General features: G+C 42.4%; 32 protein-coding genes and 2 long non-coding RNA genes across 40 annotated transcripts in view; 19 read left to right on the forward strand and 15 right to left on the reverse strand.

The window, feature by feature from the left end:
- The first annotated feature begins 1,105 nt into the window (after positions 1-1,105).
- LOC306713105 lies at positions 1,106-1,653 on the forward strand. The gene is made up of 3 exons (XR_013767581.1): positions 1,106-1,128; positions 1,224-1,274; positions 1,512-1,653. It is a non-coding gene; the product is annotated as an uncharacterized lncRNA (long non-coding RNA).
- Positions 1,654-4,811: 3,158 nt separating this feature from the next.
- syt5b (synaptotagmin Vb) lies at positions 4,812-7,864 on the forward strand (the record flags this gene model as incomplete). Its single annotated transcript, XM_079182670.1, has 8 exons — positions 4,812-5,058; positions 5,859-6,034; positions 6,128-6,226; positions 6,340-6,507; positions 6,872-7,039; positions 7,190-7,304; positions 7,424-7,557; positions 7,655-7,864. The coding sequence occupies 8 exons, from the start codon at positions 4,812-4,814 to the stop codon at positions 7,862-7,864; spliced, it is 1,317 nt and encodes a 438-aa protein (XP_079038796.1).
- A 1,092-nt stretch (positions 7,865-8,956) lies between these two features.
- Positions 8,957-11,768, forward strand: dnaaf3l (dynein axonemal assembly factor 3 like; the record flags this gene model as incomplete). The annotated part of the gene is made up of 11 exons (XM_079182669.1): positions 8,957-9,038; positions 9,275-9,381; positions 9,497-9,590; positions 9,693-9,847; positions 9,947-10,147; positions 10,252-10,374; positions 10,462-10,584; positions 10,717-10,861; positions 11,052-11,166; positions 11,338-11,412; positions 11,627-11,768. 11 exons carry the CDS (start codon positions 8,957-8,959, stop codon positions 11,766-11,768), a joined length of 1,362 nt encoding a protein of 453 aa, XP_079038795.1.
- A 220-nt stretch (positions 11,769-11,988) lies between these two features.
- LOC306713097 (troponin T, slow skeletal muscle-like) lies at positions 11,989-13,671 on the reverse strand (the record flags this gene model as incomplete). Its single annotated transcript, XM_079182673.1, has 8 exons — positions 11,989-12,129; positions 12,408-12,448; positions 12,540-12,630; positions 12,762-12,871; positions 12,955-13,068; positions 13,153-13,230; positions 13,379-13,495; positions 13,600-13,671. The coding sequence occupies 8 exons, from the start codon at positions 13,669-13,671 to the stop codon at positions 12,084-12,086; spliced, it is 669 nt and encodes a 222-aa protein (XP_079038799.1). The 3' UTR covers positions 11,989-12,083.
- A 3,901-nt stretch (positions 13,672-17,572) lies between these two features.
- On the forward strand, positions 17,573-20,102 carry LOC306713096 (secretory phospholipase A2 receptor-like). The gene is made up of 6 exons (XM_079182672.1): positions 17,573-17,600; positions 18,140-18,181; positions 18,278-18,655; positions 19,109-19,447; positions 19,538-19,638; positions 19,755-20,102. Exons 2-6 carry the CDS (start codon positions 18,148-18,150, stop codon positions 19,854-19,856), a joined length of 954 nt encoding a protein of 317 aa, XP_079038798.1. The 5' UTR covers positions 17,573-17,600; positions 18,140-18,147; the 3' UTR covers positions 19,857-20,102.
- Positions 20,103-20,262: 160 nt separating this feature from the next.
- On the reverse strand, positions 20,263-31,342 carry LOC306713085 (carnitine O-palmitoyltransferase 1, liver isoform). Of its 2 annotated transcripts, none has more exons than XM_079182659.1 (19): positions 31,230-31,342; positions 29,009-29,154; positions 28,286-28,425; positions 27,912-28,083; positions 27,650-27,751; positions 27,176-27,313; positions 26,895-26,972; positions 26,383-26,490; positions 25,249-25,333; positions 24,671-24,866; positions 24,385-24,570; positions 24,187-24,292; positions 23,990-24,106; positions 23,276-23,440; positions 23,042-23,170; positions 22,711-22,866; positions 22,478-22,588; positions 22,203-22,295; positions 20,263-21,943 (listed from the first exon to the last, which is right to left on the reverse strand). In XM_079182659.1, the coding sequence occupies exons 2-19, from the start codon at positions 29,147-29,149 to the stop codon at positions 21,818-21,820; spliced, it is 2,349 nt and encodes a 782-aa protein (XP_079038785.1). In that variant the 5' UTR covers positions 29,150-29,154; positions 31,230-31,342; the 3' UTR covers positions 20,263-21,817. The 2 variants fall into 2 exon arrangements, with proteins under 2 accessions (XP_079038785.1, XP_079038784.1); XM_079182658.1 differs by lacking the exon at positions 25,249-25,333 and adding an exon at positions 25,827-25,914.
- Positions 31,343-34,476: 3,134 nt separating this feature from the next.
- On the reverse strand, positions 34,477-44,478 carry brsk1a (BR serine/threonine kinase 1a; the record flags this gene model as incomplete). Of its 2 annotated transcripts, none has more annotated exons than XM_079182663.1 (19): positions 34,477-34,676; positions 35,278-35,367; positions 35,980-36,190; positions 36,522-36,645; positions 36,799-36,847; positions 37,080-37,356; positions 39,086-39,146; positions 39,271-39,421; positions 40,175-40,272; positions 41,117-41,281; positions 41,436-41,467; positions 41,960-42,106; positions 42,261-42,329; positions 42,565-42,598; positions 42,841-42,957; positions 43,292-43,432; positions 43,881-43,966; positions 44,191-44,285; positions 44,394-44,478. In XM_079182663.1, the coding sequence occupies 19 exons, from the start codon at positions 44,476-44,478 to the stop codon at positions 34,477-34,479; spliced, it is 2,232 nt and encodes a 743-aa protein (XP_079038789.1). The 2 variants fall into 2 exon arrangements, with proteins under 2 accessions (XP_079038789.1, XP_079038788.1); XM_079182662.1 differs by having other exon boundaries at positions 34,477-34,712.
- Positions 44,479-47,710: 3,232 nt separating this feature from the next.
- Positions 47,711-49,164, reverse strand: LOC306713104. Its single transcript, XR_013767580.1, has 3 exons — positions 49,035-49,164; positions 48,118-48,230; positions 47,711-47,799 (listed from the first exon to the last, which is right to left on the reverse strand). It is a non-coding gene; the product is annotated as an uncharacterized lncRNA (long non-coding RNA).
- A 2,954-nt stretch (positions 49,165-52,118) lies between these two features.
- On the forward strand, positions 52,119-65,176 carry prr12a (proline rich 12a). Its single transcript, XM_079182652.1, has 15 exons — positions 52,119-52,309; positions 54,112-54,269; positions 54,704-54,865; positions 55,129-59,720; positions 59,868-60,095; positions 60,204-60,885; positions 61,114-61,601; positions 61,788-61,904; positions 62,153-62,286; positions 62,460-62,980; positions 63,107-63,226; positions 63,684-63,781; positions 64,061-64,192; positions 64,562-64,657; positions 64,816-65,176. The coding sequence occupies exons 1-15, from the start codon at positions 52,227-52,229 to the stop codon at positions 64,948-64,950; spliced, it is 7,746 nt and encodes a 2,581-aa protein (XP_079038778.1). The 5' UTR covers positions 52,119-52,226; the 3' UTR covers positions 64,951-65,176.
- A 1,637-nt stretch (positions 65,177-66,813) lies between these two features.
- irf3 (interferon regulatory factor 3) lies at positions 66,814-72,181 on the forward strand. The gene is made up of 11 exons (XM_079182665.1): positions 66,814-66,961; positions 68,156-68,322; positions 68,516-68,684; positions 69,111-69,184; positions 69,285-69,345; positions 69,451-69,516; positions 69,641-69,886; positions 70,115-70,205; positions 70,723-71,012; positions 71,119-71,237; positions 71,726-72,181. Exons 2-11 carry the CDS (start codon positions 68,158-68,160, stop codon positions 71,837-71,839), a joined length of 1,395 nt encoding a protein of 464 aa, XP_079038791.1. The 5' UTR covers positions 66,814-66,961; positions 68,156-68,157; the 3' UTR covers positions 71,840-72,181.
- A 704-nt stretch (positions 72,182-72,885) lies between these two features.
- On the reverse strand, positions 72,886-77,541 carry LOC306713089 (chaperone Ric-8A; the record flags this gene model as incomplete). The annotated part of the gene is made up of 13 exons (XM_079182664.1): positions 72,886-73,027; positions 73,131-73,410; positions 73,613-73,757; positions 73,885-73,980; positions 74,142-74,292; positions 74,638-74,732; positions 74,857-75,045; positions 75,252-75,387; positions 75,590-76,194; positions 76,280-76,369; positions 76,464-76,481; positions 77,315-77,362; positions 77,452-77,541. 13 exons carry the CDS (start codon positions 77,539-77,541, stop codon positions 72,886-72,888), a joined length of 2,085 nt encoding a protein of 694 aa, XP_079038790.1.
- Positions 77,542-82,772: 5,231 nt separating this feature from the next.
- LOC306713101 (uncharacterized protein) lies at positions 82,773-84,192 on the forward strand. The gene is made up of 4 exons (XM_079182680.1): positions 82,773-82,838; positions 82,987-83,068; positions 83,313-83,495; positions 83,807-84,192. The coding sequence occupies exons 1-4, from the start codon at positions 82,793-82,795 to the stop codon at positions 83,958-83,960; spliced, it is 465 nt and encodes a 154-aa protein (XP_079038806.1). The 5' UTR covers positions 82,773-82,792; the 3' UTR covers positions 83,961-84,192.
- A 670-nt stretch (positions 84,193-84,862) lies between these two features.
- Positions 84,863-96,712, forward strand: LOC306713083 (transient receptor potential cation channel subfamily M member 4-like). The gene is made up of 28 exons (XM_079182656.1): positions 84,863-85,096; positions 86,293-86,354; positions 86,474-86,651; positions 86,883-87,063; positions 87,936-88,105; positions 88,246-88,420; positions 88,900-88,964; positions 89,083-89,316; positions 90,460-90,562; positions 90,657-90,778; positions 90,926-91,222; positions 91,350-91,451; positions 91,568-91,696; positions 91,920-92,049; positions 92,148-92,293; positions 92,668-92,780; positions 92,859-92,975; positions 93,156-93,205; positions 93,327-93,565; positions 93,727-93,842; positions 94,094-94,226; positions 94,316-94,490; positions 94,705-94,870; positions 94,995-95,176; positions 95,294-95,426; positions 95,522-95,594; positions 95,940-96,033; positions 96,178-96,712. Exons 1-28 carry the CDS (start codon positions 85,034-85,036, stop codon positions 96,207-96,209), a joined length of 3,780 nt encoding a protein of 1,259 aa, XP_079038782.1. The 5' UTR covers positions 84,863-85,033; the 3' UTR covers positions 96,210-96,712.
- Positions 96,713-98,664: 1,952 nt separating this feature from the next.
- LOC306713517 (uncharacterized protein) lies at positions 98,665-103,355 on the forward strand. The gene is made up of 6 exons (XM_079183241.1): positions 98,665-99,846; positions 101,588-101,697; positions 101,808-101,879; positions 101,976-102,030; positions 102,130-102,166; positions 102,316-103,355. The coding sequence occupies exons 1-6, from the start codon at positions 98,931-98,933 to the stop codon at positions 102,335-102,337; spliced, it is 1,212 nt and encodes a 403-aa protein (XP_079039367.1). The 5' UTR covers positions 98,665-98,930; the 3' UTR covers positions 102,338-103,355.
- Positions 103,356-105,297: 1,942 nt separating this feature from the next.
- On the forward strand, positions 105,298-115,976 carry LOC306713248 (uncharacterized protein). Its single transcript, XM_079182896.1, has 17 exons — positions 105,298-105,372; positions 105,598-105,652; positions 108,073-108,105; positions 108,182-108,358; positions 108,515-108,666; positions 108,766-108,855; positions 109,196-109,262; positions 110,484-110,647; positions 112,190-112,295; positions 112,379-112,411; positions 112,500-112,676; positions 112,988-113,136; positions 113,246-113,335; positions 114,199-114,237; positions 114,326-114,395; positions 114,475-114,638; positions 115,532-115,976. Exons 2-17 carry the CDS (start codon positions 105,598-105,600, stop codon positions 115,700-115,702), a joined length of 1,737 nt encoding a protein of 578 aa, XP_079039022.1. The 5' UTR covers positions 105,298-105,372; the 3' UTR covers positions 115,703-115,976.
- Positions 115,977-120,466: 4,490 nt separating this feature from the next.
- Positions 120,467-123,650, forward strand: LOC306713581 (carbonic anhydrase 12-like). The gene is made up of 9 exons (XM_079183333.1): positions 120,467-120,486; positions 120,799-120,871; positions 120,985-121,011; positions 121,107-121,277; positions 121,603-121,751; positions 121,846-121,941; positions 122,271-122,349; positions 122,444-122,607; positions 122,715-123,650. The coding sequence occupies exons 2-9, from the start codon at positions 120,799-120,801 to the stop codon at positions 122,880-122,882; spliced, it is 927 nt and encodes a 308-aa protein (XP_079039459.1). The 5' UTR covers positions 120,467-120,486; the 3' UTR covers positions 122,883-123,650.
- A 436-nt stretch (positions 123,651-124,086) lies between these two features.
- mmp25b (matrix metallopeptidase 25b) lies at positions 124,087-131,440 on the reverse strand. Its single transcript, XM_079183017.1, has 11 exons — positions 131,360-131,440; positions 131,150-131,238; positions 129,495-129,627; positions 129,232-129,376; positions 128,583-128,887; positions 128,215-128,394; positions 127,183-127,267; positions 126,846-126,928; positions 126,492-126,644; positions 125,882-126,175; positions 124,087-125,560 (listed from the first exon to the last, which is right to left on the reverse strand). The coding sequence occupies exons 2-11, from the start codon at positions 131,228-131,230 to the stop codon at positions 125,313-125,315; spliced, it is 1,707 nt and encodes a 568-aa protein (XP_079039143.1). The 5' UTR covers positions 131,231-131,238; positions 131,360-131,440; the 3' UTR covers positions 124,087-125,312.
- A 5,197-nt stretch (positions 131,441-136,637) lies between these two features.
- On the reverse strand, positions 136,638-141,153 carry pax10 (paired box 10; the record flags this gene model as incomplete). The annotated part of the gene is made up of 7 exons (XM_079182224.1): positions 136,638-136,738; positions 136,889-137,021; positions 138,249-138,322; positions 138,590-138,749; positions 138,849-138,931; positions 140,639-140,833; positions 141,048-141,153. The coding sequence occupies 7 exons, from the start codon at positions 141,151-141,153 to the stop codon at positions 136,638-136,640; spliced, it is 852 nt and encodes a 283-aa protein (XP_079038350.1).
- A 6,036-nt stretch (positions 141,154-147,189) lies between these two features.
- LOC306712902 (serine protease 27) lies at positions 147,190-150,230 on the forward strand. The gene is made up of 6 exons (XM_079182376.1): positions 147,190-147,458; positions 147,640-147,752; positions 147,920-147,993; positions 148,351-148,622; positions 149,065-149,225; positions 149,464-150,230. Exons 1-6 carry the CDS (start codon positions 147,413-147,415, stop codon positions 149,716-149,718), a joined length of 921 nt encoding a protein of 306 aa, XP_079038502.1. The 5' UTR covers positions 147,190-147,412; the 3' UTR covers positions 149,719-150,230.
- An 85-nt stretch (positions 150,231-150,315) lies between these two features.
- On the reverse strand, positions 150,316-156,576 carry mapk7 (mitogen-activated protein kinase 7). The gene is made up of 7 exons (XM_079182375.1): positions 156,481-156,576; positions 155,257-155,531; positions 154,994-155,159; positions 153,368-154,905; positions 152,177-153,279; positions 151,838-151,968; positions 150,316-150,655 (listed from the first exon to the last, which is right to left on the reverse strand). The coding sequence occupies exons 2-7, from the start codon at positions 155,525-155,527 to the stop codon at positions 150,508-150,510; spliced, it is 3,357 nt and encodes a 1,118-aa protein (XP_079038501.1). The 5' UTR covers positions 155,528-155,531; positions 156,481-156,576; the 3' UTR covers positions 150,316-150,507.
- Positions 156,577-157,760: 1,184 nt separating this feature from the next.
- vkorc1 (vitamin K epoxide reductase complex, subunit 1) lies at positions 157,761-158,901 on the forward strand. The gene is made up of 3 exons (XM_079182377.1): positions 157,761-157,984; positions 158,326-158,435; positions 158,676-158,901. Exons 1-3 carry the CDS (start codon positions 157,815-157,817, stop codon positions 158,885-158,887), a joined length of 492 nt encoding a protein of 163 aa, XP_079038503.1. The 5' UTR covers positions 157,761-157,814; the 3' UTR covers positions 158,888-158,901.
- A 6,520-nt stretch (positions 158,902-165,421) lies between these two features.
- LOC306713249 (transmembrane protease serine 9) lies at positions 165,422-172,408 on the forward strand (the record flags this gene model as incomplete). Its single annotated transcript, XM_079182897.1, has 17 exons — positions 165,422-165,476; positions 166,399-166,561; positions 166,674-166,942; positions 167,038-167,183; positions 167,268-167,589; positions 167,960-168,122; positions 168,235-168,503; positions 168,599-168,744; positions 168,833-169,154; positions 169,525-169,687; positions 169,800-170,068; positions 170,164-170,309; positions 170,398-170,719; positions 171,504-171,668; positions 171,831-171,940; positions 172,063-172,209; positions 172,382-172,408. The coding sequence occupies 17 exons, from the start codon at positions 165,422-165,424 to the stop codon at positions 172,406-172,408; spliced, it is 3,204 nt and encodes a 1,067-aa protein (XP_079039023.1).
- A 298-nt stretch (positions 172,409-172,706) lies between these two features.
- LOC306712767 (integrin alpha-M-like) lies at positions 172,707-186,352 on the reverse strand. Its single transcript, XM_079182180.1, has 30 exons — positions 186,220-186,352; positions 184,234-184,336; positions 183,965-184,056; positions 183,350-183,420; positions 183,081-183,195; positions 182,106-182,230; positions 181,769-181,917; positions 180,697-180,847; positions 180,462-180,609; positions 180,259-180,329; positions 179,919-180,039; positions 179,394-179,530; positions 179,127-179,273; positions 178,820-179,032; positions 178,582-178,715; positions 178,200-178,342; positions 177,968-178,128; positions 177,688-177,813; positions 177,303-177,376; positions 176,107-176,248; positions 175,914-176,012; positions 175,747-175,826; positions 175,569-175,652; positions 175,376-175,445; positions 175,157-175,255; positions 174,930-175,010; positions 174,653-174,763; positions 174,328-174,441; positions 174,138-174,248; positions 172,707-173,775 (listed from the first exon to the last, which is right to left on the reverse strand). The coding sequence occupies exons 1-30, from the start codon at positions 186,254-186,256 to the stop codon at positions 173,686-173,688; spliced, it is 3,399 nt and encodes a 1,132-aa protein (XP_079038306.1). The 5' UTR covers positions 186,257-186,352; the 3' UTR covers positions 172,707-173,685.
- Positions 186,353-188,117: 1,765 nt separating this feature from the next.
- Positions 188,118-192,431, forward strand: aldoab (aldolase a, fructose-bisphosphate, b). Its single transcript, XM_079182430.1, has 7 exons — positions 188,118-188,259; positions 189,535-189,651; positions 190,377-190,643; positions 190,725-190,885; positions 191,236-191,494; positions 191,613-191,812; positions 191,991-192,431. Exons 2-7 carry the CDS (start codon positions 189,540-189,542, stop codon positions 192,081-192,083), a joined length of 1,092 nt encoding a protein of 363 aa, XP_079038556.1. The 5' UTR covers positions 188,118-188,259; positions 189,535-189,539; the 3' UTR covers positions 192,084-192,431.
- Positions 192,432-194,630: 2,199 nt separating this feature from the next.
- LOC306713250 (transmembrane protease serine 9-like) lies at positions 194,631-207,555 on the reverse strand (the record flags this gene model as incomplete). Its single annotated transcript, XM_079182898.1, has 13 exons — positions 207,477-207,555; positions 206,878-206,892; positions 206,561-206,729; positions 204,883-205,154; positions 202,820-202,965; positions 202,085-202,692; positions 198,390-198,445; positions 197,671-197,685; positions 197,347-197,515; positions 196,464-196,732; positions 195,856-196,004; positions 195,518-195,745; positions 194,631-194,798 (listed from the first exon to the last, which is right to left on the reverse strand). The coding sequence occupies exons 1-13, from the start codon at positions 207,529-207,531 to the stop codon at positions 194,631-194,633; spliced, it is 2,319 nt and encodes a 772-aa protein (XP_079039024.1). The 5' UTR covers positions 207,532-207,555.
- Positions 207,556-210,803: 3,248 nt separating this feature from the next.
- On the reverse strand, positions 210,804-214,657 carry LOC306713598 (chymotrypsin-like protease CTRL-1). 3 transcript variants are annotated; one of them, XM_079183353.1, is made up of 7 exons: positions 214,559-214,657; positions 214,307-214,382; positions 213,799-213,813; positions 213,482-213,650; positions 212,036-212,304; positions 211,457-211,602; positions 210,804-211,333 (listed from the first exon to the last, which is right to left on the reverse strand). In XM_079183353.1, the coding sequence occupies exons 2-7, from the start codon at positions 214,347-214,349 to the stop codon at positions 210,998-211,000; spliced, it is 978 nt and encodes a 325-aa protein (XP_079039479.1). In that variant the 5' UTR covers positions 214,350-214,382; positions 214,559-214,657; the 3' UTR covers positions 210,804-210,997. The 3 variants fall into 3 exon arrangements, with proteins under 3 accessions (XP_079039479.1, XP_079039480.1, XP_079039478.1); XM_079183354.1 differs by lacking the exon at positions 213,799-213,813 and having other exon boundaries at positions 214,292-214,382; XM_079183352.1 differs by lacking the exon at positions 214,307-214,382 and having other exon boundaries at positions 214,559-214,650.
- A 5,191-nt stretch (positions 214,658-219,848) lies between these two features.
- Positions 219,849-224,870, forward strand: LOC306712750 (uncharacterized protein). 2 transcript variants are annotated; one of them, XM_079182160.1, is made up of 11 exons: positions 219,849-220,007; positions 220,196-220,501; positions 220,697-220,807; positions 221,117-221,278; positions 221,698-221,928; positions 222,030-222,080; positions 222,175-222,429; positions 222,499-222,843; positions 222,977-223,255; positions 224,053-224,328; positions 224,546-224,870. In XM_079182160.1, the coding sequence occupies exons 1-11, from the start codon at positions 219,890-219,892 to the stop codon at positions 224,563-224,565; spliced, it is 2,154 nt and encodes a 717-aa protein (XP_079038286.1). In that variant the 5' UTR covers positions 219,849-219,889; the 3' UTR covers positions 224,566-224,870. The 2 variants fall into 2 exon arrangements, with proteins under 2 accessions (XP_079038286.1, XP_079038287.1); XM_079182161.1 differs by having other exon boundaries at positions 222,977-223,249.
- A 6,133-nt stretch (positions 224,871-231,003) lies between these two features.
- LOC306713544 (uncharacterized protein) lies at positions 231,004-234,558 on the forward strand. Its single transcript, XM_079183282.1, has 5 exons — positions 231,004-233,590; positions 233,712-233,907; positions 234,006-234,085; positions 234,165-234,250; positions 234,355-234,558. The coding sequence occupies exons 1-5, from the start codon at positions 231,257-231,259 to the stop codon at positions 234,413-234,415; spliced, it is 2,757 nt and encodes a 918-aa protein (XP_079039408.1). The 5' UTR covers positions 231,004-231,256; the 3' UTR covers positions 234,416-234,558.
- A 593-nt stretch (positions 234,559-235,151) lies between these two features.
- Positions 235,152-240,174, forward strand: LOC306712959 (uncharacterized protein). Of its 2 annotated transcripts, XM_079182450.1 has the most exons (8): positions 235,152-235,227; positions 235,766-237,593; positions 237,768-237,813; positions 238,081-238,218; positions 238,451-238,543; positions 238,742-238,861; positions 239,382-239,432; positions 239,895-240,174. In XM_079182450.1, the coding sequence occupies exons 2-8, from the start codon at positions 235,797-235,799 to the stop codon at positions 239,921-239,923; spliced, it is 2,274 nt and encodes a 757-aa protein (XP_079038576.1). In that variant the 5' UTR covers positions 235,152-235,227; positions 235,766-235,796; the 3' UTR covers positions 239,924-240,174. The 2 variants fall into 2 exon arrangements, with proteins under 2 accessions (XP_079038576.1, XP_079038575.1); XM_079182449.1 differs by having other exon boundaries at positions 239,382-240,174.
- Positions 240,175-241,403: 1,229 nt separating this feature from the next.
- Positions 241,404-250,063, forward strand: eif3c (eukaryotic translation initiation factor 3, subunit C). The gene is made up of 23 exons (XM_079182030.1): positions 241,404-241,537; positions 242,443-242,560; positions 242,641-242,706; positions 242,787-242,976; positions 243,165-243,290; positions 243,569-243,620; positions 243,946-244,070; positions 244,160-244,287; positions 244,455-244,614; positions 244,760-244,863; positions 245,147-245,288; positions 245,427-245,552; positions 245,735-245,828; positions 246,013-246,200; positions 246,292-246,516; positions 246,601-246,792; positions 247,308-247,479; positions 247,573-247,732; positions 247,870-247,935; positions 248,129-248,216; positions 248,322-248,487; positions 248,701-248,742; positions 249,368-250,063. The coding sequence occupies exons 2-23, from the start codon at positions 242,463-242,465 to the stop codon at positions 249,700-249,702; spliced, it is 3,045 nt and encodes a 1,014-aa protein (XP_079038156.1). The 5' UTR covers positions 241,404-241,537; positions 242,443-242,462; the 3' UTR covers positions 249,703-250,063.
- Positions 250,064-255,284: 5,221 nt separating this feature from the next.
- Positions 255,285-259,069, reverse strand: prodh2 (proline dehydrogenase 2; the record flags this gene model as incomplete). Its single annotated transcript, XM_079182712.1, has 10 exons — positions 255,285-255,645; positions 255,783-255,871; positions 256,031-256,141; positions 256,250-256,416; positions 256,506-256,649; positions 256,774-256,854; positions 256,978-257,049; positions 257,397-257,523; positions 258,161-258,351; positions 258,842-259,069. The coding sequence occupies 10 exons, from the start codon at positions 259,067-259,069 to the stop codon at positions 255,467-255,469; spliced, it is 1,389 nt and encodes a 462-aa protein (XP_079038838.1). The 3' UTR covers positions 255,285-255,466.
- A 2,671-nt stretch (positions 259,070-261,740) lies between these two features.
- Positions 261,741-265,142, reverse strand: tbx6 (T-box transcription factor 6; the record flags this gene model as incomplete). Its single annotated transcript, XM_079183034.1, has 8 exons — positions 265,070-265,142; positions 264,589-264,802; positions 264,182-264,449; positions 263,930-264,073; positions 263,590-263,660; positions 263,435-263,493; positions 263,073-263,346; positions 261,741-262,977 (listed from the first exon to the last, which is right to left on the reverse strand). The coding sequence occupies exons 1-8, from the start codon at positions 265,137-265,139 to the stop codon at positions 261,741-261,743; spliced, it is 2,337 nt and encodes a 778-aa protein (XP_079039160.1). The 5' UTR covers positions 265,140-265,142.
- A 2,852-nt stretch (positions 265,143-267,994) lies between these two features.
- Positions 267,995-271,401, reverse strand: nif3l1 (NIF3 NGG1 interacting factor 3-like 1). The gene is made up of 7 exons (XM_079182440.1): positions 271,335-271,401; positions 270,326-270,948; positions 270,013-270,169; positions 269,214-269,337; positions 268,811-268,949; positions 268,543-268,626; positions 267,995-268,434 (listed from the first exon to the last, which is right to left on the reverse strand). Exons 2-7 carry the CDS (start codon positions 270,936-270,938, stop codon positions 268,250-268,252), a joined length of 1,302 nt encoding a protein of 433 aa, XP_079038566.1. The 5' UTR covers positions 270,939-270,948; positions 271,335-271,401; the 3' UTR covers positions 267,995-268,249.
- A 3,606-nt stretch (positions 271,402-275,007) lies between these two features.
- Positions 275,008-275,900, reverse strand: part of cabp5a (calcium binding protein 5a) — a gene marked incomplete at both ends in the record, with an annotated part of 1,614 nt that continues 721 nt past the window's right edge. Inside the window, 3 exons of the mRNA XM_079182209.1 lie at positions 275,008-275,036; positions 275,156-275,303; positions 275,443-275,552. Coding sequence (XP_079038335.1) covers positions 275,008-275,036; positions 275,156-275,303; positions 275,443-275,552 — 287 coding nt within the window. The remainder of the gene's footprint in view (positions 275,037-275,155; positions 275,304-275,442; positions 275,553-275,900) is intronic.

Here is a 275,900-nt window from a genome sequence, read left to right on the forward strand (position 1 = left end):
CAGGGGTGGCCAACCCGCGGCTCCCGAGCCGCATGCGGCTCTTTGCCCGGTTTCATGCGGCTCTTACGTTCATATCGAAGTTTGTATTTGTGTTTTTTTAATGTGCGTGTTCGCTTCGCTTGAGTTAAATACGGTATTTTCGTCAAACGCGCATGTGCAGCCACAGATTACGTTCCTCGTCGACCCATTTAACGCCGAGACGGACTGTTTGAAAGCCCCGCTAGTCACAGACGAGGCTGCGGCTGAGTTGGAGATGATCGATCTTTGTGAGGAGGACCAACTCAAACCTGCTTTAAGGGAAGGGACCATTGAGTTCTGGAAAAGTGTGCCAATGAAAAAATACCCCAATGTCAAACGGGCTGCGCTTAAGATACTGTTAATGTTTGGGTCAACATACATCTGCGAGTCTGTGTTTTCTACCCTGAAACACGTGAAATCAAAGCATCGATCTGTTCTGACTGACACCCATGTGAAAGAATTGCTTCGAGTGGCAACAACGGAATACAAGCCAGATTTGAAGAGGATTGTTCAAGGCAAGGAATGCCAGAAGTCCCACTAAGTAACATGCATAGTAAAAGAAAAACACTATTGTAAATTATTATATTTTTGTTTGTGGACTTGGTTGAACTGAGAGTTTGTCTGTGTGAGACAGTGCACACAATGTTCATTGTTGAAAATGACTGGCCTGTGGTCTTAGGAGTCAAATTCTGTCATTATCATGTTGGTGTGTGACCTTTACAATAAATCTGGCGGAGCAAAGGTATGTGTGTGTGAGGAAGGGATAGGGTGATGTTCATGTGTATGATGTGGCTCTTTGCGGTAACACAGTAAAAAATGTGGCTCTTGGTCTCTGACTGGTTGGCCACCCCTGCTATAGAAGGACCATTTCAGTGTGTTTCCTGAAGTAACCTTTGAACAATATATTCTCACTTTTACTTCATTGTTGTTCTGTGTGGAATCAGTTCTATGACGTGCTTGTTGTTTGGTTTTGGTGTCTACTGTATTGAGTATCTATATATTTTTTTTAAAGCATTTAATCCAGATTCTACCCCCTGTAGGAGTCATTGCAGCAGGGGCAGCATTAGCTATTGTGATTGTTTGTTTGGCTGTCTTGATTTTTATTTTCAGGTTAGTGCTTCCTCCGTAACCATATATTATATTATTTCTCTGAAATGTAGTGAACCAGACTCAATCAGGGAACATCTTTGCTTTTTATCCCACAGCATAAAAAAGTAATTAATTGGTGATTCCAGACAATCCAATAAAAAGTGCAAGTAAGTATACGTTTCACCATTTCTACATAATTCTGACACCCCTGTCAGTCTACAATGTAGTGACAAGGGAAATTAGATATTGTATAAATACAGATAATTATAAGGTTGACCACATATGAAAACACACCGTATTTAAGATTAACGCCAATTTTTATTCTGTAATATTTATGTATGTTGTGACGATCCTCCTCCTCCCATACACTAGGTGTCCCTGTTGTGTTTGATGATCTGTTACAGGTGCTGATTGGAGGGTCATCAGCTGGATGAGCCACAGCTGAGCTGGTGTGGCTCTGCCTTAAATACCCTCTTCAGTTAGCAGCTTCGCCGTCTGGGAGGAAGATCCTTGATGTCACTGGCTTACAGTTGTTTCTGTTTTTGTTTGAGTGCTGTTAAATTGGTTTACTTCAGTTTGCTACGAATAAATTGCTTCCTTTTAGCAGCCAGCTTGTTGTCTCCCTGTTTTGTCTCAGTCTCTGAGCCGGGCTGTGACAATGCCAATTGTCTTAAATACCATTACAATGTGTTATGGGTTCTACTTTTGTTGAGGGGTTTTTTCAGAGCTATTTGAGGCAAAGTTTCCAGACCACTTCTACCAATTAGGTGTGGATGAGAATAAAGGTTTCAGCGAGGAATATGAGGTGCATACAAAAGCATTTTGTATTTTGTTTCTCTTCTATGTCTTCCTATTTTTGTAAATGACCATAACAGTGCGCGTGTATAGTTGGGGAACTGTTTCACTTGCTTTCCGTTCAGTCACGCGCTGTGTCACCTAACCCCTTCACACTCCGCTAACGTTATCTTGACTGACAAACGTCTTCACTCGTCTGGTGAAGTAAGCTTATCGGATTTCTGCACGTCTTTGCTGGCCAGCTTTTAAACAACCGGTGTTTAACGGCTTCAGTAAAGCATCAGCCAGACTGTCGTCATGTGTTATTAAGTTAATTGAGTTCAAGTGGGATGTAACATCTCTAGTCAGGTACTGGTACGGTTCCACATTTGGATGTTTTGTTTGTGGTGTTGTAGTGAACTGAGATCACAAAATATGTAGGCAAATAATGAATAAACCACCACTGCACACAAACCAAACACAAATCTAAATTGAACTACTCACGGCACGGTAAGGTGACTCAAACCACACCATTAAATACACATGCAAGAGGCCTACTCTACCACTTCGGAAAAAAAATGAAACAGAGAATGGCCCATTCAATTGATTAGTTAAAAGGCACACTAAATCTAATCTGTCTGGGAAAAACAGTGGTTGGCTCCTCTAGTGTCTTTGTTTAAAACGTTCTAGACTGGAACACCGTCCCCTCCCCTAGTTGAAGACATGCAGGTTGACTAAAATCTTTCTTCTTGGTTGATGTGCCGAAGCAATCACTCCGAGTTGTAGTCCCTCACCAAACATGAATCAAATCAGTCACCGAACAAAGGCTGGCCTCAGCTGCCCTCTCAGGTGTGTCTGAGTTCAGGGAGAAAGGCCCAGGTGAACTTCCCACCTGTAGACTCTGCCCCCTGTTGTCTGGGTCCTGATGGTAGGCTGCCTGTTACCTGCCTTCCCACATAATCAAAAGAGAAAATATGATGACTTAATGAGAGCAGCAGTGTTTAGAAAAACATCATTAGGGAATAATTAAAATGGTCTGTAGTATTGTTGAACATGCTTTAATCTAGAAGAGAGACCTCATCGTGAAAAAAAAGCTCCTGTTAATTAGCTGACCCCACTGACAAAATCCATGTGTTGATAAGACACACTTCTTACAGACTCCAGCGGGAATATAATACAACCAAGTATGTAACAATACAATGACAACATTACATCTTTGTTGCCATGTTAAGTGTTCTTTTTTCATTTTGTTTCCCTGCGCAGTTTAGTTAGGAATCTATTAGAGGAGGCTGTTGCATGTTGGATTGGAGCCACTGAGATCTCCAGATGTAGAAGTGCAAACAAGTGGCAGCATGCCTGGGGATTACTGTTCACAGTGCTCTAAATACGTGTGTGTGTGTGTGTGTGTGTGTGTGTGTGTGTGTGTGTGTGTGTGTTTTGTACAGTTAAATGGTAAGCCAAGGGATGGAGAGGATGGAATATCCACTCTCAGTGAAAGTTGTTGGTAGGTTGATGATTGACTGCGAGCACAGCTATGCTGAGGGGATTAGTGTCGGTTCGGATGCACTACAATCTCTTCAATCCGATGGATAAACACAACCACCCCTGCCATGTTTTATCGCTCACTTTTCCTACTCAACAAGAAGAAGCCTTACATTGTTCAACATGTGTGAAATCTTTTAACAGTGGAGTGGTAATATATATACGAAAAGGTGACTGTCGCACTTCTTTCATCTTTGTCCAGAGACATACAGCAACAGATGTGTTGTCAGCATTCTAATATCGGGAGGAGGGGTGGGGGGGGGATTAAATCACAACGCCGCTCTAGTGATTTGACAGCGCTTTAGCTTTGATAGAAAGGGTTTGCAGGGAGCCTGCCAGTCAGAGTCAGCAGCATACCGAAGGAACGATGATGGGTGTGTGAGGGCGACAACGGGCCACAAGGGAAGCAACAAGAAATACACTTTGAACCAAAAGTTGCTTCAAAAGCTCTGTCGGAATAGAGGGAATTAAAGGGACATATCAACAGGTGAGATAAATATGCATAGGATTTCAAACATTTCTGTTTTGATTAAGAGCACTACATTTCAACAAATGTGAGCTGGTTTGAAAGAGCTATAATATTAATATTATATTATTGTTTTTTTAATGATAAAATCACATTTGGATTTGAACATACCCACTTAAATGCATGGCGCTCCTCTTTGTTGTTGTTTTTACGTGAATGATTTTCCTGTAGTGTCCTATGAATCTGAAATAAACCATCACACCCAATAAACGGCTGATAAGAGATCCCTATACATGTGAATAGATGTGATTAGTGTTTTCATTACAGTCAGTATTTGAGAAAGCTCTGTGATTCCAACAAATATGCTACTTTCTATTTACATTATATTCTTAAAATTATATATATATATAATAAAAAAATGTAATAACATTATTGTTTTAATTATTATTTAAAAAAAACTATTTGCATAAATATACTTGAAAACTAGAAATACCTGCAATTCTTTCCTTACTCCGCCGGACTTCGTTTAAAAAATACCTTTCAGAAAACTCTTCAGGGGAGGAGACCAACCCCTCTTTATTTAAGCTTTGAGGAGGGATTTTGGATTAATACTGTAGTGCCACAGATTAATCCAGTTACATGCATAGACAGTGATGAGAGAAAAATGGGGATGGGACAAACATGGGAGTGAAAGCGGGAGAGATGACAGAGAGAATGAGAGTAACAGAGGGATTTGGGTCAACCATGTTGAGCATCTGGCTTAAAGATGTCCTATGCTCTGGAACTGTACAGCAACGCATGGACATAGGGATTACATAGCGCACATACGCAGTTGTGTTATCTCTCACTGCAGGAGCCAATATGACAGAGAATCTAACAAACCGACAATAACTGCTCTGATTCTCCCGTTTTGACAGCTGCCATGAGGCTGGACAGCGTAGGGATCCGGGCCCGGAGGGCTGCGGAGCCTTCTGAACCAGAGCAGGAGGAAGCAACAGAGCCGGGTCACCACGAGCACTCCCCTACTGAACACCACGAGCACTCGCATCCTGAACACCACGAGCACTCCCCTACTGAACACCACGAGCACGCGCATACAGAACATCACCCCGGCCACGACTACAACCACATGAAGGAGAAGTTCATGACTGAGCTTGGTCATCTGCCAAGTAAGCCACTTCTAGAAGTTCAATTTCAGAACGTAGTTTACTTTATGAAATAAGCTGTATGTGTGACATCATCTTAGGTCATCATTTGATCGAGAAAATCCACCCCAGTGCAGAATCGACAATATGATACATAAATAATATTACATATTGTATTGACCAGTGTCTTTTTTGAGAGGTTTTTTAACAAAACATTCAAAAAATGATAACGAATGATTTATGGGAATATGAGCTTGTTTTTTTGGTCATCATACAAACTATTTGTGACGTTCATACTCATGAAAATCTAAGTGGAAAACGAGCACAACAATAGTTGTAACTACTGCTGCGGCGCTATGAGTAAGGCACCTACCGGTGAGCTGTGCTGCTGGGGACTGTGGCTGTACAGGGCCGCTCCCAGCTTAGAGTGTGTTATTGTCTGATTGTGGAGACGGGTGTTGCTGACGACACACATGCATGCTCATCAAACCGTCTCCAGAAAACAAGTGCTGGAAAAGTCAGTTGTGCTTTCAAGCTTTTCAAAAGGAGTTTATGTTCAACAATATTGTTGGAACTATAGTAGCAGTAAACAGATTTATGAATTTATGATTTTTCTTTGACGTAATCTCGAGATATAAATCCTCTTGAAAATCCTGATGCATACGATTTTTTACAAAGCCTTCGATAGAGAAGTTAGAGTTTAAAAGTTTACTTAAAAATCTGTTTCAGATTCATGATTTTTGTGTTTTTTTATTGTTTTTTTGTTGTTGTGTTTTGGGGGTCTGTTTTGGGGGAGTGAATTCGCCTTCTTATTGTTTTTGCAGTTCCCGCGTGGGCAGTAGCAGCCATTGTTGTGGTGGTCCTGGTTTTGGTGGCATGCTTCCTCTTCTGCCTTTTCAAGAAATGCTTCGGGAAAAAGAAAAAGCCAAAGAAAGTGAGGGAGAGGAAGACCGGTCGCCGCAAAAAGGAAAAGGAAGGTGAAGGAGAGGCTGGAGAGAAGGTACGCTATGTCCAGTAACACATGATTGTATAATCTTTCCTGATCTGGATCTTCATGATGAATATCCAATGCGCTCCTGTCTTCATCTGGCAGGAGGGAGAGGTGAAGAAGGAAGGAGAGGAACAGGAGAAAGAACAGGAAAAGTTGGGAAGGCTGGAGTTCTCATTGGACTACAACTTCACAGATACCCAGGTAGGCCCTGTGTGAAAACAATATCCTTATCAGTGGCATCAAAGGTATTCATACTAATGATTAGAATATAGGGACCACTGATCATTCTGACACCTGTTGTCTTTCCTCTTCAGCTTATAGTGGGTATCCTTCAGGCTCAAGACCTTGCTGCTATGGACATGGGGGGAACCTCAGACCCCTATGTCAAAGTCTTTTTGTTGCCAGACAAAAAGAAGAAGTATGAGACCAAAGTTCAACGCAAGAATTTATGTCCCGTTTTCAACGAGACGTTCATCTTTAAGGTACCGTGTGCCTGACATCGTGCGTTCGTCGACTTGATGTTGTCTGTGTCTTGTTTGCTCTTTCTCTTGTCTTTATGTCTCTGTCTAGCAGCTTGTGTTGGTGTTCCAGGTTGTTGATGACATGTCACTTTTTACCCCCCCGTGAGACAGAAGTTTGGGCCTATGTCTCTACTTCCCCTCGTCTTTAATTTTTTAAACCCTGAATGGCGTCTGTCAAGGTATCCTCTCCCCCTAAAATATCAAAGCAGAATGTTTTTAATCGTCTCCTGTTGCTATATGTTCCTTGTAGTTGTCTGCATTTGTACATTTGATTCCACATAAACAAAATGGTACATTCTAATGCTGTAACAACCTCTCTTTCTAGATCCCATATGCAGAGTTGGGCGGAAAGACTTTGGTGCTGCAAGTTTTTGACTTTGACCGTTTCTCCAAACATGATATGATCGGCGAGATAAACATCCCCATGAACAGCGTTGATTTGGGCCAGCCAATGCAACAATGGCGAGACGTGGAGAGCTGTGAAAAGGAGGAGGTATGATATGTTGTATTATCATGTTGCGTGTGTTTGTATTTACTAAATAATACACTCTTTGCCTTGCTTCTCAAAATGAATAATCATAATAATCAGCAGTTTAATAAAAGATGTCTTCATTTTATTTTGATAATACTTTCCTTTCAGCAAGAAAGACTGGGCGATGTCTGCATTTCTTTACGATACGTGCCCACTGCTGGAAAACTGACAGTGAACATCATGGAGGCAAAGAATCTGAAGAAAATGGATGTTGGTGGTTTATCAGGTAATTAGGCCTCCTGTCGGAATCATTCAGTAAAACTGGGCTATTACAAAATTCAGTCCCAGAAATAAAATAGCCCAATAAAACACAACTATATCACCTTTCTTTCCCTCCTTTATAAGATCCGTATGTGAAGATTATTCTGCAGCAAAATGGGAAACGGATTAAGAAGAAAAAGACGACCGTTAAGAAAAACACGCTCAATCCTTACTTTAATGAGAGTTTCAGTTTTGAAGTCCCCTTCGAGCAGATACAGGTAGGCTGTGTCTTCATAGCAATTTGAATCTGAGCAGGCTCTTAGTGTTGATATAGGGAATGATTTGACATCACGTCTTTCTTTTTTTGTTTTTCAGAAAGTGCAGGTCGTCATCACAGTGTTGGACTACGATAAACTTGGGAGCAACGACCCCATTGGAAAGACCTTCATGGGTTATGGAGCTACAGGAGTTGGCCTGCGCCACTGGTCAGATATGTTAGCCAATCCCAGACGTCCAGTAGCCCAGTGGCACACTCTGCTGCCAGAAGAAGAAGTCGACGCGGCAGTCAAAGCGAAACCTCGTTAGAGTCGGACCTTGTTTGGATATCCAATACTGCCAATATTTTACTTATTCTAATAGTCCTGATGTGTCACATGTCCTGTTTTCCATTTTGTTTCTTGTAAGATACTTTAATGTGTGTGTGTGTGTGTGTGTGTGTGTGTGTGTGTGTGTGTGTGTGTGTGTGTGTGTGTGTGTGAGATGTGGTTGTTACTCAGCTTCCCCTATTGACCTTATAAATGACTTTATATTTGTATGATTGTAAAACACGTACCTGTAAATCTTTTGTGTATGCTCATGCATGGGCCTACTAAAATGTGGATGCACAAGGGAAGGATTTGGACAGGTGTTGTAAATTAGTGGACAGGTGTTGTAAATTAGTGGACAGGTGTTGTAAATTAGCGTTTCGCTACAAACACTAAACACAGTGCATCTGGTCCTTAAATGTATGTTACAATTCTAATGCTACTGTGATGTCCATATCAAATAAAATAAATATAACATAACATTTCAGGGTTACTCTGTGTTCTAAAGTTACGCTGGAGCTTCTGTATCTCATGGCATGCACACTGGGCCTTTTTATCCTTTTTGTAGTGATGTGGTGCAACAGAGACCTTTAAAAAAAATGCTTTCTGTAACACTTTGGATCTTTAAAAATGCAAAATTAGACCATCAATTGATTCACATCAATGCTTATCTTACTCTCAATCATATTAGATAGAAAAGAGTATTATGGATGAAACAATTATCCGACAACGTTTCATCATAATAATCTTTTGGTGTACATCTACTACTATCAAACACAGCCACATCACCACCGGTAGAGGGCGTCTGTCCTACACATTTAGAAAATGTTGCTTGGCAACAGAACTCAAACTTTCTCTTCAGACTGTAAAGTAGGTTATCTGCAACTTTACTCAGGAGTCAGACTGTGAGGTCACTTTTGTTTCAGTTTATCTGGTCAGAGCTTACGGACATTTATTACCACATTGAGGTGAGGCGGGTCTGTGCTTAAGCTAACACTAATTGTCCTTTTGAGTAAAGTTACTGTTTGCTAGCGTTAGTTAACGGTCGTGCTAAGCTAAGCTATCTCTCGCTAACACCGTTTCACGTCACAGGATGAGCGCCGGACGGGCCTCTGAGGGCGCTGGCTGCATCACCTGGTGGGGCTTCAGTCCTGCGCGCGACCTGCTGAGTACGGGTGAGAGCCTCAAAGGTGCACGTGCATGCGTTGTCCGCCTAGACACGTGCATCAGATACAGATACAGTACTGCTTACACGTTAGTGCGTTGATATTAATGATCCAATATAATAATTAAACGCTAAAAGTACATTTTGTTACTTTTGTAGTGTTTAACATAAGCGCAATTTTGTATCGCAGTATTTTATTGTAGTACTGCAACATGCATCTCTCTCTCTCTGTCTCTCTGTACTCAGGCCCTGTGAGACTTGAAGGGGAATTCAATGTTTTACTGGTTGGCAGTGGAGATCCACGACATATTTTGAAGACCATTTCTGGATTGCAGAACCAGGAAAGCCTTCATGTGAGCCTCTCAGTCTCTTAAACTGTCACGTGACCCCCCCCCCCCCCCCCCCCTAATAACACATTGATGTCCTCTACTGTGAGCTGCTGCACTCCTTCTCTCTGCTCTCCTGCAGGTGTGGGTGATAGAAGACAGCATGGAGGTGGTGGCCAGACAGCTGCTGCTCCTCTACCTGGCACTGATGCCGAAGGAAAGCATGGGAAATAATGGTGGGTGGCATTGTGTTGAAGTGTTGACTTTATAGATGAATAAAGATAAATGGGTCCTAAATGTGAAGTGGTTTTGCCGTGTTTGTTTTTGTTTGTTTTCAGAGAAGACAGAGGTTTTCTTGGAGGTGTTTGGGAACGGCGAGATCCGCAGTCAGACAGAAGAGACACTGAGACGTGCAGCATCACAGCTCACTCTGTCTGTTACTGAAACACTGGAGACAGCCACACACGCCTCTCTGAACACAACTCTTCTCAAGGTACAATCATTTGTAAAACGAAGCCTACCCTCTGTGTTTCTTTAACCCTTTACGATCGATATGAGACTAGACTTTCTCGTTCTTTGAATGATTCTTCAGTTCAAGGAGCGAGACGCGCTGGCCAGGATATTCAAGTTGTGGATCCAGCCTGGGCCTTCATCGTCCTCATCGGAGTGTGCCGCCCCCGTCTTGATGTCCACGGCCTGGGACTATCGGGTCAGGCAGCACCTTGGAACGCGCTACGACTCCAAGAAGAGCTGCTTCGACTGGGACCTCACAATGAAACTGCATGAGAAAGGGGTACTTTAATATTCTGTGTGCTTCTCTTTTTGTTTTGTTTTAGAAGGTTAGACACTCGGAAGCTTAAATGTGGCACTGAAGTGTAATGGACATTCCTTCTGCAGTGTGGCGTCGTCAACAAACATCAGTATGCACAATGGAGGGAACGGGGTTTGGCGTTTGAAATGAGGGAAGGTGTCTACCAAAGAACCAATCCAAGTTTGCTCTCTTCAAGAGTGTTCAGTCAGGTTGGTGTTTGTCTGTTTTTCGGCACAATGTTTCTCCACAATGCGGCAATAAGATGACATGACGGAACCTTGTGTGTATCTGGACAGAAAGCGGGGAACGTGTCTTACAGGGGCTACTGGGGGGACATAGTTTCCAGCCCTTATCTCTCCTTTGGCATTGAAACTGATGACAAGAGCCTGCTGAGGACACAGAATGGGCAACACACCAAGGTAAAATATACAGTAGCAATGGCACAGGTTACATGTTAGATAGTGATGTCGCCGCATCCTTTTATCGCAGTGCCTCAATACCCTGAGGAACATATTAATGCTTTCTGTCCCTTCCTTCACTCACATCCACAGACGGCCCAGGATATCTCTTTTGCAAACGTTCATGAATTGTTCCAGTCCCTGTCCAGCAGGCGGGGCTGCCCCACCACCTCTCAGGCAGACTCGGAGGCAGAGGAGCCGTCCCCCGAGGCGGACCGAAACTCTGTCACCATTAACGGTAAATGGCTGTTAACACTAGCGGGCCACGTCATCATTAGATGGTTGTCAGTGCAGTGCGGGTAAGAATAGCTCGCGCGATGACAAAAGCAGCTTAACTCGCAGTGAAAACGTCTGTTTTGATGTTTAGCACACAGAAAGCAGTCACTGTGTATGAAACCTGCGCTGATTTTTTCTCAAATCCTCTCCAGACTTGATGCACCTGAACGGGATCTCTGTGACGTTCCTGCCATCGGACTCACTTTACAAACTGCCCGAAAAACAGAAATATTCCCACTTCTTTAACACCATCTACTTCTCTGCCAGGTGAGAGCTTTCTGTCTCTTAATTCTCCGACAGATGATTGTTCTGAATACATAATCAATATTATCCTAAACACAAATATAGTAACTTAATCTAAAATAGGATCCCTTCACCATCTAGACCGCAGACTACTGACGTGTTTCCGTGTGTTTGTTTTCTGTCCACGCTCTTCAGCTGCGTGCACCAGTTGGGCCCGACAGTGAGACAGATTGCAGCACCAGACGCTGTGCTCGTCGTGGAGTTGGCCAAGTGAGGGTTTTTATATAGTAACATGGTTCGTTACCATGGTGGCAATACAGTCACCAAGAGTACAGTGACGACGCTCTGTTATCCACAAGTGCGTGAGCTTCTCTGCATTTCTTTGCGCTCGCTCCACCGTCCCATCTGTAAGTTCTGTGAGCGACGACTGTAATGCGGCTGTTGCGTTTTTTTAAGTTGCATTTGTGTGTCTTTTGTGAAACAGGTACATTTTGGACCTGACCAAAGAGCAAGCGGCAGGCTTTGCAGAGAAAGTGGCGAGCATCGCTCTGGAGGCTGAATTTGAGCCGTGGCGTGATGAGAAGAGCGATGACGTCCATGCTGTTTTCGTACCACAGAGGAAGTAACGGTGGTTAATTTATTCTGCTCCCGTTGTCAGCAGCTGTACCTCCACAATGTGCAACAGTCAAGGTGATATTGCCTCACGTCACAAGAACTTATGCAGATAGAATGTATTTTAGTTGACCGGCCAATACGGAGCGACGTTCATTTTTGTTAAGAAAATGTCAAGAAAATATCCATTTTATGTATTCGTGCATTTTAATAAATACAGATGCAATTGCAAGTGGATGTATTGTAATAAATGGCACACAAAAGAATCTCTAATCTTGTCCAGAAGCTATTGAACTGTCTTCTTGTTTCATCGTGCCTCCTGTGAGAGTTCACTTCCAGCGTCCTCCGACCTTCCCCTTACCGTGGACCTTTTTGCTGCATTGAGACAAGAAAAAAAATATATAAAGTAGATTATGAACAGTTGAAATGAACCTTCAAGTGTGACTGATTGGAGATGGATATCACTTTAATTTCATGTCTTACGTGTGTGCATGCAGTGAATGAAGTGGCAAATGTTAAAGAGCTGTGAGTTTGTTATTTCCTGTGTTAATGTGACTGTTGCTATCCGTCTGTGGTATGTTTGCATAGTCGATGCAAAGTAGCATTACACGATACACTACTTTTTGGGGTGTGACGGTAGCGCAGTGACTCACAATTTCTGAGCATGTTGGAGTCTGTTCAGGAGGACGTTGATCTGAGAAAAAAACACACAAATTACGTCACAAATGACATATATATATATATGTAAAATACCAGTTTTGTGTGTTCTTGGCTCGATGGCTCACCTCATACTTCTGCCTCTTCGTCTTTTCAGTCAGGTCGAATTTCTCTGACTCCAGCTGGTAGATACATTCCCACATCTCCTTGGCTCTCTCTCTAAAGCACACCAGCATCAACAAGTTGAGATGGCATTCGTACAACATGTGCCTGGTTTCAAAGCTAATGGATGTTTATTTAAACTGAACCCAAATCTCACAGTCACAGTCTTTAATGGAGCTTAAACTGACCTCAGGCCATCCTCTCTCAGGGTCTCAATAGCCAGCGGCTTGCGTCTCTCTGACAGAGTCTTCTTCTTGATTTCCCTCGCCGTTTGCTTTTTGCCACGCCTCTGCTCTGCCTGCAGGAAACAACTCACTTTCTTAGAGGATCGGACAGACATGAACTCTCTGACACACCTGCCTGTGAATGTATTATTCTGACCTTGGCCAGGAACCCTCCGAAGTGAGCTCCCATGTTGGAGAGCACTTTCTTCTTCTTGGCCTCATCCTCTGCCCTCTTCTTGGCCTCTTCGTCCTCCTTCCTCTGTCTCTCCACCTGAGGAAAATCAGGTCAAAATATTGCGATCTGAGCGGATTTTTTAAAAACACATGTAATACAATGTTAAACGTTAATAATTACTGCAATCCGTGTCTGTCTGTCCCGCTCTTTTTCAGCCCTCACACGCTGCTGCTCAGCTCTTTCTGCCCGGCGGTTCTCCTATTACAGAAAAAAACACATGTCAGCCTGACTTTTACGCCTGACTCAAGTTTCATCACTGTTGGTCTGAATAGTCAGTGCATCCTGACAAATCTCTCTCTCTCTCTCTCATGCAAATACGTGGGGGAACTAATGGACAAACGGTTACAATCCTGTCTTTGAGTCCAATCAGCTCCTCTTCCTCTTTCTTCCTCTGCTCAAAGTGGACATCAATCAGAGTCTGCAGCTCCAGAAGGTCTTTCTCCATCCTTTTCCTGTGGATGTCCTGTCGGGGGACCAGTGGATACACAGATCCAGATTATTGAATGCCTGTTTTTGGTGCTATAATCGTGTAAATGTTCCACTAACAACAACCTTGAAGGAACATACGTCAAAGTCAACCCTCTCCCCCTCAGGGATTTTAGGGGCAGCGAGCTGTGTGACCGGCCTGTAAAATAACATGACGGCATATCAACATGTTCAATCTTGAGTATTTTTACTGCATTTTGCGGTAAAAATCCCACAATATGTCTTGATGTTTAGCATTGCCACGTCACTCTTACTTGTATTTGGGGCGATCTTCTTCAACATGACAGCCAGAACAGCAACAACAAAGGGAATCAGGTTTTTTTTGGTTTTCATAAACAAACACAGCAGAGGAAATGATTTCAAGTTTAACTCCAATAGGACAAAACAATTAGGTTTTAAACATAGAAAAAACACAGTTTATGGCCAATGTTCGTATGATAGGCTCTATGAAAGAACGGCATTTTTTTATCCCGTTAGAGAGAACTCAAGGTGTTTCCTGTTGAATTTGAATTGAAGTTCAACGTTCCTGGGAAAATATGCAAATACCATATTACAACATGTAAATACATATTTACATTTTGAAGATTCCCGTCTTTCACTGACAGGTTGCTGTTATAGCTTGCACACCTGAATGTGTTATTTCTAAGGCAAGGTCGATAAAATCAACACGGCCCAGCAACACAGTCTCACCTCCCTCCCCCTGCTCCTCCTCTTCTTCTGGAGAAAGAAAGAGTGACAAGGCCATTGAGTTGAGAGAAACGATGAAACCGCGGTTTTATTAAATGAATGAGTGAATGTCCTTACCGTCTTGATGGACTCTAAATAAATAAGAATTGAATGAATACATCAGACAAACAAAAAAAATGTTAAAAGTTTATAAGGACTGGATTGACTTACCCATGAGCTTCAAACTCAGACATGGTGGCACTGGAGAGAAAACCATCAATATAAAAATCAGTACTGTTTCAGATGTGTAACAGCATATATATATATATATATATATATATATATATATATATATATATATATATGTATATATCCAACGTATGAAAGGTGTCAAATTATTTAGTTCATGATTTTTCAAAATGTAGATATGAGAATGCATTGGCTGAATACATTAGAATACGTCTTAAATGATCACAAATAATTTGCTAACATGGGTTTGTCAAATATTACATCGAGCAGCAAACAGACAAGAACAGTTGTGATGCATCGGTTGGTGTTTTTCCTCTACTTTAAAGCTGGAGTATGTTGAATTTGAAAGAATAAAAACACAACCTTCCACCGACAGATGAAAATCTTAATGCGAAAGCAAGAGAACACGGCTTTGCTCCATTCAATAAACAGGAATGTTATTGCTGCAGCCGTATTTGGTGTGGTATAACCAGTAGCTTATTAACTTAACATAGTGTAAATATTGCTGCGTAAATGTTTTTCTGGATCACTTTGTTGGACTTTGTGTCTCTTCGTGCCGCTGTATCACAACATTTGAGTTCAGTCAGGTCGCCTAATGACGCATTTGAAGCTATTGACACGACGAAAGGTCGGAAAATGAGAATACATTCATTGTGCTATTATTTTGTACATCGTCTCGACAAAAATCCGATGTATATTTAACATTTGACTATCTTAATTACACACTAAATTTGAATTCCTGGGGATCATTTAATTCAAATACTGGACCTTCAATGAATATGTTTGCATTCTCAATAGTGAACACATTTCATGTTGTATGAGACGGTGCATTGCATAATCGATGCAGGCCAGCGCTTTTGTTCAAAGAATAATATAAAGCAGAAGACCGTTTGTAGCTAATGATCTAGGAATAGAAGAGGTCAGAGGGACTGTTAGGTCGCAGCAGTGTCCTGTTACCCAGGATAAGAGTGAGGTATTAGCTAGCCAATCTACAAGAGAGAATGTGGGATGGGGAGATTAAGCTGGTCGGCTGGCTGCTATTAACACCAGCCAAGCCCTCTGTTATCATTTGATCTGTTTTTGCAGTCTCACTGAACTCAGGGGATATTTAAATGTGTGTAGAGTCCCATAATATTGTCTCATTCCTGACCATTACTTCAGCCTCTTTTACATCTCTGTCAGTGGGACTTGTTACAGGAGATACAGAATTATAAATGTGCAGAGTTCAGGGTCGAAGCCGTTGGTTTCTTGGTAGACACACCGGCAACAGACCATTTTTTCAATGAACAACTGGAAGTCCTCCCAGACTGCCTGTCTTTGAGCGCATTAGCATGGTAGATCAGCACTGAGGCCGCCCTCTTCTCTCAGATCCTGTCATAGTTAGTTTATAGCCAAGATATCAGGGCATGAGCATGTGAATCTGAATAAACACGGGCACTGAAGGCAGATGAGGGATTGGGAGAGGAATTCATCACATATGCTTCACTGTTGAATGTCTCTGGCCAAACTGACCAACACAGACGGGCGGAGACGCCAAGGGCAACAAGAACAACGTCTCAGGTTTTTTTGGTAATTTCAGAGAAATAATGGACCTTGATTGTCACTCAACTGAATTTAATTGCAATTTAGTGGAACGTTTCCAAATACGCCAAATATTGCATTGATTTATATATTTCACTCGATATCAACATGATATAGCTTCAAACAGGCAGATTCTGAATGTATTGTCTCTGACATTGTACAATGAAACGAGTCTGAGCACGTTTAGACTAAACAAAGTCATTGTCAATTTCATACGTTTTAAAGCATGCTTTGATTTAATCAGTTATTATTGGCTATTACAGTATTTAAATGTAAAAAAAGTGCAATAAATGTTTGTTTTTTTGCACACTTACAGGCTGCAGAAACAAGCTTTGGTCACAGTGACATATTAGTTAATACGGCGAAGTTGATGTCATTTACACGTCCAGCAGACACGGGGTAACATTCATTTGGATCATTCATCGTCTGCTAAATGCTCCATTGTGCTCACAAGCTGATCGGTTTCTAACTGTTAGCCTGTCGTAGCCTACAGCGGGTTTTAAGTTGCTAAGAGTAGCTTCCTGCTGTGAGAGCAGTGGGTGTGAATCAACACATTAAAAGTGCGAGCCACAAAATCACAACAATAAGCTGAAAGACAATGAAAAGCTCCGCAGTTCAAAGAGGAACTGTAGCGTTGGTGATAACTCTCTGGATCACTACTGTGAGAAACCCTCGTCACATTAATCATAGCCATTTGATCCACTGCTATCATAAAAAAAACATTGATTATAGCAGCTTTAAACAGCCTTGAAAATCATCTAACAACGTCGTTCAAAACGATCACAGTCCATAACCAATAATATGCAATCAAACCCAATGGTGTTCACGCTTTTGTATAACTATGTAGTTTGTGTATGACTACATACAGATTACAGAACCAGATAAAAATGATGGAAGACTTCTGGATGGTCACATATTTCAAATAATCACACCAACAAGAAGAAACACCTCGGCTGAGAGAGAGTGTAGAGGAAAAGTCGAAGCACGTAGGCCTACCTGAACAGCAAAAGAGAAGGATGTTTGACTGATGATGAAAAACAAGGGGAGTAACAAGTAGAGGGGAGACAGGGCTTTATATAAGGGGGGTCCTCGGGGGTGACGGAGAGGTGACTTGAGAGGTGATAAAATGTGGGTGAGTGTGTGAGGCAAGATTTAGAAAAGGAGGACAGGGGACTGAATGTGGATTATTGGCGGCTTTTGTGAGCATATGCTGAAGTCTGACGGGCAGGATGATGAGCGAAGGGTTTGTTGCTGACCTCACAGCTGAAACAAGACACAGAAAGACAGGTGGCAGAAAACCCAACCGGGACAGAAAAGGAGGCAAAAACAAGCCAATTTCTGTCCGGACACAGATTGAGATCCCGTGTCTGTCTCTGGAGATACAAAAGGAAACAAGAGCAGGTCATACACCACACCTTTATGTCAGCCGGCTTACACTTGTGATTGTGTATTTAGAATGCGTAATTCCATGGAAACAGCATTTCCATATAGACAAATATGAAAGCTCATGGGAACAAAACACACATGATAGAAAGAAAGAGTAACATTCTGCAGAAGTCTCTCCCAAAGAAACACCTGTGGATCAGGTAAGAAGAAGAATTTGGATATTTAGACTTCATTTATAAAATGTAATGTTATTGTAGACAATATATCTTTAAATGTAATTGCTTTGGGGCAATAAAAACATATCTGGCAATCATTTTAAAATTCTGCTTTATGGATAGCACGGATAGATATCATAAAATGTGTCAAAAATCACACCAGGGCTGCAACTATTATTTTTATTATCGATTGATCATTTGTTCATTGTTTTTCTCAATTAATCAATTATTCAGCCTATATTCAGCCTATAAAATGTCAGGAAAAAGGTAATTGGAGGCATTTAGTACTATAGTCCAGCTTTATAGCTGTAGAAGAAAGTCAAACATGGTTCACTAAAATAATTAAAAAAAACTAAAGTACATTTTTATAATTTCTTTTTTTTTATTATCAAAAACATCTTGGACCTGCACTGAGAGGAGTATCCACTGGTGTGCAAGTGGACTAAAGGGACAACATTTCAACCAGCTAATATGAACTTTCATTTGATTTGTATAACAACCTTTATATAACTTTTATATCCTAGAAAGAAATATGCTCCGTCTGGGGATTTTACTGCTCGCTTCAAGTAAGAGTCTTTGTGTAAAATGCTCAAATTAAAATACACAATGTTATAACCGTAATGCCTGCTTAATGTGATGTTTTGGTGGGCGTTCGTCTGCAGGTTGCGTCACTCTGTGTTCGCACAATGTTCGAGAGTATAACCTGATAAACATGCCTAAGACTTGGGACGAGGCCCAGAGTTACTGCAGAGAGACCCACACGGATCTCGCTACCGTCGCCAACCGCGATGACCTGAAGAGGTTCTTGGACACAGCAGTAGCCAGTGGCGGGAGTGGAGAATCCTGGATCGGTCTGAAAGAGGGCGGGGAGGCCTCCTGGCTGTGGTCTGTAGGAGCATCTCAGACCAGTGACGGGTTAGCTGTATACACTAACTGGACCAGTGTACCTGATCCCTCTCACCACTGTGGAGGCATGAGGGGAGATGGGAAATGGTTCAGTGCCCTCTGTGAAGAAACACTTCCTTTTGTCTGTCAGGGTGGTAAGACGGCTTTAATTTGACTTAGATCGTGATGTCACTCATCCTCTTGATGCTCAGCTGCATGACCTTATTGCTATTCACGTTCACTGACAAGAGACAGATCGTTAGCTTAGCATAAAGACTGGAGACAGCTAGTCTGGCCCTGTCTAAAGGTAACAAAGTCCACCTCTTGTTGCTATTGTAGGAATTGCATGTTTTGATCCATATTCAGGATTAAAATTAAGGATATCTCATCCTGTGCTGCTTTGATTTAGATCATTCTTTTTAAAATCTGTCTCTTGCAACTATTGCAACTTTTTGAAAGTGGAGTACCAAATGAGTGTCTCTTTATTGCACCTTTAAGTGCATGCAGCAGCTTACAAAACTAATAGCAACACAGTGTGTGTGTGTGTGTCCCCCCCCCATTCTCTTCAACCCTTTTAACCTCTACAGTACATCTTGCAATATTTACAGATGAGGGGTCCAGTGGGTTGTATGTCGTCCTTCAAAAGAAGTCATGGAGGGAAGCCCAACAGCACTGTCGACTGAAGGATGCTGACTTGGCCAGTGTGAGGAGCCAGACTGAGAATCAGGCACTACAGCAAATGCTTCATCAAAGTGGGAACCTGTCGTCCTTCTGGATTGGTTTGTTCAGGGATGAGTGGAAATGGTCGGACCAGAGTAACAGTTCCTTCAGACACTGGGCGAGCGATTCGCCAAATAATGATGGATTATGTGGACTGTATAATTTCGCAGGCAAGACCTGGTATGACAGAAGTTGTACTAACCGCTATACCTTCTTCTGTTACACTGGTGAGCATTTAATAACTGTTAGTCTGATTCAGTCTTCTTTCTTTAAATGACAAATCTCACCAAAAGTATTTATTCTTTTTGTTTGTTTAGCCAAAAGAGCAACGCATCTGAAAATTGTGAGGGTGGAAATTAAGTCAAATTCATTGTTAAACTTTCGTGACTCTGCTGTGAGTGAAGCCATTTTGAACCAAGTAAGTTTTTGCCTACTCTAGAAGTTGTCTTCTCGCTACCAGAGCAAACACGTGATCCTAATAGTAGCGTAAAGATAACTTGAATAAAGGTCTGTTCTGCCTTCTTGCCTCCATAGATCCAACAAAGGCATGACACGTTCAAGCTTCAGTGGAGAGTCCAGCCAGATGGGAAGATTTTCCATAAAAAAGAAAAGAAGAAAATCAAAGAAGCCTGTTAGAATGACATGAAGTTGCTACTATGAAATGATCTGCAGTGCCAAGCAAGACTTGACAATTACTCCCGAACATCTGCGAGGGCACCTGAATATAAAAATACAGTAATATCATGAGAAATTAAACCAGAATCAGCTGTGGGATTTGTACTCTATCAGAAATAAACGTTATATTTTACAGACAGCACACAAAACTGTTTGACCCAATTTGAAATGCTGCTTTAAAAGTCACTTACTTCAACTGTTTTAATAGCCTGCAGTCAGTATGCGCTCATTTTTTACATTTGTCATACTGGCTTCAATGTTCCCTCGTATTTTTCATCATTTATTAGCAGTAGGTGTGCTGTGTCCAGTAGGTGTGCTGGCTCCTCTTAAAGGTGCAGTGTGCAGTATTTGGGGGAATCTAGCGGTGAGGTTGCAGATATAAAATACATACGTTACATTTGTGAGCATTATCTTAAAGGGGAATACCAAAGCCTTGTTGAGGCTCTAGTCTAGAGGGAGCTGCGTCAAATCTAAAAAATGAAATTGATGTACACAGAATAGCTGCATTTTGGGTAATGTAGGCACCAGGTTTTGACAAGGGAGCAGAAAAAAAGAGATTTTGCTGGTTCCAATCTCTTTTTTTACTTTTTTAAACGGTCCATTATGAGTCCAACTACGTTGGGAGTGCTATGCTAAATCAGTGGAGCACCCTTCTCCTCAACAGAAAGACACACTTTTCTTTAAGAAGTCCTTTATTTTTCTGCTGTGATATTGCATTACAAAGGCTGACCATAGTAATACTACGAGACAAGCTCAACTGAAAAAGAAAAGAGGCAGTAATCGATGAAGAATAACTGAGGAACCTGTGTCACTGGTGCACAACTCTCTTTGAATCAGATGGCTTCGCTCCACATGTAATCCACATCTGACCCGGCAGCTCCGCTCAAGACTAAACAAACACCTGCATGTGGTATTCATAAATATAGCTTGCATTGTTATGGTGCTTGTTGAATAATACAGTGATGAAAATAATTACAAAACAGATGTCTAGATGGCAGTGGAATATCTGGAGCTCATTACAGTACGGTTTTAACTCGGTAAGTTTGAAATGCCTACTGACCACTGAAAGGACAATTGACCTACATTATTTGTATGTACATTTTGAATGTTTCCTGAATGTAATACTAGTTCAAACAGTAATGCCAATGAATTTTAAGAGCCACGTCATTTCATTACATGTATAAACAGGCCGGCGCTCTCAGCGCAGTATTACAATCGTGTGTTTTTGTAGAAAGCAGATTTATACATAACGAGTAAACAATGAGAAGTCCCAGACTTCCAATATTTCAAAATGTGTGGCGTGTCACTGTTACAGCGATGTTGCATTCAGATGGTAGAAAATGAAATCAGCTCAACAGCTCCCCCCCCCCCCCATGTTTTCTCTCTGTGCTAATGTGCCAAGACTCAAGATGCGTCACACGCTTCCAAAAACATCTTCCAAACAAGTTCAACAACACTTGGCACGAAACGTGTGGCACATTTAATGGTGTCCGAGCGTACTGCACTTGAATGTATATTAAATTAATCCCTGTAATAAGGTGAAGTATTAGGAATTTCTTCCCTAACTTTGAGTGGTGCAATTCATACTGGCCTTTTAATAATAATCTATAATATGTCTTGATAAGAACTTACCGATGGTTTGTCTGTTCAAACTAAACCAATAAACCGTAGTGTACTTGCATCCCACTTCTTTAACCTTCTCACACACCTATCACACAGCTAATACACACACACACACACACACAATTTCAGATACATATCGGTAAAAACATCATTTTTTTTTGTTTTTCCTTCATCTGGCTGGCAAAAAAAATAAATCTCCCAATGCATAAGGGGAAACAAAACTGTCTGTCCTCAATTCATAGTGTAACATTTATGCTCGCACAACTTCCCTTCAGCATCTTTTAGCCCTGAGTAACCGCCTACAGGTCTTTCTTGACTTCCGGCCGCTTCACTTCTGTCTTCTTGACCTGGGTTTGGTTGGGGCACAGCAGCTGCAGCAGGTCGCGCAGAGCTTTTCCAATCTGAGCACCAAATTTATTGGCGCCCTGGAGGGGAGACATGGAATAAAGAATAAGGAGATTAATGTGTCTGGGGGATAAAAAGGAATTAGCATTTTGACATAAATTCATCCCAAAACCTTTTAAGTTATTTGCTGTCATCAATAGATGAGACAGATACACTTTAAGTCCGAATCACTTCACAACTTCGGGGTTAAAAAAAATCTGTATGTGCTGGAACGTTATGGGATGTATTTGTTTCCACTTTTCCTGTGCAGCATACTGTGACTACTTTCATTGAACTCACAGTGTCCGGACATGAGTGCTTGCATGTGATGTGGAAGTTTAAGACGTTCTCTCCCAAAGCGCAGTAGGACACCCCATAACCGTCATCAGCCACCTGAAAGAGATAAAAGACAATATTTATACTCATGGCTGCTTAATGAATACCACAAACCTGAGAAAACAAAACGAGTAAAATGACTGCTGCTAATGAATGCAACAATGGCAACATGTTTGTTTCTGGTTTCTAGTTGAAGCCAAACTTCAACAGGTAAATGATTTTGTGAGTGAAGCACTGACCGGTCCAAAGCCCCCTCCACAGGAGACGTACTCTGGGTAGTTGACGATGTCAAACATCTCCACATGCAGCGGAGTCTGACTCGTGGACAGCCGCCAGGGCTCAGATAGCACCTGAAATACCCACAAGAAGCCACTGCATCAGTTTGCTAAAGTCGCTGCTAATCTGTGTCTATACTAAAGAGATCAATACTCACACTGAAAAATATAAACGTGACAAAGAAAAGAAAATGAACCTCTTTCAAGAAAGGAGACTCCACTCTGAGGTATTTAGATACCACGTAGAGACAGAAGAGGTGTCTGTCGATGCCAGCTCCAGTCATAGCCATGCGGTATAGATGCTGGTGCTTTTCTGATGCTTCCTGGAACAAACGCCTGCACACATCTGCTGCCTGGTGGAGAAGGGCACGAGCGGCATGACTGCTTGGCATAGCGCATATCAATAACAGACACTGTATGATTTTATGCGATGGAAATAGCCACTAGACATAATAATTTGCAATGCAGATTTAGTTTCCTCAGAGAACCGTTAATCGTCACAAAAAGAGACATCTTCCTTGGTCTCACCTCTCCGCCTTCCAGCGCTCGGACGAAGGCACTGCTCTCGTTGGTACAAGAGCGAACTGTCTCGGTTCTGCCCTCCTTGAACAGACGGGTCATGGAGGCTTCGTACGTCAAACAGAATCTCCCCTGGTCCTGGAATGCAAAACACAAAACTCACATGCAACAGATAACATTGACACCAAATGTCCAAATTGAATGCAGGGTCCGACACACACACTACTTCAGAGGGAGGCTTACCCTGTAGTGGGCCAACTGAAGAGCCAGCTGGATGAAGGCATCTGGGCTGACTCGACACCTTTTGATCTTTCCTTTGCCAAATTCTTCAAAGGCAAAAACGTGGACGTCCACATCGTCAGCCAGGGCCTGGGCCACCGCCAGAGACCCGGAGATCTGCTCCTCACACTGAGACGGACACATCCAAACAGCTCAAATCAACAGCACTGAGAAACCTGAAACCGTTGCGCTGTGGTTTCAAGACAACGAGCAATGCTTCCACATTGTTACCAATAACGAGTCAGCTTTTATCACCGCTTTTTACATTACTATTTACATGAAATATATGTATCAGTTTGCTCGGCGCTCGTCTTTTCAATCCAACTGATCATTTTCAAAAGTGAAAAAGAGTGAGTGTGTGTGTGTGTGTGCACATCTCTGTGGCTTATTTTGTGTAGCGGTATTTTGCATACCGCTACACAATTATTTTGGGTGTCCAGTTACTGCTGCATGCTGAAGGACCTCTTGTGGTTGCAGTGACTCACACTTTCTCAAAACACCATTTATTGCCCTCGATTGATGGACGGCTGACTCATCGCTCACCACTCTAAAGCGGCGGCCAAAATAAAAGCTTCAAGGCCAGTTACGCCCGTGAGATGCAGTCGAGACTGCACAGATGCACACATCTGTGCAGATTAATTATTGGCGTTACGGGCAAGGTGTGGATGGATAACTAACTTCTGGAGGGATTTCCCAGTTCAGCTTCTGTGGCCGTGGTAGTGATGAATCCACTTCTCCCTTGCAGTGACCCTCTGCATTGTAACCGAGCTGGAAACAGTCCATGGACAAGACGTACTGGAAACACACAACAATTATAAGTGATTGCCTCTAAGAACCAAGCGACAACAACGTTACTTTTCCTTCGTGTTCCTTACCTGCCAGGCATGTGATAACACTGGTGCATCAGCCCAGGAGTGCTCTCCATTTAAGCCCATCTTTCCATTCTTGAAGTAAACAACTGTGAAGGACTTGTCAAACCACCTGCATGACGACCAAGATAAGGGATGAAAAAAAACAAATTTAGAAACTAGGTGACTTTCACAAGGCAAGTGATCAGTTATGGGTCAAATTACCTGTCGTAACATTTCCCATGCAACAGGGATTTGGCGTATGAATCTAATCTAGTCGGGTCATCCGCCATCCCGCCCTGTTCCTCATCGTCCAGGCTCACAAAGAAGGCGGCTTTCTCGATGTAGTCCAGAGACCGTTTATTGACCCCACTGCTGAAATACTTCACCCTGGCTTTAGCCCATGGAATTCTGGGAAACATTTCAGAGGAAGATTATGACATTACATAAAAGGATGCAGTGTACCGCGTTGTCCATGTGAATTCTACCGCTGGTGGCTTGTTACACTGACCTGTCTCCAGCGGTCAGGGCGCCCAGTTTGGCCTCTCCTGTGGAAGGAGGTGCCGGGTCATCCAGGATCATCTGAATTTGGGATTCAATCTCCCTGGGCGACAGGAGTCTGCCTGCATGGTACATCCTGAGACGGAAGTAGCGACCTCTGTGGTATACCGCTATGTAGTCACTGTCCTGCCAATGCTGCACAGTGTCTTCGCGCATTAACGAAAACAAAAATACATCATTTGTTAATAGAGTCAAAGGCCTTTCATAGAAACACAAATACATCAGAGATGATGCGCTTAATGTGTGTGTGCCTTGTGTTTATTCTGTCTGTCCTACTGGCATGGCTTCCTGTCACATTCATGTCTTGATTCATACATTTTTAGTCGGGACTGCAGGACACAACAGCTGCATTTGTTTCTTTACATTGTGGTTCCTAATTTGAAATGATTGATAGGACGACTTTTAAGATGTTGGCTCATTAACATAATGGACAGGGAACATATGCACATATGTGTTATCATATTGGTTTGACATTTAAAGAGATCTAAAACTAGGATTGGGCCAGTTGTGTAAAAATATAAGTACTACCTGTTAGTGTTCCAGGGATTCGACAAGTGTCAAACATCCGCTCAAATTGATAGGAGCAGCAAGGAACGGCAGACCTTAACATCCACTGAGCACGATAAAGAGGGAGGGGCCAGTACAAAAAAAGAAAGGAAGGGAGAGAAAGAGGGAAAGGGAAAGGAGAGGAAAAACACACACAGGAGTGTGTGTGGAAGAAATAGAAAGAGAACCAGGGAAGAGAGGGAAGAAAAGGATGAGAAGACAAAACGTGTGGGCAGAAGAAAATAGACATTAGTTAAGAGACAGAGCATTTCCAGAAACCCAGACAGAGCTGCGATGAGACCAGAAGGCAAGAGGAGACAGATGAGGGACGACAGGATGGCCTGCACAGCAGACATACTATGACTCAGTGAATCACGGCAAACACACACACACACACACGCGCACACCGTCTTTCACACAGTTCTCTCTCCCACGCTTTAAACTGCCTCGTCATCTCTGAAGCAGTCGTGGTGTTATACCACTGCTCACTTGCTGAAGCTACCTGCTCACGTGCAGACAATATTGTGCATCATATATCGGCACCGTGTGTGTCTCTTTACCGGTCTCCTCTCCGGGAATGCGTGTGGTGTTGAATACCCTCTCACACTGAGCTGAACACAGAGGAATGACAGTGCCGGGAATGCGGGTCTGGGAAAACGGAGAGAGGAGAGGACGAAGGGCGAGGACAGAGGAGAGAGCAGCGGAGGGATCGTAGAGCCAATCAAAAAGAGAGAGGAGACGAGTGAGAGGAAATGAGGGAAGGGAGTGAAGAGGAATCCAGCGAGTGAGAGACAGGATGAAAGGAGCAGAAGAGGAAGGGGTGAGACATGAGCACATGAGAATGTGAGGGAACATGAAAACAAAATGAATGAACGGAGATGAACACGATATCTACCATAAACTTGCAAGACACACAAACGGCAAATCAAATTAATCAAAACATGTACTGATGGTGCCATCATTATGATCAGGTTCCACAGAGAAATATCCAAATGTGTCTGTATAAGTCTTCTGTTGCCTTAGCAGAGAGGCATGAACTATGAACGCCGCCGTGTATTTGGGGCAGCTGGGGGGGGGGGGGGGGGGGGGGGGGGGTTGGACTGGTGGAAGACTCACAGGTTTAAGCTCTTCTTTGTTGAGTTTGCGGCGGTATTGGAAGTATGCGTGAAGGCTGTTGCCTGCCCGGGCCGCCTGGATGGGTGTGGGCGTCACATACATGAAGTCCTGGGGAGAGAACGCACAGGAGACAGGAAGTCAGGGGCAGCACAAACATGGGTCATCCAAAAGCAGATGATCCGAAAGTAACAAAGGCCGGTTTATTGAACATTCTTCAGGAAATAGTTGACTTTTTAGAGGCGATTTGTTTGAAGTTGTATTCATGTAAACATGACAATGAACATGTAGGTTAACTTTTCCAGGATTAATAAAAAACAAGAGTACCTGTCTTAGTCTAACAAGCAGAAACACACAATTATGTATCCACCGTTTTTCTCTCCTCATGACAAACAAATCCTTAAATATCTCAAAGCTCGTAAAGTAGACGCAAATGAACCTGCCAGGCCCGGTACAGTCAACACGTCCAACATCAAACAGATCAGGTTAAACTGGGAGTCTATTTATTGTCATACCATGCCGTAATAGTTACTGTTGACCATTATTGGGCTCCGCCCTCGTAGATAGACATATTCCTCCCACCAGTCACTGACCTGAAGAATTAAAACACAATCATTCTGTGTGAGAGAGCTAATACTGCAGCCAACCGGGCAGTCACTTCCATCACTCCCATAGTCAGCCTGGATAAATAATTGAAACCACAGAACCTTACAAAGACATACATCTTTCATAGAATTTTAAAATGTCCTCTGGACCTGCTTTGAAGTAGCCACACTCGCTGTGGTCCACCACTTACGTAGTTGGTGGCCCACAGGGCTTTGAGTTTGAGGTACCACTGCAGGCGTTTACCGAGGCTGCTCTCAAACTCCGCCGACAGCTTGGTCATGCGTTCGTACTCTGTATCGTCCATGAGCGGACGCACGGATTCCAAGTGCTAAACAAGAGAGATGTGCAAAGAAGAAGAAGAAGGAGAAGAAGAAGCATTGAGCAGATATAAAATGACCAATATTGATTACATAGTCTACTGAATACAGAAACATAGCACAAGGATTGTAAATCAATGCATTAACGTCTATTAAAGGCCACGGTTGGTGATGTGGAAGCCTTCTACCATTACAACCACCTGTCATCTGTCAGATATATATCCGCTTAGAAGGGTGGATGGCATTTTATATTTGGTTGAAAATGATGAATGTGCGAAAGCAATCCATCTGTTCCGCGGTCAGTTGTCAGCGTGTTGTCATTTCCTCCGCTTCGTGTGACGTCTCACCCTCTTGACTGTGTCCTTGGTGGCCGGCACAGGCAGGTTTGGCAGCGAACCCTGGTAGCTGTAGAGCAGAGGCTTTCTGCCAGAGAAGATCCGCACCAGCGCCTGGCGTAGAAACAGTAAACAGGGTTTTCTTTCAGCATAAAACACACAACATCTTGGGAGTATGAGAGGACATAAAAACTGCCACTCAAGACAATGAAGGGCATTGTTCGTTTACAGTAACAAATAGAAGAAGAAAAAAAGAGTGTGAGACAACACTGACCACCCAGACTTTGGTGGTGGTGGACATCTTGCCGTGCTTCTCAAACATCCAGCGGTGGTAGGAGAGAAGCTGCTTGAGGCACAGGCGCATGGTGAAGATGAGCAGCAGCCACAGCAGGGTGCTGAAGAGCACTGCTGACACCAACGTCTGGCACTGGTTACTCATGGACTGGCTGCAAACAGTGGGAGATGATGGACAGATGGACAGAAGGAGAAGAAAAAAAGAGCAGTGAGTGAAACAAATAACAGAATGAACAAGAAAACGACTCCTTTCTCCTATAACACAATGTATAATCAGGGAAAGGGAACATTTGGAGTCTGCAGGGGTTGATTGGTGAATCTTTAACACTATCCTGGAGTCACGAGAGGTGTTACCTGACTGGCAGGTGCTCCTGTATCTTGGCTATGAGTCCCATGGAGGGGTCGGAGCGCGTGTACATAGTAGCCAGGATGGCTATGACCACGAACAGCCAGGAGGACGGACTCGCAGGATAAACCCCCGTGATCACGCTGTTCTGTTAGCGTGAGAGAGGAGACATTTGAAATCACATTCTTCCCGTTTACAACACTGATTACGATGATCACATTAAAGTAATACACGTCACGTAGATGCTCAAGTCTTTACTGCATTAATAAACAGATTAGTACAACTAATCACTGTGAATTTGACTATTTTAAGGCTTTTGCAGCAGGTGTGTGTCTGACTTGGTAAAAAGCTTACACATTAAACATCACTTTGATCCTTATCCACATTGCTTGTGAAAATAATATATAATATAATATTTAAAAGCCTACAATTAAAACAAACATTGCTGCATTCAGCCGGTGTCAATGTTTCAATGAATAAGGTGACAATACAAATAACTTTTTTAGTCTTTATTCTTGCAAAAAACACTGAAACCATGATAGAGACACGTCAACACAACCGAATACTTAAGATTCCTCAACATTTAGCTCCGACACAGATGCAAGTGCTGACATGAAGAGAGGGGGAAGAGCTGTAATAACAATGAGGAAGAGCTGTTGTGGGTCAAAGACACGGGATCAGCGTGAACAAACCGAACAGACAACAGGTGTGACCGGCCACAGTTGAGATACCTTGAGTCCGATGATACGCTTCTTCCAGGAGCGCACGCCAGAGAGGTAGATCTCCGTGAAGGCCTGGTGGGACAAATGAAGATCAATGCCATCCGGGGTGACCGTGAACTGGAAGGCCACCGCCTGGTGGGCCTCCGCCATGATGACTGTGCACAATGAGAGGGACAGAGAGGACAAATAAATGTTTTATTCAACTGTGACTAGGCAGACAACAACCTAAAGACAAAAGGAAGGAACAATACAAATAAACACGGTCTGAAAGATATCTATTCAGTAAAACATTAAAAATGCCAGAAACAATGTGGAAGCTGCACTGCTGAGAGGTCATTTGTGTGAACACTTGCCAAAAAAAAACAGCAGTTTGTCACTGTCGGCCATGTTTTTTGTTTATGTTTATGCAAATTGAGTGCTTGAAAGTCCGAGGTGGGGAATTCCAACTGCCTGCTCCTAACAGCTGGATTCTTGCGAAGTCACAAGATCAATTGTGACCAACAGTTCAACAGTGCACTGCAGCAGCTGGTGGGAAAGAGAGCCCTGAAGGTGGTAGCAAGGTGGTTCATCAAACTGATGGTGAATTGCAAAATGTGCGCGCTTATGTCCGACCAAAACACGTCCATTTCACGCATGAGCACTTTTGAGAGGAGCTCAAAAAGAGACGCATTATTCACGAGTCCTTCAAAATGCAAAGTCAGCTTGAAACAGATAAGAGTTTGGTGGGAATGCGCTGACTGTGATCGGGTATATTTGTCTTTTGCAATAACTGCTTCTCTTACCATGCAATTGATTTCCCTCCACAAATAGGCTATGGATAATGGCCTGAGGTTGAGTCACACTGACACTGGACTACACCCCTGTGGAGGCCACGTCTGCTCTTGTTGTTGTTGCCCTTTTAGGTCAGATCTGGCAGATAAAATGTCTGCATTCACAGCGTCGTAATCCTCAGCATCAACTCTGATTCCCGGTCTTTAAAGCCGGCCGATTAAAAAAAGACCGCCAGACAATGATACTGCTTAACGATGATATTTTTGATTAGGCTACGGATATAATTGAATTGTGTAATTAATAAGGGGGAACAGGCTATGAATAGTAAGGTCTGTTTAAAGATATTACAGTTTATTTAAAGGTTTTTTTTAAAAGGAGAAAAAGGTTCGACACAACCCTGTACTTTTTACTTGCTTGATATGTAGACTAAACAACTAAACAACTACACATTTTGCTTTTCGGAGAACTGCCAGACAGAGGGCAAGTAGATCAACAGTGGACAGTGTGTCCAGAGCAGGAAGAGGACAGATGTAGGCCGGGCCAGTTTGTGTAAACTAGGGGAAAGGTTAACACCGCTAAGGCCGTCAGTCATTTTCCTATTAGAATTCCTCCGTCTATTGTTTGACTGCAACTTTACTCTCATCAAGGTGATTATGTACGCTTCTTCTGTTCCAGGATAAGAGTAAATAACTGATTAGTTAGGAGTGACGAGTTACTGGAACATCACACAACAGACATATTCTCAGCTCTGCCTTATCATAACTTGGCTAACCTTTGCCTGCAGGTCTGCCCACAAGGAACAACTAACAGCACTGGGCCCTATTATGGCAACAAGTGAACATGTAATATCGTCAGATTTCTCTTATCACACACACACACTGTAGAAGCAATCAACATAATTGTTGCACTGCATCGTTGACTAACGAATATGAGGTATAAGGAGGACAACTTCCAAAGTCAACACACAACAACTACAGTCATTATGATACTATAGCTTTCGGCCAAGTCAACGCAAATTAAACAGCAGACAGATTGGGGGGAAATGTTTATAAAAGCTAGCTAATACTGAGCTATATAGTAGTAAAACAATACCACCATGAAACGTCCTGTTTGGTCTGTGCAATGTGATTAAACAGTAGTAACAGTATTATTAATCATGTACGTAGTAAGTGTTATTAAGCTCGTAACATTGTTATAGCTGAAAGCTCCACCCTAATGTTCGACATTAAGGAAAACCAATTGATGCAAGATAACGCTAACTGACGTTTTCACTAACGTTATCTCACTACAGCAGCTATTTAGATGAGAGCTATGCTAGTGTTGGTTAGCCGAGCGTCCCAAGCCTTTTATGTCCGTTAGCTTGAGCTGGTGAGACTTCTTCACGTCCGTGGAGACGATGCGACTGTTCGTGTCTCCATTGCAACACGCGACGTCATTTTCGCAAAGCCTGTCAGCATACCTGTTGTTGTTGTTGTTTACGAAATTTCCCGAGGGTCCAGAATAGCAGGACAGTTATAACTTCTGACGACGACGACGTGGTGTCGGCCCTCTGCACAGTACTGTGGATGCTCTCCTCCCGGATGGAGCTGATGCTGCCTTCACATACGGTGGGAAATGTCGCAATCAAGCAGTGGCAGTTGGTGGTGTGATGCCTGAGCTGCTGCGTTCAGGGCGGAGAGAAGCCTGGGTCAATACCTGTCCACCGGCTCGGAATTCATTTTAATTTATTTGTAAGATGAATTACAGTGATTTAACGTGTGACTATCGTATGTTTTGAATACAACTCTTCAACAAATACATTTTTATATTTGATACGAAGATGATTAACGCCAGGGACACTATTTACTCAGTTAAACTACCCTTACACATGTGTAGCTACTCCTGACCTTATCTGTTATTTCCAGATGTGTTCTCTTTCCTCTTTCGACCATTTCTAACAGTCATCTGTTATAGTAAACCATCGATCTGTTTGTTAAAAGCTCTTAAAAAATATAATTTTCCATGGAAAACTATAAGATGGGATTGATAGCTCCAGGAGAAGCTAGTAAGTAACGTTTTTTCTAACTTTCATCTTGTTTGAGCATAGGACCAGTTGTGATTATTATAGTATTTTAATATTATAACAGATACTAAGTATAATGATTGCATATGATGGTAAAATGATCTAAAGTTTTAACTTTTACGACATTAGTGCAAGACAAAAGAAACAGCCGTGCACAATGAACGAACACCATTTAAACCCAGAAACTAAATAGACACACACATGAATTTAGGGTTTATTATTGTAACCATAACAATAAGGTGGATCTCTCTTTATTTTGACCATCAATTCAATCATAATTGTTCTTTTTATCACAGGCAATAGTTATAATAGTGCACTTTTTATATTTAAATTATGATACAGACATTTCTTTTTTTTTAAACACCTTATTCTACTGACCCTTATGAATGGAGAATAGTTTACAATCTTAGCCAGAGTTGGGTCAATGAAAGTGAAGGTGATGCAGTGATGAGAGAGATGAAAATGGTGATGGTGAGCAATCAAAGAGTGCATACGGACGGTGTGGCAAACAACTTTGTACAGTTTCTCTTGTGACGATGGCTACACAACGGGTGACGAGGCAAACAGACAGGGCGAAGGGGCACGGCGTGAAACCAAGAGATGGAGCGAATTAGCAAGCATTTAATGTGCGTGAGAGAAATGATGCGCCTGTTGGCTACGTTAGTGGATGTAATATTCCTGGGTCAGTCCAAATCTCTGCACGTGATCAGCTCAAAATGCATCTGCTGCGAAGTTTTCAGCATCCACCCGTCTCACACACGTTCCAGTTCTCAGAGATAAGTGCGATAAAAGACATGTGAGATATAAACAAAGGTCATCGGAGAAGTCGGGTGAGAGCAACATGTCAGACGTGCTATCAAAGTCGTTCTTCTTCTTGGGAACAAGCACTTGAAAAAAAAAAAAAAAGGAAGAGTGACAATGAGAAATTAAATATAACTCGAAATAGCTCTCGATATATTTTTGTTGTTTGTAAATGAATACATGGCACTAGCAACCACATGACCAAAAAAAAAGAAAAAAATACACAAATAAATAAATAAATAGATGGATAGATGGACAATTAAAATAAACATAACTGTAGCACTGTGTATCCCTCTGAAAACCTTCTGCACGTGTGTTGCATATTGTGCCGTATGGAAGACTGGTGAAAAACGTTGACTAGTCTGACGGAGTGCTGGAGTAATACGTGACTGTCCCGAGTTGCTACGTCTGCTTGCAGAATGGTGCGACTCTGTGGTGACGAGCGTGAGTGCGGCGATGGACTACTTGGCTTGTTGGTGAACACTGACGTTAGGAGCATGGGGGTTAGGAGACTCTTTGCTTGCTTCCCACTTTTTGAAGTCCTGGTTCAACAAGGAATCGACATCGCAAAACGTTTAAGTCCGGCATTTCGAAAATGTCCATTGATGAATTTCCTTTGTTTGTTTTTTTTGTTTGTTGTTTTTGTTTTGTTTTCCGAGTCAGTACATGAATACTATGGCAATAGGAGACAAGCTCGACAAGAAAGGTGGCTTCTGTTTGATCCACGGGCCAGGAATGCTCTTCTCATTCAATCTGGGCACAAACAGCTGTGATGAGGTTCATGGAACTATTCACGCGTAGTGTTTTTTTTTTATCTTCATATAATTATGTTTATATTTCTGTTCAAATCAAAAATACTTTTCTCCAGAGCAACAGGGGTCCAATGCGGAAAAAATCCTAAACGCATTGTTTAATATTGTCTCTGAGTAAAAAGAAAATACAAAAGAATAAAAACACTGAACTCTAAACGAATGCCTTTTAAAAAGCAACTGGTCAGCTTTCCCTCTGCGACGAGTATTTTCAGTTACCGTCTTCTCTGTTATCACTACTATGCTACTGACATCCTCCAAAGAAACATGTAAACAATAAATACAAACTAAATAAAAAAATATTTGTTGTTTTTTTTCACATTCACTTACTTAGCTTACTTGGTTGGTTTTCTTTACCTCAGGAGAAGACACTGCTGGAATTCTAGGATGTAGTTTCTCCTGAGAAAATCAGGACCGTTTGTTCAGGTTGCTAACTCTTAGGGTTCATCTGCTGAGATACATCTACATTTCTTTCAGTGTGGATTGGTAATTGCATGTTGCTTGATAATGATATGAGTGCACTGGTTAGTTTGCAGAGTAATCTTGAGAACCATCACAAGACTTGTTAATTCTTTTTGGTGTCAGATACTGTGTTACAATGATATGGTAGACTAGCCTATCTGATCATTTCAGCATCCTTTAGCAGGCTGATTTGCTAACTGGCATGCACATTAGCACTTCAAAAGTTCCTAGTTTGATCTGTGAAGCTGTATCTATGATGGATAGCAAACTGCTCATTCATATAATTTATTTTTTTCATTAAAGGGTGATTCCTTAACACTTGGTTCTCGTTTATAAGGTCGGAATCCTGGTGATCCAGAAGATCAAAAGAATCTCGAGTTGGGGAGAAAAAAGAGAGAAAAAAAGCATGACGGGGGAAAAGGCTCAATCCTTTCTGGTCGAGAAACCTTCAATAACTTCGTCAAGGACGAATAGGAGTAGCTCATGGCTCGCAGAGATACTTGGAGATGACGTTACGCTGTCTTCTCTCCGGTGTAGTTCAGGCATCCTGCTGCGCGCTCTCACTTTCTATCCTACGGTTGGGATTGGGTTCCATTGGAGGACAGCAGTCGGGTTCTCTCTTTCGCCGAGCCTCTGCGCTGCAGAACTCCCCCGCTGCCGCCTATGCCGCCGCCATCCGCTCGGTCGCCCCACTCGCACCTGTCGCCCCCACCCTCGGAGCGCCTCGAGTTTTGGCGGGTGGGGGTCCCATGGGGCCGGCCGTTCTTCTCATCTGGGAAGGGATCAGGAGAGGAGAACAGGAAAGTCACTCCCGACGTATACAGCGAAGGGAAATGAGATGCAGCTGTGATTACAAGAGTCGGGGGTGAGCCTGAGAGTTAGATCGGAAGCGGACACTACCGTTCTTCTTCTGCTACGGCCACAGCAGGTGATGGGAGCCTATGACCCCCCCCCCCCCCCCCCCGCAGGGCATTCTTAGCAAAATAAACAGAGTATTGTTTGAACCGAAAACAACAAAGTCCTTAGTCTGCATTAAAGGATATTAAGCAGGAAGCATTGGGAGTTAATGCTTATTCTACATAAACTACTGCTTGAAATATATCAAAAACAAGAAGCTCATGGGATGGCAGATAGGTTGGTAAACAGCACCATCTTAATCTGTAAATACTTAAAAGACAATTCCAGCACAAGGAAAGAAGTGTTGGTCATGTGGTTAAGAACTATTTCAAAACAAATGTGCAAAACACACATAAAAGATAATTGTCTCATTAAATAAGGATACCCCCGTATGCACTTAGGAGACAAAGTCAAAAGGAGAAAAATGTTGTTGTTTTTACTCTGCAGGGTGCACGAGTGTGTTTCAGCAGTCTCACCAGATAGGGCTTGCACCATGGGTTGATCATGGGAGCTGAGAAGCTGGGCTTGAATTGTTTCCACCACTCGTCTGAACCTGCGACTCGGACCTGGAGATGCACCGAGGCGACACAATGTGATACTTGAGGTTTAGTACCAAAACCACAACTATACAATTTTCAGATCACATCTTGCTGTGTTTAAGATTATTTTTCAACAAAGAACTTTTTTTTTTAAGTCAGTCCAATAGGCCACCAACTTCTCAGATGCATCACTTTTCATTGTGTACTCAAAATACAGCCTTAAAATGAAGTAATAAAGTAACAAAATTATGATTTCATTCAGAAAATGTCAGAATCACAGAATAAGTAAACAAGACTAAGGATCTAAACCAAGCATTCATATATAAAAGAATAGTTTGACATTTAAGAAATATTCGCTTTCTGCCGGTGAGTTAGATAAGAAAATTGTTACAACTCTATATATAAAGCCAGCAGCCTGTTAGCTTAGCATAAAGACAGGAAACAGGATAAAACAGATTGCCTGGCTCCGTTCAACGGTACATAACTATCGTTATGAATCCTCTCATATAAATCTCCAACAAAAAGCAATGAAGCGTACTTTCTAAACTTATATTTTAAGTCAGTACAAACAAAACTACTTCCAAAATGTAAATAGTAGTGAAGTTTAAATCAGGTCCATATTGTGTCCGCTCCTCTTGCCTGAAATGAGGGTGAACGTCACGCTGTAGATTCCCGTCTCCCTCCTGCCCTCCCTCTCGGTCCTCTCCCGGTCTCGCTCCCTCTCGCCTTCGGAGAAAGCGATGTCCACCTGGAACTTGACGGGCTTCTGGAAGACGGAGGGGCCGCCGGAGGACTTGTACTCGGCCCGAAAGCTGGTCTGAGAGAGAACGCTGTGACTGAGTGACGGGATCTGTTCGGTAGGGAGACAGAGAAGAAGCAGAGAGACCGACAGACTTACGAGGCGGGAGAGGTTCGGGGGGCAAACGTGAGTATAGGGAGACAAAGGGTGAGGGTGAGGAGAGGAGAGAAAGAGTGAGACATTGGTGAAAGCAAAGTGATCTATCAACGTGCCACGAGTGAGCGAGATTGAAATAAAGAGAAAGCAGAAATAATGAAAGAAATGATGTGTATACAGTATGAGAGTGCGGGTGAAGTCCGTACAACGTTGCCAGTGAGAGCCACGCTTTCTACAAACAAGCTTTGATAGTGAGAGGCGTGCAAAGGCCGCATCAGGTACTCACAGACAGGAACGCGTGGACGATGTCGGCTTTGACAGAACTCAGAGGTTTGTCTCTGATCACCACAAAGATCTGCTCCTCTTTCTCCAAGCCGATGAAGTTCCCAAACCACGACTTCTTAGCCAGCCTGGTAGCCAGACAAAAAAAATATATACAGTAGCAGCAGATACACGGAGCCATAGACAACACACACACACAGCTTTATTGAGTGAAAACAAGCGACACCTCAGCTCCTCATTTATTCCTTCCTCACTCATTCATCTCAAGGAGTGTGACTTACTCAGGGCTGGATTCTGGTGTTAGACTGGACATGTCTTCTGATGTAGGAACTGAAAGAGACAACGCATATTAAAATCGAAATTTGCGTACAATATTAGATCTTTAGCTGGAAGCCGGAGGGGAAAAATAATTGAGATGCATTCATAGAGGTCTGGAACACAGCATGCTGAAACGTTTTACAACTGAAGGAAACCTTTTGAAACTGATGGGCTACTTCAGTATGTTCCATACCTGTGCAGATACCGACGCCCGCATAATATTGAGGCAAACTATAAAACTCACCTTGCAGTTTGCGGCGATGGAAGCGGGGGGAGCCCAGCAGGTTGTTCTTGAAAGAATTGAGGCGAGTCCTCCAGTGGGCAGAGCTGCTGGCCGCCATGCCGCTTCCCCCTCCTGGGCTGGAGGGCGGGGTGAGGGACAGTGAGCCCACCCCTCCCCCTCCCTCCGCCCGCGAGGAGGACGAGGACGAGGAGGAGGAGGGCGGGGTGGAGGAGGGGTGGTGAGGGTGGTGGACAGGGGTGCCCAAGGGTGTGGGCAACGGAGAACCCTGGGGAGTGACCTGCGGCACACAGTGGGCAGAGTTTGGGTAGAAGCTCTTAGTCACGGACTTAAGGACAGAGGACGAGGGAAAGAAGAAACGAGGGATGGGTGACAGGAGCGGAGAAGGGGAAGGTGAGCGGGAGGATGGGTTGTGCAGAGGCAGGGACTTGATGGGCTGCAGATGGGGTCGGTCTGCCGGTCCCTTGGTGGGCAGGGTCTGGGTCTTTGGGTTGGGGGGAGCTTTGGGCTTGTCATGAGCCCGTGCTGAGCGAGGAGTGGTGGCGTTTCCCTGTTTGGGCTCCTTTGTGAGGGGGGTGGCGGTGGCAGAGGTGACGTCTGATTGGCTGAAAGTGAAGACGGGGCTTTGATAGGACTGGGGAGTGGGGTTTGTGGGGTGGGAGGGATGGATAATAAGAAAGAGAGGGGATGGAACATGGAGAAAGGATGGAAATGAATATCATGCTTTATGACAAAAGAGTGCATCTTGTGTAGTAGTGAAAGTGTCAAATGCAATACTACCAGTGCTGACTATAAAAACTTTCATTTTGTCCCTTTAGTCTTTTGTGCCATTTGTATCTTATGTGAGTGAGGGTTTAGTGACAGTTGTGGTCGTGACAGGGTTAAAAATGCAGTGACAAAGGACAGTGGCTGTGAAGGTGTTACTGTTCAGCGAGTGCCGGTAAGTTACGGTTGATTATGTAATTAATGTATTGAGTGTGTCAATGCAGTTTAGAACATGAGCCAACCAGAAAAGATCACATGAAACCAAAATGAATCAACCAATTTAAAGGTAATATGTTATATTCTTAACAATTATATTTACAACTAGTGCATGCATGGTGAGGAAGAGAAGTGACATGAAGTGGAAAATGCCACACAAACCTCCTGTGAGATTAAATGTGGGGAGCTGGTGTTGTGATGAAGTGTCAGAATGGCTGAGGGGCTGAATCCATTTTTTTAAAGCAGTTTAATGCCGGAGTGGGCGATACCAGCAAAAAAAACAGTTGCTTAAGTAATCACAGCATTCTTGATAGTTAACAATGTAATTAGTAAAACATTCAAAATTACAGTGTAAATGTGCTTCCTAAAGCTTATCTCAAGCTAATATGCGGATTCCTGGCCAGCGTTGTGTTGCTGAGCCGCAGCAGTAGAGATAGTAACACAAAGAGGAAATTCTGTAATCCGAGTTCACACTACGAGACTTTTAAAGTCGTCAGACCGCTGTGCTGTTCACACTTCACACTTTGCTGTCTTGCGATTGGGAGACTTGAAGTCGTCGTGGTTTACGCACAACATGACTGACAGGCGACAGTGGGTCACACGTTACGAGATCTTTCGCCGAGAGGAGGAAACCCCCCCCTGGAGTATGTCTTGGTCTCCAAACTACCGTTCCTATTACCCCAGGTTTCCCCGAGCCAACACCAATTTCTCTCTGATCTGGGGCTTCTGTTGAGGGGCTCGGAGAACTTTCAGCAAGTAGAAAATCAGGGCTTAAGTCGTGTGGTGTGAACTCGGCATTAGGAAGGGATCTTTTATTGGCGTGTGAATTTAAGCTCAAACTTAGAAAGATTCCCCAGCCTGTGATCCTTTAATTGTACTAAGTGACAGGGGGAATTAAAATATGCAAATCAATGTTGTAAAATCCAGTATTTGATAATGCATGCTTGCAACGCATCATGTTCAAAGTGCAGGTAATCAAAGCAGCAGCAACAGTTAGGTTTGTTAGAAGTTGGCCAACAGGCCCTTACCCTGGGGCTGCTGAGAGGGCTGGAGGAGAGCCCGGTAGAGGCTCCGCTGACTGAGCGAGACCTGACGAAGAGACCGGGGGTCAAAAGATCTCCAACAACGACAGAGTGTAACCACCAAGAAACTGTGGGCCTTCTTGGTGTGCAACATTTAGAGTGTGTGTACTGTGTATGTGTGAGTACTGTACCTCTGGCTGTGTGCAGCTGTGTCCAGGGCCCTGCGAGGCGGGGTAGGAGACCCCTGTTCGGTAACACTCAGCACCTCCAGGCTTTTCCTCTCGGGGCGACAGCGGCCGTGGCGCGTCAGCATCGGAGAATCCACGCGCTTTCGAGGAGGGTCTGCTGTGGAACCAATGTCAATTAGCAGTTTAATTAAAGCTTATGTTAAAGCCACAGTTTTTCTTATAATTACATGATATGTTGTGCAACTGCCATCGTGAAATAAGAGCACTCTCAAAAAGATGGTTTGTCCTTTTTGCCTACGTCTTCATCCTCCCCACTCCCCTGATGTCACTCTGTCACTCTGCATGTATTTTCTCTTTTGCAGAACTAAAAACTATGATTATGCTGAAAGTGATTTTTTTCCACAGGCCTTTAGCTCGCTGCACCATCTGTGACTGTGATACATGTAGCGTTATTTACACATACAGAATAGCTGCCTTCTTCCAGTTTTGTCACATAGAGAAATCTTGCAGATGTCGTGCAAAGTCTGGCTCGATTATTAAAACACAATTATGACTTATTGTAAGTAAAATGTTACACATAGTTCCATAAAATTCCACCATAAAATAATAATAAAAAAAGTGTGGCAACAAGAGGGCTTAATCTTTCTTTTTTCCATATTGTTTCGTGTTTTATTGCTAATGGTGGTGATCACAATGACTGATTAATAGGCTCACAGCTTTCAGTGCAAAATATTGAATCCAAAATGTAATAAATACTTAAAAAATCACAAATTCATTGGCAGAGGTAATGAGTACCTGTGTATGGCACCAGACTCACATACTGTGTAGAACAACTGCTTCACAGAAACTGGCTGAGAAAAGCAGCTCCCTCCCTTGAGTGGTTCTCTCCTGCCCCCTAGTGACTGACCTACGTCATTGCGCGGTGGCAAATCCTCGTCCTCATAGCTGGGGTAGCGCTCTTTCCTGTCCAGCAGCAGGTAATAGATCATCTTCTCCTGGTTTTCCCTGAAAGAAACAGAAAGAGAGAGAGAGAGAGAGAGAGAGAGAGAGAGAGAGAGAGAGAGAGAGAGAGAGAGAGAGAGAGGAAGAAGATGGGAAAGAATAATGTTGAAATGAGCAATATGTGATAATAGTAGGTACCACTGCTATAAAGTCAGTGCAGAAAACATGAGCAGGTTGTAGCAAGTGACCGCACAATTGATGATGTTTTTATTGACTGCTCTCCACTCAAACATATATTTACTGGAACAGACCGGAGAGAATTGTCACCCGGCCACATACTTACTCCTGCTCGTGCTATGTTCCCTACTAAGGCACGTTCAGGGGCTGGATCCTCCAAAGGCTGCAGTCCTCGACTGAAGCACAAACCTGCGCGTCATGTGAAGCCCTCAATATCACTTTGTTGTGACAAGGAGCACCTGACGGCACCATGACTTTGATATTGGTGGGGCTTCTGGTCGATCCACCATCTTGCATGCTTTAACCCTGTGGTGAGTTAGTCATGCTGACTCACCACAGGGTTTTCTGCGTTGCATGACGGAGAGGAAACCATATTCCCTCTCTGCTTTCAGACAGCACAATACACAGGGGTCAATAAAAAAAGCATAAAAGTACATGGCTGCCTGACTAGAATAAAGTAACAACTAAGTGTCCAATCTACTGTATTGTAAATGATATAGTCTTTTAATATCATACTGTTTTTAAATCACACCATAGCCACATATCTGTCCGTTTTTTAAGTCAGGCAGTGGTGGTTTTATTACATGGTGTTGACATTTTCCTGTTCACTCAGCGTACAATCGTGCACTGTGAAACATAGACGGTGTCAAGGGTTGAAAAAAATGCTTACTCTTCACACTGCAAATCACGCGTGAGCTTGCCTCGGTCTCGGAAACAACCCAGCGAGTGCATGCTGTCCAACACATCTGGGTCCAGCTCAGTCAGGGACGAGATTCGCCTCACACACACTCGCCTGGGAGGAGGCTGCTCGGGACACGGCTCATTACGACCACCCCTGGGAGCCACACACACACACACACACATAACACACACGATGAAACACACGTGAATGACACAGATGTAGTGTCTATGATTCAATATGACGCAGCGTTGCTTTAAATTAGTATTTCACTTGACGATCAAGTATGTAAAAATGAAGATGTACTCACAGGTACCAGGCATGTTTCTGGATGGCCTCTAGCTGTAAAGGGTGACAGTGCAGTCTGTTAACAGCCAGATGGCCACAGAGCTTTGCTGTGTAAACACTTCACACCAGATACTTTTCTTGCATGCACAAAACACCTCATCAGTTCTGAATATTTTACATTAAAAATCACAATTTGCATGCGTCGGGCTGATTTCTGACGCCTTTGATCCTGTGCCTCAAACACGCTGATGACGCAATCGCCCAATTTAAATGCAACTGTGTCTCTAATCCACGTCATCTATGATGAACTAAATGCGAGAGCGCAGATCCAGCTGCAAAGGGCACAAGGAAAGAAATCTAAAAAATTATTGATATTAATGACTGCGGTCCAATGACGCTGCTCTTTTTAATTCCAATGTATTCAAAAGGAAGGAATGAAAGGCAATCCCACAATTGAACACAGGTGTAAATCTGACTAAATTCCAGGTGTTTGAGCAGCATTCAGACCCCCGGGTGGATGAGTCTGGTGTGAGCAGAGTCTCATACCGTGAGCCTCTTTTCAGGGTTGACTTCAATCATGCCCTTGAGCAAGGACTGGCAGTCCGGCGGGATGAAGTGGGGCATGTGGAACACCCCGCTCTTCACCTTCTCCAGGAGCTGCCGTAAATTGTCGTGGTCAAAGGGCAGGGCACCCTGTGGGAGAGAAAAGGAGAGGTAAGGAGGAAAAACAGATCAGATGTGATCAAATACACTTGACTTGAAAAGGGAAAAGTAAGTTAAGACTGCAAACAAATGAGAAGCTTTTTTACAAAAGGACCAAACTGAACCGTGAAAGTAAAAGACCTACCACCAGCAGAGCAAACAGGATGACCCCACAGCTCCACACATCTGCTCTCCGCCCATCATATTTCTCCCCCTGCCAAAGACAGAATCCACATCAGTTCCACACTGACCATCGATCGATTACATTTAAGGCTTGTCCATGAAATCTCGGTCACGGTGACACACTATATATTCTAGTTAAATTATTTTTGTATGACTTTGAAATGGTCAGTGATGTCTTTTTGTTTAGTTTTTGCCACTTAATGGATAATATATTTACATCATTTGCTCATTTTTGTTACAGGTACCAAAAGTTGAGCAACACTTACGCGTATAACTTCAGGGCAAGCATAATGTGGCGATCTAAAATGAAAGAAATATGTTACAAGCAACATTTCTATGCTTACAATTCTAGAATAATTTGCAGTAATACTAATAATAGTAGAACTAAAGCTGTCTAAAGCCTGTAGCTTCTGTGACAACTACTCTACTCTTTATCGTTACATTATGTAATATGCATGGATTGACATTAATCCTGAAGTACAAAATATGAGCCTTTTTTTATAATGTGTGTGTTCACATTATTATACAGAGCTGGTACTCACCCACAGCTGGTCTCTAACAAACTGTCTCCCACCTGTAGGGAGGCCATGCCAAAGTCAGCAATCCGGATGTTGTTCTTTTCATCCAGGAGCAAGTTCTCAGGCTTCAGGTCTCTGTGACTGCAAGAACACAACAGATACTGTAAGTCTATTAGTGCTGGTTATGACATTTCATCTTAACTGCAGGGGTTTGATAAAGAGCCTTTAATATTGGTTCATGCACACACAATCACAAGTTTTTCCACGACTTCACTACTTGATCCGCTGTCACAAAAATGTATTTAAGGATGCTAAATGCCTGCAGACATCAATTCAGCATAAAAGAGGAAAGTTTCAGATGCATTTCTGATGTTATTGATGTAATTATTCTGCCATGACACATGCAATTGGCATTGATTCCTCGTTGTTTAAAGGAGGTTCATTTAAGGTACCACTGCTCTCTGCAGAAACCTACCAGATGGAATGACTGTGGCAGAAATCCAAAGCAGAGATGATCTGCCTGAAGAACTTCCTGGCCTCTTTCGGAGTCAGCCGGCCCTTCTTCACCAGGTAGTCAAACAACTCTCCTCCTGACACATGCTCCAGCACCAGGTACCTGCCGACATACAAGCGCAACAGTGTTCATCTCTACGGGACAGAAACAATAAATCTAACCTCATTCAGTAATAAACTGTAAGATACAAATAATGTAATGTTGGATTCTAGGATCATAACATAAAAGTATAATCTTGCAATGTATCTTTTTTTTGCGAACTCACTTTCAGCCAACCTGCCTGTCTACACCAACAGTTGTTTTATATCAGTGTTAAAGCAATTTGGCGAGTATTTTGTTTTCTCAAGATAGATCAAAAACTTTCCAGAATAGTTGTGGGAGATGAAGGAAAAATTTGAATTAGAGTGATGAGAGCAGATTAATATAGTTGTTAAGAGTCATATTTATACCCATTCCTGCTCCAAAGTTCAGCATTCACAACAAGAAAAGAAGCATGCAGACTGCACTGAGGCCAGTTGTGAGGCTCTTTCGAATTGCAGAGGGGACTCACAGGTATTTGCTATTCTCGTAAACATCATGCAGCTTCAACACATGCGGATGCTCAATCAGTTTCAGAATGGCAATCTCCCTCTCAACCTGGTTAGAGAGAGGAGACAGATGTGAAGAAAAAGAGATGAAGACACGAAAGCAGAGGACACACGGATGTCATTTTTAAAGCAACAGAACAGTTCATATCTAAACTAAGACAGAAGTCAAAGACAGATAATATGGAGGAGTTTGTGTGTTGCATAAAACATCTAATTATAAACACAAATTTGCATTATCGTCACTGCGACGACCTCACCGGCGTCACACTGTACCTTCATCAGTACTGACTCAGACAGCTTCTCTCTGTTGACTATTTTGATCGCTACCTTCTGACCCGTAATGCAATGGACCCCGAGCTTGACCAGTCCTGAAAAACACAACGAGAGAGGACGGATGGGCATGAAAGAGGCCTCATCTACAGTATGTTATATTTCTACATGAAATATCAGTTTAAAATACAGTGTGTTGTACTCACCTGTCTGTCCCTTCCCCAGTGTTTTTTCCAGTCGGTAGGGCCCAACATACTGAGCTGACTGACTTAGAGACAGTTCCTTACTCATACTGCTCTTTCTGGAGGCTAACACGCTACTACTACTACTGCACAGTGGTTATTGCAATCACTGTGATATTATACAGCGTATACAGGTATTGAAGGACTACCTTTTATTTCAGTGATAACAATGCAACCCTGAAGTTACAGGGCGAACACGCGAAAAATGCAAAAGTCAAACTGGTGCTGATTTACAACATCTGGATGATAAATTAGCATTCTTCATCTAAACCTGGTTAACACACAGAGCTAAATATTTCTGCCTTTTTGATTCAAAGCACAGTAAACATGTACAACGTTGATATTTAACAAAAAATAGCTTGCTAGTGGTTGATAAAAGCAGAGAAACTGAGATGGTTTTAAGTTTCTTATGCGTTAAATACTGACCAATACCCTAAAGATAAACAAGGTAGGCACACTAAAGAGTGCACTCCTGTACATTAGCTTATATGAACAACGTACATGTATCACATTAATTTTAAATGACGGTTAATAAGAAAAATATCGCAGAGTAACCTCAACGTTATGCCGTTATTAGCCTTAAAACAACCAAGCTGTTTCACGTCTGACGCACAGATTTATATCCTTTGCCGGTTGAGGCCAATGACAACACGTCAAATAGGTCAATTAAATGTTAGCACTGATGGTTAAATCAGTTGTATTCTCTGTGTTGGGCCTGTTTTACAGGTGCAATAACGTGCTATTTTAGCCTCGCCGCCGCTCTCCCACACAGCAGCGAGGCTAGCTTTAGCTTCAACGCCTGGACCAACGGCCGTCTCGCTCGCGCCGCCTGTCAAAAAAACCGACACCTCCTGAAGTTTCCGGGCATCGCCAAACGATTAAATTTATCAGACAGCCGCCGCATTCTCGCAATATCTCGAGGTGAAACGCGTATTCCCAACAAAACAACCATCTTTAGCGAAGTCCTCCCCCTCCCTGTCTCTCTCCCTCCCCGTCTCCCCCCCCCCCTCTACATCACTGCAAGTATATCACAGCATCTTCTCCTCTCTCCTTTGGCGTGTCCTCCTCCCTCACCGGCGGATGCCCAGGTAGAAAAACACAGATATCCGCAGATCAACCCGCACTATCATCGACTGCGTTATTCCCCCTCGTCGCTTCTGATAATAGTTCACGCAGGGTAAAGGCCCCCTGTATTACACTCCCTTCGGTTTTCTTGCCGTAAATCGATATTTTCTCTCTCCTCTTCCTTCCTCCGTCTCACTCGCATCAGCATCCGGGTCCCTCTCCCTCTCCATCCACTCTCCTCTCGCCTCTCATCCCCCGCCCTCCTGCTGATCATCTTCCTCAAAATACGCTTATCTCTGCATTCACCTCAGCCCCGTGGCCACACTGTGGGCCCCCATGCATTGTTGCGGACACCTCCCTCGCTGTTATTATGTAAGACCTTTGTAAACATCGCCGGAGGCAGCGGATGGGACGCTGCTTGTTAAGGGGTGCTGTGGCCCTGCTCCGGCCTTGCAGAATCACTCGTGTCCCACGGGTGGTGTTTTTAATTGAATAGAATGTATAGAATGTGATGCATTGTTATAGATCGAACATTTCATGAGACAAAGATACAATTATGATAAATATAACACTGTGAAAGGAAGCATTGTGCATAAGCACATTGTACTAGTAATGCTTTTACTTGTTAACATGCAGGACTCTTACCTGAAACAGAGGATTATTTAACTTGTCCATTACAAGTAAAACTCCTGCATTCATAATCATATTACTCAAGTACAGATGTATTGACAACAAAATGTTCAAATGTAAAAATAAAAGTATGTTGTTCAATGATCAATGTTGTGAGCATTTTTTTGTTTTGAGTAGTTTAATCATATTTTATAAGATGACCATATGTTTGAGCTTAATGTAAAATCGCAATGTTCAAAGTAAGTAATAGCTACAAATAAATTGTATTCATAAATTGAATTATTTCCACATTAAACATTGTTTTAATGTCTTCTGCGTTGTTATCCCTGAAGACATGTAACAGTAGAAAAAGCAAAAAAACATTTTCTGATGAGCACATCTCCTTAAACCTGTAAAGGAAACTGAAAGACAAGCGTGAGGTGCTGTCTTAAATGAATCGTTCAGGCATGACAGTTTTATATTTTTAAAAAAAGGGTAAGTAGGACATTTGAATGTATCTGTAAAGTGCCTTGAAAAATCTCTAAAATCTCAATTTGAAATGTTGTGTGTGGGCGGATAATTCCCCAAAGCCCATCTTCATCTATGCCTATCTGGTTGATTTACACGCAGCCAGAAGGATTTGTCTCCAACCGCGGAGCAGAAATAGAACAGGACACATACTCATCCTACCGTTCTCTGGTTCATTCTGACGACGGGACATATGTGGTCCTTTGGGATCAAAGTAAGTCAGCGCAATAGAAAATAAGTAGGCCTAAATCAGGGCTGTAAAGGATAAAGTCTACATCCCTTAAAAGGACAATAACAAACAAGTCTACATTTATGACGGATACATTGGAAAAATCATGCTTTAGAGGACAAAACGTCTGTTTTGAGGACAGAATGAACTTTGCCTTTCCATACACCTAAAAACATACATGTATACCCACCCCATACCTATGTTTTCTTTCACAAACGAATGTCAACAACTAACTGTGCTCATTCAAGTGAATTCTGTATCTCCAGAGCTTGATCCTGCACCACTCGTTCCTCTATTACATGAGAGGTTGTACTGTATAGCTTGTGAGTAAAACCCTCTGGTTCCTAAAAACCTTTTGCTCCGGTCTACTGAAAACAAGGAACTCTGGAAAAACTTCTCTTCCATGTCCTTTCTCCAGTCTGCTCCACACTCATTGAAAGAGCTCCAGCTGTGAAAAGTGATATTAGACTGCTCAGTGCAGGAACTAATGTGAGGATTAAGCAGAGATTAACAAACGTTTCTTAAATCCATTAAGAGTAGCTGTTCCACGTAGAAGCCTGAGCCAGTGGAGATAATTCAACAGGCAGTAGATCTAAGAGTTTGTCAGAACATGGCTGATATAATAACATCTGTGATTCCCAAGAAAAAAAAAACACATGTGTGTGGTTAATGGAAAAGCTTTATATTTATTGTTGTATTTATTTTGTTGTTGTATTTTTGTGCATGAATATGTTCCAGTGCATAGGTAATCAGAGTTATAGTTGAGTCGATAATGTGAGTTGTAACATTTATGTAAAAATGTTTACATTGGCATCATTGCCCCCCCCCCCCCCCCCCCCCCCCCCCCCCCCCCCGCTTCAGATGTTGTGATGGTTCAGTCCAACGCAATAAGCAAGGAAAGGAATGCTGGGAGAGTGGAGGGGTTTGATGAAGTGAAAACTGTGATTGAAAAAGAAAGAAAATGGTAAATGTTGTGAATTTGCAGGAGCATACAGAATATGATACCATTTGGCCCCCGAAGGTACCTTACAACAGACAGTCTATATTATATGGAACTATACGAAATATTACATGGTAAACAAAAGATCAAACAATCCTTCCTAGTCAGTAATGTATTTATTATGTATGGAACAGCTTACTTATCATTTTCAAATTCCCATCTCACAATATCCATTTTGTCATTTAAACATCCATTTTTCTTTTCCAGGTTCAGTACTTGTTTTCTATTTAGTTTTTTTTACATTTGTGTGAACTTACATTTTATTAAGGTGTTCTTCCTTATGTATCATGATCCCTCAGACAGGGTTTTTATACAGGCCTGTAAAGCATCTATCAGATCTTTACAGCTTTCCACTCCCTTCTCTCTGACACTGAAACACAAAGCTGGATTTACAAAACACACTTACCACTCACTGCACGTGTAGCTGCGTTATCCTCTTTGGCATATTACAAGGTTTCCTCTAAAATTGAAAAATGTGACGTGCAAAATAAATACAGGATACAAGTGGAGGACACAAGTAATCTCTAAATGCAGTCTAAGTGTGCATCAAAGGGATTTTTACACTATAGCCTGATAATAAAGTATTTCACCTTAAACCCCCACGGCTGCTTTTATCTGCATTTGTTGAAGTACGAGAAGAAGATTGTGTAATCTGTGCAGCCGCTCCACAAACACTAATCACAGCTGCACGTGGACTCGTCTGTCGCTTCTTCATGTAACACGAACCAACAGCCTGGAATGTGCCGATGCTCTGCAATAGGTCATACATGTGGAAGTCTATTTTAACCTCAGGTGGATTTGTGCTTCTCAAGACATGTGCGTTACTGTGAGAGCTCTCTGTAAATGCCACTACACACTGAGTCCTGTGATGTTGAGTGGATTCACTGAAAGTTGTGAACAAGATTTACATGTTGAGCCCCAAAAATGAATATGAATGCATTTGATGTCCTGCCTAGTGGTCAGTAATGATGACTGAGAATGGACACAAAGTTGTAATGGAAAGTGAGCAGTTAGTTGGAACCCACAGTTAACAAATCATCGTTGAGGGCGCAAAGTTATACGAAGACACTTCGACACTTTACACTCACCAAATACCGCCACACTGACACTGATATTTGTATAATTACCATTTTTAGCATGTATCATTTATACATCATTCCTGTCCATAACTCACCATTTGTTAACGTCCTCTTTGATAACCTGGCACGGTGCTGGCATAGCTTCGTTAGAGTCTGGCATTTTGACAGAGAAGAGCTGGAGGTTTGTGGTGGTGCGTTGCTGCAAGAGCTGCAGTCAAGTGTGGTTACAGATTGGTTACAGAGATGGAGGGAGGGAGGGAGGGAGGCAGGGAGGAAGGGAGGGAGGAGACATAACCATGATTGTGTGTGATTAACTCGAAAGAAATTAATCATCTGCAAGAGATTATTTTGTTTAATTTCTATAGTCTTATACTTATTTTATCATGTTTTTACCAAATGTTTAAGGGTGTTCTGTGTCTTTGCTCCTTTCTCTTAAACCATTGTCTCTGATATTCTTTCCCATTTATGTACATCAACCAATATATTTGAGGTATTCCTGAATGCTTCCAGTAATGTCCTTTGTTTTACCATCTGTCTAATGAATATGCAGATAGCTGACCTTTTGAGTCAAGCATTAAGCATTACAAAGACCTCATAATGCATCTACAATGCTCACTACAGGGGAGGGTCTTTTTCTGAAAAGAGATTGGAGAGCCTGGCTTTGTATAACACTGCTTTGTTGGCTTAAGAGGTTGTGAGGTTATAGCATTTGTTCCACCTGTAAAATGTTGAATTAGACACGCTGTTAAAAATGATGCAACTAATAGTCTGAAAATAATCCAGAATTTAAAGGACTTCAAAGATAAAAGCACATGTGGGTAGTGAGGTTAATCCCTATAGGAACTTATTTGTTTCTTATTTTGAACATCTAACTCCTCTTTCTGTCCCACAGTCAAATGTTTTTCATAAATATCCAGATTTAATTTGAATGCATGTAGTTTTTTACTGAAGACAAAAAATGAATACATTTCTCCATTGATTCTCATCTAAATGTATAATGCTTTTAACATTTCCACATATAATCAATTTCCTGCTCTAAAGGTAATGTGATTTTTTTTTTTTAAATAGCATCTGGATGACAACGTGAAGCACATTTTCCTAGTTCTGGATGGTTAGAAAGCAGAACAATTATTTTTCCACAAAAAAAGAAAACAAGATCAAATTAAATAAAAAATTCCAGTTTTCTTCCATCAGATGTAATACCAACAACTGAGCAATGCTACAATAATTTTAAAGGTAACCAAAATAATTTTAATTCAAGGGAGGTGAACATTTAAATATTGTGTCCATTTGAGACTAAAATAACAAATATTTAAAGAAATTACAGCAAATTAGAGCATGTAAAATATGATATGCGACTGCATCACTTTGTTGCAGCTCATTTATAATGACACTGGGATTAAAACGTCATATGATAAATCATGGGAGACACTTTGTTTTCCATGATTTGCACATTATGTTGTAGTCACGAAGCATTTACAGTATTTTAGTGACATAATGTAACATCACCACTAGGGGGCAACAAACACCATACACGATACATGTCTGGACAAATGGGCCTCTGGAGTGTAGACATCATTGTTACCTATAAGCAAAAGAGATCGCATTACATTCCTCAATATGAACTAGTTTGAATGCCAGTTCAGGTCTTGAATGCTGTTATATTGGTTGATGTGTGCAACGGGAGATAGGTACAGGTGAATATGATGGCAAAGGCAATCACAGTGTCTCGTAAAATCCTGAATAGATATGAGCGTGAGCAAAAAGCATCTCTCTGTTCTCTGCTGCCGGTGAATCCTCCTCCTTCATAATGACCATGAAATCCAGTGTGCCATCTGCTGGCGTACACATCAAATGCACATGAGGTTTGGCAGTACAGGTTCTCTAAATAATACAATCAGCACACCAAAAGAAATAAAGGCTTAAAACAGGTCTCAAGGAATGTTGGCATATGTAAGGGGGAAATCCCCCCTTATTTGTATGCCACTGACTGGCGGCAGGAAATGCTACTGTCTCTCACACAGGCTGCACAATTCGGATGTGAATTTGCAAACGCGACTTGCTGAAGGCCTAGCCTATATATAAATCTGGTTATCACTGGAAATATTGTTTGCACGCGAATGCGTCTCAACCAATCGCAGCGTTCAGCACGAGCAGCTGACTATTTTTTTTGCCTCCTGTAAAATGTAGTCTAAATTAATAATTAGCCTCTCAATAAGATGAAAATCTGGAAAAAAGGCACGCTGGTCTGGTTGTCAGACTGAGGGCCGGTGAATGGAGGTCACTGCAGACACTGAGTGAGTCTCTGAGAGGGAGAGAGAAGAGAGAGAGAAAGAGAGAGAGAGAGAGAAAAAGAGAGAGAGAAAGGGGGAGACGGAGGACGGACACAGCCGCCTTCAAAAATGGCGTCTCCGGAGGAAAATTAGTAAAAGATTTTAAAACGCGGCCTGTTTTCCTAACACTTCCTCGTTCGGTATTTGTGTTTTTCTCGTACTGTTGATTGTGCATTTCGCGGTGCGAGCTAACTCGTCGTCGGTTTTTCCTTTTTGAATGGCCAAAGAGCATAAATCAGGGGAGCATTTGGGGGAAATAAAGGCAGCCCTGTTTTATTTTGATGCGTCGTTACTGACAGCTAGCATCTGCTGCTAGCTTCACCGCTCTGCTCCGGAGGGGGGGTGGGAACGATTTGCATTCAAAAGGAGAAAACAAAATATACTTTGAAATTGGGGTTTTCCTTGTGCTCGTGTACGGTGAGTGATTTGCTGCTACCAACGTGGCCCCCGTCGATTGCAATCTTTTTTTTTTTCCCTTCTTCTGCTGCTGCTGCTGCTGCTGCTAGCATCGTAGCAGAGAGACTAGCCTAAAGAAAGGGGAGGAGAGACGGAGAAAAGGACGCATTCAAATCAAATGTTTATCAGCAATTCGTCCACCACCACCAGCCAAACCCGCGGCTCCTCCATCATGACTGATTTTGGATTAAACCTGCATTCGAGGAAATGATAAATGTGAAAGGCGTAGGAAAAGGAGAAAGACTTGTCTTTTTTTTTTTTGGAGGTAGTTGGATTATAACCCCGTAGACCCCCCTCTTTTTTCATCCAGCTTTCTCCTCCTCCCCTCCATTTCTCTTTCAATATGCTGTTTTCCACTCCTGAGGACTTGCTTATGAAACCGGGGAAAATAGCCTGAAACCGAGAACTGGAAGGACGGGATTTTTTTTCCCCCGTAATCTGCGTTTGCGACGTTCTCGTTGCGTTGGTCCTCCATCGCAACACATTGTGACCACATAAATGGATAGAAATTACCCGGGAACAGGATTTGGTGATTTGGGCGCAGGAGCAGGATGGAGTTACGAGAGATCGGCAAAAGCAAGGTATGCATTGGATTCAGACAATGTGCACGCATCACTGGTACTTTTTGCAAAAGGCTGCGATGATGCCAATGTAAACAAATTGTCGCCATTGGGCCCATAAATAGTGCCACGCTTTGCCATTATGTGCAGTGCATTGCCATCCAAACGGTTGCATAGTAATATTATTATAAACAGGAATAGAGCAGTGTGCTGGTCGTGGGGGTGGGCGGGGTGGAGAAAGGAAAAGGTTGGTGGCTATGAATTGAATTTGATTGACAGACGTGGGGTTTTTTAGGTGGACCTGGCGGGGTGGAGGTGGGGGTCTGTCTGGAGCATCCATAGGAATGATTGTTCCCGGTGTGCAGGCCTGGACACAGACCCTCGTAGATACATTCACTGGATTTATAGCAAGTGCGAAGAGTGCAGACGCAGCAAAGCCCCCTGACAGACATCAACAAGAACAACTGATGTATATTTACCGGGAACATGTATTTAATGAAACGTCGTATCACAGTTTACGTTGTGAAGAAAACATGGAATAAAAATATTGAAGTGGAGGTGGTGCCATTCTTTAAATAAAAAGATTTATAATACATTTTGCCTAAGCGTGATCTAGATAATTGGTGATGGGTTTCGGATGGTTTATGTTAATTTGCATAATTAGATTTAGGAATATTCACGTCGCATCAAACTTGCAAATTTGCTGTTGTGTCTAAAATTGGCTAAAGCGAATAAGGCCAGAGTGAATTTATGTGATGCTGAAAATTGGGCTGTACAAGATAGCTCCGTTAGCTTCACGTTAGCCTGCAAGCTAGCGTTATGTTGCATGGGAGCCGTGAGGCCTGCGCTCGCGAGCATCAGTGCTCGTGTAGCTGCTCGTATATTAAATGTTTTTACACATAGTTAGCTGCATTAGCAGAGTCGAAAGCCACTATACTCTTTTTGGAAGTTATATTTGGCTCAACAAACCGGGCTAGTTGCTGGTGTTCGCGTGTAGCTTAGCATGCATTTGCGTCGACTTGCATGAACCAGCTGTTAGCTACATCGACATAATCAATGGCTGCAGTCAAATTAATCGTTGGTCATTAATTACTTGCATATTAAGGAACATTTATTTTTTCACTAGGCCTGAATCTGCACATTAGTTACCTGTGGTCTATTTACACGCAACAGAGTGGCCTTGCAGTTTGGGCCTAGTCTGCATTTGTACCATAGATGCTGTGCTTTGCGGCTAGTCGATGCTATTAGTAGCACAGATGCTAGCATGTTATCTGGGCAGCCACGCATTTCATCTATATTTTGTAAAGCAAAGTTCTGCTTCTTGCCAATCCTCAGCGTTGAATAATTATCTTATGTAATGGGTAAATGTATAAATTATGTAATGGTTGAGTCTTGTGGGCCCATTATAATACTTGCAAATTAACTATCCCATTATCTTTGCATGGCTCTTACATTGCTGGTTTAACAGATTTGCATCTACTGTAATACACTTTGGTGTAATGCACTAGTTTTTAATTATGTTTAGATACTGATTGGGGAAAAAATCCATACCCTTATCTTCAAATATAGATCAGACTCATCAGGGATTTTGGTTTTCACATGTAAGCTCCTGTTGAGAAGTTGCATATGCAGACCAAACAAATGAAAAGCCCCAACTTGACTTCTGATGAGTAGATTTTTAATTAAAAAAACAATTTACCCTCATGTCAGATTTTAAAAGTGACCCCAAGCTTTTCCTCAAGGATCACACTTTGGGAACAGAATATGTATATGTAAATGTTCTCTGAAATTAATAATATTGAACAATTCCCCTTTCTCTGTAGTCTTGTATATGGGAGTTCCAGATCATCCCACCCTGAGTCTGAGCTCCTTCACAGACAAGCCTACGCCACCCCACACCCTCTGCAGGGCTATGCCACCAATCACCACCCAGGGAGCTCTGGCCAAGGCGGGGCTTGGGGAGCAGCTGGACGGAGTTTGGGTGAGATAAATGTCATACCTTCCATGTCACTACCATAAGGGGCCCCCAGCAATGAATTATTATGTCTCTCTATGCAGGCCCTGGTAGGTTGTCATTGAAAAATGTGCACATTATAGCTCAATTGAGCCGAAGCCCTAGATGTGAAAGCCTGTAGTCACCGCATTCGTTCTCGTACGGTTTAGCGATATCTTAAGGGTTGTTTTCAGCGACGGCGGTTGATGTACTTAGTTACACTCGCAACTGCTGACGTGATTTACATTATTTGTAAGTGTGACAGCAGGCTCGGCAAATTAAAACTTTGTTTTAATCTAGATCCAAAAATCTTGTCTTTTTGATTGTTTACTGATTACGTATTAGGAACTCATCTACATTTCCACAATTAGCATTCTTGACCAATTAATCAATTTTCATGGCTCTGTCTTTCCTTCCCACAGGTCTGTCGGGGCTCTTTGACACTGGCCTCCACCATGCCAGCCCCTCTGCTCCCGATGCCTCCGTCATGAATCTGATCTCAGCCCTGGAGTCTCGAGGTCCCCAGCCTCCACCCTCTGCCTCCTCCCTTCTTTCCCAGTTTCGCACGCCATCCTGGCAGACAGGTGGGGCAGTGTTAGATCTTCCCTCATCTGTTGACATTCAAACAGACCCCACAGTCAATATGACATTTGAAGAACCTCCCAATGTTTGGCTACATTATTATTCTGACATCTAGCTATTTGTGCATGTTTCATATAACATGTTACTGTACTGTTAACCGTCTTACTCTGGAATACTTTTAAAATAGGGTTCGTTATTTGGTCATTTAAATGATAGCTTGATGGATACTGAGTAATTTTGCAATATGTCTTCCTTTTCCTAACAGCGATGCACACACCTGCTCCTCCTGAACTATTCATCTCTGGAGCCCTTCCTGGCTCTGGCTCCTTCCCCTCCTCTTCAGCTCTCTCAGCCTATCAGCATCCAGCATCCTTCTCCAGCCGCTCTTTCCCCACAGCCTCCCTTTCCCTCCAGGACACGCCCACGTTTAGTCCCACATCCAATGGCCTGCTCTCCCCACATGACCCCCTATTACATATCAAGGCCCCGTCCCAGTCCAGCCTGGGTTTTGATAGACTCCTGTCCTCGCAGGGTGCTGCAGCAGCTGCCTACAGGGGCAGCCAGGATCCCACGAGTGCCGCATCAGCCCAGTCGTCCTCTGCCAGGCACCTGCAGTCACACCAGTTCAACCTGCTGTCATCGCAGCTGCAGGACCAGTCGTCCCAGCTGTACAATGCGTCAGTCTTTTCCTCAGCCCAGCCCCAGCCTCAGCCCCAGTCCCAGTCCAATTCGGCTCAGGAACGGGCTGTTCCCCGGCAAGACAGCGTCATCAAGCACTACCAGCGGCCCACGCCAGCTCAGTCGCAGCTCTCATCCTCTGCTGCCCACTCCCTTCAGCACTACCTCAGCTGTGGAGGGGCGGGGTACCAGCAGATTGCCACCCACCACAGGCACGCTGGCCTTTCCTGCAGCCCACTGGGCGACCAGAGTCCCTCAGCCGACCTCAAGGCCGCCGCTCGCACTGAGCAGTATCGGCCAATCATCCAGCCTCCCTATTCCTCCTCCTCCTCCTCCTCGTCTTCTTCCTCAGCTGGGAAAGGTACAAAAAGCAGCTCCAGCAGTGGCTATTCTTCTGCCAGTTCAGCATCATCCTCAAGAACTCCCCACACACCCCCTTCTGCTTCCTCTACCTCTTCCTCCTCCTCCTCTTCTTCTGCCACCTCCGGGGCTCATCCTTCAAACTCAATCCCCACCTCCAGCTCCAGCGCAGCCCCTTCCAGGCAGCAGCCACCCCCTCAACCAGCCCCTCCTCCCCCTGCCCCACAGCAGCAGCAGCCACCTGCCACCTCCACGTCAGCCCCCCAGTCTCTCCCCAAATCCTGCCTCTCAGGCTATGGTTCCCCTGTTCCCTCAGTGAAGACCCCCTCTGCTCTTACTGGTCAAACCCCACCCCAACAACAGACACAGTCATATTCCCCTAATCAGCCCCCTACTTCCCACCTGGCTCAGTCCTACGGAGGCTTCAGTTCACCACAAGCCCAAGACCTGAGCTCAGGTACAGGTGGGAAAGGCTATGGGAGTTTAGGAGGGCGAAGCCAGTCCTACCCCGCTGATATATTTGGAGCTGACTCTGCCTATGGATCGCTCCCATCCTCTCTGGGTGGAGCTGGAAGCCCATCACTAGGCTACGGAGCCCCAGGTCACTCCCCTGCCCTTTTAAGGTCAAGTGGTTCATCGGGCAGTGGCGCATCTGGGGGAGGAAGCAGTAGCGGCACAGGAAGTGGGAACTCCGGGTCAGGAGGAGGAGCGGGAAATAGTATGACCAATGAGAGAGGTGGAGGTGGTAGTGGCGGAGGGTCTTATCATATTCCAGACTCAAGCCCCTCTCCATCAGGCAACTCGGGCATCATCCGTCCAGGGTTGCACTCTCCAGTGCCCACCTGCCCCACACAATCTCCAGGAGGCGCAGGCTCTAATAAATACATTTCCTCGGTTCTCTCCCCCACCTTCCTGGCCTCCCCACAGGGCTACCCTGACACCAGAGGCCCAAGCTCCCAATCTCAGTCCTATCATTCCACCTCCTCCAAAACAAAGGACACCTCCATGCTAGGAGTGGGCTCTCAGAGATCCCAAGAGGAAGTCGATGACGACGATGAGTTCTTGATCCAGCACCTGCTGCAAGCCCAAGCAAGTCCCACACCCCAGGCCGGTCATCACCATCCTCAACAACAGCCCCAACAGACCTCCCAACAAACACAGCCTCAGCCCCAGTCCGTGCCCCCAACCACTGATTCAGACAAAGGGCTGAGCTATGACATGGGTAAGAGCTCTGAGGAGAGGTACCACCCCCAGAGTGTCATACGCACCCACAGTGCCACATCTACTGGTAATGCAGGGTCCATCTCAGGGCTGGAAACCCAGCTGGAGATGTCACTAAAGAAGCAACAGCAGCAGCAACAGCAACAACATCAACAACAACACCATCATCAACAACAGCAGCAGCAACGGAACGAGAGGTCTGTTGGAAGCAGCAGGAGCAGCGGTGGGAGAGGCAGCGCTGAACAAGTGCACTCCCATCTCCACCACCACGACAACCTAGGCTCGGTAGTCCACTATGGGCGGGGTGACCCGTACAGTCAACACTCCCTCGCTCCCCAACACTCCTCGCACAGTCAGCACGTGTCCTCACACTCGCAGATACCACCGCACACCCAAATGGATCTCCAAAAGAAGCCGCAGGAGCGGGCTGAAATCCCATATCCTCGGAAAACACCGGAAATCCAGCAACAGCATTCCCAGTCTCAAGCTGCTGGCTCCCTCATGGACTCTCCCACCGACCAGTCCCGTCAGCCGCCACACCTGCTCCAGTCAGTGCTGTCCCACACCACCCGCAACAAACTGGAGCCTCACCAACAGCATCAACAGCAGCACCACAAAATGGACTCTCATCGGCAACACCAACAGCATCACAAAATGGACTCTCATCCCCAACAGCAGCAGCACTCCATTAGCCAGCAGCAGGCTGTAATGGAAGGTGCAGGTGGGACACTTGGCTCGAGTAAACATCAGGGTCAGTCTCAGTCCCAAACCACCCAGCTCCAGCTTCAACTCCAGTCCCAGGCTTTGGAGGTGGCAGCGGCTCACTACAACCACGGCCCCCCGTCACATCAGCACGAGCAGAGCCAGGTTAAACAAAGCTCAGTGGTGTCTTCTTTGGACATGCTGGAACGCTCCCTTTCGCAGACCTCCAGCACAGACGTAGCTGTTGCAGAGGACAGGCGCGGTGGACCGGGCAGCGTGGGAAGGAGTGGCGGTAGCAGTGAGCGCCACAGACAGCAGCAGCAGGAGCAGCAGCAGAGGCAGCACCCATCCCACCATCACACACAGCAGCACTCGGCCTCTGAGCTCCACTCCTTTCTCTCTGAGCCCGATATCGGCTTATCCACCCCGCCTCACATGCACCATCTTTCACAGCACCTCCCCCAGCAGCAGCACCCCAGCGCTCAACACCAACAAACCCACTCTCTTCATCCTCACCAGCAGCCCACACACCCTCACCACATACCCCCATCATCTGGCTCGGCCCACTCCCAGCCACAGTCTGACCAACAGCAGCCCCTGTCCTCCCAGCTCACCCCTCAGCTGGACCAACAGCGCTCTGAGCAGCACCAGTTTGACAACGTCAGCCCGGTGGAGAAAGCAGACCAGAATCAACAAAGTAACCGCTTTGTACCCCTAACTTCCATCTGCTTCCCGGACTCCCTCCTTCAGGATGAGGACCGCTCCTTTTTTCCAGGAATGGAAGACATGTTTTGCGCAGAGGACTACAAGTCGAGCTGTGCCGGAGGTGCCGGACCAGGACAGGAGGAGATGAATGAGAGCCACACTGGACAAGAGGGAATGGATTCCATGAAAGCTGGACAGGGTGGAGGTGGAGCAGGGGGAAGTGGTGGAGCTAGCTATGACATAATGGGTCACCATGGTGGAGATCAAGGTTATGAGCCATACTGTCATGGCCTGGAAGAACCCAGCAACAACACCATGACTCTGGATCTAGACTCCCTTAAAACCCACGAGCTCCCTTCCACTGTGAACACTGAACAGCTAGGACTGATACAGTCCCAGGGCCCCGCTATGGGTATGGGTCCCAATCCTGCTGGTCCCAACAACTCTGGAGCCAAGCTGTCCTCTGGGCCTGGAGGAGCTAGCCAAGGAGCTGGTTCTGGAGGCCTCCAATCTCCGATTTTCTGCTCCTCTCGTCCCAAGAAGCTCCTCAAGTCCAGCTCTTTCCACCTGTTGAAGGAGCGCCGGGACCCCAACACACTGCCTAAAAAAAGTTACGCTCAAGAATATGAGTTTGAAGATGACGAGGATAAAGCCGACCAGCCGGCGGACATTCGGTTGAACAGCCGGAGGCTGCCGGACCTTTTGCCAGACTTGGTGTCCAGCTGCAGAAAGGGAGGAGGAGGAGGAGGAGGGAGTGGCTCTCTCAGCCCTTTAATGGGTGACATTGACTTCTACCACTCCTCTGGTTACTCCTCAATGGGTTCACACGCTCTTTTGCCTCAGGATGGACCCAAGAAGAGGGGCCGAAAGCCCACTAGACCCAAGAGAGATGGTCCCCCTAGGCCAAGAGGCAGGCCTCGCATCCGCCCAATGCCGGAGCCCTACACTCCACGAGGGATGATGGGGGAGATGGGTGGGACACCAGCAGGAGGGGGATTCAGTGTGGAGGGACGAGGTAGGGGTAGAGGCCGTGGAAGCCGAGGTAGAGGACAAAGGAGGGAGGATATGTACATGGAAATGAGCGGGAAGGAGCAGGATCAGATGCACCAACTTCCCCTCCATCAGCAGCAGCCACAGCAGCTCCATCACCAGCCGCCACAGCAGCTACACGAGCCTATTCCTCCTCTGAAGGTCAGCGGCATTCACTCTAGATATGTTGAAACAAATATACATTCAAGGACTAGTGTTTATTTTTACAAGCAAAATATGGTAATTTATATACATCTGTATGTTCAGGCAGAGTTTCCTTAAATCTTGTGTTTGTTTTTTTTGTTTTAGATCAAGTTACCGATTGGTACCCTGTCCTCCTCCGATGCCTTGCTGAGGACGGACTCTTTGTCTGGCACGGACCCTGCTTTGTCGGACGGCTCGGTGGGCTCCGCGCCCTCACTTGGTTTAAGTCCTGGACCCCCCTGCAGCACCGAAAGCAACAGAAGTCAGGAAAAGAACAAGCAGAAAATCCACATGATGAGTGAAGGAGTGGATGATGAGGGGCTGGAGGAAAGGGTAAGAGCTACATGATTGTATCTCTGCTGAGTTAATTAACATTCATTGCTTGGTAGTTGTGGAGTTCACTACTTGAGTGGTGGTAAGTCTCTCTTTTTCTACTTCCAGGGCGATGAGAAAGACTCTGAGTCCAAGGCCGGCTTCGTCGCTTCATTCTTGGACTTCCTCAAGACGGGGAAGAGACCTCCAGGCTTGGACATCTCTCCAGGAATGGAACACGACAATGGCGAAACCTCACCCTGTAAATCGGGAGGTCTGCGCCCACTGTCTCCCGCACCGCCGCCACCTCCGTTCGGGGACAGCGAAGGGAACGGGGGCCTGTCTCTGGGCAACTGCCCAAGCCCAAAGCGCTTGGACGACGAGCTGAAGAGGAACCTGGAGACCTTGCCTTCGTTCTCCTCTGATGAGGAGGACTCGGTCGGAAAGAACCAGGACCTCCAGAAGAGCATTTCCTCCGCCATTTCTGCTTTGTACGACACTCCTCAGCTGAACTCTAACATCCAGACCCCGCTACCGCCTACGCCTCCCCATCCTCAGGCTCCTCAGTCCCCGCTTACTCCGACACTGCAGCCCCCCACACTTAGCCCACAGCCTACAATGCATACGCCCCACGACCTGCCCGAGTCCAACGAACCCGATATCCTCCAGCCAGAAGATGGAGACATGGACGAGAACAGAGATGAGGAGATTGAGGAGGAGGAGGAGAGGAGCACGGGAGGGGATGAAGAGTGCGATATGACGGAGGAGAGAGAGCCCCAGCTGGAAACCCTCAGTGCCCCCAATCTTGATGGTAAGGCTGTCTGTTTGCTTTTTGTTCCTCTCATGCCTCATTTTCTTGCACGTTGATTGTTCTACAACTCAGCTAAAGAAAATGTATAATTTTTAGAGTTATTGCTGTAGTTTTTTGTCTAATAAAATGTCCCAATTGTCCAATTTGATTTAATTCTTGTAGCCGTTTTTAACATTGTGATTAAAAATGACCGTAACCCTAATCTCGCCCTTCTTTTTTCCTCCAAAGCGTCCCTCCCCGAGATTCCTCCAGAAGCAGAAACTCCTGAACCTCCCTCTATCCCTCCATCTCCCGCCTCCTCCTCCTCCCCCTCTCACTCCCCCCTCCCTCCCCTCTCCCTCCCCTCACCCCTGCCTCAACCAGAGGAACAACAGGAGCATTCCCAGCCTCCAAGCCCCGTCGCTCCCACATGCCCCTCTCCGCCACCTCCCCCACCCGCTTCTCTCCCTCAGCCTGCTTCCCCTCCTCCTCCTCCAACTTCCCCTCCTCCCCCGTCTTCAGTTCAGAACGAGTCTCCCGTGCCATCTCCGGAGTCCCCCGCCTCTCCCGAAGAGGCCCCACCTCCCAAGAGCAACTCCCTGCACCTTGCCCAGAAGCAAGAAGATGCTGCCATTGCTGGAGAGAGTGAGGAGGACGAGAGCGAGAGTGGAGGCGAGGGCATCTTCAGAGAAAGGGACGAGTTCGTGGTACGGGTGGAGGACATTCGAACACTCAAGGTATGCGTGTGTTCTTTACAGTTAAAGAATCACATAGTACTTTGTTGGGCCAAAAATAGTGGCTTTCTTTCTGGTGGAGAGCAACATATTATTTAACTAATACCAAGTCATTACGCTTGACTCCTTCAGTAGCTTCCAAATGACAGATATGTTATACTTCCTTGTGTGTCGCGTGTTTGTGCACAGCTGGCCTTGCAGACGGGCCGCGAGCCTCCTCCCATCTGGAGGGTGCAGAAAGCGCTGCTGCAGAAGTTCAGCCCAGAGATCAAAGATGGACAGAGACAGTTCTGCGCCACAAGCAACGTGAGCCCCCCCCCCCCCGCGCGCGCGAGCCCTCAGTAATCCAAACACACCTGCAAGCAATCATGTTGATTTCTACACTTTATGCAGTCCAAGCTGCCTCATAGCATGAGATGATAATACTGTAGTATATGCTGTAATGTATGCTCATATAGAGAGATATTTTTCACACCATTTTCAGTCAAATATATGACACTGAAAGTTGTGCTACTTGTGTGTAATTACATCTTCATAATCTGTTTCTGACACAGTATCTTGGCTACTTCGGCGATGCCAAGAGGCGATACCAGCGGATCTATGTCAAGTTTCTGGAGAATGTCAACAAGAAGGACTATGTCAGAGTCTGCTCTCGGAGACCTTGGCGCAGAGCCACACCTGCTCTCAGGTACCTACGTTTGCCATATAGTAATCAATAGTACATTATTTTGCCGATACCTTTTAATGTAATTTCAAAGGACTTGTAGCTGGTTTTAATTTATGCATTTTGGCAATAAATATACACTCTGTTAATCTTTAAAGTTGTTTCCACTTCTAATACAATTCCTTTGTGCGTCACAGACGCCAGTCCCTCTCCAGAATGGCTTCCCCTCCTGCCACCCAGGCGCCACCGAGAGTGGAGAAAGAGGAGAGAGTGGCTCCGCCAGTCCAGCGTGAACAGCGGGAGAAAACCAGAACCGCAACAACAAAAGAACAGCGGGAGAAAAAGGAGGTTCCAGCTGCTCTGCCCAAAGCCAAGGAGAAGGAGAAAGAGAGGGAGCCTGAGAAGGAGCGGGAGAAGGAGAAGCGAGTGCAGCCGCAGCAGGACAAAGTGGAGAAACGTGCCGCAGCAGCGGAGCGAGGCAGAGCGAAGGAGGAGAAGAAAGCGGTGGAGAGGAAGGAGGAGAAGAAAGCGGTGGAGAGGAAGGAGGAGAAGAAAGCGGTGGAGAGGAAGGAGAAGGAAAAGGCTGAGCGCCAACCCAAGACCAAGCCAGCCAAAGTGAAGGCGGAGCCACCGCCGAAGAAGAGGAAGAGGTGGCTGAAGGAAATACCTTCATCATCTGACTCGGACTCATCGGAGGAGGCAGCTAGTGAGAATGAAAGTGAGATGCCATTTTGATTCTTTGTGCTCGCATGTTTGCCGTTAGAAGTCAGTGTAATGGAGTTAGAATGCAGCACATGCGCTACGGTAGAGTGTTGGTTTTAAACTGTGGCTCTCGTCCGCTCAGTGCCAGTGAAAGGCGGAGTGAACAACCGTGCCATGAGGGAGATGTTCAGGAGCTACGTGGAGATGCTGGTCAGCACAGCCCTGGACCCCGACATGATCCAAGCCCTGGAGGACACCGACGGTGAGAACTGCTGACATGTAGGAGACAGAAATAGAGTGGGAAGCTCAGATGCAGCCTGTGTGCAGTCTCCCCTAACCAGGTCTGCTTGTCTGGTAGCATGTTTTCTGCAGATTACATGTCTGCATTGAAACAGCTGTATTGAGGCGTTTTGATGGTATCGTCTTCAAGTGTCTGCGTGCAGTTTGGGCCGCTTCAGTTCAAGCCATTCACGGACAAACTGATGTTACAATAGAAGGGGAGAGAAAAAAGAATTAGAATTCTGCAGCAAACCTATTTAGATTCATCTTTTAATGGTTTTTGGAAATCCAAAATAAACAAGGTGTGACGGGTTGAAGGAAAGCTCTGGGAATGCTGATGGACTGAAAAAGCTGCTTTGAATCTTCCGTCGGTATTAAAATGATTGGCGGCTGCGTGAATGATGACTAATGAAACTTCCTTTGCCTTGATTGGCCACCAGATGAGCTGTACCTCCCACCGATGAGGAAGATCGACAGCATCATCAGCGAACAGAAGAGGAGGTTGTTGAGGAGAGTCAGCATGGGCTCTCAGCACCAGGTAATCCGTCCCCAAGCTGCTGCTTCTCTCTCTGTCTTTAAACAGAAAGTAGCTTTACAACAATAATCGACCAATCAATTAAGTCATGTATCAAACAAAAAAACCTTTTATGTACTAAATGGTCATTTTTAATAATAAAGTGATTTATTGGTAATGAAGATAATCACAAACTCAAGTACAAAATTCTTCATTTTCTTACGTTTCATCTTAATATCTTGTTATCTGTCCAGCTTTTTGTCAGTTTCTGACCTTTTTTTTCTGATGTCTCTCCCCTGACAGGAGGTCCTGCACGCGTACCCCCAGATCATGGTAGACCCCCTGGACTCAGGAGCGGTCAGGGTGCGGCTAAGTGGGGATGCTTACAACCGAAAGACCCTCAACAGAGTCAAAAAGACCCTGCCTAAACCACAGGTAGGTGTGAGTGTTTACAGGGTTAAGAGCGTCTGTAGGTATCTATTAAGGAAGACCACTAAGGAATACCTGTTGGTCATTTTATTTAAGCTGTGGAGCCTAGATTTTTAGCCAATAAACCAGGTGATTATTTCTGGGTGACACTTAAAACACGGCATCAACAAAATGCTGCATTAGCATAAAAGATTGACGGTGAAAGACGCTGAGAAACAGTTCTAGCTTCTCCTCATAACACCTGCTGTGAGTTTCACTCTTTCATACAAGGAACAGCGGGAATCATTTTCACTGCAGCTTTTCTGTCAATTCAACGTGTTGAAATTAATCTGATTGTGATGATAAATCTGACTTCCTTTTTTTTTTTTTGTCTAGGACCTTAAACTGTCAGCGGAGACGTATCGAATCTACAGTCTCTTCCACTCCCTGCATCACTATAAATACCACACCTTCTTACAGTGCAAGAAAGAGGTAAGCACAGCGTCATGTTAGCTGCCCGTACGCGTTCCCTCAAATACTGTATGGAAACAACACAAATCTCATTAGACGGGAAGGAGAAGCATACACAAGCTGGCTCTGCGTCGCCTAAGACTCACAATTTTGTCTGTGTTTCCGTCCCTCGTCTCCAGACCAACACCATTGAGCAGGCGGCTGAGGACCCGGGCCAGGAGGAAGTGGTGCAGCAGTGCATGGCCAACCAGAGCTGGCTGGACACCCTCTTCAGCTCCTTCATCGAGCTGCTCACGCTCAGCACCAAAGCCTGAGTCGACCACACAGAGAGAGAGAGAGAGAGAGAGCATGGATTTAAAGCAAGAGGAATTAAAAAAAACAAAGAGTTGGATCCTACTGTACAGCCCCCCGGCCCGCTTCAAGTCTCTTAAGATCGGAGGATGAATTTTTAAGGCCCTTGACGAACACGAGGAGGTCTATTCATGTGACCTCGGACACTGGCCTCTGTTCTTTTTCTTGTTGTTGATCACTGACTAAAGACATGTCTTACTTTGTGAGAGGGGGGGGGGAGGGACCCTACCGGATCAGGGGTCAGGAGGGAATTGACCTTTGAGAGGGGGGGGGGGGAGCGACACGACACGACGCGACACGACGCGAAGTGGAAGGACAAAGAAGAGGAGCCGTAACGCCAAGTCAACGGAGGAGCCACTGACATCTTGTTAACTGTGTGTCATGAAGAAAATAGTTCAAAGAGAAACTGTTACCGCTTAGTTTTTACATAAATTATTTTTTTGAAGACTAACATCAGCTGTTGGCTTTTGAAAAGAGTGGAAGAGGGTGAGAATGCTTTTTAAACCGCGTTGTGTGCCGTGAGCAAAGTGAACACTGACTCGTCCACGGATAGAAACATGAAATGTGTTGATAGACGCTCTCTCGCTCGCTCTCTCTCGCTCTCTCTCGTCCTGTGCTATGTGAAGGGCAGCACCAGTCCGCTGTGTGATAATATATAAACACATTTTTATTATTTATATGAGGAGGTTTTTAACTTAAACTCTCACAAGCACTGGGTCGCTGCCCGAACATTTTCAAAACCTTTTTATTTTCCACAGGATCAGTATTCAGTCGTTACCCACATATCCAAGCCGTCTTCCCCTCTATTCAAAGAACAGACGTCGAGACAGAAATATTGTATCAAATACAGTGGGTGTAAAATAACAGGGGGAAAAAAACGTAAGAAAAGAAAAAAAGACGAGGATGGGGGGGGAAATCTATTTGAAACTTAACATTGTTGTGCTTCAGTTCAATCATCCGTCATGCAGGTGCAAAGAAAAAGAAGTAAACTTTCCATTTCCCATGTGGGAAGAAGGAGTATAAATAAGTAATATTTAAAGAGGAAATAGTCATTTCATTTTTATCATTTTGATGTTTGTGCATACTATGACTTATTTTGAAAACAATCTAATTTTCCATAAAAAAAAGGAAAAAAAGGCTTGTAAATATTGTACAGTTCTTGATGAAATTCTTTGTCCTTCTGTACATTAACTCTCCTGTATTTGAGAAACAAATAAAATCTGCAAAGAACAAATGGTGTTTTGTTTCCCTGCAGTGTGTGTCTGTGTGTTCCGTCTATCTTTGTGAGGACATTTTGATTGGTCCTCATGTATTCAAAAGGCTCTCTCAGGGCAGAAGGTTGTGGTTATTGTTCTTTATCTTGGATGTTTGGCCTTCAATGTGCGGTGCGTCAGTTTGATACAAGAGAAGCGGTTTTCACATTCATCTGTTGACTAAAAGGTTAAATCTGAATTTGTAATGCATGCACCTACAAGCAGGATTAGTTTTTTGTTTTTGTTTGCAAGTCCACAGATTCTGCCTTTTTTTTAATGAGGTAGGACGAGTAGATGTGGTTTAAGTATTTCTAACCAGTTAACTGAACTTTCTTTCTGTGGAAAAAATCCATGTCAGACTCAGTATTTTATGTCTTTAAACCTATTGAACTGAGGTATAAAGGGTCAGGGGGATGTATTACGTCCTTAACGGTCCTCACAAGTGTATACATATAAACGTGTGTTTGACTCCACCTAGCGGTCCAGGCTGGTATGACGCTGCCTGACGTCACATCTTGAAAACGAAACTGACGATTCGGAGTTTCCCGAGAACACCTCGTCAGTGCAGCAAGCAGCCGGACTCCTGTCGGTATTTAAGGAATAAGGCGCTCGGACAGGTTGTTGTTGCTGCTGCACACACTTACTGCCGTCCTCCTGCATCACTTTTTCTAAAGTTTGACCCTGAAAACGACTCGACTCGGCTGACATTGCGTCACTTCAGGTAGGAGAGTTTCCATCGGAACTATGTTGTTTATAACATCTCACCTGAGTTTACGTCTCCTCAGCTGTGCTCTGTTGTGGAGCTGTTGGCAACGATTTCACTTGTGATTATGGCGCTCCTCAACTGTGGGTTTTCCAGCTCATTGTACACTCGATATCACGAATATTCACAGTAATATTTCATTATACTGTACTACATTTATAGACAGAGGGAGAGGGCAACTAGTCTACTATAGGTGACTCAATACAATATATACTGCATGCTGTATTCAATTGCATTGACGTGGTTGTAGGCTACATGAGTATTTACACTTTTATAGTCTAGTTAACCTTTAAATTTGACTGTGAAGAAGCATTTTTCAGAGTGGAGTGCTTTATACTTTTTCTTTTTATGCTTTGAATACATTTTACTGCACACTGCAGTATTTTGAGGTTGTTTTTCTTTGAGTATTTCTGATATTGAATGCTGAACCACAGCTGGTCTAATACCTGCCCGCTTCCTCTTTCTTGCAATTCAGAAATTGCCAATATAAGCAGGTTTATTCAGCTGCACCATTGTTCTACAGAAGTCAGGATGTTGATGCTCAGATACTGGGTGTTGAATATTTCTTAAAACTTTTCATAATTTAGTTTGGAGTGGGAAAAGACAGAAAGATGAATCCCTCATTCTAGTATTATTGTACATTATAAATAAATTGTCTACACTTTAATGAACAAAGCAAAGGTTGAGTTGCATTGTATTTTATCTACACCCTTTTACTTACACTACTAACTTGATTACATCGTTGAATCCAGTTGTAAAATGACTGAATAGCGCTGTACAAGATGGATCCGAACATTCTAATAATTCATATAAACCTATAAATACATGTGAATAATTATGGTGATTAAAATCCAGCCTGGCTCAGCTGCTTTTTTATAAAGCATATGAATAGTTCTTCCTCCGATTCGTTCTGTTATTGACTGTCGCAATGATTCATTGCGAGGTACTCCGGACAGTGATAGCTACAAGACTGCAACACTGATCTGGATCGGCTTCTGAGCTTGAAATATTACAAAACTAATCTTAAAATAAAAGCAACAAAAATGTATTAAATTCTTTCTATTATAGATGATCTGGGAATCATGTTACTGATGATCAGGGATGCCAAATGGCGCCCGTGTAACACTGTTGACGTGACATTTTGTCCTGCAGAAATGTCTCATTCTAAACCACTGCTCATCCCGTGGCTGCGGGAGAAGATTGACAGCGGCAGGTATCCCGGTGTGAACTGGCTAACAGAACAGAGAACAGAGTTCTCCGTCCCATGGAAACATGCTTTAAGACAGGACTCCTCCGACACTGACATCCTCATCTTTAAGGTAGTAGTCACGCACAGTCGTCATTAAAAAAGCATCAGTGGCAGTACAGTAGAGAGTAGTCGCATACATGAATTGGACATAACTTCAGATTTGTATTCATTGTGTTCTACAAAGTGACAATAGTTTAAAGAATCCATCATGTATTAGATCTTTTTGAAGAGTGTATTGCCTTCAACCTGTGTCTTCCCTGCAGGCCTGGGCAGAGGTGGGTGGCAATGGTGCTCATGGAGAGCCCTCAGTCTGGAAAAGGAACTTCCGCAGCGCCCTCCGAGCCAAAGGCTTCAAATTGATCTCTGACAACAAGAACGACGGTGCTAACCCCCACAAAGTGTTTCGCTTTCCGGATGAGCCAGCATCAGGAGGTGAGGATCCACCAGGGTGTCTGTAGACTATCACCATTCGGTCCTTTATTGTAGTGGATGCCAGGCAAGTTATTTCCTCTGATGAACTGTATTAAAAACCACCTATTAACAGAATAAATGTAATGAGACGTGTATGTGAAATGTATTCACTGGCTCTTTGCATTAATTGGATATGAAAATGATTATTTCCGTGCACGGCACATATCTGATCGCCCCCCTTACCTGATTTGGATGATCATCACATTTCCATCTATTTTGCATACGTTTAAGTTTTGATTTATGTTTCTGTGGTTGAGGAATGGAATACAGAGGCAATGCTGTTTGTAAAGGGGATTATGAGATTAAAGAGGTGATTCTGAGGGGAATAAATGAATAAAAATAGCAAGCTGCAGATGTTAACTAAGCTCTTTGCTTTCACTCTCAAAGCTAATTCTTCTGCTGGATCCCAGGACCAAGTTGACCTTGATTTATTTGAGGATTATCGCCTTCCTACACAAGAAGTAAGCGACTGCTTGTGGGTTTGTAGGAACACTGGACGTAAAATGTGTAAATATGTAATTGCATGTGAACTCATTCCAATGTGTATATGTGATATCTTAGAGCCAGGACGTCCATCGCTTTGAAGACTATCTCTGTCTTCCAGAGGACGGTGTGTATGAAGGTACGGGACTGTTTATTTTCTCCTGGCATGCATTATTACTTTATTATTTCCATGAATGTGGAAACACTGAATATGAATCTTTCTGAATTAACCAATATTTGCCAGGAGAATCCTCTGCCAACCACGATATTCTCCAGGAGTGCCTAGAGGGACTGAACATTGGCCCCGAAGGTAGACTTACTGTATGAGCTCTGCTCATTATTTCCTCCTCACTGCTGCAGTGTGAGCAGAAAACAACAGCATCCACGGTGCCTTCCTAGAAACACTTTTTTCAGTTTCTGCAACTTTTCCACAGAGGGCACCGCAGGCTTTGAGCCTCCTCCTGAGCAACAACCCCTCCAAAACTCGGTTGTGATTGATGGAAACGCGTTGCCTGGGCAACAGCAGTATCCAGTGATGTTTGAGGGTGCAGGCAGTGAAGCTGGGTTGCCTGAGCAACCAGCACATCCAATGGAGGGAGCCGTGGGAGGGGCCTATAACGAGCAGTTGGGAGAGCGGCTCCTACATACCGTGACCGAGACCAGTAACGGAGAACATTTCAGTAAGTCGACGGATGTTGCTGTGAAAAGGAAATGGGAATTTTACACTGACATTCAAAAATGACGTCCCTCACTCAATATCAGCATCTAATAACTTAAATTAGGCCACTAGAAGTGATGTAGCCTGTCAATTAACATCATTCAATCATCATCAAATGTGTTTTAAACAGGAAAACAGACAAGAGTGCTGCGCTCTTTCTCATAATCTTCTCCTATTTCTGAATCCATAGAGACTCAGTTCAAGATATCAGTGTACTACAGAGGGGTGATGGTGTCCAAGCAGCTGGTTGACAATGAAGTTGGAATCCGTTTAGTCTACAGGTAACTTCAAAATAAAGCTTTCATCAAAGGAAACACGTCACACAAATGCTCAGTGTCTAACTTCAGATCAACTGTCACAGGTAAAGGAATAGTTTGGTATTTTTAGGAAGCACAATATTCACTTTCTTGCCGAGAGTAAGAGATGAGAAGATTGATACGACTCTATATAAGTATGTCGCTGGAGCCAGGAGCCAATTAGCTTAGCTTAGCATAAAGACTGGAAACAGGTGGACCCAGCTAGCCTGGCTCTTTCCAAAGGTAGCAACATTTACTGACCAGCTCTTCTAAAGCTCATTAAGTAACACCAGGCTAGCTGTTTCCTCTTGTTTCCAGTCTTTATGCTAAGCTAAGCTAACCGTCTCGTGGCTGCAGCTACACATTTACCTTACAGATATGAGAGTGGTATCAATCTCCTCATCTAACTCTCGGCAAGAAGCAAAACGAGTCACGCTGTTCCTCTAATGTCATGGGGCTCTGCCTTATGAAATCTAATGAATAAATGTTGTCTTCACATCAGGCCCGATCTCAACGGCACAGTTTTGGATCACGAGTCAGGCCTGTCCCTGGTCTCTCTGCCAAGTCCTGGAGCCATGCTGGATCAAACCCAAGCCAGCCTGACCCAACGCATCCTGGAAAAGCTGGGCGATGGTTTGGACGTGGGGGTTTCAGGCAATGTGGTCTACGGCCAGCGGCGGGGTGAAATCAAAGCATTTTGGAGCTTCTCTAAGTATGACAGCAGCAGACAGCCGCAAGAGATTTCTAAACTGCAGCCTCAACTACTGTACCAGTTCAAGGACTTTTTGCAAGGTGGGTGACAGGAATAATTCTGTAGCTTTTTCTCAGCTTACCTGTGGAAACGTTCCGTATCGTGCATGTCGGCTTGATGTAGTGATTGATTGCCCTTTCCCTCTAGGACTATTGGACTTCATTAATGGGAGAGACGGCCCTCCATGCTCCCTGTTCTTCTGCCTTGGGGAGAAGTGGCCTGACCCAGACAACAAGTCTTGGGAGAAGAAACTCATCACGGTGGAGGTGAAAGTCCCTTTGAATCATTAAAAGGCACAGTCAGTGTTGTGCTCTCACAGACCAGTATTTCAGTATTATAATAATATTATTTATTTTCTTGCTGCACATACCTCTATCAAATTTCATGAGTGATCAAACCGCCAAGAATTTCCCACTCAAGGGAGCTGTAGTCAGCAGCACTTTTCAAAAGGCAATTTTGTCTCGGTATTGATTAAAAGCGCTGAGAATACAAAGCATGAAAAGCGCCTGGTGACAGATGATCCCTCGGGTGTAAAAGGTTGTTCTTTAACTCCCGAGCCTCTGCAGGGGAGTGCATGCTGAATAAAAAGCTGGTACAAAAAGTTACTTTGAAGAAAGCAGCCTGACACGTCTCATTGCTCCGGCGTTCTCGGATTGCACGGCTTCTGTCAAGCTCAAATTCGTCATCTCACTCTTGTCTTTCTTGTCATTGCATCTGACTTTCTGCTCCCGGGGTTTTTCTTCTTCTGTCTCAGGTGGTCCTGACTTCATTGGAGTTGCTGAAGAATATTGCTGTCGGAGGCGGCGCCTCCTCCCTGCAGTCGGTGGAGCTGCAGATGTCCCTCGAAGAGATGATGGAGATGTGCTGACGCACTCTGCAATCCTTAACCTTGACAATAACGTCTCAGAAATAATGATGTTTACATGTTTTATTAAAATGTGATATCTTGATTCTACACCAAAACTAGTGGATCAGGTAATAAAATTGCTCTGGTGTTGGATTTGGTGGTACTGAACAAAGGTGCAACCTGAACCATGTTTATACATAAATACGTGCTTTTGAATAAATTTACACAAATGTTTACATAGAATAAGGAGACTATGATCATAGTGAGTTAATAGGATCTTTTTTTACATATATTGGTGTTTCTGAGAATTAAAACCATATTTCTAATAGCGTATTGTTTTCTGATGCAAATAAACTGAGTTAAAGTAAAGAGCTCTTTCACTCATTACACATGCTGCCGTTGCAAATAACGTGTTTGTGCTTAAGGGACAAACTTAGCTTCATATAGAACCCCTCGAAAAACAGTGTACAGTGAAATGAATACTATAACAATACCTAAGCCCTCTTAATAAACCAAAATAATATTAAAAGCATTGAACTCAACTGTTTAGCCAGTCAAAGTACAAGCTGATTTAACAATGCAGATGTGATCAGAACATCTGGAATCTGTCTGAAAGTTTTTGATCTCATATTACGAGACAGTTTCAGCACAACATGCACCTGAGCACAATCTGAGACAATTGAACACACAACAGAGACTCAATAGAAAAAGGTAAATATGCTGTGCAGATGTTTATTTCGACGAACCAATCAGTGTGTCCGATGTCGCCTAGTTATTTATTCTGACAAAACGCTATAGAAGAGACTGAGACTACACATTGAAATACACAAAATGTAAGTACAAACTATATACTTCCAAGGCTTTATTCAAATATTGTGTTATTACAATGAAATCAGTTCCTTCTTAGGATCCACTATCAATTCAACTCTAACCAGTGTGACCTTATTGCTGCTCTATATTATGAGTCTGAATACAGAGAAGGGTTGTCCATACATTTACAACCCAACTTAAGAAATGGGACATTTACAAATAAAATCAATAAATTGAATGAATGGATTTGAAATCTTTCAGTTGTTCTCTCCTTCCTCTGCTTCTCCATCATTCTCAGACCCAGACTTCACCTCCTCAGTGAGGGAATTATCCCTCAGTCCTGACATTGGGACCAGCTTCCCCTCTGAATCCACTCCCATCGGCTGGATAATGTTATCTCTGCAAAACAAATGAGGGGTAAAAAAAAAGATATGGACAATGAATCTGTATTTAGACTTAAGACTGTTGATTAGAGCTTCTTTATCTTTGTCGCTTCACTGACCTGGACAGCTTGTTGAAGAGCATGATGAGCCTCTTGGCCTCCTCCTCCTTCTCCTCCTCCGTCATGCCCTCCATGGGGTCCGGCTGCTCCGCCTCCACCCGCCCTGTCACCGGGTTGATGCGATTTTTGACCTGCCGGTACTCCTCAGTGTCCGAGTCGGAGTCGCTGGAGTACCGGGCGTTAGAGCAGAAGGCCCTGGGCCCCTGACCGCCCAGCAGGCCCCTGGTGGCCAGCAGGCCCGCCGCGTTACCGTAGCCTGTGTACTTGACAAAGCGGCTCACTGGAGGAAGATGTGAAGGTGACGATCAAAAGTTTATGTTGAGGAAAATCATTTATTTATTTAACATTCTCTTGGTATGTTAGCTATGACAATTGCCTTTGGCTTCTCCGCAATTAATATGAATTACAAATAAGACAATAGCAAGAAACATAGGGAGAGCTTGAAATCAAAGACAGCTCAATGGGATAATGTGTGCTCTAACCATTTTCCTTGCAGAGGACAAAGATGAGGTCAGCAGCGCAGTGTTTGAGGTCTGTATCCAGGTGAGTCATGAGCCGGATCAGACGGCTCTTCACTGTGGAGCCTTCCTCTGGTCTGTGGGACGTGTCTCTCAGAGGAGGCAGGATCTAATGACGGGGATTAATAATCATTTCAGTTGTCTTTAAAAAATACTAGTTTAAAATATTATCCAAATATCGTGAGAGGCACAAAGCTTTCTCTGAAGTATCGTGTTTTTTTGGGGGGGGGTGTTACATGTTTCCTGATGTAATGGCGTGTTTGTCTGTGGGCCCTGCAGCTCTCTGTCAGCAGATTGAGAATTGGCGTCAGCTTCTCTTTCATCTTATCACCCTGAGAAGCAAACATACAAGGAAGACGCGTTCCTCAGGTTACTTCAGTGTCAGAGAAGAGTCGCTCTTTTAAACTTTCAACTTTTTAAGGCAAAAACTCTTAATTGTGGCTTGGCCACTAAGCATTCAACCCTCTTCTCTGCCCATCACTTTCTCCCTCACCGACTCCAGGCGTCTCTCCATGAACATCACCATGGTGTGGACACAGTCCATGTTGACCCCCTGGCACTGCGTGGAGTCGGGCTCCGGAGGCACCGTCAGCAGCACATCGAGACACTGGAGAGGCAGCGCTGACAATAGGTTGACCGTGTGACTGTGGGATTGAGTCAAGATTAAGGTAAAGTATGATGGATTGTTATTGTTAAGTAGTAGAAATACAAATATATACGACAAATAAAGCTGTGATTAGATTTAAACGTTGCACATTTCTTTACATATGAATATGGAGTGAGACATGAATGCAAAAAAAAATGACCCACCAACATTAGAGGAATGAACCCTGATACAGAAATAATCAAATGCTAATAAAAGTTCAACGGAGAGACAGAATAATAAAACATGCATGACATTATATAAAGAAACACAACTGTAACACCAGCAACTTTAAATGGATGTGCATCGTCGTTATTAATAATGATCGATGTTGGTTCACGCTCACCCCTGCAGTTCATCAGTGTCATCCGAAAGCAAACACTTCCTCATCAGGCAGAGACGCAGCATCGCCACCAGGTGTCGGTAAAGAGCTGCGTCATCCTGAGGGAGGAGAAAACACACACACACACACACACACACGGTACAGATCATTCGTCTCTATATCAGATACATTATTATTACACCTGATGGCTGACAAGTTTAGCATGGACTCATAGTGACTGACCTCACTTGGCTCCTGCCTGTGGGTGCTGTAGGTGATGTTGAAGAGGATTTTGAGGATCTCTATGACATGCTGAGAGGCTTCCAGTGAGATGGGTGGTGCTGCTGGGTCCAGCACACACTCATACTGGTCCTTCCACTGAACCCCCAGACAGCTCTCCAGAGCTGCTGTGAAGATGGACACACCTCCCTCCTGGAAGGGAAACACAGTGAGAGTGAGACAGGAAGGGAGTTAAGATGTGTAGAACATGAATCTGTTAGAATAAAGAGAAGATGACACAATAAACAAATAGAGATATTGTTTAGTGTATCGCTACATGATCTACCACACATTATAACTAGCATGATATGTACCACATATTTAAGAAAGTCACTTTGTAGTCAGTGAGGTCATGTTACCTGTTGAAGCTGAGTGCTGAGCTCTCGTCGCAGTGCAGTGATGAGGAACATGAGGCGAAGTTCATAGAACTGAACGCTGGACAGAGGTGAGCCACTCACACTGGAGGATAGACGCTCTGTGAGGCCACACATGAGCCTGGTGGAGGAAATAACAAGAGGGTATAGCTGTCTGGAAATAGGCTGACTTGTACAGAAGCCAACTAAAGGTTGTGACAAATGAGAAGAATAGTGTCACTGAGAACCAGAAATGCTAGTTCCACAGCCAACGGCTGTGTTTATCAGTGTTTTGTAATGTTGTGTGTGCATGTTTATGTCTGCGCCCCGCGAGGAAGCCCCACCTGAGACCGCTGAACCTCTCCTGCGCCCAGGTGCTGTTGTAGACCACGTTACACAACACCTTCAAGGCCTCTTTTCGCTGTGCCTCGTCTCCTGACGCGCCTCCCTCCTCCTCTTCTTCCTCCCCCTCCATCTTGCTCTTCCTGCGGTCCCTCCTGCCTCTCTCCAGCACCTTGTGATGCATGCTGCCCCTGTGCATTTCGTCGATGCTGGTCCTGTGGCTGCCAGAGCAGCCGATGCTGTCCAGATCTCCGCTGCCGGCGATGCTGGTGTCACTCGTGGCGTCCTCATCAAAGCACTCGGCGTGTCGGTCACCGGCTTCGGCGTCACCCTCGTCCTCGTCAGTGCGACCACGCAGCACTTTGGCTTCAACCAGAGAAGCAATGATGTTATCGTAGAAATCAGAGTCTGGGTCACTGGATTCGTCACTTGCGTCGCTTGTGGTGAGCCCGGCTAGTTTGGCCAGCGTCAGGAGAGCGCCGTCGGTCACCAAGGGGCCCAGGACCTTTTTGTCCCTGGAGAGGATTCTCAGGGTGCGTAGAGATACTCTCAACAGACGACATTTAACTCCTGTACTAATGAACCTCACCAGGACAAGAGCTAAATTCTGAGGACAGGAACAGAAAAATAGACCTTTAGTGTTCAACAACATTAAACAAACACTGAGAGCAGAAAGTGACAGTGTCAGGCACCTGTCTGAGGACGAGGCCTCGACCCTCCTGGTCGTCCTGGTCGCAGTCAGAGTCAGAATCAGCGTATTCCCTCACTTTATTTTGCCTGAACTGATACAGCAGGGCAAAGAACAAATACGCTTGAACACAGTTCATGAATTAGTTTAGGTTGCTCTCGTGTGCAAACAAAATCAATACACTGTACCTCCTCCAGTTTTCTTTGCTTTAGGAGGTGGACAGTCCGATTCCAGCGAGAAACGCAGCAGGAGAGAGAGAGACAATGATATCAGTACATCATGTGCGTGAGGGGCCATATTACACACAGTGTTATATGTAACTATTAGGAGTTCAAACCATTAGTTCCCGGGAAAAAGTTTCTACTTAAGAGTGTTTCACAAAGGTGCTGAGAGAACTAAGACTAAGACATGGTTGACCCTGTTGACATCATGTTTCTGAAATAATTCATTCACTATGTCCACAAAAAAGAGAACTGGATGAATCAGATTTATATAAAATGAAATTAAACATGTATTTTAATTTAATTAAATTATAATAATTGTATTATAATAGTTATAATATATTATACAATTATCATTATGAACATTTTAATAAATCAACTCCAAAATAAATTAGATTAAATTCCATATACAATTTAAATAAAACAATTTAATTTGAATGAAAAGTGGAATTAAATACATTTGAAAATAGAATATTGATTTACATCAATTTATTAAATTTAACTGAAGATATTGTTGAACCCGCTGTTCAACGGCTGCAAATGAAAGAGTTGAAAGTGTTGACGAGATTAACAGTTATTCATTCGCTCCGCCTGGGCTCAATCTGCCTGAGCGTGCAAGGAAAGAGGATCAGGAATAACTGATACAGCACAATTACTAATCACAGACAGACTGTGGAGTGGGGGTGGGGAGGAAGTGGAGGAGGTGGAGGAGGAGTAAGGGTGAGGATGGGGTTGAGCAAAGGTGAGGTTTATTAAGAAACACAGGCGGGACAGGGATGGGTCTCAGTAAACGGGCGCGGCAGCATGAACTAATGTACCTTCCTTCGGTCCCTCTCCTCTGAATCAAAGAAGAAGCACTGGGCATACTGCAAGAGAGAAAAGATGACACGATAACGGTCTCAGCCGCGGTGTTTCATCCTGACACACCGACGTGTGAGCTCCTGTGTGGCGTTACCTCTTTGTTGAACTCCTGCAGCTGTATCTGAACACCGTTCTCATCCCCCTGCTTGATGCACTGGATAATCCCCTCCAGGTCCACGTCCATGCTTCCTGCGTATGCACACAAACACACACACACACACACACACACACACAAACACACAGGGAGGGGAATAATCATTCAGGCCATAAAGGAAATTAAAGTTACACAACAATAAGGATGAACACACGGTGAAAAAATACACATCATGTACAGTGTGTATTCACCTAGAATATGGAAATAAAAGCCAATAAATATGAAATTAAAAAGCTGAAATCAATTTCATTAAAATAGTCATCCTGCCATATAATCTTTACAGCAAACACTTCTGTTGGATCACTGATAAATGCTGCATGGCTAACGAAAGCTGTATCTGTATCTTTTACATGACAAATGTCCATATTGACATGTATTACATACATACATTAAAAAAAGATTGCAAACAGATTACAAGAGTTTACACATGTTTACACATGTTTACACATTGCGTTCGTCTATACTTACCTTGTGCAAATCCCTTGATCAGCCAGGTGATATAAGATAAGTATATTATAAGATAATATACCGTAGGTGAGCCAAAATCACCTGATGTCTGCCAACCCAAAGCGCTGTCACCACTCGGACTTTACTTCAGCTCGCTTTACAGTGTTTCTCCGTCCCCGTATGGCTCAGCATACAATGCTTTGCCTTTGAATTTGCTCAATTCAATTGCTTTCCTGCTCCCTCATGCACTCAGCATATCTCTGGATCACTCTCTCTCCGTCTCTCTCTCTTTAATCCAAGAGAGATGCCGGGCCGTGGCGTGGTTATGGTTATAATCCACTAATGGACTCTAAGCTTACATCTCCCAGTGTTGACCCTCTAACCTACAGGTTTTCCAGACTTGTGCTGCACATCTCTGTGTGTGTGTGTGTGTGCCCAGCTTTAACACACTCTTTCAATCAAATCTCTTAATAGCATGGGAATTACTGGAACAACCATTAAGATTTTGGTTTTTATCACGCCTCTCTAGCTGTTGCATAACCACACGGTAGCTTTTGAAGGTTACCTTGAAAAAGAAAACATTGCTGAGAAATGCAGCCGCAGAGGCAAGTAAGATATCGTCAATATTTCTCAGCTGAGAGCTTATACAGCTTAAAATGTATCGGTTTTTACTAACCAAAATCATTCCATCGTGTAAATAAAAACGGTACAGTGAGGTGCATGTTGTGCGTGCAGAACTATAATGCTGTTTTTGTCTCGTACCACAAGATGGGGTTATTTTCATGGTTAACCCTTCTGTTATGTTCGTTTCTTAGGTACAGCCATGATGTTCGCGGGTCAATATGACCCGGTGCATGTTTAATCATCCAAAAGTTGTCAGAAACCAAAAAATCCTAATAAATATAGTTTGTACCTCATCACCAACACCCTTACTAACAATTCAATCAGTATTTAGTGGAATGAAGTTATTCACCCCTCCATAGATCATAGTTCAATGAGGGTAACTCACTCGTTTTAATGAAAAATACATGTTAAAACAATTTTTTAGGTACATTGGAAAAGCCTAGATGTAAATTGCATTAGTCTACCATAACATGTATTTTTCTCTAAATTATTTTTACATTTTGAAACATTATTTTTTTCATGGGGTGATGTAGATAAATGGAGATGAGACACCTCTGCTGTTCAGGGTCATATTGACCCGGTCACTCAAAATCAAGCCAAATGAGTCATGAGGATTTGTATTGAAATTAAACTGTACTCATGTTTACTTATAGTGTTAAGGAACAGACATTTACAAAAATTAACAAGATATGAACACAGTGAACGAGGTGTATGTGTGTGTCTGTGTGTGTGTGTGTGTGTGTGTGTGTGTGTGTGTGTGTCTACACAGCACACGAGTGACATGTCATCACGGTGTGCTTTGTGCTGATACATGTTGCCACTGTCTTTATAATATTTTCGGTATACGTGTATTGGGTGAGGATGAACACTGTATTTCACAATTTTTTGACACAAATGTCTCGCTTGGAGGAACAGGTATATCAGTTTCCTCATCTGATGGTTCATAATCAGTAACATTGTAATCTGAATTGACCTCAAGATGGTCTTCATGTTCGGACACATCCTCCTCTATTTCACTGTTGTGATCAAGGATGTGCTCCAGAGCCTACAGGCCTGTCATCCTTTTGTTTCTGTTGCTCATGTTGTCCTCCAGTAAGCTACTGTGTTGCATGTATCTGCAGAGTGTAATGTTGGTAGGACTCCCAAGCAACCCTTTCGTATGTTTCTCCCCTCTCCTGCTAAGTGTGGGCGGAGTTTTCCCGCGAGAAAAAAAAAGGTTCTCGCCAAAATAGTATCTTTCTCGCACAAGTGCGGTAGTGAGACCGCACGTGTGTGTGTGTGTGTGTGTGTGTGTGTATGTGTGTGTGTGAAATGGGGTGAAACATGTTGGGAGGAGTAAGAGATACTTTGTCTCACATTTTCAAAGAAAGAAATGGTCTAAACTTGACCCTTCTGACCCCTTATAGCCTCCACTTTCACTGCCGGGTCAAATTGACCCGAACATCATCTCTGTTATATAAACCTGCAGGGGGGGGGTTGCACATACATGATATTTTTTATTTAATTTTTTTCACGTTGATTACCCTAATTAAGGCAAGCAGAAGAAGTTTCATACAGAAAAAGTACTTTAAAATATTTTTTCTAGATTGCCGAGGTCATCAATCTCCTGCACGATAGGTGTGTATTTGAAAGTGTTTCCATTGAAAGTGAACTTTAAAACGTTACTCTTCTCACAAACTATAGATGGCACCAATCTCCATGAGATCAGCCGTGACAGAGATCAATCTGCAAGTAAGGGATGACAGCAAAGAATATTGCTCAAATTCACATTCTATTCGTCTAAATGAAGAAACCTAACTTTCACCTGTCGGTGTAGTGTAAAGAGGAAATACAAGTTCACACACTTGTTGCAAAGTGTCTTGAGGGCCCTGAGAGATGAACTCCGTGAGAAGATGATATGCGAGTGACAGGCCTTCCTGGCAGGATGCTCACTCTTGTGCCCAGTGGGTAGAGGAAACAGGGCCGGGAGGTCTGAGGTAGCCGGCTGGTGGCTGCAGGCTTACAACAACAGGATGCACGCTACGTCAGCGAGAGCGGGAGAAAAGTCAGAGGAGTCCTGACAAAGCGCTCTCACGGAAGTAGACGCATATTCCTTCAAGATGAATTAGATGCTTGAGATGCAGGACATCAACAAGGCAGAGCTACAAGAGACCAATGACCCTCGGTCACCACTTCAGCCAGTGGAAGAAAACAATCATCAGTGACGTGTGCAAGCCGGAAGTATCTGCTTTAATCATGTTGACACAGACCAACATCATGACTCGCCGTCATAGCGGCTGTGACACAATATACTGTATGTAGCCAAAACTCAACTGACGTCTGTAAGCTTTAAGGGTCAATACACATCTGTTTTGGTCAGTATGGATCTCCATGTTTTATATGTTTGTATGTCATAAACTTATGGATTTTAAATAGAGGAGGTTAAAGTTAAGTTTTACCAACTTGGTAAATGAAAAATATTTGCATCTTCATAGATTCTGGATTTTTCAATGAGGAAGGAAGAGTAGATGTCATTTTTGTATTATATTTTTTGACAAAAAAACCCCCCCATCAGACACAAATTGTCATGCAAAGCTGATTTTTATATTTCTTAAACATGTCTAAAGGGGATCTTTAATTAATCGACCAATGTGGTAATTACACGTATTCTTCATTCCTAATTTATTCTAAATTTCATTGCAGGGAGCAGAAAAAGATCCTGATTCTCCCCAAGGGGGATGAAAAAAAAATATTACAACTTCCTGTAATTTATTAAGTTAATTTACCTAAGCCCATGGTGATGTCATCATATTAAAGTAGGGGAGCTTTATCGTTCTTGCTTGAAGAAGAGATTCAACAATGAATCAATTATCAAAATATTTGCAAATACATTTCCTGTTAATTGACTTATCTAGTACTTCACTCATTGTTTTCGCCCTTATTAGTCACTAAGTTTACATTCTATTATAGTATGCATTCATTTTGGTTTAAAATATTTAAAATATGCTCATGTTTTTGTCAGAAATCCCCATTTTGCTCAAAGCTAGGCAGCAGTAAATGTACAGGCACTAGTTCACCAAGCGACTTTGCTTTCTTTTGGCATGCTATCAATGCCATCATGCAAGTTGTAACCTCATAGGAAATTCGGTGTAAACCGTTTCTTTATTGTTTGTGAAATCACAAGACTGGTTCATGATTTCACTGCTAATCCGTGTGTGCTCATGCACGCACTGATGACTCAGTGCACTATACTCTGACAACACACACACAACCTGCCCAGATGGCTGTCACAGGAAAGACTCACAATAGACTCGAGAGGGGAAGTTGTGATTCCCAGAGAGGGAGAGAGGGAGAGAGGGAGAGAGGGAGAGAGGCTGGGAGAGTGGAGCTTGAAAAAAAATGAGACACATGGCTCCCCACAGATTAACTGTATTATTAAAAGTTAAAGAATATTGGTTCATTTCCTAGAGAGATGTCAGAATGGCCATGTGCCAAACCTGAAAAGATCATTATTTCTGAATGATGTGACCATTTATCATTGTCCAACAAACCCTTAACTCATTCATTGTATCAGATAATCTGTAAAATATGACTTTTTTAAAATGTATTTTTGTTTATCTTTGAGGAAAGGTGTACCATCAAGAAGTTGTTTTTGAAACACTCTGTGTGTGTGTGTGTGTGTGGGGGGAGGGGGGGATGTGAGTGAAGGACATTGCAGGAATAAACACGGGGACGGCAAAAGTGACTCAAGGGAAAAAGGCACAGGAAAATAGAGGCGATAAAGAAAAGCCTGGAGGAGAATTGGGGTTATTTTGGGCTGTGTGGGCTTCCTGCAGGTGATGGAAATGAAAATACGATTTCTGGAACAATTGCTCAGCAGCAAGTGGAGTGAAGGAGGAGAGGACTGGAGGAGGATGTGGATGGGGGGGGGGGGGGGGGGGGCAAAGAACATTAAGAATCAATGTAAACATCATGGGTACAAGGTCACCTATAAGTGCAATGTTGAGCTTGGACGCTGTTGTTTAAAGGTTGTTTATGTTCGTATCACGGGTCTTATAAATAAAGAATAAAACCGCCACCATAACTGATTAATCACAAGTGTGGGAGTTGGTCTGACACTAAAATGACTGCGTTGCAGACACACCCCCTTACTCCACCCTCACACTATAAAGGACCAGAAGGCGAGAGGGGAGACAGACTTGGGCATCCAACAATCAGCAAGAGATTTCGAATGGTCTCCTCAAAAAGCCCCAGCAGGTTTTGGGATTTTCTTGGCAGTAAGTTTCATGCTTTGTGTTATTTTGAACAGGTCTCTAATTCATAATTTCTTTTCCCCAAATCTTCTGTCAGTATTATTATGCCTTACATTGTGGTCAGGACAGGATGTTTTCCTCAGCATCACTCATCACTCATTTTCTGCCACAGGCCCGTGCGGTATGGAGATAGCCGTTCTGCTGCTGTTAATTGTGCCTTTGAGTGCTGCCACACCACTTAGACCAACTCACAGGTCAGTGAAAAGCATCAGTAAATATACAGCTACTAATAGGAGGGAAGTACTGACAGTATATGATGATGTGTCCAGCACTGCCTGCTAATCTATAAAAACAAATATCAAAGCATTTCTGTCTTTACAAAAGGAAAGTAGAAACAAATATGGAAAACCTGGGCTACATAATAGTTTATTGATACATTACAGTATTGAAAACCTGTTGTTTTGTTCATGACAATACCTTTTTCTGATGGACCCACAGGTCAGACGCAGACGTCGTCGTCCCAGGGGACACTGTCCAGGCTTCAGGGGTGAAAAGGACAGAGGACACGCAGGAGCAGCAGCAGCAGCAGCAGCAGCAGCAGCAGCAGCATGCTCAATCACTGAAGATCATCCCTTTTCATTCAGAAGACAAACATCTAGACCTGGAGGCACTGAGACACAGGTACAAAAGAGCACATGCATTCACAATGTAGCTTAAGTGGCCGTTACCAATAGACTACAGGAGTACCAGGACAAGGAAGAGTTGAAAACACTAGCTTTCTTATATGATATCACATATTAATGTCTGTTGTAGGTTACTGATGCAGGATTAATGCAGAATACATATTGTAGGAACTGCATTTCAGTATTTCAGTTCTTCTAATCATGGCTGTTTATTTGAAAACTGGACATTATTTTGTAAATGTAACGCGATGTTTTTAAAAGCCAGAACTTTGATTTTGTACCCCTCTTTTACTTCATCGTCATTCACAGAGTGAAGCTACGTCTGCGGCGTGCACCCCAGCGTGGATGCCAGCTCGGGACATGCCAGCTCCACAACCTGGCCAACGCGTTATACCAGATCAGCAAAAAAAATGGAACAGATGAGTCAAAGAATGTCGATGACCCTCACGGATTCGGCAGATAGGGCCAAGAGGAATGACGGCGCCTATAAGGACTAAGGAAATGGAGAGTTCTCACCATTTCTCCATCTATTTACACCAAATATCATGTTCTGAATGACTGGTACTAATTATGGATTTGTGCTCATCAACCACATACAATGTGTGCTGCGTTAATACTGTGTGAAATGCTTAATGAAATCAGTTTTTTAAACACAAATTCCTCAATATTTAAATGCATCGTACAATAAATATTTAATACAAACAACTATGTGGAGTTACAGTTTATGCATACCTGTAATAACCTGAAGGGGACTCTTAGAGACGGGTGCTTGGGCACCTCCCATGGGTTAAAGCTATGGGGCTTTTTAGGAGAAAGTACACGGGTCCCTAACATTTTTCTTAGGAAATGCCTAACAGGGATTAATTATTATTTAATTATTATTAATTATTAATTAGTATTATTTCATTTTAATTTCACCTGAAGGACCATATAATTGTAAATATATTATATAATGCAAAAAGTATCAGGTTTACACTGTCCTTGATGGTGTGGGTCTGATTGTCGCACCATGCCCCACATGCCATGTTGTAAATCCAGACCTGACTTTGAGATATTTTTAGGCATTGTTGACAGCAGCAAATTGCCCAATGTGCAAGCCTTCAGTTTCCCCTGTCTGCTACAGTGGTGTCCAAATATGTGTCATCAGTAGGCCTAAAGCCAAGAGCGTTTTCTTTACAGCTTCATCACATCTGATGCCACTCGCCTAAAGATTGGGATCTTAGTGAAATGAATATATGTTGTAAAAGGATTAGAATCAGCAGCTCACACCCCAGGTATGACATATCTGTGGTTTGGACTGGCCCCTCCCATTTTATACATTTCGAGGACTGCAAAGTGCCGTTTAACACCACACCCTCACCTGTGTGGTGTGTCTGACTGGCACCTGGTTTGCTGAGACACGATTGGAAATCACTCTGCAATCCTGTAAAATAAGCCTACTCTGTGGAAGAAATGGTCCAAAACAAACCCTGAAGTGTTTTTTTGCACTCCACGATCTCTCGGTCGAAGAGAAAGTGAAAAAAAAACCAAACAAACATGAGAGACACAGGAGAAGAATCGGACGGAAACAAAATGGGTAAATCATCGGAGAAGGACCAGGTGGGTAGGCGTTCAATTAAATCTGCTCCTGTTGTGGTGGAGTTTTTTGGCAAAGGCAGTTTAATACAAGATGAATGTAATAAGGGGAAGTTGTGATACAAGTTGTTCCTCGAGGTTCGAGTCACGATGGCGAGCGATGCACACACGTCCGTCTGCTTCGGACCGCCGCACGTACCAACTGGTGGTTCAGTAACGTGAGACTCGCCGCTACGGTCGGCTCCACTGTAGCGTTACAGCTGTCTGAGTAAACAGACCCGCATTGTGTAGCACTTGTAGTCCAGCTAGTGCAACTGCTCACGTCTGTTAGTTACTTGTCAAGTTAAGCTAGCTTACTTAGTAGCGAACAAATGCACATTCGACTGTCGCACAATTAACGCTAACGACAATAACGGCTAATTTGCCGGTTAAGTGTCATCGACTGTGCTTCAGTGAGCCACATGCTAACTTAACGTTGCTTTAAATTAACTTTAAACCAAAGTTAACTGTGACTGTAAAAACAAAAGACGAGAGCCCGCCCACTATTGTACCGTATGCATTGCCCAGCGTACCCAGCGTCTTCACGTTAACTACATGTAAACTAACCTAGCTGCCTGCTAGCGCTCCATAACTTTGACAGGTTTATGCTTGAAGTAAAATCCGTAACAAACAGTTCTCACTGGCTCAACGGAGCCATCGTGTTAGTTGTTACACGAGTGACTTTTTACGTGTCAAAATGCCCCGCGAGACAGATGTCGTCACGTTATGTAATATATGTTTACATGACAGTGGGTTCAAGGTGAATTTATTTAGGCTAAATGAAAATAATACATTTATAGTGTTGTAAAGAGAGTCCAGTCCAGTTTAAAGTTGTGAAAAGGAGTCCAGTGTAGCTCCCTAGTTTGTAGGTTTGCGCCACAGAATCAGTCTCTCTCTCTCACACTCACACACTCACACACACACACACACACACACACACACACAAACACACACACACACACACACACAGAAACAACAGCACCATGTCAGAAGTCACAGCCAGGTGTTCAGGCACAGCTTATCTTCCCCTCTGAGCCAACGTTTCTCACTTTAAACCGTTTCCTACACCCTGAAAGCCTCATGACTTCCAAGCTCAGAAGGGTAGGGGTGTCTTTAAACTTTAAATTGAAACAGCCTGTGTATAATTTGTCTGTATTAACCTGTTTAAAAATGTCTCGCAGAGTTGGATCCCCAAAATCATCAAGAAGAGAGTGTGCACCACCTTCGTAGATGATTCTTTCAGGTACTGTGAACTCTGTGGAGCACATTCCTCTGTGATGGCGGTGTATATTTACTGCGGCGACGGATGATCATGTTTTTACATGTGTTATCCTCTCACCTCTCTCTCTCCCTCTCTCTCAGCAATGGCGCACTGTGTCAGTGCGGGGGTGAAAGAGATGCCCATGGCTCTGTGGCTCTCGGGGACTATTTCAGCACAGCGATTGTCAACCACTGGGACAGCGCCCAGCACTCCTCCGAGTACCCAACTGATGCCTTTGGAGAGTTGCAGTTCGCGGGAGCCAGCAAAAGGCACAGCTATGTGCGTGGTCGTCCTGTTCTCTGAATGGCTCATTGCATGCGCTTTATCTCTACATCCTTAGTTTATATATATAATGGTTTAAATGCACCAAGAGCTGCTGTAAACAAACACAATGCACTGACATATATGTGCACTGATCAAAACTAACACAGTCACAGGTTATTCTCAGATGAAATGCGTTTGATCCTTCAGTCAATCAAATGTCCATTGTGTTTCTCTCGTGGTTCTTAGTTCCTGCGTCTGTCATGGGACACACCCCCGTCTATGGTCTACACCCTGATGACAGCCCACTGGGGTCTTCCGTCGCCTAACTTGGTGGTTTCTATAGTGGGTGGGGAAGGCAGGACAAAGGTGAAGACTTGGGTACGGGAGGTCCTGAGGCAGGGCCTGGTGAAAGCCTCACAAAGCACAGGTAAACATATTATGTAAGGAAACTGTGCTTAGCTGAACCACCACTTCAAACACTGCCATGAAGGTGGGCCATAGGTCACATGCCAGTTAGAAGTATGCACGCTTTGCATTATCACTCTAATGTCCATATGCAGAGATATTTGGTGTTGAGGGACGTTATCCGAGCAAACGTCAGCACATTTAGATATAAAAATAAATTGCTTTGTAAATTGCCCCCAAAAATAAATGTATTCTTACCAGTAGGCACTACCTCTATGATCCACTAGAAGGCGCTCTGTACCCCACCAGTGGTTGAGAATAACTGGATTATTTTCACTTGATTTCCACCTGCAGTCAAATTCTTCTAAAAATTCCAAGTAACTAACCAATAACGTGGAATAATGAGTCAGTGATTTCTTGGAAGACATAGAACCAATTCATGTTTTTGTTTTTTTTAAAGGAAAAATACAGCTGTTCCAAAATGTAGTCCCATTAAACTACATGACTCCCTGGGGTCCGATCCTAATTTGGGACTACAATGGCCATTTCCTCTTAACTGCCGTGCCAAGTGCAGGTGGAACACGGCGATACTGATCTCCGGTCACCTGAGGTCACTTTAACCAGCTGTTCTCTCGGAGAATGATCAGATCATAAGACATGCTGTTCATAGACACTGTAGCTTAAATATAGACATGTGAAATCACATCGACATGTTTATAAAATCAAGCTCATGCAAGCTAATTTACATCCCATTACAATAGTTTAGTGGATTATGGCTTATTCATTAACCTGATAGTGCAGACGTCATTAAGCCTAATTTTCAGGCATACATTTCCTGCTTTGAACTGCAAAACTGTCATGACATTTCCCCGTCTCTCTTTTCCCTGTAACCAGGAGCGTGGATCCTGACGGCAGGCTTGCGGGAAGGCGTTGGCAGGTGTGTTGGAGAGGCGGTGAGGGATCATGCGACTGCAGCCTCGTCGGTGTCCCTCAACAAGGTGGTGGCGCTGGGTATCGCTCCCTGGGGCCTGGTGCACAACCGAGAGCAGCTGGTCAACCCTCAGGTTGTACAGACACTCAAATACTGTGTACCAAAAAATGTGTTGTTGACTAGTATCATGCAGCATTCTACACACTAGGAGTATCTGGGGATCCCCCAAAAAATAACCTGCTATATCGTATCCCTGTATTGTTCCTCTTGCAGGGCAGCTTTCCCGCTAAGTACTACGTCCAGAACATGTCCCGGGACTCCTGCTGCCTGGACAACAACTACCAGGCCTTCCTGCTGGTGGACGATGGGAGTGTGGGACGCAGAGGAGGGACGGGGTTCAGGGCCAAACTGGAGGACTACATCTCCCACCAGCGCACAGGCATCTGGGGTGAGAGAGGGGCTAGGACATAATGTTCTGTGTGTGTAGTGTAGGAATAGAGGAACTGTTTGTTATTGCAGAATATATGATGCTTATGACTAAAGTAAGTAGTTTTTTTAGGAAACTGAGATATATCTAAACAGTACAAAGCTCTTACAACCATGAACTGTGATTTCTAGCTATTTGGCCCTCTTGGGGTAATCCTACATTAATGCATGTGACGACAGGACAATCCACAGGTTGAAAGCTATTGCGTGCCCCTGCAAGTATTTGAGATCCAGCTATTCAACGTGTAAAATCAAGCAGAGATTTGTCCAAAATGTAACCGGGTGCTGTTTCTGTCGTCTTGCAATCTCTTAAACAATATGCAGACGGTTTGTAATTAGTCTGCAAACATAATAAGAATATCTCCATTAACGTCGGTGCAAACAAAAGAATTCCCCAATGCTCTGTAGCAATTAACTGTAAGAATGTCTGTGTGTTTGTAGGCAGCGGCAGCATTGACATCCCTGTCCTTTGTATGCTGATATCAGGGGAAGCAAGCATGCTGGAGGTACAGACGCTGCTTTTTATGTTGGTTGATTGCCACAAAGAAGCTATTGGGTCAGTTTTAACAGTCAAATGTACTGTAAAGCAAATAAATCTCTCTCTCTTTTCCTAATTTCTATCAGAGAGTGGATCTCTCTCTTAAAAACTCCATGCCCTGGCTGGTGCTGGCCGGCTCGGGAGGCCTGGCTGACTTCTTGAGCGACGTCTTGGACAACCTGTCGTCAGCCACGGTTGTCCAGTCGTCCGGCGAGGGAGACGGCGAGGCGGGTCCCAGCGTGGATCTGAAAGACAAAGTTGCAGAACGGTTTAAAAAGCACTTCCCCTCAGAAGCAGAGTCGGACAAACTGGTTGAACGGGTAAGTGCTGCGGACGGAGACGTGTGCTGCTTTTGACACGCAGAACAGGAAGAAGCCGTTTATTGAGCCCCTACGGGGGTTTAGATTGCCGTGACGTTTCACTTTGACGTTCATGGTCTCAGTTTTCAAATTTCCTTTTTTTGAATACAATAAAGTCAAGATTCTATTCTCCCGGTATATTTCATAACACAATGGGAGGATTGCCAATACACTTTCTGTGCAGTCTTCCTTTCTTCTCCCTTATCCCTCAGGGCATGCTTACATGTTTAGCCTCGCTGCTGCTGCCGAGGTTCTACAGCAAAATGATCAGTATGTTGCTCATGTCATCTGACGCGTTACAGTTGTGGCATGTAATGAGCCTCTGCTGGGCCTGTAGACTTCTAGCTACTCCCTGTCTCAGTTTGTCCCACATTCCTGAAACGACTGACTTTTTTTTGTTGTTGTTCTTGCTGCTTTTTACAATCAAATCCCCCACAAGCAGCGGTTTGGAAGTCAGTTTCAGTCTTCGTGTGACACAGTAGGATTGTTTTTGTAACACAGTAGACCGTACAAGGACTGGCTGCATTGTGTGTAGCCAATCTGCTCCAGATCTCCTGAGGACCTCTATTGTCAAAATCACTCTTTTACTCTAGAAATTGGACTTTCTAGAAAACTCCCAGAATGCAATGTACAAAGCAGTGAGCATCTTTGCTGGCTCTTTATTGTGAATGATGGTGACATCGATACATGTCCGCCTCTCTACACTCCCAACACACCCTCCTCACAGCTGCAGCTCCCAACATGATTTGTGTGAGTTTGATGCTTATTGTTTGGTTATTGACTCATTCGTCAGTGTCCTTATCGTAACGTAATCAGTGTGATTTGCCATCTATTGCACTTGGACGTGATTGAAAACAGACTCGTAATCTTCTTTTCTACTTGCTGGTTAATTATTTCTGTTGGTGCTTAACTTCAAATGGCCCGATACAATCTCTGAATGCCAGACATCCTGCGCGGGGAGGCAGTCCGCTTAACGATATCATGGATTGGACCATCTTTCTTCATCATTATCTGTCTGCTTGTTAGTCTCTTTCTCAGTATCACCAAGAATTGAGGTCATATATTCCAAAAAAAAAGTTCTGTTTTTCTTTCTTTTGTCTCCAGGCTCTGAGCATCTACCAGAACAGAGACTTCATTACAATCTACCATGGAGAGCAGGAGGGCCCAAATGACTTTGACACAGTCCTGCTCAAAACATTGGTTGGAGGTACATACAACTAATTTGAATTATGGAAATTGCTGTTTTATGTGGCAACACGTCTTGATTATGATGTATGTGTGTGATTCTGTGTTTTTTTTAGCTAGTAAGCATCGTGCGTCAGTTGAGGGCAGCCCTTACAATGAAGAGCTGAAGCTGGCGGTCACATGGAACAGGGTTGACATTGCCAAGAGTGAACTTTTCAATGGAGACATCCTTTGGAGGGTGAGGGGGAAAATACTACCACTCTAAAATAGACGCCTTATGTGTAGTACCGCTTTTAGCGCTGTTGTGCAATGACATTGGTTTGAAATAAGTGAAAATGTCTTAAAATGAAGTATTGACCTTGTGTTGAAACCTTCAATCAAATAGGACGAGGACTTAGAAGACTCCATGACAGACGCCCTGATCAACGACAAGCCTCAGTTTGTGCGTCTTTTCACCGAGAATGGCTTCAACATTCTGGAATACCTGACCTACGGCAGGCTGGAAAGCCTTTACCGCTCAGTGGCTGATGGGACGGTGCTTTACTATCTACTTCAGCGCCGCCTCGTGGAGCGGCTAGGAACTGCGGCCTCTGCGCCGGCATCGAACCTGCAGGACTCGGCTTACAAAGTGGCAACAGAGAACATGCAGAGTGGCCCAGTGACAGAGATTAGCCTTTTCGAGGTTTGATTTTTCCAGAGAGACTCTGTTCTAGTTTTTCCCAAGTACAATAGAAAAACAGTGTCAAGAAAACTTGTGTTGACACGTACACTTTTGTTTGTTTGTTACTCTACCCCCTTGTTTTCCACAGGTTGCAAGGGTCCTGGAGCTGTTAATGGGTGACATCTGCCAGCCGTTTTACTATGATGTCTTGGGCTTAGAGCAGATCTCATCCAAGAGGAGAGCACTTAGGGTACTTTCTTAACATGTAGACGTACTGTACACGAAAGCTAATAAAGCCACCTGTCACTGTGGCTTTCTCACAGTCGCTCTGATACTCCCTCCCCTGCTTCTTTTCATCCATCCCAGCATGCCAGTAAGCTGCTGCGGGGTGAACGCCTTTATCAGGAAAGGCGCTGCCTCTACCCCTGGGCCTCGCTCTTCATCTGGTCCGTCCTCCAGAACCGCAACGAGATGGCCACTTTCTTCTGGGAGATGGTAAAAAAAAGAGAGAAAAAAAAAGCCCAAATTTTGTTCTGTAGCTCATTACAATCCTCTGAGCTGTTGGAGCAACCAGGCTCAGAACTGTGTCTGCAGTAGCACGTATACTTCTTTAAACCAACTAACATGTACATAAACACCCTCTTCATTGCAAAATACTCTATCAGTACCCGTATGAAAGAGTTTGTCTGCCCTGACTTCTTTTGCTGTCTCTCCAAAGTCGGGGGAGACGGTGCTCAGTGCTCTGAGCGGCTGTAAGATTCTGAGGGAACTGTCCAAGCTGGAGGTTGAGGCGGAGACCAAACTGTCCATGAAAGAGCTGGCCCAGAAGTTTGAGAACCTGGCACATGGTGAGACCATGAACATTGAACACACCATCAACTCATTTAATTAATTTAACTAATTTAAACAATAGCTGATTAATGCACTTGTCTTTCCCTCATCTCAGACATGTTCAGCTCTTGCTATCGGAGCAATGAGAGTCGCTCTTTCACCCTACTGATTAGGAAATCTCCAGTTTGGGGTGGTACCACCTGCCTCCAGATGGGCATGGGCGCCGACGCACGGCTATTCTTCAGCCATGACGGAGTACAGGTGTGTTGCAACAAGTCACTGACTTTGTTTGACAGTTCAACCAGTTCTCTTTATGCTTAGTCCCTTTCAAATTTAGTTTAAAACTGTAACCTGAGCTGGCTTTCCCAGATATCAAGGCTAAAACACAATTTATTTTTTTATAAATCATTTTATAAATAAAACTCTTCCTATATATTGAAATATATGCTCGGCCAATCAATGCGTAACATTTGATGTGCAGCTTAAATGTCCATAAAGGCATTTCAGCACTATATTAATATAATTAAGGAACGATGATATAAAACTACACATTCAACACATCCCACTTTCACATCGAGCAAAATGAATGAATAGCAGTTTGGGTGAAATTGGTCTTATTTTATCTTCTCCTCCAGTCTCTGTTGTCCCAGATCTGGTGGGGTGACATGAAGAGGAACACGGATGTGTGGAGGCTCCTGCTCACCTTCTTCTGCCCCGTCCTCTGCTACACCAACATCATCGCCTTCAGGTAAAATCCGCATTAGTATTATTTTGTTTTGGATGCAGAGTTCAGGACTGATACTTTACAACATACCCGACCTCACAGGAAACAAGACGACCAGCATCAAGGGGAGGAGGAGAAGCCGAACGAGGACGGACACGGCAAGGACAGCGACAGCCTCTATGGCACCACCGTCTTCTCTTTCTCGGACATCAAGCACATGTAAAACCAATACCATTTTTTAAAATCTTTGGGTTTTTTTTCAATTGGCAGTGTTCTGCCTTTTTCGACATATCTGGTAGCACAGTTTTGAATGGAACACTGTTTTATTGATTATTTTATTAAATGAATTTGTAGTGTTTTGTGTTCATTATTAAAATGTGTGACTGTTTTTTTTACCAGTGACGCTGATACACAAGAAGCAACCTCTCCCAGGTCAGCAACCATTAAAGGTGAGCCCTCTTTAAACACAGCGCCTCTAAAAAGAAAAAAACCCAGGAATTATGCATATCATCAGCCGCATGTATGACTATAAGAAGCTCACTAAACCATGTCCAATAACCTTCCTCACAGGCATACCCCACTCTCGCAGACCGCCAAAGCGTCCGTTCATAGTGTCAAGATGGCGTCGGTTCTGGTTTGCACCCGTCACCGCATTTTTGGGCAACGTCCTGATGTACTTCCTGTTCCTCCTGCTGTTTGCCTACGTGCTGTTGGTGGACTTCCTGCCCCCGCCGCCCGCTGGTCCGGCCATCACTGAGTATGTGCTGTACTTCTGGGTATTCACCATCGTGTGTGAGGAGATCCGGGAGGTGAGTGCAGAGAGACATACTTCTTCAAAAGGTTACGCTTAGTGCATCTACTTCACACTAAACATAAAATAATTTCATGTAAAATGTTTTCACCCACTGAAAGAGCTTTTCAGTGTTCTGTTTCATTTATTGAACTGACGATTGATGTTTTCTTCCCTCAGACGTTCTTCCTGGGGACGAGGACTTGGCGTCAGAGGGTCAGAGTCTACATTCAGGATGTGTGGAACAAGTGTGACCTCATTGCCATGGTGCTGTTCATTTTGGGAGTAATCTGCAGGTACAGACAACAACTGCGCCGTATAGACGGCATGTACTGCTACAGGATTATGCCAAAACCTTTCACATTTTCAGATCACTGTTGAGGGAGGTCTTCATATTGCAGAATCTCAATGTGTGCGATTCCAAACAACATGATCAGAAATCGCCATCACATATTCAAATTCCTGCTGAGAACCTGCAGTCATTTTCACATGTTGGCCACCGGGTGGTGCCATTATAACTGTGTACCTGCTTCACTCTGTGTTTCAGGATGTTCACATGGTCTTATGGATTTGGCCGGGATCTCCTGTGTGTGGACTACATGGTCTTCACCCTCCGTCTCATCCACATCTTTGCCATTCACAAGCAGCTGGGGCCGAAAATCATCATTGTTGGCAAGATGGTGAGAAACCTTTCCATAAGTTGACGTCGAATCGATGTCATAGCAAGATGTTTGCATTATAATGACGGAAAGAAATTTCTCCTTTTCAGATGAAGGACGTCTTCTTCTTCCTTTTCTTCCTGATGGTGTGGCTCATGGCGTACGGAGTAGCCAATCAGGCTTTGCTTTACTCCTATGACCCGAGCTTAGATCGCATCTTCCGCCGGGTTTTCTACAGGCCGTACTTGCACATCTTTGGACAGATCCCCGTGGAGGAGATGGATGGTAGATGTGTTAGTTTGTTTGTGTGTCATGCATGAAAATAATACGCACAGTTTGAAACCAGTCGAAGAGTAATGTATGAACTGGATGTTTTCCCACATCCTTTGCAGCACAGTAATAAGAATTCACTGTTATTTTAAACTTAAAGCAGATCTATATAATAATATATAAAAACAGGACATATTTTAATCTACTCTTTATTTTGTGTCTATGCCAGTGGGGAAGCAGTGGGACATGCCCTGCACACACAACGAGACATTGATTCAGAGCGGCGCGGAGCCGTGCAGGACTATGTCTAGTAACTGGCTGGTGGTAATTCTGCTGATTGTTTATCTGCTCGTCACCAATATCCTGCTCATCAACCTGCTCATCGCCATGTTTAGGTACAGACCAATGAGATCAGTGTCCGTCAATCTGTTTCTAGCTAGCTTTACCGACACGCTATAAGTTCTCTACACTACAGTTCCCCACAGCACTCGTTACTCTGCTCTCTTTGTGTCCACCCAGCTACACCTTCAACGAAGTGCAGGACAAGAGCGACATCTACTGGAAGTTCCAGCGCTACACCCTGATCGTTCAGTACCACTCGCGTCCTTCCCTGGCTCCTCCTTTCATCATCCTCTCTCACATCAATCTCTTTATCAAAAGGGTCATCCGCAGAGTGCCCTCCATCAAGATCCACCACTTTGGTCAGTTTAGTTTTGGTGATGCTTCAACTCAGCCGTGGTGGTTTCCGCTCGGTCCAGGAAACACCTTGGCTGAGTAGAATGATGACAATGATGAAACACTTTTGCCTTTTCTATCAGTGTTGCAGTTAAAAGGGAAAGCAGCCAACAGGCTAATGACGTGGGAAACCATTCAGAAGGAGGACTTCTTGACTGCCCAGAACACGATCCAGAAAAGCAGTGACTCAGAGAGGCTCAAACGGATGTCTGTCAAGTGAGAACACCTTCCCACACCAACACCGTAGCGGTTCAGCTATTTATCTTTTGTCTCCACCATACTGAGGTTAATATCTTCTTTTTTATCTAAAGAGTGGACGGTGTGCTTAAACATATGACTGAAAGCAGAGACTTTGACCACAGGCTGAGGGCTCTGGAGAACGAGGTAAAATGAAAGCACTGAAAGCATTTCACTGAGTTCATCACTCTGTACTGTTTGTGTAGTTCTCATGACTTGTCAACCTCTCCTGTATAACCGTCACCCATCTAGATATAGCAGGGCCGGGTGATTGCACCATCACAACTAGACTACTATGATCTAATATAGATATCATAATCTGTATTTATGTCTGGAAAATCACACATTTGTTTATCGAATAGTTTGCCATTTTGGGAAATACGCTTTCTTTCAGGCTAGCTGTTTCCCCCTGTTACCAGTCTTTATGCTAAGCTAAGCTAACTGACTGCTTGTGGTAGCCTCATATTTTACTCTTTTGATCTTCTTTCTCAGATGGAGTACTGCTCAAATGCTCTCAGCTGGATTGTTGATACTTTGGCACAAGGCAGCACGTTCAAGCCTCCTCGTCCTCCTCCTACGTCAAGAGGTACAAATGAGAAAACATACACGTATCTTCACAGAAACAAGAAATATGTTGGTCTGAATGTCACAGGTCGTATTCAGTATGTAGTGTATTTTTCCCTTGAGTCACTTGTCCCCTCACTTTCCGTATTCTGCCTCTTCCTCACAGATTCGTTCCTCTCTTCTTCCACTTCCACCTGATCCAGCCGTGGGGATGCGTTCACTTGCTCAGGGTCGGTTTAAGACGATATTCAAGTGCTTTTACTTTGGCTGCTCCCTTGCTACACACCCACCATTCTTACTGTTCATCACTGGACTCAGTTAGCAAATACTTTTATTTGTTCTGCACTGAAAAAGAAAGTGTAGCAGCCATCCCTTCTTGTTACAGTATTGTTTAAATGCCAAAGCTGATATTTTAAATGTGCATAATCGATCATATTTAAATGCCAAAGTCAAGTGTGTATTTATAATGTAGCATGATGTGTTTTATGGATTCTATCGATCATGTCTTCATCCTGTAGTTTTAAGCGGACTGCTGGAATTCTGTTTTTAAGGTTTTTATATCGATTTTTACTGCTATATTAAAACTGATTTTGACAGAGGTTACATTCACTGCACATTACTGTTTTCATACTTTTGTGTTCTGTTACTTTCTGTAAGTGTTAAACCATTTATTTGTTACTTTATTCTGTTCAATAAATTGTATATGCAGTATTAATGTATTCATTATTTTACTGTTAATGGAATAACGCGAGGAAACGCTTTACAAGTCCATTTACCATTTAGCTCAACATTATGGGACGTGCACGACATTCACTCTCCTGCCGAGAGTTAGATTGATATCCCCCTCATGAGCCAGCAGACGCTGAGCTTAGCTTAGCACAAAGACTGGAAACAAGGGGCAACAGCTAGCCTGACTCGGGATGCATGTTCATTAGTGTTAGTTACAGGTGCAGGAGAGTGGTATCGATCTTCTAATCTAACTCTGCAAGTGTTCACAAAAATAATAACTATTATTTTAGTAAGACACCAAAGGGTAAAGTGGGGTGGCTTTAGGAGATGAAATGTTGGTTAAAGCAAGCTTGCTTCAAAGACACTTCGTAAAACGGCACTGCACTGAACTATATAGCATTAAATTATGTGCATTTAACGAGAGAATCGCTGAGGGAAAGTGTGACTCAAACAAATGAGCGAAATAGTTGGATATGCTGCGGAGAGAAGAGGATACGGACAGTGTGAAAGGTGTACCATGGTGCTGAGTTTCAGTGTGCCAGAGCCCTATTGAAGGTCACATAGTGGAGCAGGGCTATTGAAGGAGCCTTTACTGTAAATAGCCGGCTGGGCCACCTGTCAATCGCACCAGCGGCTTACACTGCGGGAGGCGGTGTCATCACTTTCTGCATGACTGCTGCATGTGCAAATATGCTCCCATGTAAGTGATCATGTGTGTCTCACTCAAGTCTCATCAAGAGTCATTTTGATTTAAACTCGCCTCATTCAACACAATGGCATTGGCACAGACTCAAACTCTCAGACCTGTTTCTCAACTGGCTTCGTCATGAATACCCAGTATTAAAACTCTGAACTGCATATATATATAAAGCTCCTTTGGAATGTCAAGTTGCTGCACATGTGCAGATTGCTGTCATCTCTATTTCCTTCTATTTACATCTATTCCATACATCATCCTGACATGTTCTCCACTGCTTTGCGACCGGCAAGCAAATATCTCCTTCACTGTTGAGACAGTGTCTGAGAGGTGTTGGTTTAACCCTGTGGTAATTTTATAAGCCACCATTAAAGCGTGTATTACTACTAATGTAGATAATAATTTGTATTCGATTTCCCTCCAGAGAGGACTTCATTCGAATGGATCTGCTTTCATATGTACGTGTGTGTGTGCACATGCAGTCCTGACTTTCAGCCTCGTTTAAAATGAGATTAAATGAAATAAAGGGAGTGTATTGGTGCATATGATTACACCTCCCACAATTTGATTGGGCTGAGAATAAACGGCAGAAGTCAAAGTTGTTGAGTGTGAATACCATCTGTTACGCTTTATGTGTCTCATTTAGAACTGTAGAATTGTCTATTTTTTATTATTATTATATGTCTTTATTCTTTATTGGCTCGTTTCTGTTATGGGGAATTTAGAGATGTGTGCTGGAATTACATTACAATTATTGTAATAAAGGTAATGAATAACAGACATACAAGTGTGAACAGTAACGCACATGGAAGAGGTTTGTCCTTTTGGATTTCTGCCAGAAAGGGTTTATTTGAACCCAACCGGTTTCTCCTAAACCTAAGTAGGCTTGTTGTCCAAACCTATAAGGAGCTAACTTCTTCTATGTGCGTACCCATACATACTCTCCTGAATTAGTTAATCAGTTTTACAACAAAGGTTATATCAAATTAAAACTTCATCAGCTTTAATAGGAATTATTTAATGTCAGCAATTAAACCCTCCTTCTCATTTCCATATGTTCTTTGACCTCTCTTTTCCCTTCCCCCTGTCTGACATAAGCACACACCCACCTCTCTAATACACTGGGTTAAGGGCATCAGGAGCATTCTTCCCGGACATGTGCCCCTGTCACTCACAGCCACACAACTACACCACACACCCAGTTTTGTTTGCACTGTGTCCTCTGCGTTCCCAACACAAGGCTGGCACTCTGCTCTGTTAGTCTTGTGATCGTGGCCCTCCTCTCCCCGTCTCTCTGAAGCTCGGAGCAAAGAGCTGAACAATATCTCTGAATCACCTGCAGCGCTGCTACGTTTTCCGCGGATTTAACTGTTTTTACGTGTGTTAAAAACCCATTGATTGTTTTTGTTTTTTGCCGGAAGAAACAGGGTGGAGATAATCACCCGGTTGTGGATTTGTAGTTCAGAAGAGTGTCCTCAACTGTGTCTTCCAACATGGCACCTGTGAAAGGCTGGGTAGTGGGGCTCCTGCTGGTCCTCCTGTGCCCATCGCAGGGCCCGCTCTCTGGAGCAGTGAGTGCCCAGGACGTGGCCGCAGCAGACGAAGGCCTCCATGCCAGAAATGTTGCGGAGGTTGTGGCTGAAGAAGGCGAAACCACTGAGGTTGATGATGGCGCAGGTGAGGAAGAAGAACATGTAGCAGAGGATGATGAGGAAGATGATGAAGAGGCAGATGATGAGGCAGAAACTGATGAACAGGAGGAGGAGGAAGAAGATGAGGAGGAAGAGGAGGCTGCCGAGGAGGAGGAAGAGGAAGTGGAGGAGGAGGAAGACGAGGAGGAAGAGGCTGCCGAGGAGGAGGAGGAAGAAGAGGCTGCCGAGGAGGAGGAGGAGGAGGAGGGGGAAGAAGAGGAAGAGGCTGATGAGGAGGAGGAAGAAGAAGAGGCTGCCGATGAGGAAGAGGAGGTAGAAGCTGAAGAAGATGAAGACGAGGAAGAGGGCGAGGAGGCTGCGGATGAGGAAGACGAGGAGGATGCTGAAGAAGAGGAAGACGAGGAAGAGGGCGAGGAGGCGGCAGATGAGGAAGACGAGGATGATGCTGAAGAAGTGGAAGACGATGAAGAGGGGGAGGAGGCCGCAGATGAGGAAGACGAGGACGATGCTGAAGAAGAGGCAGACGATGAGGAGGGGGAGGAGGCTGCAGATGAGGAAGACGAGGATGATGCTGAGGAAGAGGAGGCCGACGAGGCAGCAGCAGAGGAGGAAGAGGAGGCGTCCGATGATGAGGATGACGACGAAACTGAAGGAGTTGAGTTAGCTGAGCAAGAGGAGGCCGATGATGCTGATGAAGAGGAGGAGGAAGAAGATGAGGAGGAAGAAGAGGATGCAACTGCAGCAGAGGAAGATGACGGTATTCCCACTTATTTAATATATTGGGTTTATTAAAATACTTGCAACCAGTCAGTACAAAGTAAACCACATAGTTTCCTAACTCTTCTGTCATAAGGCGAGCGGCAGCCACCGTAGGAACACTGTCACGCATATCAATCCTAAAATAGAGCAGCTTATCGGTGAGGTAGCCGGCACCAAGCAGTATCTAAACCCTTCATGCCTTTTGTTGAACCAGTGTGGCCATTTTGAGACCTCAAAACAGGTACTGATAAAGTGAAAGATAAGCGATATTCAAAAGAAGTGCTTATTTGTCTGAGGAGGTTTTAGTGTTCATGCTGCTGTTTATTCGTCACTGTGCAAACACAGTGTCATATGGAAGCTTGCGTGTGTTGGGGATAGTTTGCTCATTGACCTTACGTCTTACTTTTGTTGTTAGTACTCATCTGTGCAGCATTTTGCCTTCTCTCTCTAAAGGCTAACTGCTCTGAAACGTTGACAGGCGACTCAAATAAACATTGCTGTATAAGCATATTAGCACTGACTGTAACACAACCTGACACTAATCATATGATCTCATGATCTCTGGAAAAAGGAAGGTTCATTTTTTTTACATTTATAAACATAACACGAGCAACAATGTTAATAAGGATCCCTTAGATGTGTTATTTAAGGAATTGTGCCGGAGATACACACCAAGCAGGACATTTTGCAATGTAACAAGAGAGTCTACAGCCATGTGACGCTAACATGCTTACAGTACTTGCATGCTGATGTTTAGCAGGTATAATGTTTGTATTATATTGCGTATTAACATGCTAACATTTGCTAATTAGCACTAAACACATAGTACAGGTGTGGCTTATTGGTACGTCACTAGTTTTGCTGGTATTTGATCAGGACAAACTGACATTTTGACCTGGTGATGATGGTAGATGAGAAGTCAAAGTTATTACAGTTCATTCTCTGGGGGATCATGAATGTCTTTACTAAATTTAACAGCAATGCATCCAGTGGTTGACGAGATATTTCTCTCTCAATCACAAACGTTGGCCTCGTCAAGGCGCTAGAGGATAAGTAAGGGGATTACCAAAGTCAGTAGGATTCATCCTCTGAGGACCATGAATGTCTAAATGCATATTGTTGTTGAGATTTTTCAGTCTGGACCAAAGTGATGGACAAAATACTCAGTGGGGACACTTTCTAAACTACGTATACACAGCGATACCAATTGGGTATGGTTTAAAAAATGACGATACCAGTACAGTAAAGTGATACAGATACCAAAAGAGTACTTCATTTACTAACTTTGTTTTCTATTTGATACCCATCATCTGATTGCATGTATTCAGTTGCGTATAATGCCACAAAACCACCGCAGTTATTTTTGATCTGACGCCACAGGCCTGATGGACCAAACCACGATTTCAAACATTTTTGTGGCTCTCTTGGCTCGCTGAACTGCCAACCTTGCCAAATGCTGGTGTGGCAGCGGTCCAATCACACGTCACATTTGATCAAAGATTGATTGCCGTGTTTGGCTTTGAGCAAAACCATACGGATAGTATTTTTCTCTATATCTGGGTACAAAAAGGATCAAATGCAGGTAGCGGTTGACTGAAAAAGCTTTGATACTTCTTGGTACTGGCTTATTTCGGTTGTCTCTGGCGATACGATATATCAACAGTGAACTAATGTGGATCAGGCTGCTTTATCGCTGTAGCTCTAGAGGCCTAATTTATGATTGACTCTGTTGACTTTAGATGAGCTTGAAGATGACGACGCAGCAGATAACACAAGTGAAGTGGAGCCCGCCACTGACCTGCTGCAATTCCGCGATGGCTCTTTGTGTAGTGTTTGCTCCATCTGTGAGGTAAAATCATGTAGTACAAGAATGTAAAGTTGCAATGAATAGTCTAAGTTTAAAAAGTTTAAAAATAACTGTACATAATGTGTGTCCCCCCCTCCCCCTGCTTCTTTTAGCACTGCTCTAATAACTGTGACAAATGCCCTTGTGAAGAGGGAGATGAGTCGGACCACTGTGAGCACTGCCAAGTAAGCATCTGCATAAACTTTGTCTATATAATACACATTAAAGACAATGCTTCAGTGGGACAAGAGCCTCCTCATTTGAACCCTTTTGTCTTCCAGGAATGCTCATCCTGCTACATTTGCCCAATACTGTGCAACACAATTTGCACACCAGGTAAATACTTGTACTCGTACTGTGCGTGCACCTTGTTTATTTACATATTCAGTCAACTTTGGCCTTTTTAAAATATTGTATGTATTGCTTTTTTTTCAGGTGGCCTTGTTGATGAGCTAACTGGGATCCTCTTTCAGTAAGACTTCTCCCGACACAATATTTAATTAAATGCTTCTACTGTACATTTATCTACTGATTCAACAGCAGCAAGGCACATACAGTATTTTGAAATGCTATGTAGGTCAGTGTTGAGTGTCCCCATGGTGTTCGGTCTTTGTTTTGCAGGAGTGTTTCCTCTCTACTCTGAGCAACCCGGAGATTGTGCCCTTTACCGCCACCCTGTGGCTACACGAAGTACTGCGCACAGGATTTGGCGCTGTCCGGCTGTTCATACCGCTCCAGCAACATGTGGACTCCCGAGCTCGTCATGAATCTAACAGCTGACAGGAATACAAAAAGCACATTTAGGTTTTAACTCATGTTTAGATTTTTAACATGCCTTTAAATAAGAGCAAAAAAGTCTGTTTTACTTTTCCTTTATTTATTTAATGATCTGCCTATTGCACATTTTCAATGCAAAAAGGGTGATAATAACTGGCTAAAGCGATTATATCATTTGTTAAGATTCTTTTTTTTGGAGGAGCATTTTTGTAAAACACTTTAGTTGATTCAAAATGCTAATTGGTCTATCTCAGTGGCAGTAATCTGTATGAATGCACTAGAGAGATGAAAATGAAGTCTACTGCCACGCTCCTAACTTGCCCACTCGGCCCACTGATTTTTTTTTTTTACAGCAAAATTAACACAAAATAACTTATACAATGTTACAAATTCCCATCTGATAATAAAATGTTCCTCATCTGTAAAACTTGGTTGAATGTAGCGGACATACACCACAAGGACAGGTTATCTCTCTCATGAATTTGCTTCCAATTACCTGCTTTAGCTATGTTTACTTTTAGTTTTCTATTTCACATTGTTTACTGACTTCTAAAGTATTACTAGATTTGATATTGTGCACATGCTCATGACTGGGGCTAATTGAAACAGCAGTTGAAAAACGTCAATAACTTGGGTAAATATGCCCATAAAACAAGAGTTTTAACTCACAGCTGTGCTTTTATATATATATATATATATATATATATATATATATATATATATATTACCTTATGGGATATATATGTTGTAAATTCGGAATGATTCATAATAATATAATAATATAAATTGGGTTCAGACTTTTAGTCCAGAGTATGAATACATTTTAGAATAGTTTACTGAAGTAAGCTACATGTATTGCTGTTTCTTAAATAAATCATTTCTGTTCACCCTTCCCCTTTTATTTATTCTTTAAATCTTGTCTTTTTCCCCATCCCTGGTCACACTAATCTTATATTTGTAGCCATCAGTGATTTTCCACAAGAAGTCAGACAAATCAAACTGATTTCTGAAGTGCCACTTAAAAGATAAGTGACCGCCACACCTAATTGAATGTCCTGAAGTCAATTGCCCAGCCAATCACAAGATGATTAGTTAACGAGCAACGTGTTTCTCTCCAGACAGTACAGGGAACCTCCTGGAATCTTCAACTCACGGGTGCAAGGTTTCCTGCCACGAGGTTTTATGGTAAACCTCTGTCTTGTGTCAAGGAAAAACAAAGTTCTTATTTAGTTGTCAGTGACTTGGCAAGAAAAAGGAGGAAATCAACACAGACAGAGTCAGAACTTTGTGTTTTGACCTTTTGATTGCGTCATATTGACACAGGTTACTGACTTTAGTGCAACCTTGATGCTACTCGTGTTTAACCTTTCATTCGTTCGTGTATTCATTCATACATACATTCATTTATACACTCTAGATTCTTCTTCACTCATACTGTCTCTCCATTGGGTCAACTCACCTAACATAAACCTGCCTCACAGCTTGTCCTTGTTGTTTTGGAAAAGGTGTGTTGTGTTTGAGAAGTCAAACACAGACAGGGCTTGGGTAAATGAAGTGTGATGTGGTGAAGGGCAGGAAACCTGTTGTGTGGGTTAATTTACAGAGTTGTGTACGTGTGTGTGTGTGTGTGTGTGTGTGTGTGTAAACACTGGCACAATTACAATAAACACTGACCTGTACAAAGACAGTTTTCTCTCTGTCAAGAATGATGGAGTGATATTGAAGTGTCAATGTTTTCATGTTAAACTAAATTCTTTCATAACACACATTGTCATTATCAATTTATATGAATTGTTCTGACATTTTGGGAAATACAAATATTACATTTCTGGCAGAGAGAGCTCCAAGGATTGATTTGTATAAATCTTTTTTTTTATAGCTGCAGTTAACCATACCAAAGTGTGTGTGTGTGTGTGTGTGTGTGTGTGTGTGTGTGTGTGTGTTTATGTGGATGTAACACTTTCCCGCACAGTTTCTGTTTCTTGTTTGATGTTTCAACCTGGACTTCTTTTGCCTTCAAGATTTCCCAAGTTGAGCAGTTGAAATGTAATCATATGTGTGATGAAACAAATGGCACTGACCCAGCAAATTGTGTAATAACTCACATTACTGCAGTTTATGGTCAACATTCCTACAAAGGCTTGCACAGGCTGCTTGAAGCCTGACATAATCCAATGTGTAAAGACCAAGTCTTATTTAGCTATACGGTATCAGTTTGCAGGGTCACCTGAGAATTAAAAGCTTAGTCCAGCTTTGTCCTATGTTTTCAAAGGGATGGAGTAAATTTCAGTATATCCTTTTATCCGAATTGTGCTTTTGTTCATTTGCGTTCCATTGTTGGTGACGACCATAAAAACGGAGGTGTCAAATACCACATACCTAATTTCACAGGTTTCAAATGAATGATTTTAAGTTTCATCATAAGGTTAAAAAAACAAAAAAGTGCATTTAAACTAAGGCTCTTCTTTTAAAAATAAATACAAAATAATCATAAAATATGCTGCCATACCTTTACATTGAGACAGTATTGTGTATGGAAACCTGGGTGCTGTGTCCAGGAGCACGACTCATTTAACTAACTTTACTTTGCTGAGTAAACCCTTATGTGTTACCAGATCATTGGCTTGCTCTAAACATTTGTATTTAGATTGCAATGTCTGGAAAAGAGACCCGCAGTCATGTTGCGTGTCTCCCCCATCCTGGTGTGGTGTTGTATACGCAATGGGCCCCCCTCCCATTGTGTGTCCCTCCTCCTCCTTATGACCGACTTGATGGATACTCGGGACACTTTTTCACCTTGTCCTCACTGAACTTGTTTGGACTCATGGACACATATTTCAATTTTGACACCTCATTCTAACTATTTTTTTTTCAATCCGTATAGGACTCCAGGCCAGTAAGGTAGGATGTTTGTCAGACTTCTAACGCATGAGTTGCCAAAGGGCATTGCTTTATCTATAAAGGTTTTTGATCTTCAATATACAACGTAGCGTACGGTGGGGCTCGCTTAATCATCACAGAGGCTGGTATAGAGGTGTTTTCTCTGTCTGATAAGGTTACTTCAGACATTGAGGAAAAGACTTCATGAAACCTTGATTGATAACCGGTTTCCTTTTCCTCCTAAAGATGCATCTTTCCTTACTTCTGCTGTTTCTGAGTTTGGGGGCATTGGTAAAATGTGGTGAGTAAAATGCATACATTTTCACTAAATGGAAACATTTATAATTGGTGAGCTTCATCAATTTCTGTATATCATGTGTAATGTTTGAGGATTATTATTATATTAATTTATTTAGGATATGAGGGAGCTATTGTTGGAATTTTGAGCTGAACTAGAACAGCATACGTTCAGCAACCTAAAATGCATTCAGTATATTAAATCAACAAAAGTTTTGGAAAAAACGCATTGACTAAAGTTGTCCACCACACCGCATGGTCTAACACGGGCCTCTTGATCTTGGTACCTATTGCAGTGGTGGAAAAAGTACTCGGATACTTTACTTAGGAAAAGTACACAAGTGTTGAAATTGCTCCACAAACGCTTTGCTTTGAAAATCCTCCTTAAAGTTCCTGAATTTAAGAAGCATATTCCTGCAATAGAGCAAGCTGCACTTTCAGGACCAAAGTGCTAGGCCCGCATGCTTAAGACCCTATTTTTTGCAAAGCCTTGAGCGTAAGGCGTAAGTGTAGTTCTTGTTAATACTTATTATTTTACCATTTTAATCATGTTTAAATATTTTAATAAAATCACTGTGCTAACTGCCCGTTTACCTAAAAAGAAAGTCCTAGGAATGTGGTCCTGAAACTGCCGCCTCCTCGATTGCAGGAAGATTATTCAGAAGTCTATTGACTCCACACTGCTCTCTACATGGTGACAGCCTAGCCAGTGGCTAATGCTAACAGTGCAAACTACGGCAGCAGATAATGTTTATCTGGGGGGGGGGGGGGGGGTCTGGAGGATGGGCGCTACACATCCTCAACCAGGATACCGCCGTATGAGCGCAGTGCAGAGCAGCTTTCATGGGCTAGCAAAGTGCACGCCCGGCGGGCCAAGCTAAGTAAATAAAGAAAAGCCTGGATTAACTATACACACACAGAAAGAGAGAGAGACTTTGTCCTCTGCCTGGGGAGACATTTTTCCACTATATCATTACATTGCAAATTCAGAATCAGAATATCATAGTTTAAATAATAACTACATACATTTGTTAATAATGACATTTCTTACCAATTTTTTTATAAATCTGCATTTCACTGTTGAAAATGGCTCAAAATCTGCCCTAATCTTGCAATGCCAATCTGCGATTGAGTCTACATCATGAAATAAAACAATGTTAAAGCACTCCACTTGGACCCTCCTGCTCGCCTCTCCCCACACTGTCTATCGTTTTCACTGTTTTAGTATTCCCTGTGTAGCAATAGAATCCCAGCACATGTTCTCTCCTTACTGTGGACTGGAAATTAAGCTATCAGCACATTAGAAAACCAGGTAAATCCGCATTCCTCCCGGCAAAGTATAGTCTCCCAGCGGCGGCGAGTGAGGTGCAAGGACCACGGGGCGTCATTATTGTCTCATTTGTGGTCTGATACATCTTAAATCCATCAAAGTCAGTGAACCATATCATTATTTTCCAATGTCCAGTGGTTCCATGTTTGTCAAATGGAAGTGGGTGTGGTTTCAGCTCTCAGCTCCTTGCCCACTTTTTTAAAATGTTTCTAGATTACACAGAGGGTGGAGTTAGGCTCATACCTGGGGGTGAAGTTACACCTAAAGTAACAGTAACTGAATGGCTTTGTGCCACATTAGTTGATGTTTAATAACAACACATGAGCAGCATTTGGCTCCTGTAGCTGGTGAAGGTGTAGCTCGTTTCAACTAGATGCAGATGCGGTCGTTTAGTTTAGTGGTTCCCAACCGAGGAGTCGTAGGCCCTCAGAGGATCGCTAGATGGAACTGAGGGTTCATGACATGATTAATGGAATAGAAAAGAAAAAAAATACTATTTCTTCCAGGTTTCGACTTTACTAATTGTTTTTTGTGTAATATTGGATAATTTTACCTATTTCGCCAAATATTTCCCTACCCTTTAGTGACCCAGTATTTGCCTTATAGGAGGCTAAAAGTTGGCATGGAGGTCAAGAGTGTGGTGTGAAGGTTTGTGTTCATGACTAATGGCAAAAAGGGGACAGTTGGACTGACCAACAGTAAACAGGCGCATAACTTCTAAACAAATTCCCGTACCATGACCAAACTCGTGAACCGTTTGTACTAGACTCTGGTGGGACGCCCCACGGGTAGCAGCAGAAAGTGACATTGACGTTAAGTCATGGAGGACAAGTGTTTGAGAAGTCGTGTGAGAATGCGTTCACCTGTGGACGCATGTACATACATGTAATTTGCACTTGTTTGTGTAAAATCATAATGTAGAAAGTTTCATACATTTTACTTGGGTAACCACCACTTTTATTAGGTCCCAGGCCCAATATTTCTCAGGCAGGGAAGTATTTCATTACATAATGCTGATGAAGCCATCCTTTGATGCTTTTGTATCAGCTGGCTCCTGCAGTGTTCACAGTACATTGTCTACATTTCTGTTTCAGCCGCTGGAAATAAATGGTGCTATCATGGCTGTGGTAAGTACAGACAGATGTGACTGTACAATTTGGATCAAACCATTATCAGTCTACAATAGTTTAATAACTTTCACAGAGCACAGCCCGAAACACTGGGCAGACATCACCGGTGCTTCCTGTGGAGGAAAAAGACAGTCTCCTATTGATATAGTCACCGGCGATGTTAAGACAGACCATCACCTGCTTAACTTTACCTTTGTGAACTTCTCCTCTCAACACGTCATCAAGTCCATCACAAACAACGGTCATACAGGTACACAAGCTGATACTGAGTACACAACATTGTTCTTTTTTGCATAGAACACTATATGCAGTATTGGACAGAGGGATAGAAAGGCACTCAAATCAAATGTGTTAAACTTCTGTACAAACAGACTGTAACTACATAAACACTCTTTTCCATCTTTAGTGAAATGCATATTGGAGGCGAATGCAGTTGAAGTGAGTGGAGGTGGACTTAATGGAACATATTCTACACTTCAGTTTCACTTCCACTGGGGCAGCACAGAACATCATCCAGGTTCAGAGCACATGGTTGATGGGCACAGATATCCCATGGAGGTACAGTATGGGTTGGCATTCACCTAAGACAACATGCCTCTCCTCTTTATAGACTGCATTGTTTCATTTTGTCTTATCAATCCATGTGCTCTTTCGTAGATGCACATAGTCAGTCTGAAGAAAGGCCTCTCTGCGGACAACGCCACGGAGGATTCAGAGGGAATTGCTGCTCTTGGGTTTTTCATAAATGTATGTCCAGTATTTCAAATCATTACAAAGAAAACTATTGATTGCTAACCATTCACTGAAAACAAGGCCTTGAAAGCGTCATTAAAATATTAACATTTTTGCAGAATTTCAGCTTGCTCATTGGAAAGAGGTTGCAATTATGAAATGTGGCCGGATTATTACATCTTAAGATCACAGGTCGTTGCAGTGGTTCTCTGATGGCTGCATCTGAACACGAAGAACCCACTGACGACTGGACTGCTCCAGATAAAAATAAAAAAAAATGCATGCACGTTGAAGGAGTTAATTCCTACATTGTCAAGATAATGTTTCAAGTGTAATTGATGTCCTCTCCCTAAAGGCAACAGACGATGGAGATATGTCAGGACCATGGGGAGAGCTCACATCTTACCTGACAAACGTCACAGGTAGGTGTTTGTTCCTCTAATATTATTGCAGCAGATCGCAGTGATTGGTCCGATAGAAACCTAAGACCAGTTTGTACATCCTCGATTCCTTTCCTCGCCTCCACAGTTGTCCTGAACACTGTTTATGATCTTGTATATTTACTTTTAATTCAATTCACAACGTGGCATAATGTGACAAGAAGGACATCGTGCATTTTTATTTAACACAGCTTATATGTTATAGGCTTAATGTATTTTATTGTGTGAGGCACTACAAATGTTTTTATGAAAAGTACTACGTAAATAAAGTGTAATATGATTCAGTGATGTATATATACACAAATACAAGTGTTTACATGACAAGAAAGAGAGCAAATAAGGGTTGAATGCAAGAAGGGTAGAAACAGTGAAGGGTAGAAAGTTTGATCCTCTTAAATAACTAACCAGTTAATCCAAAAGGACAGTTTCATTAGTAGAGGCTTGGTTTGAGAATATTCCGGTTGTATGTAATGCCGGAAAAAAAATCCGCAAAGGATACACCGGTGTTTACTAGCGTGTAGCTCTTTGAGATGCATTTTAGTAATTGAGATGCCCTTCAAGTTGGAGCCCTGAGATCGACTTCCGGGCCTACCACTCCAGGAATCGGCATCGGTCGCTGTTACGTTACTCTACAGAGGAAAGGACGTCTTAAGACAGAGTTAAAGGTGCAGCATGGGCTAATTGTTGACCCTCCCTCTCGCCATCATCACTGATTGTAGGCCTGCACATCAACACAATGTCCATTCAGTATAAGCAGAGTGCGCATGGCCGAGCAGAGTGGAGAGAGAACGACAGTGAGAGAATCAAAAGGGTGACCTGACTTATTGAGCTTTTCTCTCAACAATCACGCAAATAAGCGTCACACCTTAATGCTTAAAGTATTTGCTCAGACATCAGATCCTGCCAGTGTTGGCATCCTATCAAAACCTGAGTCTGGATCAGAGCCAACATATTTGAGTGATAGTATGGTGCCGTGATAAATTAGTTTCGCACCTGTGCTTTGATATCTTTGATGGATGAGTCATGTTTCCTCAGGGGAAATCATGCTACTGGCATGAAACTGCAGTAGGAGAGGTTGATGTAAAGAGTATGTCGTATGGTGAGACTACTCCTGACGATGACTAATGCGCATTCTTTATAACATCACGTTCATGGCATCAAATTAATGACAGCCTTTTTTTTGTGTCTTACATCTTTTCACAGACACAGAGGTTGATATGAACAATACCATTTCTATCGATGACCTGATTGGAAATGTAGACCTCACGAAGTTCTATCGGTACTTGGGCTCCCTGACCACCCCGAACTGCAATGAAGCCGTTGTGTGGACAATCTTTCAAGAGCCAATAAACATCAACAAAAAACTGGTGAGCTAACCATAGTTAATCATACACCTCAGCACAGAGAGGACTGCACGGGCCCTTCAAACATTTAAAGTATTTGGACTTGCAGTGTTACAGCAGCAAAGTCGTATAACACACTAAGGGAAGGGTAAGCCAAGTATTATAGAAATAAAAGATGAATAAAGCATATAATCTATTGTTACAGTAACAACAACACTGTTTCTATGCACACATGCACATTAGTTGTGGAGAGATGCCAGAATGGTGGGGCTACAACATAGTCAGGTGCTCCAAGCAGTTAGGGGTTCATTGCCTTGCTCAAGGGCAACTTGACAATGCCCAGGAGGTGAACTTCTTCGGTCCACACTTTATAATGTGGTGGACTCAAACCACCATCCTCTGGTTCCCAACCCCCCTATGGACAGAACTACTGCTGCCCCCCAATTTATGAGCAGATGGCCGTGTGAACCCTGGAGAGAATGTTACCTGAATCTGCAGCTATCGTTTAGCTGTCTGCCTGGTACATCACTGTTTTGGTTCACTGTTATTGATAGCAGGGGCCGCAGCAAGCAGCTGTTTTTTTGTGAAAAAGCGACTGCACACTACCTGCACAGCACCAAACATCAGATAGACAAAGAAAGCAACTAGCTGGTGAACATAGTGGAGCATTTAGCAGCTAAAGAGAGGGAGAGATATTTCCCTCTGAAGACTTGGTTTTGACCGAAAACGGAACGAGAAGAGAGTGAAGATTGGACTTACATCCACCAGGTGGCCAGACGCAGAGGCAGAGGAAGTGCAGTGAACCTAAATGGCACTTAAAGCGAGCAGTAAACAAAGTCATTGGATTGACAGAATGATCTGTCTTGAGTGGCCGTGGAATATTGCCAGCTGTTCCTGGCAGCCTTGTTTGGTCTCTTCCCTGACAACAACAATGTATTCATTTCTATGAATGCATTGTTCATGCTGTTCCCGATGAACTGGTTAAACAAAATTGCGAGGACCTATTGCAAGGGGAATTACACCAAAGCTGTGACACGTGTGACCACTGTTCGCCATCTGGCGAACATCACCAGAGAAAAATGATGGCGGGACATACTGTTACATGCTGGTGTGCTGTTTTGATCATCGTGTTTTTCTGTTGAATCTAACAAAAGATGAGATGGTGGGTTAGTACAGATAGTTGAGTCATGTGTTGTATGTTGCAGAGTGACAAATTATCATTCTCTTCATCTTATCTACCTGACAGCCGTCAGCAGTTGGAAGACAGACCGGCGCACCTGTCTCTACATGTGAGCTGTGCGTCAGGTGGTTCAGCAGGTGCATGACTCTGACCTCTACTTTAAACATACCAGTTTGTAAAACACTTGCAACGGGTAGACAGTGAGCCAAAATGACTGATTTTAAGTTGATTTCTGCAGTGAAACTTCATTTAATTACTTGCGTCTAAGTCAATCAACCGTCCATTTTTTTGTCTAAAGCCTTTTGTGCCTCCGGGGAAAACTCAGCCTTATTTCTGCCAATAACTTCACTGTTAAACAATGAACATTCCTTTTGTTTTGTTCGTAGGTGCAGCGGTTTCCCATGAAGACAGGACTCACCGATGTGTATCGGCCTAAACAACCTCTGAATGGACGTGACGTGTTCGCCTCCCCTGCAACTCCTTTACCCCCCAGTGAGTTGTAAAATCACACTCGCATATAGACCAGTAATGTTCATGACTGAGTTGACCTATCAACTATGACTTCTATTCTTCAGGTCATTCATGGTGCTATGAGGAGGAACCCTGTGGTATGTACAAATCTGACGACAGTTTCAAAGTGATAGTGCTGTTACAGGATTTGGTTTTACACTTTTATTTTTTCCTCTCTGCCATCAGAGTACAAGCCGTCTCATTGGCACATTCTGCCTCACTCGAAATGTGGCGGTGAGCGGCAGTCACCCATCAACATTGAGACACGTGACACCGTGTCGGACGAGCACCTCGACACCTTCAACTTTACAAAGTTTGACGACAAACATGCCATCATGCGCATCACTAACACAGGCCACTCGGGTTTGTTCTTTCATATTATGGGGCTGTTTCCGACTCAAAGGTAGACTTATAAATCTGTTCATACACATAGATCAGCTTGTCAATGATTTTCAAGAATCATTGAATCAAGAATCCCTAAACAAGCAGAATAGTTGTTGCTTGTCTTATGTATGTCACAGTAAAGTGAATATCTTTGGGGTTTTAGACTTGGTTGGTCCAAACAAGCAATTTGAAGGCATTACTTTGGGGTCTGGAACATTTTGAGAGGCTATTTTTTTGGGGGGGACAGTTTATTAGATAAATCAATAATGAAAATAATGTTCAACTTTCAGTGAAGTGTGTGTTGAAAGAGGACACGGTGGAGGTCTCGGGGGGCGGTTTGGGATATGTCTACTCCACCCTTCAGTTCCACTTCCATTGGGGCTCAGATAAGTCTGATGGCTCAGAGCACAAAGTGGATTCAAAGAGATACCCAATGGAGGTAATTGCAAGCATTGAACTACTCTGTTGTTGCAGTGAAGGCGTGGTTTTCTAATAGATTTAGTTTTTGCCTGTGTAACACTACATGTCATTATTGTGTCATTGTCCAGATGCACATAGTGAACAAGAGGAAGGATTTGACTCTGGAAAAGGCACTAGAGACTCCTAATGGTTTGGCAGTGCTGGGATTCCTTATTGAGGTAATATTTAGTGCATTAGACTAGTTATGTAATGAGTCAGTAGTTGTGAGTCAAAGCATTACTACACACACTCAACACTTGTTTGTAATTTGTTACTTTTCCAGTATGTACACACTATACTAAAAGTATTCTTGGAAAATTCATGCCAAAAAATATGAAAGCGGCAAAAATATGGCCCGAGAAGACGCCTGCTGTAGGGAGATATGCCACAGAAAAGGTTATGAGTACTTATGAGCCACTTGTTTATATGTCTGTGTGTCTGTCCGTTGACAGATGTTGTCACTGCGATAGCATCACAACCGTGCAAGATACGATCAAAAAACTTTACAGGTATGTAGCTGAGATCAAAATAAAGGCTGAGTTTGAAGATGAATGTGGCCCGAGCCAGAGACACAGAGACATAAACGACTGGAGACAAGATCTCCATTGCTTCTGTGGTACTTCCTGCTACTGTGGGTGTCTCCAGCCCTACATTTTGCCATGATGACTCGCACACACAGTCACAAGGTAAAAACAATACCACGTCACTATTGCTGCTGGTAAAAATCAGATCCTTCAAGTGCTGTCGTCGGGACATGACATGTAAACGTTTTCCATCAACACAATATGGCATTTGACACTTGGCAAACATGAGCCAAAGCAAAATAGATTATACAACAAGAGAAGGGTGCCAAAATAATTGGGCGCTCACTCATCAGGTGAAACCATTTACTGAGAGACAAGAATGTCACTGTCTCTCATCCATTGCTAAGTGTTTCATGCGTATACATGCACAGTTATGTCATGTCTGACACTAAATGACAAGAAATGCTGTGGAATGATTTGTCATAATCACTCACTTCTTTGTACTGTTTAATTTTCAGGCGAAGAATGCCCAGAGCAGCACTTCAGAACATCGTGAGGCAAGTGGTGTAGATTTCTTGAAGCAGCAGATTGTGTTACTCCTACATTCAAAATGTCCCTCATCATTTACCGTGTTTGTCTCTGTAGACACATCCCACATCTGATATGGAGGCCTGGAAAAAACTGAGCAGCTATATTTCAGCTATTCATAACATCAGTGAGTGAATACCTGCTTTGTTTGCATGCATTTCAAAACAATGTGGCAGTACATCTTGTGCATTTTGGCTCCCATGCAGGCTCAGAAGCTAACGTCACAGATGAGATCTCCATTGATGACTTGCTTGGCGATGTTAACCGAGCTCAATACTACCGCTACAACGGCTCCTTAACCACCCCTTCATGTAACGAAGCGGTGGTATGGACAGTCTTTAAAGAGTCTGTCAAGGTGGACAAAAACCTGGTACGTCCTTCTCAACATCATGGTGCTGAAGATTTATATGTGGTGTGCCACAATAAGAATGATATATTAAGTGAGTTTATGTATAATCAACAAACAAAGTAATGAACACCATAATGATTGTCAAAATAGTTAGCATATTATCCTGCATTGGTACATTGGTATTTAAACTTTAAACAGTTTCAGTTACTAATCAAAACAGAAAACAATGATACGACGCCCTGACGAATAAATTGAATGACAAAGTCATGAAAAATTGTAATGATATGACAAACGTTTACCTGTGGGGTGTGAAGGAACCCCAGTTGGTAGGATGAGTGTTAAACAAGTTCTTCAGGTTTGAGTGATCTTATAATTAGTAATTGGTCCTGGTGTCCAACCATTGGTTCTCCAGTTCTCCACTGTCATTGACAGTAATGATGGCAGCTAATCCATCCACAATTAATTGCTGCACCCTGTTTTTGGATAATGTACTTCACTTGTGCCACACCCTTGATACCATTGACACTATATGATCTAATGCTTTGCTAGTTGAAGCTCACGGCGTTGACGACTTTTTAAAAAGATGGTTAAAAAAAAAACTAAAACTGCACAAAGAAATTAAAAGAAATTTCCAGATCTGTGTGTTGCAATTGACTTTTGCCTGGGAAATAACAAACTTTCAAGTATACAAAAATATTTGACATTACATTGTCTGAAGGACAAACTACAAAGTATTCTATACTCAAAGCTTCTTTTGTTCATCCTGTCAAGACACATTGTTTGTGCATGGCTGCTTTCACTTTTGTAACAGGTTATACTGCGCGAACAGGGTAACTAGTGCAGGAATGTTATTTTAAATGAAAGAGGCGGCCTTTTACAACAAGTCAAAAGCATACTTTTTTTTTTCCCACCAGATGATGATGTTCCCGACTCATGCAGGATATCACAACGTGTATCGGCCTACACAGTCTCTTCATAACAGGAAAATCTACTCCACCAAATCAGCATCCAGTGCCCCTGCTGCCATCATACGGCTGCTACTGCTGGCATGTCTCTGTGCCTTTTCATACGACTTGCACTTGTGAGATGATTAGCTAATCGGAACTGCTGCGAAGACGTATATACTGCGCTAATTATCGGTCTTGCACAGTTCCTTATCATCCCAATATTTGTGAACAAATTACTTGGAAAATCATGTTTCATTGGTGATTTTCATTGATGTAGTATGCAATCTTATTATCAAGATCACATCTTTTGGTTTGTATCAAAGTGGGTAGGTACTACTTGATTTAATTGTATCCTGATTTGCTTTGCTCTATCAAAACATGCAGGAGAATTTAAACCTTCAATCAACTATATCTCATGGTAATTCAAGACTATTGTCTATTATGCTATATCAATAATTACAGTTGTTGACCACTGCACAGATGATGAAAAATGAAAAATAATTTGTTATTCCAGTGAGTGTACTTGTGCTTTTATGAGTGGGGAAATAAATAATCGTATTGATACTGTTTGAGGGTAAAATGCTTCCTCAAATTATTTCCCTTATTTATACGCAGCATGATGTGACTCAAGAACAAATGTCCTGAATGTAAATTGAGCAGCTAAAGGGCTGTTGTGCTGTGCTACAGCAAATACAAGAGATCATAAAAGCACTGCCATCACTAAAATGTATGAGCATTATGGGTGTAACGGTTCAATACGATACAGTGGTGCCACGGTTCGGTACGGCACGGTTCAATACAACAAAAAAGCAGAAACGCCATCATAAATAATAATAATAATGTCTTTTTATTGTCATATACACAAATGTTGACCTCTGCATTTAACCCATCCCTAGCTTAAGGGAGCAGTGTGCTGCTGAGAAGCACCTGGGGAGCAGTTAGGGGTTCAGTGTCTTGCTCAGGGACACATGACACGCCCCAGCCAAGGATTGAAATGTCAACCTTGCGGTTACCGGACAACCCTCTTAATTAACCCGGTGTGCCACGGCCGCCCCAAGTCCTTTTATTACTTTGATATATAACAATTGCCGTGGGAGCAGCTACCTAAACGCTGCAGGGGGAGTTTGTAGCACGTGAGATGTTGTTGGTTTTCTTGCTAAGCTAGTTTACCATAGCGTGCCTCCCAGAGTAGAATGTTGTTCTCCTGTGGTGGGAGTGTCAGACATCAGGTTGTCTGTTATGTCGGGTGGTTTGCCTTGTTGAGCGCGTTATATATCCCACAGTTTAAGCTTCTGCATTTTCCAAATGCATTAGTATTATTCAAACATATTGTTCGGTTCGTATACTCAATAAAAACTCAATAAATGTGAACGTTGCTTCACGTCCACTGGACGTGTAAAAGTAGGAATCTGTCAGCTTGTTTTCATGTTTTTCTGCCTTCATGTGGTCTAAAATAGATGAATTTCAGCTCAAATCAGTTTTATACTGTACTGAAGATGGACACTACTTTTGATAGCTCACCTGTGTCGTGAGTAAACTTGCAGACTGAGCATGAATTGAAAAAAAACAGGAAAACATGTGACAGAAGTACGTGGCTGATATCAGACAGAAATATAAACTCATTACACTCGTGAAGTGGTTAGTTGATTCAAAGGTTTGGACCCGGGCAACGTGGCTGTGACACTGTTCCACTGAGCCACATACCTGCGTTCTATAGTTCAACCAGACACTCCAGTTCAACTACTTCCTGTTAATGACCCACTTTAAGGACGCAGCTCATCTAAATACCTTTCTGATAGATTTACGAACTGATAGAACAGGCAACCTCATCTCAAACCCATTTTTCTCCACTTATAGCTCACAATGCGGGAACAGTAACACAGATTGCAGCAGATATTTCACAAGGCAAAAGTCAAATCAACATCAAGCCAAAATTAGTTTCATTTTCAGGAAGTTTCTGGCTAAAAAACAATAGGCGAACCAAAACATTGGAACAGACTAAACATGTTAAAGATGACTTTACTTGTCCAAAAATGTAATTTATCACATGGGTTTTTAACAGAGGTAGATCATATTTCCATTACCAACTCAGGGTTTGTTTCCTCACACACCCTGGATGTAACATCTAATCAATGTAACATAATGTAGTGTAATGACTCACTGAAACTTATTTAATCGTAGTTCGTTGGGTTGACGAGTTACAATGGCCCTGGCGTGGCTTTCTCTTTCCAGAGCAGTGATTATGAGTAATTATTGTGAGCCTACGTAGCCATCGGTGACATAATGGGTGTGTTTACAAGGACTGGTTGTAGATTTATTGGTCTCATTCGTTAAAGTTACTCCGTGTAACTTGTCTCAGTGTAATACTGATGCATCTATATGATCTACATAAATAAACAACATCATTAGCAAGAAGATTGGCTATTTCCATATAGTTATTCTCAATGCTCGTCATTGTGCACCGGGTCGGATTCCACGTAAAAATCAGATGAAATCATGCAGGTTCTCGAGAAACTCCTTCTGCTCAAACTCCAGCAGGGTCTTCGGAAGCAACTAGTCTGCCCCCCTTTGTCTAGCGTTCCAGCATTTTCTCCTTCTCTTCCTTTGTAACCTGTTTTTCTTTTTTCTGACTCTGCTAAGTAAAGACTTGGTTTTTTGGAACATCTAATCCTGAGTCCTGGTCGTCCATCTGGGTCCATTTTCACTGTGACCCAGCAGTAAGAGGCAATGACTCTGACAACCCCTTTTTATCCAACATGAAATATAGTCATTTTTTAGGCAGTTGCATGCCAATAATAAGGAATTCACAAACTGCAGCTTAGTGACATATTGTTATCGTCCATACTTATCCTTCATCGCACTTATAAGAAACACTGCTTATGTTGTATTTTCTACCCTTGATGTCCCATCATATCTCTTTTTCCTTTTCCTTCAAAACTATCAGACACATAGCTGTGTTTTCAACTGAAAGTCATCTGTTTTTAATTGAGCACACTGCTAGCAGCCTAACTTCCAGTAAAAAATGGTAATTACTGGCAATTCAATTCTCTTTTTCTTTAAAAACCTAGACAAGTTACCATACTCAGTTGATGATTTAAAGAACAATATATGCCCCTTGTCTTCAGAATGGACTCCTTAAAATCAGAGTTGCCAGAGAGCCTTTATAAAAATATATTAGGGCTAGTACGGTAACCTTGCATATGAAGCCAACTAACCTGTTTTTAAGATCTTTATGAAACATGGATGACGTCAAGGATTATTTATCTGGCCCAGATCTCTCTCTCTCTCTCTCTCTCTCTCTCTCTCTCTCTCTCTCTCTCTCTCTCTCTCTCTCTCTCTCTCTGTCACATTCTTTGAACACCCATTCAGCCAACATAATATCCTTCCTTTGAAATGTTGTAAAAGGTCACACTGCTTCCATTGTTACTACTGAGAGTTCAAACCTCCTCAAGAGGTTGCTTGCCGAATTAAGCATTTTAAATTGTTTGAACAAATGACAGATGCTGTGTTTTGATGAGGACAGTCTCCTCAGAAGAGTACCATGGACATTTTTATGTTTGGCCCTTTTTTGTTGACATTTTCATCACAAGGAAACATAGTTTTCCACACCAGGTCTGACAGACATGCAAAAGAACATACTGCAAGCTCAGACACTAATTCTTTTTTAAGTTCCCATTATTTTCAGATAATAAACAGGTAAACAAGCTTTTTCAAATACTTTAATAGCTGACATTGAATGAAATACTTGTTTTTAATTATTAAAGTTGATAAGTGATTCTTACACGCTTGTGGCCACATTGTTTCGCTAAAACATAGAATGTACATCACATTCCCACATTTTTCTTTTGTGGAAAAATGCTCAATTGAGAGTTTCAAACCCATAAATACCTCCTGGGGCCCGGTATGCAGGTGAACCAGTCGAAGACAATTGTTTAGATCACCAACCGGATTCCAACAGGGCGAGGAAGAAGAAGATATGGAATCTGAAAAAGTATAGACAAAGCCAGAGCACCAGGAACATGTCACTGTTGCAAACAAAAATTCTGTGTTCTGTGCTTTCTATGTTCTGTGCTTCTTGGTTTGACCAAACACGTCTGTCGGAAACAATCACAAACAAAAAGTTCCAGGAACTATAAAGCAGCGGGACAATACCCGGGAACTAAACCAGGAATTAAAGGTGTTGTCACCATGACGTTTGTTGTTATACTTCATTACTAAAACATTGTATTTATATATAGTTCTTTATTCACATTTTATGAACTTTAACAACATATAGTGCTCATTCCAGATGGGTATGCTGCAAAAAGCAGTTAACTGCTAATGAATGCATTATGAAGTATGTATTAATACTAACAAAGCAACACAAAAAAAGTTTAACAATTACATAATAGGTAAGTTAGCTGAACTCAAAAAATATGTACTGTAATATTGTAATGAACAATTATGAGAATATATAAACTGTTAATTATTATATAACTGCTTAAAAATGTTTTAAAATCTAACAAACAGGTTTATGGTGATATTAATTAAACTTAAGTTGTCTTATTAACACATAATTATGTTAATACGCTTATAAGGACGTATAAACGCCTTCTATTAACCAACAAGTAGGCTATTACAAGTACAAAGTATAACTGAAAGGTTATTATTTCTTTATATTTTTTTTAGCATTTTACCATAAACATTGTGTTTATATATCACAGCAATACTAGCAAATGTATACTTCCCGTTATTAGTCCTAAATACAGGAATAAATCTCCTACTTATCAGACCCCGGGGAATTCTCTCAGGGAGGTACATCCTCATACACAGACATAGCTCTGACATGTAGAGGCGGTGTCAGAGCAACTTTACTGAGTGAATAAAAAGGAGGATGAGACTCAGCTGTTAGCAGACCGAGAAGAGTTACAGGTGCATCAAAGGTAAGACTCGCTGCTGCTCAGTTGTGTCCAATTGTCTAAAGAGACTTTTTCTTTTTGCACAATTGGTGGTCTCCGTTGTCATCTTTACACAAGGCAGTAGCATTTTCAATTCCTGCAGTAGTTTATGATCATTTTAATTATTTTAAGTTAAATTGCGTGCATAATTGGCGAATTAGTATTTGGCTTGTTGCGCCCATTTGAAACGGACTAAATTAATTTTATTCTCTCATCTAAATATTTGCATGGCGAAAGATGCTTTTTCTTGCCGATGAATTAATGTGTGTGCTTATTTGTTTTTTGTTGTTATCTTAGATGAATTGGCTTGGAGCTGTCCTCACTGTGTGCGTCCTCGTGCCCAGCGCCCGCTGTGCCTCGGACGCAATCGGTATATGAATTTATTTTAATTTTCATCTTGAATCAATATTGGATAAACTGTTTGTCTCTTTGTAGATTGTTTGTCAGAGTAACTAACCCCCCCCCCCCCCCCTCCTCCTCTAGCCTGGTGTTATCATCTGCCAACCTGCAGTAAGTGATCTCCCTTTATCGCAAACTGGCCGCACTTATTAACATCTTAACCGCTGCTTCTCTTCAGCTACTAAACGCATTGTTCCTATTTGTAGGTGATTCTACCTGGCCAACCATTGCTACCAAGTATTGCAATGGAAGCCGACAGTCGCCCATTGACATCGTCTCAGGGTCTGCCCAAACTAACTCCAGTCTGACTGAATTCACGTTTGTAAACTACGACATCAGCTCTGCATTGAAAACCATCACCAACACTGGAAAGACAGGTGAGCGGTCGAGTGGGTGTGGACGGAAACCAGTTGTCTTAAATGCTATTAATTGAATTTGGTTATGTAAGAGGAAGTGTTAAGCTTTTAAAGAATTTGCCCGGAGGGTTAGGGTTTTCAGAAGTAACAATACAGCCTTATTGTGAGTCACGTGTCACAAGCAAAGGTGTAGCCAGGATTGTATACACAGAAATTATCATGCTGAAATGTTTGGTGTCATCTATTTATCCTTCAAGTTGCCCAACAGCAACTTCTTGCCAATTAACCCCTTTTTTCTAAAGTTTCTTGATTTAATAGTCCGTTCTGTTTTTTCACCACGTTTCAGTCAAAGTCAACTTCAACAGCGATATCAAGATTTCAGGAGGAGGTCTGTCCGGGGAATATGACAGCCTACAGTTCCACTTGCACTGGGGTAGTGGAAGCGCTGTCCCTGGCTCCGAGCACACTGTGGATGGCAAGCGCTATCCCATGGAGGTATAGCGCACAGTTCTTTTTTCATGTTCAGCCATAAGTTAGTTTTGCCACTGAATTTATATTCAATTATTTCTTCTTGACTTAACTCCCCCAGCTTCACATCGTAAACAGCAAGTCATCCTTTAATGGGAACACTACTCTAGCTGTTCAAGATGGCGAAGGACTTGCTGCTCTCGGTTTCCTCATTGAGGTGAGAAAACATGTTTTTCAGTTTTTTGTAATGCCAATATACTTAAGTTATGTCTCAAACCTCATTGCTCTATATATCCGCCATTTCTTTAACTTAAGTTTTGCAAAAAAGTGAAATTCTACTTTTTTTATACAATTTGTTGCATCCTGTTTCTGTTCCATGCAGCTGTTTGACTGCAGTCTTTAAGATGATCTCTTTAGTTAAATTTGTCACACAGCTGTTTATTTGTTTATTTATGCCACAAACACCATGAAACATTTGTTTCTTCATGGGGGGGGGGGGGGGGGGGGGGGAACAATTGTGCCTGATTTAATGTGCACACTTTTCAGGTAATGGAAGGTGATGCCACTGGCCAACCTGCCAGCTGGAAAACATTGACCTCCTACCTTGCCAACATCAGAAATAGTGGTAAGGAGATTGTTGCTTTTGTAGCGGCAAATTTGATCTAATGTTTTTGGATAAAATACTACAGTGCCTGCAGTGATCGTGTTTCTGCCCTCAGGTGAGACGGTTTCAGTTGCACCTGGAATAACACTGGATGATCTCCTACCCGGGGTGAATCGCACCAATTATTACCGCTACCTTGGCTCCTTGACCACCCCGACCTGCAACGAGGCTGTGGTTTGGACTGTGTTCAAGGACACGGTCAAAGTCAGCAAAGATTTGGTGAGTTGTTTTGTTTCTGGTGTCTTTAAGTACAATGGCATGGCCGATCCCCACAAATGCTCTAAAGGTGCTTCATGTACGTAACTGGCTGAATATCTTGTTTCCAGATTGACCTCTTCAGCACAATGGTCTACGTCACCAACAGCACATCACCTCTTATTGTCAATAACTTCAGAAGCATCCAGCCAGCACTAAAGGTCACGCAGAGTAGCTCTACCTCCAAAACCTGCTCTCTGGGGCTGATGGCTTTGAGCATTCTTCTGGGAAGGCTTTAGAGAGCCGTTAAAGGCTATGGTTTGTCAGCAATTTATGGTGTTGCTGGTGAACTGGTTTGCATCAACGATGCACCCTTTTCACCTCATGAAGTCTCCGACGGGCCAACGCTACAGTCAGGTGTCTGAGAAAAGGGTGCATTTGCACTAAGTTTACAGAGTAGATGTGGTAATGCTTGTTTAGAAATGCAGCAATGTAATCTGTGTGTATTTAGTTGCATTCAAATCTGCCAATGTGTATCGGTCTAGATAGTTAAAACTCAAGTCCGTACCAAGAATATATCATTTTTAAGTGGAGTTTTGTACTTTAATATTCCTTTGTATTGGAAACCTATTTGCCTTCATGTTTTCTTCATTAGGGCAGATGAAATGTAGGCACGTTGCCAAGCTTAGCTTATGAAACCGCCTCTGTCATTTGGTGCAATAAAATATTCACATGTCACTCAATTAAATGATCACCATTATTTATGACTATAATTTGTATACATCACACAGTTGTCTTTCACTTCAAAGGTCAGACTTACATTCTTTGCCACTTTGCTTCCTTAGAAATTGCTTTAGCTAATAGTTTTGCTTTTAACTACCTGAGCCACTTACACGTGAACAACTCCCACTTCAACAATAGAATAAATAACTCTGAGCAAACTAACTTCCTTGAATAACTTCAATGTGCTTAGAACAAAAGATTCAATGTTTGACGCGATGTAAGTATTCCGTGTTGAAATTGAAAGATGAAAGCCTTTGATGTACGTATGTATGCACAATTTTCCATACCAGCGTAAAGTTCGAAGAAAAGTAACTAAACAAAACATGAAATTACAATAATAAATGCTAAAAATCAAGTTCTCGCTTGTGTATCGCTTTACTTTCAGGTTTGTTTGCCAGACTGTAAAATCAGAACTGCTTTTCACTCCTATCCAGCCATCTAAAGGCAAATATAAAATGTGAAACAATGAGTAACAATAATCATTGTGGTTTTCCTCCACTATATAGCCGACCAGCTTAACTGTCTGACTTGATGGCACTGAGAAATGTATTTCAGAGAGGTGTTCCTAATGGAGATACCAATCAGCGGTCTAGGACATTCCACACAGGACCGTCACTGGAGAATGTTCATATATGGCAGTGCACAGCAACAACTCAGCCTTTGAAGGAGCTAAGGTCGAGGGATGATTAACAAAGACACATCACAAAGTAATATCAAGAACTCTGACATTTTAATCATGGTACTGGCTCATAGTCACTCAAACATGGACCCGTTGTCGAGTTCTTGCATGCAGACCTGCAGCAACAGTGCAACATACACACCATACCTTTATAGTAACTACAATATGGCCTACATTCAATCAAAATCACTAAACCCTACTATCTTTAAAGGCACAGTTCACCATAAAGATGTCTGCCTTCTCTAAGGCCAATATCTCCAAAACTAGGCAATTTGCACTAAATAACCTCAATTGATATATAGCACTACAGGTTATAGATTTTTAAAAAAGTGTTATGGGGTGAACTGTCCCTTTAAGCATAAAATGATTTACTGCATTACATCTGCAGAGCTCTGATCCACCTCAAAAGGACCCCAGTGACTAAATTAAATAATCAAATACAAGAATAAAATGTTTTTGTTACATGATAGTAATCGAATCAGTGTAAAATAAGTCAAATGTGAACAACATGAAGCTTGAATCTGTATAAATTACTATTACTGCGCAGTCTTTTTAGACATGAACCCTTGCCTGCTTAGTTTGCCCCCGAAGACTGAATACACTCTGCTTTGAACTCTAACCAAGTAAACGATTGATTGCATTCAACTGCTCTATGAGCCGACATCTCTGTTTGCAGAACTGTTGCAATAATACCGTCATGCACAATAACATCAGTTTGATTGTCAACAAAAAAGACGATTTTTCTTCCTGATTGCCTGAAAATCATTAACATGTACAATATCAAACTAAAAAAATACATAAAAACGGGGCAACAATAAACAACACACTATGAGTTTAATTAACCATATTTCTGATTGTACTGTACATATGTATATGCTCAAACATACTCGAAAAAAAATAGCTCTGATAGAGAAATTGACTATTGCACTTATGTTTGAGTGGCCAGTTTACTGTCCAAGCATGAGGTGGTTTTGTAAGACCTCATTATGAGGGTCGGGAGTGCTGGACTGCCGTGTCGAATTTCCATTCATTCTCCTATACAGGCTCCATGTAATCCAACACTTACTCATGAAACAGGAGGGGGATATTCTATAGCAGGACAGAGGGAGGACGCAAAATGTACTGTTTTCACGCGTCAGCAATATGTTCTGATAAGGCAAAGTATTTACAGTAACACAGGCCTCAAATGCTAAAGCTAAGGCAGATATTTAAAAAATGTCTGACACTAGTAGAGTGTCTGCAGCCACCTGGTTTCAAACTAAGGTACTTATTTTCTAATGAAGTCATGAATTACCAATATGACAGTGATCAGTAGGATCCAGCTGCTTCTTAGAAATGAAGATGATCCCTTCAAGTCACAGTTGCACCCCTTTGGGATTCGAGGAGTGGAGGTTGCAGGAGGAGTTGGACATCTGAGCCAGTCTACTGCGATCGATTTAGGAGTGACGACTTCTTGGTTCATTCCTCCGTTCTTCAGCACCCAGTAATGGTTGTCCTTGAAGAAGTAGGCATCTCCTAAAGTGCAGCAGCAGCGGTGTGACACTTATTCCTTTTTGTTCGCATTACACATTGAAAGAAATATCAGCCTGCATCTACATCAGCAGTACTAGTCTTCCACACTGCACAGACATTAAAAAAATATTAAAATTCAAAGACTACAAATATCCAATAGTCATTTAAATTTGGACTTTGATCAGTTCTTTTAAATTGCTTTAGTACTTCATACCTTCCATACAAAAATGCAATCCCCCTAAAAAAACCTCTTGGTTTTGTTTATTTATCTAGCACTTGAGGCAGAAACCCATCACATATGCATGCCTCTGAACACAATGTTACCTGCTCCCCAGCTGATGATGTCATCCATGTGGGTGGGCACTCCTCCCCAGAGGCTGTTGTTCCGCGGGTAGCCCGGCTCCGGCTGCCGGGTCACACGTTTGCTTTTACGGCTCTCGTCAAACCTCCAAAACTTCCCACCGCTGAACAGGTAGGTCTTGCCGTTGTGGGCCCAGATGAAGGCTGCCTCCACTCTGTCCACCAGCACCCCGCTCTCTGTCCTCATGCCCCAATCGGAGATGGGCCGAGGGTAGCCACTCATGGCGTCCGTGTCCTTGAAGACCCAGTAGAGAGATCCTGAACAGACAAAGGAAAGAAATCAGAATTTGTTTGTGCAAATTAGAGTCAGAAAGACGTTTGTAATGCTTAAATGGTTTGTCATTCAAGGGCCGTTGGTATATATGGTCTTTAGGATTTTGACATTTTTAGTTTAATGAAGCTCTTGTTCGACACGGAACATGCAAACATTTCTCTCTTGCTCAAAACCACCACCTCAAAATAACATCATACAAAGACGTGAGACGAATCAACCACGTTCACACCTTCTACCATGACTCAGTAGTGCCTCTTATCAAAAATAGATTCAACAAGACCACAGGATGTTGCTTCTCACCAATAAAGAAGATGATGCTGCTGTCACTCTTTCTCTCGTACACTGCATCGACCTTATTCGTTCCCGGCGGGAGGCCGTTCCAGAAGTTTTTGATCAGAGCCGGATTGAGGGACACCAAAGACCCGTCTCGCTTAGTTCTCCAGAAGTGTGCACCTTTCCAAGAAAAGAGATAGAACATGACATGTACACGCAGACACACTATGATAAAGGGGTTCACCAAGTTTATCGATAAAACTAAAACACCAGCTAATTCTGAATTTATTTTTGTAAGATGAACAATGTAGACAGGATTTTGGAAAATACTTTTATTTTATGAAATATCTATTTTGTAAGTTTTGGATGGTTTCTTCTCACCTTTAAAAAAGAAGACCTCTCCCCTGATATTTGCCACTGCATCAAAGCCTCCCTGACAGCGCTCGTCGAATGAGGGTTCAGAACTGGGACAGAAAAAGTTTAGTCAAATTAGATTTTGTAGGATGTAGTTTGATACAAAAATCACTAGAGGGTGCAACACGACCAAACACTGTCACAGAGAGAATCGATCAGGAGACTTTTATCATCCGCTGGTCTTAAATTACTCATCATCCTTCATGAGTAAACAGAGTGGTTTGTAAATAGTTTGTAAATGCAAATGATAAGTGCTTATTGTCTGGATGGATGCAAAGGGATTGTTTCCTCTGGCTCTACTCACGGCTGTGTTGGTCTTGGAGGACGTGGACTGGGCAGGCGTGGGAAGTCAGGATCACCACCTCCTGGTGGTCCGTCGTTCTTTACACCTACAACAGAATGGTGACAGCAGGCAAAGTTGAAGAGGCGGTGAACGCTGATGACAGCGCTGCAAAAATTGTCAAAGCAACCTACATTCTTCTCAGTAGCCAGGGGAAGTTTGACACACAGGATGCTTTCTTTTTAAGACACGGAAGGAAACTATTGAAATCCGGTTTGTGTGTGTGCTTGATAGTAGAAACTATTGTCACATTAACAACACTTAACCATTAGCTAGTTCAGGGCCACTTCCTGCATTTTTGTAGGAAATCACAAGGCCATAGCCTACCTACCACAAACCACCAATGGTCCTATTTATCTGGACAGTGAGGATTTCACGCAACAATAGATCAAGGAATAGGAAAATAACGAACAGGATGAAAGGCCAGAGTGAAACTCAGATATTCATGGTGCCCAAAGGACGAAGCAGACTGACCTTGTTGACCCCCTGACTACCTACATAACTAATGACATCCGCCTTAGCCGCTCTTTGTGTTTAGTGCTAATTTAGCATTCTAACAGGCTAAACTAAGATGGAGAATATGCTAAACAAACGTGATGATGTTAGCATTTAGCTCAAATCATTGTTGCCAAAGTACAGCTTCACAGAGCCGCTAGCACGACTATAGACTCTTATTCTTGTTTCTCCACATTTTATTAACTTGCAAACCTACTTTTGACTGCTTCCTTTTTTCATATATGTTCCTTGTGGGTTCAATTTAATGTCAGTACTTGTATAAGCCAAAATAAAAGCATATAATGAAGCAACATCCTGTACAATTTCCGGAATAAACCCTAAGCTAAGAGTTAATGCGTTTGTCTTTATATTAAGATTTCATATCTGACAAATACACATACAGACATGGAAAACACTACATATCAACACATACTGTAGGTTCAGTAAATATCACAGATACTGATACTCTGTACTCCAGATTGTGGTCAACTGGTTACTGACCATAAAGCTGCTGGATGGCGTGCTTGTCGTCCAGGGCCAGCCGGTAGCTTGGGATGTCTCCTACAGAACCCTGGTAGTAGGGCCTCATGATGGACGGATCGGACGAGGAATGGGACAGGCCCAGCGAGTGCCCGAACTCGTGCACTGCAACTGTGAACAAGTCTGTGCTGCCGCTGTCACCTGAGGATGTGTGAAGAATCTGTGTTACTGGATCACATTAACAACCGTGATTTGGGAGCTCTTTGGCTATTTTATTTTCCTTTCTCATTACTATGGATCACTTTTTCATTATCGTCGCCCAGATTGTCAGACACATCTTGAGAACGGTCGTCATAAATCCATCCATCATGATTTCAATCAGTAAATACCTCCATAGCTCCAGATCTCATCATCATCAAAGTGCGTGTCACCCGCCACTTCTTCCCTGCCAGGGAAGAAGGCGTGGGCCAGGGTGCCACCCTGCCCGTCAAACGGGTACCCGTCGTCGTGAAGCGAGCGGGCAAAAGTCACTCTGATGTCCCCTCCAGTTGCCGCCCCCCTGATGTCACTCGGCAGCCGCCGGAAACTCAAGGGGGCCTCGTCGCTCCAGGCTTTGAAGGCGTGAGTCAGGATCGTGTCCACCGTACTGCTAGACAGGTCGGGTGAGAGGGAGGGCGAAGGGTAGCTGTGGACACTGCAGACAAGAATGGATTATATATATTGTAACAAAGTTGTAGACAGTTTTAATTAACCTCTAAATCTGTTCACGATGCATTGTCTGTGAGACTTTTGTTACTAACAGCACACTTCCCCAAAAAACCTAACTTCCTCTATTTAGGTATCCTTAAACATAACATAGTTGGCTTTAAAACATAACATACTTTGTTATAATTAAAATCTTGTTTGGCATTCAAAATGACGGCTGTAACGTTTTAATAAATGTAACAAACACCTAACTCACTTGTGGATGACACACAAAGCTCTGTGATTCATACAGGGATGACATGAAGCCACAATGCAACATGACAGGAAACATACCTCCATGTGAGGTCTGTCTTATGCCACTTAAGGCCTGACAGGGCGTATCTCTTCCTCCTTCTCCTCCTCCTCAGCATGTCCTCATTTCCAACGACATCAGGGAGAGAGCATCGAGGCGTAGACATGAGTTTGAGGGTTTCATTGTCTGGAAGAGAAGTTGATCACGCATGCTGAAACTAAAAGGCAGATTACACCCCAGATATGTGAAGTCTCATGTACACATAATATATTGTCCTGGTAGATCCATGTTTAGAGGTTGTTACCGAGAACCCCGGTTTCCTGGACCCCGCCAAATCTCTGCATGAGACGAATGGCTTTCTCAATCCCCTCTTTGGTCTGCAGTTTACTTGTGCGCGGGTCGGGAGGAGGAAGGTAGCCATACCTGCTCAGCCAATCCTGCACAGAAAACAAGGAAACCACAACAAATTTGGTCATCTGTGTTTTTTTTCTAAAATCATAACCACAGCAGCACAGGATGTTAGGTCATAAAGATATAACACATTCATTTCCTTTGGTGGTAAATAACCTCTCAAGTAAAGCGCCATTAAAGCACGCCTAATCAACAATAACACTAAAATCCATGTCTTAACACTTTAAGATTGTGTGTCAGCCTTTCTTAATAATACTATATCATCTGTTGAGTGAGGTACTTGATGGGATAAAGGCTGCGTGCATTTGACAATTGGCACACCGCAAAAACGAATCTGGTGTGAAATGTTTAACGCTCATCGTGTATCTCGATCAACACAAGTCAAATCTGTTTCTCAAAAGAGATTTTGAAACCCGCCCTTCCTCCTGCACGGCCTCCACCCTTCTGCTGTGCTAGCAGTTGAAAGGAAAGGGTAGTGGCTCATTCGTCAACAGTTGTCTTTCGGTGGGTTTCACACTGCAAAAAAAAATGTCCACCACGAGTAGTTTAATTTTCTCCTCAGTATTTTATTTCCACCAAAAATAGTTTTCAGCTAATTCTGGTGTTTTTTTGTTTTTTTAAACTGATACTATTTTTGAAAAAGTCTGGTCCCCTTTTTACAAGCAGTATGATTTCACCTGAAAGACTGTTTGATTCCTCTCAGATTGTCATGCCTCTGCAGCCCAAAACAACAGCAGCATCACACAGAATGTGGACCAAACATGATGACTTTCATGGTGGCAGAAGTAAAACTTAACTTTTTTCTTACACACGACTCATACATGCAAAGTTGCACAACAATAAGAAGCTTGTCGTTTTTGAGGAAGTGTTTGAACTGGACAAAGGAAGCTCGCAGATTTCTAAATCGTGTTGCCTTTCAAGATTTAAACACTTAATAATCACTGAAGATGTCCCTTGTCTTTTATATTTCAAACCTACTTTTACCTAAAAATACGTGTAACATTGTCTAAATACACCACAAAATATCAATATGATGCCTTTTCTTTATGTTTTTATAAACCTCAGGAGTCACAAGGAGGATGCCTCCTGTGCATGTCTCTCTGCCATACATCATGACACCCTGATTCTCATATTAATCATATAAAAATATGTGTATGCCCCACACATACACACAATTATACAATAACACATGCAGGAAAGTATCCAAAAGGATTTTTCTCAAAAGCCTGCTGATGGTTTGAAATGTTACTGACTTGATGTATAAATATGTGTTACTAAATTGAATAGAGTAGTATATAAAATGCTTCTTTGACCCATAATTAAAAATATAAAGTGATATAAATCAACAAAGTCGACTAATCACACCTAGAATTAGACTGTATGGCATATATGTAGAAAGTAAAACAAATCTAAAATATAAATATAACGCTGAATCACGAAACAAGCTACATAATTCATCAATAATCGAAGGGCAGCCACACACACATTGAAGAGTTTTAGTACAGTTAAACGTTCTTTTCCTCTCTCTGATAAATACAATGAACTCACCACCGCTCTGTACTGCTCGATCAGCGCCGATGTGCTTCCCGTTAAGGTCAAAAGCATCAACAGCATACGACCCAACTCCATTCCACTCCCTGCAAAAGATAACATAGACGCCTCATTGTTACCACAACACTTATCATTAGGAGAAAAAAAGAGACATTTCTCGTTTCTAATTGCACCAGCTCCCTCCAAACCATCCCAAACAAAGCTCACCGTTGTTTCTGCGTTGGTGCTTCAGTCTCTCTTGGGACTAGGCTGGGCTGATCGATCATCGGCTGCTGTCTCTGGCTCTGCCCTCCCTCACTCAACAGCAGAGCGAGTCTTTGGCGCTTTCAATATCCGCCCATAACAGCGCGCATCACATCTCTCTGATCGGAAGAGGGAGCACATGGTGCGAGTCGCTATACAGGTACAGGTGAGAAGATGAACTTACATTATGAAGTTTTCTTCCATCTGGTTTCCGTTTTTTCAATCTCGAAATTAATTCAATTTAAGACTGAATGTGGTTCGACATACAAATATGCTATAGGCTACCATTTATAAAGGATGGCTGTAATCAAGTATTTATTTCTGCTGTTATTATTTCTGTTATTATAAATGTTATACCGTTTGTATTGGTTACCCATGAAGTCTGAATATACTAATCACCTGTTGTTAAATTAATACATAAATACGTTTTTAATAAGGTTTTAAATGGTTTACCTTGCTGTGGTCAATCAGATGGTCATTTGATGAAACACAACTTTATTTAGGGATAAGCACCACGTCTGTCCCATTCTGCCTCTATGTCCTCCTGCCACATTCCCACTTCCTGCAAACCCGTTCGTTGCCATTCTCCTCCTGTCCACCAGATGCCCTCAGACTTTTCCACCTGATTCCTAATCCACCTGCTCCCCTGTTTCCACTTTCCCTCCTCAGCCCTGCAGTATGTAACTGCTCAAATTCCTTTATCAGATTGTCAGAGTGTCCATGGGCGTCTTGCCTTCTATAGTGTCTGTGATACCTGAAACGTTTTTAGATCTTTTGATGGTTTGAAATGTGTTACCTGCCTGCTTTGAACTGCAGTCTGATTTTTAGAACTTTGGATTTCCTGCCTTCCTCTTTTGATGTGTTTGCCTGTTTGGACTGCTTTCCCGGTTGTGACCCTTGCCTCCCTCATGATTCCTGTGCCTGCCTGTAAGCATATACATTCACTTTGGCATTACATCACTGAATTGATCGTGCCTGCCTGCGTTGTCTGTGTTTGGATACAATCCTCCATCTCCAGAGTCGTTACAATGTGAGCACAGTACAAACTGCAATGCTAACTCCCACACAAGTTGACAAGAAATGAAATTACCAAACAAACTGACACGCAGTGAACCTGGGGCTTTTGGGGCCTCTGGGGCCTGGGGTGACTTGCCCACTTTGCTGCGTTGGTAATTCCACCTATTGCCTGATATTATGACTTTTGCTGTCACCCCACACACACCTTATTTTAGCTCGTTGTTGCCTCCATGTTTCAGCTCGATGGCCTCGCCCACCTCTGGTGCAACACGTTGTTGGGTTGCCGACATTCAAATTACTCAACAACACTCTGTAATCTTACCGACTTTTTGAGTGTAAAGCCTTTTATAAATCATGTTCATCAGGTTTGTTTTTGTCTGATAATTATTGATAAAAAATCTTTACTTTGTATTTTTTTTTTTTGCCCTCCTAAATGATTTTAGCTAGTTTTGTTTTTATGAATTGCACTAAAGTACAATGTACTTTTGATATGTTTTCATAGTGTTAATTTACAGAAGCTTAAAAATGAAATATTAAAATTGAATTAATTAAAATCCAGAAAACACATTGAAAATAACATTCTGATTCTATTATATATTGATATCGGCAATCCTGAACATATATATATATATATATATATGTATATATATATATTAATCATCAAGCAGAAAAAAGTGAGTCAACAATATTAGTTGAATATCTTTTTCTACTATTTTGTCAATGTTATTCAAAACAAAGTACTTATAATACATAAGGGGAACTTGATGACGCTGCATTAAGCTGGAGTGCGCCAACATCTGGGATCTCATCTTGGAATCCCATTATGTTCACGAGTGTGTATTCATTCTCTCTGCAGAGCATCTGGTATTATCTTTCCCTCTTCCTCCTCTCCCGTCTTTAATATCTGTCCATCCTCCAGGGGCCATGTAAGTGAGTCATGCCATTAGCACAAAATGCTGCCCTGCTAATGGTTGGCCAGTTTCCGCCACGTCCACTTCATGACCTACGCTGCATTTAAGCGTTGCCCCTTTTGAAGGAGTGTGGATTTTGTTGTAAATGTTGGATAATCTCTCTCCCCCACACTGACCCTCAGATGCTGAGCATCTCCAATCCAAGCCCAAAAGAATAACATTGAAAGTCTACATCATATGTACAACATTTTTTCTAATTTCTATCCTAAAGAAACACCTGCATCACCTAATATTTGGCCACCTGGGAGCAGCAAAAACAAGTTGTATAAAAAACACTGACATGTCATCACCTTATACGTCGATATGGCAAACCCGTTGGCAAACAGTGGCTTATTTATTACTCCAGCACATAAGGAGAAACATTCACTTTTTTTTTTTTACTCCAATGCTTCACTATATTCACCAGATAATCGTTAACTTTGTCTATTGTTTAGTGCTGGGCAGGGAGTGTACAGTGAGAGTTGAGAGCTCATTCGTAGAAAAGAGCGGCCTGTAAAAGCTCATGAAAACAACAAGTCAACCAAAATGTGGCCTTCCTTCTGATTGTCCAACCCGGCTTCACTTCCAATTTATCAAATCCCGACGGCGTCTGATACAGACGCACCGCGCAAACCCACTAGACGCTGAAATAGCGAGATAGTCCACACAGCACAGATGGGAGCGGAGGTGGATTGTTCAAACAAAGGCGGGACTGTTTGAATTAGTTATTTACGTCTACGAGAAATGTCAAATGTGTAATCGGATGTTCAGCCTGTGTAAACATTTCTTGAACGGCAATTCTGAAGGATGCAAAACGAAGTACAGTGTAAACACTTCATAGACAATAACGTTGTATCGTGTTTGAGTTAAGAGCTGAAGAAACAAAAGGTATGCCTACGAAATGCTGAGTAGAAGTGAGAGGCACTGCATAGTTTGGTGATACTCCTGTGTGGGTTCATCACTGAGAGCGACCCTTTTTAAATACAAGCGGCGTTGTGATCCGTTGCAAGTAAATAAATATTGATTCACAGCAGCAAATGTTCTTTTAAAGTACTCATTACAGGTGTTGATGATTATCTTTTAAGAAGTTTAACAACAATTCAATTGACACTAAATACTATTTTCACATATTGGATTTATTTGCCCAAAAATGTAATAAATGATTGTATTTGGGTAATGGTGACAACATAAGAATACTTTTTTTCAAACCTCATCTCTCTAAATTATTAACGTTTAAAACTTGAACCACACATCAGAAATAAAGGCCCCTGAATACATATTCATTACACACCGTTTTATTTTCATTAAAGGGATCCAAGGCCTTCACAAAAGGGTTGACTCTTGGTAGCTATACAGTACTAACACAACACACAACGACAACAGAAACAACACAGAGGACTTGTGTGAACGAGTGAAAAGACAAATAAATAAGAGTTGAAAGACATTTCATATGAGATTAAACTGAGATGCATCAACAAAACCAATAATCAGAGGAAAGTGAGCAGAGGTTAAAACCCTGCAAAGTACAGTAACGCTTTTGTACAACACTCGATTCATTTCTGCAAGTAACTGATTGTCTATAGCGGCTTATTTTTGGTCATGCACAGTTGATGTCATTGCAATTGTATCGACAGTGTTGCATTAATTTCACAGTTTTTTCTTCTTTCTTTTTTTTTCTTTTTTGGAATCTCCTCTACCTCCCAGCTTTGATTGTCAGTCTCTGAAGTGTTTGAAGGCAGCCTCTTTGTTTGCTGTGTCATGATTCTTGATTGTCTCTGGCTGATTGATATGGTTCATTAGTGAGGTACAAAAAAAGGTCTCTGCCAATCAAAAGTATGGTTCACTGCTGAATCTAAAATGGCATTGCTTCTGTTTTAAGATCGATCGGATAAAAAGTCTTCATATATATATATACTGCATATATAAAACAAAGAGAAAATGTAATTGTTTACTGTAGTTTTTGGTAAAAGTCATCTAGGAAACTTGTAAATGAGTCATATATTTATATTCAGCCTAGTATCGGACGATATCTGATAGCAATATTGACATGGTGTGTCCCTAATGATATCGTTTTTTCTGTGCTTTGAGGATGATTCGAGTCCACAACGTGTTACATTCTTCCCTCCAATAACATCTATTATTCCAGTTATCTTCATCATACACAGATGTCTGTACAAAAATATGCAGTATCAGTCTTAGTGTAATGTTGCTGGCAGGGTAGGCAGGATTTACTTTTTTATTTTAAGTTTTTAAGTTTTAGTAAAAGTGATTGCCGTTAGCAAGTTGAAAATCTTTACGGTAGCCTCACACAGCTTATGCCTATGGAACAAGCTTGCTATCACAACATCACTGAGCTGCTCAAGTAACAAGAAACTGTGGTTACACTTCACAATACAGACATCTGCTGGCATTTACTTAGTACCACTGAATCACACATTAATTTCTGTGTGGTAGAATTATAATCACAATCCTGCCATTTGCTCAGCACGTATGAGGAAAAAAAACCTACTTTTTCTACTTTTGATATTTGAAAATCCAAGTTCATGAAGCTGTCTTTTTATTCTTTTTTTTTATGAACTCGGCAGACATTTAAGTTGATGCACTGAGAGCTTGTAGTAACGTCAGGTCGGATACAATTAGTTTAAACATGTAACAAAATAATCTAAGCTCAAAAGTACTCTTACGGGCTTTTCAGAGCTTTCAACCACATCTCAGTGTAGTTAGAGGACAGACACGTTTTCAGTTGTTGTTTTTTTTATCCAGAGTACATTTACTTTTTCCCTGTTTTTTGGGGGGGAAAGTAAAAGCCAAAATGTAAATATTAAAATATGGTCCAATGCTAATTCTCAACTATCTGGTAACAAAATGGACCGTCACATGTTGCATCTCCACAGACAATGTAACCTAAACCCTCATTTAAGCCTGATCCTAATCCTGACACTATTTTAATCCTAAACACACCTCAAACTGATCCTATTTCTAATCCTGACTTCAGCCCTATGATTAACACACTATCCAAGCAAAAAAGTGCAACTTGATAATACTAAGCAAATACCAGTATGACCAGAGTACTGTCAAGTGCAACCAAAGCTGCTCTTGTCTGAATTTGTAAACATTTAATGCATTTCAGGGTCTGCAACTCGTTGAGGCCCTCTCTATAGCTCAGTCCTGTGCTTCCTTAAAACCCGTGTCACCCCATATTGTTTTCTTGACACTTTTTTGTTACGTGCCCCTTTTTCTTTTTTTTTCTTCTTTTGTTGGCAGCCATTGTCTGTTCACTGTAATCTGGCCCAGTACTGACCCAGGTTATGACTCATGCTCTGCTGCTCAGCTCCTGGAACCTGGACCGGCACTGAAACGCCGGGCGATATGAGCCCTGGATGTGAGAGAGGGTTAGAAGAAGAACGGACGCAGTTACTCAGTCTGTGGAGTTTCAGTCCAGCAAGCACTCAGAGACACCCCGCAGGCGTAACGTAAAGTCTCCGCCCCTGTTGAATAAAACCGTATCTACCACGGAAATACTCACCGGTGTTGGAGTTGGCCGAGGACGGAGTCTGCAGATGAGGGGAGGAGTACGCCGATGAGTCAAAGCTGCGCGGGGTAGAGGGGGATGGAGGTAACATGCAGGAGTAGGAGGCCGCCGACTGGGAAGGAATAGACTGAGAGTGGAGGAGAAAGATTTGGGTTAGATAAATATTAAAACAAACTATACTCTATAAAAAAAAGCTTATTTTAAAGTTGTGCGTATGTATATATATTTGTATATTGCTGTTTATTACAATATCTACTGTAATAGCGGTTTAAAGTGACAGCAGTTTCAGGTTGACCACATAGAGGTGCTAGAGTGGTGTTGTAGGGTAGGAGGAGAGCACTGCAGCAGGCCACATTCCTTTGCATGACATTATGCTAAATTATTTCACTTATTTTCTTATTTTTATGTTTCTTGTCCTGCGTTTTGTTCCTCCACTGATAATTGTTGTTTTATTATTATTATGTGTGGCTACTACAACTACTACAACCCAATGGGTATTTGAATAAAGGATTACTAAACAAGAAACAAGAGACAAATTGAAAATATTATTTAATGCACAGATGTAAATGAGAATTTGTAGATTTTGTTCTGGCACCCAAACATTACATCTCATAGACATTCATGTAAAATAAGAAAGAAAAATATGTGTATTCATTTTCATGCTGCTGTTTGGCAGCTTTTGCAGGAAACCATCTAGTTAAAAAATGTAAATGTTGTTACTGATGATCCTGAAACAAAGGCTTGGCCTGCAAAGATCCTTTGGCCCTTTGATGATTTGTGTTCATCACACGTGAAGCTTTAACAATAAAACTTTTATTGTTGGGAAATCTGCTTGATAAACTTTGATGAATTAACAGAATGATGTAGTCACAGGAAGCCTTTCAGTTGTTATTCTGATGGAGTAATGAGTGAGCCTATTCATGAATTAATATCCTATTTAAACCTAATCAGAACCTCTTTAATATCATATTTAAATTCCCTTATAATTCACACATTTCTAGATTTACTTCTTTCTATCTCGTTTAGGCTTTTTGTGTTTTATTTAGGTTACCTTGTGGTATTATTATTAATATTATTGTTGTATTATCATTTTTTAAATTAAAAATAAATAATGACATTTAGATAACAACAATATTAAGGGTTTTGATAAGAAGAATAAATCATGTTGGTTTTATTAATATTAGTAGGTTTCGGAGCAGTAGTATTTATACCTGCAGTAGTCTTGATTTATTTTTGTATATGTTTTATACCCTGGACGTATAGGAGTTAATAAACGGGCTCCGCTCTGTGACGATGACCTGCTTTAGTTAAGTTTGGAAGGTGCTGATGAATGATGAATGATGAAATGTCCAACCTGGACTCCAGATGAGAAAACTGACAGGGAGCTGTAGCTGGGCAGGGACGACTCAGCCTGACTCAACATGGACCCTGGAGAGAGACACGCAGAGCGAGATGGTAAGCACACACACACACACACACACACACACACACACACACACACACACACACATGCAGTTACACACACGGGAAGGGAACATCTCGCAGGGGAAATATAGATGCATGTGCTTTAATGGAGAAACTAATGGTTTGCCAGCTTGCAAATGTCCCTCTGAGCAAATGCAAATGCTTAATTGATGTGCTGTACGAATGAGCCAACGAACACTCGTATAGAGTCTTGCAGTGCAGCGTGTTTACCTGAACTGCTGCCGTGCTGCTGCTGATGGTAGATAGATGTGTTGAAGGAAGTGGTCAGAGGGGCTTGGCTCTGTGAACAGGAAGTCACACCCCCTGACCTCCTTTGATTGCGCAGCTTCTCCTCCCTCCTCCACTTGGCTCTTCGGTTTGAAAACCACACCTGTCAATCAAAGAGTTCTGTCAGGCTTCTTTATCATGACAATCATGTTGTTACAGGTTGATCATCAGGGGTATACAAATCACATCCTAGTTCTCTTACCTGTATCCGGGCCTCTGGTAAGTCAATCTTGTTTGCCAATCTCTCCCTCGCAAAGACATCTGGGTAATGTGTCCTTTCAAACTCTGTGGAAGATATTAACTAATGTCAAACACACAGTGTGAGTCTTAATAGAGGATGAAGCAGCTCGCCTAATAACCCTTGCTGCATGTTGTTAACATGTTTTATATTCATCTGTTCATGTGAGAAGAAAGCACAAGAGTGGAATCAAACAGAAATTAATTTGAATCACCTATTATTTTGACAGATATCCATCTGCATATCGAGTAATTACTGCTTAAGGATCATCAATTATCTTGTCATGGAATACACAAATCCAGGAAGCTGAGATGTATCCTTACAACCATACTTGAAATATTTATCTGTTGCACTTTGTATAAATGATTTATCATTATGGAACACGCAGAAAGTTCATATCAAGTTGAGAAGCTGCCTTAGCACTTTATTTCAAAGTAGGCTAAAATTAAACTGAAAAAAAATCCTTATACATTTCAATTTTGTCATCATTTAATATCTAAATTCTGAATATCTATATTAGGCACTGTGTCTCACGTAACAGCAGAAACATTTTTATTAAAATGATCAGTATTCCTATCTGGTGTTCTGACTTACAGCATATAACGGTCACAGAGGCTTGAGGTACGCAAAGTCCTGACTCAGCCGTGAGTTTGTATCAATGAGACTTTCTGCATCTGAGTATCATTTCTCATTGTGGCAGTTAATTTAAAGTTGACAAAGTGCTGACATTTTTTTGTTGTGGACAAGTCCAAACGAGAATATGCCTCACCCTCCAACTGACAGACTGAGTCATCCTAATGAACTCTGAAGTTTCAGGTCTGGTAATGGAGAAATCCTTATAGATCTGAGTTGTCTACAATTATGATGCTGAACATTAGTTTAGCATGTCAATAAAATGTCAGCAGAGAAACCAAAACAAATACACCTGTTAAGACACACACACACAACATATATATATATATATATATATTGTTGAACATATAGTATTGACAGGTTTCCAGCATTGTAAATAACCAAAGATTTAAGTTCCCACACATGGTTTATAAATCCATATATATCAACGACAGCTCTATAAATTAAGTCTGTCTCACAAATTGTTATAATTGGCTTGGTTATAATTGGCGTCTGTGTCAACACATGATTGTTATTGTGCCTTGGCCGTGCACTGAGGTCAGGGTACCTCATTAATGTCATTTGTAGTGAGTGACCACAGTGATACATTTCCACTCGGCTGCACAGTGGACATTGCGTCCTTATTTAGCTCAAGGGCCTGCTGCAGCCATATCCAGTCAAGGGTGGCTTTCTGATCCGTCTCTGTGGATATCGGCCTACGAGGGCCGGATCTCACTGCATAATACAAACATAGTAATTATGCATTATCAGAACTCTGCTGTGCACGCTGCCGGAGGCTTTTTGGAACAGATCAGGAATATTTGTGAAGATTATAGATGATTTGCATCTAAAAGTGATCACGAGAGGCAAAGTTTGCTCTCCCATGCAGGGATAGATCCCACCCAAAAAATCCCACTGCTAAAAATGTTCTTCATAATTTCTCATATTTATTTTCCCCTGTCATTACCCAAAAAGCTGTAAACATGGTGTAAAGACTATAGTCCAATAGCAAAGGTGTTGGCAGGGGGGAAAAGCAGCAGGATAAGCTGCGTCATGACACACTCTGGTGTGGCTCGTGCCCACGGAGGGCGGCGATTGGCTGGAAAGCAAAGACAGAGCTGTGCGTGCTTGCATGGCCTGACCTTTCTCCAGAGCCTCGATCTGCTCCTGTGTGAAGCTGGTCCTGTTCCTCTGCAGCTTCCTCTTGAGCTGCAGCCTCAGCTGAGACTCCTCGCCCTCGTCCCTCTCCACGGGGACTCCTCCCCCTCTGCCCGTGCCCCCTCCCACCGCCTCCCCCCCCATGCTGCCCTCCGTGTCCAGCAGACAGCCCTCAGACACTGGCAGAGAGGAAGGTGACAAAAGAGATGTGGGAGTGTCAAGAAAATTCCTACATTGGATTTTAGATTAACAGAATGTGCCGATGCATGCGTTGAACTGACAGAAACTTAGTGAGACAGCCACAAGTGACTGCTGCTTTTAATGTGGCTGAATATTGGTGACATTTAACTGATGACCTGTGAGCATTGACATATGTTGAAAATATCCCCTCACCTGTGCTGTGTTGCGTCTGAACGCTGGTGGGGTCATGGTACCAGTTGTTAGGCCCACTCCAGTTTGAGCCGCTCTGCAGGTTCAGCATGGTTAACTTCTCATACATGCTACGAGTATCCAAACCACCATGAAGAGAAATGAAAGCAGTCCTGTCCTGTGTGTGTCCGCCCCTGTTTACTGTCACCTTTGGCTACTCTCTCCCTCCTTCGATCCTCCAATCCTTCCTCCTGGAGGGGGGTTAGGGGAAGGAACGAAGAGGAGAAGAAGAAGGAGGGGTTCATATCGCATGAGTTCACACATGGTCGGCATTGTGGCGAATTAGCCTCATGATGACAGACAGAAATGGAGTTAGTTACATGCTAGCTGTCGTACCGTGTGTGTGTTATACATTGGTATGCTAGTATACCATGGGGAGCAAAGGTACATTAGAACCCACTCTGAAAGCCATGACATTTATTATGCTACTTGCTTTTAGCTCTATCTCTGCTGGTAAGCACGAGCTCGCGTGCACCCATGTATGCATGAAAAGACAATGCATTTACATGTAGCCACAAACTGGCATCGCACACACACAAGCGGCTTCATGAACAAGACATTCGAACCCAAACCATGTTAAACTTTCAGTTTAAGACATTAAGGGCTCAAGTATGTCCATAAGCAGCATTATCTGCCAACATAAATATAAGTCTAAGTCTGAGGAGAATAAAAGCTTTTCTCTGCTCGTCCTCGTATCTTGCATTCTCCATTTATTTTAGAAACTTCCTCTTTGGAGAGGAATGCAAAGATCAATACTGGGCCAAATCTCACAAACTATTGCATTAGCACGATGTCAAAGGTCAAACTTCATTCATTTTGGCGAAGCATATTATATTAAACTCCAGAAATTATTCTAGGACGGCAAAGTAACTTGAGGTCCATCTCTAAGCCTCTGCCAAAGTCCACATTAAAGACGGGATCTCAGCACAGCATGATACCACATAGAAGCCCTGAAAAGACGGAATTTTTTGCAAACTTACCAAGTGTCCAGGTGAAATGATGCAGTGGGTCCTGTGTGTTACTTTCCTCCTCTGTGGACCTTTATTCCCCTGGTCCCCCTATGTCCCTTGTTCTCCAGCTTTGTTGACAATAACTGTGTGTATGTGTGTAAAGCAGAGAGTATAGAGAGATGGAGAGAGTTAGACAGGGTGAGAGAGAGTGAAAGAGGAAGAGGGGGGGCTCTGGAGAGAAATGCGTCTGCGGGCACTCTTGTCCTCCAAGCGATGGAGAGAGAGAGAGAGAGAGAGTAAGAGAGAGAGAGAGAGAGGGAGAGAGAGAGGGAGCCACCGAGGGGTGACAAAGTGAGTCAACATCAGTGTCAAGTTTGAACTTAATGCCAGCAAGAGGAGGAGGGGAGGCCGAGAGAGTGGAGCATAAAGCACAGATAATAGAGAGATAGTGGATGATAAATAGAGGATGGAATTCAATTTTAACCATACATTGCACTTAAAAACAGAGTATAATCGGCAGTCAAGTGTGTTAGTTTTTCACACAAACACACGTGCAACCAGTCAACTTATATTATTAGATTAAACTCAAAGTTCACACCAGCAAGGACTCATTTTCATTGGTCCTCATTTGGATGTTTTAAAACTTTGATAAAGCTTTGACATGTCCACATGCATCTGCTATCATATCATCGTAAAATAAAACATTCAGCAACTGCACAGAAGCAGATATTTTTAGCTAAGTAAAAAAGATAAATTATTACAATTATTAAAAAACGGATACTATTATTATTATTATATAGATTTTAGTATCTGTTTAATACACTGAAGATTTATAGTTGTAATGTTTTCCAATCTATTTGAAACACTGATAAACTACAAAGGAAAGGATCATGGTACAGTCTGTATCATTAATAAAACAGAAAATGTAGTTACCACACAGTTATTAGATAAATATGAGTAATACTTTCATTGAATTATTTCTTCACATTTTTCATTTGATGTAGCATCTACCAATGTAATAAAGATGTGAACGTCTCCAAAGATAACATTAAACCCTATTGAATGCCCAGATGTGTTCAATAAAGATTAGTAATGAATTTGTTCATTAATGTAGCAAAACCTAAATATTTTCATAATATAAATATTTTCATAATGTAATATTTATATATATATATATATATATATATATATGTGTGTGTTAATATACGGCATCAGTTAAAGATGCAGTTTGTCTTTGTTTTCATTATTGAATAATCTGCCAGTTTCTTTCTTCATTGTTCCATAAAACTGCAGAAAATGTAGAATTTTCTTTATTGCCATTTTAAGCTATATGCCTTCTTCTGGCAATCGGGCCAAAACCCAAAGATATCCAAAATTGTATTTACGATGATGTAAGAAAAATCAGCACATTCTCGTAGTTCACAAGCTGCAGATGTTTGGCCTTTTTTGTTTGAAAAAATATTGAAACGAATCAATGATTGACAGAGTTGGTGCTCGATCATCTAGTTGATTATTTGACTAAATGCATTTTGAGCTCGATGTTGAGCTCAGCCTCTTTTCTTGATCAGCTATTAAGCTCATAAGGATTGAGTTACTTAATCCCAGCACCAGTGTTTTAGGCCTACAATGCAGTAAAGAGGCTGTAAGTAGGTAAAGTTACCACAGGTCATTTTTTAACACAAGGGCTAAAATATGCACGTAGTTTAGGTTTCCCAGAGCACCTAGGTACTGTTCCCTCACAACAGAGGTATTGTTCTACTGCCATAAAACACGGAGCTTAAAGCTATGGGACAATAAACAAAGCCATTGTCTGGCCCCAGAGCGGGTTAAAGGAGCACCATACAGAAACCCTTGGCGATAGGCACACAAGGTCTGTGTGAGCCGTAAGTAATGACGCAGGTATGACGGTATGTATGGCAGAGTCAAAGAGCGAGAGCGGAGTAGAACCGGGGTTTAAATTTATCTCTTTGCAGCGGAGGGGAGAGAAGAAGAGAGAGATGGAAGATGGAAGCAGGGAGGCAGAGGAGAGAGATAGAGAGAGTGAAGAGGAAGTATGTGACTTTGGGGTGGGTGTTGGGGCTTGGGGATGGGGAGGGTGCCAGCTTGTTTTATTTCCGGTTGACAAGACTTTGCGCTCCCTTTCTCTCTGTCGCTCCCTCTCTCTTTCATACTAAGCTATTCTTTCTCCGCTGCCCCCATTGCTCCCCCCCCCACCCCCCTTTCTCTGTTACTTTCCTCCAAGATGTGCCTTGGAGAAAGGAAAGGACTTGACAAGTTCAAAGGTAAAAAAAGGAGCAAGAACAGTGTTGGAGGAAGCATTAACATCCTTTAGTTAAGTAAAAGTACCAATACCACACTATACAAATACGCCATTACAAGAAAAAAGTCCTAAATTCAACATTTTAATTGGGTAAAAGTACAAATGTGTTTTCAGCTAAATGTTCTCTCCATTATGCAGAATGATATTATAATATATATTATTGCGTTATCATTATTTCATTTAGTTTTTGCCTTCATGATAGGAAGGCTGAAGACAGGAAAGAGGGAGAATGAGAGAGAGAGTACGACATGCAACAAAGTGCCGCGGGTCGGATTTGAACCCAGGATGCTATTCTAGGTGAGCCATAGGCGCTATTATCACTGATACATAAACATATAAGCAGCATTGTAATGTTCATAGCTGGTCCAGGTGGAGCTCAGTGAAGCTCCTCTGTCCAAGGTTGGATGGATAAATCTATTTACGATGCTTTACAGGTTACAAGATCATGTGTAAAATTATAATCTGCATATTAACTATATCTGTCAAATACATATGTGGAGTAAAAAATACAATATTTGCCTCAATAATAGAAGAAGGCTATTAAGAAGCAAAAAATGTATGTCCGTGTACAAGTACATAAAAATTGTACCTATGAAAATATACTTGAACGTGAAAATGGAAACTAAATGAATGAAAGTTGAGTAACAAAACTGCTTAGTTAATTCAAAACTAAACCCCCCCAAAAAATGGCATTAACCCGACACACCCTTATCCTCCCACCCCCCTTGTTTCCTATCTGGCTACCCTATTTGTTTTTCCTTTATTCAGAAATCATTGTTGCATCTTATTGTGTTCCCGTCGTTGGAATGTGGCTTAACCTATGTGATCCCTATGTGCTGAGTGCAATAACGTGTGTGTGTGTGTGTGTGTGTGTGTGTGTGTGTGTGTGTGTGTGTGTGTGTGTGTGTGTGTGAGTGTCTGTGTGTGCTTGCGTGTGTGTGAGGCGGCGCGTGCTTCACTGCAAAGATTCATGTAGCTCCCGGACATGCATTTTTTTTTTTAGTGCATCTTGTTAGTTCATTCCTGTCACCTCTCTCTCCCTCTCTCTCCCTCTCTCTCGCCATCCCTTGCTTTTTTCAGCGCTGAAGGGGGGATGGGGAAGGGGTGGTGGACGAGCCTGGGAGGGGAGGAGAGGGGGAGGCGATGGCGGTGGAGGCAGTCACCATGGTTACAATGCCACGACAAATATTCATCAAGTCGTTAAAATAAAAACAAACTGGAGTGCATTATAATTGCTCTTACTGACTGGATCCTATAATGTGTTCATATATTATGAGTGAGATGAGCAGACTGGATGGGGCTCACACACAAAAAGACGCTGTTAGGGATTTATTTTTAAAGTGACTATGAGCTGACACATATGAGACACACACATTTCAAGTCTCAGTGTATAACTTTATTTTTCCATTACCTGTTTATGGACTTCCCTATGAGTACTTTGGTGAGTCTCTTTTCTTTTCTCTTTGTCCCTCCATCTCTCTCTCTCTCTCTCTTCCTCTACTGTTGTGTAGCCTGAGGCGATACTGTGATGTGTCCTCCCTCTGTCCCTCCCTCCCTCTCCCTCTCTCTCTGTCCCTGTCACCTTCAATTGCTCTGTGAAACTAGACACACTGCCTGGGGCAGGAAGGCAGGGAGGGAGGGAGGGGAGAGAGGAAAAGGGAAAAAGAGAAACAGACCGACAGCTTTATAGACAGACAGAAGAAATAAACATTTGGTGTCGTGAAAAATAAAAAAAATAAATAGGGTAACCACAGCCCAGATGTGTGGCACGGTCAATCAAATGAGTTATGTTAATGTTCATAATCCAGCCAAAAACATACACTCTAAAGGATTAGCACTGGAATCAGAAGAACATACAATAAATTACATACACACATCCACCCAATTTAAGACAGTGTTTGACCTTTGACCTCGTGGTTTATATGCTGTGGCTTTATCCTATATGGATGCTCCAGCTCCGACAACCACGTTGCTTTTCCTTGAACAGATACTAAACTAACAAGTTAATACTTTCCACCTGGAGCCAGGAACCTTTAGCATTCCTTATCACTACGAACACAGGGTACAGTGTGTCTAAGGCATGGTTTTATGATTTAACATTGGTGGTTGTTTTTAACCAGAAATTGCTCACAAATATTGAGTGTATTGGCAGTCAAGTGTGTCTGTTCCTAACACAAAAGCTAGAAACCTGAGAAATTACATTATTAGATTAAACTGAATGTTCACATTTAATCATCATTTATATTTAACAGAGAGTTGATCTTTAAATCTCTGATGGAGCTTTGACATGTCCATGTCCATCTGCAAATGTGTAGGATAGGAAACATAAGAATATGCAATATATAGGGAACAATAATTGATAACATTAGGCATAACAACACATTATATAGATATATCTGCTTGAGTCATTGATATGATGAACATGTCAAATATCAAAGACATTTTACACATCATGATATGAATACCCAAATAAATATAACCATGCCATGTTATGCATGTTATACAGTTATGGACTATGAACTATTAAAAACTGCATCACTTACCATTGTCTGGGATTGAGACCTGTACAAACTGTTGCAGGCCTATAAAATACGAAAATGCGCATTTTTATCGGACGAAAAGTTCGTTTTTATTCAGCAAGAAAACAACACAAGATGTAATTTACCTGTGACCAAACCAGGAGGAGAATCTGATTCGTCAGCAGTTGCGTTCCATAGATTTCATTGGCTCAGGTGAATCAGGAGGGCGGGACAATAGTTTTGATTGGGTGTAGTTGCATGCACAGTTATCTGTTCAAGGCGTTCACCTGAAATTTACTTGGGACTTCATTCGGGAAGCCTGGATCCGAAGAAGGATACTGTCGACGGTTAAACGCAAGGAGATGTAACTTTTTTTTATTTGTTCATTTCCTGTACTGCTCCAGTTGCAGTCACGAGAGAGGAAGAAGACGTCGAAAGGTGGATTTAAACGGGGTTTTTTCGTGACTTCAGAGATAACATTAATTGTTGGCTCTGATTCAGTAGTGTCTGATAGAACCGAAATTGGGGCGCGAAAACAAAATGTCGCCGAGAGTAGAGTTTTATGCCATTTGTTGGTGCGTAACAGGTGAGTGTTAACCCTTAGCCCCCCTTACCTGTCCCCCCGACCGTGACTCCTGTTTCTTTGTCTACAATCTGCACTATAAACTACTTCATTTAAAACAGATTTGTTTTTGTGTCGTATTGTAATACAATAATCCGCTACATCGGCCTGAGTGTTCAGAAATGCAATCTGTGTTTACATTTAGGTTTCTTGGCTTCTTACGCCCAAGAATGTGGCCGACCATCGATAGTGACGAACAGAATTGTGGGAGGGGAGGACGCCACAGATGGCGCTTGGCCGTGGCAGGTGGATATACAGGTATGTCCCACTGAAAACTCCCACTAGTATCAGCTCTGCCGGTGGGAAGTTACATGTGTGGGTAAGTCTAGGTCTTGTTTATCCGCTGACCTGCTGAGAGAGGGATTTGCTTGTGATGCTGAGGTGACTCACTCTTTTTCTTCTCCCCCCCCCCCATCGGCCTCCAGACAGGCAGTCACATCTGTGGAGGCTCCATCATCACAGAGGACTGGGTCCTATCAGCCGCTCATTGTTTCCCCAAGTAAGGCAACATCTCCTCACACAAAAACCTGCAGGTGAACTCTGCAGCTGAGCATCAAAGCGCAGGCGCTCTGCTTCTTTTGTGAGCCGTCAGTCATTTTGTGGGATCTCTTTGCAGTTTCGTTAAAGCCCTGCAGAGAAATCTTCAAGCTAAATTTGTTTAACATCCTTATTACGTGTTTGGAAAACTTACCTCCAAGAACTATTCCCAAATCCTGCAGACTCTTTATGGTAAACATCAAAACCCATTTCAAGGAGCACCTGCCTATCCCATAAAGCCATTCAACACCTTCACATTTGAAACCCCCCCCCCCCCCCCCCCCTCGTCTAGCAGGTGTCCTTTGTTGTCTTCTTTCAGTCCAAACGACGTGGGCATTTACACCATCTATGCCGGCCGGTACCAGCTGAATGGCTACAACCGTCACCAGTCGACGCACCGAGTGAGCAAGGTGGTGATCCCGTACGGTTACAGTGAGCCTAAAAACGGGAAGGATTTGGCGCTGGTGCGGCTGTCCAGCCCAGTAACCTGGTCAGATTACATCCGTCCCGTCTGCTTGCCTGCCTCTGGCACCCTGTTCCCGGGTGGCCTGCTGTGCTATGTCACCGGCTGGGGGAACGTGCGGGATGATGGTAAGGCTTGCTAAATTGTGTCACTGTGGCGCCCGTATTAAATGTAGTTCAGTGCAAATGTATTGCAGCAGCTCGCCTCCCTACAGAAGAGCAATGATTAAATAACACGGTGAGAGGGTGCTGGCTTTGTTTTTTTTCGTATACTGTTAAACCATATTTGCAAACGTATACACAAAATACAATACAAAGAACTGAGTAAACGGGGTAGACAAAGACAAAAAGCAATAAAACAATGTCAAAGGACAATTAATAGCATGAAATACAGAGAAGATGTCTGTCTAAATGCTTTATGGCACAACAATACTGAACATGTCCTTTTAACCACACTGCTGTAGACAAGAGCTACCAAAGCTTACTGACCATCTGCTAAGCTGTAGAAATAAAGAAGTCTCACACTCCTTTTGTTCTTCATCCTCCCATCTGTCCTCGCTCTTCCTCTCAGTCCCTCTGCCAGGAGTCGGGACTCTGCAGGAAGTGGAGGTGCCAATCATCTCCGAGAGTTCATGTCAGGAGATGTACAGGACGGACCCGACGGAGCAGGTGGACATTCTGTACGACATGATCTGTGCTGGATACCAGAAGGGCGGCAAGGATTCCTGCCAGGTACTGTTGGATCAGCTGTTCGTGCTGCAGTGTTTACATTCACGACAAAAATGCTCGTATACAACAACGGTACACAGGAAAACAAGAACCTGCCTTGAAAGTAACTTGGATTGCTACTTTTTCTGCAATCGTGCGCCGTCTAGTTTTGATATCCTTCCCCTTTTTTTTTTGAGCACTTTGATACCTCCCAGTGGTGAAAGCTGAACGGGTCATGTGCATGTTTGTGTCGTCTCTTCAGGGGGATTCAGGAGGGCCCCTCGTCTGCCAGATGGTGAACGGGACCTGGGTGCAGGCTGGGGTGGTGAGTTTCGGACTGGGCTGCGCTCACGCCAACCAGCCAGGCGTGTACGCCAAACTGACCGCCTACTCGAGCTTCATCAGCAACACGGTGCCAGAGGTCCGGCTGTACGGCCGAGCTGATCAGAACTGGTGCGGGAGCGCTGCCGTGTTGGCCAGCTGTCTGTCCACTCTGCTGATTCTGCTGCGGAGGTAGAACACTGAGACGACTGGACTTCTGGGAGGTCGAATGCAAACCAAGCCAAATGAAGGATGAGATGAATTGTGTGTCTGACCTGTGTCCAAAGTTATCCTGAATAGTACAATTAGAAAACTGTACCTAATGTGCACATGAAGCCATATTGGACATAAACTGTAATATAATCTTCATTTTTAGAACTGTAACTTTGCATTATAATCATAAGGGATGTGTTCTGTATTTGAAATAAATTGTTAATTTGATTCTTGAAATCAGGTCAGTGCTCTGATCAACTTCTGATAGCTGAGTTTGGAAATGTTTTACCAGAATCATGTTCATGGATCAAAGATTCATTTGTGATCACACACTTTTGACTAAGTACTGAAGCGGTTGCCTTTGAAACAAGATCAATAACAAATATTGGAACAAATATTACCTAATTTTCAGGACACCTTTCTGTAATGTCAGTTATTTCAGACTTTTGTTATTCAAATGTTTGTTTTAAATGAATTAAAGTAATCTCAAAATGACCTTTCTCACAGAGAACCAACTTGATCTTTGTTTAAATTGCTCCTTTTATTGTTCATAAAATATCCAGAGACAGGTGATGACAGTTCTTTATTATAAAGAAAGCGCAGCATGTCATAATGGTAAAAAAGACGGCTTGGTAGTGCCCATTAAAAAAGAAAAAATAGCTAGCTAGCTTTTAAATTAATTTGATCTTCACTCAAGGTTTTAATGCTAAAAACAAAAATCTAAGATTTACACAAATCCAAGAGCTGTCTTTTAGATTCCAGGCAGGGAAGGTCAGGCATCGGGGGGAATGTTATCAGAGAGGATCATGGGAGAGCCGAGTTGCAACTCCTGCTGCAGGGATTCCAGATCAGCTGGAGTCATGCGGTGAACCTCGCTCCAATCAGATAACAGGGAAGCCGAGAGGGGGGCCGAGTCGTAACTGATGGAGAAGGAAAATATAGAAAGCATTAAATGGGGCCGTCGCTCGGATCATGTTCCGGCGTCACTGATAATGGACTTTTTAGCAAACTAGGAGACATCTTGTATCGAGTAGTTAACCAGTGTTTTTTGAGGGCTTGGTCAGCGCTTGTAAAACACTTTACTGCTTTGAAGACATTTACAATGTAGCTTATAAGGAAGCAGTTGTTGAATAAATCAAAAGGGCAGACATGAAGTCTGAAGGATGACCGTGAGAACGAGGTGGGTTAACATGAGTCATGCAATTTGGGGAATTACAGCGACCTGTTACGGCATATGAGGTGGAATATGTTGTGTCTATCCATTCAGCTGAATTATTGTTAGCGTCTGTTAAATAAATATGTTTTTATATTTTAAGAGTTTTCTCATCTCGATTATTTCTCACAGGGAGGTTAAAAAGATTATTTTCCACCACAAATGGCGACGAGGATGGGATCGGACGTGTAATCAGGACTCCGTTAGACGACAGAAGCGCAGAAATATAATCTCACAAAACAGCTAATGTTAAACTTATTGATTAATGATGTGCATATATAAACCATTAGGGGTAATATGTGTTGATGTTTCGATAAATTGTAAATACTTTAATGGCCATAGGAATGGCCAAAGGGGGAATTGTTGTGGAAATTTATCATATCGTTCTTTTAGATATAACTTGTATCGCTTAAACCTGCATATATGTAGATGAGGCCAACCGGACTCATTTAAAACCTAACGATAAATGATTTCATAGGTATTTTAGCATTTCTGACTTGCTGTAGTGTAATCCTGATTTCACCACCTAACCCTCTTCCCACGAAAAGGCTGGGAACCTGGCCTTGGAGGGTGCAGCTGCAGATAGCGGAGGAAGACATCTGCGAAGGGGGGGGGTGAAGGGAGGAGACGAGATAATGTGCATATACTCTGTCTTTGTCTATTCCTTGTTGTTAGACCTCCGAACCATCTGTGGGGAAAGAGCTCTATCCATTCAGCTGAATTATTATTAGTGTCTGTTAAATAAATATGTTTTTATATTTTAAGAGTTTTCTCATCTCGATTATTTCTCACAGGGGAGGTTAAAAAGATTATTTTCCACCACAGAATACATCGGTTGTGTTCGTGATAGCAGTGTTAGAAACCGAGCTCACGCTGTACAAGCCCTTACCTGTCCCGGTCACAGTGCTGCAGGTCTGTGAGAGACTGGTTGAGAAGGTCATCCAAGTCAAAGCCCACGCCGTACCCAGCCCCACTGCCTTTAGGGGTGACCGAGAACACCGGGGGTAGAACGTCCTCTACCTGACAGGAGACACAGAAGGGGGGGAGGGGGGGGGAGACATTGGGTCAACTGAACTCTGTATCTTTAAGATCAGTTCAAGGCAAGCGGAGGGTTGTGACATTTAAGCCTGGTTTAATGCGAACAGGAAAATGTTTTTGATCGATTACACATGGCTTCTTTCAATACGCTAGCTGCAAAAAGCAAAATATTTTAACAAGGAAGGCACACCTGGGACTTTGAGAGCTGCAGTGTTACTGTATGGATGTCGGGGGCAATGGGGGGCCCTTGCTGTCCGGTATCTGTGAATCCTAAACTGGGATGAGGCTGCGAGGGGACCCGTAAAGCCCCACAGAGAGGGTGTGCGGCGGTCTGTGGCCCAGATTTCTCTCCTACGGAGGGACACAGCTTCTCCATCGGACAAGCGGGTGCAGTCGCGGCGTTGTGGTGGGGGTTGTTTTGGCGTCCGATATTCCCATTCGTCTCTCTGGTGGTTAACGTCGGAGCTTTAGTCAAGAAACTCTCCAGAGGAAGCAGTTGCGGTTGAGGGTCCGGCTGCGTTTGACTTTGAGGTTGGAGCTGGGGCTGGAGAAAGCTCGGCGGTGGAGGCTGCGGTTTCCTGCTGGGCTGTGGTGGTGGTGGTTGCGGTGGCCTCGTCTCTAACTGATGCCCGTTCCAGCTCCCCAAACAGTTGAAACCGCTCTGTCCGTTGCTCTCGCTGTGAGGTTTGAGCGTGTTGTTCTTGACAAAGCCACTAGTGACGGTCATTACGTCCATCCCTCCGCTTACAGCAACAACTATATCCGCTGGAGGTTTCCTCTGGCTCATGGAGAAAAGCAGTGATGGTTGCTGGGTACTGGGAGGCTGAAACACGCCCTGCTGGTTAGGTTTAACTTGGGAGATTAACTGTTCATGAGACCTGGCCTCCTTGCCCGTTTTATTGTTCAGTGCTCCTTGAGCGCCATCGCTGACGGCTACACCGCGATGCAAGTTCACGTTACAATCCGTATTCGTTGCTCCATCGTTATCAGGAGTCGGCGTTCTCTCATTTCGACTGTCCATCATCTTTGTCCAACGCTGCAAAAGGCTTTTGTCGTCGTCGCTCAGCAGAACCCCGCCCAGCGAGTCCCCCCGTTTGCCCTCTCTTCTTTCCTTTTCCTTCATCTTCTTCTCCCTCTCCCTTGCTCGTTCCTGCCTCTTCCTTCTTTTCTCCTCTCTTTCTCGTTGACGCTCCTGTGCTGTGACAGGCCGACGCAAATCTGGAACAGAAGACAGGGAGGACGATACACCTCCTCCTGCGCCGGCGTCAATGCCCAGAGCAGAAGAACCTCCATCTGCAATGAAAATATACAATTCTGTTAAAGGCCGTCTGAAGGACGAAATGGCAATGATACGAGTGGATAGAGACAACGGCGAACTTACCACCCCTGGCTTTATTTCTAAGAGCTGATTTCAATAAAGCTGCTTTGAGTGCAGCTTTGGTATCCTCTGAAATAGCTCCTTCTTTCCTAGTTCCCTCTCCGGCACCTGGAGGCAGCCTGGCATTTTTGGACAGTGACTGTGAAAGGGACTGAGACAGCGACTGGGCCTGTGCCACAGACAGACAAAGGGAAGGCACAGTGGTGGGTAGGGGTGTCATGGTCTGTGCTGGTGTTGCAGGAACAGAGGTGGGAGCCTGGGTCAAGGACTGGCTCTGGGGGGGCTGCCTCAGAGGGGCCTGACCTCCGGTCAGCTGCTCCTGTACCTCACCGTCTCGCATCGCTTCCAACGGAGCATCCTGACTCGACACCGGTGTTGTTAAATCTATAGTCTCTGGCTGACCGCTGTCTGAGTTGGCGCTGGGCATGTCCACATCGACTGGGCCGCTTTCGCTCTTAGAAAGAAGAGTCAAATCATGGGTCACGTGAGGCGGGGCGCCTTTTAAAAGGGACGCCGGCTTGTTAAAGTTCTGCATCTGATTTGTGAACGTGTGGTTCCCTTCTGCTGGTGTGTGATCTTGTTGCTGTTGAGATTTCACGTCTCTCATTTGCTGTATCTGTGCCGCTTGTGCCATAGGAACCAGCGTTGATTTGCTAAAGTTAACGGCCGAGGGCTGAGCATTGCACTGGTTACCGCTTTGTGCCGCAGCTCTGCCGTTCGCCCTCGCCAGCGGCCTGAACCGCAGCCTTTGACGACAGCCCTGTTTGTTTTGATGGAAGTCCTGGATCTCCATCAAAATCGCCTCTTTAATTTGTTCCCTGTTCATTGGGAGCTTGTCAAATTCAAAGTCAAAAGCTGGCACGCAGATTGGCTCATCATCTTGGTCGTGGTACTTCGACAGGTAAGGATGCTCCAGCGCTTGTGTCACACAGATTCTCTCGCGAGGGTCAAAGCACAACATGGCAACCAGCAGGTCCAGAGCCTCCGGTTCCGCTTGCGGGTACAGTTTGGCAAAAGGCACAGCAGACCGCGATGGAAGACTCTGAACATAGGAGCGTACTCGGTCCGCCCTAATGGTACTAATCAACCCCTCGGGAGGAGTGCCTAACACACCCAGAATGAGCGTGAGCTGGTGGACGTAGTGCTTCCCAGGAAACAGCTGCTTACGCCCCAACATCTCAGCAAAGATGCAGCCCACAGACCACAAGTCAATGGCCAAACTATAATGATTGAGCGACAGCAGGAGTTCAGGTGCACGGTACCACCGGGTTGCCACATATTCAGTCATGAAGGAATGGGACTCCTCGGGGTGTAAACTTAGACCCCTCGCCATGCCGAAGTCACCGATCTTGAGCTCACAGTTCTCGTTCACCAACAGGTTGGAGGGTTTGAGGTCGCGGTGGATTACGTTAGCAGAGTGCACGTACTTGAGGCCACGGAGGAGCTGGTACAGAAAGTAGCGCGTGTGTTCCGAGGTGAGCGTCTGGGAGGAGTGTATGATCTGGTGCAGGTCACTCTCCATGAGGTCCAGCACCACGTACCTGCACACATGGGAAGTGGAACAGTGAGATGAATGTGACAATGTGTTGTTTGGCACCCACGTTAACCCCGACAATACAAAATACATACACAGACTTGAAGGCAGAGTGAGGAAGGTTGGGCTGCAGGATGTCTTTGATGGCGATAATGTTGTCATGTTTGAAGTGCTTGAGAATCTTGAGCTCTCGCAGCGTGCGTTTAGCATTTGTCACCACCTCAAAAGCATTGGAGATCTTCTTTATCGCCACCTGCTGGCCTGTGAAATGTAAACAAGCCCCAATGAAAAAACAAAAACACAGCAGGACGGGACATTGTAGTACTCACAGATGAAGTAAGTTACTCATCCAGCCTACCATTGTCCCTTCTCCTGGCAGACGAAACGACGCCATAGGCGCCTGTGCCGATGGTTTCTATGACATCATACTCCTCTCCGACGTCGAACTTCACATCCAGCGAGTGTGCTTTAAGCAAAGCCAGGTTTTTGGCTGTTGTGCTGGTGTCGGCGGTGCTTCCTGTTGCCTCGACTTCACGCTGGTTCTCTCTGCTTTTGTCAGTGGCCATTCTTTCAGGCGACATGGCCACAGGTGGACCATTTTTTCCAACTCCTCCCTCTTTAGTTGACATTTTTCTGCAAAGAATTTAAAAACAATGAGCAAAGGGAAATGTTTTTGTCTGTGTGGAACGCTCTTCACTGAATGTTTGGAACATAAAGAACTGTTTGGTTTTCTACAAGTGGACTTTCATCAGCATGTGGCTGATCCTACTGCATCTTCATAATGATTTTGCTGAAAGTCAATAAACAACATAAACATTGCAGAGTCACGTTTTAATCAAAACTGCCCAACAATCTGAAATGATACTCTGATAGTAAGCAGGTTATCTTTAGGTTTTGGGCTCTTGGACTGACAAAAAAAAAGGCAATTATTAAAATGTTTGGGTTTTTCAGACACAGAATATACAAAATGACTTATTTGATACAATAGGCAGATTAATCAAAAAATAAAAATAATGATTTTATTTAATAGTTTTAGCCTTTCCTCCTCCTGTCACAGCCCTGGGGCCCCGAGGAGCCACTTCAACAGTTTGTCAAGAGGTCAGATCAGTGCAGCACAGACTGAGCCGCTACACTGGATACAATGTAACAGGATTAAGATAGTGAGTTCGCAAATGTTTAGTCACAATAATAACTAAACAGGTGTTTTGTATTCAACCAGGCATAACCGACGCGCTGCCCAGCAACTTCTCATCCGTTAGGCCCGTCAGGTCAGGTGGCCAAAACCTGTAGCTGTCTGTGGCTCTGCGGTACAGCTGGACTCTGCTTGTTTATGGATACGAGAAAGAAAATCCAGCTGCATTCAAGGACCGCATTGTTTTTGTCCCACAGCGTGGTTAAAATAAACCATCGAGGTAACGTGACAAAGACGCAGCCGTACCCACTTTTTGACGCAGGGGCGTAGGCTTGTTACCTGAAGCTCGGGCTGACCGTGGACGTGAACCGTTAAACGATCTTTCTCAGAGTATAAAACCAAACATGGCGACACGGAGACGTGTTTCTGTGCGATGGATCAGACCCTCACCTTGTGAGCCACCCACAACATCCGTAATTGTGTTTTTAATCCCGTAGTGGCACTGCTGTCTCTTGTTTTTGTCTGTCGCTTCCTCGTGCAGTTCCGTGTTGGGTTTAAGTGGCGTGTGTGCGGACCAACGAGGTGGGGCGACGACCGAAAGCTCGTCCAATAGGAGCAGAGGATGTGATGGGAGGCGGGACATTATGGCAGACAGAAGGGTCTCTGTTTCGTTTTTTTGTTTTTTTTTGGGTGGTGGTGACGCCGTTTTCGAGAATGTATTAATCTTAGGAGGGGCCAAAATTACCTGCAGTTAAACCAGAACACTAACTAATACTACTTCTTCTACTACAGACCATAACAGCCCAAAAGTAGGCCTACCCTAATTGCTAACACTGGAGCTCATCGATTGGTTGATAAATAGACAGACATACAATATTGATAAATGAACGTCTAGAAAGAAAAACTGATGTAGTGTTTGGAGGTGCTGGTATTTTAATCATACACAGTGATGGAAAGTAAACAAGTAGCCTCCGTGTACTCTTTACTTGAGTATTACATTCGGTGATACTGCTATTCAGAAGGAAACATTATACTTTCTACTCCACTTCATTTATTTGACATCTCTAGTTACTGTTTACTTTACAGCTCAATATTTTAAATCCAAAATATGTGATTAACTTATCTATCACATGATCTAGTATTATAGGTTAAATATTCAATAGCGTGGCTGGATTGCTGTTTGACCAAACACAATTTTACACAATTCACAGTATTAATTAAACTTAATATATTTATATTAGTTGACAGAGAGACCCTATAAGCAAGACAAGTTACAAATATGGGGTAATAAAGCAGGACCCGGCAATTAGTTAATATTGTAGGCCTGCTCTGTTGGTGCGGATAGAAAATAACTATAAAGTTATTATTATATATATATATATATATCTTGACCAGCTACAATTTAAGATGATACAAAAATGGTAATATAATCTATTTTTAAGTTAAGTACATTTCACTGATAATAGGCTTCTGTTGTACCTTTATTGGATTATTTTCACAGTGCTAAGTACTTTCACTGGACCTATTCCACCGCTGATTATATCTGCGGATTCCTCTGAAGACCAAACAGACTGAAGTCCACAGTAAACACTCGGTAAATACCCCTCTGGCTGGTCCAACATCTGTACCCGGCTGTCCAATAACAGGCTGTGACAAAAATCCCGAGACCAATCAGAAGTGAGAATCGGATTTTTAACACGTCGCCTTGAAAAAGTGAAGTTTGGAAGGAAACGAAACCTTTATTTTTTTGCCTAGTGGAGCCATTTAGATTGTTTAAAATAAACATGGCAATGCCGAAATGGGAGAGAAAAGCGCGCATATTTCTCTGCGTTCTTGGTTTGTTTTTGTCTGTGTATGCGCTTCACGTTGAGCTGTCCCGAGAGCGAAACCCAGAATACAGGGCGATGTGCGACCTGGGGGAGTCTGTGAGCTGCTCCAAAGTTTTCACCTCCAGGTATGTTTCTTCATCTTCGTTTGGCTTTAGCAGCTCAAATACCTTCTTTGTAGTGCAGGTTCACGAGACCTCGTCGGATACTTTAGTGATTGAATCATTTTTGGAATATTCTCCTTGTTGTTGTAAAATCGGAATTTTTCTTGGTCCGACCCCCTTCATTGCCACGTGTTAAAATCCTTTGGTAGGGCTTCAAACCAGAAACTATTTTACATTATGAGAATATGAAGTCACTATTCCTTAAATAATCTGCATGAGTGATTGTTTTTACAGGATATGTAAACCATGGTTATCTCTTCAGTACTGTGTCTTTTTGCCTGTTTTCACTCTCTTTTTGTTGGCAGATGGGGACGAGGTTTTGGCTTGGTCGAGTTCTTTGTTGCCAAAGATAGCCCTCTGAACCAGCCCAACAGTGTTCTTGGCCTCATATTCTACACTCTGCAGATGGGCCTGGGTCAGTCTGTCATTATCTTCAGCAAATCACAGTGTCTTGCTTTATGTTTTTAGACAAAAAATAATAATAGCGCTTGCAATGCATAATAATTATGAGATATAACATTTTGTTATTGTTATTTACCAATTTCGACTCGATTTCTAAGTCAAGCATATCAACCATGCATTATTCCCTAAATATGACTTATATAATCTATTGTATTGAAGGACTGAACTCCTCCATGTTTGTCTTTCATTGCAGGACTGTCTCTGACCAAAAAGGCAGCAATGTTCTTGGTCTTCGCCTCCTGGGTGTCTGTGGCCGGCTCACTCTACCTTGCATCTATTCTCGCCTTTGTTCTTGGAGATTTCTGCATGGTCTGCGTGTCAACATACATCGTCAACTTTGCGTTGCTCTTCACCAACCTGAGACGTAGGACAGCAATTGAAGGAACAAAGGAGAAGGCTGGATAGAAAGTGAATACTTGAGACATTTTTTCTGAAGCCACACTGGATCTGGAAAGTAAATTCTCTCCCACAGTATATTTGCATTGCTTACACATGTCAAGATTTTTCAGAGGAACAGGCCTGGAGATGCATCTCAGACGATCTATACGATGATCTATACAGTCAATTTGTATGCAAATGTTTATTTGTGATGCAGATTACACATTTTTGAATACCTCTTGCCCCATGTGGTATACGCCTGGCTTGTTAAGACATCAAAAATCCTTAAAATGGATCATTTATCTAGAGTGAATTATTAGGTGGTGAAGCACTAGAGATACATGCAGTTACTCAGTCTAACCAGGAGATGGAGCCATATGTACAGCGTTATCATGGTGAATGTGGATACCAGAGAGTTACAGAACACAGTAGTATTTGCATTGCATGTATGACAAAAACTAACATGGTATTCTAGGTTAAATTCACAATATCGTGGCTGGATTAGAGTTTGACCTAACACAATTTTATGCAATTCACAGTATGAATTTAAATAAGTAACTCAAATTAGATTTTTACACAGAGAGTAAGACAAGCTACACATTTTGGGTAATAAAGCTAGACCCACCAATCAGTTGATATTGTAGACCTACTCTGTTGGTACAGATAGAAAATAACCATAAAGTAGGCCTATTTAAAATTAGCTTCATCTTGACCAGCTACAACTTATGATAATAAAAAACAAGAATGTATTTTGTGTACTTTTACTTTTGTTAAGTTATGTACATTTCACGGATAATAGGCTTCTTCTATACTTTTACTTAATTAAATATTTGAATGCAGGCCTGTTACTTTTATTGTATTATTTTCACGGTGTGGTATAAGTACTTTTACTGAACCTAATTCCACCACTGATTATAATGATGATTCCTCTGAAGGCCAAACAGACTGAAGTCCACAGTAAACACACAGTCCAACAACCAACAAAAACATGGATCAAGTAATAAGTCTCGTTAAACTCAACGTTATTTCCTCAACTTTTTTAACCAAAAGTTATTTTAACCAATACATAAACCTAAAGGAATAGTTGGGCATTTTTATATGCCGCCACTTTATGATGAAGGACACCACATGGAACTAGATAGATAGATAGATATAAACTTTATTCATCCCCAGGGGGAAATTAGTGCAGCAGCATTTTTCAAAGTAAAATAAAATATAAAATATTACGTATGGAAATGCACAATATATACAGTACAATAAAATAACAGAGCAGATATTGAATTTGAAGAAATAGAATAATAAAAAATAAAAATTCAAAAAATGCACAGTATATACATTGAATTACAAATGTATTAAATTAACAACTAGGTAAACTAAATAAACAACAACAAGCAACAACCGTATAGCGTTGTTGTAGTCATTTGAAGGATGATGATCTGGCCAGAGGGGATTTATTATAAAGTGTTATAGCAAAGGGCAGGAATGTTCTCCTGTATCTGTCCATGTGACAGCGGAGCTGGATCAGTCTGTTACTATCTTATAACTCAAGTCACATAATCACTCATGGCAGCAAATTCATTGTTTGACCAGTTAGACAACTTCACAACCCGCAGCTCCTAAACACTACTGCAGGCAGTGTGTTTTACACATCGAGCAATGCTGCCATTTGAATGCAGCACAAAGCACCACGAGGCCTTTAAGAAGGATGGCCCCTCTCTCAGTGTCAAGTGCCATTTGTGCCATCCACTTTAATTGGATGGCACACATTAATTGCCAGGTGGGGTTGATTGTTTGTTGCCCTGCTGATATTTGATTGACTATATAATAATAATTAATAATCAGATTTAAGATTAAAAAAAAGACCCTTTTTTGCTTCCGGTGCGAAAGCAGCAGAACAATGCGGTAAAATAGCTAAACCCTATCCAAAATGACAACGCATATTTAGAAGAACAGGTACGTGTCCAGTGGGATTATTACTACGTGGGGGAACATGAAATAGCGTCTGAATTTTCAGATTTTGGGCTGCCCAAACTGTATTTTATTTTGTGTGTACCTCAGAACATTCCTAATAACTTTGGTGAATATGAATAAGTTTCTTCTTCCCTAGTTAAAGTCGGCTGGGCCTGGTTTAGGATGCTTAAGACACTGAGTCTTGGTATGCTCAACACTCATACGACTGCGGTCAAGCCGGTCTTCACTTCAAAAAACACAGACAAGCCAGCCAGCCCCGACGTTGTTTTCCGGTACGTGTATATACTAGGCATTACGGTAATAGTGTGTAAGAACTGACTTGAGAAAAGAGGCAACGTTCCTATAAACGTGACAGGGCATTTCACATTCATTCAACAAGTCAGTCAATTGTCACTCCCCGGCTCAGTGACTGCCGACAAAACAAACGAGCTGGCTGCTAAGAAGAAGCAATTCATAAGGAGTATTCAAGGGCAGAGCAGACACACCTGCACAGGTGTGGCTTATACAGCTGATGACCCTCCAATCAGCACCTGCAACAGACAACTACATGCACAGCAACAGGGACACCTCGTGTATGGGAGGTGGAGGGTCATTACATAACAATAAATAAATGAGTAATAATGCATGTAAATAAATGAAACAAAATGAATGAGTAGGAAATAATACATTTAATGAAAGACAACCCAAAAACAATAAATAATTACCTCTTGCAAATTGTGTGAATACTTACTCAAACATTAATAAAGAATACATTTCCAAAGGCTAATACAAATGCCTCAAATTCAAAAACTTCAAGGGTACACTAAGTGAATACTTTCACTTGGGTTTATTAGCAGACAACCTCAGAGTGTCACTCAGAGATAATCAGGACAATCTGATGTTGAATTTCAAAATTAAAGCCCTTTAAAATTTCAATTATGAGCTAACTTCCCTGTAATTTCAGATTAAATTTAAAAGGAAATGTTCCATAGTTACAAACTAATTTCCCTTCAGATTAATATTACACCACCTCAGACTGTCACTCAGAGAATACCAGGATATTCTGATGTTGAATTTCGAAATTAAAGCCCATTAAAACCTCAATCATGAGCTAAATTCCCTCTGAATTTGGATTAGCTTTAAAAGGCAACGGTTTATTGTTACATATTTACATTTATTCCACTTCAGGTTCATAGTACACCACCTCAGAGTGTCACTCAGAGAATATCAGGACATTCTGAAAGCCCTGTAAAATCTCATTCATGAGCTAACTTTCCTCCGATTTCAGATTTAATAGGAAATAGTCCATTGGCACAAACTCATTTCACCTGATAATGATAGCAGACCACTTCGGAAGGTACTTCTTCCAACATCGGGACATTCTGACACAGAAAGTCCATATATGAGCTATTTTGAGGGTTTACAATTTCAATGTAATGCCATATTCAATTAAAGAGAAATTATTTTCCTATCTGGCTTCATGTTGTTTGTTATATTCTAACAATATTCTTTGGTATTACAAAGACACAGACAGGAGGTCGAGTATGTCAATGTGATGCTTTAAACCTGAAACATTTGAGTGGCATTTAATTGTTGTATTGCTTTCTTGCATTCTTTAAAGTTAAGGCTTTGTGTTTTGCGAAGACACCATTGAATCATACTCAAGCGATTGTTGAATGCATTTTAAAATCATAATTAGCTTCATATAGGCACTTTTTTCACTTCTTTATAATTATTTTTACTCCAAAAAGGAGTGGGTAGTGAATGTAGGCTAGATGGGCAAATCACCTAAAATAATATGTATTTGATGGATGATATAAATAACAAATAGTGTTGTTTTTAAGAGGGATGACACATCAACTATAAAAGCGTAAATGAAGTGCTCACTACTAGTTCTGTTAGCCCACTAACATGAAAAACATTCTTTGATAGTTGCAGTGAATTAACAGAAGTGTCTGCTGGGTAATACGCCCCTTATAGTCCCAATTGAAACAGAGCATCTTCAGCTTCTGTACTGTGACGTGTTTCTCGGTGAAACAGAATATTTGAGAGGTGAACAGCGACCAGAGGGATTTAAATCCTGTCTGCTTCAGTTGAGAGGACTTACAATCATAAAGAAAGGTTTCGGCAGCTTTTGTCTCAGTTCCTCATACCAATTTAAATTACAGTGTGGACTGTTTCACAACAGAGCCAAGCTGACATTCTTGTCAGATGTTTTGCTTCTTTTGTTATTGTAACAATTACAAAAGAAGCTCAAATCTGAGCCAAAGTCACCCCCGGCATTCTTGTCAGAGGGTAGAGCGGGTAGTCCCTAAATCATCAGTCTCCGGCTCCTCTAGTCCATGTTGATGTAATTAATTAAGTAAGTAAAATGTAATTATATTGTGCTTTTCACAGACAAAAGTCACAAAGTGCTTAACAGGAGCGGTATTTCAAATGTGTCCTTGGGCAAGACACTTAACCCCAAATTTCTCCCGAAGGCTGCACCATCGGTGTGTGAATGGGTGAGAATGCTGAGATAGTCCTGATGGGCAGGGGGCAACTTGCATGGTAGCCCCTGCCATCAGTGTATGAATGGGTATGAATGGGTGAATAATGACATGTAATGTTAAAGCCTTTTTTAGTGGTCGGAAGACTAGAAAGGCGCTATACAAGTCCATCTACCATCTCAACCCTCACCAAATGATTTACTCTTTCTCTCATCCTTCACACAAAGTAGTCTTTATCATCCATATCAAGTACTGATTCATTCAGTTGTCATGTTTAATCCCTCACATCACCTTTACAAGGCTGTTTCATAAATGGATGACAAGAGACCATCTGAGAGTAAGGAAAGATCATTTTGACCTTAGCATGCTTTGCTTCTGCCCCAGACAGGTTGCCTTTTCCAGCGATGGAAGTAAATTAGCAACACATACTCTTGACTTTCATTTGATGTGTTTAGTTCATGTTTGATTTAACCGTCCTTTGCAAGATAAATATTGTAAAGGGGATAACAAGTGAGATCAGGAGAGTTACAAACATTAAATGTCCCATTAGTCATTGCTAAAATCCCAATCTTTTCCCTGTTTGTGTTTCCCGTTCTCTCTTTATAACTTCTTCAAGTGATTCAGGAAGAATTCTGCAGTGTGGATGTGTATCGACACAGTTCCACATAATGTACATATGTCGGACCAGGGCCAAAACTGGATTCTGAGGTCAGTATGTCAATACTATGTTTTGTTTGGAATAATTGTGAGATCAAATAATGAAAATGTGAGTGTTGCTAGTGTCTTAAATAGACTGAAAGAATACATCCCACTGCAATATTTCAAACAATGACTAACTATAGTTACAGCTCAGGTATGATTGGCCGTGCTGTTATTCCAAAGCTTCTGGGATTTCTTACTTATTTCATTTTTTGATAATGAAAAGCATTAGTCATCTTGATTCTGAAAATTCTTTAACGTGTGTCCATTTGAATTACGTAATAACCAAAAATATGTGTACAAAGCCATTTCAGCAGCACTCTACTTTTCTTCTACTGGGTTTTGCATTTTTTTTTAACTATTATCGGAGGCTCGACCAGTTTTTAACTTTTTGTTGGAGATTATAAATAAAGTGATTAGAGTATTATGTCATGACGTGATTTCTTAACAGCTATACACTTATGGCAATTTTCACTGAGAGGGTAGAAAAATACTAACCAAACCAACGGCATGCTGTGTTATGATGAAAGGTTATATAACTACAGAGACAATGTCTTTCTCCTGCCTGTCAAAATGCATGATTGCACTAAAAGAATAGAAAGAAAATGATGGATGTGGTGTAAAGGTTACAGCGATAACGTGGAGTCATTTCAACATCTCAGCCGGAGCTATTCATAGTTCTTTACCTTTTGTGGAGATTTTTGTTTTTGTGATTGCACTGAAAGACAAGTACAGTAGTTCTCAGTGATGAGTCGCAGGGTGGCGGTGTTGATGGAAATGTTTTTTGTTTATCTGTGATCAACGTACATCTTCGACATGTTTGCTTCTGAGATGACAAAAATGCAGCTGATCCACCTTTCTCGCCTGACAAACCACATACCCCCCCCCCCCCCCCCCCCCCCCGGGCTGTGCATCATTTTTCAGTGACATAACCAGGAGGTGTTTTGTCTCTACAATAAAATGTTTACCTTGTCACATTAAACACTGCTGGCTGTTTCTCAACTGCAGTTTTCAAAAGTCTCATAAGTGACAGGTTTGTCCACTTCTTTGATGGGGACACAGAAGAAGTAAAGGTCATCTTCAACATCTATGCAACAATAGAGCTCGTCAAAAAAGGGGAACATTTAAATTCCAATATTTTCCTCTACACTTTGATTTAATCTAGTTGTCCATTTGTTTAATAAACTATCCTCATCACAGCTTTCATTCTCACAGAGAAAGGATTTACATTTAGGACAGTGGCGTCTAAGCTGTGTATGCTATTACATTGCTGGATCACTGTGGTCTTTTTCACAAAAATTAAGCCAAAGGAACTTATTAGATGTTCAGGGTGCCTCGTGGGAGGGGCGTAGCTCACGGCAGGTGACATGTCAAACAGAGGTATATAAAGAGTGACAAACAAGAGCCTGGCAGTCGTTACAAAATGGCTATGAAGAAGTGGATCTGTGTACTGACGGTGGCAAGCTTTTTATCTGCTGGTAAGTCACACCAAGATCAGACTAACATCTTTGTTGAGGTGCAGGTGCTGCAAAAATAATTTGATATACAAGAGTAGACCTACTTAGTAATGGACATTAAAATATACATGGATATTAATCTGATTTTTAAGGCTTTCAGATCTTGATTTGTTAGTATTATCTCAAAGAACATGCCGCTTATCCGCTGAGACACATAATGTGAATCGTGATTTCAAAGGGAAAATGTATGGTTTGTATTTGAACTCATGAATAGCTAGATGAACATCATGATGAAACAATATGGATGAAATATAATATATTCAAATTGTAATGATGTGTGGATGTGAAGTCCTGGGATTGAGTCTGATGTGGCCCACTGTTGCTGTTGGCTTATCGGAATGTGTGAAACCTTCCTCGATCATTTTACTGACTTTAATACAGCTGACCAGCCCTTTGCTTAAGAACAGCCAATGGGATTTCACAACCTGTTGACCGAAAATGTATTCTTAAGATTAATGTGTGAATGATAAAATTAGTACATGATTTAAAAAAGTCTTGCAAATAATGTCTTTATAACAGAGACACAATAAAAAATGGTTGTTTTTTTGAAACAAGGGGAACAAAATATATACTGTTTCTATTATTTTGGCGCGTTTGCATTGATATATCCCAGACTTTTCATATTGATATAACTAACCCAGTTGTTATGTCTCTTTCCCAGAATTACATGCTCAGCTTGATGGTGAGTTATAAACATTTAATATACATTTATTATCTTGATTAAATATTGTATCTACATTTCAGAAGTAGAGTTTTCCAGTTCAGCTGAAATTGATTTATTAACTTTAAAAGCACAATGTATCCCAGTGATAACCAGGGAAGCCCTGACTTAAGGTGTATTGACTGACTTAGCATCTGATGTCTCTACTCATATATTATCTAGTATGTGGCAAAGCTCCACTCAGCACCAAGATAGTTGGAGGTGAGGATGCTCCAGTTGGAAGTTGGCCCTGGCAGGTTAGTCTGCAGAGCTCTGGCAGCCATGTTTGTGGTGGTTCCCTCATCAACAAAGAGTGGATGATGTCTGCTGCTCACTGCTTCTCCAGGTGAGTAACTTTCACATGATAGAGGATAAAACGTTCAGTGTTTCAGTCTTTGGTTTGACTTTTCGTCCATGTTCTGTCTAAAACCAGCACATTTCTGTCATTTTTACTCCAGTGACAGTACGTCTGGATGGCAGGTTTCTCTGGGCCGTCAGAACCTGCAGGGCAACAACACAAACGAAGTGTCCAGAACTGTCGCCAGAATCATTTTGCATCCAAACTATGACAGTCTCACCAGCAACAACGACATTGCTCTGCTCAGACTCTCCTCACCAGTCACTTTCACAGACTACATCAGACCTGTGTGTCTGGCAGCCAGTGACAGTGTGTTCAACAACGGCACTGATAGCTGGGTCACTGGCTGGGGCGCAGTCAAGGAGGGAGGTGAGTCTGCTTGTTGCCGACAAATGGTCTTTTTCAAATTTCTTGTAAACAGTAGATGGATGTGTGAATTGTCTCTCCTCTTGTTGGTCTATCAGTGTCATTGCCGTTCCCTGAAACCCTTCAAGAAGTGGAGGTGCCAGTTCTGGGAAACAGACAGTGTGACTGTCTCAATGGAGTCGGTACAGTCACAGACAACATGATCTGTGCTGGTGTTTTGGCAGGAGGCAAAGACTCTTGTCAGGTAGGCTCATTGAATCTGTCACTTGTTGGTAAATGTGTTTATGATTTGCTGAAATCCTCTGACGTCTCCTCTCCATCTCCTCAGGGTGACTCAGGAGGTCCAATGGTGAACCAGCAGGGCTCCGTCTGGGTCCAGTCTGGAATTGTTAGTTTTGGTTTTGGCTGTGCTCGGCCCAATTTGCCTGGAGTCTACTCCAGAGTGTCCAGTTACCAGTCCTGGATCAACTCCCACATCAGCTCTGATAAGCCAGGCTTTGTCCAGTTCACCTCCAGTGGGCTGGATGCTGACAGCAGCTACACCTGTCCTGGTCTGCCACCTCCTGTTATTTCTGCTACTACTACTACTACTGGTACAGCGGGACCAAACACAACTACAGATCCAGGATCCACAGCATCAAGTGCTAAATGTAAGTATCCTGACTACAACAATACCCTGAATACACCTGTCATTTTGTGTCTTGTTTGTTAGAAAAAAACAACAGTCCAGGGAACAATTGGTACAGTATATATGTTGTTTTCAGCCATGTCTTGTTAATATGTGGTGGCGTGCTGTCGGCAACAGTGTTTTTTCTGATGCTCCCACGAGAAGTTGCCAATGTCAGAAACCTTATTGATAGGGGCTAATAACTAATCATCAAAGTCTTTAGTTATATTCTATACTTAATAATACATCTTTATTATGACTGCTGTTTCCACTGGCACTTAGTCTAAAATCTCTTGTAAGTATTTAGAGATTATTTTGCTAATTTACGGTCCTATATGTGCTGTTGTTTACAGTGTGTGGCATCACTCCACTGAACACCAAGATAGTTGGAGGTGAGGACGCTCCAGTTGGAAGTTGGCCCTGGCAGGTTAGTCTGCAGAGCTCTGGCAGCCATGTTTGTGGTGGTTCCCTCATCAACAAAGAGTGGATGATGTCTGCTGCTCACTGCTTCTCCAGGTGAGTAACTTTCACATGATAGAGGATAAAACGTTTAGTGTTTCAGTCTTTGGTTTGACTTTTCGTCCATGTTCTGTCTAAAACCAGCACATTTCTGTCATTTTTACTCCAGTGACAGTACGTCTGGATGGCAGGTTTCTCTGGGCCGTCAGAACCTGCAGGGCATCAACACAAACGAAGTGTCCAGAACTGTCGCCAGAATCATTTTGCATCCAAACTATGACAGTCTCACCAGCAACAACGACATTGCTCTGCTCAGACTCTCCTCACCAGTCACTTTCACAGACTACATCAGACCTGTGTGTCTGGCAGCCAGTGACAGTGTGTTCAACAACGGCACTGATAGCTGGGTCACTGGCTGGGGCGCAGTCAAGGAGGGAGGTGAGTCTGCTTGTTGCCGACAAATGGTCTTTTTCAAATTTCTTGTAAACAGTAGATGGATGTGTGAATTGTCTCTCCTCTTGTTGGTCTCTCAGTGTCATTGCCGTTCCCTGAAACCCTTCAAGAAGTGGAGGTGCCAGTTCTGGGAAACAGACAGTGTGACTGTCTCAATGGAGTCGGTACAGTCACAGACAACATGATCTGTGCTGGTGTTCTGGCAGGAGGCAAAGACTCTTGTCAGGTAGGCTGCTTCATTGAATCTGTCACTTGTTGGTAAATTTGTTTATGATTTGCTGAAATCCTCTGACATCTCCTCTCCATCTCCTCAGGGTGACTCAGGAGGTCCAATGGTGAACCAGCAGGGCTCCGTCTGGGTCCAGTCTGGAATTGTTAGTTTTGGTTTTGGCTGTGCTCGGCCCAATTTGCCTGGAGTCTACTCCAGAGTGTCCAGTTACCAGTCCTGGATCAACTCCCACATCAGCTCTGATAAGCCAGGCTTTGTCCAGTTCACCTCCAGTGGGCTGGATGCTGACAGCAGCTACACCTGTCCTGGTCTGCCACCTCCTGTTATTTCTGCTACTACTACTACTACTGGTACAGCGGGACCAAACACAACTACAGATCCAGGATCCACAGCATCAAGTGCTAAATGTAAGTATCCTGACTACAACAATACCCTGAATACACCTGTCATTTTGTGTCTTGTTTGTTAGAAAAAAACAACAGTCCAGGGAACAATTGGTACAGTATATATGTTGTTTTCAGCCATGTCTTGTTAATATGTGGTGGCGTGCTGTCGGCAACAGTGTTTTTTCTGATGCTCCCACGAGAAGTTGCCAATGTCAGAAACCTTATTGATAGGGGCTAATAACTAATCATCAAAGTCTTTAGTTATATTCTATACTTAATAATACATCTTTATTATGACTGCTGTTTCCACTGGCACTTAGTCTAAAATCTCTTGTAAGTATTTAGAGATTATTTTGCTAATTTACGGTCCTATATGTGCTGTTGTTTACAGTGTGTGGCATCACTCCACTGAACACCAAGATAGTTGGAGGTGAGGACGCTCCAGTTGGAAGTTGGCCCTGGCAGGTTAGTCTGCAGAGCTCTGGCAGCCATGTTTGTGGTGGTTCCCTCATCAACAAAGAGTGGATGATGTCTGCTGCTCACTGCTTCTCCAGGTGAGTAACTTTCACATGATAGAGGATAAAACATTTAGTGTTTCAGTCTTTGGTTTGACTTTTCGTCCATGTTCTGTCTAAAACCAGCACATTTCTGTCATTTTTACTCCAGTGACAGTACGTCTGGATGGCAGGTTTCTCTGGGCCGTCAGAACCTGCAGGGCAACAACACAAACGAAGTGTCCAGAACTGTTGCCAGAATCATTTTGCATCCAAACTATGACAGTCTCACCAGCAACAACGACATTGCTCTGCTCAGACTCTCCTCACCAGTCACTTTCACAGACTACATCAGACCTGTGTGTCTGGCAGCCAGTGACAGTGTGTTCAACAACGGCACTGATAGCTGGGTCACTGGCTGGGGCGCAGTCAAGGAGGGAGGTGAGTCTGCTTGTTGCTGACAAATGGTCTTTTTCAAATTTCTTGTAAACAGTAGATGGATGTGTGAATTGTCTCTCCTCTTGTTGGTCTATCAGTGTCATTGCCGTTCCCTGAAACCCTTCAAGAAGTGGAGGTGCCAGTTCTGGGAAACAGACAGTGTGACTGTCTCAATGGAGTCGGTACAGTCACAGACAACATGATCTGTGCTGGTGTTCTGGCAGGAGGCAAAGACTCTTGTCAGGTAGGCTGCTTCATTGAATCTGTCACTTGTTGGTAAATGTGTTTAGGATTTGCTGAAATCCTCTGACGTCTCCTCTCCATCTCCTCAGGGTGACTCAGGAGGTCCAATGGTGAACCAGCAGGGCTCCGTCTGGGTCCAGTCTGGAATTGTTAGTTTTGGTTTTGGCTGTGCTCGGCCCAATTTGCCTGGAGTCTACTCCAGAGTGTCCAGTTACCAGTCCTGGATCAACTCCCACATCAGCTCTGATAAGCCAGGCTTTGTCCAGTTCACCTCCAGTGGGCTGGATGCTGACAGCAGCTACACCTGTCCTGGTCTGCCACCTCCTGTTATTTCTGCTACTACTACTACTACTGGTACAGCGGGACCAAACACAACTACAGATCCAGGATCCACAGCATCAAGTGCTGAATGTAAGTATTCTGACTACAACAATACAATAATACAAAATGTAATTTTGCTTCTTTATTGTCGAACAATTGGTACAGTATATATGTTGTTTTCAGCCATGTCTTGTTAATATGTGGTGCTGTGCCGTCGGCAACAGTGTTCTTTCAGATGCTCCCATAATACCTTATTGATAGGGGTTGACAACTATCCATGAAAGTCTTTATTATTTTGTACACTTAATATATAGCTGGTCTGCCAGCTGCATCTACAACAACTTCATCAACGACAAGACCAAGTACTACCCAATTTGTAACCAGTTCTGCAAGTGAGTGTTCTGAAAAAATATTTAATTAAAATTCTTCCACTATTAGAGTTTTCATCATTTTGTTTTCCACCATCTATCATTTATGTCTGCATCCCCTTTTTCTTTTTTTCTTTCATAGGACCAGTGTGTGGTAAAGCTCCCATGAACAGCCGTGCTCTCGGTGACAGTAGTGTTGTACCTGTAGGGGCCTGGCCTTGGATGATTAGCCTCCACAAAAATGGGGTTTACACTTGTGGAGGAACCCTAATCGCAGAAAGATTTGTTCTCACTTCTGCCCAGTGCTTCTCTACGTAAGTGCGAACGATTTTTTCAGCGTTAATTATTCATTGAAGACATTTTGATGTGAAATAACGGAATAGGTGCCTTTTTTCCTCCTGACAGCTCCAATCCAGATGTCAGTGAGTGGAGTGTGTTTTTTGGCCAGCATCTTGTGGACGGTTCTGAAGAGTTTGAGATGTCTCTTGGCGTTGTGAACATTACAGTGAGCAAAATGACGGATTCTAATATTGCTCTGCTGCAGCTGACTAAGCCAGTCAGCTTCAAAGATTATATCCAGCCTGTGTGTATGGATGTTAGCGCTTCCAGAACCTTCCCCGTTGGAAGTCGATGCTGGGTGGCTGGCTGGGAGAAGGGCAGTAAGAGCAGAGGTGAGTGTTCATCAAGCGTTTGCGTTTGTTGCTAATATGAATCGGATCATTTAAGTAGGTCTTATAGATATTTAATAGTTGCTTCATCATATACAAGGCATAGCCTAGTTAAATTATTCACAAAGACTGTTTTTATTCATGTGAGGATTGTGATTTTTCCAGCCACAGATAAAGAAGGCTCAGGCCTTCGAGATCTTGAAACTCAGGTGGCAAGTTGTGGGGATGTTTCTGATTCAGGGAACATTTGCACTTTTACCATGGACCTTCAACAGGTAAAGATTTTCCATCCAGCAGTGTTTCTAAAATCGTTTTGCTTTGTCGCCAATGCAGCAGTTTTCACATTGGGAGTGTCAGGGCCTCACTGATGAGGAATCCTCTGTTTCTATATTTGCAGGAGGATCAAGGCAGCCCTCTGCTGTGCAAGTCAGACTCATCCTGGTTTCAGGTGGCCGTTGTAACAATGAGTGGAAGTAAATCAGTCCGCGCTGATGTTCAGGTCTTTGCCAAAACTTCAAGATTTGGGTCCTTCTTAAAGGAGACGGTGGGTGACATGCCGTCTCCTGAAGTGCTGTCTGCTGAAGTGCCGTCTCCTGTAGTGCCGTCTCCTGAAGTGCCGTCTCCTCTAGTGGTCACAACAGGAAATGCAGCAGGTTTCTCAATTTCGCTGTTCCTTTATTTCGTTGTCCCTGTTACCTCATTGTTTCTGTTGTCAGGATTTTAGGTCTGTTATCACCGTTTAAGGTTTATTATTGCTCTCTTCTCAAGCTCTCTTAAATGTTTTTAAGATACTCAGGTCAGTTGTCAGGCACTTCTAAGTTTATATTTTTATAACAACAAAAGGTATTTTACTGTAGTATGATGATTTTTTTCTATAAATGAATTGTACAGGGAAATGTCTTTTTTATAATGTTTCACTGAATCCAATGAAGGACAACTTCTGTGTTCTTTTTTCTACATGTTTCCTTTCTACATGAAATGTGATATGTCATGTATGAAGGTAAATATTCTTTATATAATATATACTTCCATATATTATTGTTAAGCATTTTAATCACATACATAATAAATAGTGATGAAGCATAAAGTCAGCGCCTCTTTATATAAATTCTTAATACAGTACTTATATCAATATTGTCGTTTCAATTTCAGCAGTTTTACAAAACGATTTGTGAAATCAGAAATAACACAAATGAACATGCTTAGCTTGCAAATATAAAAGCAGAAATGTTTCATTGTAGACCTACAATGGGCTATTAGGATAAAAAATGTGAGTTTGAAAAATGTACAGTCATTTTATGAAGCCTCCTGCCACATTACATCTCATGGGCTGTGTCCGAAATCACTCTATGTGTATATATAGTATTTAAAAAATGTTTAAATGCACTACATTTATCCTCCGCCAATTTATTTGAGTGCTCCAATTTATTCATGAAATGTTTACACTGTACAGTGCCTGAAATTTCAATTTACTGCCTACTATTGGGTCAAATCTTAAGTGTCTATAATATAGGACGGCGGTTCACAACATTTTATTATTATCCTTAAGATGAACCGATTTCTACTTGCAATCCTTTTTTATAGGGTGTCTCCCTGCTGAGATTTTCATGTCCCAATTGTTTAGGGAATAGGTAAAACTTTGCAACATTCACTGGGTATTACTTCCTAACCAGGAAATCATCTTGCGACCCCTTGGCACAGTCCCGACCCCCTGGTTGGGAACCTCTGTTATAGGAAATAGTGAATGACAGAGTGAGGGAGTGATTTCAGACACAGCTAAGCTTTCTAGTTTCTTCAAACGAAAGTCGTCTTCAAATCACGTCGATTCCTGAAAATGGCAAAATATTATAAAATGCAAGAGCTCTGAGTAATGGTACACATGAAGTAATCAGAGTTGATAGGCGCCACTGTAGATGTTGAAACAGTTTTTTGTTTGTCAGCTGCAATCAGCAGGCTAATATGAATATATTTGATTTGGAAAAGGCTGCAGTCTGTGGAACATCTGCAGATTTTATATTTGTTATTCTGGTGTGGGTGCGCCTCCATCCACCCCCGGATCTGCCGCATCAGCGTTAATCATTTCCTTGTATTTACTCTTGAAAAATCCAGCCTGAGAGTACAAAACAAAAATAGTTATATGAAAAACATGCATAATAAATAAATGTAAAGAACCAAACCCGAGACAATAACATGAAATATTGGAAAAAAGCTATTTAGATTTGCAATTATTTGAGCCATTTTGACATGTCATAGCAGGGTAATCGAAAAAATCAATTATGGTCCTGTTCTATTAAGTGTGTCACAGTCATTCCAGTGAGCCAGCATTGACATTACCAGGGCCTTGACCCATCTAAATGAAACTAATTCATGATATTAATTACACGTGTGTTTATACTATGAAATGTCAAAATGGCTTCATTGCCTCCAAACAGCTTTATACTAAACTGAAGCAGTGTATGTTCAGTGTCTCACCTTATACAGGCCAGCGGTGAGTAAAGCCAGGAAAGCCAACCCTCCCAGGCATCCTCCAACAATCTCTTTGGTGAAGTCCGGTTCAGAATACACTTCTACCTCTGCCTCAATCTGATAGGTGAAATGACAAAATGTGGATTAAATTCAAGCTCTTTTAAAACACAAAGAGGTCAAAACAATGTGTAATCACCTTGCGAACAGGAGGGTTGTCATAAGACCCTGTTGAAAAGAAGATGTACTGTTTCCTGTCGTACTCCAGACTGGCTGTGCTGGTCAAGAGGAATTTGGCAGATTGAAGTCCAATCTTTTTGAGGGAAGAAAATGAAAAGTGGGATGAGCCTCTTCATTTGATCTTTAGTGACGTTACATTTCATTAGAATATCGTTATTTCTGGGGATATTTTACTGCAACATAGTCAAAACCAGTTGTAATCAAAATACTTTCAAATGCAGCACTTAAAATGCCCATTAAATAGAAATGTTAGTTTGTTCAATAAAAGCATGCACATCCTTTACCTGCTCTATCCATCCAGAACTGAGGTTGGCATAGATGTTGTACCTTTTACTCTCCAGTCTTCCCATGAACCTACTGCACTTGAAAACCATGCACCTGGCCACGGAACAGTCCTGTTAGGATAAAAGAAGGCAGAAAGCAGAGAGAGCAGTAATCAGTCCTACACACTCCAGTGGGATGACAAAAATAGTAGTTATATAGATGTTACTGCAGTTCTATAAGTGTATTTGGGAGCCCTTAAATGGGCTTCGCAATTACTGATGGTAGAGGCATACTTACCACCAACTTATGTTTCTGTATCTTAGCAATAAAATCGGTGACATTAGGTTCTTCCTCCTTGTCTCTTTGGCAGTCTGGAATCTAAAATAGAGCAGATTCATGTCAGTTTGCAGAAAACCAGATGTGGTGCTTGGTGTAATCACATCCGTCCATAACACTGTAGTTGTGTAAAACAACTATAATTTGATATTTTACGGGTTCAGTAATGACGAGTTCCCACACGATACCTGCAAACTGCTGGAATCCACCCAGATGTCTTTATCACCGAGCCTCACAGGCACCCTGATCACCACAGTGAAATTCAGTGCTCGGATATCATTTGTAACCTAAGAACATAGAACAGGGTGGTAAGTATTAAACGGACGTAATGAGCATTTAAGTGAAGTCTGAATCAAGTAAATGAAGTATTAAAATAATTACTGATAAAATGATATAAGATATTTTACCACAATTGATTGTTGGACTGGTTTTTGCAGATTATTCTTGCCGAAAGAGAAATTGCTGTAGCTGAGGGAACTTAACGGATATAAAAATAATTTGATGAATATTAAGTGATAAGATGCCAGCTTATTGTAGTATAATATAGTTGTAGTATTATTCTTTTTTAATTTCTTTCGTTTCACATAGAACAACACAAACCTTTCAATCGTAGCAAAAATGCTGTACTTCACATCAATGTCTCTGGATTTGTAGAGTTTACTTGAGCTGGCGTGCTTATTCCCACTAAAGGAAGGGTGAAATTATTTGTACCAATGGGAATGGGACTATTGCACACTTGCATATTGTTGTGCTTATTATGCAGGCAACTGAGCAGTACCTGGTAGCATTTGCAGAGACAGAAATCTTCCCACCAAATTGACTTCTAGTTTCGATCCCATAGGAGATGATGAAGAAAGCCTAAATGACATAAAGGAAAGAAATCAGCTTGCCTCTTCTGTCTCTGCAGCAGTGAGAAGAGATAATGTTGTAACCTTAGTTACAAACCTTAGTGTTGCTCTTGAAAATAGGCTTGTTAACAGTGCAGTCCGTCTTTCCGCTTGTTACGCCATCTTCACTGTCCAAGGAGTTGCACTCAATTCTTCCCTTTATTACAAACACATTTGACAAAAGCGATGTGTGACCGGAGGGAACAGCTGACCAGAGATCAACAAAAGCAGACCTGATCCTGAGGCCTTACCTGCAGACCTGTAAACTTCCTGTATGAGAGTCCGACTGGGTATGTGAGAATGACACGGCTGTTGTAAGAGTTTTCTTCACTGTTCTCCACTGAGACGGTGACATTCAACAGTTCATCAATGCCCACTTTTACCTCTAAGGATCTGACGGATTGTGAGGAAAGAGAATAGTGAAGAAGTTAGACGAAATCAAAAGGCTGCAGTGGAATTGTAAAAAAAAACACTTTCCCTTAACCTGGATGGAGAACGTTGTGAGCTCAAGGAAAGATCTGAAGGAGAATTCTTAGAGATTTAGGAAAAGACGACCGCGGGGCTAAGAGAATCCCACTGCACTTACACGAGGCTAATTATATAACAGCGGATGTTATTGACGTGGGTCTGTTGTGGTGCTGCTGCAAGGAATTATTGGTGACCATAATCCCCTCTCCTTTTAAAAAGGATGATCCAGTGTACCTTATGCTAAAGGAGGAGAGAAAGGGAGCACCATTGCTTGGCATTTAGACGTTTCGACCAGCTCTTATCAGGTTGCCACTTAGAGACTTCCGGATCTTTTCAATCAGTGAGCAAAAAAGACCATTCAACCACAGCTTAAAGTCATGGTCACACTTTAGCCTTCACTAACAGTTCCATTCAATGTGAGTGCCAGTTGCTTTAGACATGGTCACACGTGCGCAAATGCAGGAGTGACCATTGCCTGCTGAGGCGATATCCGCCTGAAAGTTTACCAAAGTTGAACTCCACACGAATGTGATGATGGGGATTGGTGCAGCAAATGTTTTTTCACTCCCTCGCTCACATAGTATGAAAGTGAACGGGAGGCGATTGTTATTTTCATGCATGTGGGACCGTCCGGGGTCTACTGCCACGCTAGCTGCTCTGTGAGGCTGAGCCACAGCAATGCTTTTGAGCTAAATGCTAACGTCAGCATGTTAACCTTCTTACTTTAGTGTGTTAGCATGCTAACGTGTGCTAATTTGAAGAGAAAAAAAACACATAGGACAGCTAAGGCTGTCGGGATTTGTTTTGCAGGTATTTCGTCATAAACCAAAGTACAGGAATGATATTTTACACTTAAAGAGGCAGAGCTGAAACATCTGTGAAAACAGCATGCTGAGTTAGAGTGAGCAAACTCCTTGCACTTGCCGAAAAGTGCCCATGTGACCTTACACCCAAGTTGGGCTTCACTTTCGTAGCTCACCTGCTGAAGTTGAAATCCACCTTCAGGTTATCGATACATATATCGTCCGTGCCGCAATTGATCTCGAACCCTAACTGTGGAAGAGAGTATGAAGTAAACCATGTTTGTTCAGGAAGAGTAGATATAACAGTTAAAGTCTGACTGCCTGATCTTACAAATAAATGAAATTACAATCGAACATTGTTAAGAAGGCATGATGCACTGCAGAGTTCTCCATGTGGTAGCTATGTGGTGAAATGGTTGATTATGTGAAAACTGATATAAATTTGCCTAAAGTATTGGCAAAAGTGAAGACTTTGTTGTTCAGTCAATACTCTGACAGACAATGAAAACCATGTGGTAGAGTCCTTAGCAAGTTCTTTCAAAATATATAAAGAGTACTTACAGAATGAAAGCCTGTTGTCTGCGCCTCCAGGGCGAGACTCGGACTTGGATTTTGGTCAATAGGTAAACCTTCAAAGGTAAATCTGAGTTCATTTCTAAGTTCATTTAGAGCATCTTCTGGACAAGCCTGCAAGAAGAGGGAAGGGCGCTATTGTAAAATACATTTGTCGAGGTTGCATTTGTAACATGGGCATCAAACGTTGTGGTTTTCCAGTTAAAAAGGTTGTTCAAAAAGTACAGAATCTACCAGATTTTAACGTTGTGCATGTGTAGCAAATCACCTCGACTGAGAACGTCACCTCGTCGCATACACGCTGTCGCTGATCTAAGTCAAGAGTCCGTGTTCCATTCATCTCTCGTTGTTTTGAAGGAAAGTAGGCCCGGTTGTTTGGGACTTTGCGAGTGGCGTCCAGTGTTAGATTATAGCTGATCCTTGCTTGAGCTGGAACAGATTAGTGTTTCATTAAGAGGTTACTCTTTGAAGTATTTAAATGACAGTGGAGCATCGGGTACCTTGGTTTACTGTAGAGCGTCTGGTCATGGTAAAGCAGATTGTCACTGTGTTATCCAAATCTTTTGAGCAGTCTGAGTTTTGAGTGGAGATTTGGCTTGGTTTGAATGACACTGTAGCTTCTACCATTACTATAGGCTTTGATCTGGAAATGGACAGAGCAGGAAAACACATTGTGGATAACTATTGTCTTTGTGATCAGTAGGCTATTGCAGCAGAAAACCAAACCGGTTTTTAGCTGCCCGATACAATCCATTATTGGTGAGTAGTTCTGTGTTAAAGGGACTGAAGCACTAGTCTGCACACATTGGAAGCTAAAGTTCGATAGTAATAGAATTACACTTGAGAGTAATATGTAGACAGAAGCATCTTGGATGGACTTACCTAAGTATGACAACTGCGCCCTTTGAACCCACCGCCAAGTCAGGCAGACCGTCATTACTGTGGTCAAAAGACGACTGACTGATTGACATGCCGAAGAACTTCAGTGCTGACCCAACTTCAGAGCCAGCAATTCTCTATGTAAATGGAAATATTTAAATGAATCAAGTTGAAGAATGTAAAGATTTTGATCTTGAATACAGTGGCAAACATAGAGCCATGCAGGCTGGATCGCGCTCACCTGTGAGTAAGCAGAACTGATCCTTCCTCTTCCTTCGCCGAGGAATATGTAGATGCTGCCTTGACCGTTGTTCTCCAAAGGCGCTCCTACTGCCAACTCATTGAAACCGTCTGTGGTAAGATCAGGCAGTACAGCGAGAGAAGACCCAAACCTTCCATTGTCAGATGCAGCCCCTCTCAGTACTGACGGAGAATCTAAGTGACACTCCACATTCTGGTGAAAATAGACGGACGAGAGTCGATGTTTGCATGATCGTTAGAAAAACAAATAGATTCATTTTAAGGCACCAGATAAAACGGTCATTTACCAAAGTAGTTAGGCTGCAAACGTAAACTCTTCCCTCTCTATCAGTGTCCACGAACATAGGGGCCGATATGAGGATTAGGTCAGTGTATGTGTCACGATCAACGTCCATCGCACAAACAACGGCCCCAAAATATTCACCACTCTGAAACTGTGAAAGCAACAAATTATCAATGAAAACAATTACATAAAAGAAGGGAACATGTTATGAAAACATATGTTTCACATTGTCTTTCAGGACTGTCAATGCCTCTTTATTGTAAGCTCCCACCTGCCATGGAGAAGGATCAATCGTTTTGTAAAGCCGGTTTGGGGAAACTACCAACACAACACCTCTGTGTTGATATCTTGGAGCACCAAGCATTGTTACAGTGCCTCGCCTCGTTCTAACGACTGCCATGGAGTAACCTAGAATCAAAGCCCATCAGTTAAAAGTCTGACCAATTGTGAGCAAACTGTCTATCCTTGATTACATATTTCAGTAAGTATTAATCTCCAAATAAACCTATTTGATTTTGACAAAGAGATTAGGCAACAACATTTTCCATAATATTAAAGTATTAAGGCTGAGAAGAGTCTTCATATTCATCATCCCCAAGACATTTGTAAAAACATCATGATTTCTGACTTCGCCTGACTGACTCTTTTTTTTTGTCAATTCACATCTAACATAAAACACAAAATAAAATACTTTCTACATTATAATAAATAATAACTTAAAAAGTCGAAGCAAAGAGAAAAGATTAGAGAGGAGCAGTGCATGTAAATGGTGTATCTTTTGTATTTACATTCTTACCCAGATAACTGTCAGCATCTATATTAGGCTCAAAGGAGCTCGTCTCGCGTTGTGTCGACAATGAGTATTGGAGGTAGCCTCCCTTCCACTCATTAGCACCAACAATAGCCATCTGAATGCCCTTCAATTTAAACAGATATTTAATTGAACAGGCTTTCCAAATACATTTTCTTACACACTTCAACTAAATCCTGAACTTTTTAATGAAAGATGAAGAAGAAGCAATGAAAGTAAATAAACCTGAAAAAAAGTCTTAAATGCAGTAACAATCTGAACTCTGGGTGGCACAAAGACATGTGTTTGCATTGTCCAGGACATTTCTGGTGTTTTTGTTGATTACCTCAGGCACATAAGCTGCACTGAATCCTTCTTGAGCCATTTCCAATTTCAGTGAGTCTCCACTTTGCGATCCTGTAACGGCGACATAAATGAGCACAATAATCTCTCGATGCTGCACGCATAAATCTAACTCTGATTTACAAAAAAGTCCATGCTTAAAAGGTTCATATTTGTTAATTTTTTTTTTTATCTATTCAACTATACCTTCAATAGAGAAGAGTTTGGCCTGCAAACTATTCCTTATTTTGTCAAGTGCGTCAAAACTCTCCACTCGAAATACGTTTTCTGTGGGTGAAGATGCGATGGTGTCCAGTTCTTGTTTTGCCGCAGCATTGGAAAATGCATCCCCCACCTAGGGATGTTGAAAACAAGTGTTTGAGGATGTGCAACAGAGTGAATCAACTGCTTACATTCATTGATTTAAACTAAAGGGACTTACTCCAATAGCAAATCGAATGATCTTTTGCTTCTCAGCTAAGTTTGCTGCAGATGGCAAATCTCCCCGGTCGTGAGATTGTCCATCAGTAATGACTATCAAGACTTTCTTCACATTTGACCTGGAACCTCTTCTTGGTGTGAAAATGTTGTTGCTGTAAAAAGAAAGATGCCATTTCAATACACCCTTTTGCAATCTATTTGTTGTATCTATGGTTTGACATATTAACCAAAAAACTAATACATCAGGGTGTCTTAATGTTCACAGTATATAGGTGTCAGTTTTGCTGGGGTGCCTCATTTATTGTAATGCAAGACTAATGAATAACAAATGTCTAAATCCACATAAATGAATGTGTTTTATATCTTCTTTTATTGCTTCCGAGTGGACACAATAACAGTTATCTACATTGTAAAAATTCTAACCAAAATTAGACTACTATAAATCAATCTGACTGGATCATCCAGTAACCAGGTGAACATGAAGAGTGAGACAGTTAACTTGGCTATACTATACTTTTTGATTTTTACGAGATTAATTAACAAAATTACCACATTTACACATTTTGTTAATCTAAGCAATGTAGCCAAACTAGACTGTTATTTTGTTCCCCAGGTGAAATAAAGTGATGATGTTAGTTCAATTTAACAGAATCAATTGCGGAGGTTTAGTGCTGTGCAGCTATGTTTTTTTGTTTGTTGCCCGATACTGCAGATAAAAAGAGAGGGTGGCCGCGAGGTCTCAAATGAATTTCAGCAAAGGGAAGCTAAAATTAGGTCAAGGGCTCACCTTTACTCGACTACACAACACAAGCTATATGCCCGCAAAAGAGCAAAGAGCTTATTCGCCATACTGACCCATTGATGCAAACAAAATTTGACGCATACCTGCTCTGAAATTTGCAATTAAATTATCATGGGACAAAATTTGGGGGAAAAAATGGTTCTATGTATCTCAAAATTCAAACTATCATTATCTCAGCTTTGACAGATTCAATACTTTGTGGCATTTAACTTAAATTAAGAATTCTTAAGCACTTCCTTCGCAAATGGAAAGTCATGACGACGACACTTACACCACAAATTTGATGGCTTTCGCTGTGTAAGTTGTACTTCCCTGTTGCCTAATGCCATCAACTTTAGCTTCCCATGATGTAGGTCCAGAGAAAAAATCATTGAAGTAAAAATGGACTTCAGGATTGGAGGCGAATTGGGCAATGGCAAACTGCAAAAGCAGGAAAAACAGAATCTGTTAAATCAAAGAATTCAACAGATCAAAGAATTTAACAAATTCAACCGTCTGTTAATTTAACAGACAACTCTTAAATTTGGAACAAGAATTGTGGAATCATCACAGAAAATAAGTTCACACAGCTTGTGCTAAGCACACTGGCAGTGAAAACACAATTGTACCTTTGTGTCTAGTGGCAGGAGCGAGCGGACCAGATCTTTCACGAAAGTCTTCATTGTTCGAAAATCCGGTGTTGATACGCTGCCGGAGCCATCCAACAGAAATGCAATGTCTGCTGTTTGGCACACTGTCAAAGAGATTTCAAGTAACGTAGAAGTTGGTTAAAAAGCATTTGTTCCCACAGCACACATCACATAAATGCAGCAAACAGTATGCACATTCTGGACATTTCAATAAATAGACAATGAATACTACAAAACTACAAAACATTCCCTTTTATTGTGATATGTGTATTGTGTTTGAAACCCATTGTTTATTCACAATTACTGTTCCGACAGGATAATAGATTGTGGTGTTCCTTATTTTCTTTTTTAACATTCTTCTATGCATGTTAAAGGTCTGGTTTTAAATAACTGAAAACCACCGGAGGAGGACACCTTCAGATGTGTTTGTACATTTATGGCACATTTGTGAAAGTTTTTACAGACTCTGTCGGCCTGCAAAGACACAACCTCCTGTGAATGTGTCACCTAAACACTGGCAGCCTACACAAATGATGACAAAAGTGTGTTCAGTCTGACTGTAGACTGAAACATCAGCTACCTCCACAGCTGATCTACAGCTACTGATAAGCTAAACTCGGCCCACACCCACCTGCAGCATTCAACAGCAAGACACTTTAGCCGAGGACAGCAGATCAGTAACAAAATACCAACTTTACCTTGATTTCTGCAAAGAGTTTGATGCCAAAGTTGTTAAAGGTGGTGACCCGACAATACAAGTGATCTTTCTATTGTCAATGTCCATGTACTGGTATATTTTCACAGCATGCTGATATACTCAATATCAATATCTCAATATCTGATTGTGTCAGTGCTCATCACTCAAGAAAAGCCTTGAAGAGCCACAATGCAACCATGCACGTTGTGTTGATTGTGTAAAGTATGTTGTTTTTGTGTGTGTTTTTCCATATTTACCTCTATCAGAGGAAGGTATAGGACCTGTAAATCTATCCATACGGTCTATCTGGAAGCATTTACCACTGTACATGGTGATACTTTTGCAGTCCTTTGGGATGGTTGGACCACATGCCTAAAAAGAGACACGGTTAAGTCCTGATTAATAAATAATATGTTGCTGTGTGCATTGATGAAATGTAAGGAAGCAAGGAAATTATTTCAGTGCAAGAAAGTGTCAGAGCATTTTCCCACAATGAATTGTGAATATTTGCAGTCTATCGGCTCACCAAAGTGTTTTGTGTGAAGGGATCACTTGCCATCGTCAAACCAAGAGACATGTTGACTGCATGTTCCACCCCTGCATTGAAAACATCCATCAGTCATTAAAACAGTCATTCTGAACCCTTTGTGATAGCGCCACAGCAACAGTTTCAGTGACTGCTACAAACCTCAGCGCCCACAAAATACTTCCCTATGTTATCTGATAATGACTCACTGCACAGTCTTTTCTGGCCTGTGACCAATTATCAGAGGACTATACACATTTTGGTATCTGTTATTACCATTTTCAACAGCATTAAGTACTAAATATTTCCACCCTAACAAGGCATTATTCTATTATTGCATCTCAAAATATGTAAAAACAAAAGGAACTCTTGTGTGAACAGGTAGAGTAATACATTAGTTCTTGTTACACGTAATCTGTTGGCCACTTAAGTCAAAATACCAAATATATTTTGAAGAAAGCTAGATTCATCCTGAAACCATATCAAGTGATCCAAAGTCTTGACCCCATCTGTTGGAAACCTGCTCTTAAAAATCAATAACCAATCCCCGAATGCTTTAATCGTTTAGGCTTAGTTGTATAGTTTGTGAGTTTTAGGAAACGAGAAGTTGCTTACGGGGAACCCGTAGTGCCGTGCATGATTCGGTGGAACACTTGTATATTTGTCCTCCTTGTGAAGACTTTGCAAGAGGAGCACTGACCAGGAAGCTGAGAAGAATGCAACCGGACAAACATGTGAAAAAGCAATATAGATACATTAATCACATTTCTGTCAATATGGAAATGATTGATTAGTATGAGACATTTACATGACAGAAATGCTAGTAGTTAACATTTGGCTAGTGTAGGCCCATGTTCCAAAACAACACCCATGCTTTGACTTACTCTGATCGCCTCTGCACCACCTGGTATCCAAAACCTGGAGCAGAATGAATCAAGGTCTTCCAGGCATCGGGATCGATGTTAAAACAAAGTGCAGCTTTTAACACTGAGGAAGGAAGAAGAAACAACCGGATTTAAAAGCCACATTGACACACACACACACTGAGGAACTAGGAGATAATGTCAGGCAGTCAAAGTGTTTGTAGGATTATGGCCGAAAAAGGAAGGCTTCATTTGCGCAAGAAAAAAACTACCCAATGTCAGGAAATCCAATTTGACTTTTAAATCATTCTGCATATGTGCATGTGTTTTAGTTTGTAGGAACATGTATTGCATGAGCGCCACTTTTAGGACATTTTCATTGATGTCTGCCACGGTGTCTTTTCAGATAACACCACAAGAATGCGCCAACGTCAGACATTTTCTAATTCTAAACATAGAGGGCCTAAATATTTATTAAATTAAAAAGCATACACAAAATGTAATGTTTCCGTTTACTTTTGTATTCTGATACTCTCTCGTAACATCTATTCAATTGTTTAATAGCAGAAACTAGACGGAAGTATACAACTTTCCATGGCAACATGTAGGAAGTTGTCCTTCTATATTTGCCTTCACATAGATTATCTACATTGGGTGTTTTTTCTTGCACAAAGGAAGTCTTCCTTTTGTTGGGCCTTAACACAAGGTTTTCTAAATATGGTCATAATTATACAAACACTTTGACTGCCTTACGAAATACGCCCTAGTTCGTCAAGATTGCGAGAGTTTATGTGAATAGATGTGTTGTTAACAAACATTAACTTCCCCTAATAGATCTGTTGAAGCTCAGACTGACACTGCTGGTCTGACACCTCTGATAGTTATTAAAGGATCTTGGTATCATGGACATTTCAAAGTCTGACAAAATCCCATCATTTTTGCTGATGTGGTTTCTCCAAAAAAATAAATGCTTAAAAAAAGACACTGGTACAGTCACTGTGAGACTAATCCCCTCAGGTTCTGCTTTTTCTCGTGACCAGCCTCAGTTAGGGAACTGTATTCTTCACGCCTTTAGAAAGACAGAAATGTTCTATTATTTCATTCATGTCCCCGATTTCTGTTAGGATGCAATGTTTATTGTAACTAAATCACTTAATATATGCTGAAGCTAAACCACCAGTAGCAGAAATATCGCTACGGCGGCTACACAGATGTAACGAATAGATATATTGATCTGCGTTTAAGATCTTACATTCAGGTGGTTATGGGCCAAGGAACTGGTATTTAGTTTGAGTGGTTATTTATAAAGCACTTTTTCACTCACAGCTCTTGAACCGAGAAGCATAATTGTATTTGTCTTGGATTTTGTGGCTCGAGAAAATTGTTTTCGAAAAGGCCATGCCCACTTTTGATTTTTTTACAAAAACATTTTTGCACTCCTCTTCCTCAAATCTTCGCCAAATGTATTGTACAATATGTTTGGATGATCCTGACAAAATGTTTTGTATTTATTTTTTGATGTGTCGTAACGTGTTCTTGTAATTAGACTCTTGCATGTGTGATCTGTTTGTTACAAACTGCTGTAATTCTTGCAAACTATTTGATAGCATTACAATAATAGATGCTGCTACAACGTCATACGTTTGAAATGATCATAAACGTAAACTTTTCTAATATTAAATAAAGAAATTAGAAAAAGCTTTATCAGAGGAAACTCAGCTGGTCACATATTGACGTTGGTACTTTGAATCACAGATGATAAATTACAAATTGATAATCTCAACTGTTTCTACATATACTGTTATTACAGCTATTCGTCTTTTAGCCCTGGTGGTTTTTAAAATAACACAAATTATAATTTGTGATAATAAGTTGTATGCCTTCAGCATGCTATCGTGAAATAACTTAGCAATAAAATGTAATTAAAAGAAACGACAGGATCATATTTTCACTGCTGGCTCAAGTATTCATAAAGAGACAAAATGAGGATGTATAAACTTGTCTTACCTGACAAGAATACTGTTGTAGTAATTATCCAGTCCATTGTCCAATGGAAAAAGCTAAAAGCTTGAAGGATTCTCAGAGCTCACACACATTTATTTGGAAACTATTGTACTTTCTGGTGACCTATAGCTATTTCTTTACCACTGAAACTGTGGGGGGATGTTGATGGCAACATACAGACATCATAAGGTGACAGCTCCGAGCTAAGGCGGCCAGTTAGAGGAACTCTCATGTAGGAGGGGTTACAACAGTTTCTGTTTTATATTTGCACACTCTGTGTTGCCACTTGATTTCACAAAGAATAGGTATTGTATCATTTGGATTCAATTCAAGGACACATTTTTCCACACAATAATCTACCCAGAGTGGTGAAGTGGATACTGATGCTAGTTTGGATGCAAGGCTGACAATTAAATAATGAGCGAGGTAACTAACCGAATAAAACCGGAGCCCTAACCACCGCTCTCTTTAGGTGTGGTGCTAAATTCCTTGCTGGTTTTATTCAGAACATGAAAGTGTCCCAACAGTGCTGCTGGTAGTCCCCCTGAGACAGTTGGAGAGAGAGAAGAAGTTCAATTATTATCTGATAATCAACTTCACCACAGGTAAATAAACACACCCTAAAGCACTATTAACATTTGCTTCCTCATGAAAAGAGAATCTAAAAATAAGAAGGTCCATTTCTTCTTTTTGCGTGACTTCCTCTGCACTGTCTCATCCAATCTGTAAGCCTGTGGGCCAGTTTCATAGGAGTCAAACACTTAGAGTTGGTTAAATATCTTCTTGTTCTTGCTCTTTCTATCTTCTTGTTCTCAAAGGATTACTGTGAATTTTAAAGCATCAACTCGATGGACTATGATGCTGATGAAGTATGGCGCCATTAGTTTTCCACTGTCTAAGGACACAAGTCGAGGAATTAATTCAGCTGATTGGATATAGACTTTGCATAATTACGCCATGAATAGCTTTTGAACCCTGCCTTATTGATAATAAACCAAGCAATGGTGCTTATTTTGTGCTCTCCACTCTACACCACATGATAACTCATTCAGCCCACAGCCTCTGTTCAGGAAGTGAACCTATTTCCCTGCAGCTGCTCTAAAGAGATAAGGTGCTCGATGCTCTGACCATCACAATGGTGCAAAACTTCACATCTTTTCAAATGTGTGACTTCTTCATTCTTTTAAATTATCTGAGTGAGAAAATGAAACAGATATAAAGTATAAATAACTTGACTTGTGCATGTGCAACCTTCGCCAAGCTCGTCAGTTGACCCTTTCCTGACAGGCAAAGAAGATCATGAAAGGTCACCAAAAAGGTCAAGGATCAACGCACATGTTGCTATATCTGGATCTGATTTCTAAGGGCAGGTTAGCTATGTTGTCACATGCTCTCCAATCCTCTGTGTGAGTCTGCTTGTGTGTCTATGTGTACTCTTAGTACATTCTGCATGCATATAAGTTATCCTCCGCCACATACCCTTTGAAATGACCTTTGGATGCCGAGATACTCTTCTTAGTTGAGAGAGCAAATTTTCAACTAACTGCACTTGAAAAGTGTATGAAATCTACTATTTTACTCACTGCAGCATACGCTCGTAAAGCTGCTTACACGAAGAAGATGCACGATTCTGTTTAAGAAGAATGTGGTGATCGAAGACATCAAAGTGAGGCTAATTCGTATTTTTTTACGAATATCTACCTGCCTATTCACTCTATGACTTCACACAAAATATCTTCTTGTCTTTTCCCTATACTTCCCACCCTAACTCTCCCTGACTCTATCACTTTCTCTGCCATTCACTGAAACACTCTTTGCCCTTTCACCGGCTGCTCACCAACATGTTAGTCTGGCCCAGTCTCTCTGAAGGTCATGAGCCATCTCTGGTTGCGCCCTGTTCTTTTTATAGCCAGGCAGCTGAAATGTGAGGGGTCAGAATGGGAGGATAAATACTAGGGCCAGCGGGCTGCAGGACAGTCGCAGACGAAGGCCGGATCTTCTCACTCCTTGTCTCTTCTCTCAGCTGTCCTCCTAACCTCAAAGGTAAAAGAACACAACATTTCACAACAACTATGACATAAATGCATTACTTTAATTGGCGTTTTGTGCTTCCTGTTTCATATTTTGTTCCTATAATGCATTTGGCACGTACTAGATATGTAATGTTTCAACTATTGAACTACCTCAAGCCACTTTGTGGTTCCTGTGATAGCAAGTTACAGAATTTGAGAGTCACATTTTACCCACAGACGTTTTTCCTCTTACTAACCTCTGACACACTAAAACAGAGTGCAGAGTGCAGACCAAAATCTCTCGCTTATTTCAAATATACATTCACTGTTGTCCCTCAGCATTATATATCTTCATGTTTCATATGGTTACACAACACAGTAATGGTCATTACTATGTGGTTTAGCTCATATGTCATCAGTGGTTCACTGGTTGTTGCTATGCCCCTCTTAATCTGATGAAAAGTTTCCACTGCATCCTTTCTGTGAGGTCAGTTGTGACTCACCAGTTTGACTCCTTTTTTAAACTGTCTAAATTTGTCCAGGCTGTGTGTTGCTTAATCGAGTGACTTCTGAACAGAAGGGTGCGAAGCTGCACAATTCTCTTTAATCTAACGCCTTTTCTTGCCTGGCCAAAGGGCTTTCATTGCCTTGCAGCAGTACACTGTGTATATTTAGTCCAGCCAAATGATAGCGGACGCACAGAACAGACGTAGGGGGAAGGGTGTTGAGGAGGTGTGTGATAGAATAACAGGGAGGTGGAATGGGGAAGGGAGGGGGCAGTGAAGGGGGAGGGAAAGGTCAGGGATAAGAGGCTAGAAAATGTAATAGGTTAACAACATGCTTGTCATGATTTTTCAAGGGTGGTCAGATACAGAGGAGGGTGCGAGGGCTCTCTGACACTGGATCCCCTGTGCCACTGCATATTGTGTGTGGGGAATAGTGTGTAACCCCAGCACACAACATGCTCTATTGCACTGGAACAGTTATAGCTGCAACAACTGCAGTCACACAATTGCAGCGACAGCTGTTCATATTATTTTACAAAATATAAAACAGACAGGAAACATCAAACCACGTAGTCAGTCTCTTCTTTCACCACATCCTCACAGTGAACTCCTTTCATCAGACAGTTTCTCATGAATTCAAAAGAAGAACCACAGGCCAGAGTGTTAAGCTCTGCAGCTTGACTTTTGTTGAACTTTCTCTGCACTTTCTCTGCACTTCTGCGAAAATTAAGTCCTGTGTCTTCCCTATTAGCCAATTGAATATTTCCTTATTTCTCTATACCTTTGTCTTCCTCCTACAGTCAGGATGCCTCACTCATATCCCTTCCTCACTCCTGAGCAGAAGAAGGAGCTCAGCGATATTGCTCACAAGATCGTCGCTCCCGGCAAGGGAATCCTCGCCGCAGACGAGTCTACCGGTAAAGAATTTCAAGAAAATGGTCCTTTTATCAATCATTCATCATTTAGGATGATCAACATTCATCTGAAAAAGCAAGTGTAATAGATTGCCTCATTAAACTGTCTGCCAACAGCTGGTTGTGAAAGGGGACTTAAACTTGAGTTTGTTCTACTGGCCATCAGGGGGCGACTCCTCTGGTTGCATAAAGAAGCCTGATTGTATAGAAGTCTATGAGAAAACATTGCAAAACACTAGTTTCTAGTCTTCATCGATACAGCATGATGTTATTTTAGTAAATTAAGAGTAAAATAGGCGATAAAGCAGAGTATGCTTTAGGGCGTGGCCACTTTGTGATTGACAGGTCACTACAACGGCGGTATCCAGTATGCCAGTTGTCTCTGTTTTAGTCTGACAACTTAAACCTTTCATGGATTGTTTTCAGTTCATGAAAGTTAATTGTAACATTTTGGCCACCTAAAAATGTCTCGTTCGGCTGTACTCAGCTCTTCCCTCTCCTGTCGCTTCTGGTTGCAAACAGAGCTGGCGCGTGTATATGCGATAAAGAAGTTACTCAAAAACTGTGTGAAATAATCATGAAAACTTAGTCGTGACTATGACTGGCTCAATTGTACATTTCTCAGAACTAACCCTTTTTTTGCAAGTCTGTAAAAGCTCAAACAAATACTCAACAAACAGCACAGATGGATCCAGTTTTCATTTATCTTGTGTCTCCTGAACCTCTAGGCAGCGTTGCCAAACGCTTCCAGAGCATCAATGCTGAGAACACTGAGGAGAACAGGAGGCTGTACCGCCAGCTCCTCTTCAGCGCTGATGACCGCATCAACCCTTGCATTGGTGGCGTCATCCTCTTCCATGAGACCATGTACCAGAAGACTGACGATGGAAAGCTCTTCACCCAGTACCTCAAAGAAAGACACATGGTGGTGGGCATCAAGGTCGACAAAGGTGTTGTCCCCCTGGCCGGAACCAACGGCGAGACAACCACCCAGGGTGAGCGAAGAACAGATCAGAGGGTCAACATCTTTTAATACCTTTGTCTTACTTATCCGGGGTGTCCTTTCTCCTTCACAGGTCTCGATGGACTGTATGAGCGTTGCGCCCAGTACAAGAAGGATGGTGCTGACTTTGCCAAGTGGCGCAGTGTGCTGAAGATCACCCCCACCACTCCCTCAAGGCTGGCCATCATCGAGAACGCCAATGTCCTGGCCCGTTACGCCAGCATCTGCCAGATGGTAAGACACAAAAGGCATAATTAAATGTTTTCCTTCATGACAAGGACAGATAAAAGTACTGTATATAAATGATCAGTTGAAAAAGCACTGACCCTGATAGAAGACTGAAGTAGACTTATAAAGATTAGATTTAGAAAGCCTGTGTTGTAACTTTGGAAAATGACGAAACAAATAAAACCTCAAATTTAAACCCAGTTTAGAAACCACAGAAACAATAAGAAACTATTAAACATACACTATGGCCCCACTGCGGTTCTTATTTCTTGCCTCCTTGTTATACACTCGCCTTTGACAGCCCCCCGCCATGCTAACACAGTCATTTTGACTCCTTTTGTCTCTGCCCTTCTCAGCACGGCATCGTCCCCATCATTGAGCCTGAGATTCTCCCTGATGGTGACCATGACCTGAAGCGCTGCCAGTACGTTACTGAGAAGGTCCTGGCTGCCGTCTACAAGGCTCTGTCCGACCACCACGTCTACCTGGAAGGCACCCTGCTCAAGCCTAACATGGTCACCCCCGGACACTCCTGCTCCCACAAGTACAGCAACCAGGAGATTGCCATGGCGACTGTCACCGCCCTGCGCCGCACTGTGCCCCCTGCAGTCCCTGGTGAGCTGGACGCACTCAATACTGACCCCAAATTTGCAGACACAATACAGTCTGCATGACGCTCACTCAAATGTCTAGAGAGGTGCGTTGCTAAACTCTCATGTGCGCTCCTGTACAGGCGTTACCTTCCTGTCTGGTGGCCAGAGTGAGGAAGAGGCTTCCATCAATCTGAACGCCATGAACCAGTGCCCTCTGCACAGGCCCTGGGCTCTGACCTTCTCATATGGCCGTGCCCTGCAGGCCTCTGCCCTGAAAGCCTGGTGCGGCAAGAAGGAGAATGGAAAGGCATGCCAGGAAGAGTTCATTAAGAGAGCCCTGGTATGTGTGAAGAGAGCTACAAATGTAAAAAATCTATATATAAAAGTGTGTCTGTATATATAGTGATGTGTTACTCAGATGCAGTAGAGTTTAGTTCTGAGAACTGTACAGATTGTAAGCGTCAGACTTCAATATTGTATTGTGCATTCAGTAATACTGTCTTTTTTATCTCTCACAGGCTAACCACCAGGCCTCCCAGGGCAAATATGCTTCCTCTGGAGTCAGCGCTGCTGGTGCAGATTCACTGTTTGTGGAGAACCACGCTTATTAAGCGTTGACTCGCCCCATTTCCCTTTCCACCTTCTTCCCACCTTTATCACTTCATCATGGAAAAGGCCATGATCTCATAGACACCACCGATGAAACTGATATTAAACAACGCCACTTTTGCAGAATATTGTTTGAAAGTGAAAGAGAAAACTTCCGTTTTGGGTTGTTGCTGCAGCCATTCTGAGGAAATGTTCTGCCTCCATTCCCTTACGTTTTATTTTTAAAACCTTTCTGAGGTGAAGATTCCCACAATGTTTTACACAACTTGTATTATTTTTTCCATGGTCTGATTCCACCGAGTGAAGTTAATGATTTGTGCTGGTACCATGGAATAAAATATTTACCCGTTCATGTTGCTTTACTTCCTTTTTGAGTCTTTGCACTACAGTTTTTTATGTTCACATGTAAACACTAGCTGTACCTTTACGGAAGTAACAAGAGTCAGAAGGTGTTAACAGAGCTGGTCTGTACATGTGACCTGACAAGAGACCTGTTGAAACAACAAGTGAAAATATCCTTGTGGTTGAACCAGACTTCAACCAACCAAAGACTCATATATTGTCAACATGATACCAGTTCCCATAAAAGGTTAAAGGGCTTTTTCAAACTAATCACACCTACATAAAAGTGTCATGTTGCACCTTTGTCATCGAGATGTTCCAGAGTAAAGTAGTCCCAAACCAGACACTTTCAGTATTATTGTTCAACTGAGGAAAATATGTCCACACTGTGATCAACTTTTCAGAAGAGGTCTAACTTGTATTAGATGTGAAGCAGTGTTTAGATTAAACTGGTGTTTTTGTTCCCTAATTAAGAAAATAAGGTTTTTATTAGTGTGGGAGTTTTTCGAAAATTGCACAAATCCTTATCAGCCCTTCAACGTCACAGCTGCAGGTTTTGTTTTCGTCACTAGATGCCGCTGGAGCGTGCATTGTGGTGACATCACGTTTGTAAAAACCCAAATGCTCTCTGAATGTAGAGCTCTCTCGCCGGGTGCGGTGGCGCGCGCCTGTAATCCAAGTTACCGGGAGGCTGAGGCTGGCGGACCGTTTGAGCTCAGGAGCTCTGAGCTGCAGCGGACTATGCCGATCGGGTGTCCACACTAAGTTCGGTATCGGTATGGTGCTCCTGGGGGAGCCCGGGACCACCAGGTCGTCTAAGGAGGGGTGCACCGACCCAGGTCGGAGACGGAGCAGGTCAAAGCCCCCGTGCCGCTCAGTAGTGGGATCGCGCCTGTGAATAGACGCTGTAGTGCAGCCTGAGTAACACAGCGGGACCCAGTCTTTTTACACTCGTTCAACAAACAGCTGAGACAACAACAAAATAATCTTTGTAAATTACAACAGCTCCACCGCAGCTTCTTTATATTCTAGTTCCCATGAAAACATTCAGAAACCAGCTGTGTTTGTTTGTCCTACAGCGCCTCCACCTGGTGGAGAGGAGCAATGAGCATCAATCACAGCAGTCAGTGCAGCTCCACAGATACAGAAAACTAGCGGGGCTTTCTTTATGACACGAACGAACACTTTTCTCATGTTGGACCCTTACTCTAATAAATGTACTTCTCAATATGAAGCAACAATAAACAAAACAAAACAAGGTTTTTGGACCATGAATGCAGCTTGTGGGTAAAATACAGAGTCCTCTCATCTGGGTAATGAGACGAATAACTTCTGCCTGATAATAAGACTGTGACAGAGAAAAACGTATAAAACCAGTGATAATAAATTGGTACTCTTTTTCTAATGAATATGTTAAAAATAAACTACCATGAAAACTGAAGTGATAGCGGTTATCCAAAATGTGTTGATGCATTTTTTTCTGTTAGGTTGCCCACCATTAGCAAGTAAAATATGTGAATTTGTCAATTATTTTTCAACTTTAAAATCATAATACTCACTAAAGGGTTTTTTTCAAACTGAAATAAAATACCTGACCAGAGTGGCTTAGCTAAACAAGTAAATTAAATTCTTGTTCTACAATAATTTTTTTTACTTTCGTTCTCTGTCAAGAAAAGCATGTTAAGCTGCAGTGCTATATGTCACTTTTTTCATCCACTCCTCTAAAACTCCGCTCTGAAAGTTATACGACCCAAATTCTATCAGCCTTACGACAAGGTGTTTGGTTGATGCCTTTATTTCACCTAAATAAGCAAATAAGCCCATCATCGAAGAGATTGGCTATTTCTATAATTATTGTCCTTAACGCTGTTGTCAACAGGTCTGATTTCCCGCAAAATCAAGATCAAGATCAGCAAAATAAAAAATAAAAGAATCGACAGATGTAATATGTATGTTTTATGCATAGCCTGCATTTCGGGATGTGGTTTTACATCGAAATATTTAAGTTGAAATCTAAAACAAAGTTAGTGATAGTTAGTGCTGTGGCTATTTAAATGCAGCTAACGTGAGCTGCAATTAAAGAGCAAGTCATGGGTGTGATGACCAACATGCACCACGGAACCAACAGCTGTCTTTATAAATGATAAAATATAGATTCATTAAAAAGAAGTTGCGTCTTTCTTTCACTCGCTGCCAAAACACATAGCTCAAGATCTTGAGACCATGAGGTGGTGGTACTCATGGGAAAGGCAGTCTCCATTCTGGGCCCAGTGGATTATAACCAGGCAGCGAACTCCAGTTCTGAAAGGCGAAGCCAATGAGGAAGTGCCTTCAACTTTCATTTTCTCTATACGAGCCAGCAGGGAGCGACTCCTCTGGTTGCAAAAATAAGTTTATCAGAAAATTAAACTTCTTACTTGATTTTTTTTTACCTTAGTAAACATTGTCTAGACATGTAAATAGTGCTTTTTATCAGTGAACTATTTGTGACAGTCACGTGACTATGTGCGCCAAGTTACAACAATTCAGAGGCGCCTGACCAAGCAGCGCTGGATAAGGCTATGAGGTTATCATTCACACAAAGTACTTTTTTAAAATTGCATTGTGGAATCTGAATCAAACTCAAGGCATCAAAATCGGCATAGAAAATCTTCCAACTAGTCCCAGAAATAGTTCCGATTTAGACTAAAGCCATTAATTTTCTTTAGTTTTAGATTCTTTAATTTCATCCCATTGTGACTGATGGAGAAAAACAGATCATGTTTTATTATTTGTTTTAATATGAAGGGTGAATGGTTTTATGTAATCATCTATGAAAATGAGAGAAGATTTCAGAAAGTAGTATAATCTTTGTAAAATGATTAAAAGACAAACATAACTCAACACAACAAAGGAAGAAATCAGAGGTTTTTTGCGCTGAACTGTGCTATTGTGTTACAATGTTCTGCAGGAACACTAAGATGACAAGAAATAAAAGCTCAGTTCCCACGGATGAGGCTACTGTGGAAGCTGCTGTGGAAGTTGTATTTGGAGCTACTGTGGAAGCTGCTGTGGAAGTTGTATTTGGAGCTGCTGTGGTCCCATTTTCAGAGACTGAGTCACGGCATACAAAGCTGTCGTCTTCGTCAGTGCCACTGGAGCTGAATGTCACGAAGCTAACTTTTGCCCCCGCCACTTGATCCAAGATCCAAGTCTGGAACTGAGATATTCGGGCTAGGACTTCAGGGAAACCAGCCCGGGCACAAGGTACTCCAAAACTGGCAATGCCGCCCTGGATCCACTGTGAGGCTTGTTTACATTGCAAAGGTCCACCAGAGTCCCCCTGAAAAAGAAGGGACATAGGGATGGGTACCGGAACCCGAAATTCTCTGGTGCTAAATCATTAAAGACCAGATAATTAAATATCATAAAACAGTGGATTATTATTTTAACCTGGCATGTTCCTTTGTTCTCTTGTCCCGCACAAATCATTTTGTGAGTGATGTTTGCATTGGCTACTGGGCGGTAGTTGCACCTGCACTGCTTTTCTCCAATGATGGGAACCTGAACCTCCTGCAGTGAGTCAAAGGCTATTAAGGGCTCTGTGGGAGGAAGAGTATAAAGTCAGAAGATACAGTGTTTATTTCCGGCCTTTTTGTACAGTTTTAAGGCGATGTTGATCGCTGAGGTTTTGTGTTTGTTTGTTTGTTTGTTTGTTTGTTTGTTTGTTTGTTTGTTTGTTTGTTTGTTTGTTTGTTTGTGCGTGCGTGTGTTCTGAGACGAGCCCAACAAGAGTCAAGAAGTCTTCCGACAATGCAACAGTTTGTGCAACGTCATCATTAAATAGTCTTTGTCTTTTTGAAAAAGAGCTGTGTGAATAGAGGATTAACTGTCAGGAAACAAGACTACAAATCTGAAGCATGCTAGCAGATCTGTAAGGCTGCACCAGGCACAGCAGTGCTTTGAGCAGTATGCTAACATGCTCACAATGTCCATGCTAACATGTTGATGGTTAGCAGAGTTACCATCTTGGGTTATCATGTTAGCATGCCAATACTCACCATCCCTTCCGAGTCTGCCCCAACCAGTGACCCAGCAGGGGGTGGAGGTGTGAAACTGGCTGGAGTTACTTGCCAGACAGACGGGTCTGATGTAGTCGGTGAATATGACGGGGCTTTGGAGCTTCATAAGGGCGATGTCGTTGTTGAGAAAGGTGTTGTTGTAGTCAGGATGGACGATGATCTGGGACACGGTGCGGCTTACCTCATTAATGTTGGGGCCAGACTGAGTCTCTCTTCCAAAGTAGAGAATCCATGCACTGGGTGAGCTTCTGGATAAAAGAATAAATCAATGAATACGAATCATTAATACTAACAGGTTGCAACAAGTTTTATCAGAACTAGTCAGCAGGTGTATCAGTACATTTCAGTTCCTCAATCGAGGAAAGGCACACCACTGACCCACACCACTAAAAATCCTGTTTACCAAGAATGAAAAGAACCAGACTCAACATAAAAACACAGATGACCTGGTGGCTGAATGAACCCTGAGATTAAAAACTTGGTTTTGTGATGTGATGTGATGTGATTGTAATGTCATAAACTGATCCAGTAACAAGTATTTGGTGATTTGCAATTGAAAAGGCATTGAGCTTAAAATACAGTAGATTTTAAACTTGGACATCTATTTGGATGTTGGCTCAACAGTCTTCAGTGGCTTTATATCAGCCATGGACCACGGAACCAGCTGAACATCGGAGACCCAGACTGCAAAATATTGTTCGCTTTTTATTAGCTTTTGAAAATGAAAACCAAAGCTACATTTCTTTAAAGACTGTAAAATGAACGGATGCGCCACTTTATCAAAGCTCGAAAGCTTTTGAGATGTCTGGAAATAAAACAATTACATTAGTCAACAGATGCAGGTGCGATGAGTTTTTCTTACATTACGATGCAGTGGGCTGCTGTGAGTACCCACTGGTCACTGATCAGGGTCCCCCCGCAGACGTGAAAGCTAACGAAAGTGATGTGCATGCTGACCTGCCAGGGCCATGATCCAGCAGTAGCATTCTCACCACCCACTATCCTTGTTTTCAGACGTGCCAGTCCACAATCTGACAGAGCAAAGACAACTGTGTGTCAGTACGAATACAATAAACTTTAAAGTGAGGCTGGTTCACGAGGGACGCTTAAAATGTTCTTCATTTGGAGCTGTGTTCAACGTTGTCACAGTGCAGCTCTGGAGTAAATGACATGTGACTGTGCTTACCCTGAGCCTTTGACCCTGTAGGAAAGAGAGATGAGTATTAGTGTAGCAGATATGAGTAACTACAGACACTAGGTGGCACTACAGTTTCAGCTACTTCTTGAACTCCTTATGAGGTGTGTCATCTATTGTTGTGTTGGCTTGAGACGTTTACTAAGTATGACATCACGGAACCAAACCTGCAGCGCTGCAGAAGCGCTTTAACTTCTCGGTCGGTATGCAGAACGGACGAGTGCCTGTTTTTGAGCCTCATGTGAACGTTGCACAGACTCCTCAGCTGAGATTGCCGGCATAGCGCTGCAACACTTGTCTTTCGGTTTTATTGAAGGCATTCACTTCTAAGAATTCTGACATTCTGAAGTATTGTTGTTTGTATGTTAATTTGTTATAGAAGACTCATTTAAAAATAGGTTTCGTGTGTTTTATGCGTGTTTGTAATGCTGAGTGATACAAAAAAATAAAATAAAATCCGAATACCCATATTGAAACTGAATACATACACAAAGAATATTCAAGCCCATCCCTACTCTTTATGAAGTTTATATGTAAAAGAACCAGACATTTCAAGATGGTACAATCCAGCACATTATCTACATTTTTAAAAATGACCATAAAGTCAAAACCTCTCCAACACTGTTCACAAAAACTAAACATGAGCTGTAAAAAAGATGATATATTGGTTTGAAATGCATAATAAACTGGTAAATCAGTGTAAAACTCACCTTGTCCAGCGAGGACGGCACATATCAGGAGTATCCCCACAGTCCAGGCTGCCATACTGAGCCGTCATAAACGTTTTGCCTTCAGTAAGCGCAGAGAGCTCCTCTGATTGAGCGTTAGTCTTTTGTGACCTTCTGCACCATAAACACTGCAGTTGTTGTAGCTATACGTTGATTACTCCCCGCCCAAACCTGGGCCCCGTTCCTCGTACGTGGTTCGACTAAGTCGATCAAATGTCCTATTAGCCACCTTAAATTAACCCGATGATTGAAGTCAGGCTATCTCGTTTTCTCAAAGGCTGATCCGCGCTCAAACAATCTCGTTAATTCGAACCAGACTTCAGTAATCAGGATAATTGCGCGTGCCCGTCCTACTTCAAAAGGGGGAAGCGTCGATCACCGAAACCATGATTTTTTAACAGTACGATGGCAAATAAACTCAAAGAAAGAGCCTCTTTTTTTTCTCCGCTGACGAGCAGGAGATGATCATGAACGCATATGAGGAATTCAAGTCCATAATCATGGCAAAATCTAACACCACCACCGCTGCGAGGGCTAGACAAGAAGCGTGGTAAAATATTGCAGACAAGTTAAATACGTAAGTGTTGGGAAAATGTATAGGCCAATTTTAAGTGCCTCATCACCCCAATCAATCAGATTATATTTCTTTAAATGTAATGGAATGCATCATCGAATGAGATCTTGCTAGCGAAAATAATTATCTCAACTCTTTCAAAATAAGTAGATGAAAACAAGCCCAAAGAGTATAATTGATACGAATTAATAGATACTGATGAGGATATATGTGCTTATGTATCATGTACTATATATGTGCATATACATGTAGGCTATGTGTAGATTACCATATAGAAATAGGAGTTTGAATATGTCTGTGTGTGTGTGTGTGTGTGTGTATATATATATATATATATATATATATATATATATATATATATATATATATATATATATATATATATATATATTTACACATTGTGGTTATAGCTGATACTATAGGTCAAGATCAGCAAAATAAAAAAAAATCGACAGATGTAATATGTCTATTTTGTATGCCTGCATTTCGGGATGTGGTTTTACATCGAAATATTTAAGTTGAAATCTAAAACAAAGTTAGTGATAGTTAGTGCTGTGGCTATTTAAATGCAGCTAACGTGAGCTGCAATTATAGAGCAAGTCATGGGTGTGATGACCAACATGCATCACGGAACCAACAGCTGTCTTTATAAATGATAAAATATAGATTCATTAAAAAGAAGTTGCGTCTTTCTTTCACTCGCTGCCAAAACACATAGCTCAAGATCTTGAGACCATGAGGTGGTGGTACTCATGGGAAAGGCAGTCTCCATTCTGGGCCCAGTGGATTATAACCAGGCAGCGAACTCCGGTTCTGAAAGGTGAAGCCAATGAGGAAGTGCCTTCAACTTTCATTTTCTCTATACGAGCCAGCAGGGAGCGACTCCTCTGGTTGCAAAAATAAGTTTATCCGAAAATTAAACTTCTTACTTGATTTTTTTTTTACCTTAGTAAACATTGTGACCATGAGTTTATGGTCTCAATTGCTAGTTTCAAGTCTTCATCAATACAACAAGATGTCCATTTTGTAAATTATAGACCCATTTAGAGTAAAATAGACGATAAAACAGGGTATGCTTTAGGGCGTGTGCTACCGCTACCAGATACGGTGTCTCTACGGCACACCTCCGCAGTCCAAATGTGTCACTTCCGTTCACTGGTTGCAAAAAAACAAGATGGCAACGGCCAAAATGCTGAACTCGATGCTTCAAAACGGCAGTCCACAACCCAACGAGTGACGTCAGGATGACTAGGTCCACTTCTTATATACAGTCTATGATTTAAACAAATAAGTTAATGACAAAGTTGGGTGAAAATAAATCAGTAAGGCAATTAAATGGAAAGTAATTTAGTTTAATAAAGATATAAGTAAATGGTGCCCTGAGATTAAGATTGACATAAACAAGGGAGGATGTAAATAGTTGGGTATATTTTAAAATAAAAAGTTGGGGCCAACAAACTACAAAAACAAAGATTGTGAATTTAGTATATACTATTGATTGATTGGTTACTGAAGATATTAGTTAGTGCCACCTGTACTAATTGGTCAGGAAGAGAGAGAGAGACGCAAGAAGGAGTCAGTGGGCAGACCTCTGTCAGACAGAGCGAAGGGAAGCAGTACGTTTAGACAACAACTTCTCTTTTTAATCTCGGTTAATTAGCTGTAACTGTTTGTATGAGCCATAATTATGTCAATAACTAAATTGTTTAACAATAGCAGCTAGCGGGAGTAAAGATGCTAACTGCTCAGCTGTCGGCGGCTGACTGATTAATTGATGTATTGGTTGCGTTTCTCTGATCGGAAACAGCTGTTTAGTGTGCGTTCAGAGGAGGATTTGATCTCTGCTGCTGCCTGGTTCCATCTTTCGGACAACGAACTGACGCTGAACTGTGAGTTTGACTTTCTTGGTTTTTGCTATGTTAAGGATAATGATTATGTTTACCCACCCGAAGCAAACATAAACTCAATTTTGTTTGCATGTGTTGGCCGATGGTCTGTTTAGAGTTAAATATTTCAGCTGTTTTGTATTTTGGGGGGAAATGGTGGTAAATGGATGACAAATAGAGATTTCTCCAAAAACAACTTGATATGTTTTAAGCTGCATGTGGAAATAATAGCGGTACTTTTGTTTAATATATGGTCAATATTAGTTTATTAAAATGAGTCTTATTTCTGTTATTTGTCCGTATTGTCTACGTTGGTGTGGTCGCATATAAGCAGTGATATCCAGTCTAAAGCATTAGTTACTTTGGCACGGTCTGAATTTGCAGCGGGAGGCTGTTTGCACACTGTGCAGAGAAGGAGTCACCATCTAGTCCGGTTTTTGTTAGCACTGCGCCGGACTCTTTTTAAATGTTATATTGCTTGTCAGCAACTAGCTTTAAATATTGTGGCATGTAGATGTCGAGAAATGACTTGTAACTGATGAATATTTAACCCTCTGAACCCCAAGCAGTTTTTTGCTCCTGTCACATTTTAAGCTTTGTTTATACTCGCGCTTGTGCCTCCGCAGACGGCGCACAAGCTCCGAGCATGAACAATTTGATTTGCCTCGCAAGATATTTACTCAAATGAAGATTTTTAAGACATCCTGTTTATAAAGCATCTCACAACGAATTGGCCCATTTTGTATAATCCCTACATGTAAATAGTGCTTTTTATCAGTGAACTATTTGTGACAGTCACGTGACTACGCGCACCAAGTTACAACAATTCAGAGGCCCTGACCAAGCAGCGCTGGATTCACACTAAGTACTTTTTTTAAATTGTGTTGTGGAATCTGAATCAAACTCAAGGCATCAAAATCGGCATAGAAAATCTTCCAACTATTCCCAGAAATAGTTCCGATTCAGACTAAAGCCATTCATTTTCTTTAGTTTTAGATCTAAATTTTAGATTCTTTAATTTCATCCCATTGTGACTGATGGAGAAAAACAGACCATGTTTTATTATTTGTTTTAATATGAAGGGTGAATGGTTTTATATAATCATCTATGAAAATGAGAGAAGATTTCAGAAAGTAGTGTAATCTTTGTTAAATGATTAAAAGACAAACATAACCCAACAAAGGAAGAAATCAGATGTTTTTTGTGCTGAACTGTGCTATTGTGTTACAATGTTCTGCAGGAACAATAAGATGACAAGAAATAAAAGCTCAGTTCCCACGGATGAGGCTACTGTGGAAGCTGCTGTGGAAGTTGTATTTGTAGCTACTGTGGAAGTTGCTGTGAAAGTTGTATTTGTAGCTACTGTGGAAGCTGCTGTGAAAGTTGTATTTGTAGCTACTGTGGAAGCTGCTGTGGAAGTTGTATTTGTAGCTACTGTGGAAGCTGCTGTGAAAGTTGTATTTGTAGCTACTGTGGAAGCTGCTGTGAAAGTTGTATTTGTAGCTACTGTGGAAGCTGCTGTGGAAGTTGTATTTGTAGCTACTGTGGAAGCTGCTGTGAAAGTTGTATTCGGAGCTGCTGTGGTCCCATTTTCAGAGACTGAGTCACGGCACACAACGCTGTCGTCTTCGTCAGTGCCACTGGAGCTGAATGTCACAAAGCTAACTTTTGCCCCCGCCACTTGATCCAAGATCCAAGTCTGGAACTGAGATACTCGGGCATAGACGTCAGGGAAACCCCGGGCACAAGGTACTACAAAACTGGTAATGCCGCCCTGGATCCACTGTGAGGCTTGTTTACATTGCAAAGGTCCACCAGAGTCCCCCTGAAAAAGAAGGGACGATACAGTTAGTTGATACTAGGGATGGGTACTGGAACACGAAATTCTCTGGTGCTAAATCATTAAAGACCAGATAATTAAAAATCATAAAACAGTGGATTATTATTTTAACCTGGCATGTTCCTTTGTTCTCTTGTCCCGCACAAATCATTTCGTCAGTGATGTTTACATTGACTGGGCGGTAGTTGCACCTGCACTGCTTTTCTCCAATGATGGGAACCTGAACCTCCTGCAGTGAGTCAAAGGCTATGAAGGGCTCTGTGGGAGGAAGAGTATAAAGTCAGAAGATACAGTGTTTATTTCTGGTCTTTTTGTACAGTTTTAAGGCGATTTTGTGTGTGTGTGTGTGTGTGTGTGTGTGTGTGTGTGTGTGTGTGTGTGTGTGTGTCCAACAAGAGTCAAGAAGTCTTCTGACAATGCAATAGTTCTTGCATTGTGATCATTAATTAGTTAATGTCACACTGAACTCTGGGGCCGACTTGCCGAAAGTGTGATGGAAACAGATGTGTGAATAAAGGATTAACTGTCAGGAAACAAGACTACGAGTCTGAGGAATGCTAGCAGCTTTGTAAGACTGCACCAGGCACAGCAGTGCTTTGAGCAGTATGCTAACATGCTCACAATGTCCATGCTAACTTGTTGATGTTTAGCAGAGTTCAGTGGCGGGCCGTGCATTATATACCTGGGCCTTCACTGCTGTCCTGCAGCTGAAACACAGCTACGGTTATTATTTGTTTCGTGTCAAAATATAGCCAACACCTATAGATGGAGTGCGTCTCGTCTCTGCTCTGACTGTGTGTGCTTTGGGGTGGAGAGGCTCATGGAAGCTCCCGCTGCTGGAACAGTGCAGAACGTACGTGCTGTAACGTCAGAGTCACCACAAAAGTTCAATAACGCCAGAAAAAGTCGCTAGATTTGTCACTAGTAGCTTCTGATGAAAAAAGTCGCCATGAGGGTTTGGAAAGTCACCAGATTTAGCAAGAGTTGGCAACACTGGCACCGACTAAATATGTCCCCAGAGCAACATCGGACGAAAAAATGGTTCCTATCACATATTAAACCAAACAAAAATCCATCTCCATACAAATAATAATAATAATATATTAAAGCTACTGCAGATGTAAAAACAAACTCTTAACTTACCAGAGCTGCTGTTCACTATTTAAAGACAAAGTCCATCCTCCTTTCTTTAACAAAGAGTTTAATCTCACGGTTGCTCAGCACATCCGTGCGTTTTAGTTCCAGTAAGAAGTCCTTCTCGCTTCAGGGACGCCAGTGAAGACAGTCGAGCCTCCCCAGTTGTATTTCTTGAATACGTTTTAATGTGTTTGAGGGCTGAAAATGTCCGCTCGACAAAGGCAGCAGATATTGGGATTGTCACCGCCCAACATGTCACGCAAGCCCACTGACCAATCACGTACATGTAGGCAAGCTAGAAGGCTCTGACACATCAAAGAATACGCCCAACATGTCAAACTAAAGATCTGATTGGTTGAACACTATGACAATCAACAATATCGTCCCCATTCACTTAAACTGCACATGGATTCACTTGTGAGTCTGCAGGCCTGGGGCCTCTCTTCTTACCTAGAGACACAGAGGTGACATCTGATTGGATAAAAGCTCTACTTAAAACAAGCTGCACTGGAAGCAGAGCAACTGAAGAAGACAGTAGCTGTGCAATGAGAAAATAAGATAATGGGAAAAATATTTTTATAAATGATTGTATTTAAGAAAAAGTATTAAATTATAAAATAGCTATAACTTTGTGATTCTGTTTAGGCCAGCAGAGAAGGCCCTGACGGCCCAATATGTTATGTCTTATGCTACTGGAATGTGTCTATGATCATGAACCAATAACCAAGTTCCTTGCATGTGAATCATACTTGGCAATAAACCACTTCTGATTTCTGCACTGAACTAAGAGCAGGCTCAACTGCATTGTTAACTCATTGTCAAACACAGTTCAGTCTTTGTTAGTCTTTCCACTGTTGCAACAGGGCCAGACTGCGTACAAAATACATGTAGTGTATTTAAGAAAAAGTATTACATTTTAAAAATAGCTATAACTTTGTGAGTCTGTTTAGGCCAGCAGAGAAGGCCTTGCAGGCCCTGATGGCCCACCACTGGCAGAGTTACTGTCTTGGGTTATCATGTTAGCATGCCAATACTCGCCATCGCTTCCAATTCTGCCCCAACCAGTGGCCCAGCAGGGGGTGGAGGTGTGAAACTGGCTGGAGTTACTTGCCAGACAGACGGGTCTGATGTAGTCGGTGAATATGACGGGGCTTTGGAGCTTCATAAGGGCGATGTCGTTGTTGCTCAAACCGTTGTTGTTGTAGTCAGGATGGGCGATGATCTGGGACACGGTGCGGTTTACCTCATTAATGTTGGGGCCAGACTGAGTCTCTCTTCCAAAGTAGAGAGTCCATGCACTAGGTGAGCTTCTGGATAAAAGAATAAATAAATTAATACTATCATTAATACTAACAGGTTGCAACAAGTTTTATCAGAATAGTCAGCAGGTGTATCAGTACATTTCAGTTCCTCAATCGAGGAAAGGCAGAGATCTGACCCACACCACTAAAAATCCTTTTTACCAAGAATGAAAAGAACCAGACTCAACATAAAAACACAGATGACCTGGTGGCTGAATGAACCCTGAGATTAAAAACTTGGTTTTCGAACAGCTGATCAGAGTCTTTGAGACCAGGAATCACCATTGCAACAGGTGAATAAAAGACGGATCCTCCACTTTAATCCAGTGGACGTAGAGATATTTATGCATTTATATGTGGATTGTGCACAATTTTCTTTAAAAAAAAAGGGGGGGCCTGAGTCAGAGCGAAAGAGGTGTGACGTTTATAACAGCATCGCCGTTTAATGTGGCGTTGAACATGTGCATCGGGCAGCGAATAGCATCCTAAGCTTCATATTGATTTTTTTTTTTCAATTAAAATTACACATTATGGGCAACAAACATTTTAGTTTAACTCTTAACAGACTGCTGTCTTCTGTGTCAGTGTTTGTTTGTTTTAAATGACATAACAAGGTTATACGCTGAGCTGAGGTGGCTTCATGTTGTGCAATATTCAAATGTGAGGTCGTACCAAACATGAAAAAGAGCTTCGATATTATATGGATAATATTCCAAGTCTAGGTAGGGTTTCTGAAAAAATGCTGAAGCCAATTTATTTCAAATATATTATTGAAAACTCCAAAAATGAAGCTTATCTGTTTTGGAAGAAATCATGAGAATTGTTTTCCTCAGGAGATATTTTCCATGTGAAATTGAAGAGCATTTGGTCGATCTCTTTCAGTTGTTTGAAATCAAGTTGCATATGTCAGTCATGAGAATTAATCCTCCGAACGAGATTCCTTGGGAGCCATTAGTTTAATTTTCTTAGATTTTTTATTTTTTTTTGTATAACATGATTTGAAATGTAATAGACAGATATTTGGTTTTGACTTTGCAAGAATAGTTTAGTTGCATCTGCCAGCTGAGTAATGATTACTTTTCTACCAATAGAAGATCTTTCACAACACTCAATGTAATATGGACTGCAAAAAGCTTAGCCACTAACAGGAAGACGCGCAGAGGTGGGAAATTCCTGTCTAATGCGTCTAGACAGATTAAATATAGGAGTTTTACCACCCATTAGTTTAATACAACTATTAATATTCTTTGAAATGGTTTTGATAGCTTTTGAAAATAATGACCGAAGCCAAATTTCTTTAAAGACTGTAAAATGAACGGATGCGTCACTTTATCAAAGCTCGAAAGCTTTTGAGATGTCTGGAAATAAAACAATTACATTAGTCAACAGATGCAGGTGCGATGAGTTTTTCTTACGTTACGATGCAGTGGGCTGCTGTGAGTACCCACTGGTCACTGATCAGGGTCCCCCCGCAGACGTGACGGCTATCGAAAGTGATTTGCATGCTGACCTGCCAGGGCCATGATCCAGCAGTAGCATTCTCACCACCCACTATCCTTGTGTTCAGACGTGCCAGTCCACAATCTGACAGAGCAAAGACAACTGTGTGTCAGTACAAATACAATAAAGTGAAGCTGGTTCATGAGGGACGCTTAAAATGTTCTTCATTTGTAGCTGTGTTCAACGTTGTCACAGTGCAGCTCTGGAGTAAATGACATGTGACTGTGCTTACCCTGAGCCTTTGACCCTGTAGGAAAGAGAGATGAGTATTAGTGTAGCAGATATGAGTAACTACAGACACTAGGTGGCACTACAGTTTCAGCTACAATGCAACCTCCGGAGGGGCTAAGCAAAATATTTCTCTGTTCTCAGCTGAGATTGCCGGCATAGCGCTGCAACACTTGTCTTTCGCTTTCATTAAAGGCATTCACTTTTAAGAATTCTGACATTCTGAAGTATTGTTTATTTGTATTTGTTATAGAATAAGACTCATTTAAAAAAAGGTTTGGTGTGTTTTTATGCGCGTTTGTAATGCTGAGTGATAAAAAATAATATCCGAATTCCCAAATTAAAACCGAATACAGACTCACTAGTCGAATATTCATGTCCAGCCCTAGTCTTCATGAAGTTCATATTTAAAGGTGTTTTTAACAGTCTGTAAAAGAACCAGACATTTCAGGACAGTACAATCCAGCACAACATCTACATTTTTAAAAATGACCATGAAGTCAAAACCTCTCTAACACTGTTCACAAAAACTAAACATGAGCTGTAAAAGAGATATATTGGTTTGAAATACATAATAAACTGGTAAATCATTGTAAAGCTCACCTTGTCCAGCGAGGACGGCACATATCAGGAGTATCCCCACAGTCCAGGCTGCCATACTGTGCTGTCACAAACCTTTTGCCTTCAGTAAGCGCAGAGAGCTCCTCTGATTGAGCTTTATAGTACACAAACACTGCACCACTCCCTGCCCAAACCTGTTTTTCTTTATCTAAACCATCAACTCCATATGACAGCCCACAAGTAATGCCACAAAGCATAACTTAATTTGTTACTATCTAGATCTTTCTATCTGGTTACCAAAGAATCTATTACTGTATGACTTTACTAACGTAACTAATTTATATACTGCTGGGTAGCTTAAAGCTGCATCATAGTTCATTTAATGATGGCATTTTGTTATTTATAATCTGAATCATCAAAGCAACTCATAGTGGTCTGTCCACATTCTACTACATTTAGCATGGAACAGGAAGCATTGAAAGTTGATGGCCTCCAAGTTAACATGGGTCATTTATCTCTTTTTCAATAACATAATTAGCCAAATGGTAACTTGTAGTTTTGGTTACCCAACTAACTTACATGTTAACATGGATTTCACAGGATACAGAGTTAGCTGGCTAGCTTTCACTGTAGCAAAGCTCACGGTACCGCTAGCTACTAGCTAGCTCTTGGAACGGTGAATGTCCAACCTGAAACTTATTTTCACAACCCACTTGCAACGGATTTCAGGATTTACAGGAAAATAGTGAAAGGTCTTACTCCGTCAGCTGTCTCTCTTCTTGGCTTAGACGGTGGCTGATATCTCTGGGGACACCAATGATAATGATAATCATGCACTTGCATGAATGTGACCATGTGCAATTTTGACTTATGCTACCATTTTGTACGCAGTCTGGCCCTGTTGCAACAGTGGAAAGACTAACAAATACTGAACTGTGTTTGACAATGAGTTAACAATGCAGTTGAGCCTGCTCTTAGTTCAGTGCAGAAATCAGAAGTGGTTTATTGCCAAGTATGATTCACATGCAAGGAACTTGGTTATTGGTTCATGACCATAGACACATTCCAGTAGCAGAAGACATATTGGGCCGTCAGGGCCTTCTCTGCTGGCCTAAACAGAATCACAAAGTTATAGCTATTTTATAATTTAATACTTTTTCTTAAATACACTACATTTATCATAATTTATAAAAATATTTTTCCCATTATCTTATTTTCTCATTGCACAGCTACTGTCTTCCTCAGTTGCTCTGCTTCCAGTGCAGCTTGTTTTAAGTAGAGCTTTTATCCAATCAGATTTCACCTCTGTGTCTCTAGGTAAGAAGAGAGGCCCCAGGCCTGCAGACTCACAAGTGAATCTTTTTGCAATTTAATTGAATGGGGACGATATTGTTGATTGTCATAGTGTTCAACCAATCAGATCTTTAGTTTGACATGTTGGGCGTATTCTTTGACGTGTCAGAGCTGCTAGCTGGCCTATAAGCACTTCAGCATTACGTGCAGCTCAGTTTTCAGGAGCAGCTCTGCAGTGAGATTCAGCATGTGCTGTGATTGGTCAGTGGGCGAGCGCGTGACTATTGTGAAACGAAACTTACAGCAGAGGCTTAGTCGGAGTAGTGAGAGTTCAAATTGAAAGATATGGAAGAAATTATGATATTTTTTGCATTTTGCTTGGTGTAGATTATTTTTTTTTACCTAGCTTTGTTTTTTTAACACTCAATGGCTGAAGTTGGAGGAGAAACGGATTTGTGAGTTGGGATTAAACTTTGTCAACAAAGAAAGGAGGATGTGATCAGCGTTTGGTAAATCAACTAGTTTTTTTTTTTTACATCTAATATCTGAATGGCCCTTGAGTGTGTAGCAGAATACGTGTTGCTGCTGTTGTTTTCCCGTTAAGCTAGTTAGCCTAGCCTCCTAGAACACTTGCGGAGCCCCAGCTGTTTTTTGTGGAGTTTTTTTGTTCCGGTTCAGAGGTGACACAGACCGTTGTCTCCTAGTGAGCGCAGAAAACATTATATTTCCTAAAATTGTATTTAAGCTTCTGCATTTTCCACATGTACTAGTATTATTCAAACGTATTGTTCGGTTTGTAAGCCTCGTACCGAACGGTTTAATACGTATATAGTTACAGCCCTAGAAACTAATAATAACCCTAGCTGTGGCGCCATCATGAGGTTATAAGGTGGTATTTCAGCAGTGAAGGCCCAGGTATAAAAAGGGTAAACAATATTTGTACATTTCAAAAAGAAGTCGGTAAACTGTTTTTCACTTTCATATCAAATACCTGTCTGGAAATTTAAAGTGCCAGTTTGTACGTTTTAGTGGCATCTAGTGGTTTGTGGCAGGTTGCAACAAACTAAAGACCCCTCTGCTCTCCCTCCCTTTCCAAGTGTGTCAGAGAACTACGGTGGCCTACAGGTTGGGATAGTTATCTTTAGGATTTTAGTACAACTAGGGCTACTCTTATCAATACTTGGTTCTTCTACATGACTGAATAATTGTGTTTAAAAAGATATGTGAGATTTAAAAAACAAATAAATTCAGGACTGAAATAGAAGTTATTCATAATTTACATATAGCTAAGTATTTTTTCATAGTGGCGGTGGCCGACTGAATTAGGTTTCACTTTTGTTTTACATGTTCACAGATGTAATGATAAAGTTTCTGCTTTTTAGTCGCACATATTTTATTGCACGTACAGTAACGAGCGTAATTGCCGTCAACTCGAATACCATTCACTTCATCTGGTTCACTTCACTACAGCGGCCTATCTGCTTGTGGTGTGTGTTTTTGTCTATGTGTTTGTGTGTGGTTGGAGGAGCTCAGCCCGACAGAGGGCAGAGCAAATGCTCGCTGCAGTGTGATGATAAATTACATCAAAACATTACAAAGTACAAATAAAAAGCACCCGTAACGTCTGGGCTTATCAATACTACGATCTTTAACGTATCCCTACATTCAGATAATGTAAAACACGAAAAATATTTTCGTATATTGTTTATAAAGCATCTCAAAACGAATTGGCCTATTTTGTATAATCCCTAGACATGTAAAAAGTGCTTTTTATCAGTGAACTATTTATGAAAGTCACGTCGTTGTGTGCGCCAAGTTGCTAAAAATCAGAGGTGACTGCGCCGCTGGATAAGGCTATGAGGTTATCATTCACACAAAGTGGGTTTTTTTTAATTGTGTTGTGGAATCTGAATCAAATTCAAGTTACCAAAAAAGAAAATCTTCAAACTGTTCCCAGAAATAGTGTCAATTCAGACTAAAGCCATTCAGTTTCTTTAGTTTTAGATTCTTATTCTTTTAAATTCATCCCATTGTGACTGATGGAGAAAAACAGACCATGTTTTATTATTTGTTTTAATATGAAGGGTGAATGGTTTTATATCATTATCTATGAAATTGAGAGATGATTTCAGAGTATCTATATGTTAAATGAAGTTTGTTACATTAGAATAGGCCAATAGGAAAGAGTGCAATCCAAAGGATGTTTCAACAGAGACAAAACTAGAGTGCTGCAGTGTCGTGACACTTAGACAACACAATCGCCACTGCAATTATTGTGATGTTATAGATATAACGCCAAGTATAATCTTTGTAAAATGATTAAAAGACAAACAAAACACAACACAACAAAGGAGGAAATCAAGACGTTTTTCAGAGACTGAGTCACGGCACACAACGCTGTTGTCTTCGTCAGTGCCACTGGAGCTGAATGTCACAAAGCTAACTTTTGCCCCCGCCACTTGATCCAAGATCCAAGTCTGGAACTGAGATACTCGAGCATAGACTTCAGGGAAATCAGCCTGGGCACAAGGTACTCCAAAACTGGCAATGCCGCCCTGGATCCACTGTGAGGCTTGTTTACATTGCAAAGGTCCACCAGAGTCTCCCTGAAAAGAAGGGACGATACAGTTAGTTGATACTAGGGATGGGTACCGAACTCGAAATTCTCTGGCACTAAATCATTAAAGACCAGATAATTAAAAATCAAAACAGTGGATTATTATTTTAACCTGGCATGTTCCTTTGTTCTCTTGTCCCGCACAAATCATTTTGTCAGTGATGGTTGCATTGGCTGGGCGGTAGTTGCAACTGCACTGCTTTTCTCCAATAACGGGAATCTGAACCTCCTGCAGTGATTGAGAGGCTGGTATGGGCTCTGTGGGAGGAAGAGTATAAAGTCAGAAGATACAGTGTTTATTTCTGGTCTTTTTGTACAGTTTTAAGGCGATTTTTGTTTCTTGCTGGTTTTCTCATCAAATAACTTTGTGTGTGTGTGTGTGTGTGTGTGTGTGTGTCCAACAAGAGTCAAGAAGTCTTGTGACAATGCAATAGTTCTTGCATCGTAATCATTAATTAGTTTGTGTCACACTAAACTTTGGGACCGTCTTACCGAAAGTGTTTTTGAAAAAGAGCTGTGTGAATAAAGGATCAACTGTCAGGAAACAAGTCTGAAGCATGCTAGCAGCTCTGTAAGGCTGCACAGCAGTGCTTTGAGCAGTATGCTAACATGCTCACAATGTCCATGCTAACATGTTGATGTTTAGCAGAGTTACTATCTTGGGTTATCATGTTAGCATGCCAAAACTCACCATCCTTTTTAAGGTTGCCCCAACCAGTGGCCCAGCAGGGGGTGGAGGTGTGAAACTGGCTGGAGTTACTTGCCAGACAGACGGGTCTGATGTAGTCGGTGAATATGACGGGGCTTTGGAGCTTCATAAGGGCAATGTCGTTGTTGAACAAAGTGTTGTTGTAGTCAGGATGGACGATGATCTGGGACACGGCGCGGTTTACCTCATTAATGTTGGGGCCAGACTGAGTGTCTCTTCCAAAGTAGAGAATCCATGCACTGGGTGAGCTTCTGGATAAAAGAATAAATCAATGAATACTATCATTAAGACTAACAGGTTGCAACAAGTTTTATCAGAACTAGTCAGCAGGTGTATCAGTAAATTTCAGTTCCTCAATCAAGGAGAGCGAAAGAGGAGTGGCGTTTATAACAGCATCGCCGTTTAATGTGGCGTTGAACATGTGCATCGGGCAGCGAATAGCATCCTAAGCTTCATATTGATTTTTTTTTTCAATGACACATAATGGGCAACAAACATTTTATTTGAACTCTTAACAGACTGATGTCTTCTGTGTCAGTGTTTGTTTGTTTGTTTTAAATGACATAACAAGGTTATACGCTGAGCTGAGGTGGCTTCATGTTGTGCAATATTCGAATGTGAGGTCGTACCAAACACGAAAAAGAGCTTTGATATTATATGGAGAGGTATAATATTCCAAGTCTAGGTAGGGTTTCTGAAAAAATGCTGAAGCCAATTTATTTCAAATATATTATTGAAAACTCCAAAAATGGAGCTTATCTGTTTTGTAAGAATTCATGAGAATTGTTTTCCTCAGGAGATATTTTCCATGTGAAATTGAAGAGCATTTGGTCGATCTCTTTCAGTAGTTTGAAATCAAGTTGCATATGTCAGTCATGAGAATTAATCCTCTGCCTCCGAACGAGATTCCTTGGGAGCCATTAGTTTAATTTTCTTATATATATATATATATATATATATATATATATATATATATATATATATTTTTTTTTTTTTTTTTGTATAACATGATTGAAATGTAATAGACAGATATTTGGTTTTGACTTTGCAAGAATAGTTTAGTTGCATCTGCCAGCTGAGTAATGATTACTTTTCTACCAATAGAAGATCTTTCACAACACTCAATGTAATATGGACTGCAAAAATAGCCACTAACAGGAAGACGCGCAGAGGTGGGACATTCCCGTCTAATGCGTCTAGACAGATTAAATATAGCAGTTTTACAACTAGTTTTACATTAGTTTAATAAAACTATTAATATTCTTAGAAATGGTTTTGATAGCTTTTGAAAATAATGACCGAAGCCAAATTTCTTTAAAGACTGTAAAATGAACGGATGCTCCACTTTATCAAAGCTCGAAAGCTTTTGAGATGTCTGGAAATACAACAATTACATTAACAGATGCAGGTGCGATGAGTTTTTCTTACATTACGATGCAGTGGGCTGCTGTGAGTACCCACTGGTCACTGATCAGGGTCCCCCCGCAGATGTGAAGGCTAACGCGAATGATGTGCATGCTGACCTGCCAGGGCCATGATCCAGCAGTAGCATTCTCACCACCCACTATCCTTGTGTTCAGACGTGCCAGTCCACAATCTGACAGAGCAAAGACAACTGTGTGTCAGTACGAATACAATAAAGTGAGGCTGGTTCATGAGGGACGCTTAAAATGTTCTTCATTTGGAGCTGTGTTCAACGTTGTCACAGTGCAGCTCTGGAGTAAATGACATGTGACTGTGCTTACCCTGAGCCTTTGACCCTGTAGGAAAGAGAGATGAGTATTAGTGTAGCAGATATGAGTAACTACAGACACTAGGTGGCACTACAGTTTCAGCTACTTCTTGAACTCCTTATGAGGTGTGTCATCTATTGCTGTGTTGGCTTGAGACATTTACTAAGTATGACATCACGGAACCAAACCTGCAGCGCTGCAGAAGCGCTTCAACTTCTCGGTCGGTATGCAGAACGGACGAGTGCCTGTTTTTAAGTTTCATGTGAACGTTGCACAGACGCCTCAGCTGAGACTGCCGGCATAGCGCTGCAACACTTGTCTTTCGGTTTTATTGAAGGCATTCACTTTTAAGAATTCTGACATTCTGAAGTATTGTTTATTTGTATTTGTTATAGAATAAGACTCATTTAAAAAAAGGTTTGGTGTGTTTTTATGCGTGTTTGTAATGCTGAGTGATACAAAAGAATATCCGAATACCCAAATTAAAACCGAATACATACACAACGAATGAATAACTCACAAGTCCAATATTCATGTCCAGCCCTAGTCTTCATGAAGTTCATATTCAGGTCATATTTAAAGGTGTTTTTAACAGTCTGTAAAAGAACCAGACATTTCAGGACAGTACAATCCAGCACATTATCTACATTTTTTAAAATGACCATAAAGTCAAAACCTCTCTAACACTGTTCAGACAAACTAAACATGGGCTGTACAAGAGATATATTGGTTTGAAATACATAATAAACTGGTAAATCAGTGTAAAACTCACCTTGTCCAGCGAGGACGGCACATATCAGGAGTATCCCCACAGTCCAGGCTGCCATACTGTGCTGTCACAAACCTTTTGCCTTCAGTAAACGCAGAGAGCTCCTCTGATTGAGCATCGTAGTTCACTGCAGTGTTATGTACAGTGAACATTCCTGCCCAAACCTGTTTTTCAGGAAGCATTGAAAGTTGATGGCCTCCAAGATAACATGGGTAACTCTTTTTCAATAACATAATTAGCCAAATGATAGCTTGTAGTTTTGGTTACCCAACTAACTTGCATAACGTGGATTTCACAGGATACAGAGTTAGCTGGCTAGCTTTCACTGTAACAAAGCTCACGGTAACATTCGGCCAATAATATCATCTGTCGCCAACAGTTGGTTTCAGTTTCGTATTTCCTTTCTTGGAGCATCAACTGCGGGAAGTCTTTGCAGAAAAATTAAATCATGAAGCAATAAAAACAAAACTGCTTTAATAACAAACATGTTACTGTTAAGTACGCTCACCAACACAGGCCAATGGTCTGACGCTAGCATGTGGCTAATACAACAATCTAAGCTAACATTACTGCTTTGTCAAATTACTGTTAGGAAAACTGACTGTTGTCTATTTTTCACTTTTCACATTGCCTCTTGTGGACTTGTGTATATGTTTAGAGTAATTGCTGTTGTGAAGTACAAAAATGGAACAATTTACAGACCTGAATGTAAAGGACTCTACTCGTTTACGTCAACATTTACATATTTTTAATAGGAAAAAAATTCTATGATTTTTAAGATAGTTTGACTCCAGTAATGCTGATCTGAACCAGGTAATGGCTACCAATTGCATGTTAGCTACTAGTAAAGAGTTACTTTGTCCTTAATCGTGGGCAAGTAGCCTTTAGACGCAAAAGCAGAATGGGTTAAAACAATTACTGAAATCAATTATATAATAGCAATAGCAAAGTTTATTTCTATAGCACAAGGAACAGCCATAAAGAATATGATTAAGTGATAGTTTAAAGTACATAAAATAGTAATTAAACAGAGATTCATATTTTAAAAGATATGGAATATAATTTAAAGTACATAAAATAAAATAAAGACTAATAATATTGTAGCTCAATCATAGGCAGTTTCTTTCTTTTTTTTTACATTTGTTGCACATTCTGGCAGCTTGTTGCAGTTGCATGCAGAATAACAGCTACATAGCCATTGGTGGAACTAATTGAAATGTAATCTATGTATTTTGTATTTTCAATGTCACATTAAGAGATGTTTTTTAGTTTCATAGACTATTGTGACCTGTTGCTTTTAGGGAAAGTGTTTGTACAGTTTAATATGTTTTTTTTTGTTTTTCTTTAAGTTTCACAAAGTTGCCAGTGGGCAAAATGCTACCACCAGGAGGACTGTGTCCGTCTTGGACTCGTTTACTACTGGCGTATTAGTAAAGATTGTCAATGTGCCGTCACAAATGTTAATATGAAATTTACTTTATTTTACTGACAGATGTAGATTCTGGTTGAATATTTATCTGTGTTATTTTTAACTATGTTACCCAAACGGAGCTATATATCTATAAAAATGGACATTAATATATCTGACTAAATGTCTGTCAAACAAAAAAACTTCAATGCTTCCATTTCAAGGACTTAACAGTGTGTGTAACACTGCGTCCAAGTTCACCGTCACTGTGTACATTGCAGAACATTCTTATCTAATCTCGCAGCATTCAAATCATATACATATTTCAGACTATCAAACACAAAATCCAGCAGCGTTTGTAGATGCATTACTATATGGTTTATATTGCCTCAAGAAAAACAAATATATGTAGCATTACGCATGTTGATTTAAAGCAAGAATCTTGCAAAACCTGCACAGCTAGTCGAGTTATTTCATTCCTTCCATCGGCAGGCGTGTCCTCCATCAAACCCTCGTTTCCCTCCTCTTCTCTCACCCCCCTGAAGTGCACTCAATCTTTCGACCTGATGAAAGGAATGAGTGTCAGTAAAAGAAAGAAGAGAAAACATGACTAATCAGAAAGAGCACAAAGAACCAAACACAAACGGGGAAAGGGAACGCGTTAATCACTTCTTTCAAACACCTAAAACACCTTTTGTTTCTATCCAAAGTAAAGCAGAGAAGGACCAAGAGAAACGAACACAGACGCCCTGTGTGATCTCCAAAATAAGAAATGTAAATGCTCACTGACTGATGTGTGTCTCATAATACCAATCAAAGTGCAAAGTCAAACAATTTAAACAGCAAATCGAGTTAATGAACATAAAGAGGAGGATGTTGTGGATATAAAAAAAGTTACCTCGATCAAAGGCAGCACTCATAGCAAAAGCTGACTACAAAGACAGACGGCCTGTACAGATTCATCAGCACACTAACTTCTTCACAGTAGAGTTTTAGTCTTGAGTGTTTGCCCACATAAGCTCAGTGGGATCACCCTCTCCGTTTGTTCATGGCAACACTGCACCAATGTAAAGTAGCCCCAAAACCTTGGCCGGAGGCCCGTCTGAATTTTAAGTGACCTATTTGCCCACTTGTGTGTCCCTGCACATCTCCCTCCTTCTCCTCGCTCCGTCAGACCTCTAGGGCTCGCTTATTTAAGAGGACATACACATATCAAGGGCCTCCTTTCACTGAGGCCCTGGGACAATATTTCTTATTTCCCATCTGGCAGGACAAACCCGCCCCCTGACACCTCCTCGCTCTCTATATAAGACGGCAAAAGGGCCAGATGATAAGAACCTGGTGTCAAGACAAGCCTGGCCATGCGGTGTAAAGTCCTCGCCTACGTCGTCCTCCTGACTCTCATAAAGCATGGTGAGTATTGTGTCATTACACTCACAGGCCAGTTACAAAGACTGCATTGTTGTTTCTTCACCTAACGAGCTGAACAGGTGAAATTATAGATATTGATACTGAGCCGTTTGAGATTTCTCTGAATTTGAAGGCTTGTAACAGGAGTGTTTAACAGTTCCCAGTGCAAAGCATCAGTTTGTGTAGATCCTTTAGTGGTTTACTAGGTGGGAGTTAGAATAAGTGTAAAAGTACAGATGTTGGTCATATTCAGACGTGTCAATGTCAACGACCTTTTATTTCGGGTTGATTCATGGTAAACCAGTACAAGTATCTGAGCATTATGTGTACAGTGTAATAAGTCTGAGCAACATGACAATGCATAAAGTGAATGGGACTGTTTTATGCTTGTATTACATTTACGAGATAACCATAAATGTAATTCAGTGTTTCAATGTCAGTGCTGCCATTTTATCCATGTTGTCCAGCCACACAGTGTAGTAATTCACATGCGCTGAAAAATTACAAAAGCTAAGTAATTATTGCGAAGTGAAATCCTTGTTTACATACAAGTTGGCACACTTCTCTGTCTACCTTTTTTATATGTTGTCATGTCTAGGTGATTCGGGATATGATCATTACTATGGTTGCAAGCAGTGACCAGTATATTGTCTTTATCAGACATTCTGTATTTCTTCCAAATTGACGCAATATAGACTCAAATTCTCTGATTTGACCTAAATGTTTTGAATTACTTTAATCTAGCTGTTGATCGATTCGGACCACAAGTGTTGCTTCGTTGGTGGATTAGCATGATGTTTGACTATTTGTGCTTTTGTAGCCAAAAGTACTCACCAAAGCAGAGCATTGGTCGCGTCTTTATTGAAATTCTCATTCTTGTCTTTCCTGTCAACCTGCTGTAGTCGGCACATCAATCAAACTTAACAAGAGGTGCAACATAAACACTTCACACTGAAAAAAGCTTTCCATTGCTTGACTCTATACCTGCCCTCAAGTATTTATTGTACTAGTTACTAATTAAGCTGATTGGTTGACCAGACGACACTCAAAGGCTTTATATTTACTCTGATTCAAGGAGGTATACTGAGTTTACTGATTTACGGTTAGGGATGAAAAGAAAGAATGTGCAGCGGAAAATTTCATGGAACTCAAAGCCCTGACAGAAAGTTCCTCATCGCTTTTCAGGTTTTTGACATGTTTAAAAAAACAAACTTGAGAAGGCGGCTACTTTTTGCCCAAGCTGAAGCATGTATTTGTTCCGGTATTTTTCTAACAGCAGGTATTAAGCGATTTAATAAAAAAAGAACAGGCTTAAAGGGAGCTATAGCCTTGTGGGTAATTACATTACATAGTGGTGCTGTGGGTTTATGTTTTGTGATAAAACACTGGAATGTTTGTTATCTGTTTAACACACAGTAGTGTAAGTAAACGCAGAGAAGTGTCATAGAGTCAGCTAAAGGACCCAGAAATGGTATTAACACAGCAATATCTATCTAAGTTTGCTCACAGTAGCTACTGATCACAGCAGACCAAGTAAGACTGTGGAAACAAATGATTGAGTTTATTTAACCGAATCAAGGTGGTTTTTATTCCTTATGGATTCAAACTTTCATTTGTACGAGGATTCTAGCTTCATTTCTACTTTCAAAAGACAGCTTCACAATAGTTATAAGCTATTAGTGTCACATGTTAGTTTGACTCGGGTCATAAAATGTCTTAAACTATTAATAAAATAAATGTAGATTTAAAACTGCAGTTGAAGATTGTTAACCAAATATTATAGGCACATTATAGGCCCCCCCCACCCCCCCCCCCCCCCCCCCCCCCCCCCCCCCCCCCCATGTGTTGCAGTAAGAAGCATCAATGAGCTTTTTATTTCCTCTCCCTCTAAACTTTCTTTCTCTGCTCACAGTGTCTCCAAGTGAAATACAGGCCGGCCCAAATACAAATGCAACCCTCCCCTGCAATGTGACGCTCCCGCTCTCCGTAAACGAGTCTCTCCTCAAAGTCAACTGGACACGTAACAGCTCCGACATCGCCTCGTTCAGAGAAGCAGCGACGCACGTAGTGGAAGGCCTCAGTTGGAACAACAGCAATTTCGTCAACGGGGACTTTTCACTGACGGTTCTCAGAGCCGCTCTCGACCTGCAGGGGGTGTACGAATGCACGGTCAGCTACAACTCCACAACGCTGCACTCCAGCAACATTACATTTAGTATCCTCGGTATGTCTTTGTGCAGTTGTTGAGGTTTCATTTGCACATTTAGGTTCACATTTGCACATAAAAGCAGGTACAAAGCTCAACTTTTCCCTCTCAATTTAATTTGTGTCCTCTTTTAGCTTCCCCCACTCTGTCAGTCCCTCAGCAGTGGGTGGTGTTGGAAACAGAGAGCCAGCTTAAATGCCATGCAGACGGTTTCTACCCTCCTCCTGTCTCGTTCTCCTGGACCAGAGATGGGCAGGTGATTCAACCTCCCTACCATGTTGAAGGTGAACAGACTCCAGATGGGTACTACATGGCTGTGGGCAACCTGACCCTCTACCCTTCCCGCGAGGACCAGAATGTGACCTTCGGCTGCAAAGTGTCTCACAAAGGCAGCAATCAAGACCTGGATTTCCAACTCAATATCACGTGTGAGTGACTCAAAGACACCGCATGACTTTGTACACAATCACTCATCACATTTTTATGTAGAGCCAGAAAAGCTACTTCCGTCAAACTTTTCTTTACAAACGGTGTCAACAACTGCTTAACCTTTTTTAAATTGGATTAAGCCTGGATGAAGCCAAATATTTTGAACGTTTTCTTTGTCACTCCTCAGACACTCCTTCTGTTAGACTTTCCGCCGTGCCTTCGCGCCCCGGGAACACTCCTCTCACTCTTTACTGTGATGTGGAGAGTTTCTACCCAGAGGAAATATCTGTGTCCTGGCTTCAAAACAGCACGGCCCTCCCGGAGCCCCCCGCCACTGAGCAGAACCCAGATGGGACCTACAGAACCACACACTATTATACTTTGAGCCCTGAGCAGAGGGAGCGAGGCGGGAAGGTGGAGTGTGCAGTAAACCAACCTGGGGTAGTGCACCCAGTCAGTGGCTCAGAGCACCTGGAGAAACTGGACCCCCAAGGTATATGTTTGACAAGACGAGGTTTTCTAAGAGCTGACTCGGGGTACAATTCACACCTCTTTTACACATGCACAATCTTTTTTTCACTTTGAATGATGGAATGGAATGATGGAGTAACTTGTTTGTCCTGTTCTTGATGCTTGCACGCTGTACTTAAATTTACATTCACATTTTTCACACTCTGTTCCCTCTCAGATGAAACTCCGGTGTTGACTAAATCAGCCAAAGCATCTGTGGCGATGATGTGTATCTCTATCGTGCTGGTCTTCCTGCTCTGCTTTGGCTTTTCTTGGAGGAGAAGGGATGGTGAGTCAGCGGGCATACATGCATGCCACTGTGACCCCTTAAAGGAAGCAAAGTCTTCTCGTGAACTTGAAACCGCAATGCCTCTGTTCTTTTTATTTAAGTGTCACATCACCATCAATTACCATCAATTACCATCTTAAGTACAGAAACAATAGGTTTCAGGAGCACTTGATCCAGCAGGTTGTGAGGAATGCATTCACTGGATTAAAATGTGTTGGAAATGTTAACCATAAATTGCTACCTCAGGCCACCTTTCTTCCCTTTTGTCTGACTGACTCTTTTATCTCCATTCTGTCTCCCCTCCCTCAGAGAAACAGAAGTCTTTGAATGTGTCGGGGATCATCCTCCCTCCACGCGTGATTGTAGGTCATAAGGGCAGACTGACCGTGAGCATTGAGGGCAGGAGGGTGGACCGAGTCCAGACTGCATGGTTCCTCGATGACACCCCTATCTCTGACACTTCTCTCACAGGTAGGAGAGCTTGACACATCCACATAACCAGCAGTTTGCTGGGGAACTGACAAACTTTGGCAGCACAGCATGAGTTTGTGATAACTGACCCAGCTCTTCTGCCACAGAACTTAATTATGAATTCTAGTGGAGATCACAAAGTTTGTCTATGATCACTGTCAGACTGTGGGAAAAGATCATTTTTCCAACCTTAAAGAAATAGTTAAACATTTTGGGAAATGTCTTTATGCTGTCTTTAAAATATCTTTTATTTGTATTGCAACTACCCCTAAAACACACCATGTTTTCTCTTTCACACTTAATTCTGCTAACAATTTACAACCTTACACACATAGGAACCTCCAAAGCTAACTTTAACTGCCTCTATAACCCCCTAACCACCATCCATCTGCCCTACGGTCTAACTCTCACCGCCCCAGCGTCAGAGAACGGCCCTCTGCTGCCCTCCAGAGGCGAGATGGGTTACTACAAGCTGCACACTCAAGGCCCGCTGCACTCCACTGGAAGTGGCATTCAACAGCTGATCTCCTCGCTCACCTTCATTCCCCGGATTTCAGTCCACAAGGCAGCTGTGTTTAAGTGCCAGGTGTCCTACATGGGCAAAGATAAGATCGTGGTGGAGAGGGTGTCGGAGAAGTTTACGATCCTGTGTAAGAAGAGATTTTCACTTATCCACTTTTCCTCTATTTTTTTTTTTTTATCATTCCCACAATTTAAGAAATAGACATATTTTTTAAACTTTGTCTTTTAGCTGCTCCAGAAGTGTCAGAAATCCAGCTGGCAGAGACTCCAAGTAACCCTGGTAAGGCAGACAGTTTATCGTTCAGCTGTAGTTCAATACATTATGAAAAGCATTGATTGTGAGAGGCTACATCCACGCAATTTCTGTCTTCCAGATGTCATCAGCATGACTGTCCGGGCAACACATTTCCATCCGGACGTCATAACCTTCCGCTGGTTCTGCCAGGGGAGTGAGCTGAGCCCTGTGGCCTCCCAGGCCTCGTCCTCCCCTCGACCCGATTCTGAAGGCTTCTTTGCAGCCTTCAGCCAGTGTAAACTGCCCCGCAGTGAACTGGAAAAGGGAGGCACTAAAGTGTGGGTCAGTGTCCACCACATCGCCCTGAAGCAGCCAGTCACCCGCGAGACCAGAGGTAAGAGAAAGGCAATTTAATGATTCGTTAAAAAAATGAAAGCTTAAATTTCCACTTTATCCCAAATAGGATTCATCAATAGGCCGTGTGTGTCCGAAATCGTTGGCTCCAGTTCTTCCCCAGGGCAGCCTTCGACCCTCGGATGTGAAATCACAGATTTCTACCCTCCGAACATAACGGTCACCTGGCTGAGGCTCCGAGAGGGGGAGCAAGATGACCGAGAGGAGGAGGTGATAGAGGGAGGAGAGATGTGGGGCCCCGTACAGACTCATCCCAGACTCTTCAGGGCGACTGCCACTCTGAAGAGAAAGGCAACAAATCGGGAGAAAAGGGAGAGAGGAGGAATTATTTGCAGAGTGGAGCACTGCTCCCTCCAGGAGCCTGTTGAGAAACACTGGAGGAACGTTGACATTGGTATGACTCATTATAGACGTAACAGCTTTTTGATGTTATCTTTATAATATGGAGGATATTCCTACAATATCTTAACTTATGGAAAATGTATTCCTTTGCATTCACTTACTCTTTCTGTTTGTTTTTCGTTCAGTTGCTCCCTCCATTCCTCCATCGATCTCAGTCTGTTGGAGCAGTGAGGGGGTCGGTGTGTTCTCCCTCCTGTTGAAGGGAGGTCACCCTAAGGTGAAATTACTCTGGGCGGCGGGGGGGCCCACTCTCTCACCATTGGTTTCCAACGAGACAGAGGAGATAGGAGATGACGGACAGAGGGAGCTGAAAAGTGTGTGTGCCCTGGAGAGGTCCACAAGCCTGCCAAGTCAGACAAACAAACAGCTGGAGAGACGGAAGAATGGACATGCAATAAGTACTGGTCATTACCGTATCTACATATGTCTTGTTTTAAATAATGGCAGTTCAGAAGAGCTTTTCTTTCTGTTCCACTAGCCTAAACCTCACAGCGTATTTTCTGAAAGTTTGTAATACAACAATGCTACACATCAAAAGGAGCTCACTGTAGATGAGGAGCATACTACTAACAGTTGTGTAATGTCTTCTGTTGCTCTGGAGGACCGACCTTAAAGTCTTGGGTTATTTGTGGATTGGGTTCGGAGTCTACATGTTTTTTAATGGGAAGCCTGTGCTACTAAGTCTGGGTGTTGGGTTTAAGAGACACACGGGTATTTACCTGGTAAGGGAGCGTGCTATGAAACATGCTATTTCTGTTGCATTGTGGGAACTGTAGGAGCCAGCATGTACATACTGGAGTTTGAGCCGTAATAGTCTGCATTGAGTTTCAAGACGTTCTATTGAAGTGCAACACTAAATCACTGCAGTACTTGATGAATTTTCAGGAAAGTAGATTTCTTTTATTCAGCACTTATTATTTCTCCTCCAGCAGGTTCCTTGAACTTATCAGGTTGGCAAAAAAATTGCATTAGAAGTTGAAACTTAATGCTCCTCCTCTACACTGTTTTTTTTTCCTGAATATTTTTACAAGTTAGTTGGTGTTGCACACCTCACACTGTAGCCACAGGGGTATGATATGAAGACGACTTAATCCAAATTACATCCTGCAAACTGGCCAGTGCAGTATTCCTATTTCCTCTGACATGAAACGCAAACAAAGTTTAAGATTTTATTTCATTTGTTACTGCGCTCCTGTTACAGAAACTAAAGCTGCCGTCACAGACCCCGACACTGACGGAATAGAATACATTGATGACAAAGTGGATGGAGAGAATAACAACATTGACAGAGACGAGGAAACAAAGTCAGACGTGGATGAGGACAGCGACAAAGAAAGGGAGGAAGACCCGGGAGCACTGCACATCAACAGAGTCAACTTGAGGAAGGGCCCCAGAGAAAATGAGAGGGCGAGTTTGAGAGTCTGCGTGGAGATCACACACGCTGCACTCAAGCTTCCTGTTTATCGAACCTGGACAGGTGAGACCCGGCAAACCATAAACATACCTGTACATGCACACATTACGGAGCCGACATCATGAGAGACCCTCGCGAAAGCCAGGAGGTCTCACTGGTTGAGGGAAAGATTACTGATATGGCAGCTGTCATTTTGCTGAACAGAAAGTAAATGTGACACTTAACAGGAAGTTTGTTAATGTGTGTTTTTTTTTTAACTTTATGTTGTGTCCTCTTTCAGAGCCCGATGAGGAAATTTGATCTTCCGCATGAAAACCTTGATGTGTGAAAGAGTCCCTCTATTTCATATATGCCGTATAATACATCTAATATATGTCTTTATAGTCTAGTTTTTACGATATCCAACTGTTTTTGATGATGTGGTTTTGCATCCAACTTTTTACTGTATTTATTATCTTATATTTTTAATCTGTCGTCCATTACTATTTGTTCCAAATTCATGATATTTACAAATGTTAATATTTTTGTACAAAGAATTTTACAATGATATTCCAGGTTTGTGGATTTCTTTTTTTAAATCTGCTTTGGTAAATAAAATCCAATTAAATTTGTTTTGGAGAGATGTGTCTTTTTGTGAGTCTGAGTGTCATTTATTTATTTTTTTCAAAGAAAATTAGTCAACAAACAAAGCAACCTGCAGTTCTCTTCTGCTTGGTGTTCTGATATCTGTTGCTCAACTGCTGAGATGAGTTCTCATTTCAAAATTAGACTTCTGTTTTTTTTGCTGTTGCACTCTGACCACAGACACAGCAGAGGAGGTGATGCGTGGTTGAACTGAGTAATTTAAGTTGAGTTCAAAATCACCATGGCTGTCGACAGCATGAAACGTGTTGTTAAAAATAAATATCAGAAATAAAGACAGAATCTATGTTGCAGAAGAGTGACAACAAGTGGCAATAATGGTTAATGTTTGAAGTGTACTTGTGAAAAGAGTACTCCGATTTAGCTTTGCACTCCCATAACATTGTAGGACTATTAATGGACAGTTTTTCTTTCTTCTTTTATCCAAATTGATGCAGCAGAATCGGAGAGATCCTCTTTTTTTTATCTTCTTCCTCGTCATATCAAACTTTACCGGATGTTGCACAGCTCAGCCACAAAATGCTTTATACAACTTTTTCCACATAAGCAGTAGTATCACCTATATGCAGACTTTTGACAGATGTGTACCAGTGAAGTTTAAATATGAACTGTGACGGTAGCACAAGTAGAAGGTCAGCAAACTGACTTTTAATGTCAAGACGAACATGCAGCAATATAAGTTTGCCATTGAAGTCTAACATCATGGTCATACCAGACCAGGTACGGTGGTCGCAGCAAAAACCCCTCTAGTGTATTGAGCTAAAAAAAAAAAAAAGGTCTGCTTCAAGCGCATCCTTGGGGTTTAAAGTGCTGTGTGCAATATCTCCAATTTGAACACCAGCAAAAACAAATGCAACCCAGTCTGTTATGTGCCATTTAGGCTTGAGGGACTTCATAACAAGCGAGGTTGGCAAAGATTAACATGCGTTTGTTAATTGAGCGACGGCGGCCGTAACAGTCAGACATGTTCTCAGAAGCTCAGTGTCACACATCAACTCAGAAACCATCACACACACTTTTGCGGCCTGAAGCGCGATGTGCACATCCGCAAACTGTGCAGCACGCACGTAGGCTTGATGCACAGGCGACTCAGCTGTGTTAATCACACTCTTCCTCATAATGTTACCCCGGACATTTGTCTGTATGAGGAACTAGACGCGACTTTATCAGCGGAGGTGCTCGTCGCTGGACGGGTGGAGCTGGCTGCAGAGTTTGTTTTTTTAAGGAAAAGTAAACTGCCTGGGTCTGTTTGAATTAGCAGCGTGGTCACATCCAGTCAGAGAGGCAACGAGGAGCAAGTGTTGAAGATGGACCCGGACGGTCCCCCCTCCAGGGTGGACAGGACTTTCTGGACAGTTTGGGTGAGCCGCTGCGTCATCTATAACCAAACGTGTTTTTAGATAACTTCTTTACATTTAATGTTAAACGCAGTGAAATGTGGATGGAAAGTCTCCCTCCTCCAGTGTGCGTAGCCTCTCTCTCTCTCTCTCTCTCTCTCTCTCTCTCTCTCTCTCTCTCTCTCTCTCACATAGGCTTGCTCTCTCAAATGTAAGTTTGCTTCATTGGCAAGACCACATTAAGGAAAGAAGAACATTGTGTGGGGTTGGATACCCAAACATTACACCACTATTCTGCTTTCCGCAAGATTTTCTAGATTTGGCTGCATGAATTTGTCGGTTACAATGGTTTTTATTTCATAATTATCTAAAAATGTTTCAAAACTTTCCTGGGTGGAAATAAAGACACATTTCCGAGTTTAGTTTATTTTTTTGGGGGCTGAGTTGTCATCCACCAGTTATTGGACACTTTACTTTTCATATATGCTGATTTGCTAACTTACCTGTATAGAGAGATTGCACTTTTTTCACGTTCAGCTGATCTACACTAGTTATTTTCATGTATGTTTAATTTATTATTTGGTGGTTTAGCAATTCAACACTGTCTGTGCTTTGCCTATAATTAGCGCCAAATTACACAGTTCTCTCTAGGAATTTTCCAAGTACACTTTTAGGAATGTATGGACAAGAGTATTATTGAGCTACTGGTGTTGGACAATAGGACGTGGCTCGCAGACAGTGTTTCACTAGACCTTCTTCACAATAGACTTTTTCAACAGCAGGAAAAAAACAGATGTAACTGAAAACATAAATTCTGGCTGTGTTGCATTTAGGGGTTTGAGTTTCATGGCCCTGCTATTATTGCAGGCTGGTTCACTTAAAAGGCTTCCTGTGATGCTTAAAGCTGCTCCAATCAATGTTTATATAATAACAGTGGATCAAATAATTATGTTTAATTAGAAAGGTGCTGCTTGTAGTGAAAAAACCCCACAACTAATTATTACCCAACTCTGCAGTTCCTCTCAGCTCGAAGGAACATTTTAGCTTTTTTCGGCTCATTGTTTGGGTTTCGCAGCCACAACTTTGAAACCAGGTCCAGCATCAAACCACAGACAAAGTTATCAACTATAGCTGCTGAACATAGTGCTGCATTGAGTAATGAAAGAGCAGATATGAAAGATTTCGGGGAGAGCTAAAAGGAAAGTAAATATTGAACTTACATTCATCGGGTTGCTTGAAACATGACTCCAATAAACGTCAAAGCTTCAGAGGTGTTGGACAGGGTTGTGGGCAGGCCAGTCAAGATCTTTCACATCAAACTCAGAAAACCATTTGTGGATCTTGCTTTGTTTATGTAGGCGTTGTCATGTTGAAACAGGAAAGGGCCTTCCCCAAACTGTCGCTGCAAAGCTGGAAGGACACTATTGTGTAAATAGCCTTGTATGCTGACTGTATGCTGATGAAGATTTCTCTTAGGGGGCGTATCCCAAAACATAAAACACAGCCTCATGCCACAAGTATAGGAAGCTATGTGAACAGGGGTGTCCATATACGTTTGGCAATATAGTTTAAGTACATCATTAGAAACTTTGTAAAATAAAGACAACAAATGCATGTGGTACACATGATGGGGTAAAAGATGTTGATTGGTCACTAACATGAATAAATGAAAAGGTCTCACTTCTTTCTCTCCATCTTGTTCTTAGTACTATATAACCGGAGCTGTGACCAGATTCTTCAGACCAGAGCTCACTAACCTCTCCAGCAACGACACAAACTCCATCCAGGAAACCTCAGTTGACAGCGAGCCCGCTAACCTTGGTCCCCCAGAGGGTGATGCTAGCGGAAGGGGGGTCGATGAGGAACAGCCTCTTGCAACAGCCTCTGTGCTGAGCTCTTCTAGGCCACTTGTTGCCTGGGAACTTTGCACCACAGACATCGACTTAGGAGCTGATCAAGAAAGCATGCAATATAAAACCCAGCTGAGCGAAGGCAGCCAGAGAAAAGCATCTGAGAAAGGTGAGAACATGAGAGAGGAACAGTGCCCCCAAGTGGGAAATGATGATGCAGGGCTGCTGGTCGCAAAAGAAGACAAACAAGAAGAAAACGGAGATAAAAAATGTAGTACTGGCGGGAGAGATGAGACGCCGGATTATGGTGCGTTTGAAGAACATGCAAACACCAGGTCACTAAAACTCACAGGTGATGCAATGAGAGAAGACATGGAGGAAAGTGGAAGAAAAGCTGGTGCTGAGGAGGAGACTAAGAGTGCAATGACACCGGAGGATCCTCAAAACATGGGTGAAACCATGAGAAACGTAAAGGAAGCAGAAAATGAAATGCAGCGTGAAGATGAAAAAGATTTACAGGTTGAAGACGTTGGGGTAAAATTGTGTCCGATCACAGATTTGAGTGTAGAAGAAGAAGATAACGTGCACATAGAAGAGGCAACGATTCAGAGGAACGAGGCAGATTCAACGGTGACTCATGAGGAAGTAGAAACCGGTGATGGTGTACCAGAGCTGGCCTGTGAAAACAAGAACAAGTCTGATGAGGGAGCAAAGCAATTTAGAAGTCAGCTGTCCGTCTGTGAGGAGTTGTCAGATGACGACAGAGATTTCAAGGGAGACCCAGGCTTTACTTCACAGCATGTTGAATTACAAATGGCCTCCGACAAAAGTGCCATTGAGTCTGAGGATCAGTCGTTTGTTGTCGAGCAAGAGCAGGTGATGGCTCATAGAAGTGAGAGTGATGAGGAGGAGGAGGAGGAGGAGGAGGAGGAGGAGGAGGATGAGGAGGATGATGAGGATGATGAGGAGGATGAGGATGAGGAGGAGGAGGAGGAGGAGGAGGAGGAGGAGGAGGAGGAGGAGGAGGAGGGTGCTGTCATTAGGGAAGAAAATGTGAATGAGGACGCAAACAACCAGACAACAGATGAAGCGCCGGAGCAGGAGGACGTCATCAAAATAGTTCCTGAAGAAAGTCAAGAAGTGGGAAATGATGATGCAGGGCTGCTGGTCGCAAAAGAAGACAAACAAGAAGAAAAAGGAGATAAAAAATTGAGCACTGGCGGGAGAGATGAGACGCCGGATGATAGTGCGTATGAAGAACATGCAAACACCAGGTCACTAAAACTCACAGGTGATGCAATGAGTGAAGACATGGAGGAAAGTGGGAGAAAAGCTGGTGCTGAGGAGGAGACTAAGAGTGCAATGACACCGGAGGATCCTCAAAACATGGGTGAAACCATGAGAAACGTAAAGGAAGCAGAAAATGAAATGCAGCGTGAAGATGAAAAAGATTTACAGGCTGAAGACGTTGGGGTAAAATCGTGTCCGATCACAGATTTGAGTGTAGAAGAAGAAGATAACGTGCACATAGAAGAGGCAACGATTCAGAGGAACGAGGCAGATTCAACGGTGACGCATGAGGAAGTAGAAACCGGTGATGGTGTACCAGAGCTGGCCTGTGAAAACAACAACAAGTCTGATGAGGGAGCAAAGCAATTTAGAAGTCAGCTGTCCGTCTGTGAGGAGTTGTCAGATGACGACAGAGATTTCAAGGGAGACCCAGGCTTTACTTCACAGCATGTTGAATTACAAATGGCCTCCGACAAAAGTGCCATTGAGTCTGAGGATCAGTCGTTTGTTGTCGAGCAAGAGCAGGTGATGGCTCATAGAAGTGAGAGTGATGAGGAGGAGGAGGAGGAGGAGGAGGAGGAGGAGGAGGTTGATGAGGATGATGAGGATGATGAGGAGGATGAGGATGAGGAGGAGGAGGAGGAGGAGGAGGAGGAGGAGGAGGAGGAGGAGGGTGCTGTCATTGGGGAAGAAAATGTGAATGACGACGCAAACAACCAGACAATAGATGAAGCGCCGGAGCAGGAGGACGTCATCAAAATAGTTCCTGAAGAAAGTCAAGAAGTGGGAAATGATGATGTAGGGCTGATGGTCGCAAAAGAAGACAAACAAGAAGAAAAAGGAGATAAAGAATTGAGCACTGGCGGGAGAGATGAGACGCCGGATTATGGTGCGTATGAAGAACATGCAAACACCAGGTCACTAAAACTCACAGGTGATGAAATGAGAGAAGACATGGAGGAAAGTGGGAGAAAAGCTGGTGCTGAGGAGGAGACTAAGAGGGCAATGACACCGGAGGATCCTCAAAACATGGGTGAAACCATGAGAAACGTAAAGGAAGCAAAAAATGAAATGCAGCGTGAAGATGAAAAAGATTTACAGGCTGAAGACGTTGGGGTAAAATCGTGTCCGATCACAGATTTGAGTGTAGAAGAAGAAGATAACGTGCACATAGAAGAGGCAAAGATTCAGAGGAACGAGGCAGATTCAACGGTGACGCATGAGGAAGTAGAAACCGGTGATGGTGTACCAGAGCTGGCCTGTGAAAACAACAACAAGTCTGATGAGGGAGCAAAGCAATTTAGAAGTCAGCTGTCCGTCTGTGAGGAGTTGTCAGATGACGACAGAGATTTCAAGGGAGACCCAGGCTTTACTTCACAGCATGTTGAATTACAAATGGCCTCCAACAAAAGTGCCATTGAGTCTGAGGATCAGTCGTTTGTTGTCGAGCAAGAGCATGTGATGGCTCATAGAAGTGAGAGTGATGAGGATGAGGAGGAGGAGGATGAGGAGGAGGAGGAGGTTGATGAGGATGAGGAGGAGGAGGAGGAGGAGGAGGAGGAGGTTGATGAGGAGGAGGAGGAGGAGGAGGAGGAGGGTGCTGTCATTGGGGAAGAAAATGTGAATGATAACAACCAGACAATAGATGAAGCGCCGGAGCAGGAGGACGTCATCAAAACAGTTCCCGAAGAAAGTCAAGAAGAAGACATTTTAACTCAAAATGTTACATGCAGCGAAGAAGTCGTGCAGAATGCTAAAACAGAGCTGCACACAGCTGAATTCCCAGATGTGGGACAAGTGGATTTGGCTAAGGACGCTGATGTGCAAACCAAAACAAGAGAGGTAGATGAGGACGAGACAGAAAGCCGTAGCATGGTGATCAATGAAGAACCTGACGCGACAACGACACACATTTCAGTAGATGAGGGACTTTTTCAGAAAGATCAAGTAGAAGAGGAGAGGCTCTTCCGTGAAGTAGGCAACGAAGAAAGTGCCATGGAAAAAGCAGGTACAATGACCTCAGTTGCGTTAAAGCCTGAAGGCGAGACGCGACAGGAAATGAGTGGAGCGTTTAAAAATATTCCCCTGGGGATATGTGAAGGCCGGCTTGTTGTCTCGCAGGAGCTAAACTTTCCAACGTGTGAGGAAACACAAGAGGGAGTTCCTGAGTACAACAATGTGCCTGGGCCAGATGACAATGCAACACAAAGGTTCCTGGAGGAAGGAGATTGCGAGGAAATCCAGGGCAGCCAATTACCAGAAGAGGTGGAGAGCAAAGAGCCGGAGAGCCTTCAAAACGGTGCTGACTATTTACTGGTGACGGAGCATATGGAAGAAGAGCAAGAAAGTACGCAAGATGTTAAGAACAGCTTTGATGCTGGATTGCCTCAAGAAACAGAGAAACCACTTGTCGAAGCAGCAACTCAAGAATCAGGACATTTATTTGAGGAAGAGGAAGGAGAACTACTGGTTGACTCAATGAAGACGGGCATCGAACAATTTGAGTCAGACGTTGGCTTTACAGAAGAGATCGATAAGGCGGCAGAAGAACCGCAAGATGGGTCTGAAGAGATTTTGGTTGAATATGACATCGACGAAGGGTTATGTGATTCCAAAGTAGCTGATGCTGCTGGAGTTGGCAGTGAGACGGCAGGAGCTTTAACAGCAGAGGAAACGTTCCTCAAGGCTGAAGGGCAGAAGATGTCAGAGAGCTTCCTTCAGGAATCCGTAGATGCCCTGAGCTCAGAGCAAAACAGCGACATGACTCCTAGTTTACTGGAAGACATAACTGAATCTGGATTCCTCAGACGGCACGATGAGACTGAGCCTAAACTACTCGAAGATGTAGAAATGCCAGATGCAGGGATAGACGTGGAAGAAACGGGTTGTGAAGTTGAGCAGTTTGCAGCAGAAGATGAAATGCAGAGCAAAAATGAGGTGGAGATTTCACATCTGCAGGTAGTGGGACTGACAGAATCTGGATTGTCTCGACCAGTCGGGTCACTGGAGACGAGAAATCAACAGTCAGACGAAGCACTTGAGATGAGCGATGAGATGTTAACAGACTCTGAATCAGCTAATGAATCAAAGACGGTAGAGTCCAAACCAAAAGATTTGACTTTGATTTCAAGAGAAGAAGTGGCAAAGCATGTGACAGAATCGGAGGGGAGTTGTGCTGAAGAAGCGGTTTGCTCATTCGGTGGACGTCAGGATGTGATCGATGAGGAAATCCTCGACTTGTGGCTACAGACGGCTTTGTCAGAGGACAACGATGGCATACAACAACAAGTAGGGCCGCAGCCTGGACAACAAATAAAGCCATCCAATGAGGAGCGAGGTGAAATATCATCAGTGTACACAGAGAAGGATAAAGAGCAGCTTGTGGAGTCAAGTTCAAGGGAATCTGAATTAGTGAGGGACACAGAAACGTCTTCATCAACAGTAGAGTCTGGATTTTTGGACCAGTCTCTCGGTGAATGGGGAACTTGTAACAGTGGAAGTCAGCTACTGATATCAACTAGCAGCGGGTCATTTCAAGGCATATATGACACGTTGGCTATTGTGTCAGAGTCAGCAGACATCTCTGAATTGTCTACCCAACAACCTAACTCTGAATCTCAGGATACATTGATGGAGGAAGCAGCTGAGACCGAGCAATGGTATCTGAAAGAGAAGGAATCATTCGCTGAGTCAGGATTTCACCCTGATTCAGGAGTCCCGTCACCAGAGGCCAGACATCTGAATCAGGAATCAGATAAATCACCTGAAAAAACAGACGAGGAAGAGGTTGAATCAGCGGAGACTGAATCTGGATCACAGAAAGAGATCGATGCTGAGGTATCCGACCGGAAAGACACTGAAGAAGCAGAAGCTAAGCCACCGACAGAAATGAGTTCTCTATTCGAGGTCGAGAAAACAAAAGCTGAAGATGAGCCTCTTGAGGTGACTGTGTCCGACTCTCCGGATGAAATCAAACGCACAGAATCAGGACGATCTAGATCCGGCTCAGAGGCGTCGTTAGAGGATGAGATCGTGTTGACGGAATCTGGTTCACAGGGCAACACCTGCACTGAATCCGAGTGGAAGTTGCCCTCAGTGGACGAACCGCAGCCCGGGTGGTCAGAAGATGTTGCTGAATCATTACTTGGGCTAAACAGGACTGACGTGGCAGGACAGCCAACGACAAAGTCCGAAGATCAAATGGAGGTATTGCTTCTAAAATTACATATTTAACCGTATAAAAACATCTTATTAAATCATGAATGAAACCAGGCAGTATTCATAACATATAAAGATGGTGTGAATTGAGTTGTGTTTGTAATTGCAGGTGGACAGCTCTGCGCTTGACTTCACTGCGCAAAGGTCGAGAATTTCTGTTAAAAACCCTCGTGTAAGGCCACCCAAAGATCCCCGCTCCCTTCTACATATGCCCTCATTGGATCCCACACCCTCTCCACATCTGTCTGCCAAAGTCCCCACAGGTGTGCCTTTGGGAGGCTTGGGCTTTGGATTAAAACTGCCTGGTAGGTCACTTTATGATGAATGGAAGGCCAGTACCTTGAGTCCTTTATGTCCAATTATTTTTAACCTGTAAAGGATGTCACACTTGTTTTTGTTTTAGGGCTTGGTGCAGGATTTCCTGTTTTAAAAAAGACACAACGGGTGGCGAGAGATGAAAGTAGTCCAGACACCCTCTCACAGGTATTATTAATAATTTTTGAATATTACCTTTCTCTTATGTTGAGGTGTATATACATTATTAAAATGTGACTATCAACAGGAGACAAAGCCAGAGGAGAGGAGTGACACTCACACCCAGGATGAGCCGCAACACAAACCTAAATGGATGCCACCAAGACATCCAGGGTAAAGAAAACAGTCTACGAGTATTGACATCATAATGTTCAACACAAAATAGGCATCTTATGCTCAGACATGTTCTGATTCTTAGTTTTCTCCTGTGTCCCCAGATTTGGAAACCCACTTATGTCCGAGCTGAAGACCAAACTAAAGAAAACCACAAAAGAGTGAGAAGAAGATGAATTGTGATGCTTTGTATGAATTTAAATATAATATGCAAATTGATTTATTTTTCGTGTATTTATGAAACTGAACACAGTGATGAAATGTCCATTAAGTCAATTATTTGTGCTATGTTTTGTAATAAAGCTTAACTTAAAAAAGAAGTGGTCATTTTTTATACACAGTGCATGAAGTGGGGACGTTGCCGTGTTTTCAGCAGACACAAGTCTCACATCTCTCTGAGGTGCAAAAGGACAAAATAAACTATTGAAGTCCATATTGACGCTGGTTGTGTTGTTGACTGAGTGCTGGTGGAAGACCTGAAACCAGACAGTTTGAATGTGCTCAGAACTTCAAAATATTTCCATTTTGTAGTTCACAAAGCCTCCTGGACATGTGTTTCAAAAATATATTATGTATTTATTTATTTATTATAAATTCATTTGGGAATTCACAACAATATATTTTTTTAACCTTGCAGGGTAAATAAATTACATGAATGTATTTAATCTTAAAATGTAGTTTTATGCTGACAGTAGATGGCAGTACTGTTCCATCGTATGGACATCCCTCCCTCTTAAACTCACGAAGAAGAAGCCTTCAGCTGTGATTGGTTAGAATGATCCAATAAATTTGAGGAAAGCTGGTGACGTTGTTTGAACCAAGAGCGGCGCTGAGTGACTTCATGAACTTTTCGATGTTGTTTTTGACACTCTGTTGTTTACTAGATAAATATTTCAGTCGACAGACTCGAATCGAAACATTTTTTTAAAGTCGTTTCACGAATATAAACCTCCACCAAGAAGTGCCTGTTGAGTTTGGTAGGTCAAAGTTGTTTCCGTTCTACCAACTGACGTTACCAAGCTAATGTTAGCTTAGCCTCATTCCTGGCTGTCTTATACGCCTCGAGCACAACCATACTGGGACCTCTCAAGATGAAACGTCAACGGTTTCTTCTACCTGCCATGTTGTATGTGTCTTAGCAGCTTATCTTAGTCGGCTGATGTTGTCGACATTATTGAATATAGCAACGGAATATGTTTTCTGCCTCTCTAGACTGAAGGTAAATACATGTTCATCAACGTCAGTCACACAGTGTGCATCTCCCTTCTAGTGATCATGTTGTGTGGTTGACACCGGTCAGCGGATAGTCATGGCTTTATCTTTTATAGTGAAAATGTTTTTTTAATTGTACTTTGTTCCCACTTGCTATTTTTACTAGTCTGTACATTTTATTATGTTGACACTAACATAATCCAGTTCTAAAGCCAGTTTGATATCAGAGCTGGCAATAATTGTGACATTTTCCCGATGTAATGTAAAAGTACAAAATGTTCTGTGTTGATTAAATCGCTGCAGGCACGGAGGGTCTTGGTGGACAGCTGGCAAAATGTCTTGTGGGCGCTTATTGAATGTCCCGGATGCTCCTGTTGTCCGGTTGGAAGACGAGTTCTTGCCGGAAATTACCCTCCTTGATGTTGCATGTGATTCCCCTGAGACTTTCGACGCCAAACCTTCTAGACAGAATGGCACAATAACGTCGGAAACGAGCTCAAGTGACGGCGCTGAAGAAGGCAATTCTGAAGTCCACAATCCTGAACTGTCTAAACATAATAGTACAACAAGTACATACTCTAATGATAAAATGGTTGAACCCCCTGAGACTATAAGTAATCGAGAGCAGTGGATGGATGCCCGATACCTCGAAGAAATAACTCTCCTTGATGTCACACGTGAATCAGAGCTGTTATCTTCCATGGAGGTCACACAGGAGAGTATTTTGGAAAACAGTAGGCCTTCACCGGAGCACAGTGGATCAAACTTGGCAAAGAGTCAAACATCAGCCGAAGAAACATCCGATAGTCATCCTTCTAATGTTACTACCGACATGAGCTCCTCGAGCGTTGTGTCTGTCCGGTGTGCTGCATCGCAGTTCTCTACTTCCGACATGCAGTGCAACACTAGTTCAAAGAATGTCACCTCGGAGCTTCATGGTGAACCTCTGGTGACCTCGAATGCTGTGGAAGCTAACCATGAAGAGCCGCCTGCCAACCACGATGCCGAGTTGTCTAGCAAGGAGACACGACCAAGCCCAAAAACATCTGGGTCTGTGAACGGCACATTAACCTCTCCTCAGAGTTCCTCCACGGATTCAAACACCCCTGCTCAAATACCCTGCCCTAAGAATACGACACTGGATCTTCGCCCGTCTAATGAAAGCAGCCCCAAAGCGGAGAGTGAGGCTACAGATCAGGCTACTTCAGTCCCGGACAACACCACTGAAACTTCCCTCGTTATCAGTCAGAATGTCTCCGCTGTGAAGGCAACCGGTTCATCTGCTGTGTTGAACTCCACTTTTGACAGACATTCTCTTCAAAAAACCTGTGCCAATACTTTTTTAGGGGATGCTGGTGCTGCAACCAGTTGCCTCCAAAACACTTTCGATGCGCAATCTCCTCGGCAGAACGGCACGATAACTTTGTCAGAAACGAGCTCGAGTGGCGGTCGCCAGAACACCTTCGACAAGTCCAGTCCTGTTAAGGTCTGTGATGCAACGAGTAGCCCGAAAGAAAACAATTCTGTAGCCCCAACTCCAGAACATAATGGGCCAGTTTCTAGCACAGACCCCAATACCAGGATGGTTGACACCCCTGAGAGCGTGTCTGAAGTTAATCCAGCTGTTGAGGAGGCTTCTGGAGCCGGCCAACGTGACACTAAGGATCAATCCCAATCAAGTCTGCCTTTGAAAGATGGTTTCTCCGACACTTTAGTTCATCAGAACATGGATGTGGAGAACAACAAAGCGAACCCATTCAATTTGGATGATACAGTAGATTTCAGGGTAGACTCTTTGAGCGCTTCAACACCAATGACTACCTGTAAAATCTTAAGCTTGAATACTCAACGAGAGGGCGGCAAAACCACAGCGGTCCAGAAAAGGCTGTATGGGGATGGTCTCAGGAAGCCAGATGGTCAGCTGCCATCGGATGTTCCCTCAAACATCGTCTGTGACCGAAAAACATTCTTGATGCGTACAGCTGCTACTGGGATGCAGCCTCCTTCGAGAGCTGCATCCCAGCTGTTGAGACACAAGCCAGGCTCCGCACCGTCGGGAAGGTTTGGCGCGTTGACGTCAGGCCTGCCCATGACGAGACAGGGAACCCAAACCGCTGCTGGTGCACCCCAGGTAATAGGATTTGAATGTCTTTTTTTTGTAAACCACTAAGTGTACAAAATATTGACAGTACATTGTGTTTAATAGAATTGATCAAATGAACTCAATTGACAATGTCACTGAAAACTGCACACGAGCATTGACTGCATGTACATTGATGACATCCTCTGTTCTTGTGTATTTAAGACCACAGGAACATCAAGCTCTCACCACTTGCGTTCTTCAACAACAGGTAGGCAGTGTGTGTGTGTGTGTGTGTGTGTAGTTTCATTCTTTATACATCTTGAGGGTAAATTATTAGAAGTAAGGCATGAGAATTGTCAGCATCTGTGCGCTTTATTGGTGAATGTTACAATTTGTGAAGTATTTTTAGACTAAGGACGTAGCTCGGTTAGTTTGCAGATTGTTTTTTTTTTCTTCCCATTCTTAACTTCAGCTTTACTTTTAGCTGCGTACAGTGTTCACAGTCCACATCGTCTTCCCTCTGTGCTGACATTAGGATCAAAGCAACCCCATTCAGGCTTGCAGAGACCTCAGGTGAGTGGCGTTCCGTCAGGCATCCAGAGAGCTGCAACAGGTCTCAGGCCGCCATCACTGAGAAGCACCGCATCATCTAACAGACTCCGTGGACCTACAGGTACTCATTCAGTGGTCAGACTGTATGCTTTAACTGTTTATTCTGATATTCAGTTACAAACAGGAAAAATACATGCACGTACATTTTAGTTCAAGTTTGGTCTTGCTCTACCTTCGTATGGTATTTCTGAGCCCCAATATAAACAAACTAAAAGTGAACAAAGAAGACGATGAATTAACATGATTTTCAATGTAATCGTTTAGTTTTTTTCTCCCCTTTTTTGACACTTAAGCGGCTACTAACCCTGCGACGAAGACTTCACAAGCAAATAAGTCACTCCTAACTAGAGGTGATTCTTTCCCAGGAGCAAAGAGGAAGAGAATGGGTAAAAAAATAGAATGCATTTATTTGTATTTATTTTTGCATTTCAAAGACCTGCATGGTTAGTATTTGCACAAAAGCTGTGCAAAAACGGTGAACCCCTATAACTAAAACTGTACAACAGTTTTTATGATGGTGTTCAAAACCTGGACTTTTCTGAGCTTCCTAAATATAAACTCACACTTTTATCTCATGCTTTCAGATACTCTCGAACCATCCACTAGCACCGAAGCCTCAGTATCTGATGCTGCAAACGGAGCCAAAACCGTGAAACGGTCCACAACTAGTAGGAGAGCTTTACCAGCTAAAACCCAAAAGAACGGTAGGTTGTGATTGTACCATACTGTTCTGTAATGTAAAACAATTAAACCATAGTGTGATGTAATTTGTGTTGCCGGAAGGGTTTTATGGTCAAGTGTGTTCAGTAATCTTAACTTCTTCATCACATGCTTTCAGATGCTGCGGTGCTGTTAGCAGAGCTAGCACCCTGAAACCGCCCGCAAGCAGCCATAGAGCTCTACTAGCTAAAGCAAAAGGCATTATTATTAAGTATGCTAATAGCTATAATTCTACAGTGCTATAAGCATATCATAACACATAAGTATAATGCATTATACTATATATGGGCGTGATAGAAAGTGGTAGCCTCCAACGGGTGTCTGTGGATAGTAGCTACTATCGCTACCATCACCACATAGCGTTGGCTGGGAGAGGAGAAGTAACGGAGGGAAGTCATACATCAGGAAGCCACCTTCATTTATCCAAGTCTGATGTACAGACAATAAAAAGCAGAAGATTAAAGATTCCTTGTCTTCAGTAATATGATTCAAATTGCATTGCAGATTGCGCCAACTGCAAAAAGCATTTAGAAGAAATACAGAGACTCAAAGAAGGTAAGTCTAGTTACAGTAGTTTTATCTTAAAGTTTATTAATAATGACTTCGAAAATGACATGCTCCAATGTTCAAGATTTAAAGAAGTATCAGTGCCTTAACAATCCCTCAGGTGACTTCTTCTGTCCCATGTATCAAATAGTTTCCTCAGTAATGACGTCATAGGAGTGTAGGTGGACTCTGTCCCAGGTTGGCTTAGTTATGTATTGTTCTTACTTCCAAACTGAGTTTTTTAGGGAAATGTTTAACTCCTTGGTTGGGATGCAACAGTGTGGCTATTAAGGCGATGTCATACCTGCAACGCTGTTACAGAGTATTAGTAGTGTTAGTAATCCAAAAAGTCCACCTTCTCGTCTTGGTGTTTTTAGTCCGGTCTCATAAATGTGTCAAGATCCCACTTTTTTTATTTTTTTGTCCCATGTTTGAAATAGTTAATGCAATTATCCATATTTCTTTTTCCAGAGCTGCTGAAGAAAAGTAAACAAGAATAATGCTGATTTTAATTTTATTTTATCACCTTTTTCCACTGTAAATATGATATATAATAATAATAATAATAAAGGACAGCGCTGAAATGAAGATACTGTGTACAGACTCCGTGGACCTACACGTACTCATTCAGTGGTCAGACTGTATGCTTTGACTGTTTATTCTGTTACAAATGAGAAAAATGTACGTACATTTGTGTTCAAATTCGGTCTTGCTGTACATACATATGGTATTTCTATACAGCTGTATTGCTGAGCCCTAATAATAAAGTGAACAAACAAGACGATGAATTAACATACATTTTAATGGAATTGTTTTTTTTCCTTTTTACACACAAGGGATTAAGAGCACCTACTCTTTTGTGAATGTATCCTTAGATGGAGTGGCAATGAACGTCTCAACCTCACACATTCAACTATTTACAACGACTACCCACTGAGCAAATCCGCGTTTACGCACACAGTCGAACCAGGCAGACACCACAAAGTTTACCCTTGTATATAAATTAATAATCCTCAACTCCGTCTGGAGTCTCCTCGCTATCTAAAGACAACACAGCTAACTAAGCGCATCCCTAGTCTTCGTGCAGCTACTTGTGGTGGGTATTTACGCACTGAAGACCGCTGGTTAAGCAGAGCGACGAGCGAGCAAGCAACTCTCCTGAAACCACGGACGTGCTCCCAAGCGAGCTTCAACCACGTTCGCCACAGCACTACACAGAATCAGCTCATCGAACCCAAAGGGGGACGTCGCTACAGTACAAGGGAGAGCTTCGACAGAATTACGCACAGAGCAACTTGCAAGCGTCATCTGGGCCTGCTGCAGCCTAAACATAACTGACACACTTCACCTGAGTATTTCTTTAGTTATAATAAATACTTTTAATTTACCATCATCCCTTGTGTCCTTTCCGTATTTGTCGTAGCCTAGGAGCCAGGTTATGACTAATTGGGGACTCGTCCGTCTTTTTCCCGTTTGTGCTGTGACTTCTAAGATTTGGGAAGGTGTAGTTTTGGGCATTTGGTACATATTCGTGCGGTTTTTAATTTGTTTGTTCCCAGCGTCTCGGTCAACTAAACGGTAGAAATTGTCTGAAGGTTGGTTTTCATCGTAACCTACATTTGTGTGTTCAGATTGACATTTGGTGCGCGTGTGCGTAAAAGTTTGTTTGGAGCGCTTTCAGCGCGCTTCCTTTGTTTACTTGTGCCACTGAGTATTAATATAAGGGAAGGGATAACGGTTTGGGGATGGATCTACAGGGTAAGTTACATGCTTTTTGCATGGTATAATATCCTGGGAATTATCTGAAGAGTTCATTGTGCTTTGTAGTTGTATTATTATCTTATTTGTTACAAATCTGGGCGCACATATTAGATGAATGTTTTTATGTCTGGTGAATTTACCGTTTCGCCCGCTGGGTGGCAACGTAACGTGGGCCTGTTGCTGTCGTAGAGCTGCCGTAAACCGTTCCTCTGTTTCCTACTTCCTTTCCTGACGCAAGTGCCCGGCAAGGCTCACGCACGCCTTTTATTTGTGACCACTTTACAGCAAAACTGGATTTTAAAACGATTCCAAGGAGACAGACACCCCACAAGATAACTTTCACAAGGACGTAGGTGAGTTTGTCTCGATATTTTATTTAATTATGGGTGATTAATCTATACTTTAGTTTATTTAGGGAACGTAACCGGCCACACATGCGAGGAGGCCCCTTCGCTCTCTCGGTTGATGCTAACTTTAGCTTAGCAACAACCCCTGCGCCATGTTAGTGTTCGCGTTGTAAATCTCGCAAATTAATATGTTGCGGTATGTTTTTGTGGGTTTTGATTAAACGCATCGTGTAAAACGTGTAGCTGCAACTAAAGTTTGATGTTCACTTTAATTGGCTTCGTCAACGCGAGTTAGCTTAGCGAAGGTTGTCGTTGCATAGCTAGCACGTAACGGTACAGCCGTTGGTTGCTGACTAGCGTCTGAACGCAGCCACGTCGACTTTTGTCTGGAAAACTGCACAAACTGTTGAATTTTAAAACAAATGTTATGTTAGCCCTCAAAGTCTGCATTATGTGACCTGTTGTCCGTTATTGAAGCAACAGTAGCTAACACTAGTTTCTTATTGGCTAGTTGTGACGGACTAAAGTGAGCTAACGATGGCTAGCCAAACAACAGCTAGCTTGACGATACGACAGAATAATAATTTGTGGCCCGTTATATATCTATATTTTGTGGCCAGTTATATATCTATATAGATATATATCTATATAGATATATATCTCGCACCAGCAACAAACTGAAATGTAATAACTTGTTTAGTCTTATTCAGTTAATTGTGTATGTTAACCAGAAGACCAAATTAAAAGGCACACAATTTTGATATTCCTATTTCTTTTAGGAAATTTAGTTTTCATGCAGATCTAACAATAGGAAGCTCTTGTTATTCTGCAACATGTTGCACATATTTTTAACAGCTCGGGTGCAATGACTTTATCATCATTCCTCACATGTCTAAATTGTGTCTTCACAGATTGACCGTTTCCTTCAGCAATGTCTCGTTTCTTCGCCACCGGGTCTGACAGCGAGTCAGAGGAGTCCTCGTCTGCTGATGAGATCACTCCTAAAGCACCCGGAGGAAATTATAAGCAGTCAGTACAACTTAATCCTATAATCAGGACTCGAGATCTACTCTTTGTGGTGATCTCACACATGCATATTGTTTTCACAGGTCGATGCTGCTTAGTGATGATGAGGAGGACACCAAGAGAGTGGTGCGCAGCGCCAAAGACAAAAGGTTGGTGTGCTATCTTTTCAAGCAGCATATCGTAAAAACTGTACAGGTGCTCTTTATGTATTCATTCGTGTATCTCTTAGGTTTGAGGAGTTGACCAACCTCATCAAGACCATCCGAAATGCCATGAAGATTCGTGACATGTCCAAATGTCTGGAGGACTTTGAGCAGTTATGTCGAGCGTTCCTCAAAAGCAAGACTATAGTGGACAAAGAGGGTGTTCCCCCTTTCTATATCCGTCTTCTGGCCGACTTGGAGGACTACCTGAACCAGGTCAGTAGCTCAAAGTTAAACCACGACTCAAAACATACCAACCATGTCATTTTACAATGTTTTTTTTTTTTGCTTTGCCTGCAGTAAACAAAGCTTGTTAACTTTGGTTAATGCAGTCTGACACAGTTAATATACAAGTCCCCACTTTTCCAGTGGAGTAGAAATGATCAACATTATTTTCTTTCCAGCTTTGGGAGGACAAAGAGGGCAAGAAGAAGATGAACAAAAACAACGCAAAGGCCCTCAGTACCCTACGTCAGAAGATCCGCAAGTACAACAGAGAATACGAAACGGAAATAGCTTCATACAAGGAGGTAAAGTGGGAAACTTTCTACAGAAACATACAGAAAAATAGCTGTTTATGGGATTTTAACTACACGTCTAGATTGAAGTTAGAGCTGTGAGGCTTTTTTAAATATGTAACATGATTCTGTCTGTGATAAAGTAAAAGATTAGCACTTGCCTATCATGCATTGTCACCACATAGGTGCTGGCCAGTGGCCACCTTTCAGACTGTGGCTGTGCTGGGCAGCTTCCATGTGTGTAAAAGGTAGAAGTAAAATCTCAATTGTGTTCTCTTTCTCTCTGTTAGGACCCACAGGAGTCTGCCGATGAAGAGGAGGAGAAAGAGGCAGGGGATTCTGGTAAGCTTGTTTGTGCCGGTGGTTATTTTTAAATCACAAGAAACTGTCAAATATATAAACTAGCTGTGTTCATCCTAACAGAGTAGATCGGGGAAATATGTTTTAACATATAGAAAAGTTTCACAGAGAGAAAGTCTTTAGATACCCGAAGAGAAAAACGTTGCCACATATCAGCTGTTTTTTCATTCTGTGCTTAATGCTTTTGCAAACATTAAAAAAAGTGTGCCTGTATCGCAGGTGAGCATTTGAATGTTAAGACCTCATGATTTTATTAAATAAGTGCAAGCGTCATATCTAAAATTCATCTTGGTTTTTGTTATTCAAGGCTCATCTTCTGACAGCGAGGGAGAGGCCGATGAAGATGGAGTGTCAGCCACGGCCTTCTTGAAGAAAAAGCCAGAGGTCATCCCAGAGGCCAGCCAGTTCCTCAAGACTGCTAAAGGATCCGGGGTAAGAGGCCAGCAAACCATACGAGCAATGAGCAACATGCTGCAAAATACCTGATTCTAATGTGCCGGGTTCCCCCCCCCCCTTGACAGGATGAGTCTTCTTCCAGTGATGACGACGATGAAGACTGGGGCTCAGACACTGTAGACAGTGGCAGTGAGAGCTCAGATGACGGCGAGGGAAAGAACAACGCTTCACTGGCCGTGGTCTTCCTCAAGAAGTGAGTCTTTCCCTCCGCGTCGTTCTTTATGGATACTTTATAAAAAATAATATTAATAACTGATAGATGAAAATGATGGTAACTTGCAGTATGTAAACCAAAGCAGGTCAAGCAGTTGCTATCCCTCTATGTACGTATACTTACCACCACACTCTGTCTGTCCTCAGGACCCAGGATGGTGAGAAGTCCGGCGATAAGAAATCCGGTGGGAAGAAGAAGAAACCCAAGAAAAAAGAGCGACTTGAGGAGGAGGCTGAGGAGGAGGAGGGAGGAGAGGGGGTCGAGGGAGGCTGGGAGAAGGTGAAAGGAGGCGCACCTATGGTTAAGGTAAAGAATTGATCATACGTCTTTATTCATTTACTGCTGATGGAACAAGAGATTGTGCGCTCATTCATATATCAAATATTATTTTGTCTCTGGGAATCAACAAATAGAGTCAATATTTATGTTGTGTGCTGTATTAAATTTGCAGGAAAAGCCCAAGATGTTTGCCAAAGGCACAGAGATCAACGTACCGGTGGTGGTGAAGAAGCTGAATGAGATCCTGCAAGCAAGAGGCAAAAAGGGCACCGACAGGTAACATGGCATCATTCACTAAAGCTCCACTTCAATAGAAAATATGACCACACATATTGTTCATAATAATTATACTTTTTTTTTTTTAAATTTTGTATAGCCTTGCATATCTGTTATTTGTCCTTGCAAGTGTTATAAGTCACGCGGAATGAAAAGGCTTTGTACACATGACACTTACAATAATATGAATCGGTGCAGAATCCATTAAAAGATGATGTCACTATTATAAGGATTGCGTTTCCTCTGATCTCTTACCCCACTCCCCCTTTTCTCTCTCTAACAGGGCTGCACAGATTGAACTGCTCCACCTTCTGGCAAACATCGCTGCTGAGAATAACTTGGGCCAAGGTATCCTGGTCAAGATTAAGTTCAACATCATCGCCTCCCTGTATGACTACAACCCCAACTTGGCAGCCTTTATGAAGGTAGGAGACTTATTTTTCTCAATGTTAAACATTTCCGTTAAATTCAGAGTTTGTACCTGGGAAAAGTAAAAAAGAAACCATTGAAATTCCTCCTAGTATTTGATTTGTAAATGAATCATTCTGACTCTTTGTCCTCAGCCTGATATGTGGACGAAGTGCCTGGACTGTATAGATGAGCTGCTGGACATCCTGTTTGAACACAACAACATCTTCATCGGGGAGAACATTGCAGAGGACAGTGAGAATCTGATCATCTCAGACCAGGTATCCCGTTTTCTGTTTGTTCCCGTTCTGGTATTTTCAGATGACACTTGTATGTATGAACTACATATTATGGGGATTGTCTGCATTGTTTTAATTCATGGGAAGCCGTCATTAAAAACGTCCCTGGAAATAGTTTACCTTTTGCACAAACTAATATTTATTGCTTTATTTGCGTTTGTCAGCCGTTCAGGGTGCGTGGGTGCATCTTAACGCTGGTGGAGAGGATGGATGAAGAGTTTACCAAGATCATGCAGAACACCGATCCCCATTCACAAGGTGAGCTATACCAGGAAAAAGACACAAGTGTTGTTTTGAATTGTGAGTACCGTCATTGTAGATGTGAAAGTAAATCATAGAGTATTAGAAATTAATGATATAAGGATCCCTGAAGTGTGTTTCTGCATCACTTGACGTTTCCAAACGGCTTTTTCGAGTAGCTCATCGCTCTCTTCTCCTCCAGAGTACGTCGACAATCTGAAAGACGAGGGACACGTCTGTGGCATCATCGACCGGCTGCTCGACTACATGGAGACCAAGGGCAGCACAGAGGAGATCTGCCGCATCTACCTACGCAGAATCATGCACACCTACTACAAGTTTGACTATAAGGCTCACCGACGCAGCCTGGGCCTTCAGGGAGAGACCAAGGTAAGAACAGCACTGGAGTGGCACTCTGTCTCTCTGTAGATGTGTTACTGATGGCGATGTGCTGAAACGTGTGTCTCTGTGTGCTGCGAAGTCCGAGCAGGACCAGGAGGAGAGCGAGGGGGAGGACAGCGCCGTGATCATGGACCGCCTCTGCAAGTTCATCTACGCCAAGGATCGCACCGACCGTATCCGTACCTGCGCTATCCTCTGCCACATCTACCACCACGCTCTGCATTCTCGCTGGTACCAGGCCCGCGACCTGATGCTCATGAGCCATCTGCAGGACAACATCCAGCACGCTGACCCACCCGTACAGGTAGGCAGACGGTGTTCATTTAGAGCTCATAGATGTTCTCTTATGTAGCGTTGCATCTAAGTACATATCTTCTCTCTCGTCTAGATCCTGTACAACAGAACCATGGTGCAACTTGGCATTTGCGCATTCAGGCAGGGCATGATTAAAGACGCCCACAACGCCCTGTTGGACATCCAGTCCTCTGGCCGAGCCAAGGAGCTCCTGGGTCAGGGCCTGCTCATGAGGAACATGCAGGAGAGGAACGCCGAGCAGGAGAAGATTGAAAAGAGAAGACAAGTAAGTCTTAAACGAGCAGTAAAGTTAAGACCAAGATTATCTGCTGGGTGTAATCTGGCTTTGCTGACTAAATGTGATTCTGTGTGACAGAAGACCTCTGAGAACCACTTTGGTTTTACTCTTTGATCATGATATACACAGGAGCCGTTTCGGGCAGAATTACTGGATTTTAGCTCATTTCAAGCATGCAAACATGTCTCCTTTTACCTACGTGATCCGTGCAGATCAGATGAGTTCTTGAAATTGTGAGAAGCAGAACGCTTCTTACCAAAAGAGTCTCTGTGCTCTGCTAAACGACTTCCATCCGGAAAATAAATGATGAGGTTAACGCAACAAGCAGATTGGCGAGCTAGTCCGTCCCACGCCGGGGTTGAAAGACCCACCGGTAAAAAAAACGTAGAATTTATGTTTAGGCGATATCGCCCAGGCTCAAGGGGAGGCACGGTCGGCCTGTGATTAGGATGGCCACTTTGGTCCAAACTGTAGACCTCATCGTACCATTTCCTCCCTTACAGGTGCCATTCCACATGCACATCAACCTGGAGCTGCTGGAGTGTGTGTACCTGGTGTCGGCCATGCTGCTGGAAATCCCCTACATGGCCGCCCATGAGTTTGATGCCCGCCGCAGGATGATCAGCAAGCAGTTCCATCACCAGCTCAGGGTGGGAGAGAGACAGCCACTGCTGGGTACGTAACGTGTCCCCTAACAACTCGTTACACCACAATGTTTAATCCGTAGAGACACCAGAGAGGATAACTGTCGCTCTCTTTGTCCTCCAGGACCCCCAGAGAGCATGAGGGAGCATGTGGTGGCAGCCAGCAAGGCCATGAAGATGGGAGACTGGCGTACCTGCCACTCCTTCATCATCAATGAGAAGATGAACAGTAAAGTGTGGGACCTGTTTCCTGAGACGCAGCGAGTACGCGAGATGCTCGTCAGGTTAGCATACACCATTCTTTCCATAAGCTAATTTAAAGTCAAATGTTCATCATTCAATCTTATCCAGTTGCTGTTGTGGCTTAAATTGAATTATGAATTATCTCTTAATCATTTAAGGTTGTGTTTTCTGTTTATAGGAAGATCCAAGAAGAGTCCCTGAGGACTTATCTGTTCACCTACAGCAGTGTATACGACTCCATCAGGTAAGCACGTGATGCCACTGCACTCACTACTAAAGTATCCACTTGGACCAGAAATGGCTCTAATCAGTCGTTACACTGCCCACTAGTGTTGGTGCATAGTCACTAAAGATCAAGCGAAGCTCAATTTTGATCTCGGCATGAGAATTTGTTCTGTGGAAAGAATAGTGTTACAATTGTTGTGTCTGTCCTCCAGCATGGGGACACTATCTGAAATGTTTGAGCTGGAGATACCCACCGTTCACAGCATCATCAGCAAGATGATCATCAACGAGGAGCTGATGGTAAGCCTCTGTTGCATCTTTACGTGCATAAACTTTGTGTTTTTTTGTTTTTTTTGTGCAATTGTTTTTACGTGTCCTAAATATTTTCTGTCCTCTTGCCAACAGGCGTCGCTCGACCAGCCCACTCAGACCGTGGTGATGCACCGCACTGAGCCCACCTCCCTGCAGAACATGGCCCTGCAGCTGGCTGAGAAACTGGGCAGCTTGGTGGAGAACAACGAGCGCGTCTTCGACCTCAAGCAAGGCATCTATGGAGGATACTTCAACAGAGGCGAGTGTGGATCCAAACTGTATGAAAGATATACTATGTACTGTTGTTTACTTCCACCCTGTTGGTCAATGAACAATAAGTAACATTAAAGGACATCTTCAATGCTATGAATGCTGTTCCTGGAACAGCTCTTACGCTCTCATCGCTCTTATCATTGTTTCTAACAGCACTTTTCAACCCCATAATAATAACTGGTTGTTCTTTGCATTACAGATCAGAAAGGTGGCTACCAACAGAACAAATCTTACAACAGAGGTATGTTAATCCGGGGGTTGTCAACCTTTTGTAACTTTATGCACACGCATGTGTTCTGCCTTAATTACCAAAATATATATTCTGCTTACTCATCACTCCCTGCCATTTTGAATCTAAATTGAATGTATTCAGTCATATTTCCTCACCAGTATTTTTATATTTCACCCTCCTTTTTGGCAGTACAAACGCGTCTTATGGCGCTCTGAGGCCCACTAGTGCTTGAGAATAGCTGTTGAGTCACACTGAGGTTGCACTTTGGATGCAAAAAATGTTTCTGGCAACACGCCTTATTCATTGCTGCGTTTAACGATCACTTTTGTTACACAACTTGTAATACATTAAAATGTACGGTTACGGGTTAGGTTATGTCCGAACAGGAAAAGTTGATAGTTCTTTCTAACGGCTGCACTGGAAGGCGGAGCGAATGGAGACAGTGGAGATGTAATATTGTCGAAGCTATTTGACCGTCCGACAAGCAGTTCTGAAGAAGCCTTCTTGCAGCTGTGGCTACTTTTTAAATTGTTTAAAATGTGTGCAAACCATTAAAACAATGTAAGATTAATTTTATTTTTGTTTTAAATCCTGACATGTGGACACTTATGTTTTCCTCTTTGTTTGTTTACAGATCAGAAAGGTGGTTACCAGAACAGGGGAGGCTACAATCGAGGCGGCTACAGAAATCAAAACTATCAAGGCGGCCATCAAAACCACCAGGGCGGCTACCAAGGCGGCCACCAAGGCGGCTACCAAGGCGGTCATCGAGGCGGCCATCAAAACCACCAAGGCGGCCATCAAGGCGACCATCAAGGCGACCATCAAAACCACCAAGGCGGCTACCGAGGCGGCCATCGAGGCGGCCATCAAAACCACCAAGGCGACCACCAAAACCACCAAGGCGGCCACCAAAACCATCATGGCGGCTATCAAGGCGGCTATCAAGGCCACCAAAGCAACTACTGAGCTTGAACCGTGTGGTTTTCAGTCTTTCCACCTGAACTAGTCTCCATTCCATAACAGTAACATCTATCTGGGTCTCTGTGCTCAACACTTGGCTGTGAGCTGTTCTCCTCCATTTGACTCAAAACCGCTTTCAGTTGATGCTGAAACAGCTGAAAGTTTTTGCAGTTAAAGCCCTTCCCACTGCAACTGCTTAGTGTGGTGTTTCAGTTCGGCCAACTTCTTTCGACAAAAGAGTTTTATGGTTATTATAGCTGATACAAAATTGTATAATAAAGGCGTTGCAGTGTGGCTGGCTTGTGGCTGTAAGTTCAGTGACGGATGTTTCAAGTATTGTTGACTTATCTAATAAACAATTACGACAATTAAACGGCGTGTTTTGCATTCTCCTTTTGACAGTTTTATTTATTTTAATATAAATTCAAAGCAGGAAACAAAAAGATGACGTAAACCTCTTATCCCACACTAAACTCGACACTACCTAATTATATAATCTAAACATGCCCTGCTATATTAACAAAAGTATAATTAGGACACCAAATGTTTTACATTTGAAATGATTCAGACTTCCGTTTAGCGGATGTCCCACAGTGTCACATTCCAACAGTGCTAACCCTAGACTAACCTTCTATTTCCATTGTGAAGTCTGAAGAGCTTTGCACATATATAACACATATTTGCAATAAACTGTCATTGTAGGCAGACAAAATATTTTTTTCCCCCGTCAGAATAGAAAGGCTCTGGAGAGACGTTTATGGCGGCGTACTTGATCTCTTCTACGCCATCTTTGCCAACCTTGAGAGAGAAGGCCTTCTCAATCCCGACAACTAAATGCATCTCTCTGCTCTGCACTGGTGCTTTGTACCCCACATACAGAAGCGCCTTCAGTTTTTCCATCATGGCTGGAACTGCCACCGACTACGCACTGAGGGAAACCAGTCCCCGCTGCAACTGTGGACTCTCAATGAACATGAGGCACAGCCGGACCCAACACAGGTGTGAATATTTTTACTATGACCGTACTTTCCTACATGGGACAATGTCGACATGGACCCCACTTTATCCAACATTGCACAAAGTTTTTATATTATAAATAATGTAGGGAAGGTTCATTCCAAAGTGCATGTATCAGACGCATAACGTAGCTAATAGAGAGGCCTGTAAATGTGGATTATTTTTGTGCTGCATATCATGGGCACTTTCAAAACTTCAATAAGGTGTTGCTAAAATGTCGTGATCAAACAAGGAGCAGTGTTTTAGAGAGATAGTTATACATCTCTCTTTCTGATGTCATAGCTGTTCATGGCATGTTCATCCAGAATCAAAGGAAATTATAAAACAAGTGATATTTCAAACAAGGTTCTAAAAAATGAACTGACTGAAAATGAGACAGTTCTGTAGACATGTTGACCATAATAACTTCAACGTTACTTTTGTCTGAACAGACCCTTTAACCTCAACTCTTTTAACTGCAGGTTGACATGAAACTTGGGTAGCAATTTTAATTATAATTTTCTGGAGGTTCAAATTGCTGGGGTCAAAATTGACCCCAGGAGTTAGTAAATTTGAAGGTAACAGGAGGGTTAAATGTTGCAGAAATTAATGTTGACATGTTTTATATGTCAGGTAATGAGTTGGAATAAAGTTGACTAAAAAGTTGAAACACAGGTGGGTGATAATTTATACTGTATGCTTTAAAAACAGTCAAACCAGACGGGGTCATTTCTGACCCCAGAGGACAGCAGGTGTGATTATGTGTTGCTATTAGAAAAATTCAAATGATTCAAAAACAGCATCCTCACTAAACTTTGATATATACCTCTCTGTGATAAGTAAAATCGTCAAAAATAATATAAAGTCAAAATAATTCATTGTTTCATTTTATTTTCACTCAAAAAAAAGGTGTATGGCGGCAATCGGGAGGCCAACACAAGGGCTAAGTTGTGCAGGCCCAGCATCAGTTCGCCTCCTTGTCGTCCTTCTCCCTCCAATGTATATGGACCAAACAGTCTTGAAACCTCGGCTGGAATCAAGTGAAGAGGATATGCTATAATCAGTACAAGAGAATAAGGACGTTGCAGAAGAAACATGTTGGCTAACGATATCATCGCACACTTTACAGGAATGTGATCTGACGCACAGCATGAATAAATAAATCACTCATCACCGGCGATAGTAATGTAGTCGACACAAGGGATTAAGCATGGAAACGTGTTCCCTGCCGAAACCTACCGTCCACTGGGTGTTGTGCCGTTGTGGTACGTGGCGGCCGCGGAGGTGAACACAAAATAACATAGCAGTGAACGCCACATGGCTGCCTAGTTCAGTTTAATATAGTTTATTGGCACTTTTTGACGTCATCAACGGGGATGATTTGCTAGGAATCGGTTGCTGTCTGTCTGTCTGTCTCCCCTATCCTGCTTAAGAATGCGGTTCGGACTGCCTGCCTCATTAGCATACGCTGGAATGTGACACAGCTGGCGCATAGAATGGCATGACGTCACACAGAGATCATAGCCAGCCAAAGCGTCACAAATGACGTCAGTTCAGAAAGGCATAGCGACGCTATACCCCAGACTTCACTTCTCCAAACAGTAGGAACTTTCAAGACACACCAGTAGCTACAATGGAAAGAAGAAATCTAAACATGTCTCAGGAACAATTTGACAGACTTAAGTGCCTACTAAGGTGGGCTCATTGTGACAATGATCTCTTGTTGGAAGAAGTGAATGACTTAGAGCAGGCTCTGAAGGGGTCTCGGTATGACAACGATGTCCAAGCGGCCCAAATTATTGTCCTTGAGCGGGATTTAAAGGGGGCTCACCATGTCAATAATGTCCAGTCCGCCCAAATTCACGACCTTGAGCAGCGTCTAAATGACTTGCAAAAAGACAAGATGATGCTGGAGCAGCAGATACTTGCTGGCCATTCTCATTTCTCATCTGAAAATCAGAGAAATGAGACCCTCCTGGAGAACACATCTGATGATGAGGTGTATGAGCTGTGTCCTGAAGAGTGCCCCCTGCCAGCTCCACCTGATGAGACTCAGACCAGACGTTGGTGGTCTCGTTGCGTCAAAGGTCTACTGACAGCAGGATTGGTTGCTGGCATCGCTTTCGCTGGAGTGGTAAAGGCGACAGTTCTAATACTTGAGACTGGAGAATGCAACCGGCAAGAGATGACATGGTGATTAGCACAAAGATAACATGTTGTGAGTGTGACGCCCACAATGTGTTGTCACATGTGTGTCTCTCTCTCTCTCTCTCTCTCTCTCTCTCTCTCTCTCTCTCTCTCTGTCTGTCTGTCTGTCTGTCTGTCTGTCTGTCTGTCTGTCTGTCCTCTGTTATCACCCATTTCGGCAACAGTAACCCCCATCTTCAAAAAAGGCGACAAGTCCGATCCAGCAAACTACAGGCCCGTCTCACTTACCTCGGTAGTGTGCAAACTCATGGAAAAACTGATTGCTGAAGACATGACAGAGCACCTGAAGTCCAACGAGCTTCTATGTAACCAACAGCATGGCTTCACGTCTGGTAGATCAACAGTCACTAACCTACTAGAAGCAATTGACATCTCGACTGAAGCCCTTAGTCACAAGCTTCCAGTTGATATTCTCTTCCTAGACTATGCCAAGGCCTTTGATACGGTTCCCCATGAGAGACTTCTCCTTCAACTGTCAACCTTTGGCATCCAAGACAATATACTTCAATGGATCCGTGATTTTTTTACCAACCTCGGGAGAACCAACCCACAACACACATACACATACACTAACAAACCTTGAGACTCGACAAATTTCGGATGAGGATCAAGTGACCACCTTGGCAAAGGGTCTCAATACTCTAAATGGGTACCTAATGACCTTTACTAAAGGTAATCTACTAAAGGTAATTTCATCTGTCGCGAAGCCAAAATGAGAAATCATCCCAGCTTTGCACTCCCTGGCAACAGCTCCCCTCAAAGAGAGAAAACATTCTTAAAGCACATTAGCTTTAAAACACCAGTGTCAGTGCATGAGACGATCCATAACAAGCCCCATGCACCCACTGATGCCGTGGCTTCAGACTGAAAACCATCGAAGAACGGAAAGCCTTCCTGCAGGAGCAGGGGATCTGCTTCAAGTGCTGCTCATCATCTTCGCATTTCACTCGAAACTGCAAAACCACATTAAAGTGTGACGAGTGCGACTTTATGGCAAAGTCCTGTTCTAGGATATGCCGATCTACACAGCCAGAGCAGTGGAAGTACTACAGAGCACAACTTATGTACAATATATGATGTTCAACATTGTTGCTCCTGGATGGATCACAGCAAACCCAATTATTTTCAACACAACTCCTTGTCCTTGGTCATGGTGGCCACAGCACTTAAAAGAATAAACTTCCTAATTCTCAAAATTCTGACCCTTTGCTTTTTTATTAACAGCATTTACTTGTACGTTTACTTTCAATACTTAAGTACATTTAATATCAGAGAATTACTTTTGATACTTAAGTACAGTAAATATCAGATACTTTAAGACTTTTACTCAAGTAGTATTTTAATAGGTGACTTTCACTTTTACTGGACTCGTTTTCCAGTAAGGTATCTTTACTTTTACTCAAGAATGGCTTTTGGGTACTTTATACACTACTGAGAGCATTACACGTTCCCAAATGCCCAAACGTTGAAAAGGGCGACATTGTTCTACTGAAGGACAGCAAGGCACCGTAATGACTGTCCTATGGCACTTGTTACGAGCACCTTTTCCCTGTGATGGATAAATGAATACATATTCTCTGATTTCATGTTTATTTTTTGTTCCATCTTTAACCCTTAATGTTTCTGTGTAAATGTAATACTCCAGGCTGAACACACGTGAGCCGTCCTCTTTGTTTACCTTTTCTTTTACGTCTCCATGCGTCCACTGGTTACCCCGTGTTTTAACGTCACATTGCAATGATTTGTGGGTAATTCCCCTAGGCTAAGTCAGCATACCTGACTTACGGAAAGGGTTCATAAAGGGCTAAAAATGTCTGCGAGAGAGCCCTCAAACACTTGACGATTTGACAACGGGACGGCCATAAACCCTCACGGACTTCGCGGGAGCGCGCCTCAAAGTCCGTGAGTCCATAACGGGGGACATTGGGATTTGGCCGATGAGTGTGGCTAGTGGGAACAATGATGTTGCCACTAGAAGGCACTGTACTCCAAAGCTATTGACGTGAAGAGCGAAGCAGGATGTGAAATCCTTCTTGTGTTGGAGAATGCAGATAGTGACACTGGCCATTTATAGTGTTCATAGTAGGGGTCCTCCTGAACAACAATCAAGTGAAAGGTTAATATTACCTCTTAAGAATTTTTTTAAAATATCCTGTCAAATATAGGGAAATTATGAATATGAATGCCATTTGAGTTAACTTTGCCTTTAATGTTCTCAAAGACTGTACAGTAAAATCACATTAAATTTGACATGGACATATATCCTGAACAGAACTCCAATGGACATGTTAGCTAACCAATGAAGGAAATGTTTTTATTACAGATCAAAAATTATTATTAGGTAATATTATAATTTTTGAACCCTTTTTCAGTTAAATATAGTACAGCAGTGTAATTTCAGATTTTATTATTCTAGGATTTCATATAATGTACAAAATGACGTTGTTTTTTAACAAATTCGGCAAATTATTGATCAAATATAGGCCTATTTCCGGGCTTTTTGGGCTATCCAAGCACCCTTAACATAACTCCACGAAGAGACGAGCATTACATTTTACAACAGTGCCTATTGGCTGCCTCTCCTCAGGCTCAGTCTTCTGTAGAGCTCTCGCCTCAGCAGGTCCCTCTCTTTGCGAATTCCCTGCAATACGGTGCGATTCTCCTGAGCCCGACGCACCAGGTAGGGGAGCGTGTCGTCCACTGAGCCGTATGGCACGGACTTGTATACTGCATAACCCTCCTTTGCTGCAGGAAAGAGGAGAGAGAGCATTTTAGCATTTAATTCTTGCCCAGATTAGTTTACATGAAGAGAGGTTGGGTGGCCAGAGCCGCTGGCCTTCAGCTGAAGGTTTGCAGGTTCAGCCCCAACTCTTCCAGCTCACCCAGTGTGAGGGAGACGTGATCACACATGCCCAGCAGCTGGCCGAAACACACTGAGCCGCCATCATTGTCCATCCCCAACTCTTCCATTCTGAAGATGACATACACAATAGCTACATCATAACCTGCAGCAGAGTCGCAACCATAAACCTTCTTTTGATGTGAAATCTGTGGAGTTCATCTTTAAGAGAAGAGGGAAGCAGAGGAACTAATTCATGCCACAAAAAGTTGTCATAGCACGTGGTCTAACCGTTTGGCGGCTCTTCTCACTGACTCCTCGTTGTGAGTGGCGACTATGATCCTGTGTCGCTCAGGTTTCTGCGAAATGGCTTCCAGCATCACATCCAGGGAGCCGTTGTAACTGCACAAACACAAGTAAGTAGAGGAAACGTGTTGGAGTCAAGTTCACTGTCAGAGATGATCATGGTCATTTCAAAAGAGTGCTCCAGAGATGAAGTATTTTTTCCACCTGTCATTGGTGTCCTCCCAGCACTGGTGGACGGGGTCCAGACGACCCCCGTCCTCTGCCAGCTTCCTCTCTTTGTCCATGTAGGCTCCTCGTACCAGCTTCACCCCCAGACAGAAACCCTCATCGCTTGACAGCCGCAGAGCTTCTAATAGGAGAGACCTGGACTCCTGGAAGACACGGAGAGGGGAATAAATGATAATGTAAGAACATACTTAGTCTTATTACTACAGTATTTATAAATAAATAACATATTTGCCTTGAGGTAACACTGATATGTGTTCCAAATCCAGGCACCGTCTTTGTTGAACTTCTTCATCATCGCAATGGTGACAAGAGAGAGGGCGGGATTCATGTAGGTGTACTCTGCATCAACCAGGACTCTGACTTTGTTTACGCTTGCCTAAAAAAGCACAACGGATCTCCAAAATAAAGTTGTTTAAGATGCAAAGTTCAGAATTACAAAGCAATGTCTCTTTGATGCAGTTCTCCCATGTAGAATACATTTCCTTCACATGTAGGCCTACCTCTGCAATTTTGTTGAGTCTCTGCAGGCCACAGAGGAAATGGGCAACTTCACTTTCATTTAAACCGGGGAATTTGATTGGCTGAAAGAGGCAGTTTCAGACAAAGGTCAGAGGTCATTTAACATTTAATTTAACAGAATCACCCTCATCAACACTGTAAGTCTTCGTATATATATAAACTTGGGCAAAAGGAAGATATCTGACCTCTCCATCCATAGCTCTGACAAGAAGATTCAGGTCATACGGTTGTTGGGTGATGAGGGTTGTGAGCTTCACCTTTACACAAGCAGTTCAGACGTGTCGGTGAGAAAAATGACACGATGTCTACACACTTCATCCAACACTAAATGTGTGTTCTTATCTTTGTTTCCCACATATTTGAACTATTCAGCTACTGTTTGACCTCAAGCAGCTGGGAATATCCCAAACGGTTGTCCTTGTGACCAAAATAGTCCGAAAAGTCATTGAGTCACCAAAGAAAATCTAAATATTGAAAGCTATTGAAAGCTTTTTGCATAACGTCTTAATTTACAGTAAATATGATAGTAGCAGTTCAATTGAAAATGGCTTGGAGAAGTAATTTCCTAACAACGATGTGACTGGTGAGGGAATCGTTGCCTTACACACAGCTCCGGGCTGAGCAGAGCTGTGATCTTCAGCTGCATCATCGGGTCTTTGCTCCAGGCATTGCTGTGTGATATCTGCACACATTCCAACATGGCCTCCATGTTGTCGTCATATCTCTTCTCGCTGGCGGTGACAAAAAGCAATCGCTTTTTTAACACACAAGAGCATTTCACTTTTAAAACAGCATTTTAAAGGAAATGTTGGTTTTACAGAGGAGCTTGAGACTTTGTAAATCAGCACTGACTTTGCAATAGTAATCATATTAAATAATTACCTCTATTATCAGGAACAAACAGGTCCCATGACCAGATTTTGTCACAACATAAGCATTGTGGAAAATCACATTCACAACAGGCAACAAGTTCTCTACCACATTGTTGTATTTAGGTTGTCTTTGCATTCATTTCCCTCTTAGTTATAGAAAATAACTTAGTAACAACTTAAAGTTGTTACTAAACCCCTCCTTTGTCCAGCCTTGAGTCGGGGTTGTGACAATATGAATATTTTACACCCTGTTCAAGTGTGGCACGTGCACAATAGCTCACAGGAGGACACGTGTAACCACATTAATGTGAGCTAAGTCAGTGTAATTGCCCAAAAGAGGAGCATGGTTGAGAATAACTAGTGCATCTCTGTTTTTTTTCTATCCTCTAATTGTCTTTGAGCAAAATCAGCTTCCAATTACAATGTGAAATGATGTTTAGTTGTTAGTCTATTTTGTCAAGCCTGAGCACGCTGAGTTATTAACGAGTCGTCGTACCCCGTGCTCTCTCCCAGATCCTCCTCGATCGGCACCGCCAGCATGGGCCTCAGTCCCAGCGAGCTCATCTTTGCCATGGATTGAGAGATCTCACTCTCATTCTCACCGGCCACAAACTGAGCATACACGGAGGGCCGCAGCAGCAAGGAGAACACCCTCCTCCCCAGGAGGGTGCGCGCTATTGTAAGAAGCTGTAAGAAGAGGATAAGAAGAGGAGAAAGCGATGGAGAGGAGGACGGGGGTTCATGGCGTGACACAGACTCAGTGATGTAATGTGACTAATGTGTAAAACGTTTTTATTTCATGCCACGTTCTACTTCTCATTTAAGTCATTTTGAATGCAAACGCTTCACAAATGTGAGGACTTACTGCTTTCCCCTTTAAATGTATCTTTTAATCATTTTTGATTCGGTGCAGTCGGTTGGACAAAACATCAACTTTATCAAGGTGTCACTTTGGGATATGTTACTATTTTCAGAATTTAGAATATATCCAGAAATCTATGAATCAAAAAAGTAATCAGACATAAATCACTAAACCAATAGATTGCATTTCGTGACTATTTCACGAACTGCTATGACGTGTTGGCCTCACCGACTCCTTTTATCCATTCACTCGTCAGTCTTATTCATCTCACTTTCCTCCAAATAATAAAAAAAAACTCACAAACTCAATTCTTACCTTCCCACTGTTGTTCACAAGCATCGGGAAGGAACAGAGGTGGAAGATGCCCAGAGCACGGAGCAGCTCACCCAAACTCTTCACCCTGAAGGCACTGGGCTCCTCAAAGGCCAGAGTCGCTGAGAGAAGGTCAGGCTGCTTGACCGCCGCTGTCCTGGACGCTCTGGTACCCAGCAGCCTCAGCGACAACAGGTGAGGGAGTGAGGGACGCAAGCGAGACACCATCATCCCAGGAAAGGTTTGTACGTGTGTGTTTGTTTGTCACTGACTCAGCTTGCAGGTTGTGTCTCAAGGATTTGAAGTGAAGTATGAATCTCCTTCTGTTGTAGTTTTGAGGCGTGTATTGTATTGAGACTGTATCTGGAGTTTGTGTGCGTGGGTGTCGAATGATCTGTAGTGTCAAAGAGACATTATCACCCTTACTGCATGGTTGACATTGAATGATATTTGGTGTTTGAAACAAAGCAAAAACAAAACAGCCTAAAAGAGACGGTACAATTTGAATTGCATGTCTTTTAAGCTACTCCAAAGCTACCAAACACGTTTGAAATTGACAGTAAAATTGAAAAAAAGAAGTAAGTCTTTAAAATATGTCAGTATATCGCAACACCTTACCCTGCGTCCCAGAAGTGACTCTCTGAAGACCTGAATGATGGAAAGCTATGCAGGTGCGATTTGAAGGTTTGTGTAACCAGTAAAATTCATCCTCTTTGGTCTAACTCACTGGTTAATGGGTGACTAAATACAAACAGACATCAAGTTGACCCTTAGCATGAATCCAAAAACCCTTTGGTTCTTCGAAATGGATTTGAAAAGCTCTCTTTGTAAAGTATATAAAACATTTGCTCGAAGCTTTGGAATACATTCGGCTGTAAAAGCCAATTCTAGTCTGTGATGAGGCATTCAGATAGTAGTAGTAGAATTCAACTGGTTGCATTTATAGTTATAGCTACAATAATGTTGCCTTTTAACAGTGAAGCAGAGCTAAAGTTGTGACCCATTAGGGATGTTGCAATAAGGATCTGTGAAAATGCCTAACGTTAAATTAAGGATTTTTTAACAGACCCAGGGAGAAAAGTGGATATATAACAAACGCTCTGGAGAGGTCAGATCTGGTGGGATGTGGCGGTCAAACATGTTTTGCCAAAAAAGACCAAGCAAAGCAGTCTGGAGGCGAAATGATTGCTGCACATGGCAGTAGGCCAAACCACTATTGAAGTCACTTCGGGTCAGACCTCGGTATTTTTTGACTAAAGAACTTTGATGCGGCACGGATGTTGTATAACGCCAAGATTACCGATTTACTAATCTGATCACCTTCATTGCTTGTGTTCGCGTGTGTGTGTGTGTGTGTGTGTGTGTGGGTCTGTGTGTGTGTGTGTGTGTGACGTGGGGAAGTGGATCTTCTCATTACGACAAAATCTTTACTCAGCACGTGGTTGCTTTTTATTTTGTCAACAACTTGAGGAAACGGGACAGTGAGCTGAATCCATGCAATCATTGCAATCTGGTGATTACTTTTATCTGATAAAGAAACACACACTGTGTGTGCAGGTAAAAGAGATAACGAGCTTTGAAATGAGTCAAAGTATTTCCTTTCATCAAACAGAAGAGAGGACGAGAGGTCAGAGCGTGGGAAGAGTGATTTTGACAATTTGTCTAGATGTTACCCAACAGTTTCAAAGAACAGTTTGACATTTTGGGAAATACTGTGGTTAACTTTCTTGCTAAGAAGATCAATACCACTTTCATGTATGTCTATTCCATTTTAATCTCGGGCTAGCAGCAGTACCTTAGGTTAACAAAGACCAGAAACGGGGGCTAGCCTGGCTCCAGCATCTTTAAAACCCACATAATAATGTTTTTATTTCAAACATGTGCAAGGTACAGTGAGTAGGGTGGCCGTGCCACTGCCATTTTGGGGGGGGGTGCTACTCGCGTAGCGTGCTACTCGCAGGTGAGCGACTGTTGCATCGTGCGCGCGGATCGGGGCGGAACACCGCCGTGCGCGATACAGAGAGCAGGGGAATTGAAAACGCGCGACCATGTAGTGACAGACATGACATGCCGGCGTGTAAATAAATTAAGCACAAGTACTCGTCCTTTAAGCTCCAGTCTCTCTGCTCTTCCACTTCTTCTACTCTTCTACTTCTACAGGGTGCGCGCATGACAGCTCTCATCTCGTTCGCCCCCTGGTGGTTGGCTGATTCAGGAAGCGTTTGATTTGATATGTAGCAGAGCACGTATTTTAAACGTTAATATCGCAGACGATCATGCTCATTTACTCGTGGCAGCCAAAATCGTGATCGCGATTAAAATTCGATTAATTGTGCAGACTGAAAACAAATCATAATGTGTCTCTGGTATTGTTCAGGGGGCCGGACCAAATGTGGAGGCGGGCCGTAGTTTGGGGACCACTGGTCTAATCAACCAAACATTTTGCGGACCCCCTGCAGTACCTCCGCAGACCCCCTAGGGGTCGCGAACTCCCTTTTGAAGACCTCTGCTCTAAACTAACTCTCTCTGTTTCCCAGAACAGATGCTGTGATTTGTTTGACGGCTAATCCAAAGATCTGAATGTCATTAAAAACAACAAACCTAATTGTGCTACAGTCACTATTAGTTTAGTGTTTCAGCGAAAAATGTGCACAAAAAGCCTGGAGTATGGATTCTTTCTTTATTTTTCACACTGGAATGGATACTTGAAAAGAAAATCTTCAACAGCTATTTACAAATTTGGATCAATCTCATTCATCTGTTTATGTGTTGAACCCTTGGGAAGACTCACTCACACACACCACAGTACATTGGGCTTCTTAAACTGATGCTAGAAATTGCTAAAACCCCTAAAAGCGCTATCAAGCCAACATTTCTTTACAACTTTACATTCTTGTATATTTTAAAACACAGCTCTTGAGCTCATATCCAGGTAGGGCCCCTGGGGGTGGGCATGCCCATGTTGGTGTTGTCTGTATAGATGCCTGAATGGGATGGAGAGGGATGAGTGAGGGTCCTGACAAAGCCGGAGAGGGTAGGACGGAAAGGCAGAGTAGAGGGCTGAGGGAGGGGTGGAGGAGGGAAGACTGGAGGGAAGGGATGGATCCAGCTGAGGGAGAAGAGACGGGTGGTGCAGCACCATCTCTGGGAGATAGGGGGCGGCAGGATTGAACTGTGGGATGGCACCCATCTCCACTGGAGGGTATGAGGAGGTGCAGGGATTGCGCAGGTTTTGAGGATGAGCTGTTGGGGGCATTGAGGGAGCTGAGGACATAGACTGCTGGAAGGAAGAGGAGACAGCCAAGCAAGAGGAGGGTTGGAAGGAAGGGTGAGGGTGAGGAAGGGAGGAGGATGGATGAGTGAAGGAGGAGGGAGGGAAGGAAGCAGCCTGGGCTTGGTGGCTCAGATTTGGGAGGTGAAGGGCATGGTGGGCAGAGCTGGGAGACACATTGGAAAAGGACAGATTCTGCATGTGCGGAGGGACAGAGGGGAAGGCAAAAGACGTGGGGGCACCATGAGTGGATAGAGAGCACGCCAGGCTGGGAGCCTGCGGGTGGATGTAGTTGAGGAGATGCTGAGCGGTAACCGGAGCATGATCAGGATTTGCTGGAAGGGTATTTGGATAGATAAATGCTGCTGAGCTTTGATCAATGGATGAATTATTTCCGCTACTCATAGGTTCACCCTGCAGAGGATGACTCGGTTGAGTGAGCAGAGAATGAGCTGATATTTGGTCCTGCAGTCCAGACTGACATGTGGAAGGTGGGGCAGGAAAAGAGGCGCCTGTAGATGTATGTGGGCTGATTGTCTCTGGGATGCTGTGGTAGGTGTTGGCAGAGGGGGAGGAGGAGGAGGACAGGAGTGACTGTGGCGAGGAGGAGTTAGAGGGAGGTGGAGTGGGGAAGGTGAAGGAGGTCTGCTGCAGCGAGGGAGTGGAGGAGGAGGAGGAGGAGAGCGTGGGGGAGGAGGAGAGGATGGAGGGATAGTCGATAGGCTGATGATTGGATGTATCTGAAGAGTCAGGGACGGGGAGGGAGGGGAAGGAGGAGGATGACTGAGGAAGAGGAGCCAAGGGGAAAGAGGAGGTGTTGTTAGCGGAGAAGGTGGATGTATAAGCTGGTTCACCAATAGTGTCTGATCTGTGGTGGAGAAAAAGAAAAAAAACATATCTTAGTGTTGAAAAGATTTAGAAACATGCACGCAAGAATAAATTCCTCTCTTTCTGCTCGCCTACCTTTCGATCATACGATTCACCACCTCACTTCCCGGTGTGTCCTGCATCCCATTGGCCATGGAGATGCCGATATCAGATATCTGCGATGACATGAATGCCTCGCCGAGATCTAGTGGATGCTCCGGGACCAGAGTGTCCTGATAGGAGGCTCCATCTGGTCTGAACCCACAGGAGGGGTCAGGCAGTTGGGGCAGAGAGGCCAGAGCGAGGGCCTGCAGGTCTGTGCTGGTGGTGATGGGCTGCAGCTCAGTGGAGTCGCATGGATCACAGTTCACTGAGAGAGAACGACAGAAGCGATGTTTTTAGGACAAGGCAATTCGAGGCAATTCAAATGTAAGGATTTAAAGTGGCATCCCACTTACCAATATCCAAGGTGTCTGTCAAGACAGATATTTTGCGCTTCTGTCTCGCATCTCTTTGTCTGCAAAAAAAAAAGGTTCCGTTCAGATTCAGATCCTCCACAATAAGTCTGCAACAGTGCGACGTGTTTCTACGTGCAGCATATGTTGTGAATTACTTTTTGCTGTTCATGCCGTCATCTCGGAAGCCTTTAGCGAAAGGGTTGGAGTTGATCTTCAGCTCTGTGATCTAAAAACAACAAAAAGAAACAATTTTGCAGTTGGTTTACTTTCCCTCTGCTTCTGTTCTTGGCTCTCAGTTTTTTTTATTATTATTTTGCATTGAATCTCTTACATACTATCTATTATTGCTCAGAGAAATATGGTCAGGGCACCGTGACACTGCTACCCGTGATTGTGGTACACAGAATGTCTTCTTAATCTTGAACTGCACTCATGGCAGGTCATTTAGTGCGAAATCTTTTGCCCCTTTCTTCATATATAAATGTATTGTGGTACCTTGTTGTTCTGGTAGGCGGTGACGGTGAGAAACTGGGTCTCGGGGAAAACGAAGGAGTGTTGCCCTCCGCCCCATCTCAGCACGTCTCTGGCTTCAATTAGATGAACTCTGGGCTGGTAGCGATGCAGAGAGTGCAGGATTATCTGGAATTGAAAGAAAAAATGAACTCAAAATGCACCATAAAGATCTAATCTACCAGTGGAGGTTTGGCACTGTATTTGTGCCGGGTCAGCCCAGTCTGCAGGACTTACATGTCCATGAGAGTCCAGTGTGTTGTTGGTGAGCTTGGCGTAGTGAAACGAGATGTTTCGGCTCTGCCAGTGAGCACCTGTGGCAGGCGAGTCTGGGTGGATGAAAACCCGGTCCGGTAGCTTCGCCTCGGCCCCGCCAACAGCCTGCCAGTCGCCACCTTGGAAGCGATAGCGGGAGTTGTCCAATGGGATGATGTCCAGGAGGAGGATGTAACGGAGAGATGGGTTCAGGCCCGAGAGCTTTAACCTCAGCCCAGGGAACATCCGTCTGAGAGTAGGAGCAGAAAAGATGTGAGAAACAGGCAGTTGTGAGTTACAGTAGGATTGGAGAAGTTGTGGACATGAACGGAGTGGTTGTTACAGGAGGATTAAGTTAACATAAAGAGACAGTGGGGGGGTTCTCTCACCTGCCCTTCTTAGTGATGATCATCTCTGTGCCCACAGAGCTGAACTGTTTCCATAAAGACGCATTCTCCAGCTCCATCTTCACATCATTTTGGGGGGTTTTGGTGGACAGGTCGTTGGGGACGGACGGGGGAGCCATCAGCCTCGGGGGCAAGGCTTTGGCCGCCACGTCACAGGCGGGAGGGAACAACGGCATGTGGCCCGATGCCTGCCGGTCTATGGGAAGAATAAAAACCTTTACATGAATGGTTGAAATGAGGAGAACACAGTGTAAATGATGGTTGTGTACCTGTATCTTATGAGTTGTGCAAAGAAAAGGACCAATCAAAGTATTTCTAAAGTATTTCAGAAAACCACGCAAGACTTTTAAAGCAAACAGTTAAAATGCATGAAATCACGTTTCTTCAGTAATGTATTTTGCATGCATGTACACACACACACACACACACGTACACACACACACACACACACGCTCCCTCTCACCTCTGTAAAAGCAGTCTCCCATCCTTTGAGGTCCCAGAGTCAAACTGGGGTACATCTCCACACTCAGCATCTTCCTAGTCTGTGTTTGTCCTCTTCACCTGCTGCACAGTAACAGTTCACACTTTAACTCTTGTTAGTTTCCTCATACAGATTTGTGATATCAATCCTCTGTTGTATAGAAGACCTCTTCTTAAAATGTTCTGTTCTCTGTCACCTCTGTGTCCGTTCCTTCTTCTTCCGCTGTCCTTTGGTACTAATGCCCACAGCAGTGACTTGCTCTGTTAAATAGGTGTGTGGAGCTTCACACATGAGGGCAAATGGCCCACTTTTTTTTTTACACAGCTCTTTATTTGTCTCCCCTTCTCTCCACACTACGCCCTCATCTTCCCTCCTGTCCCTGCTCGACAAACACAAACAACACCGGTCATATAGAGAGGTGATTTGCAACATTTAGGGTTTACTCTGGTGTCAGGTTGGAAAATGAGTGTGATTTGTGTGATTTCATGGCAGTGGAGGTATGTAGTCGTCTACTCAAGTACGGCTTTCAGTTATTCAGTATTCTTTTTCACTAGAGGCAAATATTGTGCTTTTTACTAGATACTTTGCAGATAAGCATTTTAAATGCAACAAACATAAATTCAACTGAGAAGACTTGATCTATTGCTAAACATTAAACTACCTAAACTATATAAAGTAGTTTCAATTTGCTCCACCTCGACCAGCAAGAGCAAAATGTTGCTTGCACGTTAATGCATCAACAATTAAATACATCGATATATATTTATAGTACGTTTACTTTTGATACTTTTCGTATGTTTTGTTGCTAATACTTTTGTTCGTTCACAGAACTTTGACTTGATTATTTCTACATTGTGATGTAGAAACCACTGCACGTCAGGAAAAGCTGCCTCTAATAATTTCATCATACAAACTTATCTTCCATTTTAGTTATTTATAAAGCATTTAGTCACTACAGTACGTGTGTCAGATGTAAAACAGACAACTGCAATTTGTTACCTGACTTTCAAGATTTTCTGTATTAATCCTGGGTAACTCTACTCAAACTGAAAAGGCCTCTTACACACACATATACATCTTGTAGTTTACTGGCAGGACCCCCGTGGCTGTTTGATGACTTGACGACATGTTTCTTCCTCTCAGCAGGGAGGGACCTTGAATGAAGGTGGAAGAGGAAGACAGTTTGGCCGATGGCTGCAATTTGGCCACAACACAAACGTGAGTGTCTAGAAGTTTCAATTCCGGTGTGAGCTGGGTATTAAAGTCAACTATATTTAGCTCTAGAACTGTTTAAAGAATCCATTTAAAGCAAATTCTGCCCTCACTTGAGGGACGCTTGGTGAGCAGACAGGATTTCTAGTTAAAACACACAACGTGGACCACACAGACAAACCTGTGTTGGTCAGACCACACAGTCAGTTAGTTACAATGTGTTGAGGTGGATATTCACTTTAGTAAATGTAGCAATACCACAATGTGAGAATACTCTTTGCAAGTAGCAATCAAAAATGCTATTTAATGAGACATTTAAACAAAATGTACCTCAAGTGAAAGTACTCATTGTGCAGCAGAGTCTCTCCTGTAGGTGTTGTATTAATATTCATCATATCGGGGAATTATTATTACCGATGCATTAACATTTCAGCAGCGTTTTGATGTTGTAGCCTGTTGAGAGGGAGATTTTATGGCTAAAGAGAATACACGGTTTCATGACTGAAAACCTGTTGCAGTAGAGGTCAAGATGTCTTCAGCTCAATAATGGTGGTGTAACAACATGTCGAAGGAACAAGGATCACAACAAGTCTTCATAAAAGACTTTAATATGCAAAAACGGTAAGCTGAGGCTTTTTGGAGGACAAGACAACAGATGATAGATGCTCTTAAGCGGAGGATTACCGTTACATCATAAGTAGAGCGTTTGCAACTAAAATGGTCAAACAGAATAAACTGTTAGGCTGTGTGGGAGATTTAGTGTGAGCAGGATCAATACCTCAGACAGGGAAGAAGAGAACGCTTCTTTAAATGCTCTCGGATCAACCTGCTCAGAGGCATTTCTGTCAAAGTGAAGAGTGACAGCTGGAGTCACTTCACAGGAGTGAAGAATAAATGTTGTTCTAGTTGGTGTTGTCCTTCTCCATTTGTGTCTGCATGTATGTATATGTGTGTTGGGAGGAGATAAAAGCTAGTGAGGTCTGAGGGGAAGTGGAGGTGTGAATCACACCGAGAGCGAGCGGTCATTACCTTGATGGGGGCAGCGAGGTGTGTGTGATGACTCTTAATGTTTTTACGAACCGACAGGTGTGTCAGCCACCAGACTCGGTAACAGCCCATGATGGAGACTGTTACTTGTTTGTTTGCTTTTGTGGGGGCAGGTTTAAAGTGCATTAAGAATTACCATAGGCCTGCTCTCTGACATGTACATGCGAAGTTGTTTGATATCCACCTTTGTTTGCTCCCTGAGGCCTAAAGGTCAGGTTACTGAAAAAAAAAAAAAAGAACATACCATAAGAGGCATTTGTATTTAAATGTTGGTTGTTGGCTCAGACGTTCCTGCTGTTGGAGCACTTCCTGCATGACAGGGGGTTGTCGATGCACGATGCATGTTTACGATGCAACAACAAGCCTTTTAATCTGATTGGGATTACCGTTTCTGTGAGCCAGATGCAAACACTCTTCCTTTTAGGGAAATATTTGTGGATGCTGAAATTCTCTTTCCACATCGCCAAAGGGCACACTTGATGTCACAGATTACTAGGATTAAAAACACACACTGTGTGTTGTCCGTGAATAAATCCCACTGCATGCAGAAGACGCATGCATTCAGGTGACATGCTTTGTATTCAGCTCTCATTGTGCATTTGTGGGCTGATGTCTCACCCAACCTACAAACCATTTCGGATCAACCAGAACCCATTTTTATTACATGATAACAAGAGTAACACGTAAAGGAAGCACTTTTCATAATTACATGAGGCACAAATATATTGAAATACTCTTTTTACGGCTACTAGCTTTACATAAGGAGCCCGGTACAATCACATCATACACATCCATTTCAATTGCTCCATTAGAAAAAGTGGAAGGCGCTTTTGTAATTTGGATTTTTATCAAAACAGTGAAGATGTATCTAACTAACTGGTGCAGCTGTGGCTCCAAGGCTGCTCAGACCACCTCCAGAGGGTCCCTGTCAGCCTTCGACACCGCCACCGCTACGCTGTCCGGAAGACGCACAGCCAGCTTCTCCCTGAACACAGCCAGAAACCCACGCTCACTGTTGCTGTGCTCACTGAGGAGGACGTTGGTTCCCTTCGCCACGGCGTCCAGCACTTCATGGTGGGACATCTCGCCTGAGCAATGGGTACGATTACTACCACGTCAAGCAACTACATTGACAGCAAAACAAAATGTATCAATTGTTTTTGAATGAAAGCGGTATGAAGACTTTAAATGTGTACCCGTGATGTAGAGGTCTGCCTTGACTCCGTTCAGTACAGAGGCCCCGGATCCAGCACATACAGCCACAGTACACACAGAGGACTCTGAAAAACACAGAATAAAGACTTACTGACGCACACATTTAGATCTCTTGGTTGTTCCACAAGCTTCAACCTTTCATCCCTTAATCTAAAATGTCAGAGCATTCAGGACATCTGCTGCACCCAACGCTCGCCTAATGGGTAAGTGTTCACATCCTCCACATTGTTTACATGTTTATTTACTTACCGAGCGTCTGCCCAGATCCCAGAGCCAAGCGGAGGTGACTCAAACCCAAGTGGGACTTCACTTTCTGGATGGCTGTTGCCAGTGTTACTGGCTGCTCCAAAACACTAAGTCGCCCTTGGCCATGGCCCGGGAGAGGGGGCTGCAGGGAGCGTAAGGTGGACAGTTAGTCAAAGAAGAAGTACCTACAATGCATAAAACAGGATATCACTTTCCATGAACTGCTTTGTGAAATGTAAAGATTAGCTTTTTAAAAAGGATCATTATGGAGCTCTGTTTCCATCTTAAAGAAATACTTTTTTTCTTTGTGTTTCTGAAACAACAGATTTGGTTTTCAGGAAACAAAAACGGTGTAAATATAATGTTAAAATGATGGAATCTCTTTCTTCAGTTCATCATGCGGCACCTTTTCTAACTTGAGGATGCTGAGGGAGAGGCTGGGGGCATTGTGTCGTAACAGAGTCTGGACACTCGGTGTCAGCGCTGAGTCACTGCAGGTTACGCTCACATGGACCTCATTGTTGTCCGGTCTGTTGAGAGGGGACATGAACTATTATTCCCCAAAGTGCAAAGGACATTAGTGGTGATCAGTGGGTTTTTAGCATGTTTAAACCTATTATCTACAAGTTCTGTATACCTTTTGTTACTGCTGACCATGTTCCAATTAACATAGATGATTAGTTTATGTTCTTTTCAGTATTTCTTTTAAAGTCCACACTTGCATACAACAGGCAATCATTCAGAGAGCATGATTTTTCTCCTTTTATGAGGCGTCAACGTTATGGAACCAGCTTGTGGTCATGAAGCTGGGAACAGGGTCTGTGTGTCAGGCTTTTGCCAGAAGCTTTGATATCCAAGGTGTGAAAGTCAACTCTTGCATTCACAAGCTAATTAGCTTTAAAGTCAGAACCAGAATAACAAACCAAGACTGGATGTTGGGAATACTGTAGCAGTGGCTGTTGCTTCATTTAAACTCACACTCAAATATTGAAGAAACCTAGTTTTCACAACTTTGAAAAAAAAAGAAGCAGATTTCAAGATAGCGGTGTTGTATTGTGAAAGTTTCAGTTGCTTTCGTGCAGCACTGAAATGAAGGAATTACAGTAAACGGTGCTTAAACGTGATGTAAAACCTATTCTAAGTTTTGGAAATTGTCTGCAGTTCGGTAAAGTATAGAGAACTTGTAGTTAAAAGATGAACAGGACCTGCTGACTGAATGCTGTAGTGTTGATTCACTGTCACAGGCCTTCAGTTCCTCCAGAACGCCGTTTAGTTCCTCTGTGCTTTTGACTGTGAACTCCAGTTTGTGACTTTGTGAGGCGCCACCGAGGGCCTGACTGAGCACAGACACCTGCCCGCTACCTGAGAGTCACAGACAGACACCGGAGATGGAAAAAAAGACATGATGGAGGACACTTGGTGAGAATAATGTATAGTGCCACAACATTTTAACCTTAATTAAATATGCAAGTCCTGTAGGCGTGTGTGACACATCTTCCATTCAGAACGACATCTTACCAAGTCCCCCCACCAGCCAGTCGTTCACGCCTCCTTTAACACTATCCCACGAAGTGTGAGGGGAGAAGATCGCTATCCTGGCCTCCACAGCCCGGATGGCCAACTTCTGCTTCCAGTCTTTCTGAACCAGACGCTTGATTGGCTGAAACAGCGGAGGGTGATATGAGATAATGAGGTCACAGCTCATGGCCTCCGCTTCGTCCATGACCGCATCCGTAAGGTCGTTGGTCAGCAGGATGGTTTTAACGGGCCGCGATTTGCTGGGCTCGACCAGAAGGCCGACATTATCCCACGACTCAGCCAGAGACAGAGGGGCGAGCTGCTCCAACACCTGCAGAACTTCTTTGAGCTCCATCAGGCCTGAACGGTGAGCAGAAAGAGAGGAGCGGCGGGTGGGAGAGAGCTGAAGAGGGGAGTGTTGGGGGACCGAAGTTTGTTGGCTTGTAAAGAAGCCGCCACGGTGAGATGCTGAGAGGAGAGATGGAGGGATGGATGGAACGGTTGACGCAGAGGAGCAGAGAGCAGCCCGCGAGGTCAAGCTCCTCCTAGTACAAAGTCTTCTGTAGGTGAGTGAAAACAATGTCCAAGAAAGGCTTCTACATCCGGTCAACATCAGTGGAGACCTGTGTGGACAGAAAGAAAGACCACTAAGTCTTAATTTAATAACTAAGAGTTAGCTTACAACCTGAACTTTCTTTATTAGCCTAGTATCTAGCTAATCTAACGATAGACAATGAATGTTTCTGGCCCTGAGGCCTAATATTGTTGCTGTGCCGCTATTTAAACCCTCAGTATGTAACCTGATACACAACCAGGAGTGGTGACTGTCACTGACTGCTGGGAAGCATGCAGCTAACAGCAGAGCTAGCTACTCAGCTAACATTAGCTGCTAGTAAAGACTGAATGACAGCGCTATATTTAAAAACACACCGTGCACGTTTCAGTGTGTGTATCAGTGAACTTATTTACTTTCGCTTGCCTTTCACTATAAAGTATGAAGACTACTTGCGTTCTGTTGTCGTACACATTTCTCCAGAGCTGAGAGAGTGCACTCACTGGAGAACTCGCATGTCCCTTTCCGGCTTCCGTTTCTTACATCTATTGTTCTGATTGGACAGTTGAAATGGCAGGGAGCATCGTGTGAGCTCTATGGTTGGAGCACTTTTTGTTCAAAAAGTGGCAACGTATGTGATTTTATTGCATTAACATCTACGGAAAAAATACTTCAATAGCTCAGTTCTACTCAAATGTCACAATTAATCTGCATAGTCTGACTGTAGTCTATGATCAAAATGTTGCTTTGTATGAGTTTGAGTATGAGTTTGTATGTATGAGTTTGTTTTGATGCATACGCATATGACTATATAACGTATGCAATGTGTGGACGATAAAGAGTTTATCGATCATACCAATTGTTTTTATTTTATTTTTCTCCATTATCATATGAAAAATATACAGTGGGACTTGTTTTTTTTTAGCAGGTTGGAAAACTCCATTGAACTGCATTTAAGAAACGCTAAAGCTGAAATATTATCCTACACACTAGTGTGAGAAGAATACGTACTGGCAGATCTTTAAATCAGATGGATTAACCTTCTCAGTGGTAGAGGACATTTATGTTTATCTGCAAATGGCATTCCAACTTTTGTTTTTTTCTGAGAGTATAGAATATGCCAGCATAGAGGAAGGCTAAAAGCCTTTGACCCCTGACTCTGAAGGATCTTATTTTTGATCTGTTAAGACACTGAATTCAGATTCTAGTCAGTAGCCTCCAAATGCAGAAAGCTGCACTTTGATTATGTTTTGCATAAACACATTGACATAGTTTCATTCTCTATACTTTGATGGAATTTGATTGGAACACAACTTGTATTACATTTGAAAGCATGCATCAGTGTATTACTACAACTTGCAGTAAACATTGACATTTTGCAAAAAGAACCAGAGAGGCTGATTTTAATCAGATGGGGCTAAAGCAGATTATTAATGCACAACACATGTGTCCGTCAAAGTCAGTTCTATCTTTGATGCTTCTGTTGTGGGTTTTTTCCGTTGTTGATGCTCAGCTTCTTTGACTTTATGACTTATGTTAAAACTCAATACTTAACGGCTGGCTCAGTAACTGTTCCCTATCTGACTCGTGGTGAGACACCACAGGATCTCACTATTAGGAACTCAGTAACGAACACCCAAAGAACACAAGAGAGATTGGATTTTCTTCAGTTCACGCAGATTTATTTGCATCACAAAGTATACAAGTAAACCGAACTGTCCGGAGTCAACTAACTTCACAATAGCTTACATTCCTTTACACCTCCATGCTACCCTAAGTCATTCTATATAAGTACTGATAAACATTTCAGTAATAGTATCGTAATTAAAAGATACTATACTCACAGAGTCGCTTAAAAATCACGTTTCTAAATTTGGATTCAGCCATTAGTGAAAAACCTGTTCAACCAGAACTTCATACAGCTGTTGGTATGATGTAATACTGTTCATATATGTTATAGAACAAATTCACGGATCAATGTTAGGAGGAAAAGACCGGAGGATACTGATAAACTGTATTAACTCTCACTGGGCAGGTGGTCACGCAGCAGATACCCTGCGTGTAACCCTAACCACTTCTCAGAAAGATTAAGTATTTTAGAATACACAAATCTGCACACACAAACAAACAATGATAGAGTGGCGGGTTATCAATGTTGGGAGATGATTGCAAATGGTTAAACCGCAGTTCTCATTAAGTGCACGACAACAAGCTGCTGGGCAAAGTGGTTACCTCTGAACTGAGTCAGAGAGCGGCCGAGGGAGAGATTATTGTGGATTTATGCAAATAAAGGTCGGGCCCTGATCAGGGAAGGATCAGGGCAAAGGCCCGGCAGCGAGCATTACATCATCGGATTCTTCCCTTGACCTTATCAGCCTCTCTTGACATTACACCGCTCGGTTTAAATGGGACTTCCTTTTCTTTTTTTCACTTCCTGCTTTCACATAAGAGCCTTTATGTTCAGCACTGAAAATGTGTTACTTATAGATTAAGCATATTGCCACAGCTATGCCCAGTAGTATCCAATCTGTGGAGTGCCACTGGCAGATGTGTGTTCAAGAACAGCTTCACTTTCGGTAATTGGTACTATAAGCCCTTGTGCCCCATCTGTTCGTCTGTTTGAAGTCTGCCCCGTATGTCATGCAATAACATCTGTCTGGCTGATGTGTCCCAGACTGCGAGGGTGCACTGTGTCCCCATCCACAACCCTAAATTCCCAGGTGTTTAGTCTGAGCTTTGGGTCAGATTGACACAGTACTGGAGAATAACCACATATTCTGTTCACAGGTCTTTGTATCAGGCTGGGAAGTGAAATCTGTGGTGCAAATTTGAAACAACTTTGGTGTCTTCGGAAAATGTGCACTAGCTGCTATTCCAGATAAGATGCTAACTGTGTATCAGTGGAGAAAAGAAGAAACAACTATGCTAACTAGCACTGATTTGCTGTGCTTCTGTCTGGTTACATACATTGTTTTGTCTTTTCCTTTAAACTAAATAAACAGCTAATACTCTTAAACGTTTCCTCACATTTTTCCTCAGTGTCTGAATTTCCCCAAACGTTAAAAACTTACTGGGCATTGCCAAATTGACAAGAAATGACTCTCCATCAGGCTACATTTTGGGACAAGTACATCTTTTTTCTGGCACAAAATACAAATCTGTTATGCACCATGATGTCAGAATTATGAGATCTCTTTATCCCTCTTTATGTCCTTCCCAAGCCATTTCGGGGAAGTTTCTCAATCCTCAACTACCCACAGACAGAACAGCAGCAGCAGCAGCACTGATGTTTTTGGTTTCCAAATCCCTTCTTTGGTACATGAAATCCAAAGATCATTCTGCTGATTTTTATTATACAACCAGCGCGTTTTATATTATTATGCAAGTAGATTTACTACTGATGTCATGCTGAATATGTGTTCCACATTTGAATAGATAAAGACATTTGCTTTGCATGTCGGCACTGAAACCATAAACTGGACTGATCAAATAAAGATTCTTGATGAATACACCGTGTCCTTAGCTTCCTTCAGGTGTCACAGGAAACATGTCGCATTCATTCAAACCAAAACTCAATGTTTACATACTTTAAGGTTTTATTTAGATATCATGTTACCAAGATTCAACTTGTTGGAATCAATCCATAGATTCATTATGTAGACCAACACATTGCAACTAGCCCAGGCTGAATACTGTACATGTACATTTGCTATATACATAATAAATGTTTGATAACTTTAAATCTAATTTTTGATAACATTGTTAATAATTATTTTCGATTCGCAATACATACATTTTAAAAATGCTATCCAATTCAACAAAACAATCCAAAATGACTTTCTGTATTTAAAATAAATGCCATGAAACAAATCGATATAGTTTACACAGTCGTTTCAATGATCTTAGCAAATATCAATCAATCTTTGCATAGATGTAAAATTCTCTCTTCACATTGCTTGACTTTTCTTCGCAGCACTTTATTCAAATTTAAGAAATGATTACTTGTTTGTTCCTAACATATAGCCTACAAATTCATCTGTAATCCGGCTTTATAGAAAGACAGCATCAATATTAACGCATGTCCGTAGAGGTGCAACGGTATTTTCTTGATTGACAGCCTCCTCAACTGTCATTTGTTGGACATCATTCTGACGAACTCTGCAGCAGAGAGGAAGAGTGTGATTAGTTTAGTGAGCGATTCATTTATAAAAGTGTTGTGGATGCAATTTATTCTACTATTGATTTCCATGTCACTGCGGCCAAAAGACGGTTCACACCTTCAAAGTCTACTGTGCCATCTCCGTTGTCGTCTGCTTCTTTTACTATGGCATCTATCTCCCTGCGGTTCATGTGCTCTCCCATCAGCTTGGTCATGGCAGACCGCAGCTCCTCTGTGGTGATCTCTCCGTCTCCGTCCGTGTCGAACTGACCAGAAGCACAAGAGAGTGAGGTCAGTGGTCATCTTTATGGCATCACAGTGAGTGAGTTGGGTGCATATTTGGTCAAATCTGGCTTTGAAGCTGCTGCATTTTGGAAAGTTTAAGGAGAAATGTTTTATTCTCACCTCTTTAAAGGCGTCTTTGAGCTCCTTCACGCCAATCATCCCAGCCGTTTCTGCCAGAAGCTTTGGGGCCATCAGATCTACAAAGTCCTCAAAGTCCACTTTGCCACCAACTGCAGGGGAAATCACAAGATTCAGGACATCCGTGGGCTCTTCTGTTTCTTCATTTCTGTGTTATTCTTGCATCAAATGAGCTTATAGCGGTACAATTTCTCATCAATTTCTGCTGTCGAAAAAAGTAGGACTGTCCTTAAGAGTCACACAAAAGCACCACTTTAAATCTTGTGTTTACCAGAGATGTGCTTCTAAGTTTTGTACAAATATGTCATTGAAAAAAAATGACTAAACAACAAAAATCATAGTAGACTAAGACCAAAAAGACTGATTAGTCATTTAATTGACTAAAGGGGTGCAGCCCTACACAGCTAAATCTTTTTCTTTGTATATTTAGCCCTGCAGGG

This window comes from Pholis gunnellus (genome assembly GCF_910591455.1).
Source record: "Pholis gunnellus genome assembly, chromosome: 21".
Taxonomy (NCBI): Eukaryota; Metazoa; Chordata; class Actinopteri; order Perciformes; family Pholidae; genus Pholis; species Pholis gunnellus.

Excerpts from the sequence above, each read along its gene's own strand:
- LOC306713096 (XM_079182672.1), top strand. The coding sequence starts at position 18,148 with ATGCTCCGTCTGGGGATTTTACTGCTCGCTTCAA. Across the intron at positions 19,448-19,537 it reads TACCTTCTTCTGTTACACTG|CCAAAAGAGCAACGCATCTG; the intron begins GTGAGCATTTAA and ends TTGTTTGTTTAG. Across the intron at positions 19,639-19,754 it reads GTGAAGCCATTTTGAACCAA|ATCCAACAAAGGCATGACAC; the intron begins GTAAGTTTTTGC and ends TTGCCTCCATAG.
- LOC306713085 (XM_079182658.1), bottom strand. The coding sequence starts at position 29,149 with ATGGCGGAGGCCCACCAGGCGGTGGCCTTCCAGTTCACGGTCACCCCG. Across the intron at positions 27,752-27,911 it reads CCACCACCAAAGTCTGGGTG|GCGCTGGTGCGGATCTTCTC; the intron begins GTCAGTGTTGTC and ends TTTCTACGCCAG. Across the intron at positions 24,107-24,186 it reads TGTTATCACATGCCTGGCAG|TACGTCTTGTCCATGGACTG; the intron begins GTAAGGAACACG and ends GTGTGTTTCCAG.
- prr12a (XM_079182652.1), top strand. The coding sequence starts at position 52,227 with ATGGATAGAAATTACCCGGGAACAGGATTTGGTGATTTGGGCGCAGGA. Across the intron at positions 54,866-55,128 it reads CACGCCATCCTGGCAGACAG|CGATGCACACACCTGCTCCT; the intron begins GTGGGGCAGTGT and ends TTTTCCTAACAG. Across the intron at positions 63,782-64,060 it reads GCATGGGCTCTCAGCACCAG|GAGGTCCTGCACGCGTACCC; the intron begins GTAATCCGTCCC and ends CTCCCCTGACAG.
- irf3 (XM_079182665.1), top strand. The coding sequence starts at position 68,158 with ATGTCTCATTCTAAACCACTGCTCATCCCGTGGCTGCGGGAGAAGATT. Across the intron at positions 69,346-69,450 it reads AGAGGACGGTGTGTATGAAG|GAGAATCCTCTGCCAACCAC; the intron begins GTACGGGACTGT and ends AATATTTGCCAG. Across the intron at positions 71,238-71,725 it reads AGAAACTCATCACGGTGGAG|GTGGTCCTGACTTCATTGGA; the intron begins GTGAAAGTCCCT and ends CTTCTGTCTCAG.
- LOC306713101 (XM_079182680.1), top strand. The coding sequence starts at position 82,793 with ATGGTCTCCTCAAAAAGCCCCAGCAGGTTTTGGGATTTTCTTGGCA. Across the intron at positions 83,069-83,312 it reads CCACTTAGACCAACTCACAG|GTCAGACGCAGACGTCGTCG; the intron begins GTCAGTGAAAAG and ends ATGGACCCACAG. Across the intron at positions 83,496-83,806 it reads CTGGAGGCACTGAGACACAG|AGTGAAGCTACGTCTGCGGC; the intron begins GTACAAAAGAGC and ends CGTCATTCACAG.
- LOC306713083 (XM_079182656.1), top strand. The coding sequence starts at position 85,034 with ATGAGAGACACAGGAGAAGAATCGGACGGAAACAAAATGGGTAAATCA. Across the intron at positions 91,452-91,567 it reads CCAAGAGGAGAGCACTTAGG|CATGCCAGTAAGCTGCTGCG; the intron begins GTACTTTCTTAA and ends CATCCATCCCAG. Across the intron at positions 96,034-96,177 it reads TCCTCCTCCTACGTCAAGAG|ATTCGTTCCTCTCTTCTTCC; the intron begins GTACAAATGAGA and ends TCTTCCTCACAG.
- LOC306713517 (XM_079183241.1), top strand. The coding sequence starts at position 98,931 with ATGGCACCTGTGAAAGGCTGGGTAGTGGGGCTCCTGCTGGTCCTCCTG. Across the intron at positions 101,880-101,975 it reads ACCACTGTGAGCACTGCCAA|GAATGCTCATCCTGCTACAT; the intron begins GTAAGCATCTGC and ends TTTGTCTTCCAG. Across the intron at positions 102,031-102,129 it reads CAACACAATTTGCACACCAG|GTGGCCTTGTTGATGAGCTA; the intron begins GTAAATACTTGT and ends CTTTTTTTTCAG.
- LOC306713248 (XM_079182896.1), top strand. The coding sequence starts at position 105,598 with ATGCATCTTTCCTTACTTCTGCTGTTTCTGAGTTTGGGGGCATTGGTA. Across the intron at positions 113,137-113,245 it reads CAAAGAGATACCCAATGGAG|ATGCACATAGTGAACAAGAG; the intron begins GTAATTGCAAGC and ends GTCATTGTCCAG. Across the intron at positions 113,336-114,198 it reads TGCTGGGATTCCTTATTGAG|GCGAAGAATGCCCAGAGCAG; the intron begins GTAATATTTAGT and ends TTTAATTTTCAG.
- LOC306713581 (XM_079183333.1), top strand. The coding sequence starts at position 120,799 with ATGAATTGGCTTGGAGCTGTCCTCACTGTGTGCGTCCTCGTGCCCAGC. Across the intron at positions 121,012-121,106 it reads TTATCATCTGCCAACCTGCA|GTGATTCTACCTGGCCAACC; the intron begins GTAAGTGATCTC and ends TCCTATTTGTAG. Across the intron at positions 121,278-121,602 it reads CACCAACACTGGAAAGACAG|TCAAAGTCAACTTCAACAGC; the intron begins GTGAGCGGTCGA and ends ACCACGTTTCAG.
- mmp25b (XM_079183017.1), bottom strand. The coding sequence starts at position 131,230 with ATGGAGTTGGGTCGTATGCTGTTGATGCTTTTGACCTTAACGGGAAGC. Across the intron at positions 127,268-128,214 it reads CGCCATCCAGCAGCTTTATG|GTGTAAAGAACGACGGACCA; the intron begins GTCAGTAACCAG and ends ATTCTGTTGTAG. Across the intron at positions 126,176-126,491 it reads CAGCATCATCTTCTTTATTG|GATCTCTCTACTGGGTCTTC; the intron begins GTGAGAAGCAAC and ends TTGTCTGTTCAG.
- LOC306712902 (XM_079182376.1), top strand. The coding sequence starts at position 147,413 with ATGTCGCCGAGAGTAGAGTTTTATGCCATTTGTTGGTGCGTAACAG. Across the intron at positions 147,459-147,639 it reads CATTTGTTGGTGCGTAACAG|GTTTCTTGGCTTCTTACGCC; the intron begins GTGAGTGTTAAC and ends GTTTACATTTAG. Across the intron at positions 148,623-149,064 it reads GGGGAACGTGCGGGATGATG|TCCCTCTGCCAGGAGTCGGG; the intron begins GTAAGGCTTGCT and ends TCTTCCTCTCAG.
- mapk7 (XM_079182375.1), bottom strand. The coding sequence starts at position 155,527 with ATGTCAACTAAAGAGGGAGGAGTTGGAAAAAATGGTCCACCTGTGGCC. Across the intron at positions 155,160-155,256 it reads TGCCAGGAGAAGGGACAATG|GCCAGCAGGTGGCGATAAAG; the intron begins GTAGGCTGGATG and ends TACATTTCACAG. Across the intron at positions 154,906-154,993 it reads CACTCTGCCTTCAAGTCTGT|GTACGTGGTGCTGGACCTCA; the intron begins GTATGTATTTTG and ends CCATGTGTGCAG.
- vkorc1 (XM_079182377.1), top strand. The coding sequence starts at position 157,815 with ATGGCAATGCCGAAATGGGAGAGAAAAGCGCGCATATTTCTCTGCGTT. Across the intron at positions 157,985-158,325 it reads TCCAAAGTTTTCACCTCCAG|ATGGGGACGAGGTTTTGGCT; the intron begins GTATGTTTCTTC and ends TTTTGTTGGCAG. Across the intron at positions 158,436-158,675 it reads CACTCTGCAGATGGGCCTGG|GACTGTCTCTGACCAAAAAG; the intron begins GTCAGTCTGTCA and ends CTTTCATTGCAG.
- LOC306712767 (XM_079182180.1), bottom strand. The coding sequence starts at position 186,256 with ATGGACTGGATAATTACTACAACAGTATTCTTGTCAG. Across the intron at positions 180,330-180,461 it reads CAAACTCTTCTCTATTGAAG|GATCGCAAAGTGGAGACTCA; the intron begins GTATAGTTGAAT and ends TCGCCGTTACAG. Across the intron at positions 178,716-178,819 it reads TCAGTTCTGCTTACTCACAG|AGAATTGCTGGCTCTGAAGT; the intron begins GTGAGCGCGATC and ends CCATTTACATAG.
- aldoab (XM_079182430.1), top strand. The coding sequence starts at position 189,540 with ATGCCTCACTCATATCCCTTCCTCACTCCTGAGCAGAAGAAGGAGCTC. Across the intron at positions 190,886-191,235 it reads ACGCCAGCATCTGCCAGATG|CACGGCATCGTCCCCATCAT; the intron begins GTAAGACACAAA and ends TGCCCTTCTCAG. Across the intron at positions 191,495-191,612 it reads TGTGCCCCCTGCAGTCCCTG|GCGTTACCTTCCTGTCTGGT; the intron begins GTGAGCTGGACG and ends GCTCCTGTACAG.
- LOC306713598 (XM_079183352.1), bottom strand. The coding sequence starts at position 214,613 with ATGGCAGCCTGGACTGTGGGGATACTCCTGATATGTGCCGTCCTCGCT. Across the intron at positions 212,305-213,481 it reads GCAGCCCACTGCATCGTAAT|AAGCTCACCCAGTGCATGGA; the intron begins GTAAGAAAAACT and ends TCTTTTATCCAG. Across the intron at positions 211,603-212,035 it reads GGGCAACCTTAAAAAGGATG|AGCCCATACCAGCCTCTCAA; the intron begins GTGAGTTTTGGC and ends TTCCTCCCACAG.
- LOC306712750 (XM_079182160.1), top strand. The coding sequence starts at position 219,890 with ATGGCTGTGGGCAACCTGACCCTCTACCCTTCCCGCGAGGACCAGAAT. Across the intron at positions 221,929-222,029 it reads GGAGAAGTTTACGATCCTGT|CTGCTCCAGAAGTGTCAGAA; the intron begins GTAAGAAGAGAT and ends TTTGTCTTTTAG. Across the intron at positions 222,430-222,498 it reads AGTCACCCGCGAGACCAGAG|GATTCATCAATAGGCCGTGT; the intron begins GTAAGAGAAAGG and ends TATCCCAAATAG.
- LOC306713544 (XM_079183282.1), top strand. The coding sequence starts at position 231,257 with ATGGTGATCAATGAAGAACCTGACGCGACAACGACACACATTTCAGTA. Across the intron at positions 233,591-233,711 it reads AGTCCGAAGATCAAATGGAG|GTGGACAGCTCTGCGCTTGA; the intron begins GTATTGCTTCTA and ends TTGTAATTGCAG. Across the intron at positions 233,908-234,005 it reads CTTTGGATTAAAACTGCCTG|GGCTTGGTGCAGGATTTCCT; the intron begins GTAGGTCACTTT and ends TTTTTGTTTTAG.
- LOC306712959 (XM_079182449.1), top strand. The coding sequence starts at position 235,797 with ATGTCTTGTGGGCGCTTATTGAATGTCCCGGATGCTCCTGTTGTCCGG. Across the intron at positions 238,544-238,741 it reads AGCAAAGAGGAAGAGAATGG|ATACTCTCGAACCATCCACT; the intron begins GTAAAAAAATAG and ends TCATGCTTTCAG. Across the intron at positions 238,862-239,381 it reads AGCTAAAACCCAAAAGAACG|ATTGCGCCAACTGCAAAAAG; the intron begins GTAGGTTGTGAT and ends ATTGCATTGCAG.
- eif3c (XM_079182030.1), top strand. The coding sequence starts at position 242,463 with ATGTCTCGTTTCTTCGCCACCGGGTCTGACAGCGAGTCAGAGGAGTCC. Across the intron at positions 247,480-247,572 it reads AGAGAGACAGCCACTGCTGG|GACCCCCAGAGAGCATGAGG; the intron begins GTACGTAACGTG and ends TTTGTCCTCCAG. Across the intron at positions 247,733-247,869 it reads GTACGCGAGATGCTCGTCAG|GAAGATCCAAGAAGAGTCCC; the intron begins GTTAGCATACAC and ends TTCTGTTTATAG.
- nif3l1 (XM_079182440.1), bottom strand. The coding sequence starts at position 270,938 with ATGTTGACCGGATGTAGAAGCCTTTCTTGGACATTGTTTTCACTCACC. Across the intron at positions 270,170-270,325 it reads CTGGCTGGTGGGGGGACTTG|GTAGCGGGCAGGTGTCTGTG; the intron begins GTAAGATGTCGT and ends TGTGACTCTCAG. Across the intron at positions 269,338-270,012 it reads CTACAGCATTCAGTCAGCAG|ACCGGACAACAATGAGGTCC; the intron begins GTCCTGTTCATC and ends CCCTCTCAACAG.